Source organism: Corvus cornix, chromosome 9 (genome assembly GCF_000738735.6).
Source record: "Corvus cornix cornix isolate S_Up_H32 chromosome 9, ASM73873v5, whole genome shotgun sequence".
Classification (NCBI taxonomy): domain Eukaryota; kingdom Metazoa; phylum Chordata; class Aves; order Passeriformes; family Corvidae; genus Corvus; species Corvus cornix.
Genome location: NC_046339.1, coordinates 1,436,385 through 1,721,171, shown reverse-complemented (window position 1 = coordinate 1,721,171; position 284,787 = coordinate 1,436,385). Strand labels below are relative to the sequence as shown.

The 284,787-nt window shown below is 48.0% G+C and overlaps 8 protein-coding genes and 3 long non-coding RNA genes across 19 annotated transcripts in view; 6 read left to right on the top strand and 5 right to left on the bottom strand.

The window, feature by feature from the left end:
- LOC104688159 (IQCJ-SCHIP1 readthrough transcript protein) overlaps positions 1–68,913 on the bottom strand; it is an 83,930-nt gene extending 15,017 nt beyond the window's left edge. The window contains exons 1-6 of the mRNA XM_039557035.1: positions 68,890–68,913; positions 53,260–53,324; positions 52,345–52,425; positions 49,626–49,797; positions 20,606–20,851; positions 20,390–20,554 (exon numbers count right to left, since the gene is read on the bottom strand). Of these exons, the coding sequence (XP_039412969.1) occupies positions 20,390–20,554; positions 20,606–20,851; positions 49,626–49,797; positions 52,345–52,425; positions 53,260–53,324; positions 68,890–68,898 (738 nt within the window). The 5' untranslated portion in view covers positions 68,899–68,913. The remainder of the gene's footprint in view (positions 1–20,389; positions 20,555–20,605; positions 20,852–49,625; positions 49,798–52,344; positions 52,426–53,259; positions 53,325–68,889) is intronic.
- Positions 1,408–2,714, top strand: LOC120410462. Its single transcript, XR_005602634.1, has 2 exons — positions 1,408–1,627; positions 2,280–2,714. It is a non-coding gene; the product is annotated as an uncharacterized LOC120410462 (long non-coding RNA).
- A 26,279-nt stretch (positions 68,914–95,192) lies between the features above and the next one.
- MFSD1 (major facilitator superfamily domain containing 1) lies at positions 95,193–116,558 on the bottom strand. 6 transcript variants are annotated; one of them, XM_039556938.1, is made up of 21 exons: positions 116,420–116,558; positions 116,235–116,320; positions 113,154–113,232; positions 109,638–109,777; positions 107,846–108,029; positions 106,614–106,666; positions 106,072–106,184; positions 105,653–105,695; positions 105,226–105,293; positions 104,703–104,811; positions 103,988–104,090; positions 103,205–103,303; positions 102,303–102,414; positions 101,754–101,810; positions 101,077–101,233; positions 100,364–100,461; positions 99,553–99,665; positions 99,128–99,175; positions 98,905–98,965; positions 96,719–96,833; positions 95,193–96,493 (listed from the first exon to the last, which is right to left on the bottom strand). In XM_039556938.1, exons 5-21 carry the CDS (start codon positions 107,865–107,867, stop codon positions 96,434–96,436), a joined length of 1,431 nt encoding a protein of 476 aa, XP_039412872.1. In that variant the 5' UTR covers positions 107,868–108,029; positions 109,638–109,777; positions 113,154–113,232; positions 116,235–116,320; positions 116,420–116,558; the 3' UTR covers positions 95,193–96,433. The 6 variants fall into 6 exon arrangements, with proteins under 6 accessions (XP_039412872.1, XP_039412873.1, XP_039412870.1 ...); XM_039556939.1 differs by having other exon boundaries at positions 107,846–108,025; XM_039556936.1 differs by lacking the exons at positions 107,846–108,029; positions 109,638–109,777; positions 113,154–113,232; positions 116,235–116,320; positions 116,420–116,558 and adding an exon at positions 106,759–106,876.
- Positions 116,559–124,804: 8,246 nt separating this feature from the next.
- LOC104688161 (ovocalyxin-32) lies at positions 124,805–132,167 on the top strand. The gene is made up of 6 exons (XM_010397536.4): positions 124,805–125,094; positions 128,957–129,019; positions 129,800–129,974; positions 130,608–130,744; positions 131,438–131,500; positions 131,593–132,167. Exons 1-6 carry the CDS (start codon positions 124,882–124,884, stop codon positions 131,749–131,751), a joined length of 810 nt encoding a protein of 269 aa, XP_010395838.2. The 5' UTR covers positions 124,805–124,881; the 3' UTR covers positions 131,752–132,167.
- Positions 132,168–134,352: 2,185 nt separating this feature from the next.
- GFM1 (G elongation factor mitochondrial 1) lies at positions 134,353–150,057 on the bottom strand. The gene is made up of 18 exons (XM_039556864.1): positions 149,926–150,057; positions 149,129–149,281; positions 148,696–148,828; positions 148,109–148,313; positions 147,315–147,431; positions 146,640–146,790; positions 146,153–146,307; positions 145,276–145,360; positions 144,495–144,632; positions 143,920–144,021; positions 143,775–143,831; positions 143,323–143,460; positions 142,562–142,644; positions 137,382–137,544; positions 136,437–136,581; positions 135,582–135,742; positions 135,046–135,099; positions 134,353–134,780 (listed from the first exon to the last, which is right to left on the bottom strand). Exons 1-18 carry the CDS (start codon positions 149,977–149,979, stop codon positions 134,649–134,651), a joined length of 2,226 nt encoding a protein of 741 aa, XP_039412798.1. The 5' UTR covers positions 149,980–150,057; the 3' UTR covers positions 134,353–134,648.
- LXN (latexin) lies at positions 137,941–143,098 on the top strand. The gene is made up of 6 exons (XM_039556865.1): positions 137,941–138,100; positions 139,101–139,163; positions 139,609–139,783; positions 140,352–140,488; positions 141,539–141,601; positions 142,265–143,098. Exons 1-6 carry the CDS (start codon positions 137,972–137,974, stop codon positions 142,370–142,372), a joined length of 675 nt encoding a protein of 224 aa, XP_039412799.1. The 5' UTR covers positions 137,941–137,971; the 3' UTR covers positions 142,373–143,098.
- A 731-nt stretch (positions 150,058–150,788) lies between the features above and the next one.
- MLF1 (myeloid leukemia factor 1) lies at positions 150,789–163,962 on the bottom strand. 4 transcript variants are annotated; one of them, XM_039557036.1, is made up of 8 exons: positions 163,856–163,962; positions 158,765–158,939; positions 156,208–156,252; positions 155,235–155,324; positions 154,800–154,928; positions 153,132–153,291; positions 152,737–152,869; positions 150,789–152,579 (listed from the first exon to the last, which is right to left on the bottom strand). In XM_039557036.1, the coding sequence occupies exons 1-8, from the start codon at positions 163,900–163,902 to the stop codon at positions 152,477–152,479; spliced, it is 882 nt and encodes a 293-aa protein (XP_039412970.1). In that variant the 5' UTR covers positions 163,903–163,962; the 3' UTR covers positions 150,789–152,476. The 4 variants fall into 4 exon arrangements, with proteins under 4 accessions (XP_039412970.1, XP_039412971.1, XP_039412972.1 ...); XM_039557037.1 differs by having other exon boundaries at positions 155,235–155,321; XM_039557038.1 differs by lacking the exon at positions 156,208–156,252.
- Positions 163,963–164,042: 80 nt separating this feature from the next.
- On the top strand, positions 164,043–165,131 carry LOC120410469. The gene is made up of 2 exons (XR_005602660.1): positions 164,043–164,213; positions 164,324–165,131. It is a non-coding gene; the product is annotated as an uncharacterized LOC120410469 (long non-coding RNA).
- A 7,784-nt stretch (positions 165,132–172,915) lies between these two features.
- RSRC1 (arginine and serine rich coiled-coil 1) lies at positions 172,916–272,171 on the bottom strand. Its single transcript, XM_039557002.1, has 11 exons — positions 272,104–272,171; positions 271,525–271,569; positions 270,997–271,191; positions 268,953–269,078; positions 248,651–248,809; positions 226,085–226,121; positions 211,176–211,227; positions 187,647–187,715; positions 176,350–176,456; positions 175,121–175,267; positions 172,916–174,326 (listed from the first exon to the last, which is right to left on the bottom strand). The coding sequence occupies exons 3-11, from the start codon at positions 271,182–271,184 to the stop codon at positions 174,234–174,236; spliced, it is 978 nt and encodes a 325-aa protein (XP_039412936.1). The 5' UTR covers positions 271,185–271,191; positions 271,525–271,569; positions 272,104–272,171; the 3' UTR covers positions 172,916–174,233.
- A 1,510-nt stretch (positions 272,172–273,681) lies between these two features.
- Positions 273,682–280,336, top strand: SHOX2 (short stature homeobox 2). Its single transcript, XM_039557262.1, is given in 7 exon segments — positions 273,682–274,014; positions 274,017–274,241; positions 275,293–275,501; positions 277,958–278,015; positions 278,097–278,185; positions 278,275–278,380; positions 278,383–280,336. Coding segments are annotated over 7 exon segments (867 nt in total). The 5' UTR covers positions 273,682–273,977; the 3' UTR covers positions 278,526–280,336.
- LOC120410489 lies at positions 273,685–284,085 on the top strand. Its single transcript, XR_005602689.1, has 3 exons — positions 273,685–273,773; positions 281,619–281,716; positions 283,892–284,085. It is a non-coding gene; the product is annotated as an uncharacterized LOC120410489 (long non-coding RNA).
- The last annotated feature ends 702 nt before the right edge of the window (positions 284,086–284,787 follow it).

The window sequence follows — 284,787 nt, the reverse complement described above, 5'->3', positions numbered from 1 at the left end:
AATCAAAAGGCTGGGGCAAAAAAAGAAAAAATCCCCAGGATATTTTTTCCCGAAAGTGGAAATTCCCTTCCAGAATTGCTAGACTGAAAACATTCCGTGAAAAATCCTTTCAACTCTTCTCTCTGATTCATATCTTTTCCCTTCATGAGGTATTTTGCATCTGAGATATTCTGTTGGAAAGCACGGCTTGAAGTTGGAATTAAACACGGGAATGGAGGAAAAACAAGGATGGGGCGCTGGTCCGGGCAAGGCCCTGCTTGCTGAGGGTCCGGCTCTGGGAATGTTTGGGAATGGGGGTTTTCCGAAACACCCTCACTGCACGTAGGCAAAGGCATTTCTCAGCATCGCCGTGCCAGAGGGACAGATGTTGGTGCATTTAATAATCCGCCGGTGCCATCGAGCCCCTAAATGAGCCATCGAGCCCCTAAAAGCGCCACCGAGCCCCTAAAAGCGCCACCGAGCCCCCAGTGAGCTGCTTCCCGTGCAGGTGCACCCACAGCACCCATCCTCTCTTGGGAGGGAAATGAAGCCACAACCCCAGCCCAGCCCAGCTCTCATTTTGGCCACTAAAATAATCGCGATGTTCCCCAAACACGGGGACCCCCGGGGGACGGGGGCGGCCGTGATGGATGCTCACAAACACCCCCAGCTCCTGCGGAACCACGAGCAGACCGCAGCCGGTGAATCACCATCCTGCAGGCAGCTCTCGCACTCGTGAAATGTGGGAAGCGCAGGAAATGCTCTAAACCAGACATCCCTGTGCTGCGGCAGCTCCGGGAGCGCGATCCCGCGGCTCTCTCGCTTCCAGGGAGCGGTTTTATCCCGGCAGGAGAGCAGCGGGATGCAGGCAGAGGGATGCGGGCAGCGGGGCCCGGGCAGGCAGCGGGATGTGGGCAGCGCATCCCCGGCCCCGCTGCGCCTCCGAGCATCACATGGCGAGCACAAAAGCCCCGGGGCTGCTCTGGCTGCCGAGCCCCGGGGTGCTCGGTGCGATTCCCGGGGTGCTCGGTGCGATCCCCGGGGTGCTCGGTGCGATCCCGAAGCGGCGGCCCCGCGCTGCCACATCCCCCGGGGGTGCCACACACCGGGGCCGGCTCCGGCCGGGGCTGGCCCGGGGCTGGCCCGGGGCTGCCCGGGGCTGGGCTCCAGGCCGCTCTCGCCCCTTACCTGGTAGGAGCAGTTTTCCTGGTGAACCATCTCGGTGCATCATCCGCCGCTGCCGCCCCGCCGGCAGCGCCCGCAGCCGCCGCGGCCCCGGCGGGGGAGAAGGAGGAGGATGGGGAGGAGGAGGAGGAGGATGGGGAGAAGGCAGGAGGAGGAGGCAGCCCGGGAAGATGGATGCGGCCGCGCTGCTCCGCCTGCGCAGCGGCGGCCCCGGGAGCTCGGGGGGGCCGGGCCGGGGCCGCCTCCGCCCGCTCCGCTCGGGGCTCCGGGCGGGGCCGCTGCGGCCGCGCTCCGCTCCAGGAGGGGGGAAAAAATCCCTCAAACCCCCACTGGACACCGGGAGGCTCCCCCGGCCCCGGCGATGCTGCGGCAGCCGCAGTTCCAGCCCCCCCGAGCCCCCCGGGACCGGCCCGGAGAGGGATGGAGCGCGGCCCCGAGGCACCCAAAACCAGCCAGCCCTGAGGTAACAGCTCCGGACACCTTCCTGGTGCCTGCTGCCTCGGAAACCCCGCGCGGGAACTGCTGGGAGAGGCTCTGCCCTACATTCCCGGTTATTTTTACCTCGTGCAGCCGGCAGGGAGGGAGCGGAGCTCTGCCCCAGCGCCCACCTGGCCCCGGCCCCACCCGGCCTGGCTTGGGGCAGGCAGAGCCAGAGGACACGGGGGAAAGGCCGAAAGTTGCGCCAGGGGAGAGAGGCTCAGGTTGGATTTCAGGCGAAATTCCTGCACTGAAGGATGGGTTAGGCATTGGAAGAGGCTGTGGTGGAGTCACATCCCTGGAAGGGTTCAAAAATCGAGTGGATGGGGCACTTGGGAATGTGCCCATCATTGGGGTTGGACTGGGTGATCTTGGGAGGTCTTTTCCAACCACAACATGAACCCAAACATCCCCTCATTTACAAGAGTCTGGCCCTGGCCATGGCTGGAGGGCGAGGACACACAAAATGTCATCTTCAATCCCTATTTTGCCTGGAAAGAAGCTCATCCAAGGGGCATGGTGGGGTCACAGCTCGGGCTCACACCATGTCCTGGGCACTCCCAGCCAGGCAGGAAACAGCAGAAATTCCATGCCTCCCCTCCTTTCCTTCAGCAAACAGGGATTTATCCTGTTCCTAGGCCCAGCTGTTCAAGGATTCACATGACTGAAATCCAGGAACACTTGCTCAGGGCAGCTCGGATTTGATTCCCCACACCAGATGTGCCTCTAGAAAAAAGAAAGGCCTTTGTGGGATCATCACCCTGCCCCAGCTTTCCCAGCTTCCCACCAGCACAGACAGGCTGGAGCAGCTGTGGGAGGATGGATGGAGAATCCCTGGAGTCGCTGTGCAGCTGGGGCACGGGTGGAGAGAGCCCTCAGACCCTCCTCCCCAGTGCTCTCTCTCCCCTGCAGCAGCAGAGCTTGAAAAAAAAAAAAGATACTTCACTTAAAAAGAAAAAATTAATATATTCTGCATAAATTTTTAAGAGAGGGTGAAGTCATCCTTGGTTTTTCCTGGCGCTGCAGAGAATCCCATTCAAGCAGACATCAAAATAAAAATTCATCAAAATAAACCAGCCCCGCTCCGCAATTTACTGCGTAACCTTGGCTTTGTTTGGAGGAGGATCCGTGGCAGGCTAAAAGCAGCTCCCTGCATTACACAAACTCAAATTCCATTTACTCTCAGGAAAACTCCCCAAATTCCCTCCCTCTTCCCACAGGCTGCAAAGCCACCATTCCAGTGGTGCCTCAGAGCTTGGTGCCAGCCTCCCCGCTCCCAGGGCTGGGCTGGCACAGGGGCATCCCCCTAGGAATCAACAGCTTTTCCCTTTGGAAAAATGATCCCAGAGAGAGCCACGGTCACCTGCTGCAGGAGAGCCACCTGTTCCCAGCCAGGCTCTTCCCCCCAGGACATGGAGCCAGCCGTGGAGGTGGAAAAGGCCAGGAATTATCCTCGACCTCTGGATTTGCTCCTCTGCTCTGGCTCCATTTGCATTCCCCGGCAGGAGCGAGATGGGCAGGCAGGTAATGATTAAAGCACAAGGGGATTAAACCGAGGGAAAGGCTCCTGGCAGTTTTCCAGGTGGGTCAACAGGAAACGATGCTCCAGGGTGAAGGATGAGCACAGGCTGCTGCTTTCCATGGAGCCACAACCCAGTGGGAAGCTCCAGGAAAACCTCTGGGACCCCTAACAGCCCCTTCTCAGCTGGGAAAAGAAACCCAGGGAATACCTGCCCTGTCTGCTTTGCATTTCTTAACGAGGCACCCCCTAATTGAGGGTGTCTGGTACCACCTGGGATATGATCCAGACAAGTTTTCCTGAAGTTTTCCCCAAGACCAGCTCTGGACTAGGAATGTGTGGCTCAGAAGTCCCAGGAGAACATCTCCAGAGGGTCTGACACAACACTGGAGTGAAACCCTTCCCTTCAAACCCCTCCAGGGCTCGTCCAGAGGGATTGGGAAGGTGCTGTTCCGGGCAGGGCCTGTCCTGGAGGTGGGGTGGGCACCAGGAATGAGCCAGGCCTGATTCCTGGATGTCCCCAGGGCCTCAGGACACCGGGAATTCCATCCCACGGCACAGGCAGCACATCCCTACCCACGGACACGCAGAGACAGAAAGCTCAGCTTTACCAGGCGCTCAAATTCTTCCACTGAAACAATGGAATTTCCTTAATTATCCCTCTACAGAAGGAGGAAACACCTGGTGTCTCCAGTTCTGGGGGGGAAACATAGAATTTCTGCTTCTGTGCTCACATTTTTAGGTATTTTTTCCCTTTCTTAAGCTCACAGGAGGCCCCTGGCACATCCCAAGCCTTGTCCCTCTCCAGCAGCCTGAGGTGGCAAAGGCAGGCAGGAAATTCCCAGGCTTTCTGCTCTCCCTGGCTGCCGCAGCTCCAAGGAAATCATTAACAGGGCGGAGGGAGGAGCACCGGGAGGTTATCGGCTCTCCCATCCTCATTCCCGCTGGGGAAAACGCTCCTTCAAAGGAATAACGCTGGGCAGGGAAGCCGATCCCTCCCATTCCCAGCGCCTGGAACCGAGGGCAGCCGTGGGAGGGAGGGAAGGAAGGGAAGGATCCCGGGTTATTACTCACGTCCAGCCCTTTTCCCGACGCGTTTGGCATTTCCCTCTGTTCCACACATTTATTTTTCCACACCCGTGTCGTGCTCTGTGCCTGATCCCCCCCAGCTGCAAGGGCATCATCCCAAAGCTTGGGAACGGGGAGGGGGAAAAGCAGGAGCAGCAGCAGCAGCAAGGCAGCCCAGACGTGGAATTCCTGCTGGAAACACCAGGAATGCTTTCCTGCCCACAGGCATTCCCAGAGGGGCCTTATCAGGTGGGAAGGTTTATTTTCCAGGCTGGTGTCGGCCAACCCACTCGGCTGATACAAAAGCCAGGCTCAATTAATGTTTGGGGTTTGTTTTTTTTTAATTCCAAAATAAACACGCAGCCGGAGCTTGGAGCAGGTGAAAATCAGGGAGGAGATGAAGACCTGGGAATGTGTTTTGTCCCAGTTTTCAGAGAATTGCAGGATCGTGGAATGGGTTGGGTTGGAAGGAATTTAAAGCTCACCCAGTTCCACCCCCTGCCATGGGCAGGGACACCTCCCACTGTCCCAGGCTGCTCCAAACCCTGTCCAAGATGGCCTTGAACACTGCCAGGGATCCAGGGGCATCCTCGGGGAACTCCATTCCAGGGCCTCAGCACCCTCCCAGCCAGGAATTCCTTCCCAGTCTCCCATCCAGCCCTGCCCTCTGGCACTGGGAAGCCATTCCCTGGCTCCTGGCCCTCCATGCCTTGTCCCCAGTCCCTCTCCAGCTCTCCTGGAGCCCCTTTAGGCCCTGCAAGGGGCTCTGAGCTCTCCCTGGATCCGTCTCCTCTCCAGGTGAGCACCCCCAGCTCTCCCAGCCTGGCTCCAGCTCTGGAGCAGCTCCATGGAATCCTCTGGGATGATGATCCTCAGGGAGAACACCCATCAGAGGCAGAGACAGGGAACAAGCCCCAATCCAGCCCCCCCAGCACGCCAGGAGGGTCCTGCTGGGCTCCCAAAGGCTTCCCAAGCACAGCAAGCTTGTTTGGAAGCAGGAATTATATCCAGCATCCCGGGATTTCAGCTCGATTTGCTGATGATTTCCTGGGAGTGAGGGATTTAGCTCCTCTTTAAGCCCAGCTAAAGCTTTCCCTAGCTTTAAATCCAGCAAGAAAAATAAAGAAAAAAGTGATTATTTTTAATCAGTTAATACTCGACATCTGCTTGGAAAGGAGAGTATTTGTTTGGATTACATCCATGGATAATGCTCTGCACTATTCCTTCTTTATTTAAGGAAGAGGACACCGAGGGGTTTTCCATCATTTTGGGTGCGTTACTGTGCTCCACGAGGGGATAAACCTCCAATGGGTTAAGGACCCAACATCCTTCCCTTTTCCATGCCCTTTTCCCTGGAATTTTCTGGAGACCTTTCCAAGCAGCACCTTTACAACCCCCCCCCCCCCCCCCGAAGCGCCAGAGATTGATTTGGGGTAAAAACACACAACCAAACCAGGATTTTCCCTTCCCTAAAAACCCAGAACAGAAGGATACAGCGATTTCCCATCCCGATTCCTCCCGTGTCAAACGCTTCCCAGGGAATTGCAGGCACTCATTGAAGCCACCCAAGTATTTATAACTCTCCAGTGATATAAAAGCCACCAAACATATGGAAAACAAGCAGATTTTTCCATGGAAGCCATCCAGGGAGGCTCAGTGGTACCACACAGGCTTCATTTCAGTTGGACAATTTATGAGCTGGATCAGAAGTGCTTAAAAGGGAATTTCGAGGAGCTCTGATGGTGAGGGCTGAACCCACCAAGGATTCACTGCTGGGAACGGAGAAGGGAAGGATCCCAGGAAACCTCAGAGCCCCTTCCAGTGCCTAAAGGGGCTCCAGGAGAGCTGGAGAGGGACTTGGGGTAAGGGATGGAGGGACAGGACCCAGGGAATGGCTTCCCACTGCCAGGGTTAGGTGGGATACTGGAAGGAATTCTTTCCTGTGAGGATGGTGAGGCCCTGGAATGGATTTCCCTGAGGATGCCCCATTCCTGGAAGTGTCCAAGGAGAGATTGGACAGGGCTTGGAGCACCCTGGGATAGTGGAAGGCGTCCCTATGGTGGGGGGTGGGACTGGATAACCTTTAAATTCCTTCCCACCCAAACCATTCCCTGTGTCCATCACTTTATCTCCAGCACTTCAGGAGCGTGGGGAGACAGCACCAGAGAGGCTCCAGCCGCCTCCTTGCAATTTGATTTATTTCTATTGTTAGGAATCAGCGGTTCTTTTGGAATTGCAGCATTCCCAGCCTGCAGAATCTATGGAGAACATGAGCGTTTTAGCAGAGAAATCAGGTTTTGTCTGAGCACCCACAAATTCAAATGTTCCTCGCTCTGCAGCACAATCTGGGAGAGGATTTGTAGCAAATCCCATCAGCTACAAACAATTTTCCCCAGTTTTGGCTGGCACACACAGACAGTGCAGACCTGACATTCCCGGAAAACAGAGGGATTGGGCTGGGTGGGATCTGCCTGAGCTGAACCCAAATCAAACCTCCCCCAGCCCAGAGCAGGGACAGCTGTTCCCTCAGAATTCCCAGTCCCCGAGGATCACAGTGTGCCCCTGCCTGGAGCAGCTGTGCCCGGGCTCATCCCTGTGCCTTTGCCAGGAGCATCCCGGCACTGCCAGCCGGGACATCCACCCCCGGCACGGCCCCGCTGCCATCAGGGGAAACAGCTCTGCCTCCAAATCCCATTGTCTGCTCCAAGCTGGGCTGGGAGAGGGATGCTGGCACCAGAAGGATGCACCCATCCGCCCCCAAACCCATCTGGAAAAGATTCCCAAAGTTTCAGCTGTATCCATATTGATCCAGAATAGCCCCAAAGCATTAAAAGTGACCCATAAGTGACCCCCCCCCATCTGATTTCTGATAACAAATTTAGGAGAAGTTTTTATCAGCCCTGCTCCAATCCATGGGCAGCACATCCAGGCTTGTCCTGCAGCTCCTAGGCAGATTTCCCTATCCCTCCTCTCCCATTTATTTGGTTCCTTTTCCTTTTTCCAATATAAATTTGCTATATTTGAAAAGTATGGAATTGCTCCCAGCCCCACTAAAACAGCAGCAGGGAGAGGAATTAATGGAGTTTTTCCAAGAGGGCAAAAACGGCCCAACAAGGGATTTTCCCTGAGGATGAAGGCCAGGGTGGGACAGCAGGAATTGTGTGGAAACCTTGCTGGATTGGAAGCACAAGCAGAAATTTCATGTTCCCTACTCAACCCTTCAGTTCCTGGTCTGGGGAATATTTCTGGATGGAATACGAAGCTCTTCGAATTGTGGCAAAATCCCTGGAATTGCAGGCTGGTCATGCAGTCAGAAGGAACCGAGATGATTTAAATCCAGGGGACTAATTAATTAATTAATCCTGTGAGGTGTCCAATGGGCTGCACCTGCATTTATCCAACCACAAAATTCCAGTTATTAATTACAACCAAGCACTGAGCAAGAGGGCAAAACCTGAGACTGGGGATGAGGATGGGATTATCCCACTGCTATCACCTCCAGCCCATCCATCCCTTCCTCTTCCCTTTGTGCTTCCTGGCAGCAGCAGCTGAGAGGCCTCATTTCTTTCTGGCTTTATTTTGTAATTTTAATTGCAAAAGGGGTGGGAAAAGCCCAGCACTGGGGCTTGCAGGCTGAAAAAACAAACACAGCACACTACAAAGTCGGTGAGGAATGAAAACTTGTCTTTTTAAACACCAAAAATAGGAATATCCTGAGCCCAACAGGTGACGGCAGCAGCCTGTAAATGCCTCCTCAAAAAAGGAGTGACTTTGCAGGGACAAATCTTCCTCTGAGTCATGGTCAGGACAGAAATAGAAGGGGATTTTTCCCTCAGCTCCAAAGGCTGATGTCCATAACTCCAAGGTTTTGGCAGAAATCCACTCTTTTTGAGGGGCCTCCTTAAAATACGCACCCAAATCTGAGAGGTTCCAGCCCTGCCACTGCTGGGATCAGGGAATTTGGGAAGGATGGAGCAAACACAGCTTGGTTTGTGTGGCTGGATAAATGCAGGTGCAGCCCATTGGACACCCCCCACTCAGGATTAATTAATTAATTAATAAATCCCCTGGATTTAAATCAGCTTGGCCTGCAGTTCCAGGGGTTTTGCCACAATTCAAAGGGCTTCATGTTCCACCCAGAAATGGCTTTTGGCTCCAGACCAGGAACTGAAGGGTTGCTAAGTGGAGGATGTGGGATTTCTGTACCTGCTCCCACCCCAGTGACATTTCCATATAATCCCTGCTGTCCCAGGCTGAATAAAGCCCTGCTTTTGCTTCAGGTTTATTTTCAATTCCCAGCCTTTAAAAAGTGGATGCAAAGATGAGTTTTTGGAGTTTGCCTCCCAACCCCAGGGTCACTGGAAAAAGGAAAAAAAAAATGAATCCTCTCATCTGGAGCTGCCGGGGTCACAAAGGTGACTCCTCTTCAATGGGTATCGCTGCCGACTCCAAAAACAATTCCCTCAGGGATAAGAAATCCCATTTCTGGCCACCGAGGGAGGCTGCCAGGTTGCAGACTCAGTATTTCAAATAAGACAGGGCAGGCACGGCGAGCAGGAGGCTGGAAAAAGCTAAAAATAACAGGATAAGCAAGGGTGGATCCCAGCTGAGCCTCATTAGTCATGGAGCGAGGGAGCTGCTGGTGGCACAGCAGCACCATATAAGAGCAAGAAAACAACTCTGCTCTCTTCAATCTCCTTTTTCCTCCTCTCGTGTTCTACCTCAGGCATTCTTTCCCTCCTGCTCCGGCAGCCTGCAGCTTTTCCTGCTCCTTCAGCGCCTGGTTTTCCTGGAGTCTTTCCACAGGGTGGAGATCCCGGGTGGTTCATTGTAAGGTGTCTGCTGGAACCGGGCCAGTTTTTCCAGACAGGCACGCGAGGGGGTTATTGGAGGTTGGATTTGGGTTTTTTGTTTTCCATTTACACCACCAGATCGAGCCTTTGAGTTAAGGCGTGGAGTTTCTGGTGGCAGGAATGCCCAGGAAAGGCAGAGCTCACTCCTGGAGGATTCATTGGGATGAGCACTAAGGATAAGGTGTAAGTTTTATCCTGGGATGAAGTCACAGGACAACAGAGGGATTAGGAAGGAGGAAATTCCTCCCTGTGAGGCCTTGGCACAGGGTTCCCAGAGAAGCTGTGGTTGCCCCTGGACCCCTGGATCCAGGGATGGATGGGGCTTGGAGCAGGGATGGAGAGGAGAGGGTGTCCCTGCCCATGGAATGGGATGGGATTTAAGGTCTCTTCCATCCCAAACCATTCCCTGCTTGTATCATATAAACACAAAGGAGCACCACAGCCTGACCTGCAGCTTCAAACGTGAAAATTCCTGGGAGTGCTGAAAACACCTGGAAGCAGGAGCACCCCCCATCATCCCAGGCTGCACTTGCACACAGTCACGCCTTGTTCCCGAGGGCAAAGGGCAGAGAATTCCCGATTGTTCCCAAGCCAGGGGCTGTCTGCTGAGCTTCCCTGAGCATCACATTCCTGCAGGGCACAGATCCTCGCTCCAAGCCCTTTTCCAGCAGAACCAACGTTGTGTCCCAGCCCCGTGCACTACTCCAGGATCATTTTCAAGTTCAAATAATGGGAATTAAGCAGTGAAAAAAGGCTTGGAACACTCGTGAAGACAACTGAAAAGTCAAATATAGGGCAAAAAGAGGGACTGCTGCACATAAACCCCTCCCTGGCCCCACTGCAGCCCCTGCAGGTGCTCCATCCCTCTGCGTTTCATGTCACGTTGGACTTCTCCATTTCATTCCAGGGAATTAAATCCCCCATTCGACCCCTCCATCAAAGAAAAAGCCCCATTCCTGCAAACAAGCCCAGGGATGTTTTTCCACAGCCTCAGGATCTCCTCAGCAATCAGGTGTTGGCACCAGCTCTGGCCATGCCACTAAGCAGAGGCTGTTTCTGGCCTCAGACGACTCCTCCAGAGGAATTAGGGCTCGGATTTCTGGACTGTCCCAAACTGTCAGCACAAAAGGAGCTGGGGAGAAGCTGCCCATGAAAAGAAAAGCCTCGGAGCAGGGGCTGTGTCTCTGCTCACAGCTTCTCTCTCCATCACTTCCACCAGGAGCTGCCAGCCCGGAGCAGAGGGATAATAAATGGAATTTTAACAGGAAACGGGAGCAGCAGCTAGGCAGGAGCCCTGGTTTGGAAACCTCAGAATTGTGGTTGTTTGCTCACAGCCATCGACCATGGAATTGTTTGGGTTAGAAAAGCCCTCTCAGACCATCGAATCCAACCATTCCCAGCTCTGCCAAGGCCACCACTGCCCCATGTCCCAAGTGCCCCATCCACAGGCTGTTAAATCCACCCAAGGATGGGGACTCCTGGGCAGCTGTGCCAGGGCTGGACAACGCTTCCCAGGAAGGAATTTTCCCAATATCCAACCCCAACCTTCTCTGCTGCAGCCTGAGGCCGTTCCCTCTCCTCCTGTCCCTGTTCCCTGGCAGCAGAGCCCGACCCCCCCGGCTGCCCCCTCCTGTCAGGGACTTGTGCAGAGCCACAAGGTCCCCCCTGAGCCTCCTTTGCTCCAGCCTGAGCCCCTTCCCAGCTCCCTGAGCCCCTCCTGGGGCTCCAGACCCTTCCCAACCCCATTCCCTTCCCTGGACACACTCCAGCCCCACTGTTTCTCCATGTTCCCCTGGGACGTAGGACATCGTCTGGTGTGGCTCAGGCTGTGCTGCAGCTGAGGCTGGCTCTGCCTGAAACCACTGGCACAGCTGGATTTCCAGGAGAAAATGGAGAAAGGGAACAGGGGACACCCAATCCCTGAGGCATGGGAGGAAAGGGAGATGGCAGTGGGAAGACTGGGTGCTACAGCAGGGAATTCCAGCTCTAAGGGACAAAATACACCTCCCTGCTGTGTTGGGGAGCACAGGACGCTCTGCTTCTCCAAGGAATTCTCATCTCCGTGCTGGAAACAGCAGCAGCATGTCCAAGGCACTGGATACTGCTGGTGGCTTTCCCTGGGGAAAGTTTATTTTCCAGTGAACTATTATTTCCCCACCAGTTACATGTTTACAGATTTCCCTCCATATCCTATTCCTGTAACCAGCAAAAATCCTCTTCCTAAAGCTGCAGCTGCTGCCTCACTGACACCTCATCCCTGGGATTCTCTTGGGAATCAAGGCATGGAAAGCTTCGAGGTTGGATCCAGGCCTCAAACTACTCCGGTTTGTTTTGCGTTTTGTTTGGTCCAACACAAACCCCAGAGTAATTAAAAGCCATTAACAGGGCCTTAAGCAGAGTGTGGGATCCTCCAGGCAGCGCTGGCTCTAAGCTCCAGCATTCCCAAAGGGCTCCAGCATTCCCAAAGGGCTCCAGAACTCCCAAAGGCCTCCAGAATTCCCAAAGGCCTCCAGCATTCCCCTGCACAGCTGTGGAAGCCCCTGGAATTGTTTTTGGATGCTGCAGGATCTCTCCTTAGTAGCAGCAATTCCAATTCTGCATCCCAGTCGTTCCAGGAGTATGAAATGTATGGATAACAAGGAAGGAGGGATGGGAAATGGAGCACCAGAATTATCCTGAAACAGCAGCAGAGTTTCCTGGGAATAACACATATTCCTGCTCCATGCCAGAGGGAAGGGATGGGGAACAGCCCAGGATCAGCACTGCCAAAACTCACCTTGCATCTTATATCAAGCAAAATATATTTATTTATATGGAATATGGCACACGGGGACAGGTGTAAAATGTGGGAAACCCTTATCCATGTGACTTATGGACAGCCTGGATTGGGATTTCCTGGGAATAGGCATAATTCCTGCAGCCTTTGAGCAGGGAGAAGGGCTGGCTGAGCTCTGAGCACCTATTTTGAGCTGTTTAAATATTATTAATATATGGAAATATCGGCCAGTTTGGTCACTGGAGGATGGATTTAAAGGAATCCGAGGAGAAGAGGGGGTCAAGGCTGTATCCAAGGTTTTCAGGAGCACATCCTGCTTTTCACCTACTCTACCCTTCCCAGCAACAGACACTTGGAAAAGGTCCTGGAGGTGTTTTCCCAGCAGGATGTTTCCCTGCTGCTCCCAAGAGCTCCCAGGTCAGCCTAGGGAAGTCACAAGCTGGGATTCCTTTTCCCAGGAAAAGGCCTCTTGGATCTTTGCAAGGCACAGCTGAAAGTTGCTTTTGTGCTTTTAAACTAAGAAATAATAGATGAGAAAGCAGCAGAAGAAAGGAAAGGCCAGCTGCAATGTGCCAGGAGAAATGCAAAGAGCCTGGATATTATGAATTAATGCAAATGCAAAACAGAGGGAATTCCAGATGGAAAAATGATTCCCAGAATTATTTTTTTCTTAACTACTAAGAACAGTTGATCATCAAACACCTCCCAGGCCAAGGAGCCAGAGAAGAACATGACCCTGGTTCAGAATGCTGCTATTTCCCCAAATCCCTCTTTAATAAATCCAATCTAGGAATTACACAGAATAAAAAGTTTGGATTCAATTTTTAATAACTCACTAAAAGCATTTGGGTTCCCCACGGGCCACACGCACCAGCAGCTTTTGTGTGCATAAAGAATTCAGCGCTTCAGTAGAGTTCTCTTTTCTTTTTGAACGTTGCCTCTACCAGGGAGAGGATTAAATCTCAGCCTGGCACTTCTCTTGCCTTGGAAATCCTATTTCCTCTCGGATTTCCAGAGGAAGCAGCAGGAATAAATGGCCCTGGGTGTGATTTTCTCGTTAAAGGAGATCTATAGATCACGGAGCTGCACTCCCAGATGGGGGCTATAAATAAGATCTCCCACTGCTGTGACGCAAACGACTCCACAGGGAAAGATGAGGTGCCCCAAAATGATCCGAGGGCCTGGAAAAGCTGGAAAACCTCCAGGGACAGAGGGATTATGGAGCACCTCGTGTGAAAGGATAATTGGAAGAGGGAAAATCATTTTCCACTGAATCCATGGGTGCTCTGCTGGAGCAGGATTGATTTCAGAGCAAGAGCTGGAAGAGAGATTTTTAAATCTTCTTAGTTCTGACTAAAGAAAAGCTCACACAAAAGCTGAATTATTTGGGATTGAAGAGCCTAAATACACCAAACTCTGCTTCTCCTCAGCCCCCTCAGCAGTGTCACTGTGCCCAGCATTCCACAGGAATTCCGGGATCACGGTGTCCAGCCTTGGAAAACACCGAACTGAGCAGAGGACGGGATTATTTTAAACAGCTTCACTTTCATAAAGTAAAATTAACACCTACAGTGAGGCACTGGGAAATCCCATTTCCTCCCAGTGGGGATTACAGCCAACTCTGGGGAATTAACACTGGGATTTTATGTATCCTTACAAAAGGTTTTCCCCTCAAAAAAGCCCATTTTCCCCACTAAAACTGAGTTCCCTTGAAGCTCCCTTGGGCTGAGCCACATCCTGAGGAGATGGGGACACAAATTGATGTCACTGGTATTCATCTTCCTGACTTTTTGCTGTTAGGAGTAGGAAAAATGATGCTTTGAGCAACTTCTTCCCAGTTTCTCCACAAACTTTATAAAATAATCAAGTGCTGCACCTGATTTTCCAACCAGTGAAATCCAAATCACCTTAAATCCAGGCAGAGAGGAAGAAGGAAATAAATCACAATTCCTGCTGCTCTTATCACTGCTGAGGCAATCCTGCTGCTCACAGAAAGACACTCTGAAGGGTTTGGGGGCATTTGGAGCATTATTTAGAATATTTAAACAAATCTTTGAATATTTAAGCAATATTTAAATCATTTAGAATATTTAGAACCTCCCAGAGGTCCCTGGAATTTTGGAGTCAGGACAATCCTGGCTTTCCAGTGCTCCTCAGCAGATCTTCAACATGGTTTGGGTTGAAAAACCCCTTTTCCTCTAGTTTTTAAATATCCTCTGCCTGCAATTTCTCCCTCCACGTGCACCTGGATTTTCCACAGCTCCAGGTGTTCCAGACACCCCACCCCATAGGCAGAGCATCCATAGGAAAAATTACAGGTTTTGCACAGCACAGGGCAGTTGTGAGAATTAAACCCCCCCTGCCTTGCATTTATCCCACTTAATAAGCGAGGAATATTTGCCTAAGCACATAATTACTATCCCAGGAAATCAAAATTCCTGTTGCCTGCTGCTATTCCAACCTGAGACACTTCAGTTCAAGTGGGAATTTGAAGGATTAGGGGAGGGGTACAGGGCTCCAGAATCTCCCTCTTTTAAAAAACAATGTTCTGAGATATTCCAAACTTTGCCTGGCATAAAGGCTCGCTCCTCTCCTTGGAAATCCTTTGGATTTCCTACTTGTGATTCCCAAACACCAAAAATACTCATTTATAACAAACTTACTGGTTTTACAGAGCCGGATCATGGATATGATCCCTCAGCGTCACATTAAAGGGAGATTTACTGCTGCCTGCACCACCATTAGTGCTAGAAAAGTCCAACTTTTCCAGCTTTTCCACATCCCACAGGAAGCATTCACTCACCAGCCGACTGGGATCCATCAGCTGGAGGAATTCACATTATAGCAGCACTGGGATAAAGGAGAATCATCCATCCCCACAGAACCCAGAGGCTGTTCTCCCTTGTCTTTGGCACTTCCTTCATGGAAAGGCTCAGCAGCAGCAGTGGGAATCAAGTTTTCCCTCAGGATTATGAATCCTTGCAGTTTTGCCTGGCCCGGGTTTGGAAGCGGCAAGGGCACATCCCTCCAATCTATGGAATTACCACCAGTTTGATAATTCCTACGGATGTTTTCCCAAGGGAATGGCACTGCTCACTGGGGCAGGACCAGGAATCTCCCAGCCAACCTTTGAGCTGGGTGGGAAGCGGCCAAAGTCCAGGGCTCTCCTGCTCCACCAGCAGCAGGGATGGATCATTCCATCCCTGGAACAAAGCCGTGTTTTGACTGGAATTACAGCTTTTTCCACACTTTTCCACATCAACACTTCACAACAAATTAGGTGCCCTGGAGAACCTCCCTGATCCCGACTTTCCCTTTTCCAGGTGAGGAGTTCAGTGCTCAGGTGCAGCAGGGACAGGAGCTGCCGGGTGGACAGGGAAGGTCTGCCTGAGCAATGACAGAAACACAATTTCCTGCAAGCCCCAAGGCGGATTCTGGAAAGCAGAAATTCCCACACTGACAGTTCCTGGCTGGAAAAATTCCTTCCAGGTGTTAATCCCTGGCTGTTCCCTGCTCCCAACACTCCCATCCCAGACAACACCACATCCCTGGGGAGGAGGGATCTCGCACTTTGGGCCGGCTCCATCGAGCAATTATTGCTTAGCTGAAGTGAGAGCCAACCCACGGACAACCTCCAAGCCAATATTTGCTCCTGAATGTTTGGGACAGCGTTCCAAGGTGGATCAAGGCTTTACACCAAAGGTCTGGGCTTGATCCCGGCCCACATTCCCGAAAATCCTGCTGCACCAATATTTCCATAAGGCTCAAACAAGCACCTGCTGGCTCCACTCCTCTCCTCCCTCTTGCCAAGCTGCTCCATACATTTCTGCTTCCATTCTGGCTGCTCTGATCCATGAAAGTCAGATCCCTGCCCATGGCCAATTATTCACTTATTTCAAGATTTTAGCCCCCGCTTTGAATTAAGTTTCAAATTTTCAGAGAGACACAGGCAGAAGAAAGAGCTATTCACATGGTCCATGCTAAATTCCATCCTACAGCTTCCGGAATATCCTGGGTTGAAGTCTTTCCATGGAATCATTAAGGTTGGGAAAGCCCTCTAAGACCATCAAATCCAAAAATTAATCCACCACCAGCGTGTTCACTGTTAAACCACGTCCCCAAGTGCCACTTCCACGCTTTTTGAACACTCCCAGGAGGTTTCCAGCTGCTCTCAAACGCAGAGCTGAAACTTTTCCAGCCTCCCCAAGGTGAGTTCCGGCCTCTGGATGCTCTTTGCTGCCCTTCAGGGCCGCTCCCAAGGTGCTCCGTGGGCAGCCGGATGGAACAGCTCCGATGGAAGCAGGAGCACCGTGCCCACCTCCAGAGGCTCAGGGCAGCCTGGAGGACCAAAGCAGTCAGAAGGATACAAATTTAACTTCCTGACACACTGGAAATGCAGGAGTCCAAGCACCTGGACAGATGTGTGATCCCTTGGATTCACCGCCACAGGGACAGGATAGGCGGCATCGATCCGTCTCACAGCACAGGCAGGAACATTCCAGGGATGAAAAGGTAAAACAGAGACTCCAGCACATCCTTCCCCACCTGAAAGGCTCCTGCAGAAGTTCTGGAAGCTGCAGGGATGAGCTTTTAGCAGCACTAAGCCTTGTGGGCAGCAAAATTCCTTCGGCAATTCCCTCCGTCTCTCCCTGCCCAGCCTGTCACAGCCGAGTCTCTGCCCGAGCCACTTCCCCTCCTGCGAGTGTTGCTTTAATTGACTCCAGGATTTGCAGATATTCCTCCCAGCCAATCCATCCCATTGATTGTAATTCCCATCCTCGGTGAGGCGATGGGAGGAATATTAAAGCCATTAAGGCTGATTTGGATTTGATTCGAGCCATTAGAGGCACGGCAAGCGGAGCCTCGCCACTTCCCCGGCACCTCCATGGCTCCTAAGTGCCGTAAATCATCCCATGGCACATTTGGTTCCACTCTGGATGCAACCAGGGGTTGAGGAAAGGAGGAAAAATTAAAAACTGGGAGGGGGTGGCTTCCTGCAGCTGGGGGAGGAGATTGAGCCAAGCATCTCCATAGGAACCTTCCGAGCACCAGGTGCCTCCAGGAAAGATGTCTCTCCTCTTAGCTGGAGTCCAGAAAACTCAGGAGTCATCTGATACAGCCCACCAGGCTTGGTGGGACCTCGTCCACTCAAAGCAGCTCCAAACCCACCCTTATTTGGGGGAAAGAAGGGAATATTCTCCATTTCTAGACATCCTCTGCCCACCTGGCCCACGGGACCCTCCCAGAGGGCATCACAGAGCTGGAGGCATTCCAGCCACCCCACACAATCTGCCCATGGACATGGAATGTCCAGGATGGACACATCCATGGCCATCCCACCCCACTGGGCCTGGGGTTCTCTCAGGGCCAAGCAGAAGCTGCCAAATCCTTCCCAAATTTCCTGGTAGGAGCTTCTCAGGCACCTTCACCCTGAGGGAGCAGCCCTGGCCCTCACATCCCGTCTGTGCCATGTAATCCCACCTGGAAGCTGAACAACAGCCCTTCCCATGGCATTAATATTCCCTTTTCCAGCCTTCCCAGAAACTCAGGGCACATCTCTGCACCTATGGATGGGACTGAAGGTCCCTCATCACTTACACTTTTTATTTAGTCCAGCTGCGGCATTCCCAACCCCTCCTTGCATTCCAGCCCAGACCTTCCTGGCTGGGAACACCTCCTAAAAGAAATGGTAGAGCTTCCTTAGGAGTGGGAATTTCCTTCTCCTGTGACTCCAGCACGATCCATGTCCCTCAGCAAGGCCTCAGCACAGTCAGTGTGGGCTTGCAAGGGCATGGGATCAGCAGAAATTCCTGAATCCAGGTCGGGATGCTCAGTCAGGGCCAGGGAAGAGGGATGGAGCAGGGAGGGATCTGATGGAAAGGAGCACAGCCCCAGGGAGCCAGACCAACCCCTGACGGGTCACTCCTGTCCCCGTGGTGACCCCTGCCCCACCCTGCCTTGGGGCACGATAAACCCCAATAAAACACAGGTCCTGCCAGCAGAAAGAACTCGATTTTAATCATCCTCATCAATCATCTGCATAAAATCATCTCAATGAAACACCTCTCTGGATTCCTGGGAACAGCAACCAGCCTAGGAAACACCTCCACTCCAAGCTGCTTCCACATCCCACCCTGATTCCCTGCCCCAGCCAAGGCCTATCCTACTGGAAATTCCCTTTTCCTGAGATATCCTGCTAGCAGTTGGAGCAATCCAGTCCATCTTCCCTGTATTTGCTTCCTGGCTGCCTTCTCTCCATGATTCCCATGTTTACAAACACTTGAGTTCCCAGCAGGGCAAGGCAGGGGTTTGTTATAAACACTGAACCGCGGGGGAACGTCAAGGGCAGGGAAAACAAAAATCAAAAGAGGGATTTTCACTTCAATCTGGTTCAGCCTTGAAGGTTTTGGGTCCACACAGCTCGTGGGACATGCTGGGTGCCGCAGACACTGTCAGGGAGGGACAGGAGGTGACATGGGGACATCAAACCCTGCTTCCCAGCCAGCCAGGAGGGGAAATGTCCCTGCCCAGCAGGGGCTGCGCTGCTGCCAGCAGCCCTTTCCCTTTGATCCAGGTGGGAAGTGGAAGGAGCAGAGCTGGAACACCTCCTCTTCCTCCCTGGGAGCCAAGGGAAGGGGAATCCTGGAGCAAAGGTGCCTCCAGGACAGCTGGGGAGTTGAGGAAAGTCTCTCCAGGGCCACAAACACTGGAAAAGTCACATGTGCAGAGGGGAAAACTCCAGCTGCGGGGAGCAAAGAGACCTGGAGCTCAGTCCCAGCCACGAGAGAGGCTCTCCATGTCCTGGCTCATCCATGCCCACAGTGGAGCATCCATACAGGCTCATTCCAGCCCGGGATCTGCACGGTGGCACGAGACTCTCCACAAGGACTAGTCAGGGCATGAGGCAGCCCGAATTCCTCTGTGCTTGTAGGAGGGAATGGGAGCATGGAGGAGGAAAATCCTGACAGGGGTAGAATTCCTTCGGTGACAGCTCACCTGGTTAAGCTCATGCCTGGAGGCAAAGAGTTTCCAGCAGTGCCAGCAGAGCTGAGCAGATAATGCTGGGGAAATCAGCTCCCAAACCACAAAAATGAGGTGAGGAGGGGAGAGTTTGGTGGGTTTTTTTTTCCTTTTTTCAGGCTGAGCTCCTGCACAAATGACTGTAATTAAAGCTGTTACCTGTCAGTTCCTCAAGGCACCGAGGCTCCAGCGTTCAGGCTTTGGAAAAAAGCATCCCTGCATGGCAGCAGTCCCACTCATCCCTCAGCTTACTCATCCTGCCCAGCACCCACCCAGATTTGTCACCAATTAGTTGTAATTCAAGGATTCAGGGGGAAATCCCCACCTCCCTGAGCGAGGTGACTTCACAGGAAGTTAGGGCATGGAATGCCTTTTAAATACCAAAAAAAATCATGGAAAAAAATCCTGTGTGCCAGAGGCAAGGCCACGGGGTAGGGCTGGTGAGGCACACAGCGTTTATCAGCCTTCCAAAGGCTCCTGCAGAGCTTCCAGGAGAGATTTGGTGGATTCCTTTGGAATTCATACATTATGGAAGAGCCTCAGCCCTGCCGTGTCACCGGCGTGTCTGCAGTGCTTGTTCCTCTCACATCACTGCGGCTCAGAAGTTCTGTGCAATTCCCAAACCACCCGAAATAATGGGATCACGCCACAGTTTCCAGGGGTTTCTGTAAAACAGCGCTGGGGGGTTCATTCTGGCTGACACCGGCTCCTTGCGAGAGATTCTTTCCTTCAGGAAAGGGCAGCACAGCGCCAGCCTGGCACCGCTCCCAGCCTGGGAAAAGCTGATATTCCTTGGCCTCGCCAAGGGGACCCGGCTCTGACACAGCCTGGTGGTGGCACCTCGTTCCTGCCGGGAACAGGCACCAGCCCCTGCCACATCCCTGGAGCAGCAGGGAACCAGACCCACTAGTGCCCGAGGATGCTCCGGGAAAGTTGAGAATCATGGAATGGTTTGGGGTGGAAGGGATATTAAAGCTCATCTCATTCCCTGCCATGGGCAGGGACACCTTCCACTGTCCCAGGCTGCTCCAAGCTCCACTGTCCAACCTGGCCTTGGGCACTGCCAGGGATCCAGGGGCAGCCACAGCTGCTCTGGGCACCCTGTGCCAGGGCCTGCCCACCCTCCCAGGGAACAATTCCTTCCCAATATCCAATCTACATCTACCATCCTGCAGCTTAAAGTCATTCCCTGTGTCCTGTCCTTCCATGCCTTGTCCCCAGTCCCTCTCCAGCTCTCCTGGAGCCCCTTTAGGCCCTGGAGGAGCTCTGAGCTTCTCCCCGGATCCTTCCCTTCTCCAGGTGAACACCCCCAGCTCTCCCAGAGCAGAGGGGCTCCAGCCCTCGGAGCATCTCCGTGGCCTCCTCTGGCCTCTCTCCAGCACCTCCACATCCCCCTGCTGGAGCCGCCAGCCCTGGCAGCATCCCTCCAGGTGGGATCCCAGCAGCCCAAACCAATCCCCCGCTCCACCCTCCATCCGCGCCCCCCCTCCCCCCCCCGCCTTCCCCACTCACCGAGGCGGGGCTGGCCCGCGGGTTGCGCTCCTGCTCCCGGCACTGCAGCCCGGCCAGGTGCCGCTCCAGGGCTGCCCAGTCCATGGCCGGGGGCTGCGGGTCCCGGGGGGGCCGCGCCCCTGCGCTCCGCCGCCCGCCCGGGCCCGCGGCCGCTCCGCGCCGCCGCTGCGCGGGGTCCGTGCGGGGCGGGGGCCGCGGGCGGGGGCAGCGCCGGGCAGCGGCCGCGGGGCCGCTCCGGCCATGGGCGGCGGGGCAGCGCGGCGGGGACGGCGGGGAGCCCCCGTCCTCCTCCTCCTCTTCCTCCTCCTCCTCCGAGTCCTCCAGCGCCGCCAGGTCCAGGCTGCTGGGGGACGGCGAGGACTTGCCCTCCGAGCACGGCGTGGCTTTGCTGGAGTTGGATTCCGAGCTGGAGCGGCTGCTGCCGGCGTCGCTGCCTAAATCCATGCCATCCTCCCGGGAATCCTGCCGGAGAGAAGCGGAGGGCAGCCGTGTCAGAGATGCCCGGAGCGCTGCTGCCCGCCGGGCACGGGAAACGCCGGCCCGGGGCCGCCCCGCGCTCCGGAGCTGCCGCCGGCGCGGGGCGGCCCCGGGCGGAGCGGGCGGGGGCGGAGCGGGGCCGGGCTCCGGCTCCGCCGCTCGGGAGCTGCGGGAAACGCCGGCTGGCTGCGAGAAAACACCGCTCCGACGGGCACAAAATCCCATATTCTTGGTATTTTTTAAAAATTATTCTTGTGGTTGTTTTTTTTTTTTTTTTAATTATAACTATGCTATTAGCTGATGTTGTTGTAGCTATTGTAACTGAGGTTTTTTGTTATATAAAAAATGGTTATTCTTTATTTCCATAGTTGTTGGGTCGGGACAATTCCAAGTGATCCCAAGCATAAATACAGGCTGCTTAGAGAATGGATCCAAAGCAGCCCCGAGGAAAAGGATTTGGGGGTGTTGGTGGAAGAGAAGCTCAGCCTGACCTGGTCACAAGCACTGACAGCCCCAAAATCCCCGTGTGCTGGGCTGATCCCACAGTGTGGGCAGCAGGGGAGGGGGGATTCTGCCCCTTTGACCCACTCAGAGCTGGCTCCAGCCCTGGGATCCAACACCAAGAGGGCGGGGAGCTGCTGGAGAGAGCCCGGAGGAGGCCCCGGAGCTGCTCCGAGGGCCGGAGCCCCTCTGGAGCCAGGCTGGGAGAGCTGGGGGTGCTCACCTGGAGAGGAGAAGGCTCCAGGGAGAGCTCAGAGCCCCTTGCAGGGCCTAAAGGGGCTCCAGGAGAGCTGGAGAGGGACTGGGGACAAGGCATGGAGGGCCAGGAGCCAGGGAATGGCTTTCCAGTGCCAGAGGGCAGGGATGGATGGGATATTGGGAAGGAATTGTTCCCTGGGAGGGTGGGGAGGGGTTGGGGTGGAATTCCCAGAGAAGCTGTGGCTGCCCCTGGAATGTCCCAGGCGAGGTTGGATGGGGCTTGGAGCAACCTGGGACAGTGGAAGGTGTCCCTGCCCATGGCAGGGGTGGCACTGGATGGGATTTAAAGTCCCTTCCACCCCAAACCATTCCATGATTTTATGACTGGATTTGATGAGGGGGTGGCATCGTCTCTATGTGGGGCTGTGGGTGACTGCAGGGAGTCACAGCGAGTGACATCCTCCCTCCCACTCCCCCAGGGACCACAGGGCACCCGCCACAAATCCCCACTTCCACCCTCTCCCTTTCTTTCCTTCTTTAAAAGTAATTTAAAGTAACTCGTTAACAGTCGCCTATAAATACCTCTGCTAAAAAAAACCAATCTAGTTTCGGTATTCTGGGTCACTGGAGCCAAGTTTAACACGCAAATGTTCCCATTCCCAAACCCACAGCAAGGAGACCTTTTAAGGTGGTGTGGCTGAAATGGGGAGCATCAATCGCAGGGATCAGGAGCTTCCACACAGGCTTTGGGAGATGTGGCAGCACCCAGCTGCCCTCTGATCCCTGCAATCCCAACCCTCTGGATACGGAGGGGGAAAGTTCAGGGGGAGAACCAGCAACCCTTAATTAGAATGAAGCTGAAGCACTGAATTGGGTTAGGAGCTGATCCTGTGGCAGGATTTTGTGTGAGGAACATCCGTGGGGTTGCCCAGGGAGAATCAAAACATCTGTGTGTCATCAGCTCAGTTTCCAGCACAAATCCGAAACGTAATTCCAGCCTGTCCCAGCCACTGGGAGAGAATTAACTCTGCCCCAAAGGCAGCACGGGGGAGGTTAAAAATGTCCTGTTGTTGTGTAGGGTGGGGAGGCGATGCCCAGGGCCAAGGTGGGCATGGCACAGACACCCAGGGAGCGGGCACAGCTCGGGGGCGATCGCCCCTTCGTGGCTGCCCACAGCCCAGCCTGGCTTTGTCTGCAATTCCAGAGGGATGAGGGGGAGAAGGGAAACACCTGCAGCTGGGTGACTCCTGGGGCTTCTGAACCCATCTGTGCAGCTCATCCCGAGGAGACCTGGCTGGGGAGAGGTGAGGAGGCGGCTCCTGTGCCCGTCTGACCCCACATCCCCCTCCTGGGCAGGGAGGGGCATCCTGGCAGTCCTAGGAACCCAGTGCCAAAACCCACCACCATCAGATGGGAAAAACATCGGGAACGGGGCATGGACTGGGACTGAAAGGTTTTAGTATCCTGGGGAATCCCCTCTTCTCCCTGTGGGGTGGGAATCACAGAGTCATGGAAAGGTTTGGGCTGGAAGGGATCCCAAAGGTCACCCAGTGCCACCCCTGCCCTGGGCAGGGACACCTCCCACTGTCCCAGGGTGCTCTCAGCCCTGTCCAGCCTGGCCTTGGGCATTCCAGGGATCTAATTCCCAGCTGCTCTGGGAATTCCTTCCCAACATCCCTCTGGCAGTGGGAAGCCATTCCCCCTTGCTCCAGCACTACATGCCCTGGTTAAAAAACCCTCTCCAGCTTTTCTGTAGGAGACTGACCCCCAGGCACAGCTCCAGAGGGATAAAGGGGTTGGGATCCACAGGGAATATCACACAGCTTATTTGGGATTAACCTTTCCCCCGAGGTGTCTCCTCCAGGTGCTCAGCCCAGATTATCCCAATTTACCCTCCTGACCCCCAGGAGCAGCTGCATCCCTCCCTCTTCCCAGCTGATCCCTGCTTCCCTCCCAGGCTGCCTGGTGGTTGAAACTCCATAAAATCAGGAACTGCAAAGTGCAGTTTTAAAAATAATCCCAGCAAATGGCAGGAAGGAGCAAAATCCTGGAGATGAATTCCATCGGGAAAAGGTTTCACCGCGAGGTTAGGAGGGGGTGGCATCGGACGCACTGTGTGGGGTGTCATTCTTTATTTGGGGCTGGTTTGATGTCACCACCAGCCCCAGAAGGGATTTCCTGCTGAGCAAAGGAGGAGCTGCCTTGCTGCTCCCAGTCTGGGAGCCACAGGCTGTGGGAAGTTGGATTTACAGGATCTTTATCAGGGAATTTTCTTCCCTTCAATGCCATGAGTGCACTGATAACATTTTGTGGAATGCGAGAGCGCTTCCCTCTCCCTGAATTTCCCAGTGTGGGCACCTGGAATGGCGTGAAACGAGTGGCAGGCACTTCCCATTCCAAATTTTCTAGTTTTAGTGGGATAAAGCTGTTTCAGCCTTCATTCAATTAATGCTTTACGGTGCCAGCACCTGAGAATCCCTCCCTGCTGCCCTGTCCCCAAACAAAGTTGTTTTCCCGTGAGGTTTAACACATCATGCATGGGATTTTTCCAAGTTTCCCTATTTTTTTCCCCCACTGCAGACAGATCCAATCCTTTTTGACCTCGTAGTAAACCCTCCCCACTTCTAATTATACCTGGGGAACAGATTTCTGCTCGACCCTGCACAGGAAGGACCCAGCTCTTGCTATTCCAAACACAAATGTCATTTATGTGTTTCACAAGCCCACATCAAACAGGTCCCTTCTCCAACACCACGGAAAACTCGGGATTTGTAGGAATTTTCAAGGGCGAGAACACAAACCCTGGCAGATGAAAGAATCTGCTTCGACAGCTCTTTTATTCAGTGCAAAGGAGGTTCTGCACAGACCTTGTGGGGTTGATTCTGAGGCAGGAATCCACCACAAACATCAGGTTCTTACTTTTTTCCCAGTGCTGCTTTAAAGGCAGTTTTCTGATCATCATGAGCCACTAAATTGATTTGATTTTTCTATTTTGGCACTGCTGTAACCCCATTCTAAAATGGGTTTCGTGTGCTACCTCCTGCTAGATTGCAGGAGTTTTTGGGTCAGAGAAGGAAGGAAAGCAGGGAAGCCACAACCACCCTTAGAACCCCATAAATCCCTAAACACAGGAACATTTCTGCCAGCTGGGTCTTTGTCCCACCACCCTCACGTCCAACCAGAGCTCCCAAATTGTGTTTTTACCTTAAAAACGGCGCTTTGGGGTTTTTTTCTTGAACTGATTCCCACCCAGAGCTGAGCATTGTCCCTACCCCGGTGGGATTTGCCAGGGAAATGATGCTGGGATAAAGATATCCCTGGGATAAAGCAGGAAAGGGAAGTTTCCTCTGAACACAAAGAATTCCCATCTCCTGACAGGAAAAGGACTGCACTCAGATCAGGGCACATTTCCTTTTCCTGCTGCAACCCCTCTGAGAGTATTCCTGGGTTTTTTCATCCCATGGGCAGGAAAAAAGCTGTGAGAGTTCACCTGGAATCTGCACCAGACCCCAACACCCAAAAATGAGCTCAGACCTCCAAAAATCAGATTCCCTCTATACCAGATTCCCTCTATACCAGACTCTCTCCACATCCCCTGGGCATTTTTATTCAGGAATTGGGTTGTTTGGCTTTTTTCCCCCATTTCTCCTCTTCTATAAAGGTTTTCTGCCACACATCCCATGGAGGGATGTGGATCCTTCATCCCAAATAATCCATCCCCAGCCTCGCAGGGGGCACAGGCCGAGTGCAAGAGCTGTGGTTTCTTCTTGCATAGCCTCCAGAGCCAGAAGATTCCCTGGATTCTCTCAGATCTCTGAAATATTCCCTGTCCCAGGACCCAGCATCCTGTGGATCAGCCCTGGGAATGAGGAAGAGGAGGAGGGGGAAGAGCCCACGGCTGTCTCCATCCCTTGGCAGCACCATCCCATTCCCACTCCCAGCTCTCCCCACAGCTCAGAATGGGCATCCCACCTTTTCCAAGGGAAAAATAAACGGCTTCTTCTGGCTGTGGGGACAAGCCTGGATCTGTCCTGCAGGTGCCATGGTGACAGACACATTCCAGGATCAGGAAAGCAAACGGGGACTCGGGAATTTGCATTTTAAGGGAAATTATATTTGGAACAACACAGGCTTGACATCTGTCACTGTTTGCCTCCCCTCATCCAGCCCAGTTCCTGCTGGGAATGCTGCTCCCACTTTCCAGGCTCTCCTGGAGGGATTTAACACATTCCTGCTGCCTTCCCAGGCCAGGCCAGCCTCCCACACCTTGCAGCCCGTGGGAGAAGCCGGACGAGCCCCGAGGTCCCACCAGCAGCTCCCAGGGATGAGTGCAGGAGGATGGATCCGTGACCTGTGGAGCAGAGCATTCCCTGCAGCTGCTGTTTTCCCTGTTTTCCCAGCTGATGCTGAGCCCCAGATTCACTGAGCTGGCAGATTGGTGCCTCTCAAATGATTTCTGCAGGGGAGGGAAAAAAGGTCCCATTTCAGCTGGAATGGTGCTGGGAACACAAATGTGTCACGCACACAGGAGTGACAACTGTGATAAATATAAATATTGGGAATAAATCCCTCCCTGGGAATGTGGGCAGGCCCTGGCACAGGGTGCCCAGAGCAGCTGGGGCTGCCCCTGGATCCCTGGCAGTGCCCAAGGCCAGGCTGGACATTGGGGCTGGGAGCAGCCTGGGATGGTGGAAGGTGTCCCTGCCCATGGCACGGGTGGGAGGGATGAGCTTTAAGGTCCTTCCAATCCAAACCATTCTGGGATTCTGGGATTTGATGGTTCTGGGATAAGTATTCTGGCAGAGTGGAATATTCTACAGTTTATTCATACAGAAAAGTTGTCTCCTCTTTAAAAATCCCAATAACATCCTGCAGTCCCTGCACAATCTGATTATCCCAATCCCTGCACACTCTGATTATCCCAATCCCTGCCTTTGGGATTAGGAGCACTGGGATCCTGCATTGCTCCAGGTTTCTCAGCCCTGCATCCCTGAGACTCCAGCAACAAACCAAACATCACCCCCAAAATGCACAAAAAAGGCCATTTCACTTAAAAATCGACACGGTGGGGACTCACCTGCAGCTCTGTGGGGTGCAGGGACAGGATCCATCCAGCTGCATCCCCCTCTGGAATGCTGCATCCTCCCTCGGGGAGCTGGAGGGCCCAGGGCTTCAGGCAAAACCCCTGTGGGCATTGTTCTTGTACCGTTTGGATTTGCAGCTTTAACTCTTTAAATTCAGCCAATTAAATTTAGCAAATTAATCCTTTGCTTAATTTAGAGGGGGGGAGGAGGGGTAGGGAAATCCCAGCAGGACTCTGAGCGATGGCACTGCCACCAAAGCTCCTCTGGTGGCACAGGAGGGCACAGGTGCAGCAGGGGGACAAGGGCAGCATCCCAAAATCAATCCCTCTTAGGCCATGCACAGCATTTTGGGTTCTGGCAGCTCCCAGTTCTCCAGACTGGGATTTGATGTTTGCTGGGATGGTTCCACCTCTGCCAGGGCTTCCCTCACTCCCAGAAGTTCCCCCATGTCCTAAAGCACCCAGAAAAGTCCCCATTGTCTCCTTTCCTTTGTAAAATCTGGCTGATGAAAGAGCTGCTCCTGCCCAGACTGGTTTTCCTCTGAATTATTTGCTCCGGGATGGATCACAGAACCATGGAATTGTTTGGGTTGGAAGGGACATTAAAGTTCATCCAGTTCCAATCCCCAGGGCAGGGACACCTTCCCCCACCCCACGTTGCTCCCAGCCCCTTCCAACCCGGCCCGGAACCATTCCAGGGATGGAGCTGCTTTCCCTGTGCCTGTCCCAGTCTGGAAGCACAGGAAGGGCATTAAAATCCTTGGAATAAACAAAAGGAATCTCTTTATCTGTCCAGCAGCCTCTGGAATTCCGTGTAATCGTCAAGGCCAGGGGGGGGGAAAAAATGCCCTTTAATAAAGTGCTTAGGAAGGCACGTGGGTAAGGAATGCGAGCAGGGAAATAGCTGGAATATTTCAAATGCAGGAATCCACAGAGCCCGGCCGAATCTCGCTATTTCTGTTGCTTCCTCTCAATGCATCAACTCCCGAATTCCAGCGTGTGCAGAGAAGCTTTCGCAGCGTTTCTCCCCCAAAATTCCTCCTGATCCTTCGGGCAGAGAGGAACGAGCCCCGCAAGGAAGTTTCAGGTTAATTAAGGAGTGTGTTTATCACCTCGGGGGCCTCTGGTTATCTCTGGGAGGGGCTGAAGTCCAACAGAAGCGGGGAGGAGCGTGCCCAGCTCCAGAGGAATCCAGGAAGATTGATCCCACCTGCCTGAGCTGCAGCCGGGAATGTTTGGAGCGAAAATCAACCCTCAGCGATTTCTCCCAAGTTTTTGTTGCCTCCTGGCTGATCCAGCTCACTGCCTGATTTAGGGCTGAGCACTGTGAACTTCCTGCAGATATCTTACAGCGGATCATTTCTTGTCCGAATCAGTTAAAGGAGAGGCACAGAAAACGGTTTGGAAAAATGAAGTTTGGATATTCCTCCCGCAATCCGCAATCTCACGTTCCCCAAGATTCCCCTCCCTGGCAGCACCGCCTGAGCTCGGCTCAGGGGTCGAGTCAGGTTACAGATGATTAATCCCAGCCTAAAGCAGCCAAAGCCGGGCACACGGAGCGAACCGGGAGAGGGGAAGGTGCAATTCCGGCTGGAAAAGAAATTCCTGCAGGCGCCCTTCAAAGGGCGGGATCAAATCCCGGCAATCTGCTCCGTTACCGGTGAATTCTGAGCCGACAGCTGTTGCTGGTTCCCGGTTCCCGTCAAGGACAATTCTCCTTTGCTGTTTCTGGACCTTCGGGTCCCGTTCCCCCCGGGGTGCGGTTCAGCTCTGCACGAGGCTTTGCTTTTCCCGCATGATTTATGGGATCCTCAGTCCAGCCCTTCCCAGGAGCCGCCTGACCGCGGCTCAATAATCAGGCTCAGAGCAAAGTGCTCTGAGTTTAACTTTTGTTTTTCACTCTAAACCTCAGGGCCAGGCCCAAACTCCCTGCGCTGCCTTCTCCTCCCCAGGTTTTCCTCTCATTCCTCTGCCAGAGGCGGAGCTGCGTGTGTGGGATGGGCCCTGGGATGCCCACAGCGTTCCCTGGATGTGTGGGGGGGGGATTCCTTGGCTCCCCTCCGGCTTTGGGCCGTGAAAAGGTTGGATTCGATGGGCTGGGAGGGCTTTTCCAACCCTGGTGATTCTGGGATTCCAGGAGCTGCTTTTGGGAAGGTGTCTCTGAGACCCCTGGCCCATTTCCGGTGGCCTCCTCAAGCATCTCCCCTCAGTTATCCCCCAAATCTGGCTTGCGGTGTTGCACCCATGGAACAGCCCCAAAGTCATGGAATTCCAGGATCACTGAGGTTGGAAAAGATCTCCAAGATCATCGAGTCCAGCCTGTGACCCATCCCCACCCTGTCCCCAGCCCGGAGCACTGAGTGCCACCTCCAGCCCTTCCTGGGACACCTCCAGGGATGGGCACTCCAAACCTCCCTGGGCAGCCCCTGCCAAGACCTGAGCACCCTTTCCAGGAAGGAGTTTTTCCAATATCCAACCTAAACTTCCTCTGCTGCAACCTGAGGCCGTTCCCTCTCCTCCTGTCCCTGTTCCCTGCGAGCAGAGCCCGACCCCCCCGGCTGCCCCCTCCTGTCAGGGACTTGTGCAGAGCCACAAGGTCCCCCCTGAGCCTCCTTTGCTCCAGGCTGAGCCCCTTTCCCAGCTGCTCCTCCCAGGATTGGCTCCCTGAGAAGCCGGAGGAGCAGCACAGGAGCCCCAGGAGCAGCAGAGGGTGCAGAAATGCAGCTGCACAGGCACAGATCCCTCTCAGGCACTCCAGAATCGCTCTCCAAAATGAACGAGTGTGGAAGAGCCACAGGGAGGGGGGAATTGCTGGGGGAAAGCTTCCCTCCCCCATCCCTTGGGATGCAGACTGCACACAGGGAAAGGGCAGGAAAGCCATCCCTGTTATCCCCCAAACACCTCTGCATTATCCAAAGGCTCTTTCCCAGCTTTTCCCTGCTTGGTTTTCCCAAACACATCGAGGAGCTGATGGATGGAGGTTTAGAAGCGTGGTCACCCAGCCCAGGGAAGTATTTTTATACTCATTTATATTCCAAGACAGAAAGGCAACTTCAAAAAAACCCCAAACTCCTTCATGACACGCAAATCCAGGGAAAATAAAATCTGTGGCTGCAGCAAATGGAGCAGTGAGGAAGGAGCTCTGCTCCCTGATGAGGAATTGTACTAAGCCTGCAACAGATGCAGCTCTTGATGTTTGTTTTCTGCATAAATCTACATTTTCGGCTGGAAGCAACTGCTCAGCCTTTGTCTCACTCTGTTCCCTCCCTCTCTGCTCTTTTCAGCTCCGTGCCTCATGCAGACAGCTCCAGTTTGGGCTTTTCCAGCCCCAAAATCCCAACCAGGGAGACTCTGGCCACGGAATAACTTTGCTGCAGGCCTGGTAGAGCACGGGATGTTCCTTTTTCTGTGGTTAGCAATTCCTGCCAGCAGGGATAAGGCCTGGGAGCAGCTTTCCAGGGAATAAAACCTGGTTTTATAAATCATCCCACCTCATATGGAAGGAAAGACCCAAGGCCAACTCCCCTGACCAACACAGATAAATTATATATATATATAAATGATATCAGATCTAAAGTAGCTTCCAACCCCAGCCATTCCATGATTCCTCCCATGACTCCACGATCTACAGCTCATATTGCAGCCAGGGCTTTGGGAATGGCCTCGTGCTGCCGGATTTCCCCCTGGGAAGCCAGGGAGACAGAAAGTGGATAATCCTCTTAGAGGGGCTGGCATGGCCGTGCTGGGCTCCAATTAACACCGAGGGTTTGGTATGAGTTATGGGAATGAGGGAAAATTGAGGATGTTAGTGCTGGGAGAAAGGAGACAGCACAAAATAACTCCCAGGGAGGCAAAAGGGAGTGCCTGGAAAGCATCCCTGGATCAGGGATGGAGGATGGAGCCCTCCGGCCACCCCAGTGGTGACAACACATTCCCAGACACCTCCCAGACCTGGGGCACTCCTGAAATCCTAAAGCTGCCTGGGAATATCCAAGGTGTTGCCTTTTATTCGAGGGGGTGCTGGAGTTTAACTTTTGCTCTGCCCCCAAACCAAATCCCAAATCCTGAATCCCAAATCCCTCCCCATCCACTATGTCCAACCCTCCACAAAAGCTGGCCCAAGCAGAGTTTTAAATCCAGCCAAGATGAGTCTGAAATCCAGGGAATTTCAGGGGAACGAGCCGAACACACGTTATCCGAACGTGTGGGAAACAGATCCCAAACAGATCCAGGGGACTGGGGGTTCCTGGCGTGGACACGCCTTTCCCAGGCCCTGTGCTCCCCCGCTCCCATCCCTGCGGATGGGTCGTGACCGTGAGGGGCAGCACATCCATGGGGCAGCTCCTTCCCTGCCTCCCAGGGATGGGAAACAGCGGCTGGAGCAGCCCCTGGAGCCAGGGACCATCCCAAGAGACCCAGGGAGGGATCCTGGATCCAGGGGTGCTGCAGGGGGCTGCACATCCCAGCGGATCCCAGAATTCCTGGACACCACGTCCTGCCTGCCTCTCCCTGCTCCCAGCACATCCGTCCCTGGGCTGAGGATGCTGAGTCACAATCCCAGCCCAGCATCCCGAATTCCCTGAGACCCACAGCTCTGCCTGCAGGGTCTCACACCCCCGGCTTAAAATCCCTCCTGGAATAATTCCCTATAAAATCCCCAGCCCCACAAACTCCCAGCAGGTCGCTCCAAGGAATTTGCTCCCTCCCCTCTACGGCCTCCGTGAGAAATCAACAGGGAAAATTCATCAAATAAATCCAATTAAGTTTAAAAATAATGACCTACGGTCCACTAGGATCCCTCCCAAGGATCCAAGATTTGCTGGTGGAGCTGTTGCTGCTGCAGAGGAATAAAATCCATGGATATTTTGGGCTGCTGAGCTCAGACCGGAGCCTGGGATGCACTTGGGGGTGTGGAGAACGAGCCAAGATATTTATTATTATTAATATTAATATTATTCTGGAATGCTGTGTATCCCGTAGTAACAATAAATGTCTTAATAAATGAATAAATGTCTTAGTAAATAAATAAATATCTTAATAAAGAAATAAGTAAAAGTCTTAAGCAATAAATACCTTAATAACTAAATAAATGTCTTAATAAATAAATGAATAAATATCTTAATAAATAAATGTCCTAATGAATAAATATATATATCTTAATAAACAAATACGTATCTTAATAAATAAATGTCTTAAGCAATAAACATCTTAATAACTAAATAAATGCCTTAATAAATAAATAAATCTCTTAATAAAGAAATAAATGTCTTAATAAATAAATAAATAAATAAATAAATCTCTCCATAAATAAATAAAAAAATATATGAAATAAACGTCTTAATAAATGAATGAATGAATAAATAAATAAATAAATCTCTTAATAAAGAAATAAATGTCTTAATAATCTCTGTGAGCTGCTGAGGTGGCTCCAGGCTGAGCTGGGCTCCGGAATCAGAATCCCTGGAGTTCTTCCCTATCCTGCGGCTCCTTCCCCAGTGCCTACAAAGCCCTGCTCATTCCAACGAGGTGCAGCAGAGGTTTTTTGGGAATTATTGAAAGGATCTGTCCCCAGGCTGAGGTAACACCGAGCAGAGCTCAGCCTGAGCTGATCCGATTTTCGGGTACTCACATTCATCTTCCACTCCCGGCTCCTCTTTCAGGCCATTTTGGGAGAAATCCCAGGGATTGGCGTGTCGGGATCCCGAGCCCCGCTCCGGCCGCTTAGGGCTCCGCTCCCTGCTCGCCCTTCCCGCTGCCCATTCCTCCGGGATTCGCCCGTGGAGCTGAAAAATCCACTTTGAATTCCTTTGGCATCCGAGATTCCAGCCGAGCCCTGCGTCCCGCCGGAGGAGCCGCTTCCAAAACAATCTCCCAAATTCCAGACGGTCCCTGAAGTCTCCTGACCCCTCGGGGTGGACGGAGCTCTCTTCCCAAAGAAAGCAGGTTGCTGCTCTCTCCCAAAAATCCTCCCCTTCACACGCCTCGACCTTGCCAGGGAAATCCTGTCTGCCTTGAATTATTCATCCCTCTTCCCTTGCTGCTCCAGCGGACAATTCCAAGCATTAATGTGCCATGACTTTTTATCCGTTTGGGGTTTTTATCGCCTCTTTCCAAACTCACGCCATCCTGGAGGTGTTCCTCAGCATTCCTGGGGTTTCCCGAATCAAATCCGCGTCTCCAGCTTCTCGCACGCCCTTCCTGGTGGGAAGCACCACAGGAACAGCTCCGGAACAGGGAGAGCAGGGCTGGATCCGGCTGGAGCTCCTGCTTTCGGCAGCTCTTCCCAGCCTGCCTGGGCATGGAATGCAGGGAAAGCTTTCAGCTCCGAACGGAAAAGCCCGGAGCGAGGTAACGGTGCTGGGAATTCCAGGAAAAACCTCGGGATTATCCTGTGTAAGGAATGCTGGTGGCAAATCCTGGCGGTGTTGAGGTGGAGGCCAGGCCAGGCTCTGCTCCCCGCGGTGCTGCCTGCTGGGTGCCTCCCACCGGGATCTGCCCCTGGAATTCCGCTGTTTGGGGCAATCCCAGACCTGCTCCGGAGTCTGGAAATGGATTAAAGTATCCAGAGGATCCTCTTTCCTTCCCCAGGGAGATCGGTTGGAATCTGGGGTGCCTGAAGCTGCTCCACAGTGGCCAAACCCCAAATCCCCTCAGGTCCGCTCTTTCCCATGGAAAACCCTTTCCGTTGGAAGCGGGATGAGCAATCAGCTCAGCACTAACGCTTCCCTCGGCTCCCGCTGCTCACATCGGGGCTGGAAAAGCTGGAATTCCTGCCCTGTTATCTGAGCCAAATGACATTCCAGCAGCAGGGAACTCCAGCCAATGAATTCCCGGCCTCGATTCCTGGCGTTTCTTATCCCTTGGATTCTTTTCCATGTTTAAGGTGGGCTTGTTGCTGCTCTGGGCTGTGTCTGAGGAGAAGGGTGAAGGGAGCCATCCAGGCATTCCAGCATGGAATTCCCAGGCTTCTGCAGCTCCAGTTTATCCTAAATAGGAATTTCAACAAAATCTCCTCATTCATGGATTTTGGGAAGATGGGAACTTTGGGAGTATTTTCCCTCCGGCTGAGAAGGTGAAGCTGCGCTTTGGGGTGGGCTGTCCTTGGCTGCAGCAGGAGCCAGCTCTGAGACTGGGAACTCTGGGAACCTCAGAGTTTCGTGGGATTGGAAAATCCCTGATTTCACCTGGGAAAAGATCCCTAGTCCAGCGTTGCTGGGAGCTGCATCCTGACTCACCCGGAGGGGACTGGAGGGGGTTGTGGGAGAAGGACTTTGTGCTTTGTCCCTAGAATCTGTTTCTCTTCCCTCAGACCTTCCCCCCTTTAGCCAGGACCAGTTTGTCCCTGGCTCCCTCGGCGCTAATTAGTGAATGAATTAATTAATGAAATGTCCATGATGTGCTGCAACCCCAGGCATGGACAATTCCTTGGATCCTTTAATCCCCCTGTTCCAATACAGGATCAGGATTTTCTCTGTTGGGTTTCTGCTAATTCCTCATGGGATTGGAGCACAAACAAACACATCCCTGATCCCACCATCCTCCTCCCATCCCCATCCTTTGAACACATCCCTTGGAGAAAGGAGTGGCAGGAAAAGGGGGAATGGCTTCACAAGGACAGAGGGACAGATGGGATTTTGGGAAGGAGTTGTTCCCTGGGAGGGGCTGGGCTGGAATTCCCAGAGCAGCTGGGGCTGCCCCTGGATCCCTGGCAGTGCCCAAGGCCAGGCTGGACATTGGGGCTGGGAGCAGCTTGGGACAGTGGGAGGTGTCATAGAAACGTAGAGATCATCCAAGAAAAAACTGGGAATATTTCTAGCAGCCAGCAAATTGCAGGAAGCTCAAAAATGGGGATTCATTTCCAAGCACCAATCCTGGACATCTCTCCAACCTCTCCTCATTTCCACAGGCTCTGTGGATGGCCGGAAAAGGCAGGAAATTTTCCCCCTTTTCCCAAGTCAGACCACAAATAAAGCAATCCCAGATGAATATTCCAGTCCTTCCAACCCCTAATTCCATCCTGCCTGGCGCCTTTGCAATTTTAACTTGTCATAATTCACTTTTCCACAATAAAGCTTGGAAATCTCACCTCCACCGGGGGTGACTCCCTTGAATAACCTGTCCTGGCTTTTCAAATTCTCTTTCTAAATGGATTAAAAAGGAGCTGTGAAAGTTCCAGCAGCAGCTGTGGGGATGTTCTGCATCCTGACAGGAAATCCAGGCTGACTCTTGGAGCGGGAGAATCCCGGGAGAGGTGTCCTCAGCACCCTCCTCGAGTCTTTCTTTAGGTAAATTTGGAATTTTTTCCCGGATCAGCAGCTGAAAAATGGACACAAAGCACTCCCTGCAAGTCTCCTCCGGGAAAAAAAATGATTAAAATAAAAAAATATTTATTTTCCATCGGTTTTTCCTGTTGCAGTTCCTCAGGGATGTGTTAATCCTCAGGGGATTCCTCCCAGGAAGAGCCACAAAGGCAAAAAACTCCTTCAAGGTTTAAAGAAAAAAAGGTGGGGAATGTTCAAGAGGGAATTTTTCATTTTCAAGGATTAAATTATGCCTGACTCAAACAAAACCAAGGAAAATAAATCCCAGAATTTGGCATTCTAGGTCCATCTGCTGTTGGAAATATGGAAAGGTCGTTGGGATATTTTGGCTGTGGAGTCCCTCCAGCAGGGGCAGAGAGTGGGGAACCCTCCTGAGCAGAGCTGGAGTGAAAATCACACGGAGAGAACGGAGAAAACTGCAAAAAATGGGGTAAAAATTATTCAGAAAGGAAAAAAACCCCGAAAACTCTGTGGGGGTGGTGGCACAGGAAGCAAAAATTGGAGGGAAAAGCCCCAAAAAAATGAGATTAAAGGGAAGAAAGTGAGCAGAGAGGAAAAAAGGACTGGGAAAGGTCCACGGAGGAGCAGAGTGACAGGAAAAAAACCACCAGAAAGTGGAAAAAATACACTAAAGATGGAAAAATACATCCAAAAGGTGAAAAAATGCACCAAAAAGTTGAAAAAATGCAACATTCAGCTAAAAACCTGAAGTTATTTCCCAGCTGGGCAGTGGTGGAGCCTGAGCAGGAGCAGGATCAGCCTTGCTCCCTGTCCCTGAATCCCTGCTTGGAAAAAAACAGATTCCAGAGCCAGTGAGGCCATTAATTATTAATTAGTGGGGGGCATTAAAATGGAAGGAAACCTTGGCTAATTTAAAACAAACCTAAAGCAGAGCTGAGCGGCTCTGAGAGGGGGAGGGAGGGCTCTGGAAAAGCTGGGAATAAATAATTCACAGGGCTTTTCATTTATTCAGCTTTCTTTACTTTCCTAATGTTCCAGGGAGGGAGGGAGGGTGGGAAGGATGGGGATGAGGGGCTCAGGCGGGAGGAGAGGGAATGTGGTGAGCCCAGCAATCCCTCTCCTGCAATTCCAACATTTCAGGACACGTCTCAACCCCAAATTTACATTAAAAATGGGATTTGAGCTCTGTTTATATCCATTCATGAAGTTACTCCTGGAGCCGCAGGGCTGTGCCTTTCCTGGTGGCCCTGGAATGAGCACTGGGTGTTCCCAACCCCCTGCTCCAGGCTGCTGGGTCAGGAATATCATGGAATGATGGAATAGGGAGAGCTCCAGGCTCTCCCTGTTCTGGAGGGGATGTGGAGAGCCCAGGAGAACTGCTGCTTTCCCTCTCCTGCAATTCCAATGGCACAGAACACATTGCAATCCCTATTTTACACTGAAATCGGGATTTTTGTATCCATTTATATCCATGAGATGGCTGAAATCAGCCCTCATTCATTAAGTTATTCCAGGAGCCGCAGGGCTGTGCCTTTCCTGGTGCCTCTGGAATAAACCTGGGATATTCCCCACTCCATCCCGTATTGGTTTCTCAGGCTCCCTGATCAGGAGGAAACAAGTTATTAGAGCTGATGGGAGGCTAATCAAGCGATTATCAGCGAGGACAATCAAATCAGCACCGGGAGACAAAAGAAATCCCTCCTGGAAATGCAAATTCCGGCTGGGACAACAACGTGCTTTTAGGATCTGGCAAAGGGATGCATTTGGGATGGGGGGACTCAGGTGAGCTCAGCCCGGGCCGGAAAAGCAGAGTCGGCTTTAATGCCGTGACTTAATTTGCATTTCGAAGGTGGCATCGCTCGGCAGCAGTGACACAGCAAAATCAGGGATTTATTCACGGATTTGGGAGAACTCTTTGCTGGCTGTAGTGTGGTTTTATGGACAAGAGTGGGATGGCAGTGATGTAGCTGAGCCCTGGAGCGAAGGGAAGGCTTGGAATCCACCCCAGCTGGGATTGTCCCAGTGGTAGGAAGAAAACCAGAGGTACCACAGGTGCCTCCCATTTTCCTTAGGAAAATCTGCTTTCCTTCCACTTCTCCAACCAGCAGCTCTCCAAAAATACCCCGAGTCTGGAGTAAACCTCCTGGGAAGCTCCTAAAACTTCAGATCACCTTTAAGCAAAGCTGTCCCAAGCAGGAAGTGATCCAAGCTTCACAAATTCCTTGTCTGAGAGCTCCTGCTGCCAGGCAGGAGGGAAAGCCAGCTTGGAAATGGGATTACAGTCAGGGAATTGTCTGGAAGCACAGCAGTGAGCATTCCCTAAATTGCTGGGTCCCCAGAGGCTCACGGATTGGGGGCAGTTTCCCTTGCAATCTGCTCCCTCAGGGCGGGAATACTCTCCTTGATTTTATTAAATATTATAAAAGTCTTGCTGGCTGATACAGCACCACGTCCTTCACATGCTCTGAGTGATTAAAAGACTTCAAAATTTCCCTGAAAACCGGGATAAAAGCAATTTCTGAGGAGATTCCCCCATCCCAGGTGGCTCCAACCTGGCCTTGGACACTGCCAGGGATCCAGGGGCAGCCACAGCTTCTCTGGGCACCCTGTGCCAGGGCTGTGGAGTTTTGGAGAGACATTTCCCAGGTATTCCTATCTTTAAGGATATTTTTAATATTCCAACCTAAATTCTCCCAATCCTTTAGAAGTGAAGCAGAGCTGAGTGTTACAGGCAATAATTAACATTTCTATTTTAGCTTTTATTGTTAATTACGGACAAAAGCCACTGCAGGAAATCGTTGTGTCCCCACCTCTGTTTTTTGGCTGTCTCTTTGGGATTCCTGTTGACTGGCAAGGAGCAGGGAATCAAGGAATTGAAAAGGAATCCAGGAATCTGGATCCATGCAGGGCCTGATCAGGTGTTTATGAACTCGTTTATTGAGCGAATCTGTGATAAGAGATAAGAACATCACCCAGCAATCACAGCAAATAAATACCCACCCACAAAGGTTAAACTTCAGGCTGCCTCGTTTGGAGAAAATCATTGTTTTCCTAAAATAAGCAACCCATTCAAGTGGGAAAGAGCAGGAATAATTCCTGGGAGAGCCCCCACAGCTCTCCCGAGACTGATTTTATTGGCAGCCAGGGGAGCGTGGCCGCCCTAATGGGACAATTTAAATGCATAACAGCTCCAAGAAACCCCTTAAAGGGTGTCCCCACATTCCTTATGTTGACGTGGCTCTCCCAGAAAATCCTGGATAACTCTCAGGCCTTTAAAGCAGGAAAAAAACATTGTCCTGCCTGCCTGGGGCTGGGCCATCGTCACCAGCTCTGCTCCTCAGGGTGTGAGGGAAGGGAGAACTCAAACCCACCTTTCCTTCCACAGGGCCCTGCTTTAAACAAACCTGAAAAAAAACCCCAAACTATTTCTGTGACCAACAGCAACCTGCAGAGATGGGACAAATGCAAAGTTTGGGAGAACATCTGTGAGAGGAAAAGGTATGGATTTCATTTTTTTGGAAGAAAATTCCTTGGGAGCAGCTCCTATTTGTCTGATTGTTTGAAGGCCGCCCAGAATCCTGAACAATTTGGGTGTCCAGGCTCTCCTGAACCAGGAGATTTCAATTTCCCCTGATCAGATTGTCCAAAACCAGGCCAGTTTTTCCTGATCCTATTGTCCAAATTTCCCTGGGGGTGTAATTAATCTGTCAGGTTAATTAGGCACTTTGGGGTCCTGTTGTAATTTATTTAATTTTTCCCCAGTTTTTGTGTTGAGGTAACAATTATCTGAGATTTAACAGCACCTCCAAGTATTTGATCACTCCCAGTCTTTCCCCACTGGGACTTTTCTCCTCACAAACGTTGGCTCTCGGAAAGCCACAGCTGAAATGCCCAATTTTCTCCCGGAAAATTAAAAAGTAGGCCCTGGCTTTGCTCAGCAGCAAGACTTGAGGTAAATTAACTTTCACTTTGGGTTTTGATGGATGTACAATGAACCCAGCATTGTTCAGCTGGAAATCTTGGAGCAATTTCTCATCCCAAACCTCTCCTGAGCAGCGCCTTTGACAGGTTATTAAGATTTTACTGTCACTGTGGAAACATTTTTCCAGGCGTCTTGGCTGTGATCAGGAGAGGTTCACGGCTCCTTCTCCAGCTGCTGAGCTCCCAAACCAGCTAAATTTAAAAATCCAGCTTTTTTTTTCAGGAGTGCCCAGGAAATATTTAATAAGTAATCATTTCCAATCCTGGATTTTTCATCCTAATGGCCAAGCAAGGCTTTCCCAACATTTAATTGAGATGCTGAAGGGGAGGAAGTTGAGTTATCAGTCCCTGGGGAAGGTCAGGCTGCTCGGATAAATCCCCAGCTTGTGGGGGCAGGGAGAGGCTCATTCAGGGACTGATCCCACAGCACCCCTCTGCCAAGGGATGCAGGAGTTGGGATGCAGATGGATGCTGGATATCTGTGTTTTGCACGTGTCCATCCAGGTTTTGTGGAGCAGGAAAACACCTGGATCATGCAATTGTAAGTTACTTCACACATGGAAATGTTTATAGTAGGATACAGCTACATTTCCCCATCATTTACATCACGGTGAATTCCCAAAAACTGGGGCAATTTCTGTGTTTTAAGTGAAATTCCACAGGAACTAAATTTATCTCTGGCACTGATTTAACCAAGGAAATAAACAACACACTGGGACAACTTCCCCATCCCTGGGAGTGTCCCAGGCCGGGCTGGATGAGGCTTGGAGCAGCCTGGGATAGTGGAAGATGTCCCTGCCCTTGGGATGGGATGGGATTTAAGGTCCCTTCCCACCCAAACCATCCTGGAATTCTAGGAAAACACAGGAGGAGCAGAAGATCTGATGCACTGAGGGTTCACTTTTAGACATCCAAGTTTCTGACATGGGTCAATCCAGAATATCCAGCCCTGCAGCCAAACCAGCGCTGGAGTTACAAACACAGCTCATTCCCACTGGTTGGGCTGCTCTGTGACTGGAGGAGACACTAAAACAAACCTTTCCCAGGGAAAACCACCAATTATAAAAACCCTACACTCAAGTTCCTGTTTAGTCCTAGTCAAGTGGAAAAAAGAACAGCAGGTGATGCTAAAATTGAATTTTAATTCAACTTCAAAAAATTTTAATTTAATTGGAGTTTAGGCTTGCACAAGGCTAAACTTTGACTTGAATATTTTAATAAAAATCCCTCTTGGAAGAGCCAAACTTTGAGAGTTTGGGATTAAACCCCGATTCACCTGAATTAAACCTGTCCCGACCTGATTTGTTCTGTCACACTCTAAGCAAGACCCTTCTCCAACCATGCCTCTCTTTCTGCTCCTGATGCTGTAATAAAACCTTATTTACTGAGGCTCATGTATCCCAAAAGAAATTCCATGAGTTTTTAGGACCTTTTCCACCGCTGGCATCAGCCCTTCCAGCACACAATGTTCCACTGTGTGGCGAAGGCTGGGAACAAAGCACAGTGGTGCTGGAAGAATCCAAATAAAGCCCTTCAGTGCTGCTGGAAAAGGCATCCATTGAGAGCCAGGAGCTCTGACATTCCTTTCTCATGGAGAGAGGAGTCAGTGACAGCCTCTCATTCCTTCTCCGTGATTATCTCATGGTGGGCATGGCCCCTAATAAATGAAATAATACTTTTTTGTGTGTCAAAGAGCTGGGTTTAAAATAAGAGCATGGAAAAAATAAATCCCAAAGACAAGGACAGCTGAAAGGACATTGCCACAGAAAGTCTGAGTTTATGCTCCAAGGGAAATTAAGTAGGAATATTTGGAATTAAAATATCTCCTTGCTGGAAAAAAATGTGAATATTCTTAATTTTCTGGCTCATTAAACTCCTCCTGGAGAGCGAGTTAAGAACTCTGGGATGTTTTTACGCATCGAGTTGGGTTTGGGGCTTTCTGATGATGTGATGAGTCAGGCTCAGATTTGCAGGGAATCAGTGCCTTCCCAAAGATTTCTCCAAGAGGGAGCACGAATCCTTAGGGAAAGGTCACAATCCGTGCACAAAGGTGTCCAGTTCCCTTTCTTCTGGGATAAGGATCTGTTCCATCAGAAGGGAATGAAGGAGTTGCTGCAGATGGGCTTAACAAAGAAGTGTGTGAGGATTAAAGGCAGGGAATGGGAATTGGGACATGGAAAAGCCAGACTGGGATTTGTATGTGCAAATTCCAAGCTCCTCTGAGCCTCGCTGCTGCCCTAGAGGAGATTCAGGGCTCAATCAAAGGTTTGGGGGTTTTATTTCCCAGAAATGGGAAGGAACAGACAAATGTCCAGCCCTGCCCTACAGCCACCCATGGAACTCCACCCCACAAAACAAATTTAGAATTATTTTGGAAGAAAATCCAGGAAATATTTGACTGTCAGGAAGAGAAACATCAAAATGGGCCCCAAGTGGGCAGGAAGCCACAGCAGCATTCCCAGTTTGGGAAGAGACACCAAGGCCTCATTTCATGGAATCACAGAGTCCTTAAGGTTGGAAAAGACCTCCAAGACCAAGTCCAACCATCAACCCACGTTCACCACTAAATAACGTCCTCAAGTGCCACATCCACACATTTTTGGAACACTTCCAGGGATGGTGAATCCAGGAATCCACCACTTCCCTGGGCAGCCTGTTTTAATTGCTGTACATCCCAAAAAATACTGAATTCCCCACAGCAGCTCCATGGTCCCTTTCCATTTCCTTCGAGGTAGGAAATCTGTCCCTGAAATTTGGCTTCAAGATTTCATATTGAAGTTTGCATCCCAATTTTGCATAATTAAACACAGGAGACAAAATAAATCTCCAGCATTCTGGGAAGCGCAGCAGGTTTTTCCGGGAGAGGGGGAAACAGCACTGCAGTGTTCATAAATACCACGAATTCAGCACGGGAAATATTATGACATCTTCATCTAATTTACATAATTTACATAAAAATAAAATTACAGGGGAATATTCTATTCCTGCATGCAAAACCTTCTCTTCCTTTCCCTCCCTAAATGAGATTCTCCTTTTGCTTCTCAGTGGATTTTATCCAATATCTGGGATTTCTGGACATTGCCATAATCAAATCTAACAATAATTTGATTTTCTTCCAAGCTCCTCAGAGCACCAAAGCGATTTTATTATTCTGAAGATGGTTTGAAAGCATCTTTATTGAAGGCCCATAAATGCCTTTAAAGCTATCTCGGTGCCAATGGATCAAGAATACTCCTGAAATTCCTTGTTATGCCTTGTACCTGAAAAATCCATTTGGAACAGCTTCTCCTGTATTGAATTCCTGTCTGGAGCAGCTGATTTAAGCAGCTGATAGAGGATGGCAGGTGGCCCATTCATTGCGTTATCATTTTATACACTCTGTCCATAAAACCCCCAGGAGAAGGATGGACTGTCTGTCCATGAAAAATAATCCACTGGCTGAGGTTTATTGGAACAGCAATGGAATTTTAAATGCCTTGGAAAAGCCAAAGCGTGGCCGCTGACGCGATGGGAGCGGCGTTTTCCGAGCTCCACGGCCACACTCAGGCTCGGAACGAGAGCAGTTAATGCAATTAAAGCAGTGCCTTAATTAGGAACCGGAAACAAGGGTTTAGTTGGGAAAACAAAAGCTCCCAAATTTTCAAATAATGAAGGACTGGTGCACACACGATGTGGGGAAGGTGTTATCAGAAGGGCAGGAAAATGTCAAATGTAATAAACCACAGGAATATTCCAGAGTTCACCTCTGGCTCTGGTGTTCCCAGGTGGGAACTGCTCAGCTCCCAGCATTTCCCTGCCCTGTCCAACAGGAGGAGAAATATTGAATTCAGTGTGGGCAAAGAAGGGCAAAATAAGGTCAGAATTTCAGAAGTCACCAGCGAAGGGGAGTTTAAAGCACAGTCCGAGGGACAAGGACACAACTGGGGTGTGAGGTGATCCTGGTGCTGGTAACAAAATCTTACTGGAGAGAAGAGCCTGAGAAATGGGAAACCCCTTCAAAATTCACTGTCACATGGGTAGAACAAAGGAATTTGGGGGAATTTGGGGGAATTTGGGGGAGTTTGGGGGTTCATAGAGGCTGATATTTCAGATGAAAGGGAGAAAGAGCTCAGAAGTTTAAAAAAAAGGAAAACCAAGTGATGCAATCAAACAAATCATGGAAGCAATGAATAATCTGGAATAAACCCCAAAGTTCACTGCTGGATTTGGATCTCCTAAAGACCTTTGCAAAAGGGTGGCTTTGCCAAAAATTATTGGTGTGAGAGACGGGGTTTGGAGAAAATCTGAAGACCTGAATAACTCCAACATTGGAATCTCCATTAACACAGGATTTAATCAGGTTTTGTTGAGGACCAGAATAACTCCAACGTGGGAATCTCTGTTAAATGGGATTTAAGGAGGTGTTCTTGAGGAGCAAAGCTGCCCGACCTTCCTCCCAAAAGCATCACCTGTGGTGGGACTCAGCTCCAGGATGGGCAGAGCAGGTGGGACATGAACCACCACCACCAGGGCACTTCTGTGCTGCTCGCTTTGGGACCTTTGCTGAAGTTAAATGGCTTTTTTTACCCCCACTGTGAAGTTTTCACTCCACTGCAGAAATTCCCTAAGAAAACACAGCTTTTTCCTTAAATGCATCCCATTGGCAGAAGTGTTCAGCACATTCTCCCCCCCTAAAATGTCATTTACGTCTTCCTAATGAACTTTATCTGACCCTAAGAAGTCATTTCACAGGTGGAAAATTGCCTCCAAAAACGGAGTGACTGAAATAGTCAGAATCTCCCACAAACCAGAATAATTATTATTATTATTTGCTTAAATTCCGAGCGGTGAAATAGCCCAAATCATATTTATTCCCACCAAAATGCACTTTTCCGGTGTGTTTACTCTGAAAATTCCTTTTACGAGCAGGAATCAATACTCTGCCCTTTGGGAGGAGATAATCTGGATATATTTGGGAAGATCCACTGTTCTGTAATAGACCCCATTAAAGTGCTGCTGCTGCCACATTTCTTTGGTGATAGAGCCACTAAAATAATTTAATGGCTCAGGATGGGGCAATTTCCATCGGATTTTCCCTCCATCCCAGGAAGTTTCTATTAAATATATTTTATACATCGAATTCCTCCTGGTCCAATCATGACTTTATCATCCATTAGTTAGATTTCGTACATTTTCCCCTCTTTTTTGGTCACACCAAAATATAATTCATTCCAGCCAGTGAAGATAATTCCTTGTGGGAAACCTGTGGTTGGAAATCTCCCAGTCTCAAATAATTCCGTGTTGGGGGCACACCACCATTCCCACTCTTCCCATTCCAAACCCACTCCCATTTCCTGCACTGCTCCAGTATTTGACTCTGGATTCACCTCTTGGATCTCTGTCATCAGCAGTGCTGGGGAAGGGTGACAATAAAAGGTCTTGGCGTTTTGGATTAAAAATGGGATCTTTTCCAGCCTAAAGAGATCAGGTCATTGTCATCATTCCCAAAGATTGCAAATGCCATCAGCAAAGCTCACTGGACACAGGGTGGAGAATTATGGAATGTCTGGGTTGGAAGGCACCTCAAAGATCATCCCATTCCACCCCTGCCATGGGCAGGGACACCTCCCACTGTCCCAGGCTGCTCCAAGCCCCAAAGTCCAGCCTGGCCTTGGGCACTGCCAGGGATCCAGGGGCAGCCCCAGCTGCTCTGGGCACCCTGTGCCAGGGCCTGCCCACCCTCCCAGGGAACAATTCCTCCCAAAATCCCACCTATCCCTGTCCTCTGGCAGTTCCTTGGACAAAGAAAATTCTGGATTTTCAGTGTGTTGTCACAGGGCTGGAGAGAAACCCCCCAAGAACTTTCTGTGATGGTGCAAATGTGCTCTGCACCCCCTGCTTAATTAAGCATTAAATCCTCCATTGATCTGATTTTCATTTTGGAGCCTGGCTTTGCAAAAGGAAGGTGATGCCGTGGGAATAAATGAGATATTGGAGATCAAATTAGCTTAGAAAGGGGTTATGAAGGATTTAGCCAAATTTCCTGAAGTGGGACTTAAAATAAACCTATTTTTGAGACCTCTCATTGGTACCCACCAGGGCCATCTCCTTCTGAACCTTCACAGAGCTAAACCCACCCGAGAGCTCAACAAAACTGTTCTCGAGTGTCTCAAGCAGCCAAATATTCCCACTGACACACCAGCAGAAATGTCTTATCAGACATTTTATCGTCAACCAAGATCATTCCTGGATTGATTTTGCTGCTGCTAAACCACAACGGCTCAAATTGACATCAGTGGTCCCATCAATACTCAACCTTCAATGCACACAACATAAAAAAGAAGGAATTATTGGTGTTCTGCTCCCACCAGCAGAAAGGCTCAAGAGGGTCCTTTTGTATCCCAGCAGTTAAAATCCCATGGGATAATATTTGCAAGAGAGTTAAACTTGGATAATCATTCCGGATGATTATGTTCACAAATATTTCTCCATAAAAATCCCTTTAAGAGATAAATTCCATGTTGGGCCACAGTGCTGTGAATCCCTGCTCACGTTTAGAGCTGAGATTATCCAAAGCCAATGGGAGGGGTTGAAAACAACATTTTTTCCCATGTTCCCTTCATTCCAAGTGTTATCTGACAGCCACATCAGCGTTAATGTTTCTCCCCAAACCATCAAATATTTTATTTCTAATTAGGGCCTTTTCATCTCAGCGCTGGATTTGTCTCCCTCATCTTTAGTTATGTTTCCATCCCCGCTGCTCAAGGGCAAGATTTGCATTTTTACATTCTATAGAAATCACACTGTAAATATTTATCAGATGGCTCCCTCTCGGCTGCTGATTTGGGAATCCAGGCTCGCAGGAAAGAGGGAATGTTCCCCGTATTAATGCCCCGCTGATCGTTAGGATTTCACTGCCTCCCATACGTTGATATTCCCTGCCCCTCAGCTTCCCATCGCCCCTGCAGGTGCAAAACACCCCTGGGAATGTCACAGACAACAGTGGAAAAACAGGATTCTCCTGCAGGTGGGAGACCTAGGAACACCCAAAGGCTGCAGAGAGAATTAAGGTTTTAGAACCAAACCTTCATAAATCACTGGGAAAAGCCCCAGCTGTGAAGGCACCACAAAGGGCAGGAATGATAAACAAACGGGGGTTTAGGAGCAGAGGAGTTCAGTCCTGGCTCTTTTCCCCACTGGATATTTCTGTGGCATCAACAAACGGAGAAAGGGTGGGAAAAGAGCCATTCCCGTTTGGAAAAGCAGGTTTTGTGTGGTTACACCTCTAAAAAGAGCATTTCTTGGTAGAAAGTCCCCTGTTGGAGCGACTTGGCTCCAGCAAAACCTGGGAATTTTACGGATTCGGTTCGTGCCATTCTCATGAGCATCGCAATGATTTTTAGGAGAGGAAAAGAGGTGCTTTGCCAGGGTGGGAGATCGGGAGTGACAAGGTTAGGGAAAGATCCTCATCAAAGGGCAGCGAGCCCCCAGTCCCGGCCGAGGAGCGAGAGGACCGCGCCTCTGTCCGCGGTGCTGAGCGGCGCCGGCCCCGCCGCTGCCCGCGGTGCTGAACGCCCGAGCACCGCCACCGCATCCCGGGGCGCTCCCGCTCCTCTCCCGGGCAGCCCAGCGGGGTGGGAGCTGGGACAGCGCATCCTCCCGGACACTGAATGCTGCCCGAGGCCCCGCCTGGAACGCTGCACCCCGTTCTGGTGTTCCCAACGTAAGAAGGACACGGAACTGTTGGAGCGAGTCCAGGACGGGCCACGAAGTTGATAAGGAGACTGGAGCACCTCTCCTGTGGAGACTGGATGGGAAAGTTGGGGCTGTCCAGCCTGGAGAGAGGAAATTTATGTGGAGAGCCCAGAGCACCTTCCAGGATCTGAGTGGGGCAATGAGGGAGACAAAGAGAGACTCTTTGTTGGGAACTGGAGTGACCGGACAAGGGAATGGCTTCAAACCGAAGGAGTTGGAATTTAGATGGGATATTGAGAAGGAATTCCTGTGTGTGGGGGTGGAGAGGGGCTGGGATGGAATTCCCAGAGAAGCTGTGGCTGCCCCTGGATCCCTGGAAGTGTTGAAGGCCAGGTTGGGTTGGAGCAGCCTGGGACAGTGGAAGGTGTCCCTGCCCATGGCAGGGGTGGCACTGGGTGACCTTTGAGGTCCCTCCCAACCTGGACCACTCTGGGATTCTGGAGGAAAAAAGCAGAAACCCATCCAGAAAGGAAGGTTTTGGCACCTTTCTACACAGTAACAAAATTGGAAACATTTACAAGGAAGAGCATCAGTTCAAATCTATTATTTGTCTGTCTTCTAATTTTTTTCTTTAGCAGAAATTAACGTGCAAAAGGAAAATGAAAGCAAGTGACAGCAGCACAGCTACAGCCTGAGAGCTCCTCACGCCATACTCTGATCAGTGATGGATAACAGATCTTCTCCAACAGTTAAAACCACTTTGTACTCCACACCCACGAACCTTTCTGTGCTACAGAGCAGCAGCCCAACAAGAATTCTCCATTTCCAATCTCATCCCTCCGCCCGTTCTGTCAGTCCTCTCCAGGGGGAGGCGCAGGGGAACCCCGCTTCCATCCCACAAACACTCGGAGGTGGAGCCATCGCTCTCTCCCCATGTCAGGGGTGATTTATCTGCTGGTAAAGGGACAGCAGGATCCATTCCCTGATAAGCTGATCTGCTTGGAGGTTCTTGGATTTGGAGGGTAGGAAACATCCAGGAGCCTTGGGAACAGCAACTGAGCACAAATTCGCGTCTTAGAACAGAGTTGGGAGAGTCTCTCTAGGACTGGACAAAGAAAGCCAAGTGGCAAGAAAAGGGGACCTATTTTCGTGTCAGGTGGGATGTTCCTAACATGGGAATTCTGGGTGAAATCAGGAGACTCCAATCCGTGCAGCTCAGACTGTTTGGCGTCCCTTTCCCAGGAAAAATCAATTTATTGCAAAAAGAGATGAAACCTCTGTGTGAATGTTCACGGATCTTCATCCTCCTAAATTTACCTTCAAAATACTGACCAGAGAATTTCTGGATTTTATCAACTCATGAAATATTTTGGGGTTCACTTCATCCTCTCTGAGTGTGAATTTCCGATTGTTTAACACTTTTTTATTCCTCCTCTGCCTCTGACAGGGGACTTCCAGCGCTTTGCTTTGTGCCCTGCTTTATTTTGCGCCTGTTTTATGTCTCAGCCACCAGAAAAATTCCCTGTTTTCCCGAGGGTTATTAACAGGCTAAGCACCAGGAAGTGTAAGGAAATATTCCCCTTTTCCTTTGCACGCCGAAGTGGGATGAGTGGGCGCCGCATTAACACAAATTAAATCCCGACCCCAGTATCCAAGCTTCATTTTCCCACAAACACAGAACTCCCAGCTGCCCTTCCTGAACTCCCAAACACTCCAAAATTGTCATTTTCCAACCGAGAGTAGTGCTGGAAAGCTCTGGAGCACCCGGGAGTGTCCCTGCGCAGGGCACGAGGGACCTCTGGTGGAAGTTGATTCCAGTGGCAGATAAACATTTCCATCCCATTGATTCCTCTCGTTAAAGGCACCAAACCCCTTTAATCCGTGAAACTTCAGTGTCCAACCCGATATTCCAGCCCACTTTATCCTCCTGCTCTCCAGCTCCCAACTAAAAACAAACCACCGCCCTCAGGGATATTTTATTAAATTCTGTCAGGCATCGCATCCCACAATAAACCTGCTGGGAACAGCTTCCCTTTGGGCCTGGATCAACACTGGAAAAGAGTCAAATTATCCCCAGAACTCCAAGATCAGAGTTTTTAGCATGGAAAAGCTCTGTTGGATCAGTACCCTGGGCTTCACATGATGAAAATCGCTCCAACTTTGCAAGTCAAGGCAGAATTAAATTTATCCAACCCGGAGAACACCACTAACAATGACTCCCGAATTTTTGTAGGGATTCAGAAGCCACCAAATGCTGTCCTGTGAGTGGCAACAGCCACTGACAGTGAGGACCCAACCAACCTGTTCCCTCCTCAGGAGCAGGGAGACACCTCCTGCACCAGGCAGCACCGCAGTTCCTGCTCCTGGAATTCCTGAGTTATTCCATGCACTCCGGTCTGTAATTCCCTCAAATCTCGTCTTCTGTGACAAAGCTGAAAACAACGTTTCCGGGCTCTGTATTTGCTTATTGACCTAATAATCCCAATTCAGAGGCAGTCACAGCATTGTCTGTGTTCCAAAAATGGCATCTGCATTAGGGGTTTGTTTGGGGTCACTTTAAAAAGACAAATGCAGCCTCCAGCCACTGGTCACGGTGGAATATTTATTCCAAAATCAAATTTAATTTTGATCTCCTAAATCAGCTTCCAGCAAATATAAAAATCAACCAACAACCCCCCCAACAAAATAAAACCAAAAAACCAACCAAGAAACCACCTTTCTTTGCTGGAAAAGCACCACAATTTGGGGGGTTTTGGGAACACAATATTCTAAACACACAGGAGAACACAAGACCACCTGGAAGCACCTTTTTCCAGCAGGAACACCTCCAAAATCTGCTGAAATCCAGGTCTAATACCCACAGTGGCACATCCTGGTGAGGCGACAAGAGGCACCTCTGCCTGAAGGTCATTTGAGACACCTAAAAATCCCTTTTTAACCCGTTATCAACCCATTGAACCCACAACTGAGCTTGCACTTGTCCCAAATCCCAGAAAGGCAGCCAGGAAAGGAAAAAGGGAGGGATTCCAGCCGGACTCACGGGGGTGCTGCTGTCGGAGAAGGTGTTCATGCTGACGGACCTGCTCATCTTGCCCGAGGCCGGCGACGTGGAGGACGCTGGGGACACTGGGGACGGGCTGCGCTTGTCCCGCCGCTCCGGGGGTGGGGACAGGTCCTGGCGCTGCAGGTGCTCACGCCATGCTCGCTGGATGCTGAGGGAACAAAGGATTTCAGTCCAGACCCCTGACTGAAAGCACAGGGGTTGGGGGGGGTCCCGTTTCAGGTTTCCTCTCTGCATGGGGAGCACACGGAAGCACCTCTGTAGGGTTTGTGTAAGGCACTACTGGGGTAATCTGGGGCGGTTTGTTAAAGAGGGTCAGGGAATCCTGGAGCGGTTTGGGTTGAAAAGGACCTTAAAGATCATCTGGTTCCAAACTCCTTCCACGTTACTCAGAGTCCAACCCGATCCCAAAACAGACGGAAGTGATTTTGGTTTGAGAACGAATCGGCACCTTGCAATCAAAATAAAAATACACATTGGTGCATTTAAAGGACTTCAGAACCTTCAGTGTTGGGTACTTATAGCACACTTCGGATTAAGACCAGGCGCAGCTGGAAGGGAAGAGCCAGAGCAGGGTCATGGAATTATGGAATCCCAGAATGGTTTGGGTTGGAAAGGACTTGGACGATCATCTGCTTCCATGGGCAGGGACAGCTCCACTGAAACACCTTACTCAGAGTCCAAACCTATCCCAAAACCGACAGAAGTGATTGTGGTTTGAGACCGATTTGACACCCTGCAATCAAAATAAAAACACACATCTGTGCATTTAAAGGAATTCACAACCCTCGATGCTTTATATTCATAGCACGTTCCAGATTATCATTCACACACAATTGGAATTTGAGAGCCAGAGCAGTGTTGTGGAGTTATGGAATCCCAGAATGGTTTAGGTTGGAAAATATCATCTTGTTCCACCCCCTGCCATGGGCAGGGACATTCCACTATCCCAGGTTACTCCAATCCCCATCCAGCCTGGCCTGGAGCAACTCCAACATCCACAGCTTCTCTGTAGGAAGAGTTCCTTGTAGGATTTTTAAGCTATTGAGGGTTTATTCACTGGGACGAGCAGTATTTACAGATTTGCATTTATATATTTATATTCACAGATTTATATTTACATGTATTTCTATTTTAAAGCTGCAGAATAGACTGAGCTTCAGTCGTAATTACCCTTCTAGCAAGCTCCCCGAAAATGGATTCTTTCATCTGGCTTTTCTTTGCGTGACTAAAAGCTGAAAAGACCCTGGGTTTTAACTGGAAACTTCGTGTCCTTTTAATATTTTAATATGCATTAATATTTTAATGGCCTGGAAGTGAGGGAGTGCTTGCTGGATGGAGGCGATTCCTGCTCCAGGGCTGGAGGATCCACGATGGGAGAGGCTGCAAAAGGAATCCTGGACTCTGATAAATACGTGGGGAAGTTTCAATTATCCCAAGTCAAGACTTTTAGAATAACTGACCCTAGGGGGAACTCCACGTCGTGTAATGTACAGCAAAAAATAAAATTATTCTGTAACTCCAAAAGAGGCTCGACTTAGGATAGGAGGAAGGATTTTTTTTCCGTGAGGGTGGCGAGGTGGGAGACGCCCCATCCCTAAAACCACCCAAAACCAGGCTGCCAAGCTGCCCTAATTGAGGCTATCCCTGCTCAGGGCTGCACTGAAAGGTCTCTAAAGGTCCCTTCCAACCCGAACCGCTCCGTGATTCCGTGATTCGGTGGCATGTGGAAGTTCGGGAGCTGATTCCCGGCGCCCCGGGATGCGCACCGCTCCCTTCCCGTCGGTGCAGCCAGGTGTCAGCGTGTGCCTTGCTGAGTGCCGGCAGCTGCCCGGCTTCCCGAGGAAATTCCGCTTTTCCCGTGCCGCGGGGCTGGGCTGCACCCCCAGAGCAGGAATTCTGCTCCCGTCTCCAGCCCCTGCACCCCCAGGGCTGCTCCATCCACGGGGTCCCTGGGAAACTGATGCTGGGTGGGAAAAGCACCAGGGAAAAGGCTCTGGGCTGCCCTTCCCTTCCCTGGCTTCTCTGCATACACGGGAAATCCAACAGATTCCCAAATATTCCTTTAGTTACACACAGGAGATGCCAAAACTGGTGCAAAACTGATGTTTACTATTGGAAACTTGGTTCAAAGGGAATGTTCATCCCGGGAAGGGAAGGGAAGGGAAGGGAAGGGAACTTAAAGCCCACCCAGTGCCACCCCTGCCATGGGCAGGGACACCTCCCACTGTCCCAGGCTGCTTCAAACCCCATCCAGCCTGGCCTTGGGCACTGCCAGGGATCCAGGGGCAGCCCCAGCTGCTCTGGGAATTCCAGCCCAGCCCCTCCCCACCCTCGCTGGGAACAATTCCTTCCCAATCTCCCATCCATCCCTGCCCTCTGGCAGTGGGAAGCCATTCCCTGGGTCCTGTCCCTCCATGCCTTGTCCCCAGTCCCTCTCCAGCTCTCCTGGAGCCTCTTTAGGCCCTGCAAGGCCACAATTCGATGACCCTGGAGCCTTCTCTTTTTCCAGGCTGAACAATCCCCATTTTCTCAGCTCCACGTGCTTAAACACAGAGAACTCAATCAATTTGCTAACTGAAGCTCTTTCATCCAGTTACACAGAAATCCGGGATGGATCCAGCGTGGATCCTGCAGCTCAGGAATTGGGCACCCTCAGCTGCATTCCAAGGCAGAGCCAGCACTTTTCCTTACTCACATTTTCACTTTGGATTCCAGGGGCTGGAGGTTGAGAGGATATTCCTGGATATTATTTTCTTCATCCATGGTGAGCTGGTGGCTACGGGAGAGGAAAGGAAATGAGTTTGTCATGTCCCAGCCTGACATTCCTGCAGTCCTGGGAATTAATTCCGGAATCGGGACAAGAACAAACAAGAGCTGCTGATCGGAAGGTGTTGCTGTCTTTGGAGGAAGTTGTCTGGACCACTGTGCCCAGCATCCATCAAAAAATGGGAATTTGGATCCAGTTTTCCAGTGAGAAGCTGCCTGAATCCCTGTTTTAACCTCCCAGCTGCCGTGGCTGCAGGGACAGGCACGGCCAGCAAAGGAGCTGCTGTAAATAAAATAAAACCCCACTGGTGAATCGAACAGATATTCCTGCTGAATTAACTTCCATCCCTGCACCACGCTGGGAAAGCTGGAGAGGGAAATGGAAAGGAACAATGGGAATGCTGGCAGCAAATGAGGTACAGCAGCAAAAGCCACGTGGGGGGTGAAGAATGAATTCTTTGTAATAAATGATGGCTGAGGATCTGCTGCTGGGAACTGATGGCTTGGAGAAAACAAAGTGAAAATGCTGGAATATCCAAATCCAGCACCTGGGAGCGCTGCCTGGGACGGGAGCAGCAGCAGGGGTTGCATGGCAGCTTGTGGCAGGGAAATTCGGGACATCAGACCCCAACCTGTGGAGTGATTTTGAGACTTCACTGGGCACTCAATGACATCACTGTCAGAAATCACCCTCCTGTAACTACAGATGGGAATCGTTTATGGGAGACAGGCAAAACTGGGAATATTGTCCGGGACAAAGAGGATCCCTCAGCAAAGGTTTCAGTCCTTAAAAAACCCATTTCACTTTATCATGGGCGAGACACTTTGGGAAAGGCACATTTACCTTTGGAGCGAGCCTTTGCCACCATTGACCTGTTCCAGGGTGTGCTGGAGCCTCCTGAGCTCTTCCTGCAAGGAGAGAGAGAAAAAAATTCATTATTTTTATGGGAAAGCCCTTGGATGACATTGGAGAACCCCTCTCAACCTCCAAACAAAGCAAGTTTTGAGTCAACCCTGAAACAAAACAATCCACCAAGTGCCACCTATGAGATTTTAAACTTAGAAATCCGAAATAGTGACAGAGAAAGCAATATTTTATTGATAATCCAGCACGAGCTTGGAAGGAAATATCAGAGCATCATTTTCCATGAGCCCCGGGATGAGGGCTGAGCAGAGAACAAAAAAGCAAAAGCCAAAATCGGCTGTGACATTTTTGACCATTCCGAATGAAACATCACTGGGCAGCACCTCTGAAGGCCGGGATAAAAGGGACAGAGGCAGCTCTGGAAGGGGCCCGGCAAAGTTTGCATCACTGGGAAGAGGAGGAAACAGGAAATCGATCCTAATTGCAGCTGGGCATCATTAACCGTGGAACACTGGCCGGTGCTCCTCGCCACGGGATGGATGGAGCTGCCCGTGCTGCTGTGCCCATGGAAAAGGGGTTGGGTGCTGCAGGGGCACTGCGGGCACAGGGACAGCCAGGATGGTGCTGGGCCACTCCCAGCTCCACATCCTGCCCACAGCGACCCAGCTGCAGCTCCAGGGAGTTAAACTGGAAGGGCTCCGTGCTGCTGCCGGAATCCAGGATGAGTTACAGCACCTCTCTGGGCCCGGATATAACACAAACACAGTGGAAAACTTCCTGAGCTTTTCTCTTCCCTCATCCAGTGGGATACAGACACAGACAGGGATTGGGCAGCTGCAGACACGGAGACACTGAGGGGAAAAAAGCCAGGAAAGCTTGAGGAGCACACTCAGAGCAACCCAAAGTGTCTTCTTCCTGCTCATTCCGTTTATCTGTTAATTATTTTTCAGCCTGAGGGTACCCAGCATCCTGGGCTTTGTTAATTTTGTATTTCCTCGTTTTTTATTGCCTTAATTGCACGACACTCTGGAGTCTGGATTACTTTGGAGAGGAACACGAGGAGATGGTAACGCAGGCAGGGTGAATTCCAGCATGGAAGGGAGGGGAAATCTCATATGACAGATCCATTTCTGAATTCCCAGGGGAGGGGTTTTCCCCAGAAAAAGCAGGAAGCTCCTGTTATAGCTCCTGAGCCTGTTAGTTCTAGTGACAACAACAGAGGAGTGTTTGAAAACTGAGAGGAAATCCATTAATCCAATTTTCAGCTTTCCAGCACGGGGGACCGTCTGTAATTTTCACAAAAGAGGGATGAACTAGTTTGGGAATCAGAAAGTTCCTGTAAAAAATAACCTCCCTGTCAATGAGGAAATATGATTTCTCTATTATTTTCTACACTCTTCGAAGCCCCGTTTAGGCCAAGCACTGTGGGTTTGGAATATAAGCAAAGGAATTGCTTTTGGGAAAGGGTATGGGAGTATCTGCCACACTGCTCTGTCCCCAGCGTCACAGCAAGGGCCTTTCCTCGGATAAACCTCCAGGGTTTAATGCCAGGATCCTCCAACACTCCTGGGATTGCCCATCCCTGGGCAGGACGGGCATTCCTGTGCCAGGGAGGGGAGGCAGAGGCATCCATCAGCTCCAGGTGATGGGTGAGGATGGGAATGTGTGGACTGGGCTGCCAGGGAGGATGGGCCCAGCCTGGCCTGGCCTTTCCACATGGGTTTATCCTCGGCCACAGCACCAGGCCAGGCTGGACATTGGGGCTTGGAACAGCCTGGGACAGTGGGAGGTGTCCCTGCCCGTGGAACTGGATGGGCTTTAAGCTCCTTTCAAGCCAAATTCCTGCGTGTGTCCCTCAGTGCCAAGGTGGGGATCGGTCACTGGTGGGATTCGGTGATCCTGGAGGGCTTTTCCAGCCTCAGTGATCCCGGGAATCTGGGCACGTGCACAAATCAGAGCACCGGAGAGAGAAAAATCCCTGCCAAGCTTTGCAGGTGAAGCGAGCACAGATGGAGAGGAGGAGGCTCCGGAGCTCCCGAGGAGTGAAATCTCCTCTCCCAGACGCTGCGATGGCTCCGAAGATGTTTCTAATCGCGGGCGTTGCTTGGCAACCGCATCCCATGTGGGCAGTGCTGCTTCCACCTGGAGCAGGGAAACATCGGGATGGCTCCTCACAGACAAACACCGGGATGGCTCCTCACAGACAAACATCGGGATGGCTCCTCACAGACAAACATCGGGATGGCTCCTCACAAACAAACATCGGGATGGCTCCTCACAGACAAACACCGGGATGGCTCCTCACAGACAAACACCGGGATGGCTCCTCACAAACAAACATCGGGATGGCTCCTCACAGACAAACACCGGGATGGCTCCTCACAAACAAACACCGGGATGGCTCCTCACAGACAAACATCGGGATGGCTCCTCACAGACAAACACCGGGATGGCTCCTAAAAAACACCGGGATGGCTCCTCACAAACAAACACCGGGATGGCTCCTCATAAATAAGCATCGGGATGGCTCCTCACAAACATCGGGATGGCTCCTCACAAACATCGGGATGGCTCCTCACAAACAAACACCGGGATGGCTCCTCACAGACAAACACCGGGATGGCTCCTAAAAAACACCGGGATGGCTCCTCACAAACAAACATCGGGATGGCTCCTCACAAACAAACATCGGGATGGCTCCTCACAGACAAACACCGGGATGGCTCCTAAAAAACACCGGGATGGCTCCTCACAAACAAACATCGGGATGGCTCCTCACAAACAAACATCGGGATGGCTCCTCACAAACACCGGGATGGCTCCTCACAGACACCGGGATGGCTCCTCACAAACAAACACCGGGATGGCTCCTAAAAAACACCGGGATGGCTCCTCACAAACAAACACCGGGATGGCTCCTCACAAACATCGGGATGGCTCCTCACAAACATCGGGATGGCTCCTAAAAAACACCGGGATGGCTCCTCACAAACATCGGGATGGCTCCTCACAAACACCGGGATGGCTCCTGCTTCAGCTGCCACTCAAAACCTGCTTGGGTTTAGTTGCGTTAAATAGGATTGGGAAAATAGATCCAGGATTGGGAAAATAGATCCAGGACTGGGAAAACAGATCCAGGATTGGGATGAACTTCAGTGTGTCCTCCAAGGCCTCCTTGGTGTTCCATGCCCCACCAGCCTCCAACGTGAGCAGCATCTCCACATCCCATGGACACTGGGAGCAGTGTCATGCCATGGAATTCCAGACTGGTTTGGTGGGAAGGACCTTAAATCCCATCTCATTCCATCCCCTGCCAAGGACAGGGATACTTCCTGGACGCTTCCCCAGACTGGGATGCTCCTGTTAATCTGACACAGGCACTGGGATGCACAAGACCCTTAAAATCAACAGAGCTAAAAAAACAAACACTTTTCCCTTGGAGGTGGCACTCCAAAGTCAAAGCAGAGCCACGGCACCATTCCCAAGGTTTCCCGGCTCCTCAGTTATCCCATTCTCATTCCCACAGCTGCCTCATGTGCTGTGGGAAGTGCTGGGCACAGGGCACAGGGCAGGTTCTGAGTGTTTGATGACAGAATCCCCCAGCACCCAGCAGAGCCTTGGGATAAAGGTGATGCCTTGGGTTTTAACTTTTATATTTTTCAAATTCTTTACTGCCTGGTGTGTAACTCTGAAGTTTCTTGTAGCCTGTTAATTTCTGCTCTCTCATGCTGGGCAGACATAACAAAGCCTCTCTGGTCCTGCTCTCCAAGGACACCCAGACTGTCCTAGGCCCAAACAGTATAAACCAAAAGCCTCTAAAGGGGGGGGCCAAGCTTAGGGAAATTACATCATTAAACTGAAGCTTTAATTGGAGAATTAACCCTGCTATGCAAATGAACCAAACCTATAAAAGGGTGAGGAACTCGTGACCTGTTGTCCATCCTGGGGTCCATCTTGGGGTCCCTCTCTGCAGTGGCCTCTGGCTCCCCAGGGGTACCTTTGAAAGCCTTTCAAATAAATACCTCCCTTTACTCCTGTCTAGTCTCTGGTTTTAGGTGGCCTCCTGAGGCATCAAAAGGCGTCCCAGGAAAACCCGAAATGCAAACAGAAGAAGCAGCACGGGAAAGCCTGAGATGGAACCTGGTCACATTCAGTCTGGGAAAGCAAAGAGTTACACTTGGTATGAATAATTCAAAACCAGCCTCAGACAAATGATCTCGGGTCTAGAAGGAAATGGGAAAGCCTCTGGAGGCTGCAGCTCTTTTTATTCCTGCCTGGTTGCTGCTGAATGCTGTTTTCTCTGGGGTTATTTTTTACCCTTTAAAAAAATATATATATATCTGGATATCCAAACAGTCAGCTCAGATGTTCAGAGAACACAGCAGACCCCAGAGAAATCCTTTCATTTCATATTCATCTCTGCCTGGTAAATTATTCATTAACAGGGATCGCTCAATGGGGGGAAAATTAAAAACTGGCAAATTAGTTTTCATTTGTTGACGTTAATTATTTAGTGTTCTTCCCTTTTGTTAGGGAAAACACAGAGGGGGATTGGTCTTGTTCTGACACTGCGAGTTTGCTCCCCAGACAACTCCTGGATAAGCATTGCTGGGGCTACTTCTATGGAAAATCCATGGAACTGTGGCTCCAGCGCAGGGATGTTGGGGCAGAGCTGGATTTCTGAATTCCAGATAAACTCCTGGATATTTTTCAACAGCACTTTGGAAAAAAATAGGTTGGTGGGGCTTTATTTCCAGAGATCACCCCAGGCATGGCACTAATGGAGATCCCATTAATTAATCTCCCTGAGCTCAGCCACAAACCCCCCACATTCCCATCAGCCTCGTTAGTGTTCAGCTAGTAAAGAAATATCCCCATGTTTAAGGGGCAGTGGAAATGGAATTGTCTCTGGAGCACTTTGGTTTGGAATTTGCAGTCGCTGCTCTGAAGAACAAGAGGCAGGAGGAGTGAATCAGACTAAAATCTCCAGCTCTCCCTAATCCTGCCCCTCAGCTCACAGGAGCTGCCAGGAGAACTCGTTCCATACCTCATCCAGTTTTTCTTCCTTCTGATTTCAGTGGCTGCTCCATCCTGAAAAGCTGGAAAAGCTTTGATTCCTCCCAGCTTTTCTACCCAGGCAGCCACACAGCTCCCAGCCTCAACTCTTATTTTTCTGGAATACTCTCTGAGTGAAACCTGCCACGGGGCCACTCATTTATGTAAATATGGATAAAATAATAATAAAATGATGATTAAAACCCTCCTGGCTCTGTGGGAGTCCCCATTCTGACCAAAATAAACTTATTTCAAGTTTTTTAATGAGTTCCTGAGAGAGAAAACTGCTCTTGCTGCTGCTCAGCTGAGAGCCTAAGAGCAAATAATCCCAGCTGAGCCTTCCCAGGGAAGTTGGATTCTTCAATCACAGAGCCAAAATCCTGGTTTTCTGCAGCAGCTGGTCCTGCTCCACTGAATTTCCTTGCTGGGAAATGTGCAGGTGACCCCAGGACTTGCAGCATCCTCAGTTAACTCAGTCAGATGGGGTCAGCTCACAATGAACTGCATTAAGTGATACTGGCTTGGCTGGGTTGCTCATTCTGCCCTGCCTGGTTTTTGGTGCATCTTTCCAGAGGGAAGGGGCCTTTTCTCAGTCCTGGTTTCCTGCAGACACATCCCCGGGAGCGTTGCCAAGGCACATCCACCAGGACAGGAAATTAAAGGTCTCAACTCCCAGACATCACAAGATCAGACAAAAAACCAAATCAAATCCCAGCGTTCACAAACACAACCTGGGATAATGAAAGGAGGCGCTGGCCACGGCAGGGGGGTGGAACTGCATCAGCTTCAAGGGTAGGATCAGCAGGGCTGGCCCTCACTTAGGTCCAATAAAAAATAATGGCTCAGCCTTGCTCTGGAGCTCCATATCCATCTTTTATAGCCACAGAATAGAATCCCAGGATCACTGAGGTTGGGAGAGACCTCCGGTACCGTCGAGTCCAACCTGTGACTGATCCCTGCCTTGTCCACAGCCCAGAGCCCTGAGTGCCACCTCCAGGTGTTCCTTTGACTCCAAACCTCCCTGGGCAGCTCCTGCCAAGGCCTGACCTCCCTTTCCATGGGGAAATTCCTGCTGATGTCCACCCTGAGCCTCCCCTGGCCCAGCCTGAGGCCGTTCCCTCTCCTCCTGTCCCTGTTCCCTGCCAGCAGAGCCCGACCCCCCCGGCTGCCCCCTCCTGTCAGGGACTTGTGCAGAGCCACAAGGTCCCCCCTGAGCCTCCTTTTCTCCAGCCTGAGCCCCTTTCCCAGCTGCTCCTCCCAGGATTTACTCTCCAGACCCTTCCCCAGCTTTGTTGCCCTTCCAGGACCTGTCTCCAAACGAAACCAAAATGCTGCATAATTATTCAGAGCCAAAGGGCCCCCAGATGTGATGAGAATCCCCCTTCCCTCACTGCTCTCCTGCGGTCTCTGCTGTGAAGGAGCCTCTGCTTTGGGTTTCCAAGACCAAAACTGAATTCAAGCGTCAGAAAGAGCAACAGCAACACCCTTCCTTTGGAATGCCTGGATCCTCCCTCCATCCAAGGGGCAGAAAGGACAGAAACTCCATTCACCAGGGCTTTGAACTTTCCTGTCATCCAAAAGCAAGGCAGAGCCCTTGGGCTCCCTGGCGGCAGAGTCTCGCTGATTAAATCTCTTCTTTCCCAGCTGCTTTTAGAACACCTTTTCATTTTCAAAGTTCACTGTGACACCAAAGAACATTCATGGCCGAGCCTGGGAGTGAAGCACCCCATTTTTGCCAGGTTTGATGCTACAGGAATGTCAGGAACACCACTGAAACAACACACAACCACTGCCGAGCTGCACCGAGGCCACGGGAGCGAACTTTATCCACTGAAAAGCTGCAGAAAAGGTCAAACGGGCACGAGGAGTCGCATCCCTGTGGATTCTGTGTGTGTGGAGGGGTGAGGGGGAGCTGGAAGGAAATGTTCTGGAAATGTTCTGTTGGAGATGCCGCTTTAACGCTGGGCTTGGACCGCTAGCAGCTGCAGCATTCACGGGAGGGACCTGTCACGGTGTGGAGTTCAGGCTTAAAGAAATACAAATGTTGGTGCTGGGTGTTCTCCTGCTCCCGCTGTCAGGGACTGCTGGAGCTGGTAAAGGTCACATCACGGCTCCCACAGGAAAGGCTTTCCAGGGAATTCAGCTTTGGCCGTGGGAAGGAGAGGTTGGGGGTGATGCTCTGTGATGTCTGCGAGCCGGGCAGCGCTCAGTGCTGCAAGTGGTGCAGAGATGCTTTGGCTGCTGGGTGCTCTGGGCATGTTCCTGCCATGGGGAGGAATTCCATCCCTTCCATCCCTGTGCCAGGCTCTCCGGTGGGCCACAGAGCTGTGGGATGGGGGAATTTGAAGCACATGGTTCCCCACCCCAGGTAAAGCATTAAAACCCCCACAAAACACCAGCCCTAAATTTAGGGATTAAGCCCAGAAAAACCAAGTGGGTCCTTGGTTCAGTGAGCACTTCCCTGTTGGAAAATCCATTTCTATGGACAGACGAAGCCAAGAAAAATCTCCAAGGCACCAGGACTGCAAAGCTGTGCCATGCCAATCCAAGGAACTCCTGAGAGCCAAGCTCTCCTGCTGGAGAATCCCGGGATTTTTTGGGTTGGAAGGGGTCCTAAGGCCCATCCAATTCCACCCAGAACATCTCCCACTGTCCCAGGCTGCTCCAGCCCCAATGTCCAGCCTGGCCTGGGACACTGCCAGGGATCCAGGGGCAGCCACAGCTGCTCTGGGAATTCCATCCCAGCCCCTCCCCACCCTCCCAGGGAAGAATTCCTTCCCAATATCCCATCGACCAGAACAGCTCACTGGAAAGAGGCAAAGCACTCCCAGCATAGCGATGAGGATGGTGAGCAAAAATAAACCAGCCCTGAAGTGTTTCTCCCTTCATCACACAAATAATTAGGAACACTCGAGGTCGTGTGGTGCTTTTTAAACAGGGCCTCGTGCTGCTTGGGGGAATACAATTCCACGGCAGCAGTTTATCCTGGGAAGTCAGCTCAGCGGGGTTACAGCGTGCCAAGTTTAAATGGGAACCATTTGTTTCCCGTCTGCACTGCAGCAGGCGCTGGCAGGGTTTTTACGGAGCATCCCCGGCAGCCTCCGACTGTTGTTTTTCCAAATTAGCGCCGTGCCTGTGGAGTTAACGGGAGTGCAGGCAGCGAGGGGCCTCTCCACAGCCCCGTCACCGTGCTCAGGATCCTCTGCAGGAGCAGAGGACAAGGTCTGGCTGAGCTTTCTGTAATCACTGCTCTGCTGACGGGGACACGGCGCCGCTGCTGCCCCGAACCGAGGGGCGCAGAAAGGGCTGGGTGGGCACTGGAAAGCCAAGAGGCTTTCTATTTGTGAGGGTGTCAAGAAGCAACCTCTGCCTTTCCAAGGAGTTCCACAAGTCCTTGGCCCCACCAGCACTGATTTCTGGAGAGGGCTCTGCAGAGTTTTACCTGGGGACATCCTGGGGACACAAGGGAAGGCAATTCTTGCTCATAAAGGGAGGGATTGCCCAGAAAACTCACCCCAGGAGGTGATGCAACTCCGAGGTGTCCATTCCTCCTGCCACAGAAGCTCTGGCTCTGGGAGAGAAGGAGTCACACAAGTCTGCTCTGACAGATCATAAAGAATCCTGGGATCTCCTGAGCCCCAAGGATCACCCAGTCCAGCCCCTCGCCCTGCAGAGACACCCCAAATCCCACCCTGGGCATCCCTGGCAGCACCTTCCCAATGCTCCTGGAGCTCTGGCAGCCTCGGGGCCGTGCCCATTCCCTGGGGAGCCTGGGCAGTGCCCGGCACCCTCTGGGGGAAGAACCTCTCCCTGATATCCATCACTAGAGAGGCAGCAAATCCTGCATCCTTCAACCTCTCCAATTCCCATTTATTACAGGAATATTCCACATCGGATGGCTCCAGGATTATCCTGTGCCCCAAAATTTCCAGGCCACGTCTCCTCTGTCAGCTCCTCCCTTTCATCGCTGACCCCTGCCCACCTCCAGCTCTGGAAGTGCCACCCTTCCCTTGGGCTCCTCCTTTCCTGCCTAACCTGCATTTTATCTCTCCTGGATAACAAGGAATTCTTCCAGCTGCAAAGCAGCTTTAAACAATTATTTTATCCCTACTATGTTGATCTGGCTCCTGTGGAACAGCAGCTTTGCCACTGGGCTGGAGCACGGGAATCAATTTTCCAGCAGCAGCTTGTTTTTATTCCATCAGCTCTCCTCCCTTCCCAATGATCCCTCATCCCTCGCCTTGCCCCGACAGATTTTTGCACGCAGAACTTTTTCCAGATGGCAGATCCAGTGCAGACAGCAATTTGCATAATTTAAATCTGCTTCCTGGCATAAATTACAGCACAACACACCGCGGGCTTTGATTTCCAGCTCCTCACAGCCAGGGCCGGGCAGTGCCCGGGAGTTGCAGGTGTCTCTGGAAAACCCAGGCTCAGCCACGGCACAGGGCAGGGGGAAGGGCTGAAATCAGAAATATTTCCTCATGGAAATAATAATTCCCGGTGGAATGTGCCCCAAACAGCACCATTCCAGGGAACTCCAGCAGCTCACTGGCTGCTCCAGGGTGAGAAGGTCAAGGAGAGCTCCTGGTGACACAGTGGGGTTTTCCCACAAGGACAAGTACAACTTTGGGGGTGTTCCAAGAAGGTTGAAACAAATCCATGGTCAAAGTGAATCTCTTTTTTCCTGACCTCCCCATCCCAGAAGCCGGGCTGAGAGCAGGAATCACCTCTTCGGGATCCACAGCACTCACTGATCTGACACCTGTGTCCATGCAACCCCTCCAAACAGGAGCCTCCTGCCAAACATGGATTATTCCCCTTCCAGAGGCTCCAGTTTAGACCAAACACGAATTTCTGCCCCGAAATATTCCCCGGGAACAACTGAGAGGTGAAAGACTCAGAGCAGAAATGTGCTGGCAAACACGGAATGCAAACAGATCCCTCTGACAGCCCCAGAACAGGAGCCTGAATCCCAAAATAATCCAACTAAAACACACACATTCCCCACATCTTGCCTTGCTCCCAGCAATTTGGTGGCACAGCGGAGCCGTTCCCATCCTTGGCACGTGCACTGCACTGGGGCTGGCCAAGACTGAGCATTCCTTTGTTCATTTGGCACCGGGAGAGGCACAATGGACCCAAACCCTACAGTCTGCAGCCAGCTGGGAGGCTGAAAACAGCAATAAACTCCAAAAGTGCTGCTTTTGTCTGTCAGCACTCCGAGCAAGCCCATGTCTTCAAACATTTCTGCCTCTTACATGTCAATTAATGCCTTCTAATTTCTGCACCAAGCGTTTGCAGCCCTCTCTCCCCGTCAGAGGAGCGTTCATTCTGCCGCTGCTTTGGGCTCCCTGAGCCCCATTTCCGCTGTCAGAACTCGTGTTTAGGAACGTCACCTGCGGAGTTCCTTAATTCTGTTATTTGTGGGGTTGGGACGGGCCCCACAAGCCTGAGGCCACTTCATCCCCAGGGAGGGAGCACATCCATGCCCTCATGAAGTGACTGTGAAATTCCCACAATTAAGGCCTTATTTTCAATGAAAATTTGCACTGGAATATTCACATTCACAGGCTGCTCCCAGTGCAACTCCCTCCCTCAGCCCAGTGTGGATGTGTTTGCTCTGTCCCGATGGTGAATTCCCATCGACTTTCTGCCAGGGAAAAACCCCGGAAAAATCATCCCATCCATCACCCTCAGGCCTCTGCTCCACTTTTAATTACAACGCTCAGGATCCTTCCTTCAAATCCTAAACCTGAGGAGAAAGGAGCTTTTAATTTGCACAGCACCATGAAGTTCCCTGCTCCAGTGACATCCATTTGCTGCTGTCTCCTGTGCTAAGGGAGAGATTCCCTCGCTTTCCCTTTTTCCATGGAAGATGAGTTTGCCCCAAGTCACAATCCCTTTACAATGAGTTGTGCTTTGTGCCCACTCTGAATTATAAGGATCATTTTCCATGGGCAGCTGTAAATGGATAATTCAGGCTCGTTTTGCTGGGATGTATCGCAGTTTGAACACTCTGGTTTAATTTTAATTTCACCCAGTTTGGGTCTTTATTTTTAGGCTGATCCCAGTTTTGGGAGAACTTTGGGATGAGGAGTCTGACACAAAGCAGCTGCTGAAACGCTGACCTAAAATAGACCTGAGAGGGGCTTACACAGACACCTTCCCCCCTTTAGGCTGAGCTTAAACCCCACCAGCATTCCCAGATTCCTTCGGCACCTCCCCCTTTGCAAGTGGACATTTTCCATCAGGATTCCGATCGATGACCACCGCAACAACGTCACCGTCCGATGGAAAACTCCCATCAGGCACCATCAGGAATCATCGGATTCCTCATGGAAAGAGGGAAAGGGATGGGATAAAAGCTCGGGATGTTTTGTGGAGAGGGAGAACAAGACGGGAGAGGATTTAAAATCAGCCTGAAATTCAGGCACCTGGAGAAACGCCCCACACTTCTCATTCATTCAGTTATTAGCACACAAAACCCACTTTAAATACTTGATAATTGAAGGAATTCACAGGATTACCAGGAAATTAATTATTAATAAAAGACCCTCCTCTGTGCCTTTCCGAAAGCAGCTGCTCTCCGTTGTTTTCAGAGGCACCAAGCTGAGCATTCTCCAACTGCTTTTTAATACATGGAAATAATATTCCAAAGCAGGGACAAAATGCCAGCGGCTGAGGGGTGGCTGAGCCATCCACGGCGTGCAAACGAATTCCCTGCCTGGATATCGGGATGTGGATGTGCAGCCTTCAGGAACCAAGGGAGCCAAACCCGCCCAGGATGGCAGGAGGAAGATCAAGCCCAGCTGCCCCCGGTGCCGCAGGAATGGATGGGAAAATCCGTGCCAGGAAATGTGAGAAACGGCTGCAGGAGATGGGGGCAGGCCCTGACGGGCTTCATGCTCATCAAGGATAAACAGGGTGTTCTTAATTAACACGCCCGAGCCAGGACTCGTTATCACAGATCGATGTAGGGTAGGATTTGTGGGAATGAAGGGGAAAAGGTCACTCCAAAAGGATTTCCCTCACTCCCGATCATTCTCAGAGTGAGCAGAGCTGTAAAATGCAGGAAATTCCATCTTTTCTGTATTGCAGCATTGTACAAAGGTGTTTCTATTCCTTAAACACAGCTAGTACAGAAAAAACCCTACAAAAGGGTCTGGGTTTATTCCTTAAAAAATTCAAGGTGTCTTTCAGCTTCTTGCAGATTGATCCACCTTTCCCTAAGGAGCTCCTCAAAACATTCTTATGGAAAAGCTGTCCTGCCTATGGGAATGCCTTGTAATTCCCACAACCAAAAATTGGCCACCCAGCATCGCTGATGCTGGAATTGCATCAACAGTCCCATTAAACACCCACATTTTATGGGTGTTTGAAACACTTCCCGTTTAACAGCCCCACTTAAACACCTCGTTGGAGTCTGGAAAGAACTCTGAGGTCCACCAGGAATTTCTCTTGCCACAGAACAGGAATAGAGATTTTTTTTTCAATAAAAGAAGAAGGAAGCCAGTCCCCAGTCCAAGATGTGCTGGAGATATTTGGGCACAGAGCTTGGCACAGCTTTTTTTCAGGGCTCAAGGAGTAAAACTTCCTTTGGCTCCCTGAAGGGTTTATTTTGCATCAAAATAACCAGAAAAAACCATTTCCCATGGCAAAAAAAGCCCCTTCAACAGGAAAAATTCCCTATATTCAGCATAATCACCTTTAGCACCTCATTCATCAGATCCCTGTCTACTCCAAGAAATAATTCCAGGTAATTCCCATCTTTGAAAGCTGGAGTTTCACGTGGGGGAGTGGTTTATACTCCTGATCCTTTCCCATTTATGGAATGACAGATGTTTCACTTTCAGCACCAGGGACTGGCTCCTCTGAGCCCTCCTGACCCGGGGGGGACTGACTGCAATGAGGTCAAACCCCATCTCCACCTGCACTTTGAAGCCTCTCCCTTCCAGGTGTTCCTAAATCCATCAGAACTGCCTGGGAAATCATCACCCATTCCCAAGGGATGGGAGCTCCTCTCTGCTTTGTTCCCAGCAGCTCAGCCTGGATCATGCAGTCGGGTTCACTGGCCCAGTTCAGTGTCAGGTTGGTTCTCAAATTCCCATTTTCCCACAGTTTTCCTGTTTCCAGTCTGGGACCAGCTCTGTTTCCACACCCTGGACATCCCCTTAAATGTGGGATTTTCCCAGCTCAGTCTCCAGATCTCACAGAGGAGAAGAGCTGAGCATTTCTTTTCCTCATGGATGTTCTCCCAGCACCATTTTTTCCTCAAAACCACTTTTTAGACCCTTCAAAGCCTCTGACCTTGCTAAATGGAAATATCCCCACATCAAGATCCTGCTGAAAACTCGGGATGAGCAGAGCTGCCCAAACTCCAGTTAAACCCTAGACAAGATCCTTGTTCCAGGAGATATTTCCATGTTTCCTCTGGCTGATTTTACTGTATTTACTGTATTTACTCTCCAGCCTGTTGTAAACAAGTGAGTTTGAACTCAGGTCCCAGCCCCTGTGGTTGGAGGACAGCACAGAAATCTGGGACAACACCTGGAGGTGTCCCACTTCTCCTGCCCACCTGCATCCCGCTGCTCCAGGATGCTGCAATCAGGCTTCCCAGCTGTAGGAAATGTGGAATATTGGCTTTGCTGAGTTTTCCCAGCTGGAATCGGGGCACTGAGAGCCACAGCTCCCCTGAAACAGGAAACCTTCCCCTCCAGAGGGTTCATCCCAACCAGTTTGTCATTTCTTCCTGTGTTTTCTTGGGCATCCAGGGAAATTGCTGGAAGTACCAACATTCCCTGGCATTTGATCTCCTCCCTGTATTTCAGGTCGGAGCAGGCTTTTGCACACAAAGGCAGGCCTTAGCCTTTGGGCACAGAAAGAGTCTCCCTGGTTTTATTGGGATTCCAGGAGTCCCCAGACGGCCTGAGCAGGAACCTGCAGGAGCCTCAAGTGACAGAAAATCCAAGTTTTAAGAGATTTAAAGCAGGGAAAGGATTCCAGTTCTGTCTGTGCTTTGGAATGCTCAGGGAAAGCATAACTGGACACAATTCCAGAGGTTTGACAGTGCTGCACTGGGAGCATGAGGTGAATCCCAGCACCTTCAGCTCACGGAAATTCTTCTGGATTTATTTTATTTCTAAAACTCCTGCGGAGCTTCTCCAGCCTTTTGGGAAGCTGAACACTTTGAACCAGCAAAGGCAATCCAAATTTATTCAGCTCCAGGTAAGTGAGATATTCCCAGTGCAGCCTTTTTCCCCCTGTGCAGTTTAACCAGTGAGTTTCCATTGTCTGACAAGTTGTCCTGGAAAACAGAGAAGCTGGGATTGATCCCAGCGTGGGAGAAACGGGAATCCAATATTTGCTGATTTCCAGCCACCCACTCTGGAACTTGGAGCCGTGCAGGATCCATCAATCCCAACGTGTTCAGCCTCCTCCTCCAGTGAGGAACGGGATGTGCAGGATGGATCCTCGCCCGAGGGTCGGCTCCCTGCCCTTGGAATGCCTGAGGAACCATTCCCACTTCCCTGTGTTGCCTCTGAGTGTCTCTCCCTGTTTCATTTCCACCCTCTGGTGTCTGTACACGGTCACTCCCATCCACCACATCCTGGCCGATAGCCTTGGAATGAGCTTTGGAAAAGCCTCGTGGGCTGTCTGTGCCCTGTGCGCGGGGGATGGAGTTTGGGATGGAAGGAACCACCCTGTGGAATCTCCTCCCGAGGGAAGCACAGCTCCAGCGTGCTGGGAGAGAGCCTGAATGCCCAATCCAGCCGGCCCTGCTACAGCTGCTCCGGCAGGAGCGCCGAAAATAAACAATCAGTCCGGCACGGAGGAATCATCGGAGCCCTCTGCCCGCCGCCAGAGCCCGCACTGGCCCCGCACATTCCCGGGATGACTTCATCGGGATCCAGCGCTGAGCCGGCAGCGCAGGGAGCTTTTCCGTGCTGACAGCCAGCTGAACTCTCGGCTCCAGCAGCCCTGCATCGATCCGCCGGCTATTCCAGGGCTCGGATCGCCAGGAGCTGAGATCCCTGCGGAATCCCGAGGCTCAGAGCCGCGGGCCGTTCCCCCCAGGACGCCCAGCCACGTTTCCCCCACCCCCAGGAATTGCACAGCCGAAAGAAAAAAGGCTGTGAAATCCAGGGAAATTCTGCCACGGAGCCCGGCCACCGCTCGGCAGAGCCCTGGGAATCCTCAGGCATCTTTTCCAAGCACTGTTTGGAATTGTTATCCCCCGGAGCTGCTCCCCTCCTTCCCGAGCCGACAACAGAACCCAGCCTTAAATTCCCTTAATAAACTTCCAGCACGGCAGGAATCGCATCGCGTTTGCTCCAGGCTCCTTCCCCCGAGGCAAAAGTGCTGCTGGATCCCAGATTCCCTGAGGAAATCTGCCCGCGCATCCCCGGCTGGGGAGTCACACACAGCATCATCCATGTCCCGGCGGGCACCCCACAGCCCCGGCATCCCTTCCCCATTCCCGAGGGAGCTGCTCCATCCCAGAGCTGCCCGAGAGGGAGCTCGGGGCATTCTTTAGGGGATGCAATCCCTTACCAGCCGCATGGCGAAGTTTCCCAGGGAAAAGAGGCAGGAACGCGGCTCCTGCCGGCGCTGGCTCCCGTGGAACGGCAGGAGCCGGGGAAGCTGCAACCCTCGGAGTTGAGCTCACTCTGTAGGCACCAGGAAAACCTCAAAGAGAGGGGGGAAAAAAATGGGAAGAGCCAGAGCGGGAGCGAGCAGCCCACAGCCAGCTAGATGGGAAACTTCTGGCACGGCTCCAGCGCGGGGATGGATCCGCTGTCATCCCGAGGCGCGCAGCCATGGGAATGAGCGAAACTTGGATTTACGGGCGGGTTCGGAGCCGGCAAGGAGCGTTTTCTAGGGAATCCAGGGAGGAACGACGCTGGGTCCGAGAGGGAATGGCGGGGTGGGTGTGTGCAGCACACACAGAAACGCATCAGCCAGAGAGTCCCTGCCAGAGATTCTATTTTATAGATTCTGTATTTTATAGATTCTATTTTAGATATTCTATATTTTACAGATTCTAATTTATAGAGTCTATATTTTAGATATTCTATATTTTATATATTCTATATTTTATATATTCTCTATTTTACAGATTCTATTTTAGATATTCTATATTTTATAGATTCTGTATTTTAGATATTCTATTTTATAGATCTATATTTTATATATTCTGTATTTTAGATATTCTATATTTTACAGAATCTGTATTTTACAGATTCTGTTTTAGATATTCTATATTTTATCTATTCTATTTTCTAGATTGTATTTCCTATCTTTATTTTGATTTCTCTATTTTATTTCCTATTTTCTATGAACAGACCCAGGTGCCAGCACAAACCCCAGCCAGGCCATTCCATCAGCTCCTCGGTGGGAATTTTATTATGCACAACTCCAATCCCAAATCTGCATCCAAGAGGCTTCTCTGGGGTTTATGATGCTCCTCAGGCACACCAACAAATCCCTTAAGGGGTTTTTCCCAGCATTGCCAAAAATCCATTTTCCAGAGGTGATTCCGATGATTTCAAGCACGTGGTGAAAGTGCTCTGAGCCTGAACTTGTGCAAAGATTTCTGCTTTGGCAGGCAATAAAAGGAAAATGAATAATAATCCCAAATAGTAATAATTGCCAACTTTTCATAGGCCAAAAGGCTCTGTAAGGCTCAGAAAAACAACCAGGATCACTTGGAAAGTGTTTAAATCTGAATTTATAGCAAATGCAAAAATTTGGGGGTTTTAAATGCTGGTAGGGAATATATATTTAATATTTTAAAATAGATTTAGTTTTAAAATATAAAATAGTTTAAAGACATGTAATAATGTAATTTAATAAGATAAATAATTTAGATATATTGAATTTGGGGGCTTCCTCCTGAACCCCAGCTCCAGCAGGGCTCAGGGATGTGTTCGGATATTTTCCAGCCCTCTATGCAAAGGGAATGTCAGCTCAGGGAAAATTTGTAAATCAACACTTTTTTGGCATGAAAAGGGTTAAAAATCCCAAAAAACTCCAGAGAGCGTGGCTTAAACTGGCAGCGAATGAGTGAATTCAGCCTCTTTTACTCCATCGTTATTTGCTTATATTGTGTAATTATTTATTGAAAATGAGGTTACGAGTTCAGTCCCTGTAAACAGAGCTCCAAACAATTCCAGCTTTCCAAACTGGGAAGGGGATTCCTGCAGGTCTGGGCTGGGCTTCCTTCAGCCCACGAAGAAAACGAGGAGTCAGGCAAAGCTGAATCACCGGAGGGGGGTTCGGTGCTGGTTCCCCTCCCGTGGGGAAATGAGCCCTCAGTGGGAAGGGAATCACACGGGAGCAGACAAACAGGAATTCCTCAGTGCCACAGCAATCCCGGGAAGGCCGAGGAGCTCGTGACAAAAGCAAAATATTTGGGATATTTGGAAGCAGAGCCATCCTTAACACCAGCGATGCTCCCACAGGTGGTTCCTCTCCAGGCTCAGCTCCAGGCCCGCAGGAGAAGCGGCCAGGAGGTGCCAGCTGTGCCCAGATGTGCCCATGGAAGTTCAGCAGGGCGCCAGAGCTGCACAATCCCAGCTATCCCAGTTCTGGGAATGTGGCTGGGTTTGGTGAGCACCACGGGTCCTGCTCAGGATTTCAGATTTCTTCCCCGTGGACAGAATTCCAGGATCAGCGAGGTTGGAAAAGCCCTCCAGGGCCAGCGAGTCCAACCTGTGCCCCATCCCCACCTTGTCACTGAGTGCCATGTCCTTGGGCATCTCCAGGGATGGGCACTCCAAAGCTCCCTGGGAGCCCCTTCCAAGGCTTGGCCGCCCTTTCCATGGGGAAATTCCTGCTGACACTCGGCTGCAGCCAAGTCCATGCCCCAGGAAGGAGGAGGGTTCCCGCTGGTGGTTGAGGAGCCAACCCACCACATCCCAGCTCCAAAAGAGAAGCTGGAAATTGGCCCAAAATTCCTCCCTGGCTGGCACTGCACACCTGCATTTCCCATCAGGGAATGTGGGCATTTATCAAGGAATCATGGACTGGTTTGGGTTGGAGGGACCTTAAAGCTCATCTCCTTCCACCCCCTCCCATGGATTCCACACCTTCCCCCGGATTCCTGTCCCTGGAAAGCTCAGGGAATGTCTCACCCACCTCCCCTCCCCTTCCTTTGCTCCAGGGGCAGCCTGGCAGTGTCCAAGGCCAGGCTGGGGCTTGGAGCAGCCTGGGGCAGTGGGAGGTGTCCCTGCCCACGGCAGGGGTGGCCCTGGATGGGCTGTAAGGTCCCTCCCCACCCAAACCAGTCTGGGATTCCATGGTTTCCCAGTTCAGCCTTTGGTTCCTGTTCTGATTTCCAGGTTTTGTACCAACGCTGAATCATGTCCATGAAAATCTGTGTGTCCAGCCTGGACAACACTGGGGACACACGAGTTTGATTTTCCCCTCAGATTAGATCACCGCAGAGCTGCTCCTTGAGCCAAGTGTCTTATCAAGATCTCAAATCCCATCTTTATCGTTTCCTTATGGAGAAAAAGACAGGAAAAAAGGTCTTTGGGAGAGCTGCAGCCCCCCTGTGTCCCCTCCCCACTGGTTTTACACCCTCCGGGAGAAGGATTTGGGGTTAACCAGGCTTTATTCCCAATCCCTTTTTCCCAGGATGAAACAAAAACAATTTAGAAGGAGAAAGAAATAGCAAAGCAGACAGCAACCCTGCACCATCTGCTTCCCAGGGAGGAGCCATCTCCGGCAGGAATCCGTGTGCAGGGAGGGAAGAGGACTTTCCCTTGGCTTTGCCAAGGAAAAACCGTGTGGGTCCTTAGGGAATTGAGCTTTTATCTGGACACCAGCCCCAAATTTTCTGATGATTTTTGTTCCTCTAGACCTGGAGTGGGTGAACTAAACTGCCCAAAGCTGGGACCTGGGAGCTGCTGGATCCTTCCTGCTGGTGGGGTCCCAAAATCCACGTCCTCCCGGTATCCCATGGACAAAAGCTGCTGCTTGCTCCCAAAAATGGGATCCCAAACAGATTTGGCACCAAAAGAAAACTCCACAAGACCTCAGGTGGCAGCTGCAGCCTGTGCTGGGTGAGCTCATGGAAGAGATGTGGATTTTCCTGGTTAGGAAAGGGAGCGCTGGATATCTGGGAACAACGGATGAGCCGAGTGACTCTATCTGTGAGATAATAATGCAGCACCAGGAAAAGATCCCATTTTTATGATCCACTTTTTATCGGAAATTAAAATTAACTGCAGGACGGTGGAAGTCAGAGGTGGCTAATTATAGCTCTGGGAAGGAGGAGCTAATTCCCGGGAACAGCTCAGCTCCATGGGATGCAGAACGAAGCCTCTGCCACCCTCTGCTCTCCCTCCACCCCTCCCTGCGCTCCTGGGTGGTTTTTGCACATTCCAAACCCCTCAGGGACCAGGACAATGATTGTCCTTTCTACTTCCAGCAAAACCAGTTTCTTGGAGTCTTTTTGATTCCATGACTGTGTGATCCAGGGAATGAACATCCACCTATTCCAGCACAGGAAGCCCGAGAGCTGCTCTTTGACAGAAATGAAGATGCTGATTTCTTCGAACACCCGGGTTGTTTGAAGGGAGATGAAACAGAATTCCTGGGAAACCTGGATTTTCCAAAGGCTCCACACTGCCTCACTCCACCCTGGAGGCCCCACAGATTCTGCAGAGTTAAGTTGCCACATTATCTCCAAGGGAAAAAAAGGGAAAAATCCATCTCCTGTACCACATCTCCAAGCCTTTTCCAAAGGAGTTTGGAGTCCCACGATGCCACACCAAAGCCACACGTGTGTGCCAAAATTCCTGATTTTTGAGCCCAAAATAAAGCTGGAAAGATTGATGGCTCCAGCACTGAGCAGCACATTCTCCTACTCATTCCCAAATCTGATGCCGGGAGGAAAAAACCAACCCTTGGTGCTCCCTCACATCTCCAAACCCCAGTTTTCCAGGGAATTATTTGGTCTCCTGAGCTCCAGCCCCTCTCCCTGATTTGTCCATGTGGGAAAACCCTCTCTGCTCTTCCCAGGAGCCTGGGTTGTCCTTCCCTGTGCTCCCAGGAGTTGATCCCATGGCAAGGACTTGGCGGATGGCCTTGGGCCAGCAGATGGAGAGGGAGAGGAGCTGTTCCTGCTCCTCAGGAGAGCAGGAAGGACATGAAGAGCTCTGGCTGGGAAAGCAGGATCTGGGCATGTTCCTGTATCCAAGCTGTTAATTCCCACTGGATTCTTGAATAATGAGCACTCCCTGCCCAGCCAGAAGATTTTAAGGCAGCCAAAACCCAGGACCTCCTGCATTCCCAGAATTGCCTGGGAACCCTCCTGGAAACAGCCTTAAAACCAGGAATTAAATCAGGAATTAAATCAACAAAGCTATCGGGGTAATTTTTCTCACCCTACTAATTAGTGGGATCTGAGATTGCAGTGTGATCTCGGAGCTGCACCCATTACCCAGCCAGCCCCACACATCCCAACGTGGAATTTCAGCACGGATGGTTTACCCAGATTTTTCCAGAGGAGCAATTCCCATCTGCTGGGTTTAACCATGCATTTGCTGTGTGTTAGGAGCTGTGGTGATTCGGCCCTCGGGGTCTGGTCAGGGTGGGGTGATCCAGATAAAAGAGGATGGTCCCTTTGGGGCAGGATGGTCCCTCTGGAGCGAGGGGATCCATCTAGAACAGGATGGTCCCTCTGGAACAGGGTGGTCCCTCTGGGGCAGGATGGCCCTCTGGAATGCAGTGCTCCAGCCAGACCATGATGCTCCTCAACATTCCCAACTCCTGGTCCCATCCTGCCCCTGTTCTCCAGAGCACACCTGAAGCTCCGCCTGAGCCACGCCCAGGGCACATCTGTCCCCTATCAAAGGGGTTTTAAGCCAGTCCTTGTGTGTCCTTAGGCCAGGCCTAAGCTCCTTGTGCTCCGTCAGGACGTGCTGTGGGTGTTGCACCATGCCACCGTCACCAAACCAAGCCCAGGTGCTGGGTTGTTCAAGGCTTTGGACTAAAATTGGGCCTAGTGAGGAGTCTGGCACTAAAACCTGATTTTCTGAGCCCTGCAAGGCTGACCAGACTCACGGGAAAACCGGCCCCTATAAACAGCAGGTTAATCATTTATGGAGATCAGCTCTGGCTCGGGATCTGGAGCTCTGCACTCCCGGAATGCCAATGGGAAGGAAGAGCGGAGCTGGCTCCCTCTGCTCCAGCCCACCCTCCCTGGGGAGCTCATTAGCGTGGAAACTCTTGCTGGAGAATTCCATCAATCTCTCAGAGCTGGCTCTGTTTGGGATTCCCACTCCTGGATGCTCCAGCTGAACAAAAGCTCCCGGATGGCTCCCCCAGCCTCCCTCGGATTTCAAGGAACAGACTCCCAGATGTTTAAGAATGCAGTTATTGAACAGCCTTGCTCAAATATGGGACTAAGCTGGAGTTGTCTCATCCTGCCCACACTCAGCTGCTTCCAGATGGATTTATCCAAGAGAAAATGGAATTCTGGGTGTGGCTCCTTGGGGGCCTTGTAGGAACCTCGGATTCTTTGCAATTTGAAGCCTAAAATGGAGTTTTCCAGAAGTCACAAAGATGGGAAAACATCGTTCCTGCTCTTAAAATGGGAAGAAAGGAAAACCCAGGGAACTGCAGACCAGGGAGCCGCACATGTGTGTGGAGGTGGGATTTACACGGGATAAGGGGAAGGAATTCCTCCCTGGGAGGGTGGGCAGGCCCTGGCACAGGGTGCCCAGAGCAGCTGGGGCTGCCCCTGGATCCCTGGCAGTGCCCAAGGCCAGGCTGGACATTGGGGCTTGGAGCAATCTGGGATGGTGGAAGGTGTCCCCAACAGCAGGGGATGGGATTTAAGGTTCCTTCCACCCCAAACCATTCCATGACTCTAGGATAAGATGGAGATCCCATCTCCAGGTTTTCCATGGGATTGAGGGGTCAGGGGCTCCATAGGAACCTCACCTTCCCTGATAGGACACGATGGGCCCAGGCAGCAGAGACCCCATCCCAGCTTTCCCAGCATTCACCACTTCCAAGCCTTGGATTCCCAGTCTGGATGAAAACAGAGAATTCCCCATTTCAGCACCAGATAAAAGCACTTGTGCATTGGAATGGAATTTTATTAATTGTTATTTTAATAATTTTAAATTGTTATTTTAGTCATTTACCAGTTTACTTTCAAACGGTACCATTTCAAGAGTTCTAAATGATTCAATTATTTTAAAGTAAAACCACGTGGAAGCACTTGGAAAAGGCTGGATTTAGGCATGGAAACACCTGGAGATGGCTTTGGATGCAGCTGTACATCCTGGCAACTTCATTTTGCTGCTGGGAAATTCCCCCTTCAGTCCTACCTGGTTAATTCATAAAGCCCAACGTCCCCAAAAGAATTTTCTCCGCTATAAATCCCCTGGAATTCACGGGAAGTGGCTTTGGCCATGGTCTGCTCCGTGTGGGAGCTGGGCCCAAGGGATGTGCATGGAAAGATTTCCAGTGCAAGGTAAGGAATAACCAATTCCAGTGGGATCCACAGCATTTGGGGCCCTTAATGAGCTGCTGGAGAATTCCCGTGGTTAATATATTCAGGGACTACGAGGGAATCCGGGAATTTAATGAATCTCAGCATAAAAAAAAAAGGTGCTTGGATCTAACTGCAAGTAAATATTGTTTAATTATTCTTCTCATTCCATGGCTGATTTAGAGGCATTTCCCTGGATACTGTTCCTGGTCCAGGCTGTGAAATATTTATTGGTCCAACTATAAAGTCCACGGGTTTTGACACACTGATGCATTTTCAATGCCTGTGTTCTAAACCCCAAAAGTTTAAGGCACCAACCCCCCTGCCAATCCCGAGCACATCTTTCCTAGGAAAAGCAGCAGGAATTATGCAGATTCCCATTAATTTCTCCCTAAACTGGCTGCTGTCATTCCCTCCCCTTTATTATCCCTAATCAGCCACACTGCCTAACTCCTCTCGAGTTGTTCTTCCCCTTCCTGATTTTACTGGGGATTTTGCTCCATTTAGAGCTTCCCAGTGCTTTTTTTTCCATTCCAGAGGCTTCCCAGAGCACAAACCAACAGCCCTTGCGGTGAATTATGGATTTCAGCTCCTCGTTTCTCTCCAAAATTTATTTTGAGCGTCCTTGTGCTGTGCAAGACGAGTGGAACCCTTGGAAAATCCATTTTTCTTTCCAGGGAGCTGCCCTTGCTCCTTAAAAACTCAGTCCCAACTCCCACAGAGCTTAAATCAAATCCAGGTATTGCATCCATCAACCTGAAAGAGGAACCAATGGGAAAACTCCCAAATCCCATCCTGCTTCCTACAGACACAACTTAAGTTGTTTAAATGGCCTGTCCAGCCTTTTCCTGCAGGAGCACCGGGATTACAGGAGCTGAAACTCCAAAGCTTTGCGAGGGAGTGTGATGGATTATCCAGAGGGGAATGATAATGGGTGGTTCATAAAAGATTTGGGGGTTTTTGGTGCTGTTGGGAGAAAAATCCCTGGAATAATTGAGTGTGTCCAGCACTGGGTAGGGCAGGTCTGTCCATCAGCTCTGGTGCTTTCGGAAAACCAACAGAACTTTGAGCCAGAATTCATCTAGAAAAAATTAATCATCATATTTAAATATGAAAGCTTTATGGTGGAGAGAAAAGGGTGAAAAAATAGCATTTTTTATTGTCCCCTGCTCAGCCCTCAGGTTGCAAATCCAGCGGGAAATGCTCTTCCCGTTGTCCGGGAATGGCGTTCCCGCTACCTTGCAGCTCCTCATGGGCTTGCTCCAGTTAATTACAGGCTTTAATTAGTCCTGAGTGGTGCCTGGGGAATAAGATAACTGCTCTCTCCTGATTTATAACATTTCAGAGATTGCATCAGTCCAAACAAAGGAAAATTGGGAATCATTGCTGATTGATGAGCCTGGGCAGGATCGAGGGGAATTCCTGCACAAAAATCCCTGGGACAGAGCTCTGCTGCCAGCACGGGATTCAGGACATGGAAACCCCCAAAAATAAGGAGCAGGGGGGATTTTCCTGCACTCCTGGAGCCCTTCCAATGCCAGAGCTGGGATCCTGCCAGTGCAGGCCTGGATCTGGGGTGATCCTTGTGGATCCCTTCCAGCTCAGGATGTTCCATGACCCTGGGATATTCCGTAGCAGTTTGACCCCCAAAGGCTCGTTAAAGCCACAGCCCCCACGTTTACTCCTAAATGCTGAGTTTTGGCTCCCCAGTGTCCATGAAAACGAGTTTCTGATTTTTCTGGATGAGCAATTCCCATCTGCTGGATTTAACCATGGATTTGCAGTGTTTTAGGAGCTGTGGTGATTTAGGAACTCCAGACAGGAGCCTCCAGGGCTGCCCAGCTTGGCTCCTGGAGCTGCTCCCAGCTCTGCTCCTCCAGCATCCTCACACAGCCCAGAGAGCCCAGCACTTAAACCCTGCTTAAAATGAACGGTTGGCACTTTATCCACTAAACTCCAGACTTTTTACCAGCTCCACTATTCCCAGTGAGGAACCTGCCCTTCCTCAGTGCGAACGCTCCTCCTTTGCAGAGTCCTGGCTGGTTTTTGATGATTATTGTTATTATGGTCGATGATTATTGTTGTTATTTTCATTCTGAGCACTGTGTTATCCTTTCCCCACCAGCCTGGCCTGCTGGGCCTGGATTACTGAGGCTAAATTAGAGATGGAATCAGCACTCGTAGGGGCTGGGTAAAATCCAAAAATGGCACCACAAAATCCCTCCGAAGCCAAGCAACGAGGATGAAAATCCTGTGGCAGCCAGGGCAGGAATGATTTAGGTTTGGAATTCACAGAGCACAGAGATCGAAGCAGAGGTGACCTGTGGCTGTGGCAAACACGGAGGGGGTTTAAAGGGAAGTTTATTTCCAGACACTTCATTCTGCTCAGGGGCAGCCGGGGATGGGGCTGCGTTCGAGCGGGGCTGGGCCCAAGCAGGCACTGCCAGGGCTGGTATGAAGGTGATGTTAAATTGCAAATTAATTCCTGTTCCAAAGGCCATCTGGATGGCTTCCTCGGAGCTTTGTCTCTTCACTCAGATGAGTTTGCTGCCACCGTTTTGGCGCTGCCATTTCCTCAGTGCCAAAGGCAGTGGGATCCCAGCTGTGCCAATCCCCAGCTCGTTAGGGACAGACAGGTGTGGAAGGTTAGGTTTTATCCTTCTTTTGCTGTTGTTGTTTCTTTCTCCCAGGGAATTTTTCTCCCGTTTGCTGCCTAAAAGATGGGAAGGACGGTGCTTAAGGGACCAAAGCTGCGGCCGGGATGGGGAGGAGGGGGTGCAGCTGCTGCAGAGCTGGGGGGTGAGTTTGGTGGCTGGGGGGTTTCTCCGGGGAAATGCACAGATCTGGGGGGCTGGGCTGGGGTCAGGGGCGGGGCTCGGCTCTCCTGGGGACCGGAGAGGGACAGGTGTGGGTTGGTGTGGGATTGCTGCTGCCACCACCGAGTCCTGTCCCTCACTGCTTCTCCCACCGTGGGTGAGCCTCTGCCCCTCAAGAGCGACCCTCGAACTGGCACATTTCAACCCCTGACCGCACTGGGAGGGAGCCTCACCCTCTGCTCGGTGCCTCGGGGGACCCCAAACCCGACCCGCTGGGAGGGAGCCTCTCCGGCTGCCGCTGCCGCCCCAGGACACGGCACGGGACAGGTGAGAGCCGCGGAACCCCAAAACAACCCCCGCTCTCCTCCTCCTCCTCCTCTCTCCTCCCGGAGCTGCCCGGACCCCGTTGTTTTCTGCCGCTCTTTCGGGGTTTTTTTCTCCTCTTTAACCCAAAACCCCACACCCACGCGGTCATCCCGCTGTTCCCACGGCCGCGCTGAAGGGGGAATTGCCCGGCTGGGGAAAGGCGGCTGCTGGGATTCTGTTTGCCTTTGCTGGTGTTGTTTTTCTCGTTATGTATTCTCTTACTCCTTTTCTCAAACCTTTCCCTAATTCCAAAGTTACAACCACACGGAGGGAAGGGGGCGGTATTTCCCACGGCAGGAAGGTTCCCAGGAGGGCGGACAGGCGTCCTTCAAAGCAGGACACCAGGGAAGACCCGTGGCGAAGCTCGGGTGGGAAATGGGGCGGGATGAAAGCTGCAGGAACCCCACGGCAGCAGAGCATCGCTCCTGGGCAGAGGGACGATCCCATTCCTTCAAATCCCCGCCCTGTGGAAGGCGGTGGGGAGCATCCAAAGGGAGTTTGTGTCCATCCCACTCCTGCCTGTCACGGCATTCCCGAACTTTTCCCTGTCAGCGCACAGGACCTGCCCCCACCTCCTGATTCCGTCCTCAGGGCCGCTCAGCACTTCCCGGGAAATGCGCTGCTCTCCAGACACGTCTCTCCCATTTTTTTCTATTTCCCTCCCTTTTGTCCATTTCCCTCCCATTTATCCCCCTTGTTCCCCATTTTCCCCTTTTTCTTTTTTCTCCCCCCCCCTTATGCCCCTCGTTCTTCTCCCCTTTTCTTCTCCCCCTTTTCCCCCCCATTTTCCCCCTGTTTTTTCCCCCCTTCCCCCCCTCCTTTTCCCCCTTTTCCCCCTTCCATTTTTCCCCATTTCCCCCCCAATTTTTCCCCCCCATTTTCCCCCCCTTTTTTCCCATTTTTGGAGATGCAAAGAGGGGGAAGCCAAATGTGCTCCTGCTGCCAGCCCGGGATGCTGAGACCACAAATGCCAGGGAGGGCTCCCAGGCCTGCTGGAGTCACTGGAACACGGGATAGGAAACCCATTCCCACCCCAAAAATTGACCTCAGTTCCCTGGCATGGATCTATCCACGGGAATTTTCTTCCCCTCGATTTTAAAGGCTTCTCATGCAGCCCCGACCCAGCGCTTCTGATAGAAGATGGAACGAGGAAAATGAACGCCCCAGTTCCAGCTCAGCTCTGGAATCCCACCATCGTTCCCAAATCTGCTGTTCTGCCTTTGTCTCCCAAACATCAATTCCATCCCGGGAAACAAAAGGCTGATAATATGATATGATATAATATGATATAATATGATATAATATGATATAATATGATTATATAATATGATATAATATGATATAATATGATTAATATATATTATAGATTAATATATTAATAATATAAAAGAATAATGAGTTATAGATTATGAATAATATATGTTAGTATATAAAATATAGAATACATTATAATATAATATATCATAATATAATTAATAATAAATTATTAATATAATTAATATATAATAATATATTAATATAATTAATATATATGAGATAATTAATATAGTAACAATATATAATATTGTTTTATAATATTAATATTATACTATATTAATATATAATACATAATAATGTAATGTAATTTGTATACAATATATTAATAAATAATGATATTATTTATATATTATTATATCTTAATATGTAATATTTATAACACTATATAATATTATATTATAATCATTATATATAATATATATCATATATATAATGATTTATATATATAATGATTATAATATAATTAATATTTAATATTAATTATAATTAATTAAGTATATTAATTGTATATTATAATATATTAATAATTATATTATATATTATATATTTATATATAATTATATTATGTATTATAATTCTATATATTATATATTAATTATATTAATTATGATATAATATATTATAATTACTGTTAATAATTAATCATGTTATATTATATATATAAAAATCATAATATAATATAATATATTATATTATATCATATTCATAAAAATCATAATATAATATATATATATTATATTATATAATACAATATAATACAATACAATGATTTTTCCCTCCTGGAAGGAGCCGCACCCTTCCCTCCCCGTGCCCCCACCCAGCCCCAAGCGCAGCCCACGCCCCCAGAGGTTGCCGGTGCTGCGGGGGCAGAGAGCGGGGGCAGGGCCGGGCAGGATCGGGGCCGGGCAGGATCGGGGCCGCTGCCGAGTGGGAGCACCGGGAATGTTGATCCTGAGATCCGGGCTGTGGTTAAAGGGGAATTCACGGGTGTCTGCAGCTCTCACTGGTGCCCTCGTCTGACCCCTTGGCCCCAAATGGCCCCAAGTGACCCGTGGATCAATTAAAAATCACTCCAACGACCTCAAGTAACCCCTACGACCTCAAGTAACCCCAGTCAGGGCCTCAAATGACCTCAAGTAACCCCTGCCGGGAACTCAAAAAACTCGAGTAACCCAAAATGACCTTGAGTAACCCCAAATGACCTCAAGTAACCCCAATCCGGGCCTCAAATGACCTCAAGTAACCCCGGTCAGGGCCCCAAATGACCTCAAGTAACCCCTGGATCAATTTAAAAAGACTTCAATGACCTCAAGTAACCCCAAATGACCTCAAGTAACCCCTATGACCTCAAGTAACCCCGGTCAGGGCCTCAAATGACCTCAAGTAACCCCTGGATCAAGTAAAAAGTACTCCAATGACCTCAAGTAACCCCTGCGACCTCGAGTAACCCCTATGACCTCAAGTAACCCCAAGCAGGGCCTCAAATGACCTCAAGTAACCCCTGGATCAATTTAAAAAGACTTCAATGACCTCAAGTAACCCCTGTGACCTCAAGTAACCCCGGTGAGGGCCCCAAATGACCTCGAGTGACCCCAAATGACCTCGAGTAACCCCTGTATCCTCATTAATGCCCGTTTCCCTCCTGTGACCCCACAGTGGCTCCTCTGAGGGGTTTCATTCCCCCTCAGTTGCTCCCCGTGTCCCCCACCAGGACCCTTTGGGGTTCCCCCTTCCCCCCCATGCCCTGGGCATCCCCTTTTGTCCCCCAGAGCTGTCCCTGGCTCCCCCAAAGCCCTGGGGGCTCCGCTGGGCCGGGGTGTCCCTGCTGGAGTCTGTTCCCTTTCCCGGCCCCTCCAGGCTCTGGAATGTTGGAGGTGGCAGCTCCTGGAGCCCCCGGTGCCACCAGGGACCAATTCCAGGTGCCAGAGCCTGGCAGGGCCACCGGGGCCTCCCTGTGCCACAGCCCCCCAGAGCCCAGCAGGGTGTGCTGGATGCGCGCCATGGGAGGGAGGGACGTTGTCCGTGGGGAAAGAACCCGGGCATTTATTGGTGTGTGCGGGGGCAGAGGCACCGCTGGACCCGGACATTGCAATCAGTTCCTTCGTTAACAATACCTGACGAGCTCCCCCAGTTCTACCCCAGAACTGCGAGGGAGATGCACACAATGGAATTCCAGAGTTGTGCCATGATGTGGTCAACTTTATTTCTTTTGAAGTTTTTATTTATTTATCTGTATTTCTTTATTTCTGTAAGTGCTGTGCAAGAGCTCTCAGATTCTGCAGAACGTTCTCGTGGATCCCCTCAGATTCTCCTGCTGGGTGGCAGCTCTGTGTCCTTCTCGCTGCTGGTGGCCCAGAGCCTTTATTCCCTGATTCTCTTGGAATGTGCCTCGTCATTAGGAACTTGGTGGAAATCCTTCCCCGTCAGCTCCTGCACTGTGAACAGGAATCCACCAGAAAATTGCCAAAACCGTTCTGAAACAGCCCCAAAGCCAGCCTGCAAAGGACCCAGGAGCTGGGCCAATGATCCCAGAGGTTTTTCCAGCCTTCCCAATTCCATGGTCCTGTGATTAAAGCTCAGGACTTTTTCCTGGGACACAGAGGGCTCTGACATCCCCCCTGTAACTCCCAGGTGGGGTTTTTTGGGAATTATCATTTTTTTCCTGCAGCGGCTGCTGCAAAGCTCAGCCCAGAGCCAAAATCTGTGAAAGCTCCACTCCCACAGCGACTGCAGCTCGCTGTAAATGTCATTTTTCATATTTAATCACCCTGGCTGGCCCCAATATTTACAGCAGGAGCCGTTTGATCGGGGAGTTCAATGTATTTATGGTTAAACATCCCACCCAGCCCGGATATTGGAGGAGACGGAGCCAGAGGCACGGACGGGGAATTGCGCCCAGCGTGAGCTGGGAATGGAACTGCACGGGGAGGTTGGGGCTCTGCTTCTCCCTGCAGGATGTCTGAATTTCATTTTTAATCCTTGGTGTGAAAGGAGCTCCTGTCAGGGGTGCCTGGGTGGATTTTATTCATCCGAGCTGGGGGAGAAACACAAAACCCAAAGGAAAAAGCAAGAGAGGAACAAAAAACTCCCCAAACTACAAAACCCCAAAAAAATCCCAAACAAACAAACAAAAAAACCCACCCAAAAAACCAACAACAACAAAAAAACCAACACAAAGAAACCCCCAAAAAACCAACACAAAAAAACTCCCAAAACCCCACCAAAAAAACCCCAAAAAACAACAAAAAATCCCTAAAAACCAAAACAAATTTTAAAAAACAACCAAAAAACAACCCGAGAAAGGAACCAAAAAACCCCCAAACCCCCCAAAAAATCAAGAAAGGAAGGAAAAATTCAAAAATAAAATGAGAGCCAGTGAAAAGGTTTTACTTTGCTATTTATATACTTTCCCCATGTTATTTTATATTAATAAAATATATATATATAATATATATTATATATAATAGATGTTATATATATATAGAATATATAGAATATATAGAATATATAATACATATATTATATATATATATATTTTATTAATATAAAATAACACGGGGAAAGTCCCCGTGTTATTTTATATTAATAATATATATATATTTTTTATATTTTATATTTTATATTATATATTTTTTATATTATATAATATATAAATTATATAATTTTTATATTTTATATATAATATATAAAAATAAAATATAATATATATAATAAAATATATAATTAATTACATCTATTACATCACATCTATTATTAATTATGACGATAATTTAGGCAGTGATTCTATATCTATCTACCCCCTAAATAGACTCATTCCCATACTTTACTGTGCTACAAACACGCCGGGAGTGGAGCTGCGTGAATCAACACCTGTTTGCTGAAGCAGCCTTTGGAAAATGTAATTCCCAGAGAATTAAAAATGCATTTCCCCCCCACCCCCCCAAAAAAACCCCTTTCCCATAAAGGCACTAAGAATCCCCATCTCAGACTGGTTTGGACTGGGAGGGACCTCAAAGCCCATCCGGACCATGGGCAGGGACACCTTTCCCCATCCCAGGCTGCTCCCAGCCCCAATGTCCAGCCTGGCCTTGGGCACTGCCAGGGATCCAGGGGCAGCCCCAGCTGCTCTGGGAATTCCAGCCCAGCCCCTCCCCACCCTCCCAGGGAACAATTCCTTCCCAAGATCCCATCCATCCCTGCTCTAACCCACTGCACAACCCCCTGGAATAACCTCACTCCTCGGTTTCTCCATTTGCTGTGCAGAAATTGGGGTTTGCACCATTAATCACCGGGGCTCTGGAGCAAGGACTCTCCTCCTGCTTGCAAACAAGGGATCAGCGTGCTCGGGATATTCCCAGAGCATCCCAGGCTCCTCCTGCCCATCCCAGCTGGATCCACACCCCCAGGAGAAGGGGCAGTGCCCTGGAAGCCAAAGGCACAAGCTCCTAATGCTCCAGAGGAGCAGTGGGCAGAAATACAGACAAATATCGGCCAGCCCCGGTGCTTCCAGCCAGGATGAAAATACGAGGCACAACATCCCCCTGCTCCGTTACTATGGAGATCCCACAGAGGACAGAACAGCACGGCACAGCCCTGGGGATGAACCAAAGCTCCCAGACAAGATCCTGATCTGCCCATCCAACAATTCCAGGCGCAGGGAACACCAATCCAAAGGCAAAAACACAAGGGAGCAGCAGGGCTCACCCCGAGCATGCCAAGGTCAAACACATCCCGTTAATTAACCAGGGGCTGCTGGCTGGAAACTGCCCCAAATCAGCCCTTCTGGAACTGCTGTTGTTCTGTGAGCCTGTGGAATTCCAGGCTCAGGCCGCGCTTCCCACTTTTCACCCAGGAAACAGCCCAAGAACTCAGCCCATGGCACTTAAAATTTTAAGTAGAATTCCTTCTCTGCTTATTCCAGGGGGTCTCAATTGTCCATTTCAAATCCATTTCTGGTGCAAAGAATCCCTGCAAATCTCCAAGCATTCAGGAAAGACGCCCAACCATAAATGGATGAAATATCCCTGGGTTTGTCCATCCACCTCTCACATCCCAGCAGCAGGGAAAGCTGCTGGATAACCCTGCTCCAGGGTTGCTGCAATCAGGGAAGACACTTCTCTGGGATTGGAGCTGTGGGATAAGGCAGGACACACAGCTGCTGATTGCTGTTTTCCTGGGAAACGGGAACTGTTGGGATTTGGGGGCGGATGGGGTTTTGATTAACTCCAAACTTTTCCCACAAGCAGGAGACAGGGATGACCTTTCTACATAGGGAAGCGACAGCCCAGGAAAAGATTCCTGGGAGTCCTGGGCAATTCCCAGCCCACAGGTTTCTATCCTGCACAGGAACACACTCCCAGGTCATGGAAAACTCACGGACAAACCCCAGGGAGACAAGCGACAACCATCCCTTCCCTATCCACAGCCCCGCCTTGTCCCAGATCCCATTCCATGAACAGCTCCTCAACACCCACCTGAGCCAGGCTCAGGAGGCCACAGGGATGTGCTCCCTCCTCCTCCTCCTTTTCCCACTTATCTTAAAGCTTCAGGGATTCCAGCGGCCTCCAAACCCTGCTGGGAGCAGGATCTGCTGCTCTCAGGTGTGGCACAACAGCAGGGAATTGCTTTCCTGGGAGAAGATCGAGGTGGCTTCCCATGGAATCCCTCTGTGGGCTTTTCCTGGGCTGCAGTTTCCTTCCCGGTACACCTTACCCCATCCCTGGCACCTTTCCCAGGTGCCTTCCATGAATCCTGCCACCTTTACGATTTCAACCAGGATGCAAAACCCCTGTGAATACTCAGGTGCCCAGCCCCAGCTGCACCCAGTAATTCCCCCAGGGAAATTTCCCTCCTGCCATGCCGAGCTCCCCACCTCATTCCCAGCGGGACGTTACACCTCCAAACGTCCCAAATTCCCCTTCCCAGCTCCTTTCACCCTCTGGCACGGGCTCACCCATCCACGCCCCTACAGTGTGCACCGGCAAAATGTCTTTGCCCAGGCCCTGCATGGAAAAAGGCAGCAGGGAAAATTCCATGCGGGAGCCTCTGGTGCTGCTTCCTGCCGATCCAAGCATTTTGCTGGAGAAAGCCTTGGGAGCACGGCAGGAAAGGCAGGGAATGATGGATCTCACCCAGCCACCGGCACCACAGCGAGGGGAGAGATGGAGGGAGCGCTCCAGAGCAGCAGATGCGCAGGGGCTCCCTCGCATCCATCTTCCACACGTTCCTGCTCCAGCCGAAATTCCTGCTCCAGCTGAAATCCCCGCTCCGGGCACACACAGAGGGCAACAGGCACGGCTCACCCTCCCCACCCCCACGGCTCTAGGGGCTGTTTTTCCAGGTGAGGAAGTTTTCCTCTGGGATTTATCCCTGCATTTGTCAGGAGGAGACTGCTGGGTCTCAGCTCCGTGGATTTGCTCTCCAGCAGGATGTGGATGAGCCCAGCTCCACCTGTGGCTCCATCCTTTTCCATGGAGACACTGGAGAATCCCTGCTCCAGCCCTGCCAGCAGCATCCAGCCCGCCGGGAAATGAGGGATACAAAATCCACCCTGAGCCCCAGGAGCCCAGCCCCCCTTCCAAAGCCTGCTTCCCATCGCAGGCACACCCAGCCACGGGAGCAGCACATTCCCGATGCTGGGAATTCCCCTCTGGCTCTGCCCAGGTCCCTGTGGTTAATTCCTTGTGCCTTCTCCTCGCGGGTGGATGTTGTTTAGGAGCAGTAAGGAATATCCAGGCGGGGTGGAGGAGAGCAGGGTTCCCGCTGCAAGGAGATGTTTGTTGTTTATTCCTCTTCAAGGCTCGTTAGATTAATCTGTTCTAAATTACCCCATGCTGCCAGGCACAATTATCGGGATTTATTGGGATCATGCCGGTGCTTTATTTCCCTCGGATGGGAGGCGGGGGTTGCTTCTCCAGTGCTCCCAGGAAGCTGCTGCTGCTGCTGGAGCAGCATTCCCTTCTCCAGAGGGAACAACCTTCAGCTCAGGCTTCTGTCCACACTAATTCCTTTTATTTTTTTCCCAGCAGAGAGGAATCACAGAATCATGGAATGGTTTGAAATGTTAAAGCCCATCCCATTCCATCCCCTGTGCAGGGACACGTTCCCTTATCCCAGGCTGCTCCAAGCCCCATCCAGCCTGACCTTGGACGCTGCCAGGGATTTGGCAGCCCCAGCTGCTCTGGGCAAGGACAGAATTCCTGCCCCCCGAACATCTTCCTGCCTCTGTTTCCTGGGTGGAAATGGCTCCTCCTCAGACATTCCTCAGGCTTTCTAGGAGTGACACTAACACGGAAATAAAGCCTCCCGCTCCGTGCTGTGTAAAAAGACTTCACCTCATTCCTTTAGGAAAACCCCACATTTTTGTTCGAAGCTGCAGTTCCCGTTATTACATTTAATTGGTGCCCTCAGGGGCTCAAACCGAGCCCGGCTGGGCTGACATTTAATTATTTTCCACCAGGGCTCGTAAGGGAAAGGTGCAATTAGAGCAGGAGGGGCTGGTGCTGGCTCCCACCAAACAGACCTGGAGGGGTTGGGGCAGGGAAGGGAACGGAGCTGGGAAGGGGCTGGAGCCCCAGGAGCGGCTGAGGGAGCTGGGAAAGGGGCTCAGGCTGGAGCAAAGGAGGCTCAGGGGGGCCCTTGTGGCTCTGCACAAGTCCCTGACAGGAGGGGGCAGCCGGGGGGGTCGGGCTCTGCTGGCAGGGAACAGGGACAGGAGGAGAGGGAACGGCCTCAGGTTGCAGCAGAGGAAGTTTAGGTTGGATATTGGGAATAATCTGAGCATGGAAAGGGTTGTCCAGCCCTGGCACTGCTGCCCAGAGGGGTTTAACAGCCCTGTGGATGTGGCACTTGGGGGCAGTGGCCTTGGCAGAGCTGGGGATGGTTGGACTCAGTGACCTTGGAGGGTTTTTCCAACCTGAACCATTCCATGATCCTGTTATCCAGCAATACCAAAGCCAGGGGCAGAATTGGGGTTCTCCCTCTCCCCGGGGGGGCTCTGGGCACCTCCTTCCCACCCCAATAAAATGAGAGCAACAACACCTGCACGAGGGGCTGGGAACCCATCAGCTGCTGCTTTAAACAACACCTCTGTAAACAACATCACCTCAAACAACATCACCTCAAACAACATCACTCTAAATAACTGTTTCTCCCCTTGGAAAGGGCCCCTCCCTCCTCCCAGGGAAGAGCATGCAAGGTGCTGATGTGGGAGGAAGGAGGCAGAGCCTGTTTGAGCCCCCAGCACCCCCAGCATCCCCACAGATCCTCCCTCCCCAAACGCCTGCACTGTGCAAACGCTTTGGAACTGAAATGTTTAATCAGGATCTCCCAAGAGGAAATGCAGCCACGAGGAAAGAAAGAGCAACTTTTTCATAGAGGAAGAAAAAAAGGGCCCTTTGGAGTAAAACAAATGATTCTCTACCAAAGAACGGCCCGGGGACACGGAGCCAATGGGGAGCTTTTGATGCCACAATCCTGCACTGAGATTAATTCAGAGCTCAGCTTTTACCCCAATTATAAATCTCCCTCAGCAAGTAAGGAAATAGAATTTATTCTCCTCTGAGAGCAGACTGAATTCCAGCCTTTCTCTGTGAGTTTTCAGCTATGGAGCTTAGGGACAATCTAACAAAATTATCTCAGTGCCGCTTTCATCAAATCTCTATTATGTGAGTATTATGCTTTTGATTTTTAGGCCGTGCCCTACCAGCTGTAAGCAAATTACCTCAGGATATTCCCACTTTTCTGCCATTTAGACAAATCTCCATTTCCTCTCCTTTCAGGGACAGAGAGGAAATGCTGGAGTCACCAGGGGCAGTCTCCCAGCAGGGACAAAACATCGATTAAACTTTAATCCAAGCAGTTCCACACAGCCCCACGATCTTTCCCGAGCTCTGATTGTTCTGCTGAGGTCTCTCCATGACCCCTGGGAGTGGGAACATTTCATTTCCACGGATAATCAGGTTATCCAGAATAACCCAGCATTGCAGAGACACCCTACAAACATGTGCTGCACACTGAGCCCCTGTGTTTGTGATAAAATGACCAAAAACCAGGAGAAACCAAAATTCCAGTGGTGCAGAACCATGGGATGGAATCCCTCGCGCTCCTCAAGCCCTCAGACTCCCTTGGAAATCCAAACTCCTGCTGTTTCCCTCTGGGGTATTTGACCCAGCAAACACAAACCCATATCCAATATTTCTGACATCCGGCACGCTGAGGCCTCATGTTTACAGTGAAATAACCAAAAACCAGAAGGAAACAAAATTCCACCAGGGTAGATCCAGGGGATGGAATCCCTCATGCTCTTCAAGCCCTCAGACTTCCTTGGAAATCCAAACCTGTGCTTTTAACTCCTGCTGTTTCCCTCTGGAATATTTGACCCCAGCCCATATCCAATATTTCTGACACCTGGCACGCTGAGGCCTCATGTTTACACTGAAATAACAAAAAACCAGGAGAAACAAAAATTCCATCAGTGTAGAGCCAGGGGACAGAGCTCCTCGCACTCCTCAAACCCTCAGGCTTCCCTTGGAAATCCAAATCTCTGCTTTCAGCTCCTGCTTTTCCCTCTGGGCCATTTGACCCAGCCCACACAAGCCTATCCCCTATTTCTGGCACTCGGCATGCTGTTATTTTAAACACAGTTTCAATAAACTCCCGGGGTTGATGCAGTTGGAGGCCTGCAAACAAACGAGCTCATTAAACACCACGGGCACTCAGCAACATCTCCGGTGGCCAATCCCAGCTCGGGCAGGGCTGTCATTTATAACTTCGATCCCCCCAGCTAAAGTGTTTAATCTGCTCATAAACATCAATCTCTGATCTTTATTGCCCCATTCTGCAGCCTGAGCACAAAACCTGCTCCAATTAAGCCCCCCCAAAGCGACTCTCGCAAATAAAGACTGACTTTAATACTCCACAACAGAATTCCCTGGGATCCGTCTTCTATTGAAGCGTCCCTGGAGCTCAGGAAGAGGTTTGGAATGACAAAAGCATCCCCAAAGGGCTGGGGAACAGCAGCTGGGGAGCTGGAGCTGCTCTGGGACAACGCAGATGTCACCAGGAGGTTACGGAGCGTGGCCCAACATTCCGGGCGACATTCCATAACTCACCCTTAAAAATGATGGGAGATCCCATTAAGCTCCAGTTGGCTCCAGGCCCTCGTTCTCCACTCGCCAGGGAAATGGAATGGTTGGGAATGATGCATGGAGCAGGGGAGGACTGCCAGGAAAAATAAATCAGAGGGAGCCCGTTAACACCTAATGATGCCAGGCTGCCGTTAATTCATTCCCAATCCAAGGAGCTGTTAAAGAAGCTACTGGAATAATGATTTTCCTCTGGATATCAGCACGGCTCGGAGCTGGAATCTGCACCCACTGGAGCATTAGATGTCTTTCTGCAAGGTTCTCCTGGGAAAGAACATTTTCCAGTGGAGATGGATGGTAATTAAGAGCCATTGTCCCAGTCCAAGGTGGAGAACTTGAAGAGTGCCCCTCATTCTCCCCACATTCCTGCAGGAGCCCAGGGAGAGGCAGCAGCCGGGACATGGAAATCTGCTGGTCCCAGTTTTTAACAGGATTTGCTGGGTTTCTGCTGCACAAAAGGAAATGTAAACCCACAGTTTACTGTCCAAGAATTCCCTTAATCCCAGATCACCTGGAAGATGATCTGTGGGGGAAAAAAAGGTCATTTTGGCTTCACTCACCACTTCTTTTTCCCTGAGAAAACAAGACAAATGAGTCATGGAATATCCTGAGCTGGAAGAGACCCCCACAGGAATCATCCAGTCCAGCTCCTGGCCCTGCACAGACACCCCAACAATCCCACCCTGTGCCTGAGGGCTTTGTCCAAACGCTCCTGGAGCTCTGGCAGCATCAGGGCCAGGACCATTCCCTGGGGAACCTGGGAAAGAGTGGAGCAAGGAATGTTTCCCTATGAGAAAAGGCTGGAATGAGCTTTTCTGTTGGGTTTTTACACCAACATTCACGTGAATTCCAGAGGTGTCTGAGCAGATGGAAAGTTTAGCGGAGTCCCCATCCCTGGAATTGTTCCAAAACCCATGGATGTGACACTTGAGGGTGTGGTTCAGCGGGGAACGCGGAGCTGCTGGGCTGAGAGTTGGACTTGATGAATTTAAAGATCTTTTCCAACCCTTAGGGATTCTGTGATTCCATGATTCTATGAGACTATTCCAAGCCCTGGGATCCTGGGAGGTGCCTGAGCCAGCCCAGGGACTGATCCCCGAACCCAAGGCTTGGCCCATCCCTGTTTGTGTCCAAAGCTCCATCCATCCCTCCCCATGGATCCATGTTAACAATCCTGGAGCGCACACAACCCCGGGGAGCTTTGCTTCCCTGAAAAATGCTTTGTTCTGAGCCAGGAAAATACATGGAGGCACTTAAATTCCTGCCTTTTAGCCCTGCAGCTCTGGGAATGCATTTGAGTTCCTGATTCCAGCTGCTGCAGCTCCTCAAAGGGAACTTCTCCAGTGAAGTGTCCGGCGTGTCCATGAAGCAGCTGGGACAGGGATCACATCAGCAATTCGGGAAGTGCTGCTTTCAATCCAGACACTGCTTTCCACCTCAAGGCAGAAAAACGTGGATGAATCCCCCAGCAAAGCCATGCCCTGAGAATGTGAAACGTTGCTGGCAGTGCTGGGCAATCCGGAACGTGCTCCTCGCTGGAATGAGCTCCTGAGCACTTTGGTTCATCGGGAGGCCAATTGCTAACCCTGTCAGGCAATATTCCAGTGATGGATACCAAAAGGATGTCCAGGGTAATCAGGCTCTGTTCCTGAGGGCTGTAATTGGGTTAAGCTCCTGAACGAACCCTTCAGAGCAGCATCCTGGGCAAAGGGAGAGCAGGAAATGCAGGAGGAAAGGAGGAGGAAAAAAAATTATTCCATGCAAAGGGATAAATTTGAGTCTGTGGGTTGTGCTCTTCATGTGACACCTTAAAAATGATTAATGGGAATAGAAATGTCACAGAAATGTATGGATATGGCATTATGGAAGTGACCATGATGCCAGAATCATGGAATTGTGGAATGGTTTGGATTGGAAGGGACCTTAAAGCCCACCCAGTGCCACCCCTGCCATGGGCAGGGACACCTCCCACTGTCCCAGGCTGCTCCCAGCCCCAATGTCCAGCCTGGCTTTGGGCACTGCCAGGGATGGGACATCCTTGGAAAAATCCACTCCAGCACCTCCCCACCCTCCCAGGGAAGAATTCCTCTCCAACATCCCATCTAACCCTGCCCTCCGGGGGCCATTCCCCAACCCAAGGGCTGCAAGTTCAGGATACTCCGAAACACAGGACGTGCTCCCTCTTCAGCCTCCTACTGCCCTGAAAATCCCCAAACCAATTCCAGGACACGCAATGCCCTGAGCCAGCTCACCTCTGCTCTCAGCCCCCCATTTTCATTTAACTCCCCCATTACAAAAGGAAAGGCTGTTGGATCTGCTTTCCCCTCCAGCAGAAGAAAGCCTGGAATTCCCAATTCCAGCACTGCCAGTGAGAGATTTTTCCTGGAGTCAGCTCTAAACGAATATTGACATTATAGCCAATCCATTACATGTCCCTGTGTTTACATCAGGACCCACTGGCAGGACAACCAATCCATCTAAACGTGGAGCTGTTGGATTTCAGTGGAGCCTGGGAACGCCACCTCTCCCTTCCCCTTTTCCCTCAGCTTTCCCTGTGTGTATCCATCACTCCTCACACGTTTCATAAGCTGGGATGTCGCCTCCAGTCTCCCTACAAACTGCTTGGAGGGGTTGTTTCGATCTAAAAGCCTGAGAAATTTGCTTTAGGGAGCTCTTCTAAGCAATGTGTGTTCTGATGGATGAGAAAGTCAAGGGTTGCTCTGAATTTCGTCTTCATGGGGGGTCTGAGATGCAGGATGGGCAACGAGGGACACCCCAAAAACCTTCTCCGGTCCAACAAATTCAAGCTGATTTCCTCCTGCTGCTACACTGTAAAACAAACCCCCAAAGACCTATTTAAAAATATCAAATAATATTGGAAACCCACACAAACTCACCCGCAGACATTCTGGGAACACAGCAGGATTTTTAACGAAGTGCTGAAGTCTGGAGCTGAAGGGAATTCCCATCAGGATTTAAGGGACACCCGAGCTGTCCCTCTGGGTTTGTCCCAGCCCTAAAGGAGCATTTCCCCCCAGCTGCCATGAGGCTGCTCCGTCCTCGTTCCGGCTGCCAGCAGCAATGGGGATGTGCCAGCTCCTCCGGGCTCAACCCCTGCCATTCCCAGCTGCTCTGTGCCCACGCACAGCTTTGTAAACACGGAAACAACTCAATTAATTCAGGGCTAACGTTGATTGCGATCATTTGAGGAGCAGCCCCGTGTTTACAGATCCACAGCTGTGAAATCCGAATCCCAGGCAGAGCAGCTTGGTCAGGGGAAGCAGAGCAGGAATTATTTCCTTCCTTCTGTTTCCTGGCAGGCCCCACCTTTGGCTTGAAGAACAAAGGGATCCCAGCCCCAAATCCCAAAGGGACAAGGAGGTTTTCCTCCAAAGGTCAGGTCCAGCTGGATCAGACAAAGCTGATCCACAAAAAACTCCCCAAAGCCACTCAGAAAGACACAGAATAGCCACAGAATCCCAGAATCCCTGAGGCTGGAAAAGAGCTCCAAGACTGAGTCCAAGCTGTGCCTGATCCCCACCTCGTCCCCAGACCAGAGCACTGGGGACATGTCCGGGAATTCCTTGGACACCTCCAGGGGTGGGGACCCCAAACCTCCCTGGGCAGCCCCTGCCAAGGCCTGAGCGCCCTTTCCATGGGGAAATTCCTGCTGCTGTCCCCCCTGAGCCTCCCTTGTAATGGAGAACACCAAGACTTTACCCACCCTGGAAATAAATTCAATCGAAGAGAAGTAAGGGGTTGAGGTGCTTTTCCCAAAGCTTAGACTCTATTCCACGGAATCACAGATTGGGTTGGGTTGGAAGGACCTTAAAGCCCACCCAGTGCCACCCCTGCCATGGGCAGGGACACCTCCCACTGTCCCAGGCTGCTCCAAGCCCCAATGTCCAGGGACAGTGCCAGGGACGGACTCCCTGTGCCAGGACCAAGCCGGGTAAATCAGGCACCGAACCACCCTCAGCAGCTGCAGCCTTGGAGGTTTCCATCCCAATTTCCCAACGCTCCCGAGGCAGCAGCGGGGCAGGGCTGACCTCTAGCGAGGGATGCCTGAAAAAGGGAGGATTTGCTGGGATAAAGCTCCCCTCGCACCCGTTCCCTGAGCTCACCCACGGCCCCTCCTCCCGCAGGGCTCCGCAGCCGCTCCGGCACTGGCACAAAGCCGATTCTGAGGAAGCTGGTCCAGTAAACTCCTGATTTTGAGATATTTTCAATAAATGTTTCCATCACTACCCAGTGAGGGTTAATCCCCTTTCCCACTCTCAGATCCTGCCTGGAGGGGCTTGCAGCTGCCAGGGGAAGTTGCTCTGTTTGCAGAAGTCCCCCCCAGGACTGGAGCAGGAGCCTGGAGGGTACAGAGAATTCAGGAACCAAAAATGAAGGAAAACAGGAACTTCAGGGTTGGATCATGCATGAAATGCCAACCTCGAGGGAACAGCAGACGAGTTCCTCCAACCAAAATATGTCAGAGTTCAAGAGAAGCAGAAGATGAAGAGCAAAATTCAATTTATTTCTCTCCCTCCCCAAGAAAAATTCATTATCCATCAGTGGGGGCAGCTTTGCCTTCGGATCCTCAAAGAGAAAATTCCCCCAAACCCTCCACCCCTTTGGGGAAACAAAACTTTGCTTAAAAATTGCCCCAGCAACTCCCAAAGGCAACCCCAGAACCCTCAACAGCCAAAAAGCACAGGTGCCAGTGTCCATTTTTATTTAAAAACACCCAAAATTCACAGTCTGCAAGGAAACCAACCAACCACCCACCCCCTCAGTGCTGAGGAGCCCAGAAAGGACCAGTAAAAACCAGCACAGCTCAGGGGGGCAGAAGTTCCCACGCTGCTGCTTTGTTTTGCCAATTGTCCTTCAGAATCCAGAACTTCCACCCAAAACAGCCCTTCAGGAAGATGAGAGTTTTCCAGGAGCATCAAAGAAATCTGCACTGCAAAGTCTCTCTTAAAACCAGCTTTAAAGACCTTGAGTTCTGCTTAAATTACTGTAGGCAAAAATAAAACATTCTACGTAAAATGTAATATTTGTATCCCAACAAACTCCTCTCTCCACAGCCAAACATTTCCAAAGGCTCTGGAGCGTTTTGTGGCACACGAGGAGTCCCTGGAGTCACCCCAGGAACATTCCCCCTGCTCCTGGGGCTCCACAAACCCCCTGCCCCTGCCCTTTAAAGCAAGATCAGCTCACTTTGGATAAATTATCCCTCATTACCTTGAGGAGTAATTAAACCAAAGCAAAATGCACTCTGCAGGAGCTCTGGGAACTCCCTGTTCAGCAAGGAGCCTTCCATTGAAAACAATGGGAAAATGCTGAGTTTCACCAGGGAATTGAAGGCTTTTCCCTCTGCAAGCAAAATTCAGTTCTTGCTTTAACTCTTTTTGCAGTTTTTAGTCACAAACTCTTAAAAATATATCAGTTTTCACAAGATTCAGGGCTTGTAGAGGTTATTGCTGCTCCTGAGCTGGGATGAATTCCAGGGTTAGCACTTTTGGTACTTCTGGAAGTGGAGTTTCCTCTGAAATACTCACTTGGGAGTTTCTCCTTACCTTTTCCTCCCAGAAACATGGAACAGAGCAACCAAGGTGTCCAAGAGGAGAGGCTGGAAAAGCCCCACTTCCATCCAGGCTCATCCCAGCAATTTAATTAGGGAATTTTCCCATTTCACACCCGGAGATCCAATCCTGGCCACTGACTCAGCTACTCACGGAGTATTTGAGACAGGAGGCTGGAGCAGGTACTCAGAGGTTCCACCAGAGCCAGAATTTCCCATCAGGATCTCTGAATTGCCCAGGAAGGAGGAGATTTAGCCAATATTTGAAATCTAGGATCTAGGCTTGCAGCAAAGCACGGAGCATCTGCTTGTGCTGGGCTCTGTGTCCCAGGAAATTCAGTGCATTCCTGCTTTTCCAGAGGCCAAGGTGCTATTTCAACACACTCCTGTGGGCCAGGGTCGATAAACAGGAGGAGTAATGAGCTGGGAGCTGCAAAAAAATAAAATTAAGACATTCCTCAACTTCTGGGGTGGGCCAGCCATTGATTCCTTTCCTCGTTAGATTTTTAATCACTGGGAGATTTATTTCTGAGAACAAGCCCCAGGAGTTTCACTCACAGCTGGAGCTGCTGGCTGTTAGGAACAGCCAAATTTCTAAAATAAACCCCTCATTACTCTAGTTTTTCATTGTCCTATGACCCCCTGTTAGTGATACCTGAGCTCCAAGTCTGGACAGGTATTTATTCCTTAAACTAAAGGCATCAGCTTTTGGCAGCAATTTTGCCAAATCGTCTTCGTTCTGCCGTCTGAGCCTCTCCTGCTCTTCTGCTCTGCAAAAGAAAAGTGCCTTCAGATGTTTGCCCTGAGCAGTGTGGAGCCAAGCAGGGAATTCTGGTTATTCCAATACCTAAGAAATGTTTTGGGGTATCAGATTAACGACCCTGAGACATGCAGGGGTCAGTAATTCAGTGTAAAGAAACAGAGAGGCTGTTTTCTGCAGGTTCCTTTTATTTCATTCCAAGATTTCAGCAGAAAGAGAAACCTTTTGGTTTTTCACAGATTACAACGTGCTCAGGGAGCTTCTGTAACAACTTTTATATCTGTTAAACAAACTTGCATCCCTTAAAGTAAACACTGCAATACAAAGAGAATCAAGAAGGCAATAAAAGACTGCTCAGCAGTCTCAGAATTCAGAAATCTCCTACAAAAAAAAAAAAAGTCCATTTGAGCATTTGTGGCTCTTTTTCCATCAAAGTGTCCGAAAGGAAACAAACCCAGAGCTGGAAATACATTTAAAAAGTGGAATTTGCATGAAGACAGTGACAAGAGCAGCAGTGAGCTGTTGAGAGCTCGGGGTGAGCTCTAACAGAGAACAAAAAATGGATCAGAAACCTCCAGCCAGCGGGGTGTGGGCACAGGAGGGCACCCTGCCCAGCCAGGGCACAGGGCCCTGCCCCGCTGTGCCCCCAGGACAGGGACAAAGCAGGGACCAGGCAAAGCCCAGCTGTTAATGAATCTTCCAGACAACTACAATGCACCCTAAACTCTCCTTCTTCAGTGGTGGTGGTGCTGATCAAGTGTTCCCACTTCGGGATGGGGTTTGCTACTCAACTTTCCTTTCTGAAAGAAACAGTGGGACAACAATTACTGCAAACACTGGCCTGGGGCATCCTAAACCCCACAGATCCACAGGAATCACTGGAATTGTTACAGGGGGAGAAGCAGCTCTGTTTGGACACAGAATTGTGAGGTTTGGGAGGGGTTTGGTGGGTTTGTATCAAAAAAATGGGATTAAAAATCCCTTTGGCTCAAGGAGACCCATCACAATTAAGTCAGGTTTTAATTTCCTTGAGCTTTCCTCAAGATTAATGTGTGGAAAAAACAGGAAAAAAACCATATCAAACCTCACCAATCCCCTTTGCTCACGGGTGCCTTGGGTTTTTGGGGATTAATTTAAGTACCACCATATGGGCACAGTCTACTTTTGGACAAGCCCATAAATCCATTTGTAAGAAACATCTTATTAGCAAAGTATCTGGATCAAACAGGTCTGATATTATAAAATGTATAAATATATACAACTGTGTGATGTACAACATCTGCAGGTGAGATGTAATTGCCTATTAAAAAACAAAGAATTCCAACAAAACTACAGGAAATGAGCTCCAGGATGTGAGGGAGCTGCTGAGCTGAATTAGGTCAGAACAGAGAGCATTCCAACGGGAAAATTCCATGTTCTTCACACAGCAGCAGCTGGAATTCTACAGGTGTGGTTTTGCAAGCTGTGATTAGCCCCACATTGATTTATTCTCTCACATAAAAAATGTGAAATTAAGAATAATGAACATATTTTAATAGGATGAACCAGCCTGGTCTATGGGAGTGTCCCCACCCATGGCAGGGCTGGGAACTGGATGGACTTTAAGGTCTCTCCCAACCCAAACTATTCCAGGAACTGCCAAAATTTCCTTATTCCAACCCTTTCTGTCACCTAGAGTGCTCCATTTCATTTTAAAGGAAGTGAATCCCATTTTACTGGAAAGTCCTGCCCCATTTTCTTCCTAAAAATTAAAACTTCTCACTGTAACAAGAGCACTTGTGACAGATCTGACCCCCAACTGAGTTTCACATCAGTGCTGTGATTTAAACTCAACATTTTCCACCACATTTCAGTTGGAAGGCCACTGAAATAGAAGAAAATAGAGAGGAAAAGTAGCAGGAAAGGACACCTGGATAACTGCTCCTTCAAATATTGATCCACAGGGGCAGGAATACGAAACCCTGATACAGACTGGTGAGAAAATCAATCCAGTCCAAACCAGACTCGAGACAATGATCTACTGAATCCCTCCAGGACAAACATTTCCCAAGGCCACTGATATTCACTGGCTCTGTACTCACTCAGAAGCAGCAGCTTTTTGCAGTTTTGCCCTTTTCTTTGCAGACCAGTTGAGATCACCACCTGTAACAGCAGCAACGTGCACACTGAGACCTTGAAAACTGGCATTTCTGTGCCTTTGGTATCAAAACTCACCACAGGGGTTCTCAGAGCACTGAGAAGTCTGAACTTACTTTACAGAAGTAAAGACTGAGGTAAAGGGAAAGAGAAGCTGCAGAGACTCACCTGTGAGGTGATTCACAAAGTACAGCATGACCACAGCTATCAGTGACACTGGGAAAGGAAAGGGACAGGTTTAGGCAATAAATGAACAGGTTCAACCCACAACCAAGATTTTTCATGGTAGTTGTAACTCAGAGGAGTTTTCTGCTTTTGTAAATCCCCCATGCTCACGGCACGTGGTACTTCAGAAAAGGATTTTAATTTTAAACTTACACTCTAAAAGTATTATTTGTCTATTTTTTACTCCATTTTTTAAACACTGAAACTCTTCACACTTCAAGAAAACCCCAAACCACTTCACTGGCTGTGAGTTCATCTCAGCACTGCCCCAGCTGACACCTCTAGAAGAGGAGTCATTTCTGTTTTCCAGGAAATAAAAAAGCCCAACCAAGCTTCCTGAAGCCACTCCCAGCGTGTCCCACACTCACAGCAAACACAGGCACTGAAGAAGACTTCCAGGAACAGGTATCCCCTGGTGTCCAGGATCATGCCAGCTGCTATGGCAATCACTGCCAGGCCCAGGTTCTGGATGGACTGCATGCTAGGACAGAGCAGGAGCACCACATGGATGTGATTCCTTAGGGAAAGCTCCTCAGTGGCACTGAGCTAACAGGAGATGAGCTTTCCCCTTTTGCTGGGACAGGTGGAAGGCAGGGCTCCAGCTTTGCAGAAGCTCCTGTGCCTCCCCCCAGGCTCGTGCTGCGTCCCAAAGCCACATCCCCAGAGCAGCCAGGGCTTCCTGCTCCAAACCTGGAGGAGCTGGGAACCAGGAACGGGTTGGAACTGCTCAGATCCAGTGGTTCAGGAGTGTCAGGAATCAGGGAATGGTTTGGGATGGATGGGACCTTAAAGCCCACCCAGTGCCACCCCTGCCATGGCAGGGACACCTCCCACTGTCCCAGGCTGCTCCAAGCCCCAATGTCCAGCCTGGCCTTGGGCACTGCCAGGGATCCAGGGGCAGCCCCAGCTGCTCTGGGAATTCCAGCCCAGCCCCTCCCCACCCTCCCAGGGAAGAAGTCCCCCCCAGTCTCCCATCCAGCCCTGCCCTCTGGCAGTGGAAGCCATTCCCTGGGTCCTGTCCCTCCATCCTTTGTCCCAAGTCCCTCTCCAGGTCACCCCAAAGCTTCTCCTCTCCAGGCTGGACAATGCCAACTCTCCCAGCCTTTGCTCCAGCAGAGCTGCTCCATCCCCTGCTCCTGCTGGTGCTCTGGATTTGCACAAATCCATGGAAGTACTTACAAGCCATAGGCAGTTCCCAGCTGGTGTTCTGGGACGACAAAGGCCACCATGGGCCACAGGGCACAGGCCAGCAGGGAATAGGCCACTCCCAGCAGGCACTGGGGACACAGGGAGAGGCACACAGGGTTAGAGGAGAGGCACTTCTGATGTCAAACTCTAACAAATGAACATCTTGCCCTTCCCTTTCTCCCAAAAGTGACAAAAAGCGAGCTCAAGTAACACCTCGTGCAATGAAATTCCAAATAAATACCCACATTTAGAACTTCTTCCAGGAATGACCTCCAAAATAAACTCTGTTAATTAAAATTGAAGAGCCTGACTGAACACCCAGAGCTGCACCTTGCTAGAAAAATGCCTGAAAACTGAAGTTTTTAATCCCTGCCCCACTGGTGAGCACCATAATCCTCAGCTCCAAACAAATATTTCAGGGCATCTGCTCTCAGTAATGCAGATTTTTACTGAGGTTCAATCCAGCACATCAGAGGCACATTGAGCAATAGTTATAAACTTCAGAAATAAACCAAAAGAACCATTTTTAGGAGAAAAGTGAGCACCTGGCACAGGAATTTAGTAATGGAGTGAGGCATCTTTTCCACCTCCCAACTGGCAGAACAATTCAGCATTAACTCCATTGCTTATTTTGTACTTATAAAAGAAATACTTGATACTGATTTTATTTCTATTTAGGTCTAAATCCCAGAAGAGCAGGTTACCATGGCTATCCAGGGGTTCCAGAAGGTAAAGGCCAGCATGATGTGCGAGGCCAGCGTGGTGATGACAGCACACAGAACCCAGATGATGTTCTTGCCAACTTTATCCACCAGAAGGCCGAAGACTGGGGACATGGGGGCTGAGATGATGTACACAACGCTGCAGGAGAGGAAGAATTCAAGGCTCAACACTCCCAGAGTCATTTGTTAACTGTGAGGTCAGGAGAAAAAAGCACCTCCAAAAAAATCCCAATCATTTAGAATTCCCAAAAGGTTTCAGGCATCCAAGGAAAGAGTGACAGAGCTCTGGGAATCACAGCCCAGCAAGTGTTTCCTTGTTGGGTTTTATCACTTTGGGGTGATTTTTGCCACATCACAAATTCATCCTCAAACGACCAACACTGAGTTCTTTTAGTGTTGTTATTACACTGCTTTTATCACTCGGAAAAGAATCACCAAATACTAAAATAAAATCCTTCAGAGCTTTTTCTTTGCAGTGTGAACATCCATTTTCAATAAAAAACACATCCACAACTCCCAGTTATTCCTTGGGTCATGCGAAATTATTTCTCCATTTAAATCCAAGTCACAGGAGATCCCAAATCTCTCCCCACCTGCCCAGAGCCCAAAAATACATCCTAAAATTTGGCAGCATTCCTAATTAATCATTTCCAATATACCTGTTAATTGCACTGGCTTCCTGAGGGGAAAATCTGAATTTTTCAATAAAGAAAACCCTGAAGGAAGAAAAAAAAACTATTTAGGAAAATGCAGACTTGAAGGACATAAAATCAAAATTAAGTTAGACAAAGAGACAAGAATCTCATTTACAAGAAAATCAAACAGAGCTTTGACATAAACATCCCAGATTCTCATTTATAATTAATTTAGGAGCTTGTTATCAGACTCCACAGATTTTAATTTAAGGATTGTTCAAATTATACTTTGGGGAAAACATAAAATGTCCACAGCCAACATTTAACCCAAATAATGAGATATTGGGTTGTAAACATGGAAAGAATCCTGCAGGACAGCAAATTCCACCCCATGTTTTAAATCTGTATCCAGTTTTAATCAGGAAATCAAACATTTCCTCACGCTCCTGAGTTCTGACAAGTCAGAGTGGTAACTCCCACAAAGCTCAGCAGGTCAACGTGAAGCTTTTAAGCATTTGGTTAAAAGCCTGGCCAAATTCCAGAGGAATAGCTGGAAAAGTGAGCAGCACTTACTTCCCAAGGCCGATGAAAGGGAAAACTGCTGCGTAGTAACACACACAGATGACAAAGATGAGCCACAAGGACAGGGAGAAATCCTTCACATCTGTGAGCTTGATCACTTCTCCTGCAGTGGGGCAGACACAGCATGGATTCAAGTCAGGATGAACAAACCTGGCATTCATCCCCACTGGGTAACACCCAGGTGATCCCAAATGCCCCCTGAAGCACATCCCTGCCCCTGCCTGGTTGGAGTTTACCCCGTGGCACTCACTGAAGGATGTCCAGTGTTAAATGCACGCTGCCAAAGCCAAACACACTGTGCCTCCCACAGGAAGTGATGGACAAGAGCTCCACAGCCCCTGCAAGTCCTGAGCAGCAGAGTTCAACACACCTGGCCAGGGAAATCTTTCACCAGCTGGAAATTCCTGCCTAGAGCCAGGCTGGACACTGGGGCTTGGAGCAGCCTGGGACAGCGGAAAGTGTCCCTGCCATGGCAGGGGGTGGCACTGGGTGAGATTTAAGGTCCCCTCCCAACCCAAACCAGTCTGGGATTCCACTGCATCTCAAATTTAATTTACTTTTAATTGGCTTAAGTTCTCCCACATGGAAAACTCAAGCCACCACACGCTGACAGGGAAGAGCTCCCTGGTTCTGCATCCCTACTGAAGGGAATCAGATCAACTCCAACAAGACACAGAACTGGTGGCAAGGGCACAAACTGGTGTGAACTTCTATTTTTATAAATAAAGCAGGTGACAGTGCATCTGCCTCTTGAACTGGTGCTTAACACTAAAAATTCATGTAAATGATAACTGTGAAGATGTTCAGCAGCAGCCACCGAATTACCCCAAATGCAAAGCTGCCCTGTGCAGAGTAGCTGGAAGGGTCTGTTCCAGCTCAGGCCCACCACTCACCTGTTTTCCCTTGCTCTTTACAAAGCAGTTTTTCTGCTCTCCTGTCCAGGTAAGCCAGGATTAAAGCACAGCTCAGTGAGAAGAGACAAGTGACACCACCTGAAGAAGGCAACACCACGTTTAGCTAACGACTCAAAGAGTAATTTGGTTTTTCAGCCCAATTAATGCAGTTTTTGTTGGACATGTCAAGGCACATCGAGTTTAACACCAGCTTTAAGGCTCAAGAGCTGTGCAGCTCAAAGGTTAAGGTGTGAAACAGGTGTGCAGACACCTGCCTTGGAGCACAAACATGAACATACATTTATTTTATTTAAAACACGACCACCAATCCCCCTCAGCACAGCCAGGCTCCTCATCTGCACCTTGCAGTGACAGAAACAAAGCCTGGCCTTACTCCCAACACCAGGGTCTCCATGCCCATGGCTCTGAGGGAAGGGAACACACCCCAGAATTGTTCAAATTCTGCTTTTACAACCAGACAACCACAGGCAAGGTTTGACACCCCTCAGAAAATTCTGCAAGTCTTTCCTTTGCTCAAAGCATGTGAAATATTTCATCTCCACAAGACACAAACTTGAATTCGGCCACCCCAAAAATGCCACAGCATTTCAGCAGCTGCAGTGACCTGAGGGAATATGAGAACATGATACAAAGGGTGCTGGAATTGCTCCTCTGAGGCTCAAACAGATTTGTGCTGCTTTTAAGTGGTTAATAAGTGCTTTTAAGTGGTTAATAAATCATTAACACACATGCAGGTGGACAGCAACCCAAAACATCACTGACCTATCAGGAGAGCCAGGCCGAGGGTGCTGGGGCCAGCATAGCCCAGGAGATCCTGAACTCTGGAGTAGATCCATCCCATGATATTCATGTTCACCGTGCTCCCCTAGGCACAACAGAGCCATGTGAAGAACCCAGCATTTCCCAGCTCCAGGGATTCGACAGGAACATCAGGCAGAAGGGTTTATTGGAGACAAGCAGGGAAAACGCTACCCAGGGAACTTAAACCAGCAGGGAAAAGGATACAAATGATTCCCTGTTGGCTTGGTAACAAATCAATCATTGCAACAACAATATAACATCACAAATTTAAATTTATACCAATCTGGAAGGGTTTTCACCAAGACTTGAGAAGTGCATAAACCCCAGGGGCACGAGCTCATAAACTGAGCTGAATTTAATGTATTAGAGCACACAGGATTCCCACCTGACAGGCACCAGGAAGAAGCAAGCACCTTTTCCCCTCCCTTTGCCCCCAGAAAGGATCCATGGCTGCAACCCCAAGACTACCCCCAGTTAAGAGCAGTTCAGCTGAGAGGAGGCAGCTGCTCATGAGCACCAGGCTGAGCATCCCCCAGCCCCAGCAGAGAGCAGCTCACTGCCCCACCAGGGAAACACCAGCAGAGCTTAAAACCACCCCAGGCTGCTCCAAAGGAGCCCTACAAGAAGGGGCACAACTCCTCTCTTCGTTCTCAGCTGTGCACTGGTGCAAGCTTACAATTCTGGCCATGCTGAGCTGCAATCCAAACACCAGGTTTAACTCCTTGCCCTTGAACCAGCTCACTGCATACGTGTTCTGGGCCACTGCCAGGGACTCACCACCTATCCTGAAAAGCAAAAGAAAACGTTTAGAATGCAGCAGGCAAAGCAGCGAGGTCCTTGGCAAGAGCAAGAGCAGAATTTCAGAGAAACCTGGTCGTGTACAGGCAGAAGGAATGCAGATTTCTATACACAAAGCAACAGAAAACAGAGATTCAGGAACAGAATTGCAGTGATTTAAGAATCACTGGTGGTTCCACAGGTTTTGGTTCAGCAAGACCTGCAAAGTCCTATTTTTTGTTTTTAAGTTACACAGAGAAAGCAAGCAAAGATCTTGCACTCCTCAGCTTTAGAGGTCTCAGAATCCAACCATTTTGCCTCCAAGAGGCAGCACTTTTCCAGGAGCGTTTTCTAGGGTTGGATTTTGTAGTTTTCTAGATGGCCTTACCTCAGAGAGCACAAATCTGCTCTTCCAGACTCACCCAAATATGAATCTGCCCACTTCCATCAGCCAGAAAGTGTTAAACAGTGCTCCCAGAGCAAACACCACCTGCAAAGAGCATTGAAGGAAAACGATAATTGTGCATTTCGGGTATGGAACAAACCAGAACCGTGCAAAAACAGGAACAGAAATGCTTTTTCCTTCCCAGAAAGACTTCACACCCAGTTCCTGCTCTGCTTTTTGGTCCTTGCTCCCTCTGCTGTTCATCATATCCAAGCTGGCCCACCCAGGACTGTCCTCAACCAATTCCACATCAAACATGTGGCTCCTTCCCATGATTTCACTCACATTCCAAGATTCCCTTTTCCCAGATACTCCAGCACAACCCAGGGTTCTCCCATTCCAGTTCTCAGCTGTCTGATGTGGAACACAAATTCATCATCCTTCACCCCCTCCCCTGCACTCACCTGCCCAACACACACAAAGATGCTGAATATTATAGTGCCGAGCCTGGAAAGAAAATAAAATCAAATCACTTCATGCATAACCAGAATCTTCTTTTCCCCTACAAAACACTGTGTTAGACCTGCAGCAGGGAAACAAGGGGAGGTGCATGTGCAGTAAAAGGTCTCTGTAATAAACTGTGCAGCTCAACAGCTCCCCTAGAAAACAGGCAGTGCAAGGTGGTGCTTTTTAAGCAAATTTATTTAAATTATAAAGGAAAGGAAGCTCAACTATATTGTTAAAACATCCTAAATTGTGTGGGGAAAAAATATTGGAAAGGTTTATTGCAATGCGGAAAAACTTTATAATATAAAGCTTAAACCTCACCTGCACTTTTGGCTCATCATTCCTTGCACATGAGCGACACAAACATTGCACTCACCGAATTCCAAACACTCTGTCTATCAGGAAACCTCCAAAGAAGCACAGAACCACATTGGGCCAGGAGTACCAGGCATAGAGTGCCATGAACTGGGCTGTGTTCACCTTCATGTCCTGCATAGCACCGGGGGAATTATAAAAGGGATTATTCCTGAGCTAACTGCAGGGACACAGAATAAATATCCAAGCAAACCGTGTAGAAACAAGTGCATTTCTGACCTGGCCACTGCTTGTCATTCACAGAATTCCAGACTGGTTTGGGTGGCAAGGGACTTAAAATTCATTTTGTTCCAACCCCAGGAACGCCTTCCACCACCCCAGGCTGCTCCAGCCTGGCCTTGGGCACTGCCAGGGATCCAGGGGCAGCCCCAGCTGCTCTGGGCACCCTGTGCCAGGCCCTGCCCACCCTCCCAGGGAACAATTCCTTTCTCTATCCCACCTCCCCCTCTGCCAGCGGGAAGCCCTTCCCCCCTGCCCCGTTCCTCCACGCCCATGGCAAAGGTCACTCTCCCTGTTTTTCAAAGCCCCCTGGCAGCGACTCACCCGCTGAACCTGCGTCTGCAGAGCGGCCGGGTTGTCGTAGCAGAAGTAGCTGCCTGCAGGGAGAAGGCGACGGCTCAGCGCTCCGTCCGGGCACCCCGCACACCCGGAACCCCCCCACACGCAGCCCCCCAGGCCCATCCCGCACCGAATCCCAGGAAGCACATGAGGGCCAGGACGAGCAGGCGGTGCGGGAGGCGGCGGGGGTCGCAGGCGGCGGGCAGGGCGCGGGCGGGCCCCGGGGAGCCGCCATCGCCGCCATCGCCGCCCAGCAGCGCCCGCTCCTCCTCCGCCATCGCGCCCGCCCCACGTGAGCGCCCGTCACGTGCGCCCCGCCCGCCACGTGACCCGCGCGGGTCACGTGCGCCGTTGCCACGGCAACGCCGGGCCTGGGGCCTGCGAGGGTGGGAAATGGGAACTTAAAATAAAGCTAAACAATGAAACGTAAATGTGAATGTAAATGTGAACGTGAACGTGAATGTAAATGTGAACGTGAACGTAAACGTGAATGTGAATGTAAATGGAGTTTGAGGGCCAGGCTGCAACCAGTCCACGAACAGCATCCAGGGAAATGCAACAGCTTGTAAAATGGCTGTATTGTTCTCTTTTTGGGTGCTAAAGTCATGGGATCATGGAATCATAGCATAGTTTGGGTTAGAAGGGACCTTAAAGGTCATCCATGGGCAGGGACCCCTTCCACTGTCCCAGGCTGCTCCAGCCCCAATGTCCAGCCTGGCCTTGGGCACTGCCAGGGATCCAGGGGCAGCCACAGCTGCTCTGGGAATTCCATCCCAGCCCCTCCCCACCCTCGCTGGGAACAATTCCTTCCCAATCTCCCACCCAGCCCTGCCCTCTGGCACTGGGAAGCCGTTCCCTGGGTCCTGGCATTCCAGCTCCTGATGAGCAGCCCTTCTCCAGCTTCCCTGGAACTCCCTTCAGACACTGGAAGGCTTCTCTTCTCCAAAGTCTTTTTTTCTTGCTCCAAAAAGTTCTTCCTTTATTAGACCAACCCTTGAAAAAGGTGGTTTTTTTTACTTTAAGAAGCTCCAACCTTCCACCAAATTTCATCTTCTTGCACCAAAATGACCCAAATCCTGTGTGCACATCAGCAATTGCTTTTTCATTAAAAATATGCTCTTTTTCAATAAAATACGCTCTTAATGAGGCACTTGTGATTTAGTTCAAAGGATTTATTTCTGTTTTCACAGTGTAGAAAGGAAAGGGCTGTGTTTTACCTGATGTGCTGAGCCAAGACATTTCACCGTCCAGCTACTCTGTCATGAATTTGCTAAGGAACCATAGAAGAAAGTCAAAATAACTTCTCAAAATATGCAGGTATCACGTTGTGAATCAGCTGCCAGCTGCTCTTGGACGTGAAATGCTTCATTTCACTTGATTCGTGTCTTTTCAGAGACCTGTCTAAACAGAACTGTGTTATTAAATGAATCCTTTTCAACTGCTCTAAACTGGCTGCGATTCCTTGAAATCCGAGCGTCTCGGTTTACCAGAGCAGCTGTGAAAAACATGGTCTTAAATTACAGGGCTTTGCTGGAAAAGCAGTTGTGCAACAAATTTGAGAGTTTCTGTGACCAACTCAAGGATTTCAGTGACAAACTCGAGGGGTTTTGTAAAAAACTCGAGGGTTCCAGTGACAAACCCCAAGGTTTCATTGCCACTTGAGGGAGCTCAAAGGTAATTGACCTTGCAGAGCACCTCGAGCTTCCTAATTCCAGGGAGACAATTTATATCCACAGATAAAAGAGAGAACTTTGGAAAGAAATCTGTGTCTGGTGACATTTTAACACCAATTCCTTGATTTTATTCTTTAAACTATTCTCACATGGATTTCAAACCGAGCTAATGAGTAACTCAGATGGGCAGTGACAAGATGCCAGCACTTTGGCAAAAGGATCCCACAGAAGCTTTCTCCTCGAACTGGGGATCCATTTTAGCCTTTATTTCAAGGAAGATCCAGAAAAGCAAATTTTATCTCCCTGACTCTCACAAAGGCAAAGCCACATAGTGAATAAACATATTAAACACAATAAAGTGCCACTTCTGATGTAGGATGAGAATATTTTGGCCTGGATTCAGCTGTGTATTCCAAGGGAAAGCATGGAAGTGAACAGCTGGCAGAGGCTTTAGGGATTTCCTTACCAAAACTCTTGTTAGGTTGACTTCATTTAATCAATTGCCCAAAAATGCCACATTCTCTGGATCAGGATTTCACCCTGCAAACTTTTGTCCCAGAGTTTTGTACACTGAAGACCCAAAAATTCACTCTGCAAAAATTCTGAAAAATTGACTCTGCAGAAATACTTCGGAGAGCTTCCAGCAGCCCTGGGGGATTGGCTGTGCCAAGTGCAGTGGCAGAGGATTCCTGGAAAAAGAAATCCTCGGCCCAGAATGGCATCCTGAGTCTCGGCGGTGCTACCAGGAGGATTTTGAGCACTGGTTTATGATGTTCTTGTCCCATTTCAGTTTATTAAATCCCTGTAGCATTAGAGGGCAAGGCCTCCTGACTGGGAGACATTCACTGTGTCACTCCTGTGTCAATGTGTAACAAATGTGAAAAGAGCCAAGAACCTCCTCCCTTTTCCTGTGCAAACAGAGGCACAAAACCATGTGACCTCAAAGGGTGAATGTTGTTCAGATCTCTCTCGTTATTTAAACTCAAGAACCCTGAATTTGTCTTTTTTCTTTCAGTCATTACCCAAGTGAGTTGTGCTGCCCTGAAGACGTCAAGCTCATGGTTTCGTTATGGCGTGGTTTTCCCTGTCCTCTCTTCTGACTTCCCTTGGGAAACCAGAGATTCCTCTGAATTTGCTTACTCTGAGCGACTTCCTTCTTTTTCAGAAATAAATGGAGAAGTGTAACTGTCCCTCTGAGTCGTTCATTCCTAATAATTTCAATTTCATCCATGCCACGCTCCCACACTATTACTGTCATACAAAAACATGTAAAGGTGGAAGGGTTAAACTATTTAAACTGGCTAGAAAGCTACTTAAATCAGTTAAAAATTATTACCTTTGCTGCTCCTAATCATCCACTGAGCATCATCAGTTCAGTACTGGCAATGATCCCTCATGTGGAGCAGAGCTGAGCAGGTGCCAGAGCCACAAAGGGTTCCTGTGCTTTCACTCATGCACGAGGCAGTTTTCATGAACCTGAAACACATGCAGTTTTATTATATTCCTTTTCAGAGCTCTCAGTGGGTTTTTCATGTTCTTTTCTTGGCTGTGTGCTTAAATATTTCCTATTAAACAAGCCTGGGGCTGTATTTATCTTGTCCTGTGTAACATCAGGCCCTTCGTAGGAGAGTAAGAAACGACAGCCATGCATCCAGAATATTTACCAGGAGAAAAAGGCTCTTTTCCATTTGCTGTTTCCCAATATTTGCCCTTCTCCCCAGTCACATCCACCTTCACCTTGGCTTTGACCTTGCTGTGCCTGAAGCTCGTGGCTGTGATGTTTCTGGGAGCTAAGCCCGGGCTGATTCCCACGTGCATTGCAGGTGAGTGTTTATGTCCCAAATAAATACAGTGGATTGCTCTTAAACTCAGGCTTTAGAATGTTTGTTACAGATGCAATTGCTGCCTCCCCATAAATCAGAGCACTTAAAGTGCCATATGATCCTAAATGCTCCTTTTAACAGCAGCAAATGGAGGAAAACCTGTGTACAGGACTTTATAGGGGCCATAAAATCCTTGTGCCTGTGGCCTCCCCTCCTTGCACTGCCTGGATCAATCAAGTGCAAGGAGCACTCAGGGCAGTAAATACTCCTGGGAAACAAGGATGAGCTTCCAGGCTCAGCTCCTCTGAGTTACTGCTGTCTTTGGGAAGATGCTTCCAAACTGCAACGAAGCAGGAGCTGCATTTCACGTGATTAAATTGACTCCACCATCATTACCCCATGATCCATTTTCTCAAGGCAAAATCTCGTGCTTTTCCCCCCAAAGGATGAAGGGTCTGTCACACACAGGCGTGCAAACAGTGTTTAATCACTCCACCTGCTGAGGAATGGGTTATTACAAACCTCTCTGCCTCACTCAAGCATTATTGGGCTTTTATGCACCAGCTCAAGACAAGTCTGATTTCTGCAAAGTGCTGGGGAATGGCTGAGGGAGCCTTTCTGCCCCATAAATCTCCCTGAGAGCAAAGATCCTGGCCTGAGGAAGCTCCTGTGCTTGGAGGGGACTCTGTGCCAAAGCAAACAGCTCCTGCCCTCTGCCGGGTCACAGCAGCACCGAGCGGGTGGGTTCATGGCTCCTTGTCCTACGCTGCTCAACGCTGTTCTGCCTCCTTCCTGAAATCACACAGCTCTTCCCGAGGGCACCTGGCACCAGGCTCCTTCTCCCACAGCCAGGCCAGCTACTGGAGTGAAAAACACCCCCAGGGAGAGGAGGGTAGGAGCATCATTCATGATGTGCAGCTTCTCAGCCACACCAGGGCTTGCAGGAGGAGTTTTTGGTGTTCCAGGCCAGGCTGGACGGAGCTTGGAGCAGCCTGGCCCAGTGGAAGGTGTCCCTGCCCATGGCAGGGGGTGGAAGGAGGTGATTTTAGGGTCCCTTCCCACCCCAAACCAGTCTGGGATTCCGTGATTCTGGGAATTCAGAGCTTTGGGCTTTTGGGACTATGGTTGAATTACCAGGTAACACTTGAACTTGGCTCCATGCACAACTTTCCCTTTGTGCCTGTTTTCCTCAGAATACACAAATTCCTGGTGGATGTTAACAGTTTTAAAGATCTCCAGGTAATTTAGTGGAAATACTGAACAACTACAGCTGCCTGAGAGGCACTGAAGCAAAGCATTTACTGGAGAGTTCATCTTTGAAAAGATGCATTCTCATAACTTTTAAACTTCTTAAAACTGTCCTGTTTCTCCCAGCGGGATGGACATGAAGGATTTCATAGCTAAGCCCTGGAATTTCAGGAGGAAGCTTTGGTTCTGAATCAGATGCTGAAGGTTGGTGCCAGCCAGCCTCAGTGCCCTGGGAATGAAGGAAGTTCCCACCCTGGACAAGGGTTCTGCTTCCCTCCTCTGGCTGAAGGCCAAGGGAGAGCTCTTTGTCACCAGGGCTCCTCATTCTCTGGGAATGGGAGTGGATGGAACCACAGAAATGGATGGGAGAGGGGAGCTGCTTCCCACTGACCCCGTGGCAGGGCTGCACCATCCCCTTGGCATCCCTGTGCACATTCCCCACACAGAAATCATCCTGTTCCCAAATGCAGGGCTGCTCTCAGCACCCAGGCTGCCGGACATTCCAAGGATCCAGCAGAAGCTCCTCTTTGCAGCCTCCTGCTGTCCCCTCTCAGCTCTGGGTTGTCTCCCTCAGTTACTTTATTCCAAAGGCACATCTCCTGCCAGACTCCTGCTTTTCCCCTGCCCAAGCCTGAGGATCTCTGCACATCCAGCAGTTCCTCCTCGGCCATTTCCTCTGCCCTCCAGTGACTGAACTTTGCTGGAGACTTTCCAACACCTGGGGCCACTGGGGTGGATTTCTTTCCTTCTCTCTGCTGCAGCCTGGAGAACTTTCCAAGCAAATCACTTGATTCAGTGCTCCCGTTGTTCCCTGAACTTTAATTCCTTTGCTCATACACCTGATCCCTCACTTTCAAATTCATTCCTCCCCCTGTGGAATTCCTTCTCACCAGCTCTCCTAGGCCTTGGATCTGAGGAAATTCAATTCAATTCTATTGCTGTAGTTGACATGGTTATGTTAAATATTCTCATTGGGTTGAGACCTTTCAAAATGAAACCAAAAATTAAAAAATCACTCTTATTCCAATAATCCTGAGTCATCTCCACATATCCAGCTTTATCTCAGAGTAGGAGGCTTTGCTTCATAACCCAAAAAAGTGATACCATGGGGAAAAATTACAGAAAGCTCCAATTTAGAGGAAAAGAGAAAAGGGTGGGAAAGGGGGAGCAGAATCATTTCCTTATAGGCAAAAAATTGGAAACAAGCTGGAGAGGGGAGGAAAAAACCATTTCACAAAGTGATAATTCAAATTAGAGGACAAGACATGACTGTCTTAACTATTTGTTAAAGGAAGGGGCTGGAGAGGAAGATGAAGTGCAATTTTCTTTTTTACTTCCTTCAAAGAATGAATGACCAATTATTCTGCACAGCAAAGAAAAAAATCACCAGTGATCTAATCCTGAAAAGATATTGTTTCCTTTAGAAGCATCTTGCTCAACACTTGATTTCACACTTTCACTCCCAGATGACAATTCTTTGCATTTTTACATCCCTGAGCTCCCCACCTTGTGGTTTCCAAGTGCAAACAATTTCATTGATATTATTCATGGCCTGAGAGAAGGAAACAAGTGGGTTCATGTTGTTCCCCATAAATGACAAGTGAATAAACACAAGTCCTGCAGGTGAGAAACTGAAATGGCACCTTCCTGGCACCACAGCCAGCTCATCCCCACTGAGGAAACAGGAAGGGAATTATTCCCAGCCCAGAGTTTCAAGGAAAGGTCATTGCAGCTTTGTTGGCTTGGAAAATGTCATTTCTTAGGGGACCTCCAGGACTCACCTTCTTCCCACAAGGCAGGGAAAATGGTGCTGGGCATTCACCACCTGAGTCAGAGCTGTTCCTGGGCTCCACTTCATTCCTTGAAAAGGAGGAAAAGAAGAGAATTCTTTGAAAAAAACCTGGTTTGAGCATAAGGAAAAGAGTAAAGCAAAGTTCTGAGATGGTTTGAGTGGAAATTATGCTGTGCTTGGAGAAGCTTTCCCTCACAACTTGGTTTATTTCTATATTTACCTCTTCCATTGAGGCAAATCCTAAATGCCATCCACCTCTTACCACCAGCATGAGGAATGGATCCCAGAGACATGGGAAGGCCACATGGGATTTTTCCTCTCCCTGCTTCCATTGGGAACAACATTCTCAAAGATACCAATATTGCAATGACTGTAATTGGACACATAAACCATGATCTCCTTGGATGGGGAGGAATTCCCACCATATTGACCTGGCCATGGACATCTCCTGTGCAATCTGCTTTGGCTACACTCAGAGGAGCTGAAACCCTTCCGAGCTACAAGTTCTTTGTCCTTTTAGAGTCATCCCAGAATCCCTACATTTGGAAAAGGCCTCCAAAGGATCAGTTCAGCTGTTAACCCACCACTAAACCACGTCCTCAAGTGCCACATCCACAGGATTTTTAAACAGGGCTGGGGACTCCACCACTGCCCTGCATGGGAACCAGCAGATGAAGTCAGATTAGAAGAAACTGAAGAGAAAAAGAAATGAAGTTTGGGTTTTTTTTCTCTTATCTGGAAAGCAAATGCGGGGTTTTGTTCTGGAAATTCGAGATCCACAACCACAAAGCATCCCTAGAAAATACAACTCCAGGCTCAAATATCTGACATCTAACAACAAGTGCCAAGTGCATGGCTCTGGAAAGCGATAGGGAATGGAAAATGGGAAGAGAAAACTGAACTCAGCAAAGGGAACAGATAAAAATCCTGCTTTGGAGAGCCGTGCCAAGTTCCAAGATCCATCCTGGATCTGGAGCGCTCGCTTCCTTGTTTTAGTTTGTTGGCAAACTGTGTGAAATCCCACTTCTTGTGTTCCACTCCAGCAATGAGTGCTTTGGGGCAGGCCTTGGCTCCAAATCTCCAGCTGCATGCCCTGTATCCAATCTCCATGGAGCCTGCTGGAGAGCTGCCTCCTCAGTTCTTTGGGAATACGCCTCTCGGGCTCTGGCCAAGCACTGGCAACCACTGGGCTGTTTTGCTTGGCTTCTCAATGTTTACATCCCCACCAGAAGAGGAGAAACAACTGATGAAGGCTTTTATAACTTCTTAAGACCTGATTGTTCTGGGCAATTCGAGCCAGCAGCTGCACTGGAGATAAGGGGTGGGATGAGGCACATCCAAGCCCTGCTCTGCTGGTGCTGGGGAGGAGGGATGGCACCCCCAGAAAAGTCAAATCACAGCTCGCATAGTCAGGGTTCCACCTCTGCACCCTCAGGAGTCCAAAGGCTTCTTTTCCAAAGTCAGTCTTCCAAAGTCACTTTTCCAAAGCCACGCTGCAAGCTGATCAGAATTCATCAGCTTTGTATCATTTTCTTGTCTAAAATTCACATGTTGAAGTTTTAAGGCTGCCTGTTCCTTCCCTGCTGAGCATTCCTGCCTCCAGCCCGAGCTGTCCCAACATCATTTCAGCTTCTACTCCACTCATTCCCAGCCCATTCTCCTGCACTTTCTGCTCACCAAGCAAGAACGAAGCTTTTTATAAGCTTCTTCTACCGGCACCTGAAAGAGCAGTGCTGCTGTCAGCACACTGCCAGCCCTTCCTTCCTCCCTGGGAATATTTCCCACAGCCAGCCTCACATCCTGCGTGCCCCACAGGAAAAGTGCCTTTCCTACAAAACCAAAGGGCTGGGATTTTCAGGGAGTTATCAGGAGATAATGCCTGATAGTGGCTGTGGATGGAGTCCAGCAGCTCCTCCCAGCCCAGCAAGCCCCAAACACCGAGTGCTCCCAGGAAATGGAAAAGAAACACACATCCCACGGGACTGGGAAGAGTGGCTGGATCAATCACTGCTCCCCACACACATCTTTAAGGAAATCAAGGAAAAAGAAATGGATTCCAAATGGCATAACTGGCTCCCTGGGGCCTTGGCTGGGGGTTTATCCTACAGCCACAGCATCCCGATCCCGATGGATGCAGTGCCTGGCTCAGTCCCAGGCTAGGGCTGGAAGCAAAGCACCAATAAACAGCTTTGCTGAGGCAGCACGCTGTGTTGGATCTGTGAGAAAATCTTGGTGCTGTTGCAATGTTTTCCTTGTTGCTTTGTGCACTCTGCAAACAGATTTGGCAAGCATTGTTACCCTGGGATCCTGCTCCAGGGTTTGTGCTGGGTGCTCACTACTAATACCTGCCACAGCCTCCTGGGCTTCTCTGAGCTGGCACCGAATGCTGGCCCTGAAGTGACAATTTATTGCTGGTTCTGTTGTCTCAGGATAAGCCACAAAGCCAATAAAAGTTATCAAAAGTCCCACTCCCAAAGCGTCCCACTCCCAGGCCTTGGGGATGCTCCTGCTGACTGTTCCCACCACCTCTCAGCTAAGGGATGAGCAAGAAAAAACTGGGATAAAGTCAAGGAGCTGATGTCTGAAATTCCTGTTCTGATCAGCAGCTGTAAAGGTGCTTTAGCCCCCAGACACTGCTGGCTCCATAGACAGGCTGTCTTTGGGTTAGGATCATGGCAGGGTTTGGGATGGAAGGGACCTTAAAGCCCACCCAGTGCCACCCCTGCCCTGGGCAGGGACACCTCCCACCGTCCCAGGCTGCTCCAAGCCCCAATGTCCAGCCTGGCCTTGGGCACTGCCAGGGATCCAGGGGCAGCCACAGCTGCTCTGGGAATTCCATCCCAGCCCCTCCCCACCCTCACAGAAAACAATTCCTTCCCTAGATCCCATCTAAATCTCTCCTCCTTTAGTCTAAAGTCATTTCCCCTTGTCCTGTCACTCCAGGTCCTTGTCCAGCTCTCTTGCAGGCTCCCTTCAGCTATTGGATGGCCACAATTAAATGTCCCCACATCCTTCATTAAACAGATTGACCAGGGAAACCAGAATTGCTTCAAGTATCAGCAAGACTGACCTGAACTAGACTCTCCTGAACTCCTGTCCCTCCCTTGCTTTGGAAAGCAAACCCAGCAAATGGAAAGATGGAAACAGATGGAAACCCTGCAGAAATAACAGGATGAAAAATTCACTTGGATTGATTTTTGGTCTTGATCTTCTACCACCTCACATTTCTTTTAACACACAACCTGTTCCTGTTACCTTCTCCAGCTCATTTCAACCTTCCTTGATTGCAGTGATGTCACCTCCTGAGCCAGCCTTCTCTTCATTTGGGTAAGAAATGTTTTCTATTCCACCCATGATGAGCAATTAGATCATTCCTGCCAAAAATCTGTGTGAGTTCAGCACAGGTGCCTGTGACTCTTCCCCTGGGACTGCCAGGCATTTCCTCTTCCAACCAAGTGAAATATTAACATCACACCGCCCTTTTAACTGTCTTGTTAAGAAATGGGAATTTGTACCTAAATCAAATTTACCCTGCTGCCTCTCAAACCCTGCAATCACTACAAATATGCAAAGTTGAGCATTAGATTTAAGAAGGCTGGGAAAAGGAATTCATTAAAAAGAAATCTCTGACCTTTTGAGCTGTTAAAAGCAGTGTAACTCCCCCAGCAGCACCTTCTGAATGCACCAAGAGAGTGCATCTGGGGCCTTGCATGAGCTCTCCTTGTGCCCTCCCAGCGCTGCCACTGCAATCCAGGAGTTTTCCATATTGTTAGCAATTCCCTTAGGGAAGAGCCTCGTGCATCCAGAGGCCTGGTGCACAGCCAGAGGATTTGCCAGGGGAAGGAAAGGGGCTCTGTGCTGATGGGAGCATTTCCCATGATTGTGCTTTAAATACGCCCAGCACTCCCTCCCCTCCCATTGTTTTCCTCTGGAATCAAGGGCAGCCAGGATTAGGGAAAAAAAGGAACCCAAAATGTCAATGTAGGTTGCAGCTGTCTGCAGGGAAACTCTCCAGTGTCTTACACAGAAAAAAAGGGAAAGTTCTCCCTTTTTCCTTTACGTAATAATTTCCCTTAAACTTTCTGTATTTGTTTGTATAATTAAATACTACCCTCAATTAGAAATCCTTTCAAAGGGGAAGGTGGATGATATCAGGGATTAAGGAAGGGAAGCTTAGCCCCAGTATTACTTCAGTCATGGCTTACACCTCTCTCTATTTCTATTTCATATACATGTGGCATTATGTTTTGTTTGTGAACAAATCACCAATCTAAAGAGATCTCAATTAAATATTATAGCACCAGGCTCTTAACTGGCACCATATCATTTAATCTGGGGTAATTGCATTCACTTCATCCATACAAATAGTTCAGCACATTCTATAACACAAATGCCTGGAAGAATAAAATTCCACAACTCTGAAGGCATTTTTTCTTTGGAAAAAAAAAAAAAATTAACAAACCCATCCTGGACATGGATTTATATTCTAACCCAAACCCAAATATTCTAACCCAAACTCCTCCCTGTGAGGGGGGAGGCCCTGGCACAGGGTGCCCAGAGAAGCTCTTTGCTGACTGCTTCCCTCTCGGCAGAGCAGAGCCGCAGCCCCAGAGGCTCCACACTCGCTTCGCAGCTCTGGGGTAACCAGCCCGCGTCTCATGCACACGCTTTCATCCCCCTTATCTCCCCAAAAAGAGGAAAGAAAAAATACTCACCTTTCTCGGAGTCTTGGTGCACAAGATTTTACGTGTTTATTTTACGTGTTTAATTACCGCGGTACCTCAGGGAGCCTTTTCTTTCCTTTCTTGTTGCTTTGTCTCCTCTCTTGCCCTCCGGGTGTTTGACTGCAAAGCCCCCTGACCCCGCCGGGAAGCACAAAGCGAGGCCGCCAAAAGCGGGCGGGGGCACCTCCCTGCTCTGGGTTCCCCGGGAGATCCCAGAGCTGAGCCTTTATCCCCGTACGGGCCCCAAATTGTGAAACACGAGGTTCGCTATTTGTAAAATTTGAAGGGAAGTTTAAGAAAAGGGACAATTAGGAGACAACAGCAAAAGGGGCGGTACGGCCGGGTGCTTCGGCAGAGAGCCAAAGGCGCACCTGTACAGCCAAAAGATCGGCTTTAAAAGTACATCGCTTATTTTTATTCATCACCATCATGCATCATTCGTTAATTCTTTGGAGTTGCTGAGTATCATCTTATCAGTCTTATCTTTTTCCTTGGCTCCATTCCCTCTGGTTTCGGTTTTTTTTTTTGTTCTGATAAGATTTTCCAGGAATGCGAAGACCCCCCCCCCCCCATCCTTCCCAAACTGAGCACCCAAACTACAGACATTCTACAGCATTACATTACAGAACCCAGGCAAAGCTTTTCTCACATTAAGTACCATGAAAAAACCAACATCGCAATCCATTCCTAACAATGATGGAAGGTGCAAAAAGCCAACATCACAATCCCGTTCAGAACAGAGGGATCGGCCGCAGGGAGCCGCGGCGAGGCGGTCCTGGCCGCGCAGTGATCCGCCCGAGGGACTATTTGTGATGCGGTCCTGCCCGCGGAGGGATCAGCGCTGATGCCGCCCCAGCCGCTGGGAAAAACGAGGTTCTCTCTTTGTAAAATTAAACATTCTCCAGCGTTACATTGCAGAACCCAGGCAAAGCTTTTCTTACATTAAGGAAAAAACCAACCCCACAATCCATTCTTAACAATTCTGGAACACGCCAAAAGCCAACACCACAGTATATTCATAATGTTATAAACATAGATTGGAATATTGGCTTCTCGCAAGTATTAAGGTAGATATTACATAATGTTAGAAATGCTTTTTGCTGTGTGGATGCAGTTTTCTCTCTTTTAACAAGGATATTAGCAAGTGTGACAAGCAAGAGAACCTCCAAGCGAGCAGAGGGTGAGCCCCGAGGAGCTGCTGACCAACACTTTGTCCAGGGAACAAAAGGGCCCCAAGGCTGCTCCGCCCGGAGAACGGGCGGCCAGGAGAGCCCAGAGCCGCTATCACCGCTCTGGCCGGGGGGCAAAGAGGCCAAAGCTGCAATCAGCCCTGACTGGCTGGAGAATTGAGAGGTCCACCCTACTATCAACTCTCACCTGGCGAGCCCAAGCCCAAGAATCAAAAGAAATAAAACCACAAGGCCGAAGCCTACGCATGCTCTAAAAAGGCGGGACCAAGGAGTGGCCATGCAGAACAGCTCCGGGAAAAGTTTGAATATGAATAGAGAACAGACAGTAAAAATGGTATAAAAAGGACTCACCTCGAGCATCAGGTGTGCTCTTGGCAGAGCGTCAAGGCACCCGGCCATCACCTCTTTGCTCTATTTTATGGGTCTCGTCTTTATATTAAACCCTTTAAATTCTCACAGGAGAGTGAACCTCGTTTTTCACAATAACAATTGTGCAACCAAACACCTCCCAAGTTACTGTGCTGGTGCAACCCTCATTTCACAGTGACAGGCACTGAATCTTTACAACACCAGTGTCAACAAGTCAGGAATTCAAAGGGATTTTTATTGCTGTCAGGTCAGTAAATGTTAGCCTCAAACAAATTAAAGTTTTGTGGGGTGAGGAGTTGTGCCTCCACATCCGTGACCTGCCAGGAGGAATTTCATTCGAACACTGCTTGAGAGGCTTCATTTCAGATCCCCATCTTTTAGGGACCAGCTCTGGGGAGGCAGAACTGCTGCAAGAGCTGTCCAACAACCAGACACCCCAGCTGAGCTCCCTTGGAACAGCCATCAGTGGCACAAAGCACTCCAAAAGCAAATCTTCCCCTCAGCAGTTCAGCTCCAAAGGGCTGCTTTAATTGCTGTTTATTTTTGAACGGGCCTGAGCTTGATCCCACATCCCTTTGTTACAATTTTACGAGGCAGGACGGTGATTTCAGGTCACGAACAGGGATTGTTTGCTGCCCGTGTTTATTCCTGACCCTGGGTGCTGGTATCTCACTGGGCATGGAAGGGATTTGTTGGTCTGCAGAGGTTTCTCTGTTCCACACCAGCTCCAGAATCAAAAGGAAGTTATCCAAAAGAGGTTTGCAAAATGTTCTGTGTCTCTCTGCAGCGGCAGAGTAACAGTGATAATCTGCAATGATTGACTCCCTGTTTGTAACCCGTGTCCTTTCACTTTCCTTGGCATTAGGGCAGTGCAGATACATTCTCATTTCCCACCAGAACAACATTTGGGGAAGTGCCATAAAAGAGGAACCTGTCAATGCTCACGTGCTCGAGGGTTCCTGTGCTTCGCTGTTTCACTGGGGTCACAAAAGGGTTTTTTCTGCGTGGAAGTGTTTCACACTGCAAAAGTATTGATCTGATAACTAAAACCAGCAAATGGAATGAAATGGGGCATTAAAGGTGGCTTTACACCATCAAAGCATCAGGCTGGAAGAGCCTCCAAGCAACAGGAGCAGAAGTGCTGATGGATAATTCACTGGAAAAGTGGGAACAGCAGTTAAGAGAGCTCGGAAACTTCCTGGTGCCATTTCAGTTGTACCGGTGTTGACACACATTTGAAACCCAACATAAAAAATAAATAGAAGAATGGAAACAGCATCAATGGACTTACATTTTTGGCCACAAAGGGTTACCAGAACTTCCTGACTGACTTAAATATTGTCCCTTAAAAGTCAAGTGTTGGGGTGACCTAATTATGGCCTTCCAGTACCTGAAGGGAGCCACAAGAAAGATGGAGAGAGACAATTTGCAGGGGCCTGGAGGGACAGAACTGCTGCTGACACAAATGTTTCTTTAAAAGAAAAAAAAAAAATCCCATGCTTGATTTAAAAATAATCAGAAGCCTTCAAACCCAAATTTTCCTGGAAAAAATGAGTCACACTAAATCAGTACCCATATTTTATTCCTGTAGGTAAGATCAGCCCAGCAATGCATTAAAAGGTAACCTATCCTTGATTTATCCAGCAAAACATTTGGAGACTAATTAAAAACAAGTTCTTGGGATTAATTACTGAGAATAAATCTCAAATCAGTTAAAATCAAGTCAGAGAACTCGTTCCTAACTACAGCAAGATGGTGAAGTTAAAACTGGAAAGGTTGCACAACCAAATAAACTGAATTTTGTCCAAATTCACTGTATTAAATTACAGTCATCTGGTAATGATTGAGAGCCAGAGAGGTCTGGTGTATACAAGGGATATAGAAACAGCCTCCAAATATGAAACAAATTAGGAATAACTGGCCTCCAAATAAGCACTTGATGTATGAAAAAAGAAAATGCAAACCTCAGAATGAGAGCCACAGCCTGAACCAACCCTCGCTTCCAGTTCCAAAGGCTCCAAGGCAGCTGTGACAAAAGTGTGATGCAAAACATCTTGGGAAGTTTCCCACAATATCCTGGTTCCTAAAGGGGAACAGAGAAGGGGGAAGGAGAGAGGCTCTGTAAGAAGGAACTGACACCAGCACCATCCTCCTTGGGTCTGGAGCAAATTATGTGGGATGAGAGGGAAAAATACATGAGAGGGAAAAAATAAAGGACAAAACCTCCATGAACCACATTGTAATTAACCAGAATATACACAATCATGGAATTATGGAATGCTTTGGATGGCAAGGGACCTTAAAGCCCACCCAGTGCCACCCCTGCCATGGCAGGGACACCTCCCACTGTCCCAGGCTGCTCCAAGCCCCAATGTCCAGCCTGGCCTTGGGCACTGCCAGGGATCCAGGGGCAGCCACAGCTGCTCTGGGAATTCCATCCCAGCCCCTCCCCACCCTCCCAGGGAACAATTCCTTCCCAATATCCCATCCAGCCCTGCCCTCTGGCACTGGGAAGCCATTCCCTGTGCCCTGGCATTCCATCCCTTGTCAATAGTCTCTGTCCATCCTTCTTGTAGCCCCTTCAGATGAGGCCACAGTGAGGTCACTTGGAGCTTCTCCAGGCTGAGCAATCCCAGTTCTCCAGCCTTTCCTCTCAGCAGAGCTGCTCCATCCCTCTGATCACCCTGGTGCCTCCTCTGGACCCGCTCCAGCAGTGGATACATCCCTTCAGGTCAGATCACATTCACTTCAGCTCTGACACATTGCAGAGCTTCATTTCACCCTCACCAAAGAGCCCGAAGCAACCTTGGCTCTTGGAGGATGCACTTCCAGCTTTTAAAAACACCCCCAGAGCTTAAAATAAATACATTTCCTAAATGCTGTGCAAGCACAAAGCCTTGTGCTTGTGCATATTTACAAACATCCCCCAGCCTTGACCTGAACCTGTTCAGCATCAGAGCTTTTGTTTTTCCCAAGTCAAATTGTTTTGTAAATTCCGAGTCCCGTCAGATCCACAGCAAACTCCAGCAGCCTGATCTCTGCAGAAGTGTAGGAAATTGCCCTGGGATTGTCCCTGCTTTGTCACACCGACCCTCGGTTACTCACAGCCTCCTGCTTGCCCTCGGGAGGAAGGAAACTGCCCTGTCACTGGGAAAGCAGGAAAAGGAGGAGAACACGAGGGGAAAGGAACTGCATCCAAAGTCACGGATGGGGTCAGCGGCTCAGGGCTCAGCTCTGAGCCAGCAGGGCTGGCAGGCTTTCTGTGACAAAGCCGGATTTAGAGGCTTTTACCTCATTTTAAGCCTCTGAACTCCCCCACAATCAAAGGCACCGAAGCTGTGAGTGTGAACCCCCTGTGCAGGGTGGATTCCACTTCTTTCCCGAGCAGCTGCAGCACAGGAGCAGCGTGAGCAGGAGAAGCCGCTCCCTCCCGCCCCACCCTCGCTGTCACCCTGCCCCGGAGCTTTCCTCCCCGGCCACCCCTGCTCCACCTCGCTGCTCGCCTTTCCACGGACCTTCCTGTGCTCCCACGGAACCCTCGGCGCTCATCCCACATCCAGGGTGCTGCTGGAAGGGCAGGAAGGGAACAGCAGGACACAGCTGGCACTGCCCAAACCCCCCCAGTGCCAGCCGAGGGCAATCAGCCTTTGGATTTCAGTTTAAAAGGGACATCAGCGCTGTCAGCACAGCGAGGATAAACGAGAAAAGGCTGGATGTTGGTTTATTTCCAGAAAAATATTGGAGAGAAACGTGGCACGTGTCCCAATAAGGAAAAAATTATCCTCCAGCTAAACTTGACACCAGGCAGGAGGGACACCTTCCACTAGTCCAGGTTGCTCCAAGCCCGCTGAAGTCTGGCATGTGTGAAACGTGAATGTGAAGATGCAAACTGTAAATTACAGGGTCTGTTTCAGGAGGGAAAACCATAATCAACAAAATCAGGAAAATTAGCTGGGTGGCATAAAAAACTGTAATAAAGATAGATATCATAGCTTTACTGAAATAATTCTTTCCCTCACTTCAGAAAGCCTCAGAAATACTGAATTTCAAGTTCTGTGAAAAAGCGTTCCAGTAATAAAAAGAGACTTAAAGCTCCACAGGAGACAATTTGAGTGCTTAACCAAAGTTTTGATTTACTTCTCTGAGGTCCCAGCCCAGAAACCTACCCCAACACTCATGCAGGAGCACAAAAATAGATTCCCAGCTGCACATACAAACACCCGCCTGCTCAGATGGTACCAGAGCAGGTCATTAAAAATCAGCTTTTTTAACACAGGAAGTGCTGCAGCCTTTTACATTTTACCACATATAGTCTCTCCAAAAGAGATGCTTCCAGGAGGAGCAAGGCAGCAAGCTTGTATCCCAAAAATCATCTTAAGGGAATCTGGCTGCTTTCTCAGTTGATTTTTTTCATGTTACCAAGACATGACTATACTGGTTCCAAAAACTTCACTGAGATTTATTCCAGAGATGAATGCTTCCCTCTGCTTCTTGTGCACAACATTTGGAATATTTCAGCTGTGTCCAAGCAAAGTGTGTCATGGTCTGAGCGGGGCTCTGGAGTTTTGGGAGGTGTTGAGTTGTGGTAACGCCGAGAAGGAGCTAACTGCGTTTTTCCAACCATTACCTGTGTTTGTTCTGATCTGTGTCAGGCTTCCACACCTGGCTCGAGCTGCAGGCTCCCTTCAGACAAATCCTGTGACCCCCCCAAGTGGCCCTGGCTCTCCAGAACCCCTGGTCCTGCTCAAGTTCCAGCATCCTTCAAGCACCCCTGGCTCCCAGCCCTGCCTGAGTACCCCCAGTCCCCCTCAAGCCCCCTCATCTCCTCTCACAACCCCTGGTCCCCCTTGAGTCCCCCTGCCTTCCCTTAGGACCCTGGCACCCCTCAAATCCCTCTGACCCCCCAGAACCCTTAGGTCCCCCCTCAAGCTCCTCTCGCTCCCTTCAATTCCCCCTGGCTCCCCTTAAAAATCCCTGGTTCCTCCGAAGTCCCTCTGGCTGCCCTCCAAGTCCTCAGTCCCCCTCAAATCCTCCTGGCTCCCCTCAGAACCCCTGGTCCCCCGCAAGTGCCCCTGGCTCCCCTCAGCACCTGACACCCCTCAAATTCCCCTGGCTCCCCTCAGCAGTCTCAGTCGCCCTCAAATCCTCTCAATTTCCCCCGCTCCCCTCAATACCCCTGGTGCCTCTCAAGTCCCCTCCGGCATCTTCGAGCCTCAGTGTCCCCATAACGTCCCGGCTCCCCTCAGCCCCCCGCTTCTCCTGCCGCCCGCGGGCTCTCAGGTGGGAGGGCTGAGAGAAGGGGAGTCGCCGCCGGGCCGGGCCCTTCGGCGGGCGCTGGCAGCGGGCGGAGGGCGGGCGGGAGCAGCGGGCCGGGCCCCGCTATTTGTACCGGAGCGGGGTCGAGCCCGCCCCAGTGCCCGCCGCTGCCCGCACCATGCCGGGGCTCCGCGCCTCACTGCCCGCCTTCCTCCTGCTCCTCGTCCTTCCCCGTGGTAGCCCCGCGGCGCCGGGCGCCGGGCAGGAGCTGGAGCCCGGCAGCCGCTCGGCCGCGGCGGCGGCGCGGGTGGCCCTGCAGTACCGCAACTTCCAGGCGGGATCCCTCGGCGAGCTGAGGGCGCTCGGGCAGGTCCGCAAGGCTACGCTGAAGGTAAGCGGGGAGCCGGCGGGGTTTAAAGGGACGCTGGGGAAAGTGCAATTAACAGTAATTATTCTGTTGTTATTCAGTTCTGTATAACCGAGCTTAGCGCGTTCCCAAGCAGGGCACCGGGCGTCTTCCTGCATCCCTCAGGAGCCGCTGCCCCATGCTCGGGGACGCCCGGGTTCCCGCAGGGAGCACTGTCCCATTTCCCTCAGGGGGCACCTGAGGCCCCTCCGGGACTGCTGTCCCACTGCCCCATCCTCAGGGACATCCAGGTCCCCTTATGGCACACTGTCCATCTGTCCCTTCCTCAGAAACACCCGGGTCCCCTCAGGGACCATTGTCCCATCTCCCTTTTTCCTCAGGGGGCACCCCCTCAGGAGCTGTCCCACAATCCCTCCCTCGGACCACAAGGTTCATCTAAAGGCAGTGCAGTTCCCACCAGAAAATATACCTTAATCTTCCAAAAATCACATTGAATTGAGCCGACAGAACAGGACAGGAGTCCCAGAGAGGAGCAGCTACGGGGACAGAGCCTTCCCGTCATGGGGAGCTTGCCAGGGATGCTCGAGGTGGTGCTCAGGGTACAGCCCTTCTCCTCCTCCAGGTTTGGGGTTTTTTTACAGCTTACTCAGTTTCTGAAAGTACAGGATCAGGCAAAAACTTCTGGGGAATGTTTTGTCCTTGATCCTGGAAGGAATGCATCACCTTCCTGGAGAGCCAAGGGAAGGGATTTAAATCCAGCCCTGTGCTCCTGCTGCTGGGCAGCTCCCGAGAGCAAGGGTTGGTTGTTCTGGATTCCCAGTCTGAGGTGCCAGAGGCAGCACTGGATTCCACTGGATCCTTCCCAGGATCTGGAGATCTTACACCACTTGTCCTGTGCAACTCCTAAAACTGAGTAAGAGGGTGTAGTGTTAAATCCTCCCTTTCAAAAAAGATATTCCAAACCAACCAGAAATATCAAGGATGCATTAATGCAGCCCCTGTATTATAGAGATCATTAGGTGCTGAGCATGGAAGTGCTCATGGGACACTGAAGTTTTCCTATGAAACTGCTACAGACACCTATGACAGGGATTCACTGTGTTAGTTTCTACGCTCCAAAAGTACAAGTGTTCCTTCTGTACTTCCCGGGCACTTTGTATATGTCTATATGTAAATATTTCCATATATAAACACCTGTGCCTGTCTGAAGAATAAGGGAATATTTGTGGGGAGGGAAAGGGATTTTCCACCCTCTGTCAGCCACCTGCTTCCTGATGTAGGAAGGAAAACAATTGGCTCATTATAGAGAAGCGAAATTGCTCCTTATTTCCTGACAGTGCTGGGTGCTGTAGGAGCTCCCTGGAACCACTCTCTGCAGTTTATTTCCCTTTTTTTTTTTTTTTTTGCCACCACTCTGTGAAAACAAGAGGAGAAATGCACTAGAAGTGGGCACTTCCTTCTTTCCTGTCCTCCCCTGGAAAAAAATGAGAAGAATTTCCTGGAAGGAATGTGCTGTATTATGTGAAGGCAAGAGACAGAAATGTTGGGATTTGGGGTTTTTTTTGGCTTGTCTGGTTTTTAAGTATTTTTTTTAAGTGGGCTAATCTGCTATTGGTTACTCTATTTCTGGATCTCCTAAAATCAGGATAATTTTTTCATGGAATTTAATAATGAGCGCTGTAATTTAATACTGACTTTATTAGGCCACGAGCTGGTGAAACTGGTAATTGGAAACTGGAGTGGGAACTCTCTTAGATGGGAAAGATCTTCCAAATTCAGGTAAAATGAGACTTCCTTTATTGGCAACGAAATGCCAAACACGGAATAATTCTTACCTTGCTGTTGCTTTTTGTTGTCCCTTCTTTTTTTCTTGAGTAAGGACCTTGTAGGAAACAGCAGCTCTTTAGTTGGCAGCAGCACTTTAAAATACACTTTTGATAAGAGAAGTATTAGTTTGTGCCAGCTGAAGATCCCAGAATTTAAAGGGAAGCTTTTGGGAGCAGTTTCCCATCCCAAGCTGTCCTGGAAATCCTAATTTAGAAGTAGGGAGGTGAAAGGGAAAGGGAAAAGCCAGATGACCTCGTGCAACATTTGCTTAAATTGGACTAGAAAATCCAGTTTTCAGATATCCAGGTGAACATTTCACAACCTCACCTGGACACAAACAGTGCAACACCACAGCTCTGGTCCCTAACATTAGAAGTCAATTAAAATTTTTCTATTAATTTCCAACAGTCAGAGCCCCATGTTTGGGCTCCATGGCAGGAGCAGCTCTGACTCCTTTTTCCATAGTGCCAGCTTCTCCATGCCCAGTGATCCAGGCAAAAGCTGATCCCAGGGGAGAAATCCTGGTGGGGAAATGCAGAGGGGAAGAGATGGAAACCTCCTGCAGCACGGGGGGGAGAGGGGGATCCTCCCTTTCCGTGCCTGTGGGCAGTGAGGGAGGTGCAAACTGATTGCAAACTGATTGTAAACTGATTCCTTGGGGACCTGCAACGAAGCCACTCTGAAATTGCTGTTTGGCCTTCCCAGGACTGAAAATCTGTCAGGAAAGCTGCAGTAATTTGAAGCCCAGAAGTAAAAGAATCCCGCGACCCAGATATTGAGTGGAAAAAATGAATTACTCACTTGTTTTCTTCTCTTTTTGGACACTTTTATCTTTGGCTGCTTCCCCTTGGGGTTGTGAGATATGCCAGAGCTCTGACCAGCTCACACTCTGGGATTGGTTAACAGCGTTTTGGGATGAGAGTGGGAAAAATAGTGGAAATGGAAGTTTTCCTTCGGGACTATGAAGACTTTTGTACATCTCCAATTATTTCATGCTAATTGGAGCTTCCCCCTTCTCCCTGGTGAGCTCAGGAAGCCCCAGGTGTTCACACCAGAATAAATATTTATTTTAGCTGTGTAGCATCATTTGAAAGCTTTCTAGGCAGCAGTAGTAGAGTGGTAGTACCTACTAACAATACTATGGGGGAGTTGTTGCAAATCAAGAGAGAATTTCTGCTTCAAAACCCATGGAAACACAGAATTCTGTGCCCTTTTAAAAGTCCTGCTGACTGTTTCAGCTTCTCTCATCTGCAGGACTGATGACATAAAGGAACAAGCCTGGGTGACTGTAAAAATCCCCAAATTAATCAGATATGGGTGTTATAAACCATAGCAACAACACCTCTTGGGTAGATTTACAATGGTTAGAAACTTCGACTTAAATCGTGGTTATTCCAGGAGATGAGAGCCTTCTTAACTTCATTTCATTTCAGTTACTGCTGCTTTGGTGTTCCTGCATTTCAGAAAAGCAGTTTTCACTCTTCTGCCCATGTCCCATTGTCACTTTGAGGTCAATATTTCAGGCAATACACAAAAAGGGCAGAAGGGGAGAAGGAGGGTGCAGAGAAGAAAGAAATTATCAAAGTCTGAGCTCATCCTCTCTGTTTCCTCCACCTCCTTCATGGTGAGATTTGGCTCCACACTGGACTTGTCTCATCCTAAAGCTCCAGGAGGGGATTTTATAAAAATAAAGTGACTAAAGCAATTTTTTTACCTGCATTTTCCAACTCTGTGTAGGTACCACAGGCAGGTGCTGAGCTGAGGATCTGCTGTGGGTGTGAAACTTCACTCACCTTACACCATTAATAATTTCCTGGGAAAAGTGTGCCGGGAACAGGAAGGCTCAGGGTTAGATAAACAACACACAGAGGTTTCCTTGGGGTCCTGATCTGCCAAATGCTGCCAACAGCCAGAATTGTGTTTAAACACCAAGGAAGACTAAAAATCAGCACTGTTGCACTCAAACCCAGGGAACTGCAGGAGGGGCGCTCCCTCCTCAGTGCTCCTTGCAGCACTTAAGGCTTTAATTCCACTGCTGGCTCCATCTTCTCTCTTCCAGAACATCCCAGAGTCTGGCCACAAGTATTACCTGCAGTTCAGCACTGAGGACTACAGAACTGGGGTGAGTTCCCGCCCTGGGGTGAGTAATGCCCTCACCCTGGGCATTAATGAACTCCAGCAGCTCCAAAACAGGGACGTTTGTGTCCTAAATGGATGTGCCGCAACGGAAGGACCTTGTTGCTCCTCCCTGCCTGTCTTTGCTCCGAGGCTCACCTGAGCGGTCGTCAGGCCTCAGTCATGAAGGGATTTCTTGCTCAAGTCACCTGAGGCAACCAAGGGCCTGAGTGGAACTTGGCAGTGGCCCAGGCTCAGTGACAGTGTGACAGTGTGGTCCCCACTGTCCCTCTCTGGTCCTCATTCTCCTGCTGTCCACACCCCAAAATGGGAATCAGGAGCTGACAGCTCCACGTTCTTTCCAATTACAACCCCCTCCATTCGCTCTGTCCCAGCTGTCAGCAGCATTTTACTGTCCTCTTCCTTCACACACATTTTGTGGAATTCAAACGATTTTCAGAACTTACTGTGAAGCCTTAGATTATTTTTGTTTCAAGGCTGACACAATGAAAGTCCCTGTTATCAATTAATGTTGTTTCTTGAGCTCTCACAAACATACTTCCAGGATGACTTAGAGCATTGTCATGTCCTGAAAGCAGGACAAGCATTAATTAAAACCTTCTGTTAAATCCCTTTAGCCTTGTGGTTTTAACCTCTTTCCTGGAAAAAAGAAAAATAAAATCCTTCTTGACACTTTCCAAACCCCTGAGCAGCTTCATACAAAGAGTGAGTTGCTGGTAAATAAAATCTTGATTAAAGATAAGAGTTTTAAACTCTCCCTTGACAGGAAGATGCTGGGAGCTGTCTGGCTACAGTGCTGTATCCAAAGAAAAAGTCTCCTCCTGTTGTCAGCATCAAGTGCTCCCACACCAAAGACAAGAAGGAAATCCAGGAAGAGGACAACAGACTTTACCAAAGGATCAGGCACCAAACCAAACCAATAACTGGAAACAACATTCCAGGTATATTCCTCCAAACAATCACCTGTATTGCTTTTTGTCTTAGCATGAAGAACAGAAGCATTTGAAAAGGAGACACATTACTGACAGTAGCACCCTGAGACCATCCTGCTGTCAAAACAACCCCACCTCCCCAGGGATTTTTGGGAGAACAAAGCCCCTCTGGATTTACCAGCGGCACTCAGCACCATCCTGTGAGGGTGGTTTGGATTTAAAAGCAAGTCCACACCATTTTTAAGTCAAGTCAATGCAGACTGTCCTCCAGGAACAACAAATGTCCAAACCCACACACCTCCCCAGCTGTGGCTGGAAATTCACTGGGGATGACTAACACAATTTTTCCACCCTGGAAAAATCCCGTATTTTTTCACAGCTAGGTAAGGACTCCCATTATTGTGGATTTTTGGGTTTCTCACCTCATCGTGGGGACCCCTCTCTTGGCAATGTCAGCTCTGCCACACTTTCATACCTCACTGGTACTGCAGGTTTGGCATCATTCTCCTCCCTGAGACACATTGGAGGGAAGAGCCCCATCCCAGGAAATGTGCTGTGCCAGGCAAAACCGCTCTGAGGTTCATCATTTTTCTGCTGAGCAGCCAGAATCAATATTATTTTCTCTTTCTCCTTGCCTTGCAGACAGCTATGGCAACATTGAGCCTGCCCTGGAGCCAGTGTGGGCTCTGGCTGTGGCTGGCAGCAGCTCCATCATGTGGGAAAAGTCCACGGAGACCTTGGGATACTTCCTGGCCCAAGTGAAGGCTGTGAAGCAGTGGGTGAGTGGGCAGCAGAGAGCACTGCCCTGAGGGGGGTTACCCCAAATCCCAGGGGGATTCTCCTCACCAGCAGCTCCACCTCTGCACACTTTGTGCAGGTTTTGCTGGGGAAAATTGTCCTTACCTGGGTCTGCAGGAGTGGCTTCTGCAGGTGCTGCAGTTCTGAGCCCCACAGCAGAGCCCAGCACCCTCTGCCCCCGGCCGTGCTCACACCTGACACAAACACCTGCCTGGGGAGCAGCTCCAACACCTGCAGCACATCCATCCAGCAGCACTTCCAGAGCCCTCTGGCCCTCAGCCTGCTGGGATCCATAGGCAGCATCCAGGTTTTGCTCCTTAGCTGTTCAGCATGAGATTTCTCTGAAGGAGAGGTTAATAGTCAGGTATAATTCTCAGATTTAATTGAGGGTTAAACGCAATTGATTAGCACTTAGCCAGCCTGGTTCCACTGCAGACAGTCAGGCTGCAGAGCCACACAGAGAATGTTTGGTGCCTTCAAACATTCCATGCAGAAAGTGCTCCTAATTCCCTGTCTTTCCATGGTCAAAACCCATCTGACTCCAGCCAGCAACCACAGCCATGGGGCCCTGCTCACCTCCTTCCCCAAGCAAGCTCGTCAATCACAGCAAACATTAAATTTCAACAACATAAACCTGTGTTCTTGATAATTCTTTTCTTTTTTACACCTGCCAGATGAGGAAAGATGATTTTATTGAGTTTGACTACACTGTCCTACTGCATGAAATGCCAACCCAGGTAAGGAATTTCATGTGGACAACCCCTGCTGTCAGCAGGAAGATGAACAGCGTCAAGATGATAAAATCTGTGTGTTTCAATCCCTTCTCCAGGAAATCATTTCCTGTCACATGCGCCTGACGTGGCTCCCCGGGCACCCTCTGAAGGTGAAACACTTCTGTGCTCCTGAGAGCCACGGCCTGGACGAGGGATCTGGGGCAGAATCTGGATCAGCTGCTGGGGCTTCAGCTGAAAAGGGAGGAACTTCTTAAGTGAAATCCTCGGTTTTGGATGTGGATCCAACGAGCTAATCCTTGTGTTGACAGACCTGGAGCTGGGATCATCCTTCCATGCAAGTCGGTGAATGGGAATGGTTTCACTGACGTGTTCTGTGCCAAAATTAATTCCTGTCACTTCTTCAACTGCAAGACTCCAGTTCTGCAGCTCTGCCTAAACCTCTGCTACTCCATATATACACAGATGAACACACCCCAGTTGATTTGATGCCACTAATTAACTGTTACTCAAGAGTTTGTAAACAAAATTAATATATTTGGATAAAAATCGTGAGTAAAGTGTTAATCTGTCACTAAGAAATATTTGCCTACTAATTTTTTATCACTTTTTTGGGTTCGAATCATGCTGATTTTAAACTCACACCTCCAATAAACCAAGTACCATCACTCAGGGTCGAGGCTGGGTTTTCTTTCTGCTGCTGTTGGAGCCCAAATTTCCACCTTCTCTGTTACCTCAAACCCAAACACACCTGCAGAGCCAGGGAGGCTCCCTGTGCATGAGTTCCCATGTTTGGGAACAGCTCCTCTGTTATTCCTGCCATGTCCTGTCCCATCCTAGCCACCACAAAGTCACGGCTTTGTCCTTTGCCACCAAATTCTCCAGCTGGGTTCCCAGCAGATCCACCACTGTCCCACCTCTGCTCTCTGGGATTGTGCCAGACTGTCCCAAACTCAGCTTTTTTCCACCATTGACCAGGTTTGTGCCAGGATAAATTAAATCCTTCCCAAGAGGATCACCTTCCTGAGGAAAACAGCCTCTGAGATGGCTGTCCTGTTTAATTTGCGGTGGTTTTCACAATCCTTGAGCTGTAATTGGGAACAACAATTCAAGGATTTCACACAACAGCTTTCCGCGGATGTTTTAAGCTTCCCAATTTCCAGCATTCTACACAAATAAGTCTGATTTTCTGACTGAAGCTTTTTCCCTCAGCACACAAAAGGCACCCAGTAAACTCAGGGAGGCAGCATTCCACATCCTCCTGGTGTTTTCATTCCTGCTGGGAGAACATTTCTCATCATCAAAAGTGTGAAATCAGAACTTGGAATTCCACCATTCCTTAAAGAAGCTGGTGAATGAAATATTTTTTTGGAATTAAGCCAAGAAAATAGGATGGATTTGGCACTTTGGGGCTCTGATGTCTCCTTACCCTGTTTTGGAAACTGCTCTGCAGAGCTGGAACTGAGGATCAGGCACTTCCCAGGCACCAGGGCGGTGGAAATGGCTGCTCACAAACTTACAGCAGTTAAAAAAACTCCACAGCAACTTCTGGATAAGTAGCAAATCTGTTGGAGTTCTAAGGCAAAGTCTCCCCCAGCTGCTTTTAGGCCAAGATTTCAGCCTAAAAACCTCAAATCATACAGCAAAATTCTTTTCCAGGTTTGTGGAGAACCAGCGCATCTGGCAGAACTCATCAGCCAGGAATTCCCATCACAACTGGTGTAAACATAATAGAAACCCCATAAATAGAAATACAAACCCCATAAATATAAACACACTCCGTAAGTACAAATATAAACCCCATAAATACAAACAAAATCATCCCCACCCCGTTTCTGTCCCGTGTTCACACTGCTTTCATCATCTCCAAATTCTGGGAGAAGTGCTACATTTGCTTGTTTTAAAGACTCTCCAACTGTCTGAGAACCTGCAGGGCTTTTCTGGAAACGAATCCCAGCTGAGCATTCCCAAAAAACAAAGCCACAGATGTAGGGGAATCATGGCTTTTTCCCAAGGCAGCACCACACGGATACCCCGCATCTCGCCTGGGATCCAGCAGCAGCTCCAGGCCCTGCCAAACCCTTTCCCAAGGTTTACATAATTCATTTTCCCAGTCTTTCCGTGAGGAGAAGCAGCCTGGCTGCTCCAGTTGTTTCTGTCTGGGAGCCATCAACCCCGGTCCTGTGCCAGGAATGTCGCTGGGTTTGAACTGGAATTTCGCTCCCTGTTTACTGGAATCTGCAAAAACACTTCTCAGCTGAGTAGGGCAGGAAGGAGGAAGGAACATTCAACGTGGACATTCTGGGGATAATTATAAATACAGAATTATGGGAATATCTTCTCACCTAACCCCCTTGTTTTGTCTCTGCTGTGAGTCAGCAAAGTCAAGTGATTCCCAAGCTGAGCATCAGCTGCAACACAGTCTCTGGATTGTGACATTCTGGGAAAAGGGATCTTTGGTTTGGATTTCTAACCAAGAGCTGAAAGCCAAGCCCATACCATGAACCCACACCCCAAGCCCATTAAATCCACATCACCAAGCCCACACAATAATTCCATGCTGTTCCCAGCTTTGGGAAGAGTCAGCTCCTTCCCACATCCTTGGCAATTCTGCTCCATCCCTGTGCCACCAGTGAAAGTGGATTTGGTGACAAGCCAGTTGCTTTTGCCCAGCGGGTTGAGACTTTGGAGGATCCTGTGCCATTTCTGAAGGATTTGGAGGGAAAAATTCCATCTGTTCCCTGGAGGGAAGCTGGAGCACCACGTGCCATGCCCCACTCCCCGTGCCTGTCCAGCAGCTCTCACCTGGCTTAACATTCCCAAACCAGGAGCTAACCTAATTACAAAATAATGAGGTATCAAGTAAAAAATAGAATGATTTTAATAGATCTCAATTAAGACAACTCTCAAGCAAATCATCAGCCAAGTTTTAACATCTATTTGTTACAACAGCGTTAACATGTGAGCAATGCCATGGGGATCCCCTGGTGCTTCTGACAACACCCCACAGGAAAGGCTTTAGGATAAAATTCCAAGTCCAAATCCCACTGGAGCCCACCTTACCCAGCCAGCCTGGGCTGCTTCCATGGCTTGGAAAAGCGAGGTGTTGGAGAAGACTGGGAAAAACTGTTCAGTGGACTCCAGAGGAATATGATCAGCTCTTGGCTTTGCCCTTTTTGGCAGGAAGTCTCCCTGTTGCTTCCAGGTATTTGTTGATTATTTCCTCCTGAGTGCTGGCTGAACACGGGTGGTATTTGGAGTATTCCATGGTATATTCCCCTTTTCCCTGCAGAGTTGGGAAAAGAAAGTGAGGATGGGCCACGTGCAATCCTGCTGAGCACACAGCCCCTGTCTGTGAAGTAACGCCCAGGGATCCTTTACAATCCCACCCAAACAAAACTCCTCAGGTACAGAAGGATTGTTTGGCCAGGAATTGCAGAGCTCTGGTTTGATTTTGATCCCGTGCTGCAGGTGCCATGGATGTGATGCTCCAATTAACCCAAATTTACAGAATTAAACACGTTTTAGCAAAAAGGAGCAGGAGGACTCACCTCTGTGCAAGACCTCAGCTCGGAGGCATATCCAAACATATCGTTCAGAGGCACCTACAATCCAAACATATCTGCTTGTAATAAGGTATTTTTCCATCAGTTTTGGGCTATCAGCTAATTAATCCCAATTATGATATCAAGGTCTATAAATAGTTCTGATTTAATGATCTGCTGTTGCAAAGTACCTGTTATTTTAATTAATTTATATTTGCAATGTGTTTGCAGCAGGAAACTGCAAGAATCTGAGAGTTTGAGTGCACCAGGAACTGGAATATCCCAAACTCGGTGATGAGTCAACCAGCAAGGTTTGAGGTACCTCCAGACATTCCTCCAAGGATAATTTGGGAAGCAGAAAGGCCACAGGGTGTGGTTGTCCTGAGCCCCCCACCCAGCAGGAAAACACAGGTTTGTAGAAGGGACATAAAAGAAGGAACGCTGAAATTGAGTTGACCTACAGCTGTATCCGTATAAACTGCGGAAAACAATGGAATCAAACACCTGGAAAGGAGAGAGGTGAGGAGCAGAGCACCACAGACCTCAGCATAGACAGTGAAGTATCCCTCCGAGCCATCCTGGCCCGTGATCACGCCGTGCCGGCGGTTGATCCCAGCTATCACTGCTCCCTGGAATTCTGAGGGAGCCATCACCTCCACGGCCATGATGGGCTCCAGGATGCGCACGGCGGCGTTTTCCATGGCTGGGGAAAGAATGGAATAAAGAATGCACCACCAAAGGTGAGCCTGGTGTAAGGCAAGCTGCTCCCATGCACAGCAACAAACAGTTCATGGGTAATGCCAGGTGTTCCATCAGTGAGGGAAATCCGTGATCACCTACATGGAATTCCAGCTCCAGGCCTTTCAATCCTGGAACCATAACCACAGAACCACTAAGGCTGGACAACCAACCTTTGGCTGATGGCACCGTGCCCACCAAACCACACTGTGAAATGCCACATCCACACGTTGGCTGAGCACCTCCAGGGATTGTGACTCCACCACTTCCCAGGGCAGCCCCTTGCAGTGTTTAACCTCTCCTTCAGTGAAAGACTTTTTCCTAAAAAAAGGCCCAGTTTGACCAAATATTCTCTTCCTACCCTGTAAGGATGAAGCTGGTGGTGTTGCTGTACTGAATTCTAGGGAAACAGGATTTCCTTTGTACAACCACAGGAATTATCGTGCCTCCCTCAGAGATTCTGTAAACTCTTGTACATGTTCTGCTCCATGCAACTGGCCAGACTTTGGGTGGAGGGATGGAGGGATGAAGGGATGGATGGATGGATGGAAGGATGGAGGGATGGAAGGATGGATGGAAGGATGGATGGAAGGATGGATGGAAGGATGGAAGGATACCCACCCCAGCCAGCAGGACCCATTCCAAGGAGGAGCCTGTACCTTGTTTCAGGGCTCCCTCTCCAGCCCTGATGAAGGAGATCTCGTTGGAGTCCACCATGTGATGGGCACCATCTTCCAGCACGAAACGCACTCCGGAGATCCTGTGTCCCGACACCAGACCCTTCTCACAGGCATCTCGGAATCCCTGGCAATGACAGCTCAAAGTCACCAGCAGGGATCTGGAGACCCTGCACTGTCAGTGTCTGGCACCTCAGTTTGATACTTTTTACAAATAAAAATCTCAGGACAAGGAAAAAATGTCCTCAGCACTTGCCTTTTTAAGGGATTCTATGGCCAAACCCCAAAAGAATGCTCTGTGTGGAAAGAGCTCTTGCCTGGAGAACAACATTTCTTTAAGACCATGGTTTTTTCAGGATTTTGCAAAAAAATCTTTAACTGTTGCCTCATGGAAAAACGAAGGAATAACTGTAGGTTATTACAGGAATTCCAAGATGTTGGTAGGTTAATTAAAGTAGTGTGTGATAAATTATACAGTGAGACAGTCACAGAGGGGATAAAGAGAATTTGGGAACTGTGGCAGGAAATGCAGCTTAATTACAGTTTCTCCATAATTGGCCTCAGAGAAGTCACTGAAAAAGTTACATATTTTGGGGTTAGGAGGAGAATTGTGGGGCCACAGCCAGAAGCAGAAGAGGCCAAGAAAAAGCAGCTTGAGCAGGAGGCTCTGACTGTAAGAAAAGGAGGCACTGCAAGGGAGCCAGAGCCAGCACACACCACCAAAGAAAACACACAGCAGCTCCCGAATTAACTGGAAACCCCAGGAATGCAAGACATGAAGTAAAACCACACAACTGTGATCCTGCTGCCACTGGAGCAACGGGAGAAGCCTCCTTTCCTGGGGAAAGTAGGCACAGTAAATGTGGATGGTATTGCAGGAAAACAATGGGAATCAGGATTTTCTGTATCACAGACAGAGGTCTGTACCTTTTCCACAGCAGGCACGAACTGTTTGGGAATATTTGTGCCAATGGTTCTGTCCTCAAATTCCAGTTTGGTGAAGTCCTGTGGATCCAAGGGCTCCAGCACTCCGATCACTTTGCCGTACTGGCCTGCTCCTCCCGACTGCTTCTTGTGGGTGAACTCAAACCTAAACCCCAACAATCCCCCAAACACCACGTTACCCGTGACACAAACCACAGCTTTCTATGGAAAACATTCCCATTCTGCATTTCAGAGAATCACAGACTGGTCTGAGTTGGAAGGGAATTTAAAGGTTCCACGGGCAGGGACACCTTCCACTATCCCAGGTTGCTTCAAGCCCCGTCCGACCTGGACACTTCGAGGGATGGAGCGGCCACAACTTCCCTGGAAAACCTGTGCCACGGCCTCCTCACCCTGAGAGGGAAGGATTTACTCCCAGTAGCCCACCCAACGCTGTTTAAACGCTATCCCGTGCGGCCCGCAGGGATGCGCTGCCCCCGCAGCACCCGCCCCGTCCCGCGGCTCGGAGCCGCCCCGCTCGCTCCGGCCCCGCCCGGGCGCTTCCTGCGGGAGGAGGAAGCGGCTCCCTGGCCATGGAGCTGCCTCCGAGCCACTTCCCGGCCGGCCGGGCCGCGGCCGTGGCCGTGGGCTACCTGCGGTACCTGCGGGGCGGCCCCGGGCGGGGGCTGGAGCTGCGGGCGCTGCGCCGCGCCCGGCGCCAGGTGAGCGGGGAGGGACCGGGACGGGACCGGGAACGCCACGGGAATCACCCCGGGAACAGCACGGGAATCAGCACGGGAGCCGCCACCCCCGCGCCGGCAAGGGCTGCTTCCCAGGGAGCGGGCAGAGCACCGGGGAGCAGCCCAGGAGCCGTGGAGTGTCCCGCTTTGGGGACATCCCAACCCCCGCCGGACGCGTCCCGGTGCCACCCGCTCCAGGTGACCCTGCCTGGGCGGGGGGGTTGGACTGGATCACATCCAAAGGTCCCTTCCAAGCCCAGCCCCTCCGGGAGTGTGTCACCGCGGGGGTGACACCGGCTGTGCCCACCTGGGGGTCCCGGGAGGAGCTCGGTGTCACGGCCACCACGGGCGGGTCAGCAATGCAAACACACCCCGTGTGTCACCCGCGGTGACAGCACCGCCCAGGGAGCCCTGCCCAGGGCACGGCACCGGGCCCGCAGGAACGTCCCAGGGAGGAGGAGGGTGCTGGGTTTGTCGGGGCCAGGACACAGCTCAGCCCTGCCCTGGGTTTGCAGGGACACTGGCACAAGAGGGGCACAGCAAACCCCCCTCCCAAAACAAGGGGTACAGCAAACCCCAGCTGCTCCCTTCTTTATAGCCAAAAAAATACAGGGCATGATTCAATTCATGATAACCTGCAAAATGGACTTAATAGAAGGAAGCACTGAAGGCTTTTAGATGAGTATTTAACCATGCAGCAAATTCTTGGACAGAATCACACAGGAGCCCAAAAAACGGCAACTCAGGGGTGTTCAAGGTTAGAAATGAGGGTGGAGAGGCGCTGGCACAGGTTGCCCATCCCTGGCAGTGTCCAAGGCCAGACTGGATGGGACTTGGAGCAGCCTGGGATAGTGGGAGGTGGGTGGGACTGGATGGGATTTAAGGTCCCTCCCAACCCAAACCATGCTGGGATTCTCTGATTTTGTCCAGGATGCAGCCATTCAACAGCTGCCAAAATAAATTAATGTGTTCCTTGCTTTAGGACATCGATGATGTTGGGCACAAGTACTACCTGGAACTGGAGCTGGAAGATGTCCTGGACAAAGTGAGTCAGGCTGGTTTAATTACACACTCTGTAACACAGCACTTAATAACACTTGCAACTGTGTTCCTGATTTTTCTATACTGCCAATCAGGCCAAAAAAGGCTGAATTTCAACCAAAAAGGAACCCATGTACCTTCCACTGCACCACCACACAGTGCTGCAGGGACGACAAGAACATTTCAGTGTCACTCAGCTCCAACTGAACAGCACAAGGGACATTCTGCACCCCAGCCACTGCCCTTCCATCCCTGCAGAAAGCAAATCCCACCCTTAAACGTTCACAGAAATGCCATGAATTTAACCTTGTCTTAAATAATCACACATCTCCATGGGCCTTACTCAGAGAACAGCAACTACATAAAAATGACGTTTTTAGAAGTGCAAATTACCCTGGTTATACATGTATTTCATCAGATAATAATGCACATAATTAACTCTGCAACAGGACAGGACTGTGAACTGCACTGCTGAGGTTCTGTATCACCTGGGCAGCAAAAGCAGGGCTCCAGATGTGCAGGTCACAGTGCAAGGAGAACTGAGGAGCACAGAGGAAGCAGATAAGGAGTTCTACACTCGAATCAGGAGCCTGGAAAAGGAGCTTGTGGCTGAGAACATCCCAGGTACAACCCAGGCCTTCACCCTGCTCTGAGCACCAGCTGCTGCTTTTCCCTGTCTCTTTTTGGGCTCTGCCAATCACAACCACTGCATTTATTCCTAATTCTGAATGGGACTGTTCTGGAAAAGCACCTGGCACTGTCACCCCCTCCTGCTCACTCTGAGGGCGTCCCTGGCACAGCACATCCAACACCCCAAATGTGCAACGAGGGTCTGCTCTCACCTCAACCCCTGCCTTCGAGACCTGCTGGAATTCATGTTAGGAGAAAAAGGTGGAGGAGAACACCCTGGCAGTGTCCAAGGCCAGGCTGGATGGAGCTCTGAACACCCTGGAATAGTGGAAGTGTCCCTGCCCATGGCACAGGTGGCACAGAACTGGATTTAAGGTCCTTTCCCACCCAAACCATTGCAGGATTCTGTGAAGTGGGAGGAGAACTCTGTGGTGATGGAGCAGCTCTTCCAATTGCTGTGGAAGGTTGTGTGACAGGAGGGACTGCAGCAGCGAGCCCTGTGGGAGGTGATAATGTTCTGTTAACAGCTCTCTTTAACATCCAGTGTTTATTTTGGTTCCAGACAGCCACGGGAACGTTCCCCCAGAGCTGGAGCCCATCCACCTGCTGGCCTGGGCGGCCTCTGGCTACGTGATCTGGCAGAATTCCACTGAAAACACCAAGTTCCACCTTGCCCAAGTCAAACACGTGAAGCAAGTGGTGAGTTACCAGCAGGCACAGAATCCCAGACTGGGCTGGGCTGGAGGGACCTTAAAGCTCATCCCATTCCCCCCCTGCATGGGCAGGGACACCTTCCATAGCCCGGGTGGCTCCAAGCCCATCCAGCCTGGCCTTGGCTCTCCATGGGAAATATTTAAGAGCTAAAGACTTGTGGCAAGGACAAAAAATTAACAGAATTCTATAGATTCTCCCAGTTTTCCTGTGTTCTCTTGGAGAAAATAAATTCGGAGTTATTCTTAACTCCTAAAGTGATCACCAGCTTTAAATTCAAGGCAGTTTTCCATGGGAGCCAGGAAAAAGCAGTGGGATTTAGTATTTAGAAAACCCACTCTGAACAGACACTGAACTCCCAGGAAGTTCTGGGTATGAAGGAAAGACAGAATTCCTTGTGGGAGCAGGATTTGTGAATGTTTTGCTCCCTCTGATGGCACCTTAGAGAATTCACAGCTGCTGCAAGGCTGTGCACCAGTGAGATCTCAAGGTTTTCAACTCTTCTTTAACAAATTTAAGGATAAAGGAGACAAATAACTCTTAACACAGCTGCCATCCCTCCTAGGTAATTTTGTCCCTTTTTCCCTGAAAAACATAGGAAAAGAGTCTATTCCAAAGGGCAGGGGTTATTTTGTCACTCAGAATCCCTGACTGTCACCCTCTGTAAGGCCTCTGGAGCATCCTTATCCTACTGACAGTTTTATTTGGGATTGTTTGGGCTACACTGGCACCTTGTAGAGTGAGGTGCTCCTATCCCAAAGAATTCCTGGTAGATATGGTCTCTTTTAGGCAGGAATTAGCAGCTTTAGGCTTTACATTCAGTGTCTCCAATGCAGTTCTGGAGTCCACAGAAATTCAAACCAGGAGCTTTTAGTTTTGTTACAGTGACTGAGCTCCACCTGCTTCATTTGTTAGCAGGAGCTGTCAGCTTTATCTGAAATCCATCAGGGAATTTTTGTGGTAACCACAGAGAACTGAATCACTTTTTCTGAGGTGGGAGAATCCCCAAATTCACCACTTTTCATCCTGTCTTTCCAGAAAAGAAGTGATGAAGATCTTCAGTTTGACTACGTGCTTCTACTCCACGAAATGGTGTCCCAGGTAAATAATTTTATTCCTAAAAAGCCTTTTTTGGGTGTTTTCAGACCCCAGCTGTGTGAGCTCCAGCTCAGACACTGATCTGATCCTGCAGGGTGAGCTCAGAGTCCCCATCCCTGCCTCTCTCAGCATTCCAGGAACAACAGCAGCAATTTCCAGCTCTTTCTGGCCTTTCTTGGGAATGGCTGAGGTTCAAAACTGGCCCCTCACAGCCCTCCCTTGGGAGATCCCAGTGCCACAGGGGGCAGGGATAAAGGGAAGAGGCAGCTGGAGCATCCTGGATGCTGGGCTCAATCCCAGCTGGGCTGTGGATGCCTCCATGCCCCAGGACAGCACTGGTGGCCCAGTACAGAGACACCGTCAATCCCAGTAACCCCCAGCAGAAACTGGTTCCCAGAACAGCATTTACATCCTGTGCTACTCTCCATCCAAATTTTGGCACCTGAGCAAGCATTTTCATAGGAAACCCACAGAAAATTGGGAAGAGAAGCTCTTGATTGTAATAATCCAGGGATCTCCCTCCCAGTTCCAGCTCCGCTGCTCCCGGCGCTCCCAGTTCCCTTGGGGCATCCACAGTGGTTTAATCCCTAAGTTTTCCATGGAGAGAATTCCTGACTGGTTGGGGAGGGGAAGCAGGGGTTGTTCTCTGTGCTGTGTGCCCCACAGGAGGTGATTCCCTGGGAGCTGACCCTGCTGTGGCACCCCCAGCGCGGGGCCCGAGTGTCCCGGGATCGCCGCCAGCCCGGCCACGCCCCGGGATCAGGGAACACCTGAGCAGCCCTGGAAGCAGCTCCGGAGCTCCCACAGCTGGAAGGAGGCACAGAAGGTGCTGGGAGTGGGAATCAACCACCCTACAAAGACATTAAATTCAACTTTCCTGGATGTTTCTGATCCGAGAACTCCAAAGGGACTTTCTCTACAACAAAGTGCATCAATCCAGTAATTCCCAGCAGGAATACTCACGGCACAGGGGCAGAGATGTTCTCCCTGAAGGCAACTTTGGGCTTCCCCATGGTGCAAGGACAACCATATTCCCTCTCCATTCGCTGCAGGAAAAAACCCACAGTGATTAGGGTTGTTCCACTGGGAATTATTTATTAACTTAATCAGGATCAATCACTTTCTGGGTTGGGGGTTGGATTGATTTTTGGGGCTTTTTGTTGGTTTTTTTTTTAATTAAAAAATTATTTACTGTCAACTTCTTTAAGACCTGCAGCTTCAGAGGCAGGAAAAGGAAACAGCATTAATTATGCTAGTAAAATTCCAGGTTTTCAAGGCAAAAATTGCTTTTCCTTCATTCTGTTAGTACTTAAGATCCATCTTTTGTGTCAGATTAAAATACAGACATCAGCTGGAATGAAACAAATCCCTCTAACTACTCCCTTCTCCCTGCACCAGCTTTTATTAGGGAATGATACATTTAAAACCACAGAAACAGAGGGTTTTTCTGTAGAAACTAATTATAATTATTACTATTAATTATAAGCCAAGGCTGCTAGAGCGAAGTGTAGTGTTTAATACATTTTTTTAATGGCTTTGATCCAAAACCTACAAATATTCCAGGCAAAATTTCCTTTTATAAGCCTTCAAAATGGAACCACTGGAGAGAAAGAACCTTCCAAAGTTAACCTTTTCCCTAAGCAGCTGGAAGGAAGAGGGAGGAGGAAGAGGAGAGTGGAAAAGCAAGCAAAAGCAGAGTCCATGGAATCTGCTTCCCAAATTACCTGGGCATAGATTTCCAGGTGCAGCTCCCCCATCCCAGAGACGATGGTCTCCTTGCTCTCCTCATCAAAGTGGATCCTGAAAGTGGGATCTTCCCTGGTGAAGCGGCCCAGGCCTTTGGAAAATTTATCCAGGTCATTCTGAAATGAATTACGAGGTGAGATTTACTCAACATCCACCAATCATTCCAAGAAAAGAGCCTCAAGTTTTCCTATCCACTGCTGAGCACTTCTGCTCTTCGGGGTTATTTGATGGAAGATTTCTAACTCTTTATTATTCACGTTCATGTTTCTGGCTGAGTGACACCATCCAACCCAGCCCTGAGTTATCCAAGGGATAACATCTTGGATATTTGGGATGAAACACTTTGAAACAGTGCTTAGGCTGCTCCATAAAACACAAAGCAGCAGAGGGAACGAACTCAGGGAGAAGAGGTTGATCCAAAGGCTCCTACCTTGTTGGAAGGCTTCATAGCCACAGAAATGACGGGATCAGGGACGTGGATGGATTCCTGCATGGCCAAGGAAGAGGGGATGGTTATGACAGCAAAATCCTGGTGACTCCCAGCGCCCGAGGCAGCCGGGGCAAGGGGGGCTCACCATGGAGATGTCAGTGCTGGTTTTATCCGTGAACGTGTCCCCGCTGGCACAGTCGATCCCAAACAGGGCACAGATGTCCCCGGCATAAACTTCATTTACATCCTGAGGGAAGGAGAATTCCTGTTCAGACAACGCTGGGATAAGAGAAGCAGTGGCTGCCCCATCCCTGGAAGTGTCCAAGGCCAGGCTGGATGGAGCTTGGAGCACCCTGGTCTATGGAAGGTGTTCCTGCCCTTGGGGCTGGATGATCCTTAAGGCCCCTTCCATCCCAAACCATTCCAGGACGGATTCTGTCTCTCCCTCGCATCCAAACTACACCTGGATTATTGAATATCCATAAACACTGGGTCTTAAAGCTTGACACTGAGCTCCTTTAAAAATTCCAGCTTGGATAAAATGCCCTGCAAATCTCCCTCTTTATCCAAAGGACAAAAGGGAGGGCTCAGTTTGGATTCGTTTAGGATCAAACAAGAAGCGAAGTTGTTAAGAAGCAAACACCCTGCTGTGCTTCAGGCAGTGCTGACCCGTCCAGGATTATCCAGTGGCTGGCAGCCAATCCCTGGGGATCCACTCACCTCCATGTTGTCCGAGTGCATCCGGACAAGCCTCTGCACCCGCACCTTCTTCCCCGTGCGGGTGTTGTAGATGTAATCTGACTTCTTCAGCATCCCCTGGTACACCCTCATGTAGGTCAGCTGCCCAAACCTGCCAGCCTGCAAGGAGATTCCACCAAAATCAGCTCTGAGAACGCTGGGAATCAGTCCCAGCTCCAAGCTGCACTGACTGAATGTGCTTTGAGTTCCCGTGCTACACATGGGAATGAAAGATTTTTCACAGCTTTCACCTGGCTCTGCAATGGGATTTGGTGATTTTCTGGACCAATTTTATCCCTCCCAAACCTTCCCAACAGAGACATGCATTACCATGGAATTTGGCCAGCCATTTTCCATATTCCACATGAATCCTGAGGTGCTGCTCTCTAAGTAGCAAACAACTTACTTCCCTAAATCTCTGCACTTTTCCCTCTCTGACTCTCTCATATCCCATTGTTTCCAAACCCAGGATTTTTCCCTGAGAATATTTCAATTAAGCAAACAACCCCCTAAACGTTCAAGTTTTAAATAAGAAAACCAGGAAATATTTGAGGTCCAGAACCCATCCTAAAGTTCCAAATCGGCAGCGTTCGTGGATTTTATGGTTGAAGCCATTTTTTAAAAAAGAAGTTAAATTTCAATTGAAGTTAAATATGAACTGATTTTCAATATGAACTGATTTTCAAGTCTGCTCCAGGTAAGTTTTGGTAGCCCCACCTGGACTCTCTCCATGACTTGTGGGAAGGAGCAGAGTGAGACTCACCTCCAGTTTGAAGGCAAGGCCGATAAAAGGCTGGGAATTGTCACGAGCAGAGTTCAACAGGAACTTGGTTTGGTCCTCAGAATCCCTTAAAAACAGGGATGAGAGGGAGCTGAGGTTAGGAACCAACATGGGAGTCTCCTCTAAACATTTACTGGCTCTGCTTCACACGTCTTGCTGGGCTCTGCTCCCAGGGAACAGGGACAGGAGAGGGAACGGCCTCAGGCTGGGCCAGGGCAGGCTCAGGGTGGACAGCAGCAGGAATTTCCCCATGGAAAGGGTGCTCAGGCCTTGGCAGGGGCTGCCCAGGGAGGTTTGGAGTGCCCATCCCTGGAGGTGTCCCAGGAAGGGCTGGAGGTGGCACTCAGTGCTCTGGGCTGGGGACAAGGCGGGCATCGGGTACAGCTTGGACTCGATCCTGGAGCTCTCTTCCAGCCTCAGGGATTCTGGGATTCACATCCAAAAGAATAAAACACCATTAACAATAAAACTCCATTAACACCACTTGGGGTGTGCTCCCTCCTCCAGGCAGGCCTGGCTCTAAGGGCTGCCATCAATTCTAAAGAATGATCTCCCAGTCATGGCCCAGGTGTAACACTGAGTGTGTTACATCCCCAGTACAGAGAGTAACCCTCAGATGAGAGAGGAGCTCTGGACTTTGTGCCAAATTCTGGTGGCACTGTTTGATACAAATGGTAAACAATTGTGGATCCTGTTGGGAATGTTTCCTGCTTTGAAACTGTTCCATAGAATCCTGGAACGGTTTGGGTGGGAAGGGTCCTTAAAGCCCATCCAGTGCCACGGGCAGGGACACCTTCCACAGCCCAGGCTGCTCCAAAGCCCGCCCCTGGACACTCCTGCTGCTGCTGGATGCACTCACCCCTGGTTGAGCAGAGCGTAGTTCTCCACCTCAGAGGGATTGGGAAGGTATTCCAGGACAGCATCCAGCAGTGGCTGCACCCCTTTGTTCTTCAAAGCACTTCCCACGAGGACGGGGGTGAAGGATTTCTGCAGCGTTGCCCTTCGGATTGCCAGCTGGAAAATGTCCCTGTGAGCTCCTCCTGCAGCACAGCCCAGATTCCCTCCCTTTCCTGGGCTTCTCCCCTCCTGGAGCAAAGAGCTGCTCCCACAGTCCCCTGGACAGCCCCCAGCACAGGGGCTTCCCACAAAACCTGCTCTCCAGAATCCTTTCCAACACAAAGCAAAACCAGCCTGGGAATGAGCCCTGCCTGGGGGGAACTGGAGCTCAGCTGAGGTGACTCGACTCCAGCGAACAGAACTCCTTCGAGAATTCCTGATGTGTTTATTCAGGAATGAGGGGACAGGGACACAGCCAGCTGAGGGCACAGCCAGCACAGGGCAGGTACCTTCAGCTGGGCAGCCGTGGGGATCTTCTCCTCCAGGAAGAGCTCCCCCAGGAGCTCGTCGGCGTTGGCCACGCACTCGATGAGCTCCTGCCGCCGCTCCACAGCCTCGGCCCGCAGCTCGGCCGGGATCTCCTCACACCTCAGCGTCTGCCTGCACACACACACACACAGGGACCCCAGGAGTCCCACTGGGATCAGCCTTCCCACCACTGGCGTGGCCACCCTGACTGAGAAAAATCCACCCTTCATGTGGATCCTGGGAAAAAATCCCCTGTGAGCATCACCGTGTTATCTCTGACGTGGGAGAGGCCTTCCCACGCCTGGCAGGAGCTTGCAGGGATCAGGACAACTTCCCAACAGCCTCACCCACACCTGATCTTCACGCCAGGGAGCCACACACGCTGCCAGATCCCCCTATGGAGCAGTCTCCTGCTTCTCCAGGTGGGAAGCATGGCCACCACCCCTTCACAGCAACCAACTCCTGCTGCAGCCACCCCCACCCAGGGCTCCCTGCAGGCCCAGGGCACTGGGGGAGCTGCAGGGGGACCCTCAGCCCCAGCACAAGCCCAGTCCCAAATTTCCAGAGAGCTGGGTTTCCACTCTGAAGAGAAACTGCAGGAATTCCTCCTGCAAAGAGCAGCTCCAGCTAAAACAGAAGCAATTCCCAGGACTTACCCAAGTGCCCCATCAAAGTAGATTGCTTTTTCTTCAATGAGATCTATAATTCCTTTAAAGTTTCCCTCCAGCCCAATTGGAATCTGAACAAAAGCTGCATTGTGTTTCAACTTGGATCTGAAAAAGGGGGAAAACAGGAAATATTGAAGAAAAAAGTAATTTCTATGTGTGTGCTCCAGGTGGTCTTTGAGCATCATCCACCTCCCAAAAAATCCCAGTGTTTTGTCCTTTGGACAGTGCCCAGATGTGCCAATATGGATAAAAATCACCCAGCTGTGGTTTGGGGCTCCAGCCCTTTGTATCCCAACAGGCACAGGGAGCAACTCCCATGGGAAAGGCAGCAGGGGAAACCAGCTGGAGATTGATTACTTGATTAGGGAGTTATTTCTCCCTTAATGAATATTCATGAGTTTATTTTATGGATCAAATTGGGCAGGGAAGAGTAGGGAGCAAGCAGGGCTCAGGAATCCAAATCACCCTGTGTCACCTCCCTGCTGGAATTTCAGCAGCACCAGGACCTAGGGAAAACAAAGAGGCTGCTTTCAAAGTGGGTCCTGATACAGTTCCACCAACAAAACAAACATCAAACCCCAGCTCTTGGTCACTACAAGTCTTGGCTGACACTGATATTTCGGGTATTTTAAGAAAAAGGAGATTGTTCTGGGTCAGATCAGGATTTAACCTCAAGTCAGGAATTCTCCAAACTGCAGCTCCCAAGAGAAGCTTTTCCAGTTTTGTTCCTAATGACCTGCCATGTGAAAGGGATTTCAGGAATCATTGTAAATGCCAAAAACCTGAGCTGCTGCACTGCTCTGGCCGGGTTGGAGCCCATCCTGTCCAGTTTGTTGATGAAGGTGAGGAAGGGGACATTGTAACGCTTCATCTGCCTGTTGACAGTGATGGTCTGGCACTGGACACCTCCCACAGCACAGAGAACCAGGATGGCTCCATCCAGCACCCTCAGAGACCTCTCCACTTCAATGGTGAAGTCCACGTGTCCTGGATAACAAATAGAAATGATAAATGCATTGGAAAGGAGCAACAACCAAGGGGATCACAATGAGTCACATCAGCTCAAGTGACAGAGCACAGGGTCATGGGATGGTTTGGGTGGGAAGGGACCTTAAATCCCATCCAGTGCCACCCCTGCCATGGGCAGGGACACCTCCCACTGTCCCTGGCCTTGGACACTGCCAGGGGCAGCCACAGCTTCCCTGGGCACCCTGTCCCAGGGCCTCCCCACACCTTCCCAATATCCCATCCAACGCTCTGCCAGTTTGAACCCATCACTCCATGTCCTGTTACAAGGGACACAAGGATGCACCGCATCCCCTGTATCCCTGAGGAGCAGCAATCCCCAGGTGCTCCCAGCTGCCCTCACCTGGCGTGTCGATGATGTTGATGTTGGTGTCCTTCCACATGGTGTAAGTGGCTGCAGACTGGATGGTGATGCCCCGCTGTCGCTCCAGCTCCATGGAATCCATGACAGCTCCAACTCCATCCTTACCTTTCACCTTAGGAGAAAAAAAAGGTTAGTTCCAGGAGTTTACTAAGAATTCACACCCCATCCCTGGAAGGGTCCAAGGCCAGGTTGGATGGGGCTTGGAGCAGCCTGGGATAGTGGGAGGTGTCCCTGCCCATGGCAGGGGGTGGGATGGGTGAGCTTTAAGCTCTCTTCCCACCCAAACCATTCCATGATTCTGTGATTCTGTGTGCAGGAGGGATGCTTATGGACCAAGCACCATCCCTCATGCAGAGAGGAAAAGCAGCACAACGCGGAGGTGCACAAGTCCTCGATGGGAGCTCAGCCCAACCTCGTGCATCTGCGCGATCCTGCCCGTGTAGAACAGGATCCGCTCCGTCAGCGTCGTCTTCCCAGAGTCGATGTGGGCCGAGATGCCGATGTTGCGGATCCTCTCGTTGGGAAGGACCCCCGAGGAGCAGTGCCTGCAGGAGCTCAGGAGGAGCTGCAAGGCAAGAGAAGGTCGCTGGGTCAGCCAGGAGTGGATCCAACACAGCCTGCAGGCAACGAGGAATGGGACGAGGGGAAACAGCCTGAAGCTGGGCCAGGGGAGGCTCAGGTTGGACACCAAGAGGAGCTTCTCCGTGGAAAGGGAGGTCAAACCTTGGCAGGGGCTGCCCAGGGAGCTTTGGAGTACCCATCCCTGGAGGTGTCCAAGGAATTCCTGGATGTGGCACTCAGTGCTCTGGGCTGGGGACAAAGTGGGGATCAGGCACCGCTCGGACTCGACGGTCCTGGAGGGCTTTTCCAGCCTCAGTGATCCTGGGATTCACTGTGCCCATGGATAAGCTGCCGAACCGCTTCCCCACGCTTTCCTGTCAGTCTCGGCGAATCGGTCACCTCAAGCCGAGCGGCCTTTCCAGGGTCACCTCGAAGCTCTCACCGCACCCCGCGCGGCCCCTCCACGCCCGTCCCGCACATTCCCGGTTTCCCTGTCCCTATCCATGTGACCGAGGCTGCTCGTTCCCCGCAGCTGCTGCGGCCCGTCCGGGGCTGCTCCTCGCCCTCCATCCCTTCCGCTCCCGGCTCCCTCCCCTCCCTCCGGCACCGTCCTCTGATGCGGGCCCGGCCCGGTCCCGCCGCCGGTACCTGGATGTGCCGCGGGCGGCCCGGGGCCAGCCCGGCCCGTAGCACCTTGAGCATGGCCCCGGCTGCGCTCCGGCCCCGCTCCCGGCTCCAATGCCGGCTCCAGCCCCGGCTCCAGCCCCGGGTCGCTCCCGCCTCTTCCGGGGCCCCGCGCAGGCGCCGCTGCCCAGCCCGGCCCCCTCAGGGCAGCGGCGGCTCCGGGCGGGAGCCCCGGGACGGGATGGGAGGGGGAGGCTCCCACCGAGCCCGGCCCGGAGCATCCTCGGGCTGATCCCCTCACGGAGCGATCCTGACCCAGCCCTGGGGATTGCGGAATTCCGCAGCTGCGGCGTGAAAGGGGCGGATTTCACCCAAACCGGCATCGGCGGCGGGGTCACAGCCCCAGGAGTTTGGGAATTATTAGGAATTAGAACAACTGGAGAGCGGAGCTCTCTGGCCCAGGGGGGTAGAAGTGCAGGGAAAGGGGAAGGCAAGGCCAGGACGTGCTGGAGGGTGCTTGGGGCACAGCGACCCGTTTGGAACACGCTGTTAAATGTTAACATATTCTCTATTCCCCAGGATTAGGATAAACCAGGAACTGCCCTGCAAAGGCTCCAGGAGCAGCTCTGAAACAGAGAAAGAAGGCCCTCTCCATACTCTGTTTCCTTCTGTCAAACTGTATTTTTTGTGGAAAATGCACGTTTCCCTCCGGAAACAGATTTCCATAGAATCCCAGATTGGTGATGTTCAATCTCATCCCATTCCACCCCTTCATGGGCAGGGACACCTTCCCCAGCCCAGGTTTCCTTCACTGCAGTGGTTCAAAGCAGCCCAAAGTAAATAATGCACAAGTCCCTCTGTAGTGCAGAATAAACCAACAAACGCCATAAATAATAAATAACTTTATTAAAGGATTGCAGTTTCAGATGCTTCTACAGAGCACAACTTGTGCCTTACATTGGAGAACAGGCCTGGCATAGCAAAGGGCTCTGGAGGGAATATTCACCTCTTCCCACCATCATTTCAAAAGCCAGGATGTGCTTGGTTTATTCCACACAAAAATCCCAGTTGTCAGGTGAATTCTCCATTTAACAGCAGCAGCTCTCCAACATTCCGGCTCAAGTTCCATCAGTTGCTGCTGTTCATTACTGAGAAGCTTCTCTAATACATTAATTGCAGAACCCACGGTGTCTCCAGTGTATGGGTTGAGCTCTGACTTTAAGGGGTGTCCCCTGACCCCCACTTACCTTCACTGCTCATTAAATGGTTCAATTATTGCCATTATTATTGATCACATCAACTTATTGCCACTGATACTTCTCTAACTCAGGAAAAGACCACTGCAGGAACAAGTAAATAATTGTCCTTTTCAGAACTCAACAAAAGTGCTGCTGATTGGGTTTGCACATTAACAAACATTCATTAATTAAAATTAAATATTCTGGGGATACTGCAGGAATATTAAATATGATTTAGAGGCTTTTTGGCCAAACAAATATTACTCTTAATTTACTAAACCCTATTTCTTTTATGATACAAACAGTGCTTTTTAAGGCTACATTATAATGAAGCCTTGAATGTATGCAATGCTTTAATGTTATTAAATTAATTTGTATTATTTAATGTTATTTAATTTACAGAAATTCTTTATGTTACACCACGGGGATAATTCTGTGAGGCACAACAGCACAGGGACTGAACACCTGGAATACCTGCAGGATTTTCCTGTTCTCAGACACTGCTGGCTCTTCTAGACTCCAATCAAATGTAGATTTAGGGTAAAACACAAAGACCACAATGAGGGGAGATGGGTTCCTGTATCCAGGGCTCTTTAGAACACAACAAACAGTGAAATAATTCCAGTTAAACTCCTTTCTCCCACATATTTTTCCCACTAATAACTCCTAGCTGCAGCTGATCTCAGGACACTGTTACTGCTACAGGGTAACTAAAGGTACTACAGACAATCCTCAGATGGAAAATGATGGGCCAACTCCACAGGAAACAAACAAGGATCAGGAAAACACAGTGGACAGTTCAGGCACAGGAAATGAGGTGCAAGCACAGCTCATTAACATCAAAGCTCTGATAAATTTAAAGTATTGGCATTGCACTATGTTACACCAAGGTAAGTGTGGGGGTAACAATTTACAGTATGATTTTAAAGAGCTTTATAGTGTATTCAGGTTCTATTAATTAACCTAGAAAATCAGTAATTATTTCAGCAACCCAAAAGAAAGAAAATTTACTTTCTGTGCAACTTAGAGTGGGAAGGAGGAGCTGCAGTACCAGGCTTAGTAAAGCCTGAGATTGGTGCAGCTGGAGCAGAAAACCTCTGCAAATCCAAGCTGTTTTTAACAGGATTAGAGAGGATCCATAAAGTGCTTTTAGGCAGAAAGTTGTTGGATGTTAATTCACTGAGGAGCTGAGGTTTGAAGGACATTGAGAAGCAGGAGCAGCAAAGGCACAACACAGAACAGAGATTGGTCACAAATCCGGGTGTATTTTTACGGACACGAGCACTGAGCACCATCATCTGCTCCAGGGAATCTCCATCCCAAGGGAATGGGGACAGTTATTTCCTGCAGCTCTTCAGGGGAACGTGTGTTCCTTTCACATTGAGAGTCTCCAAGGAATCCCTGGGCACTCTGGATCCTGGAGCTCCAAGCGGCTTCTCTCTGGAAAAAGAACAACAATGATCACAATCTCCATGAGAAAAGGAGGAATAAAACCTGCAGCTCCCCTGGGGCTGCCACAGACATTGCTCCAGAGCTGGATTTTCCTTCTGCTGCTGGAATTTCCGTATCCTGTAGGATAGGAGGGAACTATTTTTACCTTCTTGATCCATTTTCCCTGGGACTGTAATGGACACTTTTGGATCTTGGAGATTCCACAGCTCCTCTGCTTCGGCAGGGCCTGAACTTCATGATCTCTTTCTGCCACTCCTCATCAAAGGTGTCAGCCTCAGCTGGAAAACAGATTAATTTATTTGAAATGTTAATAAAGAGAGGAAAAAAACATTTAATGAATATTAGGGGATTTGAGTAGTGATTTTAAATGTTGTGGTCCACAATTCTCCATATGGCCTGCCCCTGTTTCTGGGATCTGTACAGGAGAATTGAATTTGGAGACTTTCGGTCTAAAAGTCTCTTTTAAGCTGTCTCAAGCTGGAACCTCAAAATCAGAGTGTGAAACAGTGCAAAGCCCATTAACTGCCTAAAAAGACCTACATTCATCCAGGTTGATGAATTCTTGGTTCATCTCCTCATCCCCAGTCTTGGAGTTCTTGGATTTTTTGATGACATGAGCCCGATCCTGAATGTGGTGACCAATGGCCATTTTCTCCAGGCCACTCTCAGAATCCTTCAGTGCTTTTCTTGTCTCCTTAACCTGTATTTAAGAAAAGGGAAATAAGTGTCCTTCCAACCAAAACTGAGGTCAAAGAGTTCACAGAATCCCAGACTGGTTTGGGTTGGAAGGATTTAAAGCCCATCCAGTGCCACTCCTGCTGTGAGCAGGGACACCTTCCACTGTCCCAGGCTGCTCCAAGCCTCGTCCAGCCTGGTCTTGGACACTGCCAGAGATCCAGGGGCAGCCACAGCTGCTCTGGGAAGAATTTCCTTCCAATATCCCATCTAACCCTGCCCTCTGCAGTGGGAAGCCATTCCCCCTTTTCCTGTTACTCCAGACCCTTGCAAAAGGTTATTTCCTTCCCCAATAGTTTAATATCTTTCCTTTTAAAAAAGTCAGGTTTTCCAAGCTTTTCCAATTCTCTCATTTCCTGTGTTGGCTGAAAATACACCAGCAAACACAAATCAAGCCTATTTTCTTTTGGCCACCAGACAGGAAGATGAAACACCACCTAAAAGTTTTTTAGCTGGGTATAAATTATTGGGGAAAAAACCCTCAGTCTAAAAATGCTACAGAGCCAAGTTTCCAACACTCTCCTTGGAAAAAGACCGAATTATACCCGGTGCCAAAATTCCCAGCGTGAGGAACAACCAATTCAGGCTGTGGTGTTGACTGGCCTGAAAGGCAGGCAGCCCCTTATCAGTGTGGTCTGGGGTATTATTAGCAGCCCTGTGATAACAGAGTGTGCTGCAGCAGGACACATTCCCAGCCAGTCCTGCCCACGGCCTTTAGGGAGCACGTCTAGGCTTTCATGCCCCGTGCCAGGTTCACATTCCCACTCCCAGTTCCCGGCAGGATCAGACACAACAGCTGCAAGGGAGCTCCAGCTCAGTGTTATGTAAGTGCCTGGGCAAAGGGGTGCTTTGAAGGCAGGGGCTGCATAAATCAGTGCCTCTCCTGGAGTTTGGGTGGACAGGAAAACGATTCATTATGGCAAAGAGAAGGACACTGGAAAATTGCTGCTCTGTGCTCTGGTTTTCCAGCCTTGGATGGGTCTGTAATTTATTCTGGGGTGTACTCAAAGCATGAAATTACAGGGAGGAAATCAGAACTTTTAATACAGAGCAGGGTTTGAGAGTCCTGTGTTTTCCCCATGTCCTAAATTTTCTTTGTGCAGCCGGGGGGGTCGGGCTCTGCTCACAGGGAACAGGGACAGGAGGAGAGGGAACGGCCCCAGGCTGGGCCAGGGCAGGCTCAGGGTGGACAGCAGCAGGAATTTCCCCATGGAAAGGGTTGTTAAACACTCCAAGGGGCTCCCAGGGAGTCCCCATCCCTGGAGGTGTCCAAGGAAGGGCTGGATGTGGCACTCAGTGACAAGGTGGGGATCGGGCACAGGCTGGACTCAATCCAACCTCAGGGATCCCAGGATTCTGTAAATTCCAGGAGTGACTGTCTGCAGTGAAAGATGCTGGAGGACACTGCTTTGGTGTGGCTGCACCTCCTGAGAAGTGCCCAGCTCCCTTGTGCTGCATCCCAGGATTACTCACCCCTCCCGGAGCCGTGCGGGTCTGGGTCGAGGCTTGGAAAACTTTGGGAGGTTCATCCCCCATTTTGGAATAAGTCATCATGGAGGAGGAGCTGAAACTGTGTCCATCAGGTTGGATGGACAGGTCATCCTACAAAGCAATGCAGCCTCATTAATCAAAGTTAAAACTTGTGGAGAACAGGTGTTCCTTACTATTTTATTATGGAAAATATCCCTCCACAAAATTAACCCTTCCTGGCACCACATGAACTTCAGTTTTATCTTCAAAGAGTAAAGAAAAATTATAAACACAATATAGTCTAGGCAAAAAATTTCAAATTCTTACCAGCTCCTTGAGATTAGTCCCATTTTCTTGGCATTATTTTCTGAGGAATATCTGAAGTAACTGGCACTCTCCAGAACACTAAATTTGAGAACAATTTTAAAAAGAACTCACGAATTTCCTTTGCATTTCCAGCATGTTGTTCCTCATGTCTGACATCATCCTGTCCATTGCAGAAAATGGATCTCCAAAACCTGCATCCTGCTTAAAAAAAGGGGGAAAAAAGACTACAGTTAAAACAGTCTCCACCGAAAGCTGAAGTCCTGAAGCTCTTTTTCACATGCATTTTTAACTCAAAAAGCTTTTCAGGCTGCACTTCACACACAGACAAGCCAAAATGCATCTTTTTAGATGAAAATTGAGGGAGCTGGATTAAGCTGGAGATATTGGGAAGATGAAAGTGGAAGATTTGTCACCCCGATGTCAAACTGGCCACAAAATGAGTTTATTTTACAAAAATATTCATTGGATATATATATATAATTGCAATATCCAATTATTTCACAAATGTGTTCACAAACCTTCTGAGGTCACCAGCTTCTGCTCTGAAAGTCCTGTGTGACCCTTCAGGGCTTACACTTGAATAAATTCATTTCCAGAGTTATGTATTTCAACGTTGCAAACTTAAATCTGCATTTAAGCCCAAAATGAAGTAAAATTAAAGTACAGAAAACTTTCCACTTATTTTTTGACTACAAGACATTGGAATCCTCTGGCCAAGAACTATGAACAGATGATGGATATTTTACAGGATATTCCAGACCCCCAACCCACAGCTGGAAACCACTCCAAGCCCATTTCCAGGGGCAATCCCATCTCCAGGGGCTGCTCTGCCTTACTGGGAGCAGTGGTTTCGTTGGTGTCACCCCCACAACCACATCCTCCAGCAGCACTCAAAGTTTGGGGTTTCCCCAGGGATTACTCCATCCACATCCAGAGGTTAATGCCCCAGGAAGGATTTTTTCCCTGGATTTTCTTATTCCCAATCTGTCAACAGCACCAAAAGCAGGATGCAAGCACAGAGCTCAGCCTCTGCCATGCTCTGGTTACACACAGCTTACACAGGAGCTACTCCAGGGATACTAACCACTCTCCCAAAGCCTGCAAAGGGCATGAGGGAGAAGCTGGTGGCCTGGAAAAAAAAGGAGCAACATCTGGAATTATTATCAGGAACAGCAGAAATTACTTTTATATGCAGTAGGTCACATGAAACATTTCCCATCTAATTAAAATCACTCAGGAGGCCCATGGTAATTAATTAAGTAGTCCCTGGGTATGTGGAAATAATACATTTATAGTGATGATATTAGAAAGTGATAACTGCCAGCACATCTAATAAATATTGATAAGTGTGTGTGAAAAGCACTTAGAGGCTGGCAAACATTTGTACACCACAAGAACCTTTGTGCTGAAGTGATTTCACACTTCAGGCCCCACCCTGGAATGCTCCATTCCAGTCAGGCAGCAGAACCCCAGCACTGAAAGCTGATTAAAATCAACAAATCAACAAATTGTCCCACTGATACTGAGTATTTCTGCATGACAGGGCAGTGAGATCCTGGGAAACACAGGGATGTTTCCAGGAAACTGAGATTGGAGGGTCAGATAAGGCCTGCAGACACACGGGGTGGCAGGAGGACCAAACCCTCTGCAGGAACTGTAACGCAAAAAGAAGGAATTCTCCAATTCTGGAACAGCTTTAGGAACTCTCCAGGTTTCTATCAGGACTGACTAGGCAGAACTGTAAATAATAATACATATTTTTTCTCTACATGTGACATCCTCACCAATAGCAGTTATTAGTCATACCAAGCTTATAAACTCTGTTTTGTAACACTAAAAAGCCACTCAAAGCTGTTAAAACGTTTGCCTGATATACAGGATCATGAGATATGCCAAAAACCCCAGTTAATAGTATCCCTTAATATGTTTTAGCTCATTCTTCCTCCTTCCCTAAAAACTCAACTGCAAACCTGCTGGAGAAAGGAGAAGCAGTTTTAAATTTGAATCCTACACTGGCACACATTGAGTTGTCCCAACTAATTTGGTTCCTTTGAAAGCAGTTTTAGGCCTGCTGCAATTTAATTAAACCCAGAATTACAACACTGCTAATCAGTGTAAGCCATTTGAACGAAGTGTATTTGACAATGTAGCAAAGATCCACCTTTTCCTACATAAAAATCGAATTTTAAGGGTTTAAATCATTGGTGGAGCAGCAGTCTGAGATTACAAGGCAGAGCCATCACTGCTGAGTCGGTGTGACATCTGACAGCTCTTCAGTGGAACATGAGCAACATCAAAAGATCCTGGGAAGGGTTTGGCATTCATGTGGAATTTGTGTGGAATTCTTTTGTGCTTGTCAGACTAACACAGTGCTCCTGTGCCTTTAAGCCGTTGGTGCAGCCACAGATAAAGGGTTGGGGCCTCACATCTGTCCCTCACTGCAGGAACAGGGACAGAACCCCTGAGCTTTAAAGGTGAACTGTGACAGGTTCTTCGTCTAAAGGAAAACCTCGGGTCTGGCTTTAAGCACCACTGATCCGAGGCCTAAGGATCAGCAGAGGGAAGCTCATGCCCTAATTAGAACCAGCTTCTATATTTGCCAGGAACTGGATGAGCAGGGGAAGGAATGTGCCAGCTCCCCTCTGGAGCTGCAGGTGACAGGCTCTGTTCCAGCTCTGACCTGGCCACCAGCCCCTGTCACCTGCCTTTTCTTCCAACGGTCTTTCAAAATCCAGTGGGATTCATCACAGCCAGAGGGAGGCAGCTGCTGAATAGCTGGAGGGAAAGGAACCAGCTCCCAACGTATATTCTCTATAAATACAGCTCTAGATAAGGGTTAGATAGGATTGTCCTGCATGCCCAGAGTTGAAAAAACACTTTATTTGAACACAGATCATCAGTCTCACTTGGTAACACACAGAAATACTAAATTCCATGCCAATTTCCCTGAGCTTTAATTCTTACAGGTTTGTATCTAAGGAAATATTAACAATCAGCCCAAATTCAGAGCATGAAGTCTTGATTCCCAGCTGCAAAGGTGAAACAGGGATTAAAATCCATGGATGGATATTCCTGAGGTGGTGAAATCCAGGCTTGTGTAAATCAAGTGGAAATAGCTGCACACAAGGGACTGACGTGTACAGGGAAGGCACAAATATACCATGGAATCCTGGAATGGCTTGGGTTGGAAGGGACCTGGAAAGATCAGCCACAGGCAGGGACACCTTCCTTAGACCAGGTGGCTCCAACCTGGCCTTGAACACTTCCAGGGATGGGAGCAGCCACATCCAGGCACCTTTTTAAGTCAAGTTAACATAAAAAGGAAATACACGTGCAGAGCATGTGGGACATTCTTAGTGCCTTTCTCTAACAGAAACATTTAATCCATAGTATTTATGAAACCAAGCACTGGATAAAGATCAGTTTGTCCATTAAATGTTGTCTGTTCAATGCTCAATAAAACCCAGACTCTGATTAGCCCTGACAGATGTTTATCAGAGATAAGGAATGCGCCATGAAGGAAGCAAGAGAGGAATCATTCACATTTCACTGAGTGCCGAAACAACTTGAAGGAGATTCCAAGAGCTGAGGCAGGAAATGCCCATTCCATGGAGCAGTGCCTGGAGCTCAGGAGCACTTACCCTGCCGCCGCCCCTCACAGCCAGCTGCGAGTCCCGCTGTGCTCTCCGCTCCGATCTTCTCCCCGCCGGTCTCTCCTCTCCCTCCGGGAGGCTCAGGAATGGATCCCGCCCAAAAGGCTCCGAGAAGCTCCTCATCATCTGCCTCATGTGCTCATGGTGGGCAGCAAAGGGATCCCTGCACAACAGGCATTCCAGAGAGAGGCACTGGGGTTATTCTGCCTGATGGAGAGTGGCTCTGAGATCTTCCAAACTCCGTTTTTTAGTACCCCATAGGGTTCTGTATCCAAAATCTTTAATAGGACCCAACTGGGCCATCTCCCATTCCCAATGAACTCTGATTTTCTTCTCCCTTCCCATCTTTCAGGTTGGGTGTTTGAGATCCATTTTCTCTCAGCTGCCCTCACTGTTCTCCTGCACTCCTGGGTGTCCCTATTCCTTTTCCTCTTTCCTCATCTTTTCCAGAAATATCCATCCTTAGCAGCATCTTTCACTCCAGCCTATGTTTAATACCTGCCAGAACCATAAACTGACCCATGTTTCATTTATCATTATTTTCACCTCTGACATCTGACATTAAAATAACTTCTTTTTAACTTTTCCCCTCCCTTTTTCCCTTTCATCTTCCCAAGCTTAGCCACGTCCTACTCCCTGAACTCCTCATCAAATTTATTCTGCTGGCAGTTCCCATCCTTCTTTTCCTTTTCCCTGTCCCACATGCTTAAAAATACCCACTATCCTCTAAATTCAGGCCAATTCCATCTCTTTTAATCACCCACTGCTGCACCTTTGCCTTCCCTCCACAAATCCTGTTCCCACATCCCTTTCCTCTGCTTAGGAAGAAGATTCTCATTGGCTTTTTGTTTTCCTATAATTTTCCCCCTCCTCTCCCAAAAACCTACAGAACTCCACTGGTATTCCCAAAGCTTGGCTTACAAGGAAAACATTATTCAACTTCCCTAACTCTTTAATTTGGACAAGACCTAATATTCCTAATTAAGGCCAAAAGGGGAGCAAACCAGGAACTTTTCAGAAGCACAGGGTATGAGCAGTGCTGCTGCCTGAGGGCCAGGCTGCAAATTAGCACTTCCCATACAAATGAACATGGTTCATTTCCTCCTTCCATCTCATTTCCTTCTTTGCTATCCCACTGAAAACTTTATGAACATTAGCAGTCACTTCCCAGGTATGTTTATTTAGGTTTAATACACTTCATCCTCCTTCCTCTCAGTTCCTGGCGCTTCCCACAGCCAGGACACCACAGCCTTTCCTGGGACACCTCACAGGAAAAGCTTCAAGCTGTTCCTGACTTCTTCCCTGCCCAGTTATCTTCTGCACAGCTTTTCTGCTCCCCACCCCTTATCTCCAGCCCCATGAAAAGCAGTTCCCACATCACGTGGCCACTTTGATCTTGTGCCAAAGTCACACTTATCATTTTTTTTTCTCCCTTTCACGTGAAAAAGATAAACATGAGGCTGAGTTCATTTTCAAACAAGACTTTTTAAACACAAAAATATCTCTTTAAGCTACGCCCAAACGTAAACTCATCCCAAAAGAGACTTTTGAAATATTTTAGTGTTGCCATGGAGCAGCCCCTGCCCTGCTCCCAGCTTTGGCTCCAGCCCTGCCATGATAAGGAGCTCACCCAGACGTGTTCCCTCACTTCACGATGAAGAACAGATGGAAAAAGTCCTGGCATGAGGCAAGGGCAGGGAATCACACCAGCATCACCATGGGATGTGCACAATTCCAGCAGATCCCAAACCTCAGAGAGGTTTGCTTATCAAACACAAAGAGCTCCTCAGTACCAGGGACAGGGAAGTCAGATACAAACTGAGGAAAAGGTTTAGGAACAGAAGGAAAGGCTCCCAATTCCCAATTTGCCATAAAATGAATTAATGCTGCCAAGCCTGAAAAGAAACACCCCAACGTTGGTATGATCTGGAGTAGGGCAAAACCAATGCAAAGGGAACAGAAAATCCATTTGGAAGACAAAGTTTCCAAGGAATTAAACCTTGATGGCTCCAATGACTGAAACTCACACCATAATTACAAGAGGAGGAGGTCACCCTGACAGAAGAGAGACGGACTGAACAAGGCAAAGTCTCTGCAGGGGACATGCAGGATTTTAAGCCCCTTGCTGCAAGCACAGATTTGATGGGATGGCAGCAGGTGTAGAACACTTTAACAATTATTGAGCATATATGACTTAAAATCTGACCTTTTTTGGGGGTGAGAAGATACTTTTGATGAGAAGGACATGATTTCTGTTATAGCATAAAAGTGATAAGGAAAAAGTGAGGGGCTCCACAAGGAGTCTGCACACCAAATTTGTGCCCTTCACGTGTTAAACACTAAATTATTTTTAAAAGTGAATTCTGGGTGGAGACAAACAATTTATACATCTATTGTTCCAGCACTCTGCAGTAACAGAATTTTGTCTAGTGTGTATTAACCTGACCTTCACCTGACATTAAACATGCACATATAATGTTACTGCTTTCTTCAGTGCACTAAAAATCAGTCCTGGAACAACAAATTCCACTTATTATTTTTGTAAACTGTACATTGTATTAGGTATATTTCCTTTTATTAGCTATTAGATGGAAGTATTAGATTTTTTTTCCCCATGCAGGAAGTTACATAAGGCTGCAGCTGCAGATTCCCTCTGGAGAGAACACCTGGCACAATAAACAAAAGCTGTGCTTTGGAGAATGAAATCCAGAGTGTGCACTGGGCAAACACAACCCCTGCACCTGCACAGGGTTTCAGGGATGGATCCCAGCCTGTCCTGGACACCTTGGGCTGAGTGACTGCTGCTTCCCTGGGACAGCTGCTCACACAGGGGCTCCAACCCAGGCACTATTTCCAGTTCAGCATCAAACTCTCTCCTTATGAAGCAGCTGGAGCCTATTATGACACTATTTTGGACACTAATCTTATCTGAGGTAATCAGCTCATTTCCTTAACCACATGCAAAACAGACTGACAAGGACAGTGCTGAGAAAATGAGTCTCAATTTCCAGCTCATCTTTCACACAAACTCCCTGCCTCCACCTTTTGCAATCTTTTTTTTCCCCTACTTCAGTGGCTACCATAACAAGGAATAAATTAATAAATAAGCAGTTGTTATTTCAAACAAAACCTAATTTCTATTACTACTTTAATTTCCTGCAAAGGATCTGCATAGGGAAGGTTCCTGCATAGAACTCACAAGTCATTGTAACAGCAGGAATATTCCTGGAAACCAAGGGTACTAATCCATGTGGCACAGCTTTGGGAATTATCCTGGAATGTGCTGCAGCTCAGCAGCAGATTCTCCTTTAAGCAGCCTAAGCCAGCACTCCCCGTAACCAGGAGATCCAGACAACAAACCACATCACAGGGCCTGCTGTTCCCTTCCTCATCCACCCCTTACCTTGGCTGTTAATTAAATTCCTTAGAGTTTTTTCAAGGATTTAAAACAATTATCAAGGCTCCCCAGAGTGCTCTGATCCCATTTTCATCCACTACAAATTACAGTTTCTGACCAAACACATGAAATGGGGCCAGACCAGGTAATTCGGCAGTTCTGGCTGAGGGGAGAAGCATTTGCACCACTCACTGCTTACATTTCGATTCCAGTGGCAAAAGAAGATTCCCACAGGGAATAAACTGGGCTCAGGCTTGAATACACAGACAGGAGCCACCACTGTGCTCATGGTACAGAAGCAGAATCCCAGAATGGTTTGGGCTGGAAGGACCTCAAAGCTCATCCCATTCCAACCCCCTGCCATGGGCAGGGACACCTCCACCATCCCAGGCTGCTCCAAGCCCCGTCCAACCTTGAGCAATTCCAGGGATGTGGCAGCCACAGCTTCTCTGGGTAACCTGTGCCAGGGCCTGCCCACCCTCACAAGGAACGAGAGTAAAACCCCATCTGCTGAGCTAAAGCACTGCCATCTCCTCGGGAAATGAGCACACGGAAACTATTTGCCATCCACGCTCTCGCACACGCGTTGGCAAAGTTTTAACTGAAGAACACCCGGGGTTCTGAGTAGTGCTGGCAATGAGAAGAGTTCAGAGACAGCCTGTGGCTAAGTAATTAATTAAACATGAGCATAAATCCGGATGAGCTACACTGCTCAGAACCTGTACTTAGGAAACTGAAGAGCAAACAAACTCAAGGATCTACAGCCAAGGAGATGAAGATCCCCTCTGTACGCAATGTGGATTAAATTCTTCCCTGCTGAGAGGGGAGACAGACTCGAGTCTCCGCTATTGAACCTCGCTGAGAACGTTTAATCCCGGCACGGCTTTAGGGGGGCTCGGGAGGTACCGGGAGGGGCCGGGTGCGGACACAGGGGCGGTTCAACGGCCCCGACGGCGGCCCTTGGGCCCCGACCGACCCCTGGAAACCCGGACAGACCCCTGGAACCCGGACAGACCCCGCTCCTTGCACCGGCACCGAGCCCCGGTCCCTGCACCGGCACCGAGCCCTTTAACCCGCCCCGGTCCCTGCACCGGCACCGACCCCTTTAACCCGCCCCGGTCCTTCTACCGGCACCGACCCCTTTAACCCGCCCCGGTCCTTCTACCGGCACCGACCCCTTTAACCCGCCCCGGTCCTTCTACCTGCACCGACCCCTTTAACCCGCCCCGGTCCTTCTACCGGCACCGACCCCTTTAACCTGCCCCGGTCCTTCTACCTGCACCGACCCCTTTAACCCGCCCCGGTCCTTCTACCGGCACCGACCCCTTTAACCTGCCCCGGTCCTTCTACCTGCACCGACCCCTTTAACCCGCCCCGGTCCTTCTACCTGCACCGACCCCTTTAACCTGCCCCGGTCCTTCTACCTGCACCGATCCCTTTAACCCGCCCCGGTCCCCCAGTCCTTCCACCTGCCCCGACCCCTTCAATCAGCACCGACCCCATGTCCCTCCACCCGCGCCGACCCCCGCAGCTGCCTCAGCCAACGGTCGGTCCCTCACACCCACCCCGCCCGCCCGTTTACACCCCCGGACCGGCCCCTCAGAGCCCTCCACCGCCTCAGCCCCCACTCGGCCGATCCCCCTCCGCCTCACGGCCGTTCCCCACAGCCGCCCACCCCTCACCTGAAGAAGGGATCGTCCTCGAAGCATCTCCGGAGCCCCCCGAACATGGCTGCGGCCACTGCGCTCTGCGCGCCCCCGGCCCCGCGCGGCCCCTCCTCACCGCGCCGCGCCCCGCCCACGCACGTGACCTCCCGCCCGCTCCCATTGGCCGGCGCGCCGCGAGGGGCGGGGCTCCCCGCGCGACGCCGTTGCCGTGGCGACCGCGGGGCCGCCGCTCCAGAAGGTTCCCGGGAATGGGGAATGCGGGGAATGCGGGAAATGCCGGAAATGCGGGAAATTCGGGAAATTCGGGAAATTCGGGAATCGCGGCCTCCTCGCCCCTCGGGGTGCTCCTCCCGCAGCCCCGCTCTGCCACAGGGTGCGCCCCGGCCCTGGGGAGTGTGAGGCGGGGACAGGCCCGGCCCCAGCGGGGCTGTGGCGCGTCCCGCTGCTCGGCAATTCTAGAAATAATTCTATTTTTTCCAGTAGATGGCAGTAAAATAAAGCTGCGGCCTCTTCCCGGCGGCTGGAAACTCGCGGAACGTGGAAAAGCAGCAGGAGGCTGGAGTGAGCGATCCATGAACTGCTGTTCCAGGGAAGCACAGCAGCGAGGAGGGAGCGGGCCGGGATGGAGCAAGGACAGGGATGCTCCGGCCGTGAGGATCAGGGTTCCAGGGCACATCCCCTTCCCAAGGCTTCGTGGCAGTGCATTATTGCTTCCCTGCGCTGCTTCGGGCCTGGGAAGGGCTGGGTTACAGTTAAACAGGGAAAAGGAGCTCTTGGTTTTAGCAGGAAGAGGCAGATAAAGGGAAAACACCTCAGCAAACCTTTGGAATAGTCGTCAGAGGGAGGTTTCAGTAAAAGCATGGATTTGGGAGATCTTTCCCAGCCTTAATTGTAGAGTATGTTGAGAAGTTGAAGCTCCAGGAGCAGAAGAATTTGCAGGATTTTGTATTTGATAGACAAATTACATTAAAGAAAATCCACCTGGCTGGTTTGTGACAAGTGGCAAGTGAACACTGCAGCCTGGCATGGCTGCCCTAAAACCAACCAGAGCCATCTCTGTTAATCAGAATATTGACAAGTAATTAATAAATGACTCCTGTAAATGATTTATGCTACGCTAAAGATGCTGCTTGTGCCATTTTTAGTGTGAATAGACTTCAACTTCAGGGCAGTTTGGAGTAACTGCAGTGCAGAGGTTGGTACTACTAAAATATTTGTCATATTCTGTGTGTGGCTTGAAACAAGGCTGAATTCTGTGTGTGAGCAATAAAACCCATCATGACTGGCACGAGATTTGGTTGTAAAAGGCCCAGAAGAGGCAGAGTTGCCTCCCCTGAGTTTTATTTGCTGCTCTCTTATCCACAAAGAGCTCACCTGGGCAATCCTGGGGTGACCCCTTCCCTGTCAGCATTCCCTGTCAGCATTCCTGCCCACCAGTCACATTGCCGCTGTCACATCCAGCCTGGAGTGAATCCCACATCCCCTCTGGCTGGGATCAGAGGGAACTCTGCCTTCTGACAGCAGAATCAATGCTCACCTGGTTACTGGGGCGTGCAGGAATGCTGCAGCCTCAGTTCATTCATCTTTTATGTCTCTTCTCCACTTTGGGCCAAACCCTTGCAGCGTGATGGATCCTGATGGAACAAGGATCCCCTCTCCGGACTGCCATGGGAATACTCCAGGCTTCTCTAATCCCACCTGGTTATCCCAGGCATGTTTTTTATAGGGAATCTATGGAGTGACAGGGCAAGGGGGATGAATTCCCACTGCCAGAGGGCAGGGACAGATGGGATATTGGGAAGGAATTCCTGGCTGGGAGGGTGGGCAGGCCCTGGCACAGGGTGCCCAGAGCAGCTGGGGCTGCCCCTGGATCCCTGGCAGTGCCCAAGGCCAGGCTGGACACTGGGGCTTGGAGCAGCCTGGGAAGGTGTCCCTGCCCATGGAGGGGGATCTTTAGGGTCCCTCCCAACCCAAAGCACTCCATGATTCCCCAAACTCAGCCCTGTAAAAAGAAGTGATTTCTAACCCTGAGACAGGGATGGGGAACTTCCCCAGAGTTGCTCCCAGCCCTCCACATCACCCACAGCTCCCTGTTTGACTTCATGCTGGCTCCAAAGGCTGACATCTCCCTGCCAGCCGGAGCAGCTGCAGCGCTGGATCCCGCGCAGGAACGGAGGGATGGGGCTGCAGTGTTCACTCCCAGCTGCTGGAAGGAGCTCATTATGGGGTGCTCGGTGCCAGGGACGCAGGGCTGTGTTTGCACAGGGACCCCTTTAATTGCTCAGCCCTTCTCCAGGTCTGTGGCTGCTCCAGCTCCAGCTCCTTTGTGCAGATTAAAAGAGTTCTGTAAGAAACTCCTCGTGCTGCAGCTCTGTCGGGCTGGAGGGCATCTCCAATGAGATTAATGATGTCTGCCTTAATGGAAGAAAACTTTGCATAAATGAGATTATGGTTTCTGCTGAAACCTGCCAACTCTTATTCATTTGCAGTAAATATTATCTTTAATTAAAAGTTTTAAGGTATCTTGTTCCCGAGCTAATGAGATCTACAGTGATTTCCCTTAGGAATTAATTTACCTTCTCAATTCTTACTCATTTTGGTGATAGGACTATTTAAATCTGATCCAGGCTTCAGAGCTTTGTTGAGCACATCCAGCCAGAACAAAAGGTCATTTTGCCATATTGATGTTTTGTTGGTATTTATAATTCCCTTGTTCTCTCTCCATTCCAAGGATCCCTGTTTAGGTTCCTGCCCCAAACATTTCCTTCCAACCCCTGAGTTCCTCTTAACTCCTCATGCTGAGAGCTTTTTTTCCACAGCCATTTCCCTTTGGATTTGTGTTTTCTGTTCCCTCCAGAGTAAAAATCAATTCTGGTGATGCCGAAAAAGACTCTGTGATCAACTCATTCATGTAAAATACACTAAAATCTGTGGGAAACACTTCGTGCAACTGCTGGAAAACACAGGAATATTTCTGCCTTTCTGTATGGGAAACCATCCACTCTAATTCCTCTACGAGGATTATTTTTAAGAAGCAAGGATGCTTTAACACTTGGAGGTGAAAATTGCATTCCTGCACATGTGTTTAAATAGGAAAAGTGCCAAACTGGGCTGGGAGAACTGGAGCCAGAGCCCTTCCTAAGGCTGGACACAATGCTGCTGGCCAGATCGAAATCAATTAATTAACAGAACTAAATGCCAAGGTTCCCTTCATTCAAACATAATCACAGATGGAAATTAAGCAGTCCATTTCAAAGGAAATACCTGGTCTGCACACACAAAGAAGAAACCGAGAGAAAAGAAAGAATTAATGCTCCTTAGCTCATTATCAGCAGATTTTTCTGCTGAAATCCCATCTGAATCCTGGGAGTCTCCTCTGAACATGCTGGGTCTGACAAGGTTTAAAAGTTGGGTAATTAGTTACGCTAACGAGGAAAATGGAACAATCAGAGCCCAGTGTTGACCAGAGGTGGTTTTGTTCTGATGAAATATAAAATACCTGTTCAGGACTATGCTGTCAGCCTCCCCTGGATAAGCTGAACCCTATTTTATACAAGATGCAAGCCAGGGAAAGCCAATTCCTGCTTTCTACAGGAAAAGATTCAATTTCTTTTACTGTTATTCCAATTTTTTCCACTTCCCACCCAACAAGTTGTGACAGAAAACCTCCCCGTGTCCACCCTGCAACTCTCTTTGCGTGTAAGTAGGAAATATCCCTAAAAACTGCCCTTGTCTCTCTGCAGCTGATAAAAGAAGTCACTCAGAAGCTGCAGGAGGAACTCCTGCCTGCAGGAACTCCTAACCCTGAACTTGCAGCACCAAAAAAGGGGAAGAAACACATTTTGGGGCCTGGGACGGGCTATAAATAGAGCTGTCACCAACTTGTGCAGGCTGTTGATAACCTTCCTTTTATAGCTCACTGCAGCCCAGCTTCCTCCAGCCCACACAAATTAGAGATTATCAATTATGGATGAGCTAATAAATAATGCTGGCAGGGCAGGCAATATCCTCTGAGAGCAGGAGGGATCCTCGGGTTGTGTCACCTGTGTCCCGAGCCTTCCGTGTCCATAACGTCTCAGCAAAGTGGGAAAATTGGATTTTTTGGTGTGTTTCTTTGAGGAAGCTGAGAATTGGTGACAAATACCAATGTAAAACACCAATCTGAGTACAAAATCCCAATACATGTAGGAATTGCCAGACTGGATTAGCTGGGATGCCTCCTTGGTGTCATTTTAGGATTTACCCAGGCTGCGTGTTTGGTAAGGAACTACCAGAATGCTCCCAAGAGCTGCATGTGACACAGCCAGCCCATGGCCTGGCACATCACTGGCAGCCCAACTCACTCTCAAGTCAGCCAGGATAAGCTTTTTGGGTTTTTTTAACATATTGGGATGTTGCTTTTCAAATCATCTCTACAGCAATGATCCCTTGGAGAGTTCCTGAGGCCTGGGCTTTAATGAATTCCCAACCTTAATTTCCATCATGTGAACCAGCATTTCTTTTAACCAGCCCCGATTTTGTGACCTTTCTCTTCTCCTCTTGTTTTTGTTTAGCAGAGTCAAAGCTGAGGCACAGAAATATTCTTAAAAACACCACGACCAAGAGCTGGCTCCAGTGGGAGCACCAGCACCGATTCCAGGATCTGATCCAGACTAATACTGGTTTAAATGGCCTCTGTTGCCATCGAGGGCAGTAACTACTGATGGATAAATCTTTGGAAGCACATGTGGAAGCACAGGGAGCACAGGGAATTCTGATCCAGAGCTGCAGCTCTCTGTTTGCCATTCCCAAGGGCCAAGTGACCAAAGGCACTGAGCCTGAACAGCCTTCTGGAGATGACAGAGTTATTCCTTAAAGCCTGGCAACTTCTCTGGGGCACTGGAAGGCAGGGAAAAAATTCCTGCTCCAGCCCAGCTCCAGGAGTGCGAAAAAAACATTTGGATTTTGGTGCTTCCTTCAGCAGCACAGCCAGGGACAGCAACAGCAGTGGGAAGTCAGTGACTCCTCTCCAAAGCTGGAGACACCCCAGGAGCAGAGATCCTGGGCTTTTGGGAGGCATTCTGGAGGTTTTTCCCAGGGAAAATCTGTCTCAGCTTAATGGTGATGGTCATCAAAACTGAGCCCAGCTTTGGCCATGGCCTCAAGCCATGAAATCAGACAAAAATGCAAAATGGATAAAAAATCCCACCTGGGCAACAGGAGCTGCTTGATTTATTCAGGGCTTCCAGGAGCCCTTTTCCATAAGGATCCAAACCCAGGTTTACCTGTGGCTGGCACCAGGTGAAGCCACTTCCAGCCCCTGTTTAAAACCTGAGCCCAGTTCAGGCCACGCTGTGTTTGTTCAAGCACTGAAGGCTCTGAAAGGGGCTCCCCTGCCTCGGGCTGGTCGTGGCTGCAGCTAAAAATGCCTCCTGCTCCTTCAGCAGATCTTCTTAATTCCATGTTCCAATTAGTCCTGGACAAACGGAGTGTACTCAGCGCATGAGTTATCACAACATCGAGTTACCAGCTCAGGTTCTGGCTGATCTCACAGGGAGGGCAAGGATTAATTGTCACTTCTAATCAGCCAGGAGAGGTTTCACTGCTCACTTAAGAAAAAACCAGCTTTTATTACACAATTACTTCTTAATTACATTTCTTGCAGCCCCAAACTTCCAAACATTTAGCTCTGTTTACCCACCTAGTGAGAAACAGCAGAGTCATTAAATAGGGGGTTTCCAACTATTTTGGAAAAAATGGGAGCACTTGGGGAGCCTGCTGCATTCTCTGCCCAGCAGTGTCAGGAGCAAGGCTGGAGGAAACCTGAGAGGGCTCACACAATCAGTGCTCCGTCCCCAGCAGCTCTGGAGGGATCAGCAGGTCCTCTTTCCATTTCCCATGGATTGGCAGAAATGAAGGGTCCTCACTTCTTCCAGCTGTTCCATTCCAGGTGGGCTCAGAGCTGCTCTGCAATTTCCAGAGCCTTACGAGTGTTTTTAGTGGGAGAGGCCTTTGGATTGTGCTGCTGCAGAGCTGATTTCAGTCCATAAGTGACATCAGCTTCTGCAAAGGTGATAAATTGTTGGTAAATGTCAGATAAAGCAAGGACTGGAGGGAGATGTGTAAGAACATGGCCATTAATATTTGATTTAAGTATCTCTTCAGGTCCCAGTTGTTCCCAGTTCAGTAATTTGTACAAGGCCTGAAATAAGATGACCAGAATTTATAGCAAAATGCTATTAAATTCACTGGTATAGAACCAGAGAATCATGGAATGGTTTGGGTTGGAAAGGACCTCATCCCTCCCACCCCTGCCATGGGCAGGGACACCTCCCACTGTCCCAGGCTGCTCCAAGCCCCAATGTCCAGCCTGGCCTTGGGCACTGCCAGGGATCCAGGGGCAGCCCCAGCTGCTCTGGGCACCCTGTGCCAGGGCCTGCCCACCCTCCCAGAGAACAATTCCTGCCCAATCTCCCATCCATCCCTGCCCTCTGGCACTGGGAAGCCATTCCCTGTGTCCTGTCCCTCCATGCCTTGTCCCCAGTCCCTCTCCAGCTCTCCTGGAGCTCCTTTAGGCCCTGGCAGGGGCTCTGAGCTCTCCCTGGAGCCTTCTCCTCTCCAGGTGAGCACCCCCAGCTCTCCCAGCCTGGTTCCAGAGGGGCTCCAGCCCCGGAGCAGCTCCGGGGCCTCCTCTGGACTCGCTCCAGCAGCTCCACATCTTTGTGGTGTTGGGAGCAGAGCAGCTGGAATGTGGGAGCCAGGCTGGAAGCTCAGCTCACTCTGCTGGAAGCACTGAGCACCCTCCTCCCTCCCAGGCCTCAGCTCCTGCTTCCTCCCAGAAAGAGGAGCCCCCTCGTGTCCCCTGCGGCCCCGGAGTGGCAATTCCAGAGTGACTCAGGGTCTAATTCCCAGGGTCACCCTACCCGGCCCTGCCACTGCTGCTCTTTTTCCAACCAGGGAAAAACAAACCAGATTACAAGTGGGGAATATTTTCAATCCTGGTTAATGGTATTTTTAGGATTTTGTATCCCTTTCAAGCTGAGGAGTCTCCACAGCCCCCTCCAGCCCTGGCTTAAGTCCCGGGTTCCAGCTGATCCCTCCTCACAGAGGTTTCTGCAGTTCAAGGATCCCCACTAAAAATAACTCCTTGTAACCTGACAAATGGAAAACTGTCATCAGCCAGAGGGCTGGTTTTGGGTTACTGCTGCAAGAGAGGCCTCGGGATCATCCTGTGCTGCTCCTCCTGGAGTGACTGGAGCAGAAGGAGCAACATTCGATCTCCTGGCCATGAGTGTTTTCTTTGACAGCATCATTTGAGCAGCAAAACCTTCCTAAAATATGGTACCAGTAATAAGGATCATCATTTAAAAACCAAACACAGCTCCTTTCCAGGCAATGATCCCACAACAAACAGTGCTGGAGCTGCTGAGGAATGAGAAGGGGCAGTGACCATCGCACCTGGTTTGATGGGAACCAGCCTCAGGGAATGAGTTTGCTGCTGGAATTCCTGGGGGAGGGGGCTCTGCTGACTCCAGTTACAGCTTTATCTCCCCATTCCTGCACTCCGCTCCCTGAGCCACAGCCAAGGCACTCTGGCATTAGCAGGAACTTTGTGCACCAGAGTCCTGAGTGACAAAGCCACATCACTGCAGGCTGGGAAGCAGGGCTAAATTCTGGTGCTTTACTGGGAAAACTGGCACACAGCTGCTTCCTTCCCTTTCCTATTCAGGAATCTACTCCCCTTCACCAGCAGCAAAGTGGAAAATACAACAAGAAGGTGAACTTTCTTGGAAAGAGTCCAAAATGTGAGAACATCAGAACTTAAAAAGCAGGGTTACTGTCACAGGTTAAGATTTAGGAGATTAAGACAAGTGGGATTGTTGGATCAGGAGAAGTGGGGGCTGGGAGCCAGCAGTGCATTTATCCAGGCTGGTGGTGATAATTTGTACACATTTATAGGGGTTTATGGCCAGGTGCTGACATGGATTGATCTGGACCTGGCTGAGGAGGTCACACATCCCCTTTTGCTCCACACATGGAATGGTGGAGGGCACATTTCCTTGGATACAATCCCTTTATAAGGTGTCCAATGGTAAAATAACCCCAGCAGTAAGTTCCAAATCCACCTGAGTCACACACAGCAAAGCTGATTCCTTCTGGGGCTGCCTCCTCCCATATCCCATTGCTGCTATTCCAATGCATGCCTGCCTTTGGCAGGAAAATGAATAATTGATCACAGGATGCTGCTCAAGGAAAAGCAAAGTTTGTCCCACTGGAACCTGCTGCAGCCCAAACCTTCACACCCAGCCCCCAGTCTGGCCCTGCACAAGCTCTGTGGCACTCACAGGAGCAAAGGTGGTGGAGGAGGATCCACGGGAAGAGTTGAACTCACCTGGAGAACCCACCTGGAATTGCTGAGGTCACCGGTCAGCGCCATGGGAGCTCCCACTGAGCTTGGACAGCTCTGGCAGTGTGTCCTGCAGGGCTGGCACAAGGTTTGGGACTGATGGGATCCAGGCAAAAACTCCATCCTGACATTTCCTTCCTCTCCCAACACCAACAACTCCAAAGCTTCCACATCCATGAGTGTGGAAAGGAGGGACTGGGAAGAGTGTCAGGTTAAGAAACCAGAAAAATCCCTCTTCAATGAACCACCCAAGGCAATACCCAAGTTATTATTCCATGAAAAGTGCAGAATCCTGAGGAATTCATTATTGGACATGCTGATCATTGAGCTGTGACTGGAACTATAAAAATCAACTTTACCCTGATTTGCTCCATGTTTCCAGTGGAGTTTGGAATATTTCAGTACATTTTCCATTCAGCTGGGATTATCTAGAATTTATTTATTATCTAAATGTTATTTCCAGATTCTTTCCAGCTCTTGCTCCCAACTCTCCTCCAGCAAATTCAGATGTTGATTAATAAGCAATAAATAATTAATAAATACTACTTTTACCATAAGTCTCTTCACAGTCTATTGTGGAATTTTCTAATATTCTACAGGGCTGCAAATAAAAGGAATCGTTTTACATCCAATAAAAGCACCAAAATTATCCAATACAATGTGTGAAAAGAGGAATTTACACCTGGACCTTCCACAGACATCAAATAGTTTTTATTTTCTATGAGAGAAACATAAAAGGTGATTAGAAAACACAGCAATGACAAATATTTACCATTTGAAAATGCTGAAATGAAACAAGGGAAACCATTTTCCCCCCACTTTTTCCTGCAGACAAGGTCTTGGAATATTTGGATGCAGGATAAAGTCAAACTAATGCTTCATAGAGGAAGTAAAAAGGTGTCAGAATGCAAATTCAATACATTTTCCTTTTATATCCAGGATCTACAATAAAAAAGAAGACAACCAAAGTCCATTTCCAGAGTCAGCCTCCATTTTTTATCACCACAGATGTGAGAACCAGGAGAAATAATCCTAAAAAGCAGCCTTCCAAGGGAATGCTGATGCAGGTGAGTTCCAGTGAGGTACATCCAGAGGTGGGGCTCAGCTTTCTCCTCTCCTGATGTGCCAGTTTCCTCCCAGCTTTGCTGAAGAAACACTTTTGCATTTTATTTATTTTATTTGGTTGATCTCCCACATTTAGTTGGATGATGGGCAGTGTGGTGGGAGTTTATCCAGGCTAAATTCCGATGTTCAGACTAAACTTTCATTATTTGGAAGTCCCACCTGGCCAGAGGGAACTTCGTGGGCTGGGAACAGTCACTGCACACAGCCAGGTGTGTGACAATGACATAATTCAGTAATTACATCGATGGTGAGATTGGTACAATTCCCCATTTGGAGCTGCAGTAGTGGCAGATGTTCAAGGAGCATTTTTCCACCCAGAGTGAGGAACTGGGAGCAGATGGATGAACACATCCACGTGGAAGATTCCCTCAGCCAGGAGCCTGCCCAGATATTCAGGATTCCACAGAAGGAAGGAGGAGGGGATAACAGTGATCTCCCTGCCCTGGGTCCTCTCCAGCTGCAGGACCTGGCCTGGCCTGGCCCCACTCACCCCTGACTGTCCCAGCCCTGCTCAGTCCCAGCCCCGAGCCTCAGTTCCCATTTATCTCCCAACTCCTGCCTGGTTCTCTAAAATGTTCTGGATTGGGAGGTATAAAATGATGTTTCATGGGCTGCCAGGTGTTCTGCACCTGAGGAATTCCCCCCTAAACAAGGAAATGCCCCTGGCTGTGCTGCCCTGCCCATCTCCAGTGCGGGGTCTGGAGAGAACCAGGGCAGAACATTCCTGGGTATTCCAGTGGAGCAGGACACAACACTCCTGTTCATTCAGGTGAAACCCTCCCTGCCTGCACAGCTCATTAAAATCTCCTCTAAGAGACAAACAGAACAACTGAATGTAGGAATTCCACGTGGGAACTGGCCTGGGACGGTCCTTGGGAGCTGTCAGGCCACGGGGCTTCCCATCAGCCGTTCCTGGCGGAGAGCAACCAACCTCTGGAACCACTTCTCCTCAGCCTCTGCCTTCTCGATGAACAGCTGGGCACAGGGAACAGGAGACAAGTTGGCACAACTCAGCAACTCCATGTTTGTGACCATCCCTTGGAACACCCATGGCTGTTTCAGCACCCAAAGGAAAAGCTCAGGGGGTTAAAGACAAAGGTGATCCAAAAACACCAGGAAAAGCAGAGACTTTTCATGGAATCCTCAAAGAGTTTGGCTTGGGAAGGATCTTAAGGATCATAATCATTGGAAAGCCAAGACTCCAATGCAAGTTCATCATTGCACATCTTGATCTCTGCTGTCTCTGTCCAGTGCACAGAACTCACACTGGTTTCTTTACTGCAAGGCATTTTTAACTTGCTAATTCTTAAAAAACTCTGTGTAAGTCCTTTTACTTCCAACTGAAGTGCTCCCAAAGGAATTTGCTCAAGTGTAGCCACAACAATTTAAAATTATCTGAAGTCTGTCCTGTGTTTAAAACTTTGCAAGTTGGCAAAATGGGCAAGTCCTGAGTTTTCCACCTGGTTTCCAACTACAGAAACCAAAAGCAATTTGTCCTGAATTTTTACTCAAGGGGATCTTAAATTCCCCTGTGTTACATTAATTATATTTTGTTATAAAATTAATTTCTAACTCCAGAACTCCTGGTGAACTTCCTGTGGGATTGCTCTGCTGGGCAGTGGGAGGAGTGGGATCCTCTGTGTCCTGCTGTCTCCAGAGCAGGCATTTTGTGAGGAGCAGCACAGCAAAGGCTGTGGGGTGCCCTGGTCCTGCTCTCATTCCAGGGGCTGTTCTAAAGCTAAAGATGGGATAAATATGGCAACACTCACGTTTGGATGTGCTAAGGAATTGTCATCCTGGTATTTGATGGCAGTGGGAATGTGGGCAGCTGGAGGCTCTTTCTCAGGAGCCGCTGCCTCAGTGGTTCCTGCTCCCACATTTCCAGGCTCATGCTGCAGTTCAGGAGGTTCTGTCGACTAAAAAAGAAACAAACACACAAAATTGGAGTGTTTTATCCCCAAATTCCCAAACGTGGCAGCATCTTAACCCAGCACTTGGCTGCCCTCCCAGGAAAGGATCCTCATGGAAAGACTTCTCAGCATCCTCAGCAGGATGGACACCCTGGACATGGACAAAGGATATGAGGTAACAAAAAAAGGTATAGGGAGAGAGCTTGAAAAACTCAACACTGGGATTTTGGATCACTTCCTGAAGAAGCTGCATCAGCTTCTTGGAGACTTCTGGAAAGGCAAGAATTTACACATTCCTGGGGAAACAACCAGGGATAATTCCAAACACTCGCTGTGGGGAAAATGAACCAAGCCTTGGCTTGCACACATCCCAAACCAGTTCCCTACAACACCAGGTGGCCAAAATGCAGGTGATTTCTGGGATCTGGATGTCTCCTGTTGGGTTTCTGGAAAGCTGATTGAAAAGCAAGCTGCTTCTTTTCAGGGAGTAAATACAGACTTAAAGTCTGGCTTTAAGTTAAGCAGCATTAAAAATATCTCCACTCTAATTACAAAGTAAATGTCTGATCACTTTGGGATTTTAATTCTCCTGCTTCTCCTAAAAAAAGTCTTTAGAACAGATGATTTCCTTAAATTCTGACACATTTAAATTCCCTGAGCCCATCCTGAGACCATCAGGGAGTCCCTGGTGGGATTTCAGGTGGGTTTAGGGTTGATGCTCTTTCATCAATGGAAAATCCGTAATAGTGCAGCTTCCTCCTGGCTCTGAGGGGATAATGCAGCAAGAAAAGGATTGAGAATGTGCCTTGTGGAAGGAAGATATCCTTTTTGGATGGGAAATGTCCCTTTTGGATGGGAGATGTCCCTTTTGGGAGGGAAATGTCCCTTTTTGGATGGGAAATGTCCCTTTTGGGAGGGAAATGTCCCTTTTGGATGGGAAATGTCCCTTTTGGGAGGGAAACGTCCCTTTTGGATGGGAAATGTCCCTTTTGGACAGGAAATGTCCCTTTTTGGGTGGGAAATGTCCCTTTTTGGGTGGGAAATGTCCCTTTTGGGTGGGAAATGTCCCTTTTGGGTGGGAAATGTACCTTTTTGACTTCTTTGCTCGACCTGAAGGTCTGTGGGATGAAGGCGTCGCTTTCGATGGCTTCGATCTCCTTCACTCGCTTCACTTGGTCGATGAGGGTGGCTTGGTCTGCAGAGGGAAGGTGGGATATCATGGGATCAGTGAAATCCTGGGATCCAGGCCCTGTCCCAGCCGTGCCTGGAGGAGATTTTGGGACATACCAGGAGAAACCGCTCGTGCAATGCAGCCCAAAATCCTCTGTCACAAGGGAAAGCTCCAAGTAAAGATAACAACAGTGAGGCCATTGCTGGGAGCATTCCAAATGCTGACCTAAGGATTTGTGGGATAAATGGGGAAGAGAAGGCTCCAGGGAGAGCTCAGAGCCCCCTCCAGGGCCTAAAGGGGCTCCAGGAGAGCTGGAGAGGGACTGGGGACAAGGATGGAGGGACAGGACACAGGGAATGGCTTCCCAGTGCCAGAGGGCAGGGCTGGATGGGAGATTGGGAAGGAATTGTTCCCTGGGAGAGTGGGGAGGGGCTGGGATGGAATTCCCAGAGCAGCTGTGGCTGCCCCTGGATCCCTGGCAGTGCCCAAGGCCAGGCTGGACATTGGGGCTTGGAGCAGCCTGGGACAGTGGGAGGTGTCCCTGCCATGGCAGGGGTGGCACTGGATGAGCTTTGAGGTCCTTTCCAACCCAAACCATCCCATAATTCTAAGCTGGCAAGAGCTGCACTACAGCAAAGCCCATAAATACAACTTCAAGCCTGATTTTTTGGGGGGATTTGGAAGTAAAAAAAATAATTTGCTACATTTAAACTTGTGTTTGTAAGTCCTGCTGCCTCGGTGCTGAAACCTTCTCCCTTAAAACAGATTCCTAAGGATTTCTGGGGATAAATCAAATATCCCAATGCCTGCTGGGGAGAGGGAGTCAGAATTCACTGAGGTTTTGGATACACCAGGCCTGAGGGTAAATAAAAGGACAGAACATGGAACCTGATTAAGCCAGGGATAAAAAGAGGCAGGAAAAGGAGATTTCAAATCCACTGCTCAACTCCAGTTTCACAAAATCCCAGCCAGCTCCAGGATCCCACACGGATCCTGCACAAACTGATGGGGATGACAAATTAGGAAAGGGGCAAAAATCACTGAATGCTGCCAATGACATCAGTGACATTAACAGGGGAAAATGGACTGGAGGAAGCAGAGCCCATTAGTGCAGGGCACTTTTGACAAACACATTACTGGGAGATAAAACGACTTCCAGCTGTTGTTTGTCAGCTGTCAGTGGAAGGATATGTATTTCATAGGAAAATCAAAAATAATGGAGTCAGAAAGCTCAGAGGCTTCAGACAAAAAAAAAATCAATACTAACTCAGTGCATGGTGAGTGTTGTTACCCTCTAAGGGTGGAATAAAAGGAACTAAATCTCGGATTAGGGCTGGTTTTTAATAAAAAGGTGATTCCAGCAGCAGGTACCATTTCCAGCCCTGTCACCTTGGCAGGGGGGACCTTGCCCAGTTTGACTGGGAGCATCATCCTTCAGGGATAATTCACTATTTTACACTTCTCTATTTACATCTATTTCTATCCTGCCACAGATATAAATACACACAGCAGCTTTTACAGCTGTAAATTCATATGGAATTGAGCCGGATCAGCAATAACCTGGAATGTCACTTCAGAACTAAAATCTGCAGGAATTCTTTCCATGCCACCCCAAAATACCACACACAATAATTAAAAACACCAAAGAATCAGATAAAAGAAAAGAAACAGAGGATTCGACGACCCTACAAATCAGATAAAAGAAAAGGTAACTTCCCTGCAAGCTCTGCCTAAAATATTCCCCTTTTTTTCCTTAAAGACAAAATTTATTCCACTAAGAGTTTTAAAATCAATGAAACAGAAGCATTAAATGACCAATAATATCTTGTGAATCATCCATTAAATAAAAATATGTTTTAAACATTTCTTGGATAATCTTTGGGTGTCAATTTTTATGGATTTGTTGCTTATCCATAATCCTGACCATGAACATGTACCTAAAGAGATTTTTTCAAGCAAGTCTAACTCCAGAATCAAAGCCATGTCACAACAAACCTTCAATATTCCTCAGAATCGGTTTCTTCCTATTTTACTAACTGGATTTAAGGGGTTAATGTAATTTAAAAATATAACATGTTTTATGTTAAATGCTTTCAAAACCCAAAAAAGCTGTCATTTTTTCTTGCTCTTTTGAGTAGAGGGTGAAAAGAAGGAAAGACCCCCAGACTGCAGAGTAAACAAACAACTACAGCAGAAAACATTTCCCCTTTGACCCCGTTTTCTTTGGGGTTTTTGGAAGTGGTGGTTTTATCCAGCTGCCTTATAGCACGGTGTGTTTTCCAACAGAACCGTGTTGTCACACATCCCACGGTTTTTGACTGATCCCAGTTTTACTTAAGCCGCACAAACTGACAAATTAAAGAAAAATGAAGTTTTCCCTGGACAATTTGCAGTGGGAGAGACAAAACCTCCCTGGCTGTGGGAGATCCTGGATTCTGTACTAAACAGAAGGGAAGCACTGGGGAAAGGAGGAAGAATCCAGCAGGACAGTGGGATTCACTGCAGCTGTGCCAGCTCCAGATTTTACCAAACCTGGGGCTCTGGTTTTTAGGGAATGTTCCTGCCTCAAGTCCTTTCTGTGTGCAGGAGAGGATCAGTTATTCCAACCCTGATCCCGTGGTATCCCAGACTTCTGATACCCTTCCCAGCCTGAGTGCTGGAATTCCAGAGCCAGCGGGAGCTGCCTGGAGATCCTCCCTGGGAATTCTCCCTGGGGACCATCCCTGGAGACCCTCCCTGGGGATCATCCCTGGGGATCCTCCCTGGAGCCTCAGCGCCCACTCCAGAGGTGAGAGCTCCCAACAGCCGGAGCAAAATCCTGAGGGAATCAGCCCAGAAATGTCCCATTCCCACAAGCTTTGAACACAACATTCCCGGCACTCCAAGTCCCCCCTGCTCCTGCCCAGGCTGGAAGGGACTATCCCGGGATATCTCCTGGGATGTATCCTGGGATATCTCCTGCGATGTATCCCGGGCCATCTCCTGGGATGTATCCCGGGCCATCTCCCGGGATGTATCCCGGGCCATCTCCCGGGATGTTTCCCGGGCCATCTCCTGGGATGTATCCCGGGCCATCTCCCGGGATGTATCCCGGGCCATCTCCTGGGATGTTTCCCGGGCCATCTCCTGGGATGTATCCCGGGCCATCTCCCGGGATGTATCCCGGGCTGTCCCGCGGCCATCCCGGTTCCCGGCCGGGCTCCGCTGCCGTTAGAGGGAGGCACCGCCTCACTCAACAGCGCCGGAGCCTCCGCGCCGCGGGTGCCGAGCCCGGGATGCTCCGAGCGGAGCATCCCTGCAGGACCCACCCCGGGCATCCCGGATTTCGGGATCAGCTTCCAACCCCCACCCCCCATCCTTCTCACAACTCAGCCAGGATAAGGCTTCCCATTCCCGCTGCCGCTTGCCGATCCCTGAGCTCCGGCAGAGCTCCCGCTCCGACACTTGGCCACACTCTTTCCCAGCTGTTGGGATTTCCAGGGAGAGAACTTTTCCCAGGCAGAGGCGCAGGAACAATAACCACGCTCCAAAAAGAGAAACTGGACAGAGAAAGTTTTGCCCGTTCATTTGTGTGCTCCCAGCTTCATTGCAAGCACTTGGAAAATACAATTAAAGGCATTAAAGTAGCAAGTTGTGACTAATCCAGCATTTATTTACTACAGGGAGCACACAGGATTTACAATTAAGTTGGAAAAATGTGAATTAACAAGAAAAAACTTTGTCCAGGCTTGTTTTAAGATCTTGTGAGAGTGAGGTTATTAAAATATATTAAAAATAGCATTTTGTGAGCACTGTGGTACTTACTAGAGAGAATACTACAGAGAGTACCAGACTACTCTAGGTTTGCTATTTTAATACGTTATAGTGATAGTAACCTCGTTTTTATAGGATTTTAAACAAGTCTGGACACAAACAGCTTTTCCTTTAAAAACCTGGGAGCAGTAGGAATAAAATGCAGCAGAAAACAGGAGGGGAAAGTTCAGCAAGCGAGTTTTGAATTTAAGAACCTTGAACTTAAGAACCTTAAATTCAAGAACTTTGGATTTAAGAAGGTTAAACTTCTGCTGGAGCTCTGCATGTCCTGCGTGCAAGTCGCCTTCACCACTGCCCTCCTCACACCCCTGCACCCCCATTTTGGGGCTTCTTGGGGTATTTCTGAAAACATCCTGGGCAAGAGCCACACTCAGCCAGTGGAGAGCTGGGGCCAGCTCTGGCACAGTAAATTTTGCTGGATTTGTGGCCACCCCACGTTTGTCACCGTGCCGACACCGGAGCCGCCGCGCTCCTTCCTGGGCACACAAAGCCAGGGCTGTAATTCAATGCTCAATTTACCCTTGTCTCAGTGGAGATTTCTCCCCGCTAATTGATAGAAATTAAGCCATTAATCAAGGCACCAGCCATCATTCAACCCAGGGAAGATGAATCCAAACTTTCATCATAACCACCTTCCCCATTTTAGTGTTCATTAGCATTAATTTTTAATGCAATTATGCTCTTCTTTTACGCTGAGCTCATAAATTACTGCTCTTTTGTTGCTCGCTGGCCTTGTAAAATCCAAGGTAATGCTTTGTGCTCTGATCTTAAAGGCAATTACTGCCTGCTTCTATCTTTTCCATACCTCTATCCCAAATAACCTCTGTGTTGGAGGTACAGACTCACCAGTGCAGATCCCACATGGATGTTTCCTACAGAGCAATTTGTCCACATTAAACCCACATACTGACACGGGCAGAGCAAGAATTCCTGCTTTTTCTGCCGGATCCCCGGATCCACCGGCAGAGAAATGACAGGAAAATGGGATGGTGCATTGGATACAGGGAAAAAATCGGTGTATTGGAGTGGAAATAAGCTGTGGATGAGCGCAGGGAAGCCGTGCAGGACAGCAGGGCTGCAGCTTGGAGGCTCTCCAGCTTTTCCAGGGATCACTTTGTGCTGTCACTTCAAAAAGTGCTGCTGGCACGTGCCCAGTGCTCCTTTCTTTGCCCTGTGCCTGTTCCAGTGTGTGGAAACCCCACAGAGCCCTTCCAGGGGATCCTGTGTTCCATGGGATCCGTGCTGGCACTCGGTGCCCCGAGTCAAGAACTTCCAGCCTTTTATTCCCACTCCATGCACCGATCCTCAGAAGCCCACCAGGGGAAAGGCACAGCAGCTACAGCCACCTCTGGCTGCCCTCAAACACCTCGGAGTGGTTCCAGGGAAAAGGAAATGTACTTCAGGAAAACGTTGCTTTGTTTGAATTATTTTTCTGCTTCTTTCCTGGGCCGGGCCTTTAGCTGGGATATGGGATAATGTCACTCACAGCAGCTAAAGGTCTGCCCAGCACCAAGAAAATATGATCCACCTCTAAGTTGCCAATTTATCTAGGCCTTAGCCAGCCTAAATAAGACAATTCCCAGTGAAGTCTCATGCTCATCCCATAGATTCCCAGAAAACCCCCCCTCTGGAAGTACCTGTGTGATGATCCACGAAACCTCATTTCTTATCAAAATAAAATCCCCACACCAGGGACTTAAGAAAATGGATCTGGAATTTTGTTACATACGCCCCTGTTTGTCTCCCATACGCCCCTGTTTATCTTCCCTATACACTCCTGTTTATTTTCCATACACACCTGTTTATTTCCCTATATGCCTCTGTTTATTTCCCCATACATCCCTATTTATTTTCCCCATAACCCCTGTTTATTTCCCACACATCCCTGTTTATTTTCCCTTTAGAAACAGCTTTTCAATACGTAGCTATAAATTTGTGTTTCAACTGACTGAAGTCCAATAACCAATTCCATGATGGTTTTTACAACCCCATTCCCTTAAGTGACTTCTCCTTTAGCACAAATAAACGCCAGGGAGATGACAGGAGAACACACCACATTAATGAAATACAGAAACCAGATTTGTTTCTCATCCTGAAATCTGAAGACGATTTCAAGACTTTTCATTTGTAAAAATAAATCCTAAATTTCCCTGTTAGGGAGATCATAAATTTCTCTGTTTCACTTGTGGAACAGTAAAAATTTAATGACACCAGCTGTGATTGCTAAAATAAAATCACTCAAATATCAGCTGCAAATATTCTTTGATATTTATCAAATATTTATGGAATGGTTTGGGTTGGAAGGAACCTTGAAGCCCACCCAGTGCCACCCCTGCCATGGGCAGGGACACCTCCCACTGTCCCAGGCTGCTCCAAGCCCCAGTGTCCAGCCTGGCCTTGGGCACTGCCAGGGATCCAGGGGCAGCCCCAGCTGCTCTGGGCACCCTGTGCCAGGGCCTGCCCACCCTCCCAGGGAACAATTCCTGCCCAATATCCCACCCAGCCCTGCCCTCTGGCACTGGGAAGCCATTCCCTGGCTCCTGGCCCTCCAGGCCTTGTCCCCAGTCCCTCTGCAGCTCTCCTGGAGCCCCTTTAGGCCCTGCAAGGGGCTCTGAGCTCTCCCTGGAGCCTTCTCCTCTCCAGGTGAGCACCCCCAGCTCTGCCAGCCTGGCTCCAGAGGTGCTCCAGCCCCAGAGCAGCTCCAGGACACTGGGACTGGGGGCTCTTCAGGGAGAGCAGGGAAGCAGAAGAGGGAAGTCTGGAATATGAAGGACAGGAGAGGATGGGCAGGCACAAAGCAGGGTACAATTTAAGGAACACATTTCAAAGTGATTATTAATTACAGCAGCTTTAATAAAAAGCCCGGAATTGATTCCTCCAGCAGCCATCATCCATGAGGGGCCATCGATCCCCTCTCCAATTCCCTTTCCCTCAGCTCTGCCGAGGGGGAACACAGAGAGTGGCCAAACCCCAAATGCCCGTCCCTCTTCCCAGCTCTCATTATCACCGTGTGGCTGCTCTTCCTAACAAGCCACACTCTGCCACTGCACCAAAACTCGGCATTTTTTATTTTCTCCTTGATTTGCTCCTGCCCCCTTTTAATTCCAAACCAGCAATATAAAGATTAAACAGAGATAAAAGAAGATCACAGTGTGTGCCAGATGCTGGAACAGCCTCCTGGGACCAGCAGCACAACACCAGGTGTTGGTGTCAGCCTAATGAAGTGACACTGGCACACCAGGGACACCCAGGGCGGGGCTCCAAACCTGCCATTATCCAGGCAAAACCAGGGAATATTGGAAATTCCAGCTTTGAGAAGGCAGGAAAAAGCAATCCATGTGTTTCTATAAATGTATTGTCTGTATTAAATAATTTGGGGGTTAAACAAATTGAGTTTGGTCTTTGCCACCACAATGAACTTCAGGAAAATTTACTGAAGATAAATGATGACCTCAGGCAGTAACTGCTGAACTTAAGGGCATCCCAATATAGGGCTGAGTAAAGCACTTTAACTTATTACAGCTCCCAGCCTGACCTCACCCCAGCAAATCTTCTCCTGGCACATCCAACCTGTGGTTTAATATCCATTACACCCAGGGAAAGTCTTTTAACTCTCTCTAAAGGAAGTGGGAAGGGAAATCAGTGGGTTGGGGTGGCCTGGGCAGGGCCAGGGGTTGGACTCGTGAACCCTGTGGGTCCTGTCCTGCTCAGGATGTTCTGTGGTGGCCATGGACAAGATTCTTCACGTGAGAACTCCTGGCCCTCAGGTTAAAGATGAATGCAAAAAGATAAAACTTTTAATTTGGGTTTATAGAGTTTATAATTAAGGGATCTTCTAGAAGTTGAGTCTTCCAGGGTTTTTTTTGGTACATTCTAACTTTGCTTCCGTGACCCCTCCAGCACTCGAAATCACGGAATCACAGAACCACAGAACGGTTTGGGTTGGAGGCACCTGAAGACTTGAAAAATTTCGCTTTGCTAAGGAAAAGCCACCCCAGCAGCACGGAGGGATCAGCAAGAGCCTGGAATGACCCCTCAGGGATGGGGGTGATTCCCTGTTTAAGGCCAGCTGTCTCCCAGCCCTACGTTCCCAGTCTCGTTTGCATCCCTCCCTCCCCCTGCCCACGTGGGCCTCATTTCCAGGCCTATTCAAAATGATATTTTCCAAGCATGTGCCACACGACTTGTTCATATAAATGGAACAAATTAAACTGTCTCCACAGATATCCCCTCACATTTGTAGCCCTGATTCCTCTCCCTCACACGTGGCCAAGACACCGTATTATCTCCCTGCAGAGGTTGACCTCAGGATATTGGATTCTGCCACGGAGCTCTCCGGGACTAAACCGACGGGAAACACTTAATCACCCCCGCCTTTGCAGGAAAAAAATCAACTTTAAATTTGCCCTGATGAAAAATCAATAAACCAGTAATTGCTTGGCTTATCACGGCGTGGAGGAACAAATTGGGAAGCGGAGCTCGGCGTCGGCGCAGATTCCAGGGAAAGGCGCGGAGTTTCGGGATCACTAAGCCAGAAAAGGGAAAGGTCTCGCAGTGATAATTAAATCTACTCATGCTGATTTTCTGCCAAATTTATTTCCCCAGAGTCTATCAAAACGGTGCAGCGCTTACTGGGGAGGCAGAACTAATCAGTTCAGCGCCGGGCCAGCACGCGCCGGGCACGGGAAATGCAAATTCCGGGATAAAGGCACCGGGAGAACGCCCTGCCCATCCAGCACCATCCTCCCACCGACCCACCTATGGACTGATGGCCAAAAAATTCCCATTTTCTGTTCTGCTGTGTTCTGGAACAACCTCTTTTCCTGGTTTTCTGAGGCACCCCCAGCTCCTCCTCCCCACACGGGCCCTGACATGATGTATTTTAAACTCAACATTTAAAAATATTCTTATTCATGGTAGACTAAGAGAAACGAGCCCCAAATCTCTCCCTAACATCACCCAGCGTGTTCCAGTTTTCCCTCCATGGGTTTTTTTCAGTTTTTCTCTTTCCCACTCCACCTACTTGGGATTTGTCTGGAGTGAAACCCAAGTTTGGTGGCCAAACGCCCTTTAGATTTTATCACTTTTCAGGCAGTGCCAAAGCAAGTAAACAAACACCAAAGTATGGAAATCCAACCACGGAAAATACTCCTGGAAAAGTAGCATTTTTTGCTAATAGACCTAATTTCATGCAGCAAATTAGCATAGCTCCAATGGAAGTGCAAATGTAATCAAACTGAAAAATTCAAATGAGGCGGGGAGAGCCTTTTTCTTTCTTTCTTTGCTTTTTAGTCACTTAAAAAAAAAAAAAAATCAGCATTTTGCTGTGTGTCCTTCATGGGGCTGGAGGGACTGTGGTAATTAAAACATTTAAACCAGCACAAGCCCCCAGTCTCCCAGTCTCTAATCTGGAGCTGGGGTCAGCTGTCTGTAGATTCTAATTTGTCCTCAATTTTTTATTCATGCTGGGGAAATGCTGCATATTTAACAGGAAACCAGCGGGAAGGGGCAGCGCTGGGCTTGGAGGTCAAATAATTTGATTTCCGAGCAGATTACATGGAACATCCAACGTCTAATCTCACACCTGATTTGGCAATAAAATGACAATAAAAGGAATGTTAAGACACCCTCACCATGGGGTGGGCAATAACCAGTTTTTGTGGGCTGGGGAAGGATTGTTTTATTTGTAGAATTATTTTTATTGCAGCTCCTGGGTAAAGGAGTCACAGGATGCCCACACAGGCTGGAACTTCCTTTTGGAGAGTTCTAGTTAAGGAAATAAAATGAGGAAGATTAGAGAAATCAAATGTTTTTAAAACTCATAATTTAGAAATTATTTTTAAAGATTTAATTTAATTTCATTTTATTTCAGTGACTGGACGTAGCACTCAGTGCTCTGGTGGGGATCAGTCCCAGGTTGGAATCGATGGTCTGGGAGGTTTTTTCCAACTTCAGTGATCCCATGATTCAAAGAGGGTTAAAAACCACCCAGAGATCCCAGAGATGATGTGTGAGGAAAGAAGTACTAAGAAAAAATGCAAAAAAGCTCTTTTTCCAAGCAAAGGATGCCACTGGAGCCCAGCATGGCTGGGACAGGGAAGGGAACACACTGAGCACTGGTAAATATCCTGTTTGCAAATCCACATGGGACATAACCCTACCTAAACCTGGAATTTTAAATCCATGTGGGACATAAAAACTGGAGTTTCCCAGTGTGCAACTCCCCTGGATGTCTTGGAATGTTTAAATGCTTCGTGCACAATTTAATAAGACTTGGTATTTTCCAGTGAGAATGGACTCTTTTACTCCTAACTGGGAGCCAACTCCTCAGCAAATGGATGAATTTGAGTTATTCAGGAAAAATCTTCTCTTCATTTTTGAACATCCTCACAACTCTTCAAAGCCACCCCAGGACAGTTTTCATGGCTTATTAATAAATTGTAAAGAAGTTTTCCTCCCCATTTCCCTGCAAATGACCATTGTTCCCAAGTCCTGAACCACCCCTTTTTTCTTCCCTCTGCCTTTCCACACTCGCCCTCCCAGTCCCTGCTGGCACAGCAATTGCAAGCACATGTGCCACTCACAATGGGCTGTGAGCACAAAAACCCACGTTTTTTTCCAAACATTCCCTGCAAACTGGTGCTGGTGGGACCCAACCACCTCATCCCAATATCCCTGGGCCCCGTGGGAGCCTGCCTGGGTGATTCCTCCAGGTGGAAAGGTTCCCCCTGGGCCCAGTGGCTCCAAAATCCAGGAATCACAGCGGGGAGGGGGCACAGCTGGCTGGTTTGGTGCCTTTTCCGGCCAGAATTCCAAGCGCCCCTTCCACCTCCTTCCATGTCTGTGCTATCCCACTTTTCCACTTGAATTTCCTTCTTTGGTATCACAAGAACCTTCTCCAAGCAGGGTTAACTGGGAGCACCAACTAATTCCTCTCAGCATCCCACAGTCCCCAAGTAAAACAAACTAAAGATCAGAACATTCTGATTTTGAATGAAATTCACAGCAACCGTGGTTTCAAAACTGGGGAATTTTCCTGAGCCACCTCTTGTAAGTAAATCATGGAATCCCAGAATGGTTTGGGTTGGAAGGGACCTTAAAGGCCATCCAGTTCCACACAGCTCCAGGGAGGATTTGAGGCTCCTGGGATTGTCTGGATTGGCTCCCTCAGAGGGGTGGAAATGTCTCTTCCCATCGCTCCCTAACATTTCAATCCATTCACTTTAATTTTTCCAGCTGCTGGACTGCAGAGGCAGCACCTCTGATCCCACCAGGATTCAGGGCACCAAATTCCATCATCAGCTTGGGGAGGAAAATCCCACTGCCCCACTGGACCTTCAAAACAATCATTTCTGACTTCCTGAGCCTTAGCTTGTCATGAAATAAAAGAAAATGCCTCACCTTCTTCCTTTCTTCTCTTGGCTTCTTCTTCACTTCTCTCCTTGGCCTTCAATGCTTCATCTGCTTTAGCTAAAAGGAAGAAGAAAAGAAGAGGTAGAATTAGTTAATTTATCCTATCAAATCATGGAATGGTTTGGCTTGGAAAGGACCTTAAAGCCCATCCAGTGCCACCCCTGCCATGGGCAGGGACACCTCCCACTGTCCCAGGCTGCTCCAAGCCCCAAAATCCAGCCTGGCCTGGGACACTGCCAGGGATGGGTTGTCAACAACCTCTTGCCAAACAACATTTCCTGAGCTTTAAACCCAATTTCCTGTTCCTTTTTGCAGGTCCCACAATGAAATCCACGTGCATGAAAGACCAGAACTTGGTTCTTCACTTATTTTATTTGAAGTCATTCCCCACAGTTAAAGGACATAAATGGGATTATGGAGGGTAATATCAGGTCAATATTAGTGGCAATATTAATGCAATACAAATCCCTGCATCCATTTTGTGTTAAGCAAAGCCTTTAAGAGACTTTTAAGGGGTTTTCTTTCTTTAAACCCCAATCTCCCCACCCCAGTTGCCCCAGACTGAACTGCAACGACCCAAACGTGGTGCACTCATAAAGTGGCAGATTTGCTGCCATAGTGAGTAATCCATCAGACCTATTTTGAGGATAAAACAGAAACAAAACAATATTTCCAGGGCTGCAGACTCTGCTCAGAGTGGGAGTCACACAGCTCTTCCTCAGCACTTTATTAGGTAGTACACAATTTTCTCTTCACTCCAAATCACAGCAGCAGCACTTAATCCATGTTACAACAATATTCTTTAAAAAGAATCTTTTTCCCTCTAGAAACCTCTTCCCTTATTACTTAATTATCTACCAGTTGCTCAACTGCAGGGGTTTTCAAACACTTTCCTACAGATGTTAAAGAAGATTAAAAATATACAGCACAGTAACAAGGGACTATCAATATACTCTGTAAATTAATTAAATTTCTGTTCTAGCACATCATTTATTCCAAAGCATTAATGTCTCAAAGGAGCCATTCTCTTTTATTGCCATCTCACTGCCTGATGAGTGAACTAAGTGAGAATAAGTCTCTAATAACATTATACTTGATGAAATATTAAGTTTTCAAAAGTATCACCAGGCCAAAAAGAAAAGAACCAACAAGGAACAGGAATCCAGCACTTAAACCAGGCCTTCTCAGGGAGGAAAATCACTATAAACTGTGGTCTAAATGGCAAGAACTCAGTCAGATTTGCAAATATTTAATCCCAGCACCTACTAAAATTAGGCAATAATTTATGAAAACCAAATTCAGCTCACAGGGGGTGAAGGGGTCGTTCCTTTTTGGAGCCAGCAGCTCCACCTTAAAATGCACAACCTGAACAGGGTGTTACAAAGTGATACAATCACTGCACAGACAGCTGCTTCCATTTCCACACTTTTATCCATATTTAGACAACATCTAAAGTCATGAAATATTAAAACTTTTCTGCCACTGAAGATCATTACAAGAATCTATTAAATCCCATAATAAAACCAAACCACGAGTAACTCTAAAGACTTTTACTTCATTTACACTTTATTCTCCTTGGTAAAAGGACAGGGATAATAGAAATTCCATTTAAATTCAATTTTGGTTATATGTGTAATTGTAGATATACCCCTTGAGTCATGTAAAATGCTCAGCTTATGTTTCTTTCAAATTATCCCGCTCCGATTCCCATTCTGCTCCTTACAACTGTCTTCAATATGTATTAGCAGAGCTCATTAGGCTGGAATTTAATAATGCAAACATCAGGTGGATTTCAAGACCCTCCATTATCAGCACAAGATGGATTGCTCATATAGCTCGTGGGCCAACTGGGCACAATTTAGATTCAATAAACTACCAGGCCTAAATTTGATTTATCTATTCCACTGAGCTACTTTGTTCTTCCTCCCCGATTTGTTGCTGCACAGGAACAATTCATTGGGTATCTCAGTGGCAAAAAGATATTAAAACACACAGCAAAGATGGTGCTGGTCAATGAATAAATTTTTAGCTTGTCTTTGTTAACTTTAAATCGCTGATTTCCAACCCTTGTAACTCAAGTTAGAATTGCTGCCGAGGCAGAGCTTGGCTTTTCAAGTCCTGGTTAATTAGAGGGACAATGGAGCAATTTAAGAAGTACCATGAGGACAGTTCTCCACACAAAATTGCTCATCAACAACAATTTAACTTAGCCCATAAAGCTACAGAGCAGTCAGTCCCTGAGCTCACAGGGCACTGCCCACCACGACCAACACAGGCACTGAACCCATGAGATGCATTCAGGATTTCAAACCAGGGATTCTCTTCAAATATTTTACATTTTCTGTCGTTTTTGCACAGAATCCCAGAATGGGCCAGGCTGGGAGGAACCACAGCGGGTCAAGTGTCCAACCTCCCTGCTCATCCTGGAGCACATGGCACAGGATTGGGTCCATTCTTCTTCCTCTCCTTCCCCTCCTCTTTTCTTCTTCTCCTCCTCCTTCTCCTTTTCTTCTTCTCTTCTTCTCCTTCTTCTTTTCTTCTCCACCTCCTTCTCCTTCTTCTCCTTGATGCTGTCATCATGACGATGATGATGCCAGTGAATACATTCTTGTTCACAGCCCAAGTGCCATTAAAAGCACTAAAAGAGATTCACTTTTCTCAAATCAAGGTGCAGTTAAACATTAAAAGATCTTTACAACTTGAAGGTTGGACTCCAAGGTCTGAGAGGGCTTTTCCAACCTAGACAATTCCAAGATTCCATGGAACCCCTGCAGTGGTGGAAGAGCTCGAGGTTTGGGAAGCAGAGTCACTCCCTGATGGATGGGTGATGCTTTAATCCTGACCAGCCTCACACTGTGCTAAGGTGAAATTATTCCAAGCAAAGCTGCTAATTAAGAGAAACCAGGAAAACCATGAATTATTCCAAGGTGGAAACAGGGCAGGGGCTGTTTTGGGGATAGAAAGGGCATTTTGGAAAGCGTGGCCTGGGCTCATGGAAGAGCCCCTGCAGCAGAGCCCTCTCCCAGTGCATGGGAGAAGCAGGGAGGGTGCAAGGAGAAGGCTCAGCCCTTCACTAAGAAGATTTCATTTTCCTGTCGAAATTAAAAGGAGAGGAGTGTCAGAACACCCACAACTGCAAACCACAAGAGGTCTGGAAAAATAAATGAATTCAACATAATTGTAGACTTTCCAACTGCTCAAAGTTGAAAATACAAGATGTGCTTGAGGAAAAGAAAGCCCAGAAACTGAAAAAACCCACATGGACATCCCATTTAAAATGCAGCAAACCATCCATGATCCTCATCAGAAAGACTCCACTGGTTTTTTTAAACACAAACATTTTTGCACTTATAAAATATTCAGTCAGCTCACATATAAGAATACAAGTGGAATCCATTATTAATTTACAAGGCCCTGTTTAATTTACATGCTATTTTTCTCTGGTATATTAAATTTATCAAGGCTTGTGGAAATCCTCTCTGCTGAATATTCATAGGCTGACGTGTAAAATTATCTGTTATCCATCTGACAAATTCCAGCAAAACTCCAACCAACCACTTGCTCAGAGAATTCCTTTGACAGGAGCACAAGGAGCAGAGCCCAGGAATTCCCAGTTCCAGAGGAAAAGTGACACCGCCACACACATTTTTATCACCCCAGATTTAAGCTGGTTTTCTGTACTTTTGCCTTCAGTAACATCTCCCCCAAAATTTAAACACCACAAACGTTCTTGGAGGTCTTCCCATCTTAGAGGCCTTTTCCAACCTAAACGAGTGTGTGATTCTATTAATCCATGATTCTGGAAGTCCATGGAATTCTGTGATTCCATAAATCCATGGAAGCCAGGTGGCCACTTGCCCACCCCATCATGTCCACGACCATGCACCTCTCAGTGCCATGAGAGCTCCCATCAGCGCTGTCCTCCCTAATTACACGTAAACACCACAATTCCCAAACATGGGAAGTTCCAGCCGTTGCTGTCCTGCAATTTAATTACACCAGGCTCTAATTATGGATACTGGAGAGGCCTGAGCACGAGGGTGAGGGAGGAGCTCACTGCCCCCTCCCCAGCTCTGCCAGTCACACTTAGAAATTCCCCAGAAGCCCAAATCTATTTTAAGCTTCTCCACATTCTGGGAGGAGCATGCCCAGCATTTGGAAGGGGGATGTTACCCCACTGATTCCTCCTGACATAGGAATGCTATTTCTCACCTCTTTAGCAGCATTCCTGCTCAGTTCCCTTCCCTCAGTCGTTTTGGGAAGTACTCCTTACTTTGGGATAAACATCCCGTTATGGCACAGCTAATGAGCACCTGGCTCACAGCCACGAGGGTTTTCCCAAATATTAAATGTGGTTTTGGTAGAAGATACATCCGGCCACGTGCAACCCAACTGAAAAAACACAGGCAAAACCCAAATGTTGTCTTGTTCTTGTCCTAAAGCACAACCGAGATAATTGTAATTATTTGGTAGAACCAAGGTATTTGTTTATGTTGGGTACAACCAAGATAATCGTGAAGATAAATCCTTTCCTGCCAACCAGGCAATTTTCCCCCAGTTTCTTTCACTGTTACCATTTGCAGGAAGCAGTTTGTGGATCACCTGCTGGCTAGAAACGGCACAGGGCTGGGAGAAAGCCCTGCAGGAAAGAGAGAATATCCGAAATCCCGCTAAACAAGTGACTCTTGAGCCCAAACGGGTTAAATATTAAACCAACTTCTCTGGAGAGGGGGAAGCACGTTCATTCCTGGCCAGAAAATTAACATGCTGGGCAGAAATCCGGGAGGGGAAGAGAGGCTGGAAAGGGACACGGGGTGCTGGGCAGGGAAAGGTAAGAGCTGACAGCTAAAATCCCGCTCCGGCGAGCGGGGCCGACCTCCCCAAAGACTTCCTGGATCCCGGTGACTGCCTCCTGTATTAAGACTGCCTTTCTCATCACTTAATGCTTATTTTCATCACTTTGCTTAAAATATTGATAATCAATTAGGGCTACGTCTGTTTTGCCACAGAATCTGTGTCACAGTCTATCAGCCTGTCAGGGCCAATTCAATCCTCATTCAAAGTTAATTTTTTCTCCATAAATCCGCCTTTGGAGGAGTCATTAGGCGCAGAACATAGCCCGAGGTGCAATCACCTATTCTCTTTCATTAGAGGCAGGCAGGGAAGGTGAGGGAGATTATTAGAACTTTGGAATGATCACAAAGCAGCGTGCTGCCTGTCAGATCCCCCCAACATTTCATTCATCTCGCCAGCTCGCTGCCAACGCTTCTAAATGGACATTATTCATGAACATCTGTGACACGCTGAATATTCCGAGGCTGGGAGTGATGAAAAAGCCGTGCCCCCCCTTGGACTGGGAAATTAATTCTATGGTCAGAACAATTAGGAATATAACAAACTTGTTCCATGATGTTATTTTTAGTCCTTCCAAGATATCCCCCTTAAAGAGGTATTTTTTCAGAACTGGTTTTTTTTAAAGTGTAAATGTGACCGCTCCAAATGGTCAAACACTGGAGAATGATGAAAAAGCTGTGCCCCCCTCTGACTGGGAAATTAATTCTATGGTCAAAACAATTAGGAATATAACAAACTTGTTTTGTAATGTTATTTTTAGTCCTTCCAAGATATCCTGTGTAAAAAGGTGTTATTTCAGAACTGGATTTTTTTTGAGTCCACCCTAGATGGTCAAACACTATATTTTAAGGTATTGAAGAACAATGTGTATTTCCTTTGCTATGGAAATAAATTGTTGGTTGGGTTTTTATAAGCAATTACCAAATTAGCAGCTTTGCAATCTGATTTGTTGATCCATTTCTAAAATGCAGCCAAATGAGACCCCACACTGGATTTGAAATTGCTACCATCTGAAATTACAGCCCACTTCACTCCTGGTGGAAAAGAAGAGTGGGAAACAGATTTCCAAAATCAAATCTATTTATTGCTGTTTCCTTCCATTGAACATCCGATGGTCATCGAGGCATTTTTTGGGTAAGAAGGGCAGAAATGCTGGTGCAAGTGACAGCCACCCACAAAATTAAATAAACCACCACCTTTTCCATGCATATTCCCTTCCTACATGCAGGGGGTTAAGATGTAGCTACTTGGAGGAAAAGTCATTTCCATCTAATGAAATCACATCAAGTAGTTATTTGAATCTCATTACAAAATTCAAAAGAATAGTCATTTACATTTTTTCCCTGATATTACCAGGAAAACAGTGTTATCATCACCAAACTTCTCACAGCCCCCAGCATTCTCCTCCCCAAATATCCTCCTTTTCCAGAATTAAGGGCCAGATCCTCAGTGAATTCAAGCTGGCACAATTCCACTACTTGAAGCGAGCCAAGCCCATTTACTCCAGCTGAGGATCTGGCACTCCCTATTTATAATAATAATCCTAAAGAAGACTTAATCAGCAGATCTTGGCTAGGTACATTCATCCATTATTTAGTGCGTCCCTAATTTCTTTCTGTCTCCCACAGTTTCACTCCCCCCCACCCACACATTGGAGGAAAAATCCAGCCTAAATAGGGTTTAACACTAAGGATTAATTGGCTGCAGTTGCTTCTATGGCTCCTGACTCATTGCAGGGACTGCTGTTAAATATTCCAAGGATTTGTTTCCATCCCAGAAAAGGCTGTGCATTATCCACCTCGACATCTCCTAATCAAGTGATGTTTCACCTCAGATCTGCTCCCCCAGCCTGCAGCCCAGCTCGGGAAAACAGCAGAATTGGATGTGATTCTTGTCTCCTGCAATATTTAGCCTTGGGGAGGAAATCAGTTCTCAGAGTAAAATGCAGTGATTCCAATGGAAGTGTTTAAATGGCACCTTCTAGGTGAGTTTCTTTAGGGAGACAGGGGTGGGAATCATGGAATTAGGAATCACTAAGGTTGGAAAAGCCCTCTGAGACCATCAAGTCCAACTGCTAATCCAGCACTAACCCTGTCCCCCAAGTGCCACATCCATGCATTTTCTGAACACATCCAGGGATGAAGACTCCACCACTTCCCTGGGCAGCTCATTCCACCTTTTCCATGAAGAAATTTTTCCTCAAATCTAATCCAAACTTCCCCCAGTGTAACTTGAGGCCATTTCCTCCACCTGATGACAAAGGAAGAGCTTCCTCTTCCTTCAGGAATGAAAAGCTGGGGAAAGGAAAAGGACAGCCTGGAGTTAAACCTTCCCCTAAACTACTGAGCCAAAAGAGGCACCAACATTTAGGAGCAAAGAAATAAATTCCATATATAAAAACTGATGGGAGTAAAGAATGCTCTTACTGCTGTATCCTTCAGGAGTAATTTCCACATCAATTGGAAAACCAAGAAGTGATCCCTATGAAAAACTCCAATCTGATTCAATTTATTTAAATTGTTCTTAAGCCACTATTTGTTCCAGAGTTGTTTCTTTCCCCCTGGCACACCATGGATGGAGAAAGGAGAGGACAATGGACACGGCTGTCACGGATCTGGTGAGCAGGTGAAAGGAGGGAGGCTGGGAGGGAGCAAACTGGGATAGTGGGAGGTGTCCCTGCCCAGGGCCTGCAGTCGTGATGGAACAAATGCTTTCAAACCATCCCACGCATTCTGCAGGGTAAATTTAGGTTGCTTTTTTCCTCCTCAGTGACTTCAGTGCTCCCTTTCCTGTGAGGACCTCAGACCAAAGCATGACCTTGGTTCTGCATCCTGCTGTAAGCAGAGCTCGACCAAGCCCTCCAGCTCCACAGACTGTCCTGTCCCACATCCCAGCTCCCAGGAAACACTCACTCCTCATGGAATCTGCCAGCCACTCGGCTCCATCACCCACTGCACCTGCATGAGAAATCGCCTTGATGTTGTACTACCCACGTACCTTCACACGAAAACAGAACAGCTCCTCCATTTAATTCCACAAATCAATCATTTTAATTCAAAAAACATTCACTTGCTTAAAATATAACCACTAAGAAAAATTATTGAAATGATTTCTGGGGAAAAACATGGCACTGTGCCTCAAATACAATTGTCATTGCAGGCTGTAGATTGGGAATGACAGTCAGCTTTTCTTCCTGGGGTAAGGGCAGAATTCAGCCTGACAGCTTGTCAGCAAACTTGAAAAATTCACTCCCAAAACTTCGATTCCAAACGAGCCCTTCTTTCATCTGCCAATTTCCCAGCGTCAGGAATCGCCGTGCTAAGTGAAAATCAAGCAGATGACAACTCATGTGGCTATGGAAAGGAAGCAATAAAGCACGGAGCACGCACAGCTGATTACAGGGAACAACTCCCAGAGAAGCCAAAGCAGCCCCCAGCACCTTGGGAGGGCTCCGGGGATTTTCAGCTCCTGTTTTCCAATCGAATAAAAACATCAGGAGTGAAAACATAAGGAATAAAGCTGTGTAGGGGGCTCTGTTGGAGCATACTTAATCAAGAATGGAGCATAATTAATAATCAAATAACGGTACAAGAATCAGGAAGCATTTCAGAGGATTTTTTGCAGAAAGAGGGAACTTTGTTTGCCCTACTCATGATCATTTCCCACTCTGACCACAGTGTTAATGAAAAACCTTCGTGAAGCAATGGAAAATGAAAAAGACCAAAAGGAACTTTCAAAAAGTGATTTTTTTGAAGCCTCTAAATCATAAACACCAAGACATGGTTAAAGAAGAAGAATATTAGCACCACGGAGTGTGACCTCACAAGAAATTGAACGGGGCACTGCAAAATCAGGGAAGGACGAGGTGGAAAACTTCGGGGTCGAGGCGCGGCGAACTCCCAGGATTTACTGTGCCGGAACTGCGGAATCATAAGACAGGCAGCCAAAAGAACCTGACATCTGGCACCAAAAGGGGGAGTGTGTGTCCAGGAAAGATTTGTGGGGAGGACTTAGGGCCGATGCCAGCACACACTCAATTACAGCCCGGCAGCCTTGGGAGCGGCCGGCAGCCCGGGAACGGCGCGGAGAGCGCGGAGCTCATCCCGGCCGAGAAAATGATGGGAAACTCCACGTTCTCAGGCTGTATCCTGAACTCCTGTAATCCTTTACTGTACTCAGCATTATTAAATACTCCCCCAGGATAAAAGAGGTAAATATATTGCTTAAATATTCAGCGGCTGGCTGTAAAATTTCACTGCAGATTAAGTGATGAAGATGAAGAAATGCTGCTGAAAACAAACAATTTATCTTCACTCGGCGCAGCAGAGCGCTCCTGGAACCCCGCCAGAGGCTCTGTGGGTTGGAATTCAATAACTGCATTAAAAGAAAACTACACCCCTACTACACACCAGGCTGAACAGCCCTGAGTAAACAGTTTGCTGCAGCGGCGCTTAAATAATTCAGGAAGGAATTTGGGGTATCAAACATTTTTCTGAAGTACTGTGTTTCTTAATGTATTTCAAATAAATGCTTGTTTTTAAAAGTTCAAGTAGAGCCCATTAGAGCAAATGGGAAAACAGACAAATCCAAGACGGAAAACCACCAAAGCACTGATTTCCAGGAGATGAGCGAAGAAAGATTTGTCATCAGTGAGGAAGTCACCGCCAAGGGCACGGAGCTGATAATATACACATGCATTTCCACTGCTCATCTGCAACCTTGAGAGATTCCAACTGGCTCTCGTAAGTCTGGACAGCATAATTTTCCCTCAGACACATGTGCATCTATATATTTGTATAAAGCTGTAGCAAAGTAATAAATAAGCAGCCTTATTCAACACCACAAGTTCCATACACTTTCTCCAATTAGGTTTCATTCCCAGCCAGCTTTAACTTTGGATGGGAGAGCTCTGCAAAGTACTTCAAAGGGCATTTTTCTCATTCTTAGAAAACAGAAATAATTCAAAATATTAAAACCTCTTGAAGTGTTTAATGGTTTTAACCAGGAGGAGAGGGAATGCACAAAACCTTGTGGAACTGGCAGCAGAGCACCAGTTGAGGCCCACCATCCTTCATCCATCACAAAGAACTTGGTTCTGAACTTGTACGTGCACCCACAGGATGTCTGGGTATCCTTTACGTGGAAGTTGTGTTATTTAATGAAGCGTTAATCACACTTTTAATTTCACTGCTCAGTCACCCAAGCACAGAACCATGGAATGTTTGCGTTGGGAAGGACCTTGAATCGCATCCAGCCCCACCCCTGCCATGGCAGGGACACCTCCCACTGTCCCAGGCTGCTCCAAGCCCCGTTGAGCCTGGCCTTGGACTTCCAGGGATGAGGCATCCATCAGAAGGTGGCAGGGGTGGAACTGGATGGTCTCTAAGGTCCCATCTAACCCAAACCATTCTGCAACACATGCTTTTTTTTTAAAAAATATCCCTTTCTTCAGATAACTTTCATCATAACACTTTTTGAAATAATATTAACAGATTAATTTAAAAATCTGTACAAACGTTGCAAGCAGGGTAATAAATACCTCCGAGAAATCCATTGAACTGCTTTAATCCCTATCTTCTGCCAGCACTGGATTTCCACTCCTTTGAAAAGCCCCTGATCAATACTAGCCAGGCCAGGCTGGTTTGAGCCCACATGGCAAGAACAGGTAACAAAGCACCGGTTGAGGGGCTGTGCTGGGCACAGGTCAGCTCCAGGTCCAGCTCCACATCCCGCCTGTGTCCTGGAGCCACGTTCAGAGCGCTCTTCCCGCTCTCGGGGGCCCTCTCCTGCATCCCCCCTATCGATCCCTTCACATCTGCGGGATGATCAATGCCCAGGCAGCCCCACAAACACCGGCTGAGGCTTTAATTACATCACTGCTGGGAGGGAATCATTGACCAGCAGCTTTGGGGAGACTCCGCTGCCCCCCGAACCAAAGTCGATGGAAGGCGGAGGAGCGGCTCCGGCTGGGAATTGTCCCACGTCAGTGCCCATGGACAGCACAGGGAACTCTGCTCTGCTCCCCCTCCCTGGCAGCTGTCATGCTGCAAGCACGAGTTTGATTACTCCAATTAATAGAACGTTATCAACACATCTCCATATTGATCCCTAACCCTCCTTTCTAATGGAAAATTCCGAGCTTGGAGCTCAGGAGTCGAGGCGAGCGGGGTTAATGGTTTTAATCTTACCCCAGTGGTATGTTGGATTTCCTGAAAGTACTGCTGACTCCTTACAGCAGCAAACTGACTTTTTTTTAGTATTTAATATTTAGTATTTTTTATTTCGGTATTTTCCTTTGTTACAGAAACAGGCACTACTTTGTTACCAGCTGAATCAATTTAAAAAATACCATGAACACACACATCCATTATTTTCACTGAGACTAAAAAAAAATATGAAATAAGTTGAAATGAATAATGAAGCTGAGTTTTGATTCTAAACTTGATTTACTAAAAATAAACTAATAGAATCCTTATGGTTGGAAAAGACCTTCAAGGCCATCCAGTCCAACTTCCAAGAATTATCTATGTTGCTGGAAAGTAAAAAGTTTCTTTCCATTGGCTGGTGACTGAAACATTTAAATATGAATAATTGCGTGTAGAATATACTGTCACACAACATTTAATGTCCATGAGAAAGAAAAATGAGATGCTACTCCTGAAATTATAATATAAATGACAAGTATTTTAAATTTTGGAATTTTTTCCCCTCAGTTTACAGTGCCACAGGGATGTTCCTTATTACCAGGACCAATTCCACATGTGTCAAACCATGAAGGACTTTATAATCCCCCAACTTAGTCCTTTAAAACTCATTTAGCCCTATCACAGTCTGTGGCAGGAGTGGGCAGCACTAATAGGCCCCCGCTGCCCCGTGCCCCAGCTCTCCTCATTCATCCCAAATTCCCTCAGGTGTTCTTCCTGCTACTGCCCAAATGGCATCACCCTGTTGTGCAGCACATCCCTGAAAAGCCGAGCCTGGATCATTCCCCCAGGGATTCAAGCCCTGCAACCACTCCAAGCTGTTCTTCTGTCTGTGGAAAAGCCCTGCCCTGCCAGCCAGGCCAAAGGGGAAGCCAAATAAAGCTCATTTTAAGGCAGAAAAATTCAAAGTGAGGTCGTTTAAAGCAATCCCTCACGTGCCAAATACATCGGGTGCTGCTGCACACATTTGCTGCCTAAAATTTGGGAAAAAACCTGGGAAATACCGAGCATTGTGATGATCTAAGGGGATTTGTGCTTGAACACACTGATCTCGTTAACAAAAAATCTGACACTTTTAATAAAAACCACGTTGCATTCAAAGTTCTGCACAACTGTAGTTATAGCCCTTAATACTCTGTGAATATTTGGTGTTTCTCTGAGAACACCCTGGTTTTATTGCCACGTCCTGTGCTCACAAAGGGAAGGAGCAGGGCTGCTCCACCAATCCTGCAGCGACAGCCAAAGCCTCACTCCCGAGGGATGAGACGATTAAAAACCCCGACCCAGGACACCCAGGGATGGTTAAAGCAAGAAAGTTAATGGTATTTGTCACCCTGGGCAGGAGCAGCGCCCAGGGAGGGAAGGGCACATCCAAAATCAGCTGCAGGGCTGCTCCTGAGCAAACATCCGAGCTCAGGATCCAGCCCACACAACTCAAAGCCTTTCCCATTTTCTTCCTCCACCCTCCCAAGTTTAATAAACAACAAACCCATCATTTCTTAACACTTGAACCAGCGAGAGCAGTGATTCATAACTCTGTCATAATTAAAATTTTATGGCAAATACACGCAGCCATCAGTCATCCAGGCTGGAACGTCCAAAAAAAGTGGGATTTCAATTTATAAGCCCGTGCAGGATTGTATGAGCTACACTGTATAAAAGCACATTTCTAGGGAGTTATTGAACTGGGGAAAGCAAAAGTTGGTTGGGTTTATTTTTTTAAAATCAAATACAGAGGAGGTTATGAATTTGTCGGCACAGCGGCTCCGTACAGTGACTGATGGTTAAAAAGGGAAGGAAATATTATCCTGTGTCTCCTTCCAGAGCTGCACTAACGAAGTCTGGTGGTGTCCCTGGCACTCCCTAATGCCACAAACACAGATTTCCCGAAATTATTGAAAACTCCAGAAGACAAAAACCCACATTGATGCCAGGGAACAAGAGGGGTAAATCAGTGGAATTGGTAAACTGTGACATAAGCATGTGCAGATATATTTTAGCATAAAACAATATGGATCCCATTTCAATAAATTCCATCCTTGCAACAACATGGAATTCTCTGAATGACTGAAAATAACAGAATTGGTGGCCTGGTAAAGACACACATTTAGGGATTTCCAAAATTTGTCCTTGGTTCTCCTGTAGATCCATCCTGGATCCAGACACAGAACAAAGTACTCCTTAAAACATGCATCAGGATGATTTTACTTATTTAATATACAGCTGGGTCTAGGATATAGCAGAGAATAAATAAATGTTTGCAGATCAGTTTCACAAACTGCTTATTTGTTTAGAAATACAAGAAACCCAAATACTTTCAGTAACTGTTTCTCATACATGTCCTTAAAAGGACTTTTTCCTAAATCCCATCAATATTCCACATCACCTGGGAAATCCCTTCTGCTGGCACACACCCAGTTATTAAACCACTTGTGTTCTACAATGCTTTGAGAGAGAGTGGATGCTCCATGGATTTCCAAGAAATATCTATTTTTAAGACATAACTAACACCCCATTCCACATGTTTCTGCACATAATCCTAGGGCCGGATGATAGGAATTACCCACAAGAATATTTAGGGATTCCCAACACTCTTTGCCACTATGACACTGTCAACATTTGAGGTTTTTATCCACTTTTAAGATGAGAAAAATATCATGGGAGGTGCAGGGAAAAGTTGGATTAAGTTTTCCAGTGAAAATGGTGACACTGCTGGCTTAAGGGTTGGGCTTGATGATTTTGGAGGATTTTTTTCAAGCTTAATAATTCCGTGACATAAATTCACAACACAATCCCATTATATAATTCTGGAAGAAGAACCAGTTTGTATTTTCACACCAAAAAGCAACCAGGGAAAAAAAAGAAAGAAGGAAGCTAAACATTAGACTTGCAGCTTCCACAAACTGTTATTACAGGTCTCCACAGTCCATTAAAGGAAGTAATCGAATCAGTTTGCATTTTCTCAGTAAAATCTCATTCAGAGAAATTTTATTGCCAGCCATCTAAATAGTAAATACTTATTATCCTCTCCAAATGAGGTTTTGCTTGCCAAGGGCAAAGCCATGGCTGTGATTGTGGTGCTCTGTCAGAGCCAGCAGAAGTTAAAAAGGTTATAAAGACACCATTAATGTCACGGGAGTGCCTCGTCAGGGCTCGGGAGTGCTCCGTAATTGAGGCCTTTATTCCGAGGCTCAGGCCCCGCTAATAGGATGCTTTAGGGTTTCTTTGGTGGCAGCCCCACATAATCACCTCCACCAGCTGAATATGGACATTTATCTGCTGGGGAGCACGCCTGGTTTATCAGGAGGCTGAGCCTTGGAATAAAATGTCAATAATCGCCAGCTGAAAGGCCCAGAGGAGGCGCAGGCAGGCAGGGCCACGGAGCCAGCGCTAACGGGGACCAACGGGGCACAGCCACGCTGGCCAAGGGCACAGGCAGCCTGGGCTTCACCACAGAAATGCTGGGAACAAGGCTGGAAAAGAAGCTTTTAAAAGTCAGTCCATACTGCAGGGAAACCTGGCAATGGTACAGGCCCAGAGGTAATATTAAGATTGATTAAAAATAATGTATTTCTAACGAGACTGGCACAGGCTGCCCAGGGAAGAGCCCAAGGAGCAACCTGGTGCACGGAAGGTGTTCCTGCCCCATGGCGGGGGATGGAATGAGATGGGCTTGAAGGTCCCTTCCAACCCAAGCCAGCCTGGAATTCCATGTACTCTTCCACAACTTGTTTCCTTTCCCCCTTAGCTTTACCCACAATTCAAACCAGAAAATCCTGAAACAAATCCAGTGCTGCTGTAAGTTAGGAATATACAGGAGGCAAACCCAGAGCTGCAGTGAGTGAGAATCCCGAATGGTTGGGTTGGAAGGGACCTTAAAGCCCACCCAGTCCCATCCCCTTCCAGGGGCAGGGACACCTTATACTATCCCAGGCTGCTCCAAGCCCTGTCCAAAGGAATCAGAATTTCCTCTTGCTCAAAGAGGCTCATCGCTATAAAATCACTCACCTTTCTCAGAGAAAACTCTCCGAGGGCTTGAGATCAGCAGCATAAAATGCTCAAAACCTTTAAGAAACTCCTGTGATTAAATAGTTTTAGTGGGTATTTTAAGAACATAAGGGGATACAAGATGGCTTAAAGAAAGCAGCTCAGAAATCTTCAATAATAAATCACACTGCAGCCACAGAGAAGGAAATAGAAGCAAAATTAAAGGGAGGATCTGCTATAAAGGCACCTAATTTGATTTTTCACATAAGCTGTGTTTTGAAACACTTCCTTTTTCCTTGCTGGGGTGATCAATATGAGTGATATGGCAAAGGACACGAGTTTTCATTACTGTTGCCGTTTCCCAACGATGCCGTTCCGCCCTTTCCAATGGATCACAGAGCAGTTCTTTAATCGGCTGGTGGCAACAGGGCTCAAATCATCCAATGCAGATTTAATTCAGTGTGAACTTGCCTTGCTTCACATTAAACAGAAGTTTAACATCTGCTTTTCAAGAGCATTACTTCAGCAGAAAACATTGTATAACATCCTTTCCAAGTCACTAAAGTTACCAAACATCCCCAGGAAAATTCTTTATATTAAATATTCATAGAATAAAGGTGTCTAAACAACAAAAAGCAAATCAAAGAAAATTTTCTTATTAGTCTCTTAGATATGAGGAGAAATGTTTCACTTATAAAACTATGGTGGGGACCTTGTTTCTATCAACCTCTACGACCACCCGCATTTGCAAAAGCCTAAGTAGGAGAACTCCCCTTAAACCACCCAAAAAATCCCTGCTCATGACAGGCAGCAGCCCCATAAAAAGCCCACCACAACTGACAAAGTCCTTGCAAAGCACCCTCTGCTCCATGCTAAGATTTATTCGGCCGACACCTCATAATCATCTCTAAATCTAATGGGACACGAATGCATTTCATCACAGATGAAAATCTTCAGCGACTGCTCAAATGAAAATCAAGGAATTATTACAATCCCGTGGTTTGGCTTGCAGCAGGCATTAATCAGAAATCATAATAAATCCACACAGCACATTCAGCCAGCACATTAGTCAGGCAGTTTTGCATGATAACGACGTTGACTAATGGGCTCCGAGTTGGAAGGGTCAATCATAAACTCATCAAATGCTTCATTTAATTTCTTAATTTGGACAAACACGATTTGTTTATGGGAAAGATATCAGGTGTTCTTGAATGAATAATGGCTGTGAAACCAAAGTCCATTAATCAGCGCCTGATTACAAATGACTCGGAGATTGTTTGTTCTAATTTCATTCATTTGGGGCAACAAAGAGAACACGAGAGAGCGAAAGCACTTGGCGAAAATGGCACACTTAGTTCTCCATGTTTAATAAAGTTGTGATAAATGGGCTTTCAATAACTAAAACAAGGGGGTTATTACCCATATTAAATACTATCCTTGAAAAAATTAATATATAGGAGTTACAAGATGGTGGTGCAGGCACAGAACAAGGTGCTGGATGACTGCTGAACTCGGAGCCGTGTGCTGGCATTCCAGGGTTTCCTGAAAGGATGGGTGGGAAAAGCACAAAACCAGCAGGGCTTCATTTCTACTTCCTGTGCAATGTTTTAAGAAAATGATGAAATGGTTTGGGTTGGAAGGAACCTTAAAGCCCATCCAGTGCCACCCCTGCCATGGCAGGGACACCTCCCACTGTCCCAGGCTGCTCCAAGCCCCAATGTCCAGCCTGGCCTTGGACACTGCCAGGGATCCAGGGGCAGCCACAGCTGCTCTGGGCACCCTGTGCCAGGGCCTGCCCACCCTCCCAGGGAATTATAATTAATTTAATCTAATCTAATCTAAAGGTTCCTTTCAGCAAGATGATTCCAGCACAATTCCCGTGTGGAAATTAGAAAGGCCCCCAACACCAGAACACCAAGGTGAGCCCATCAGCCAGAGCAGATGGGGCAATTTAAAGCCTTTTTCTGGGCATTCAGGCTATAAAATCCACCACTGGAATTTATATCCATGGATAAAAACACTCTCCACTTTCACTTGTAGAAAATATAAACATCCAAAGCTGTACAAGGGAAACAAAGATGTACAAGGAACAAAGCTCCTGGACACCCATTCCCGGGAATACTTGGATGACCAGAGCCCACAGAGGGCAGCTGGGCAGAGAGGAGGCTGGGACAGATCATGTAGAACATGAGAAATAAATATTTCCCCGTCAATATTAAGAAATAACATTTCCCAAAAGACCTGCTGAAAACAAACGAGCCCCACGACCACATATGGTTTCCACAGCCAAACCAGTGGATAATTAAATTACAGCAAAGTTGCTAAATATGAATTGATATAAAACTTAAGCTAACTGAAAAATTGTCTTTGACTGCAGATCAATAGCTGGCCTGAAAGATTCATCTGCACATAATTAGCACAGAGATTTGCATCAAAATCCTGTATCCCATATGCTGCAATATTACTGAAAGCCATTAGGCACCATGCAAGCCTGAGATACTTTTGGTGCCACAAAAAAAAAAAAGGCCTTGGATAAAAATCTAACAAAAAAAAAAAATAGAAATTCTAAAAGCTTTAGAGAGATTTCTGAAGGCAATAAATGTTCATTAATTAATAAAGTTACTCTAAATTCTACTTATAGGCTCTGGTTTATATTATGGCATCCCTACAAGTCCTCATTGGCTTCTTACTCTAAAAACAAATAAATATTCTGCAAAAATGGTTCAAAGCCTTTTTTTTAGTCTCCTGTAAAAACCTAAAAGAGGTCCCTGAAGTGAACAGCTTTTAGACACCAACAGAATAATATCATACATTGCAAAAGTGAATTATTTCATTTCAAACACATTTTATTCTCTACCTACATTCAATTAAAATCCCGTATTTTTTCAGCAATCACAGAATTAATTCAAATTAATGATTTAATAATTACTATTATCCAAGTGTTTACTCTGCTCACCAATGCCACAACCAGCTGCACTTCAGAAATCACATATTTTGTAAAGACAACAGCGTTAATATGTTAAACAAGCAATTAACTGGAGTAATGATTCTTTTTTCTACAGTTGGCACTTTGTGTGCAGAAATTCTTATTTTTTTAGAACTCTAAGGAGATTATGAAGCTTCTCCAAGAGATCAAGCAATGTGTGGAGAAAGGCATCTCTGTCCAGCTTGGCTATGAAGCTCATTGGTCTGGAGCATTCAGGTGAGCTCAAATACTTCCTGAATTTTCTGAAATTCAGTCTTAAAACACCTGAAATTCTCATAAAATACATCATATAAAAAGTAGCTACTTCTTCTAATGCACATCTCCTTGATTTTTTAATTAATTGTTTAATTCCTCTATCGCTCAGAGATTTTTCAAGTGTTCTGTCTGCTGATGCTGTCACTGAAATGGGTTTTGACACCAAAATCTGCTGAGGAGGAATCAGCAGTTGACCTAAAAACTGGGTTCATTAACTCCATAATTAGATGGATTTCCTAAATTAGCTGGTTTTCAAGAACAGGATAAACCTCCCCTATGGAGCCAGGAGAGGAGAAGGTTCCAGGGAGAGCTCAGAGCCCCTTCCAGGGCCTAAAGGGGCTCCAGGAGAGCTGCAGAGGGACTGGGGACAAGGCATGGAGGGACAGGACACAGGGAATGGCTTCCCAGTGCCAGAGGGCAGGGATGGATGGGATATTGGGCAGGAATTGTTCCCTGGGAGGGTGGGCAGGCCCTGGCACAGGGAGCCCAGAGCAGCTGGGGCTGCCCCTGGATCCCTGGCAGTGCCCAAGGCCAGGCTGGACATTGGGGCTTGGAGCAGCCTGGGACAGTGGGAGGTGTCCCTGCCCATGGCAGGGGTGGCACTGGATGGGCTTTGAGGTTCCTTCCACCCCAAACCAGTCTGGGATTCTGGAATCTCAGATGGCCCTAGGGCAGGACACACAAAGATGAAGTTGGAGCAATCACTGTCGAGGCTCTTCCCAGGTGTCATTCCAGTTTCTTTTCCTTTGACACAGGGAACAGTAACAAGCTTCCCACACTGGTGAAGAGTCACTATGATGAAAAGTCCTTTCCTTAGCTGGGGGTTCAGGAAATGCTCCACAAAACACCCTCACAAAACCCTTTACAGCACCTCCATCCAGAAAGAGGTTGAAAGAGAAAACATCATTCAAGGAAGACACCTTTGCTCTCCAAACCAAGATTTGTATATAAGGAGCAGTAAAATGCAATTATCCAAAGTGCCAATTGCCACCACTCAAAACAACTATTTGAAATTGATAAAAATTAGAGTTTTATATCAAATCAAACCTACATAGCAACTAACTTCATCTCTTTTTCAATATTCAGAACTTTTAAGGTTGCTAAAATTTCAAATTCTTGCAATTTCTGGGGCAAGAATTATTTTAAAAGCCTGTTCTAAATTTCCACAGAACAAATAAAATATTTTAAGTATTATTTCATCCTTTGTGCATATATACAACACATGTTACTCACCCTTCTAAAATTCATTGCACAATTAGAAATTCAAATTAAAGCCAGCGAGCTTTCAGTGGAAAGAACACAAATAAGAAAACTGAAAGAAAACCATCATCAAAACGAGAAACCCATAAACATTTGATAAATTTGGCAGTTGAAAAGAAGCCCCAATAAAAGGAAATTTTTCATACTTGTTGCCACCTGCCCGCCCGACTGCTTTGCATAGCTGGAAAAGAGCAAAATAGAGGCCAACCTATTTAACTAAACAGTTTTTATTAAAGTAAAAGAAAAGCAAGAATCTATAAAGTAGCAAGTGATCCTATTAGTTCCACCAGACTAAAATCATACAGTCTACGTATGTGGTCCTTTCAGCCACATCTGTTATGAGCCATTTTGATACCCAAAAGCAGAGAATATTTGACTATATTTATCAGGCACTGAGTGCAAAGCAGGCTTTTTCTCCCCAATAACTTGTGGCAGAATGGGTAGATTTCAAAAAAAAAGAAAGGCAGTCAGAATTATAAAACATTTGTATTTACCACAGTTAAGGCCAAAGTACTCATTGTATTCCATGATTTCCTCTTTGAGGAACGTGTAAAATGCAATAAAGACGCACGGTGCAAAATGAAAGGCAGCAATCTGATAGCATAATTCAAAGATAATGAGTTAAATATCCAACAACCAGAATTGGATCTGATAAATGGTAAACGCTTGGAATTTGTATTCCCCCATTTTCATCACCTCACATTTAGTGCCTCGGTCCTGAAGTTTCCTTTAAATAAACTCCGGTGAATTCTTTGCACAAAACGCCCTATTCTTGACTGCTCTTTCAGCCAGAGATTGAAATGCAGATCCCAAAAATAGATCAGTCACTTATTTCAACTCTAGACCTTTGAAAATCCAGATCAATTGCCTTTTGTCATCGTCTTTATATGGAGAGTAAGAAATTTCTGCTTAGCACCATGGCAAAGCTCTCAGAGTCCTTTGGAAGAGGCGGCAATATCGACAGTTTGGAACGGCCGCGTGCCATTTCATAGGAATTTATTGACATTTCGGGAATATTCATCCATATTTTAATCTTTATGAGAAAGCACAGGTGCTGTATCATTTACAGCACATATTAAGCAGCTTTCAAATGTTGAGGTTTGCTCTAAGCTTGGGATTTAGGATTTGAAACAGCGCAAACTTTTCCCTAAAATCAGCGCCGGGAGCCACGTTTAACACAAACCCCCAGCTCGGATCTTCTCCGACCCTCGGTAATGAAGTCTGGGAAAGAAATCACAGACACCCAAGTGGTTTGGCAACTGTAAGTGACAGAAGCTGAGCTAAATCCTCTGTTTACACTGGGGATTATCCGGGTGGATTGTGCAGCGCTCCCGGAGCCGGCGCTGGTCAGGGGACGCTGCTCCCCGTCCGCCCGTGGGGCAGCGGCACAAAGCCCCGGCCTGGTAGGAAGTGACCCAGAAGGAGATCCCGAGCAAGGATTTACACAAAGCCAGTCTGCCTCAGAAAAACTCCATATGACCATTAACTGGCCGGCAAGGCCTGCCAGGAGGCCTAATTACAGCCCTACAGAGCCCACTAACAAAAGCTGGAGAGCTTTAGCCCAGGGATGATCTGCTTTATACTGACTTGAGAGAGTCCATATAGAGCGACAAAAAGAAAGAGGTTTAGCTTGGAAATTCTCCCAAGAGACAAAGCATTGTAGCTCAGTCTGGAAGGCCCACATGGAACATACTTCAGATGGGCTTAAACATCCCACCCTCTCCAAATTAACATTCAACTACTGCCTGCTTAACATCTGCTCGGGCACAGCGACTTGTGGGAGGTTGTCAGAGGAGCCTAAAAAGGCTCCCTGGCACCTCAATATTAAGAAATCTAATTCAATAAATTCTGCAAATATGAATTTATAGCTGGGACTAACAACATCTGAGGAATGATGGCTTTTATAAATCAAAAATCAGTTGCCTCGAGAATTAAAGTCTTTCAGTACCTCCCAGTGTTGCCCCGCCTAATGAGAACAAAATTACTGACATGAATCTACACTTACAAAGAAAAACATTATTTAACAAAGTCAGCACGAATGCAGGACTTGGAGCCAAACCTTCTTGTCAGCACTGTATCATATAAATATAAAAATGGCCATCTTACCCCTTCTCCCTCACAGGCACAGGTGAATAGTTTTTATTTGACCTGCTTTCATAATGAGAGACCAGAAGTCATAATTCCCATCTCTGAATACACATGGGGGAAAAAAACCCCTCAATAATAAGAGTCTGTTTTACTACTTGCTGATTGCTGATTTCTGCCTTTCAGAGAAAGCAGCTGCTATTTCCTAAAATAAGATCTAGGGTAAATTCTAAAAGCAGATTTTCTCAAGATCCTAAATATCTGAAAAAGGGAAATTTAGATAGGAAAATAAAGACAAGGAATTCAAGAGCAGCTGGGGTTGCCCCTGGATCCCTGGCAGTGCCCAAGGCCAGGCTGGACATTGGGGCTGGGAGCAGCCTGGGACAGTGGGAGGTGTCCCTGCCCATGGCAGGGGTGGCACTGGGTGGGCTTTAGGGTCCCTTCCAACCCAAACCATTCCATGATTCCATGATGTCAGCAGGGATGAACCAGGAAGGGACTGTCCCAAAAGTCTCTCCAACACTTGCTGGCGATTTAGAGCCCCTGGTTTGTTTGTCCAAACCACAGAGGAGCAGCGTGTCTCTAACCTCCAAATCCATGGATAATCCACTGGGAACAAAGCACAGCTTTTTATTCCCACTTAGTGGGACTGGAGCAAGCCCTACAACGTGTACAGCCAGATATTCCATGAGTTCATTCCCAAGTTTGGGATGGAGCCCATACAGAGCCCTGTGTACACAAACAACAGCTCCACTCACCACTACTGAAGCACAGAGTTAATTTAAATTATATTCAAATAAAGCATCACCACAACAGCAACAGCAATGGACCTGTTGAACCCAAACTCCTCAAAAAGCTGCTGGGTAATGGCTCAGCATAAAGTGATTTTTAAGACTAAAAGCTGAAAAAAGGGCTGATTTTGCAAGGAGTAAACACAAAAATATATTGAAACAACATTATCAACATTTCCAACCTCTTCTCACAGCAATTTAATAAAAATTAAATGTAATTGACTGAATGCAGGACTTGGGGAAGAAGGTGGGGGATGATCTCATCAGTGCCTGGGATGACCAAGACTGAAATGAAGCCAGGAAGGAACTTAATTCTGTATTTTGGATGGTAAGAGACACAAAGAGATTAAATCTCTTCTGTTCCATATGAAAAACTTGCAGCTTCAATCTAAGATCCAGCCCTCAACGGTGAATATTTGAGTTTAACAATGTCACAGACCTCTGATAAGCTTTGGAAAATTTTGGAGCCCAGGTCATGATGATATATGACCCCCAGTTATCTTCTGTACATTTCCCAGGTACAAAAGAAATTAAAAAATGAGGTGTGATTGATGGCAGCAGAATACACAAATTGTGCTTTTGAGGTCAGGGCTGTCACATCCATTTCATAATTACATGCTTCAAAGACTTATTAAAAGTTCTGGAGAACAAGGAATATATTGGAAGAGAGACAATGCAAAAGGCTGGATAGATTTTGGAAAAAAAAAAATACATCAGCAATGTGAGGAGTTTCCTCAAAACAGACGGTTTCCAAAAGGGGAAAAGTAACAATAATAAAAAAATACTTGCACTGATTTAGAACAATGCCAAAAAATAAAGAAAAGTGCAAAAAACCAAACAAAACCAAATTTTTGAGAGCATGGAATAAAACCTCAGTAGCAGCAGGAGCCAGAGAACAAACATGTGAGGTTTTAGTGTAAAAAAATGACTTATTTTTATTTCCTTAAAGGGCTTTACTAAGTGCCAATGATGATGCAAACCAGTTTGATCTTAACCTGAAATAAGAATAGCATCAGCATCTACCAAACACCAACAGACAAAATCCCACCTGGTATCACAAACATGAAGTAAATCGTTAAGATTATCATTTACTCACCAGCTGCCTCCAGAACCAGCTGCAGCCTGGCTTTGGCCTGTTCAGCAGGAGTCTGCAAGAGAGGATTGATCAGCTCACACCTGGCTGTACATTTGACATTCCAGCTCTGACATTCCCACCCTCAGAGAGCTCCTGCCTCCACCAGCGACTCCGTATCCACACCAGCCAGAGAAACCTCCAGACTGGAATCACACTGAGGTGGGAATTATCAAAGGAATCTTCAGAACTGACCCAAAACACCGTCCCCACGAGGTGCCTGTGGCACCATGACCGACCCACACCCAGCTCCTCTCCAACCCCAAATCCTGCCCGGCTCCTGGGTGACCCTATTCCACACAAACACACAGCTCCACATAATGCTCCAAACCTGGAATTAACATGATTAATATGGCGAGTTTTTCACACTTTTCTCTGATCTGGGGTGATTTTTCCCTCTCCTAAAGGTATTGCTGCACATCTGCTGGGCTGAGGAGCACATTGTTGGCTGTGGCCCCACTATGCTAATGAGTCCCAGTGATGTTGCACTGTGTCCAATGTGTTTGCCATCCCTCTAAATTCGAAGCCACTCAAACGTTGCCACAGTTAAATTGATACACAAACCCTATTTGTCACGGAGTTCAGAAGTTGATTTTTTCTGGAAGCGTCGGAGAAGTTTGGGAGGTTTCTGCTCTGCACTAAAAACAAAACCTGACAGAAAATTTTGGTGGTGTTTTGCAGCTTAGGAAACTCTTCTCAAGAACCTAAACATCTGCAAAAGAGAAATTTAAATAGGAGAATAAAGACAAGAAATTCAAGAAACTGCCCAGAGCAGCTGAGGCTGCCCCTGGATCCCTGGCAGTGCCCAAGGCCAGGCTGGACACTGGGGCTTGGAGCAGCCTGGGACAGTGGGAGGTGTCCCTGCCCATGGCAGGGGTGGCACTGGGTGAGCTTTAAATTCCTTCCAACCCAAATCCTGCCATGATTCCATGATTCTAATTAAGCAAAGCTCTTTGCCATGAATGTCCCTCCTGGTGATGCTCTGCAGGGCCCCACCACCCTCATTTGAAGAGAGGCTGACAATGACAGAACAATTCCATTTTTGCTCCTTCCATTAGCATCCAGGAGGAGAGATGCTGCATTAAAATGCAATTTAATGAAGATCCAGATTTTGGTTGTACAGAGATCTAACATTTTTAGTTCAGATTTTTTCTGCTTGCATAAACCCAGACCTACTGGGCAGAATTTATTACTGTAGCTGCTATAGGGAGCCTACCGTTAGACCTGACCACTAATCCTGGTGGCAGCAACAAATATCTTGAAATTTATCATAAATTATCTTCCATTTCCTTCTTCTTGCCATGAACTAATCACTGCAATGTGTTTTGGCATCTTAAATACATCACAGGAGGAAAGGAAGGAGAGGAAGGGAAAGATCTGCTTTTTATCCAGAACCGACTTGCCCAGCTTCAGTTTCAGAGAAGCTTTACTTGGGTTTGTGGTTTCTCCATTCCATGACAACTTTAAATTAAAAAAAACCCACCAGGATTAGTCGAGTTTGGCAAAATTTTGCAGGAGAAGCAGAGAAGGAAACGTGCCTGGTGTCAAACTCCGCCTGTGCTCACATCAGCACGTGAACAGCCCAAGTCTTTGTGCACCTCATCCATCAGGTGGGGCTCTGGTGTCCCAAAACACAACTTCCTACTCCTACTGCAGTTATCCAGTTCAGATATTTAATCAAAACCCCCAGGGATCCCTCAAATCCCTGGATCTCTTCCTGTTGGCTATGCAACCATCACTGTTTAGCACCAGTGACTGGAGAAAGATGTTCCACTGACAGTATCTAAGATACTCGTGTCCAGCACCACCATGCCCACAAGAATTCCACAAAAGAGCAAATGCCAAGCCAGGCTCCAGAGGAGGAGAAGGGAGCCAAAGAGCAGCTGTACAAATGTCACTCCCAGCACTCAACACGGAGTTCCACAACACCAACACAACCCATCCCGCTGTTCTGAGGAGCTCCACGAGCTCCAAATGCTTTTCCCCCCTCCTCCCATGGAGGTATGGATGTGTCCTGTTGGTAGAAGGTAGGGAAGACTCAAATTCTTCTTTTACTCAGCAATATCCCACTGGGAACAGCCCCAGCAGTTGCTTTGGAGGCATCTTCCCCTTTGCCCTCGCTCCAGGTGTTAATTACTCCATGGGCATCATTTACCCGCCGGAGAACTCGGCACAGCCACCTTTTTATCAATCAATAAGCCCTAAACAAGGAGTGAAAGAAGGATTCTGAAATAAAGGTGACTGGCTTGGCCCCAGAAAACATGTCTCCAACTGGTGGATGAGGCCAGCACTCAGAGAAAAAAGGACAGAGAGGATTTCAGCTGAAAACCACAATTAGAGCCTCAAACAAGCCAGGAGCAATGTGTGAGAACAACCAGCTACCCGAGGTCAGTATTGATTTAGGGGACCATTAAGTGAAAAAATTCAGGAAGACCCTCAGGAAACTTCAAAATGGTGAAATGATTGGTGGAGGAAACATTACCAGAGTGATGTCGAGCAAAATAAACCCTTGTACTTTCCTTATGGTCTTAAGCACAACACAGAAGGAAAATAGTTCAAAGAGAGTGAAAAAAAAAAAAAAAAGAAACACATATTTCCAGAGCCAGCTGGGGAAGGAGCCCACTAACTGTAAAAGCAGGAGAGGAATTCCCTAAAATTCCTTAACAAGCATGCTGTAAAATGACCTGAGGTCATCCCCGGCAATGAATTTTACACGTATCCAAAAGCGTCAGGTGAGACACCGGAATCCCAGTTCAGAAAATGATGGTATTCCACAGGACACCACCAGCCACAAATATCCATGTGATTAACAACAGGTTTTAATATCTCAAACCAAAATTTGATTCAATCATTCAATTTTTAACGGCAGCTGATTCATGAAGATGCAAGGCATCCTTGTTTCTCTTCGCAGTTCATCCACTGCATTCCATCACTACTCCTTTTATAAGGAGTTATTTTTAATTAAACTACACTAAACCAAAGTGTCATAACTTCAAATTCAGTGGGTTTTGTGTAAAAATCCCCCCACAAGCTGCTTGCCACTCACAGCTCCAGGAAACAAGTGCTGAGTGTGATAGGCAGCTCCAGAAATGCCATCAGAGCCATGGCTGGCTTTCAAAATATTCCATTTCAAGGGAGATTCAGCTTCTCAATTGATTAATAGATTAGAACAAACACTTTAATTCAGCTGTAGATTGTATTTTTTAAAATATTCCCGCTACTTGGGATGAATGGTAAATGTTTCTGACAGAGAAAATATTAAAGTGAAAACTTGAGAACACTGAGGAAAAGGATTTGAGAAACATGAAGTTTGTAAAGAGAGTCCAAGTTTCTGCTGGAGGCAGCCACTGGGAATACTGTGGAGCAGAGCATGTGGCTCTTGGCAGCACTGGAAAACTTTTATCCCAGGGCTCCAGCAGTTCATGATGCTGCAGCATTTTGAGCTGGAACGTTCCCTTCCTGAATTTTTATTACAGAATTTCACACAGAAAATGTCCAGTATGTGCTAAAACAGGACAGGTTCCATTCCTCCTGCTCACCCCTGACACTGGTGGGGTAAAATTTACCTACAGTACTTTTCTGTCTGAAAATATCTGGGCAAAAGCCCAACAAACTTCTGGTGGTGGTGATCAATTTGGGGGGCTTTTCACACAAATCTTTTCTCTTTACATCCAATAAAGACAAACCTAGCCCTCAACATCGCAAGGAAAACCTGCTACCTGAAACTGTAATTCCACATTCGACTTGCAGAGAGGATGTAGGATATCAAACCTCTTTAAGGAAAACAATCAAGCTCCTAATTTAAAAACAGTGAAAACTGAAAATGGGACGTGAGCTGTGGCTGCACCCACTACGGATCTCCTGGTGTCATTTCCCAGGGTTCAAACTCCTCTGGATGCAAGTGTAGATAGCAAAATCCCAGTTTAAAAGCAAAATCCAAACAATACCCCAAGGAGGCAGTAAATAAACACTAATTAAGTAACTCCAGATCTGATCTCGAAGGCAGAGCACAAATCCATCCTCTTGCTTTAATTCCAGCCTCTCATCCCTTTCCTGGGGACATTTATCTGACCTTTCCCAATGCCTGATGAGCTCAAAAAAAGGTTAAGGAGAAGTGCAACAAGAAAAAGAGGGAACCAAACACACATTCCCCAGTTGTCTGAGGAGGTGGCTACCCAAAACTACTGGGAATAACTCCAGAGCGGGTCAGAAACCTGCAGCAAATGTTTGGAATGGATTCCAGGAAAAAGAAAAGTCGGCAAGGCTGAGAATCCAAGAGAAATTCCCGAGTGGAAGTATAAGAGAGGTTTTCCCAGTGGAATGAGAGAGGTTGTGGTTGGTTGGGATGAAGGGAATTGCTCAGCAGGGATAAACCCAGGGGTTCTGGTATTACATGGATGGAATTCACATGGAGGAAGGAGAGCAAGAGGAAAGCAAATCCCATTAATGGACAAAGCAGTGGCTTCTCTGGACAAACAGCCACGTCACACGAGCCTATTCCATCACTCCTCAAACATGGATACAGGGGCTTGGAAAGACAAGCTGGTGTTTTCACAAGAGTGCCAAGAGGTTCTGATTCAATCCCTGGGTAAGACAGGAAAATCAGTAACCACAGCACTAAGCAACCCAATCCCACTTCTCCCAGGAATCCCTGATGAGGGCTGCCTGCTCCTGCGGAACTGGAATGGTGTCCCAGCTGCAGTGGGATGTGGGAATGATGCTGAATGACAACATCCCATCCAATCTGTACAGAAATCCAGAATTCTGGGATACAGGAGACTGACAGGCAGAACCAGCTGGAGCGGTAACAGCAGCCTGGAGCGGGATAAATGCAATCCCACTGGGATAACTCTGCCCCACTGCATTCCCAAATCCCAGCATCAGTTCATGAAAAGCTCACTTTGGGGCTGTGGACAGCTAAAAGGAGACCTCGAGTGTCAGTGATGGGAAGAGACAAGGAAGAAATTAATTAATCAGAGGGGATACACCTATAATTACATTTGAATGCGTTCCATAAATCGGTGGCCTGCCTTCACCTGGAACATTTTCCATCCCACTTCCAGCAAATCTCAACATGAGAGAGCAACAAAGGAGCCTAAGGCCAGCCAGCTTTTAAACAGGGTTTGATGAAATCATGGAAAAGATTGTGGGACAGGTTTGTCTACCATAGGAAGCTGGATTCCTTTTCTGCCATTTATTCCTCTTTAGGTGATTAAAAAAAAAAAATTACCAAAGAAACTGAAAATAAAGAACTTATTCGTGTGAGAAGACACTTTACAGGAGCATAAAATATTAAAGTAAAAGTAAAACCAAAGGAGATTGAGAATTTGCAGTTGTCACCCTTTCCATACGTAAGTCTTTGAGGGTAGCAAATTCCAGATTGATAAAGGAACGTTTTTCACATTAAATATATAAAAATAAAACCCCAAAGAAGAATTCCTAATCTGAATTAATAGCACAGAAATATAATAAGCACATCTGGCACTATTTGAATTAAACCCCTGCATTTTCAGACATAAATCAGCTGAAAAGATTGGATGGGAAAATGATATTTATGTCCTAGTTGGAGTTTTTCCTCTGATACAATTAATCAATAACAACACTCTGGAAGAAGCTATGGCAGGAGTGTCCTGGCTGGATACAGACCTACCTGTTCCCAAAAATATCATCTTAAATTTATCAAAGGGAATTATAAGTGGAGAAAAATCATGTAAAGCATGGAATAATGGTAATTTCTGTCTGTGGAATGCACAGATGCTCTTGGTACTTCCACAGAAATCAAGAATCCGGCATCAGAGATGGACTAATTAAGGAAAGGGAAATCATTAACCAAAAAAATGGGCAGAAAAACCCCAGATTTTAATTTATGTAAAGGCCCCAGAAAATATGACCAATGATGAAGGGAAGAGTCCAGCTTAATTAGACACCAACACCACAGCAAAGGGAAAACCCAGTTATGGAATGTGGCTCCTCCAGCCAGAGCCAGGAAAAAGCATCTGAACCTTGACAGAAAGGATGGAAAACTCTCCCAAAGTTCTCCTCCTCCAAGACAGCCAATTTACCAAAACTGGGAAGGAGACAGGCAACAAGGATAAGGCCCAATCCTTAAATTCAGAGCCCAAGGAGGAATGACAGCATTAGGCAGAACTATAAAATCCCAGCTCTAAACAACCGGATGCAAGGTCTGAATTTCCTGCTACAACACCAAAGGGACTCCGAGCTTCCCACCCGAGGGAATTTTCACACGAATTCGAGATCAAAGGGAGATCACCTTAAAGTGTCCCCAAACGTCAGCAGCACTTTGACACGAGCCACAGCTCCACAGCTGAGGATTCCCCAAATCCTCTCCCTCCTCTCGGCCAAGACACAAACTGCCATTAAAACATTTGGATTTGTTAACTTTAATCGTGGATTTTTAGGCTCACTCCACTTAACCAGGAGCCGCTTCCCAGAGCGACGCAGGATCTTCAGAGAGCCCTGGAACACCGGCTGGGTGGAAAAATCCCATCTTATTCCCACTAAAACCAACCCAAAATGTGAGGAATAAGCAACAATGGATTACTGGAACACAATCAAAGGCAGGAGGGAATGGCTGTGGCAAATGGCCCGGATGGCTCAAGCACACAGCCGGGATTTTTGGAATTCAAAGCAGTTTTTGCAGCAAGGACTCCTTTAAAAGAACCAGAAAACAACAATGTATTCATTTCAGTGAATATTCCTGAAAAAAGCAAGGAAAAAGGCCTTCCTACTGGGAGTGGAAACAGCAAAATGGATTAACCACTCAGCAGAAATAGGGAGGGTTGTAAATAAGATTTTTTAAAAAAATTAATCCATAAATCCAGGTCTTTTAAAAAGGAAAATTCCTGGAAGTGTTAAACTTACACAGCCATAAACCCTGTGTGGGTTCTTTAATAAAAGAGGAAATAGGGATAATGTTGCACCCAGATATACACTAAAGGCTGAAAAATTACCTCCCCTCTATTTATTTCCTTGCAGCCTGGAGTATCATCCCTTAGATTGACATCATGGAAATTCAGCCACAATCACCAAAAAACTCAACATTCCGATAAAGAGCTGACAGAACAGAGATTTTTGCATCAACATCATCTGGTTGTTATTCTATAAATGCATATAATTCCTAATTTACCCTTTGAAAATTACTACAAATCTGAGCTGAATGTGAAGTGAGAACTGAGCTCTTCCGAGCATTGCGGGGTGCGTGGAACCCAAAATTAAAGGTAGAACGATGCCCACCGCTTACAAAAACTCTAAAGTGATTAACATTTAACTCTTAAATGTGCATTTTTATCTTTTATCACCGTTTCAAACTGCTGCTGTGTTATGCTACAACAAAGTCGTGGGAGAATATAAAAACAGCGGCAGATAAATGCAGGTTCTGAAACGAAAATTTTTAATTAACACATCATAAACTGCTTTGGAAAGAGCTCCAGCCAAGGATGGACTGGCTGGAAAAACAGGAGCACGACCAACAGGTAACAGGGATTAATTAACAACAGGAGGGGTTTATACTTGAATTATTGCTTTACTTTTTCCACTAAGAGAGGAGTTTTCTCTAAATAAATTAGAGTTTTTCGGGAAAAGGGAATCCCATCCCCTTCGGGATCTTTGCATTGAAATGCAGCAATTGAAAAATAATAGAAAAAACCCCCCATTTTTAAAATGAAAAGCATTTCAAATATCACAAGGACCCAGTGAGCTCTCAATTAGCACTCACCATTTCAAAATTATCTGACAATCGACCCAAAATCATGCCTAATTACCCAGGAATTAATCTGAACTTAATCAAGATTATATACTTTGAATAAAAGCGCGTTTTCTCTTTGCTCTCAGATTCAATGATCAACTCACCCCCACTGCACCGTTTTTGGGATGGCACAGATCTGCTGTTTTAACTTTTCAAAAAATGACCCATGTTTCATGCTTTTGGCTGCTTCTTTTGACAAATAAATACAATATAAAATGTGCAGGGCAAAACATAATTATCCTGAGGAGCACCTGCATAAAATCAGGGTGCAGAGATTTGTATCTTAGGTGCAGAGCACGGATAGTTGGGCAAATTTATGCTTCATCTCAGTATTGTGCCAAGATCCCTCTTCAGTATATGCAATAAAATACATTCGTATCGAAGACCTCCATGCAAAATTCCCCAAAAGAAGAGGAGAAAGAACCCCCCAAAAAGATGAATTCGATGGTGGCCTCAATAATTAGATTAACAATCAATTACATTTCTGCCAAAGTGTTTGTTTGCTGGAGAAAACCCTCCCAGGAAATGCATTTAAACTTGGGCACAGTGAAGCAGCCACTGCCCTCCATAAAGTTCCTTTATATATTTTTCCACAATATGCACAAAACCAGAATATGAAATCAGAAACATTTTACACATTCTCATACTTCAGAGAGCACTAACAGCATTTTACTCGTCGAAAGCACTTTATCTTCATGTCTCTATAAGGCAGAGTTGGTGCATAATAATGTAATTTATATTGCCTAAATGTTATTTTGGGAGCATTGCATCATTTCTCAAACTTCATGACCTTTACAATTTTCTAAACTTTTATTTCCCTCATTATTCTGAACAGATTTCATTACATATTTTGAATGTAAACAACCCTGAATAATGATGGGCCCCATTACGTATGTACAGCTCTGACAATCGCGCGCGGGGCCGAGATGGAAACCCAGTGCATTAATTTACCTCTCATCTGCCGTAACTGCACTCCCATAAAAAGTTTTATACTCAACTCACATAAATCACGGGGAAGAAAAATGAGAAAATCTGGTGGCTAACTCATCTTCCAGCATTCTGCGAAAATGAAATTCACTGAAATACCTATCAAAACTGCAATCATCAAGAGATAATGTCTTCTTAGGTCTATCTGCACTTTCCGATTTAATTTCCTCCATGCCCTTGACATCCACAGATACCATTAAGATTAAGAGCAGCGAGTAACTGAGCAGTTCTCAGATTTTGATATATGGGGCCCAGGCACTAAATGTAATATCATCATTTGAAAATTAATGCAATATTTCTTTTGTTAGTTTTTCGACTCGGGAAGCGGGACGAATACTCGGGGTTCTCGCCAGTAATTTCCCCATCAGAATGCCGTGCAATTATGAGGAGATGTGCACCTGGTCAGAGGTCACCCAAATTACTCCATCATTTAATGAGCACGGAGATCAAACCCGAGCACACTGTTGCTGCCGAGAGACGCCTCGCAGCCTGCTACATCAAATCTGATGGAATCATTAGAGTAATAAGCAGGAAAATCTGTTTGCAGATTAACCTCTGGTTTCATGCTGCTTTCATCTAATGGGGCGCTGTGGAAATCTTGTCAGCTTTTCATCAGCCACGATCAAATTACGGGAATTGCGAACAAACCGCCGGCGCGATTGGAAACAACACCCGCACGTGCCGGGGGTTTTATGCAGATGCCAGGGAAAATCACACTCTTGATATTTTACAGCGTTATTTACCTCAGCTGATCACTCCTCTCATCCGTCTGCGGAGCCACATCGGGGCCGCTCCCATCGGCCTTTTCAAGTTTACAGCGGAGAGCGCGAGTCAAACAAATTTCTGGGGTAAATACGAGCGGGGTGACAAAGGGAGAGCCAAATAAAGGCATGGGGGTCACATGGATGAAAGGTCACGGGGTCCCCACCACGGCCAAGGGTGGGGGAGGCACCTCTGCCTCGGTGGTAAATGAGAGTGATCAAAGTTTACTTTTTAATAAAGACACACAGACATTAAAGCGCTGTTTCACGTGGAGTGGCTCTGGTTTCTGAGCCCGTTGGTAATGGGAAGTGACAGGGCAAAACTCGGTTCTCTTACCAAGTTTCTACAACATTTGTCACCGTTGGAACAACAAACTACTGCAACCCTTTGAATATTGTGCCATTAACATATTCTGCCTCTGATGGTTTGATCCCCCGGTTGTTTGATTCACATCTGCGACTAAAAGCAGCAAAACCTTGGAACAAATACAAGTGGTGTGTGCACATTAATTTAATACACACTCAGTGCAGTAGGTTCTCCACAAATCCTCCGGATCCACGGAGCCCCTCTGCAGGAGCAGCCCGTATTTCATCCCTGTAGGCAAATGGAGCCAAACAGGATGCGTTTTTCCATGGATATTCATAAGCCATTGATCTTCTGCGGCGTGATTACCTAATATGAACCTGATCCAAAGCTCCTGAAGGAGCTGGAAAGATTTCCAAGGGCCAGGCTGCTGCTGAACAAGGGGAATGTTTGGGATGCCAACCCTGGCACAGCCAGAGGGTCCATAAGCCACCAACGGACAAGCCAGGGACACGAGGGGCCCCCTTCAACAGGGGACACAGCCAGACCCAGCACTGCTCCTCAAAAAGCACCTTCCAAGCTGGTGCCTCCCATTGGACACTTAGTGGCTCTCCAGCCCATCCAAGTGGAAATCTGGGATGTCCCTGGATAAATATGTCACTTTGGTCATAGGTGGAAAACCTCTCCAACCCCCAACCTTCACTCCCTCTCAGACTGGGACAACGTTTGCAACTGGAAATTTCACCCACTGCTCAGCACAGCTATGGAAAAGCTCAGGAGAATTAATTTTAGGGATTTACATCAGGAAGAATACTTTGAGTGATATGTCTCAACCTTCAAGTGAAACCATCCCTTATTAGTTAATAAGTGATGCAAATCAGAGGGTTTTTTTCATAAATTCATGGAATGGTTCGGGTTGGAAGGCCCTTGAAGATGATCCAGTTGCAAGGCCTGGTTCAGGTGACTGTAATACAACCACCAAATTACAGTGAACTATTATTTATAAAAGTGTCATTTACCAGGGAATCCCACAATCATTTGGGTTGGAAAAGCCTTCCAAGCCCATCGAGTCCAACCATTAACCCACCACTGACCATGTCCCCAAATGCCACATCCCCAGGGCTTTTAAACCCCTCCAGGGACGGGGATTCCACCACTGCCCTGTTCCAATGCTTGGCCACCTTTTCCATGAAGGGATTTTCCCCAATATCTGACCTAAACCTGCCCTGGAGCAACCTGAGGCCATTTCCTCTCATCCATTTTGCAAACAGGTGAACAGAAAAGGTCCCTTTTCACTAAGTTTGATCAATCCTGTGTTCTGGATACTTGAAAAATGTGAGCATCCTGGTGTAAAGCTTAGAAAGGTGCCCAATTCCTGCTCTCCATGGTGTGTTTTTAATCAGGAATAACAAATTCCACCATTCTGTGATGGCAATAAACCATTTTATGCACTCTGATCACCACATTTCTCAGCGTGGTAGCTGGAACACGATGACAACGCTCATCTCTATTCCATACGAAGATAAAATTCACATTTAAGTTACTTAAATATTTTTTAATGGACATAAAATTTTCTTTCTTTCTCATCTAATGTGTACTTTGCAGGAACAAACACTGGGCCCTTCAGGTCCTCTGTGTTCATTTGCACCCTGGGAGACTGCAGTGGTTTAGGTTGTAACCTCATGCTGGTCAACAACATTTTGGGCTCAATGCAACCAAAACCAGGTAAAATCCAATGGCAGAATTCAGTGCTTGTCTACAAAAATGCCAATATTTACAGTCTAAATAGTAGGAGTTAATCACTGATCAGTTACAAATAATTCATCTGCATAATTAATATTTAACACTATTTTAGAAAAGGGCCCAACCTGATTATTTCACGAATTCTTAATTTTTTGAAAACTTGCAGAAGATGAGTTATTTTATTATAACCTTGCCAAAATTACCTCAGCAGTGGCTGTGCTCTCACACTTCCCACTCCATGAGGAATCTCCTATGTATCCATCACCTTTTAGGAAGGAGAAGATCAGAAAGACTCAAGTTGAAGACTCAAGTTTAATGTTCAAGCACCAAACTAAAGGCCAGACACAAAGATGCACGAAAATTGTAATTCCCAAAGAACACCACAGTGGTTTCCCTAAGGGAATTCTTTCAGCTTTAATAATTTTTAGGACATGTGAGATAAAATGTCTTCTATTAAAAAAAAAAGTGAAAAATCTTATTTTTAAATAAATCAGTTTCAACAGGGGAAAATCCCAACCCTCCATTCGGCCTCTGTAAGAGACAATTCAAGCCTGCAGAACATAATTGACCAGCATGGAATTTTGCCAGGACAGCAAGATAAACATAATTACTCGTATTAAGAGCGTTAATTGTTTGTGAACACAAATAATTGGCTGCTTGGTTTACAGCTCGCTGGGAAGCCAAGGACTCTGTCAGACATCACTGTCCTGTGGCCACCTGAGGACCACGGGGCTGTGACACCACAGGTGAGAAACTCAGAGAGCAACGATCAGCGAGGGGCCAACACAGTGACAGCCAGGAAATAAATACTAACACTTAATAAAAAGAAACACTTCATAAAATATTGACACCTAATAAAGGAGAGGGGTTTTTTTGGTTGGGTTTTTTTTGGTTCACCAGATCAAAGAAAGACGTGGACCTTAAAGCCCATCGAGTGCCACCCCTGCCATGGGCAGGGACACCTCCCACTGTCCCAGGCTGCTCCAAGCCCCAATGTCCAGCCTGGCCTTGGGCACTGCCAGGGATCCAGGGGCAGCCACAGCTGCTCTGGGCACCCTCTGCCAGGGCCTGCCCACCCTCAGACACAGGAATTCCTTCCCAGTATTCCATCTAAACCTACTCCCTTTCAGTTTGAAGCCATTCCCTCTTGTCCTGTCAGTCCAGACTCCGGTAAATCACAAATTGTCAAACACCCTTTTTTCACAGAAGGGACTCAATAACAGATTATCAAATCAAGATAAAGACTCTTAAGGTGGGAAAAACCTCCTTACACGTATTTGGAGATGTGGGAATTAAAGTAGCAGAGCCGGAATTGTGTGGCTGAGATCTTTTGAGGAATATCCCTATAATTTATTGGAGTCCAAAAGGTCTTTATGGGCAAAATCTTGGGATATGGAACAGTTTCCAGCACAAATATTCCTACCTGCAGGTGCCTTGGGAAACAGTTTGTTTCCTCGAGCACCCATTCCTAGGACAGATTTTCCAAGATGAAAGGGAAAAGGGAAAAAAAGCCTCAAACCTGGAGGTTTTTGACAGATCTTTCAAAGAAACATTCCCTGCCCATGGTAGGGGGTGGAATGAGATATTATAAGATCTGTAAGATACACAAGATCTCTTCAAGGGATCTTTAAGGTCTGTTCCTGCCCAGTGCTGGCATTCTAAATGCAAAGCAGCCCATTTATTTAATGAAGACATAATTTTATTCCAAATTATTGTGAGTTACCCTATAAGCACTTAAGGCATCCTCATTCCACAGGGGATATGTCCAGCACATTTTGCCCCAATCCCAGAGAAACCCTGAACACCACTCAACTCTCTTCCTGCTCCCCACCTCCCCAGGCTACTCCAAGCCCACAGAGCCTCTTCCTTCCCACTCTTTGGGAACATTTGTTGTTATAAACCAGGCCTGCAGCTCCTGCTGTGGCAGGAGTCCCAGTTTAGAACAAGTCCCAGCCAAAGTCAATCTGTCAGGAGCGAAGCAGCTTCATTGTGCACGAGAAAAATCCCAGGAAGCTGCTGGATTACAACTCCCTGCCACCAGCAGGGAGGCAAAACGTTCCTAAAATTTATTTAGGGGACTCAACCCGCAGCTGAGATCCCCCTGGAAGCAGCAAACAAGATGGATTTGCCAGCTGCTCCAAGAATTCTGCTCCTTATTCCATTTGCTGATTCCCAACACATTTCTCACATGGCACCTTTAGAAAAGGGGAGCTCCTGAGAACTGGGCCAGGATAGCCATCCCGTCCATCCCACCAGGATGTCCATCCCACCAGGATAGCCATCCTGTCCATCCCACCAGGATGTCCATCCTGTCCATCCCACCAGGATGTCCATCCCACCAGGATGTCCATCCTGTCCATCCCTCTAGCACTCCCAGGAGATACTGGTACCCAAGCTCCTACAAATCACCCTTCCCAAGTGATTCCCAACATGATTCCCAACAAGAGAAAAGCAATTTTTTTCCAGTGCAACACACGATGTTTTTAACAGCACTATGGAACCGTGGGGATTATTTAATTATTCCATGAAAACATTAAACCCTTCTCAGGATGGATGTGCCATTAATAGCAAATATTTTAATTTAATGGGATTTAATAATCACTTTAGATGAACTATTTAATGTTCCACTGATTGCTGATACCAACATGTGAGGCTCAACCAGCTCCTGACTTGTGACAAGATTTTATTTTTCCCAGTTTTGATCAACTGACAAGTTTTTAATGCTAAGCCTGGCTTGCCATCACTTGTGGGTTTAATATGTTTATTTAAACCAGAAATATTTTGCACCTCAATTATTATTATTTTCTGCTGCAGCCCTGAATGGAATTTAAGTCAATCCATTATTCATAAAGCAAAGACAAGAGAAAACACAAAGCTGTGCACTTCTTTCACAGCCTCCAAATGACTCAAACACACCATATTTATGCATGCAATATTTGATTGTGTCCCTGTCTTTCTTTTTTTTTTTTATATATTTTTTTTAATCACAAGTTTGTTGTTTTCAGATCAGGATATGCCAAAAATCCAACACCAAACAATTTTTGTTTATAATTAAGGCAATCATCAATCCAGGGATTGTAGGCCGGTTTATTTCATCTCTACATCAAAAAAAAGTAAATTAAAAAAATTAAAATTCCCTTGAAATGGGGAGATAAATGAAAATGTGAGTGCCTTCACACAATAACAGTACCCTGACCCTCTGGGAAATGGTTGACTTTCTCAATTCAAGGTATTCAAAGCTCATTTAAAAGTGTTCATTTGGAATGCAGATATCAAAGATGATGCAAATGTTCAAGAGAAAATTAAAACTTACCAGATGTTCTAATCCAGCTTTGATGTTTGCAGAGTCCCTGTAAGAGAAGAACAAAAGTTCTAAATAGTTGCTAAACCCTTGTCTGCAATGATTTCTGTTTAACTCTGAAATGGCAAAGCTGGGTCATTTCTCCAGTGTGTAAAATATTTGATTTTAATACAAATATTTACCTGTAACGCCTAAAAAATATTGATTATCCTAATGCACAGTGACAGAATTAAACCCCCAAACAGCACCTGCCCTGAAACTGCTACAAACCATAGCAATGCCACTGGATACATGTTTAAAACCAACATTTTTAATCTAATTGTCCCACTATTTACACTGGGAAGAATCAGCCAGGCCAGGGCATGGGGTTGTTCATCAAATCCTCGTTTGGTGCTCGTGGCTCTGCTTTGCCACCCTACTGAAATCCCGTGCCCCTTTCCAAGGTGACAGAGAAGGAATTGTGATTCATTCCATGGGTCGTGGCAGCCATGCTGCAGCTTGGCATCTGATTCCTGAAAGCTGCAAAAAATACAAATGTACAGACAGAAAATGGGGAAAATTTTACATGAAGGCAGCTCCAAAAAAAAAAATGGACCAAACTATCCAAGGAAAAACACCGAAAGGCAAGAATTCAGAGGGAAAATTAATCCTTAACACATCCTGCTATGGAAAAAATTACAAAATCCAATGGAAAACAAATTTAAAATTCCCCAAATCCCAACCCACTGAACAAGGAGATGGCTCCTGCTTCCATCAGCTCCAGGTTCTACCTAATTCCAACATCACCTCTTGGAAGGTGGGTCATTGCCACAGCAAACAAGGAGAAACCAGCCCGTGTGGATTGCAGGGAATCAGTTAATACCACAGTATTACCAATTACTGGTACTACAATTACTAATTATTTGTAATTTCCTAAAGCTTTTCCAAAAATCTGCTACATGGTTTTCTTCTATTTAAATGTCCCTAATGAAGTGAGACGGGGAAAAAAAAAAAGTATTTTCACTATTTGAATTTTGAAAGAATTTATTCTTCTCAGCCACACTGGATTTATCCCAAATTGTCTCCCACATCTTGAGCCTGAAGGAGGATCCAGGGGTCCTTCCAGGGCCTAAAGGGGCTCCAGGAGAGCTGCAGAGGGACTGGGGACAAGGCATGGAGGGACAGGACACAGGGAATGGCTTCCCAGTGCCAGAGGGCAGGGATGGATGGGATATTGGGAAGGAATTGTTCCCTGGGAGGGTGGGCAGGCCCTGGCACAGGGTGCCCAGAGCAGCTGTGGCTGCCCCTGGATCCCTGGCAGTGCCCAAGGCCAGGCTGGACATTGGGGTTTGGAGCAGCCTGGGACAGTGGGAGGTGTCCCTGCCCATGGCAGGGGTGGGATGGACAGGATTTAATCTCCCTTCCACCCCAAACCATCCCGTGGTTCCATGATCCATTTTGGAGGTGCTACCTGGCCTTCAAGGCCTGAATTGCTTTGGGAGAGGGATGCAGGGCAGGGCTGGGAGGAGCTCCCAGGTCAGGCCCATCCCTGCCATCAATATCTCCCCCCAGCCTGTGCTGAAAGCAGCCTTAATTCAATTACAGGCCTCAAAACTGATAAAAAAGGTCCTGAAGTGGAAAATGTGAAGAGATTATTGGCAAATGAATAAAGATTTGTATCGAACCAACACACGGGAGGTAGAGCAGGGCTTGGTGGGGCTTTTTTTTTCATCATCCCCTGTCTCAAACCTTCTGGGAACAGCGAGTTTCCCTTCCCCTCCTGCAGCACATCGATTCCTGAATTAGGCTGCAATATTAAATAATTAATATACTCGCCATGATTGATGTTTTGCATTAGTTGAATATTAGGTTATCAATCAAAATCCACTTGGTTTAATGTAATAATATTGAAAAAGTGTCACGAGCTGTTCAGCCAATTTGTAGTTGAGGCAGCCCAGACAGGAATATTGGTGTAACACAAGGCCCTAACGCAGGAAATGCAGTGCTCGAACATCCATAAGGAAAACATTATCAAACTAACCAGGACAAGGCTGAGCTTGTCCTAAATAAACCTTGGGGCACCTGTCACTTCCAATGAAAACCTCTTCCCAGCCTGAGGCTGCTGGGCATCAATCAGCCACGCTATGGCAGGGTTTTATCTTTCAGTTAACCAACAGATTATATTATAGATCTTATGCAATTATATTCTGTATTCTATATTATACTGCATTATATATACAATACAATAAATTATATTGCATAATTACAGCTATATTTATATCATTCTACATAATAGTCATATATCTTAAATACATACCATAAACTATATTATAAAATTAGTTATGTTTGTATAATTATATATAATGATCACATATTTAAATTTTATTATTGGTAACATAAATTATACAAACAAGACTCCCATTAATACTATATTTCATTTGTTGTTTTAGGCAAAAACCAGACCTATGGTCACAGCTCAGTCTCCCACGTAGCCTTGAGTGCCAGCAGAATTTTCAACCACGAAACACCACAAATAAACACCAGGAGCAGCTTCCTGCACATCCAGCATTCCAATGCTCACACTGAAGAAACCATATAGTTCTATTAATTTGGTATCATTACCAGGTAATTATGTTTTACACCCCAGAGTCCCCAACAAGGCAAGTATTTGCCTTTCAGACCATCTCCAGAGCAGCACCTTCATTTCTTTGGTTCATTAGGCAAGTTTGATTTTATTCCTGAGGTTTCCTTTTTTCCTACCAGAGAAGCTCTGGAATTGTTTCCCCACTAAAGTCAAGATTTGCAGTGAAACACCACTTGACATGCATGTATTTAAAATCATCCCTTAAACCCAGTAAATGAAACTCAGGCTCATCCAAATGTTTCAGCAATGCCAGGGGAAAAAAATTCCAGCTGCACTTGAATCCTGGTCATGAGGAACCTGCAGCAAGAAGCTGGGAATTCAATTAAGGAAGTTCCATCCCTGCCCACACAGCAGGTGGAACTGGAAGAGTTTTAAGGTCCCTTCCAGCCCAAACCATTCTGGGATTCTCCAAGTTTCACCAGGTCTGGGATTACTTAAACCCACAGTGACTGAGGTGATGAGAACTTCCTTTCCCAGTAAATTAAATTTAAAATATTCCCTAGCACTTGCTGAGATCATGTTTTTAACCTAGAATATATTCATGTTCCTAAAAATACTCCCTGTATCAAACTAACCATTAATCAAGGGAGTTGAAAAAACCACGGAATCACAGAATGAACTGGGTTGGAAAAGATCTTTAGGATCATCCAGTCCAACCTAAGGCTTCCATGCAATGACACACTGTGTGTTTCTGCCTCAGGATATCCCAAGATGAGACACTGCTGAACTTGTCTTTTTTTTTTTGCTGCCCTTCCCAATCTTTTCTGCACATCAAACTCCTCAAGAAAAGCAAACGGTTTGGGAATCCTACACCCCGAGAGGAAAAGCATCCACGATACTGTTTTTAAAGTGTGAAATGCTGTTTTGTTCTACCAAGTATCAACTTCAAATGATCTGGAGCTGATCCTGGAGAGCAAAGACCCCAAAGCTGGTGGTCCTGAGCCCAGTGGATCCCTCACTCCAATCATCCAAATAATTTATCTCAGGAAAAACCAGTAGGAAGTTTGGCCAATTACTAATAAATTTAAATGCAACAAAGAGCCAAGAAGATCCTACGAAGGTCACTTAGCAAAAGCAGGAGGAAAAGCCAAAGTCACCCCCCTCACAAACACACTGGAGCAGCTTGGAAGTGCCAAAGAACTCAGTGGAATATAATGCAAACCAAATCGAATCATGCTAAAACCAGGCACTTTAAACAGGACACAAGGTGAAACCATTTCCATAATACGTTATCCTAGAGAGGAGGAAAATCAGTTCCCAAGAGACCTTATCAAATATTCAAGAGTGGGAAATATGTAATAACCCTGGCTCAGAGAGTAAAATCCAAGACTTCATACAGTTGAAATAAATACTGAAACTAAACAGAGGAGGAAAAACCCCAAAATACAGTGTCGATAAAAGCAGTATTTTCAAATAGACCCTATAAAAATATTGCATTTCTTGGTCTGTCTTTCCCAGGTAAACAAGAGACAAAATAACTACCCAAAATCTCCTAGTTTTGTTTCATGGAAGCTTCAGGTCGGGTTTGGAAATCCCATAAATCACAAGAGACAAAATAACTACCCAAAATCTCCTGGTTTTGTTTTACAGAGGCTTCAGGTCAGGTACGAAAATCCCATAAATGAACCAAAGCTGATTTCTCTGTCCTGGCTGCCTTAAAGCCACTCCTCAGCTCAACTTAGTGATTCCAAGGACACCATAATGTGCAAGTGCTTGGAGTTTTCCAACGTGGAGTGGGGTTTGGTTGGGTTTTCCCCTGGTTTTGGCTGGCTGGGTGGGATTTCTCCTCCTGCTCCCTTCAGGAGGGAAGCCTCGTTCCTCCCCGTCTGCATTCCCAGCAAACAGAGGCAATTAAACGTGGGGCTCCGGAATGTCACGGGCTCTGTTAACCAGCCTTAAATAAATTAGACAACTTTGGCCTGGTTTACCTTCTCTGTAATATTATTTAGTAGATATTCAATTAAAACACATCCTGTAGGTGAAAGTGTAGGAAAACATTTCCATAATGGACATCAGTGGCAGTCGGAAGTGCTGCTAATTGGCCTCAAAGTACAAACCAGATTACAAAAGTAGCAGAAAGCCCGGCAGTGTAAATGCCCACAAGGCTGGGCTGAATATTAAACAAAGCCCAGCAAGTTCCAACGTTGGGAAGCACAACTATGGGAAAAACTCTCCGGACTGGTAGAGAGTGTTACAGGTTAATGAGGAACATAGAAGGAGAGCACAATAATTATCATACCCACCACCTCCCCATCTGTGGTGGGATGGCTGCAGAATATAAACACAGTTGATCAGCATTAAGGCTGCCACTAATTACACGTCCTGCCATTAGCAGAGTGTGAGCAGAAATATTTGAAATGTGAGCTTTTCCTCTGCTCGTGGCATTGAGGAATATTAAATGCAAGTGTAAGTCAGGGAGGAAATTTAAATGTTCTAAGCACTAAAACAATTTGAGTACAATCGATTTTCCATTTTCTGAAAGCTTCTAAATCCCCTCATTCACCCAATTACTACTGTACTTAACCTAATGAAATTTTATTCTGCAGGAACAATACTATTCTCAAACAAATTGTTGAAAAAAATATAAGATTAAAAACTTCGAGACAAAGAACAAACTCCTAGAGAAAAGATGCAAATAAAATTACTATCATAATCTTTTGTTTTTTATTTGCAAGTAGAAGAGTGAAGAGAAACAAAAGCATGGAACATAGCATCTGTCATATCAGAATATAAAAAGATGATCCTGGCACCAAATGAAAAAGCTCTAATTCATTTGCAAATCAAGCCTGCCAGTTCTATTTCAAGCTGGCGGTAACTGTCAAGAGTTAACAAGATAATCACTTTCAATCCTGCCTTCAATGGTACATTACACTGTTATTCCATTCAATAAGGCCCTTCTTTGGGGCACTGGATGAATGGTTTTCATTTCGAACTCACACAAAAAGTTGCAGAAAAAAAAAATCCATGGGGCTTAAGAAAGAAATCCCTTTATGGGCATTTATCTGCCGGCACTTGCTTTTAGGCAAAATGAGATATTTGGATACATTGGTGTCCATTCACTTCCTCTATTCCTTCAGGCCTTCAGTCTGGTGATAAAAAAAAAAAAAAAATCCCACAAGGAAACCTCAAGCCTGTTCAGTTTGGGGTTGGGTTTTTTTTAAACTATCTATGCACATTAAACAAGTTCTGCAATAATCTTTGGTAAATACTTCTCACCATGCTGAAACGACACCGTGTTTGAACAGCTCCATCTTTGTCTAAATTCATTAAAAACTGCTCAAAACCCAGTAAATGCTCATGAAAATTGTGCTTAGGGAAACATTTGCCAGTTGCTCATTAAATATTCAATAAAAATAAAGTTACCAATTAAAGGTGCCCTGCCTAGGAAACAAGGCAACCTCCAATTTATCTGAATTAATTATTTGTAATTCTTTTTAAGACTCTGTGCCATGAATTCTTCCCAAGGAGAGAAAATCTTCTAGAAGTTTATTAAGTATTTTAAACTCATTTGCTGGCACCCAACTTTCCACTAAGACCTGTGAATAAAACACTTCATGCTTTTGCTCAGTGCTCAAAATTCACATTGCAAGACACAGCCTTGGTTCCATTGCACAGATCTCATTCTGTTACTGCATGTTCATATTTAAAGGTTGGGACTGATGATCTTGGAGATCTTTTCCAACCTCAGTGATTCTACACTGGCAATTTAAAGCTTCTATACTGACTTTGGAAACAAATCACTAATTTTTTTTCCATTTTTTCTTTCTTTCTTTAATCCCCACAGATCTCAGTTCAGAGAACAAAGCTAAAATCTATATTTAATATCTGAACTGAGCTCAGCTTATCCAACCTATAACCAGTGCAGAGCTAGCAATACTTTTTATTTAGTTTTTTAATCAGCAAAACCCACTTTCCTCAAACCCAGGGACCCACCTCACCCATCACTTCTTATTCCATTTGCAGAACTCTGAAGATTGTTGATTGTTTTTCTAACCCACCACTACAAGTCAGACATCATCTTTCCCCATGCTCTTCATGCAAATGCTCCTTTCTATTCAGGGTTTCTTTTATGGAAAATCTAAACACCACAAGTTATGGCTTTGTTTTTGTTCTTTGCACTTCACAAGTTCTTCAAAGGTTCTAAACACAGAGATGTTCTTATAATTAAAAATACACCTTAAACCCAAACCCTCCATGCCTTTGTGTAGCACTGGAATACAGCTGGTTTTGTTGCCCTGCTGCCCCTCCTTCCCAAAAAGAAGGAATATTAAATAAAAAGTAATTAAAAGTTCACATAATTTTGCAGGATCTTGAAAGAGCACAAGATGTTGCACTTGGAATAGAAATTAAAAGGAAGTGACAGACGGATTTCAAGCAGCAGGTCAGGATTCTAAGCAAGAATAATAAAGTCCCAAAAAACCCAGGAGAAATTTGGGATGTGTTCCCTTCCTTTCTAGCCAGCAGCAGGATGACACCAGCACTGCTGAAAAACAAACAACTGATTAAAAAATAACAATGACCCAACAACCGACTCATTTCCCCAGCTCAGGAGGAAGACCAGGCTCACCCAGCAAGTCTTAGATGCACAGATTTTAAGGCCAAAATTTAAAAAAAGGTTTCCAATATCCCTAAAGACATGTGCAGCACTTTGGGAACCGTGGTCAAGCTCAGCTGAGCCCCACAAATTCCCACTTTGCTGAAATTCCAGCACCTGGGACTGCATTTGATCCAATTTTAGCACACTGAAACCTCACGATGTTTTGGGCAGCACCACTGGGAGGGATAAAAATCCAGTTTGGAAATGCTTTTACAGGGCTCCTCTTTGTCCCTGCAGGTTGAGTTGGTCACTCTGGTTTAATTCCTCTCCCTTCTTCCATCCAGCCTGGGTTGCTGTCCCTGAGGGACTCAGGGGCATGCTCAGAATGTCTCAGAATGTCTCAGATATGTCAGACAGGCCCAGGTTTTCAATCACACAAGGTAAAAATTGCCCTGTTCCTGAAAAGAGCAGATCTACTCGATCTGAGAATATTTCGTTTTAATCTGCTCAGCTACCTCAGCTTTTCTGGTCAGAAGAGATTTGAGTTTCAGGCTTTACTTCACAATTAAACTTTTTTTTTTTTTTTTTGCATCTCATCTCAATGCAGCCCTAAGGAAAACCTTTGGAAGTCTCTTGCTTTCTCCAAGATGGTCAATTCCAAGAGACCCAGCCTAACTTCCAGTAAGGAAGGAAGTTGTATCCTCTCCTAACAACTTCCACGCTGGGCTGTGTCACAAGACAAATTTATAAAATTTTAAAAGGTAGAGCTAAAGTCATTCAAGCTTGAGGGGAAATTAGATCCTTGGCCACAAATGAAGAGGAAGAAATAATATTTAATCAAAATTAAAAATAGGAACTGATTGCAATTGCAAACATCTGACCAAACCCAAGCCTAACAGACAATGATAAAAGTAACCTGGAAGTGCTTTGAAATTAATGAAAACATGAGGGGAAAAAATCAAATCAAATTCAAAGCAGCTAATTGGAGCTGATGAAGGAAAGGAGATGGACAGGGATCACTAAAGGGATCCCACATACAGCAGTTCCCACTTTGGTTTTCACAGGATTCAGTCCAAAACAAGGCACCCGCGGGACATGGCCCACACCAATGTGGACTAGAATTTGATGTCCAACACAGCGTGGTGAGAACAACGAAAGACCCAGAAGTTCCACTAAATCACAATTTGTATTTTTGGCAGAAAACTTGACGGCCTAGAAGAACCCCAAAACTACCAAGCAAAGCTGTCTGAGCTCTTCATGCTCCTTGAGTTGCACCAAAACCTCCTTAGGGCTTCACATTTCTTTAATTATTAACTCTGAAGTTCTTACCACACCACATTGGTCTCATTCATTTCACTCTCTTGCTTTCACTAATTTGCTTTTAACCTTTTACTGCCATGAAAAACTAACACCATCTGTTTTCTTTGGCATTTCTCATTCCCAGCACTTCCCAGAGAAAGTGTCTGGTGGAAACAGAGAGCGGGACTGGCTTTGCAGGATGGAACAAACCCCCAAGAAGCTGCCAGCCAACGTCTAGACCAGGAATCCCAGAATGGTTTGGGTTGGAAGGGACCTTCAAAACCATCTCACTCCAGCTGCCCCACCACGGGCGGGGACACCTTCCCCTAGAATCTCCCAAAAGCATTTTGTGTTTTGGCATTTCTTCAAGGAACTGTGAGTAATTAGTATTGCACATTATTGGTTTACCACCAACTGGACCAAAATGAGACCAAAAAAAGACAGAACTATAAGGCATGTCTCGTTCTACAGCCAAGATTTCCTTCACAGGTTATTTTTTTAATACAGAGTGAAGAGATTCCTGAAGGAATTGAGCACCATAAACGTGGCAGGCTCCAAGGAAAGTTGGATCTTAAGGAATTGGGAGGTTGATGGTTAAAACCAGCATTTCCTGCTGTATCTGCAAATCTTGGAGGTGAAGTGAAATAATCTATTTTAAAAAAGACCAAATAAGTGACCAGATCCCAGAGGATTCCCAGACTGTACAAAAGACCTGGGAATGTGGATGATCCAGCCAACACTGAGCAACCACTTCTGGTGGGAAGAATTCCGCATGTGCAGAGAACCCAGGGAATATCCCACAAACATCTCAAGTTACAAACCCAACCAGTAAATTGTAGCCAAATTTATGTGCCACACATCCCATCCAGCGCTCACCAACCTGCTGCTCATGAGGGACTTCCTGGGATCACTGAGGCTGAAGAAGACCTCCGAGGCCATCAAGTCCAGTCTTTGGCCAAATCCTGCAATTAAATTCTATTCTGAAATAGAACATCCAATTTTTTGACCACTCCAGGGATGGTGACTCTAGCCCTGCCCTGGGCAGCCCCTGCCAGTGCTTAACCAATCCTTCAGGGAAGAAATACTTCCCACTGTCCAACCTGAGCCTCCCCTGGCCCTCACAGAGCCAGGCTGGCAAAGACCCCCAAAAATCACTGAGTCCAACCATTCCTGAACCAACACTTTAACACAAGCCCAAGGCAGTGCAGGTTTACATTAAAATGCCTATTTTTACCTCAAACCAAGTCTGACACTTTGGGGTGGTGGCCTCAACCAGGCCAGAGTCAGCTGAGTTCATGTGTGAATCGAGGTTTTATACTTTCTCAAAGGAGGAACAGCCACTACAGCCAAAAAACCCTTCACCAATAGGAAATTCAGTTCCCAGGATTAAGGATTTTCCCCTATTTTATCACAACACTCTTCATATTTGTCTTATTTCCCTCTTTTCAGGAAATGCATCCAGACAACTTTACTGATATCAATCAGAACAACCTGAACTGTTTGCTAACTGCTGGAAGAGCGTGGTGGGGAACACTGGAGCCATGTCTGAAAGGGATTAAGAGAAAATAAAAAATGTAATACATAAATTCAATAACTAAATTCATAACCCGGAATGAATGTGCAAAATGAGGGACTGCTCTCCACAAACAGCACCTTGATATTGCTGAAAAAAAAAGGTCTCCTACGTTGGCTTTTGCCCCATTTTCAGTTTGGGCTGGAAGTTGCAATTTCAATATACAAAATTATTATGGCTTGCAAAGAAGTGCCACAAAGGGGTGTCCCCAGAAAGAGGGACTGGAGCTGTTCCAAGCAATCAAACACATCCATGGGTTCAGCACAAAGCTCAGGACAGAGCGGCCTTCCACACAAAGGCAGGACAGGATAAGCCACTGCTTAACTTTCTGTTCAAGCAAGATATTGCAAAGTTACATCAACATTTGGGCATAGTTTCAGGCCTTTCAAGCAGGTCAGGATGTTCTAACAACATAAATAAATAATACATAAAATACATCTGGTCATTGTGGCTTCAGTCAGCCAGGTCAGAATTTGGATGAGTACCTTTTACACCAGTACCAACAGCAGAGAATGGAAGAAACTGGAAGAATCAACTGAAGAAACTTAAAAATAAAGTTGAAAACTTTGTCCCTACACACAAGAGGAAACAATAGTTTAGTTGTCTCTCCACATATTTTTTTTTGCCCAGCAGCAGAAATACAGCAAAGCCAACAGCTGGAGTGAGCAATGCTCAAACTGCACCCAAAAGGGGGAAATCATTTCAGCTATGGGGTAAAATCTGCAAACTCTGCTTCATATCCGGGATTCAAGGTGGGCTCTTCCTTGGAAATCTGTAATGACAGAAGGTGCACAAACCAAGGGAAAAAATAGCAGTAAAATGTCCAGTCTTTGTACATACAACACAGCCTAGCACATGGTACTTGGTGTACCACAAAAGTGCCAAAAATAATTGTACAAATTAATAAACTGGTCATTTTAAATGCTTTTCTTTGGCCCGTTCTATGTCTGGCACATCACTCATCGTGATTATGGTAATGATGAAGGCTGAAATCAGCACCCTCTGGAGCATCTCCTGCACTTGCAGGATGTCACAGACCTGACTGGGGAATGACAGAAAGCCAAGTGCTGAGAAATATTTGAGAAACTGTAAGAGCCCAGCGCCAGGTAGATATTTTTTTAAAATTAAAATAGAGCCCCCAAAGTCAGAGCCGAGGGAATTCGCTATCTCTTGGATGTGGAATTGATCTGAATGCAATTACTTTACTCTTTTCAGCGCTGTTTGACTTTGAACTAAACATCAATTAATGCACAAGCAAGATCTGTTAACTCCAATACTGATTTTTTCCATAAAAGATGTGAAGCAAATTTATTGGCTTCCATTGAATGGCTTCCCACAATCACAACCATCACCCAGGCAAGCTCAACTTCATTTTCCAGTGGTCACTTAAACCCTTAATTCTCACGATAAAACTCCCTCAGCCTTAGTTTTAAACCCCTTAAATTAGCAAACAAGACATCACATAATGTATGCTCCAAAGCTGGGACCTTCCGGTGCTTCAGCTGCGATGCAGCCATTGAGCCATGGCCAATATAAGCTCATTTGAATAATCAATATGACAACCTTATTTTTCTAATGCAAACAGGATTGCTACAGTAAGGTGTCTCACTGCCACATCACAGTCATGGCCTCTTTTAACCCCTAATTAGATTTAGGCGATTATCCCTGCTCTTCCTTACAAGTGTACAGCCTGGATAAGGGATGACAAAAGCTATCTGCCACTTACTCAGCCTTTGCAGACTGCAGGTTATCCAGGGAGATACAGGGGAAGATCAGCAAACAATTGTTATTCATATCATCTCCAGTTTGGAGATAGTCACAGTTTGCCATACATGCTAAGGGAAAATAGCCCAGAGCATTAGGTAAATGCAAAACGCTTAAGAACATCGGGGTTACACAGATGGAAATTCAAGGTGATGTTGGGGAATTATGTTTAATTCAAATTGGTTATCACAAAGAAAACTATGGAGCAATGGTTTTGTGCCTCACACAGGAAACCCTGCCTTTTCAAGAGATTTCTGCTCATTGTCTGGCGGTGTGTAGCATTTTACATGGCTATTTCTACAAAAAAAAAAAAAAGAAAGAAAAGAAATCAAACTTAGAACCAGCAATCCCAAAAGAATTACATTGCTCAACAAAGTCCGAGCAGACAGAGAAGATCTATTACAGAAATGTAATCACATTTCATTTACAAGAACTCTTATCTCAAGCACTTAAACATAACATTTAAACAGTTTTCCATTTTATTGTGCTCAGTATTGGAGCTAATAAGATAGAAAAGTATAATCACGTTAGCAACATTTCTATTGCATTACATAAACACAGCGCGAGATTAAAGGCAGAGCAGGGAGAAGGCAGCCTGGAAAACTGAGCCCTGGATTTCTCCTGGCAGACAGGAATATCACTGGGATCATGTGTGAAAACTGCCACGCTGAAATTGGATCCTGTGTTCCCAAAATGGCCATTCCCAGCCTGACTGAAAAGGGGATTTCACCACATAGCCTCCAAATGGGAAGGTGCTTTGAAGCAAAAGTACTGGCTCTTACTGGAAGGATCATTCATCCAAGGCAAGTAAAATTGTCAGAATTGCTAAAAACGCCATTTGGACAGAGCTTTGAAAAGCACTGAAGGGGGAGGATATATTTTAAAAATTTTATACAGATTGTGATTAATTCCCCTTATCAGCAGAGCTCAAAGTAGCTCCAACGCAAGCAGGGGCTTCATTTCCCAGGGAGGAATCACTGCAGCTCTTCCCAGATTTCTGCTCCATCCACAGCAAAGGACAGCTCAGGCTGGAGGGGACCACGCTGCTCATGTGGTCCCACCTCCCTGCTCCAGCAGGGCCATCCCCGGGCACAGGACTGGAATTCTCCCTAGGAGACTCCACAGCCTCTCTGGTCCAGGTGGAACTTGCTGGGATCAGTCCCTGCCTGTTCCCCTGGTGCCACTGCTGGGCCCCCAGAGCAGAGCCTGGTCCATGCCCCAAAAGTTGCTCCAAAACTTGCAGTACAGAGAAGAAAGAGAACCAACCAACCATGGAGAAAAGAAGGATCCAGGGAGAGCTCAGAGCCCCTCCATGGCCTAAAGGGGCTCCAGGAGAGCTGCAGAGGGACTGGGGACAAGGCATGGAGGGACAGGACCCAGGGAATGGCTTCCTAGTGCCAGAGGGCAGGGCTGGATGGGAGATTGGGCAGGAATTGTTCCCTGGGAGGATGGGGAGGGGCTGGGATGGAATTCCCAGAGCAGCTGTGGCTGCCCCTGGATCCCTGTGTGTCCAAGGCCAGGCTGGATGAGGCTTGGAGCTAATAAATTTTTCAAAACCTGTGGAAGTTTGTCAGAAGAAAATTTCTCTCCCTTAAGCAAGGTGAGAAGCACAACCTAAAAATAAGGAACTTCCATGAGTCAGAATATGTTACAGTGCAAACATGAAACATGCAATTTTCAAAAATTATATATAAAATATATAGCATATAAAATTGCAAGCCTTTATCTTCTAGACCTAATTATCTAGTATCAATGTACTGAGTTATTGTGGCCTGAATGTTTAAAAATAAAGAAAAAAGTAGCAGAATTATTAAAATAACCTTTAAAGCTCATGGAAAGAGTTTCCAACAAGCTCTGGGGCCTAAAGCTTGTTTTGTTTTTTTTTAAATAAATTAATTGATGGACTTTAATCCTTTGTCCTCCTCAATAAAAAAACCACATTGTGACCTTTTAAAATCAGATTTAGTGGTTCCCACTCCATATAAACCCCTTCCTTCTCTTCCATCTTCATGCCCCTGACTCACAGGGGACCTGTAAATTAACTCCCAGCACAAACTCCCACTGCAACATTATCCAAAACTTCATCCAGGTTTTTTTAGCACTGCTTAATGTGGTCAGGAAATAAAGGTTTTCCCTTGGACAAGGCAGAGCAAAGGAAGAAATAAGAACAAAAAAGGGAGATGGCAGAGACAGGCACATGAAGCCTTCTCACTCCTGCCCCTGCATTCCCCATCCCTGTGCTGAACACTCTCCCATAAATCCATGGTCGGCATTTCTCTAATATTTCTCAAAGCACAGAGCAATGCCCACCTGACAGGAATCAATGGAAGACCCCCTTTTCCCTCTTGGACACAGCATGATCCCATTAAGCAGCCTCAAAAGATTCTGATCTGAGCAGCCACGGCAGACCTTCCTGATCAATTCCTTAATCCACGTGGAGAGAATGGACTGATCCTGCTGGTTCCATTTCAGTCCAGGGAAAATCATTCCCAACGTAATTCACCATTAAATGGGCCTTGTATTACAAGAACTTCAGCTGCTGGGAGCAGCTGAGGAGGGAGGCAGGATCCAGGAGAATCCCCAGCACATCCAAGGTGTTCCCTCTGGGTCTCCCATTTCTACCCTGGAAGTCACCCAAGCATTTCCCAGCCTCGTCCTTCACAGATATTTAAAGGTGTTGGTTTTCACACTGCAAATAATGTAAAAATTGATGGCTGAGGTGGAAGGGAACCCCAGAGTTTTCCCCCAGAAAAACTGCAATGCATCAGGTTGCCACAGTCTATGGAAAAAAGGGAAAAAACCCAAGATGATGCTGAATTATTGTCACGTGGATGACTCCACTCCATGGGCTGGTGGATTCTGCTGGAGAACTGGAGGTGTTTCATTCCCAGAGTGGGTTGGGGGATTCTCAGTGAACAGAGAAGGACATGAGGATCAAGTGCACCCTCTGCATTTGGAACTCCCTTATGGGAATCCCTCTCAGAAATTCTCAGAAAGGAAAACTTAGGTTGGACAGCCTCTTCTCCTCGGGAAGATGCAAGAACCTCCCCACTCCAATGGAAAATTCCTCTAATGAAGTGGTGTGGAAACAGAAAAATGTGTGCACAGATCATCTGTAGGGCTTTACTCCTGCTGAGTAGGAACATCCTGCCCTGCACAGAACCAGGAGGTGCCAAGGATGAAACCAGAGCCTGGAAGTAAATCATGGAATTCCAAAGGGATTTGGGTTGGAAGGGACCATAAAGACCACCTCATTCCACACCCTCCCAAGGACAGGGACACCTCCCACTGTCCCAGGCTGCTCCAAGCCCCAATGTCCAGCCTGGCCTTGGGCACTGCCAGGGATCCAGGGGCAGCCACAGCTGCTCTGGGAAACCTCTGCCAGGGCCTCACCACCCTCACAGCCAGGAATTTCTCCCCAATATCCCATCTAAATCCCTCTTTTCTTAACTTAAAACTATTCCCTCATGTTGTATCACTGATCAACAATTTAGATTATTTCATTTAAGTTTGTCACATCATTTTGTAATTCCAACTAACAGAAAGGTCCAAAATTAGACCAGGATTAGAAATGCTTTCCTCAAACAAAGATTCTCCTTCCCTTCCTAATCAAAGCCATGGATGGTTTATAATCTCCATAGCAGGTAAGCTCATTCCAGAAAAAGCATTCCCAATCCAAAATACGAGGTGCAACAGAGAGTTTAATATCCTAACGTGGATTTCAATTTCACTTTAACCACAGCATTATCCTTTCAATGGGCTGTTTGTGACCTGCCTCTCCTTTGCCTGCTCTGAGGAGCAGTTTGCAGGTTTGGGGCTGGGCTCTCCCTAAATCCTTGCTGGGGACTGTGGGTTTAGTTGCGGGGTGCAGAGCAGGGAGCACGGTGAGGTGATTACTGTATCTCTGCTGCTCAGTATCTGCAGGGTGTCTCAGTGCCACTCCAACTACTTAAACCCAGTAAAGAGATTACAGCTCACACTAACTGGATTTGCACAGCTCCGGATCATTCAGTTTGGATTCCTCCTGCCCAGATTAAGGGAGGCCATTAAAACAATAGTCAGCTGCTCTCCCAGCACAAGGTGTCCCAGGGAAAAAAAAAACCACCCCAAAACTCCATGTTTACATTCAGAGCGTGTGTGTGTTTGGACATGTGGGCAAACAAAACCCTCTTTCAGCAGGAATACTCCACGTTCAAGGAATGATTCCATTAAAAGCCCAGGATAATGCAAATTATATAGTTATAAAAGGACAATCATGGTGGCTGGCAGTTTTAAGGAGCGGAGAGTTTGGAAAATTTTAAACAGCTTAAAAGAATGTGTGTCTTTGAAGATACTGCCTTCAAACGCATTCCAAAACCTATTTCTGGAAATAGGGAGAAATATAATTCCCTCAACATAGTCCATGAATTTAGCAGGGAAGCTCCTTTGACAGCCATCACTAACTGACAGTCTGAACTGCAGAATTTGAACACAAAACTTAGATTTCTGTACTTAGCACAAAAAGTACTTAATGAATGAAAATGAAATGGTTACTCTGGACTAAAATCTATTTATTTGCCAGAGCCAGTGGTTCCCCAGCACCTCCTGTACAGTTTTGCTCCACAGTTTACACACGTGTCCCATCCACGCTGGCTTTTCCAGCTGTCTGGGAGTGAAAGGAAAAGAAATCATCCCATATGCTGCTGCCTATTAAATAAATGCCCAGTCTTTTGAGTCCTAAAAAGGGATTTTTAGCAAACAAAAAGAAAAACAAGGCCAACACAGCTTAGACAACAATAGCAACAAATCTCAGTCAAAGGCAAGTGACCCTCGAGCTGCTCTGGGCATATGGAGGTCTCAGTCCTTTTCAGGGAAAACCCTTCCTCTGCTTCCCATTAGCTCTGGCTGACTTACTGGAGAGGAAACTGTCCTCACTTGGCCTCTCAGCTGCTTCCTTCTGCCTTCCAGCACCAACAGCTTTTCCAGCAGAGCTCCTCGACTCCTCGTCCATCACCCCGAACATGCCCACGTGGCTCCCTCGGCACTCCAAGCCCTGGATGCTCTCAGGAACCTTCCTCTCCTCTGAGCATCTGCATGGGAAGCACTCCAAACTGCTCAGCTCCTTTTCCATCAGGAAATGCGGATTCTGAGAGGGCAAGTGATTAAAGCTCTCTGCACTGGGCTCACCTCAGAGACCCGCCACAGCTACGAGGTGACTTCTTCATTACCTGCTTTAGTCACCTCGTGTTTGGGTTCTGCCTGCAGGCTGGAGGCAGAGAGGAAGGCAAAAGCAGCAAGAATAAATAAATAAGTTAATATATAGAAGAGGTATTTTGGTTTTATTGTGGATAAGTGACTCCTTCGCCATGACAATACATCCTAAAGATCCTGGAAAACCCACCTGGAGTCAAAGGAAGTGCCTGACAGTCATTGGAGCATCCCAGGCTGGACAAAGGGGCTCAACTTGTCATAAAAGTTTAGAAGCTGTTCCTCAAGAAGCTACCAAAAGAAATCACTGGAACAAGGAAGTCCTACCAAGCATCTTAAAACTTTACTACAAGCACCTCTCAACAGCATGACCAGAGCTCTTGTAAAGTCCTAGTAATTTAGTCCAGACACTGAAAATAAACCCTCTTGGATTAAGGAAAGGTTTTTCCCCTCTGACAAAAGAACAAAGAAATTTCTCCTGTAAGCATTCAAACTATTTTCCACCACAGGATGGAGTAGTTTGGTTTCAGCATTCAAAATGCAGTTGCTAATTTTAAACAGATTTTAAAGAAGTTCTCCAGTTTTTCTATGAATTTCCATGTTTAAGATGGACTTTTGGCCACAGACTCTGCAATTCCCACCAAGCCCATTTCTACTGCAGGAAAGGCTCTGCCATCATTTTCCTGGAAGCACCTCCTCTAGGATGCTTATAACTCAACAAGAAGAATGTGATTAAGGTTGAAACACAGCATGCAAGGTTCCAGGCCTGCAGAAGTCCTTATTTATTATATTTGGGATCAAACCTTACAAAATAAATAAATTTTCCTTTTGGACTCCTGAGCTACAAACTAAACACAATGTACTTTCTCTATACTTTCCTCATAAAATAAGGAAATAAACTTTATTTTAAACGCTAAAGAAAATCCAAATAATCAAAAAGAACTCCTGAATTCGAGACTTGAGCAGTGTAAATTAAACATTGTAGCACCCTGAATGTCAATTTGTATTTGCACATTTCTGCTCCTTGAGAAATGGATTTTGTCAGGTAAGATTTTGAGGAAAAGGTCTTAGAGACAAAGTCAGCCTTGGTGTGACAAAATCCCACTTGGAAGTGAATGGGGAGGAATGAACACAAGTATTTTGGGCCAACAGCTCCAGAAATTGTGTTTGTGTAGAACTGGATCACATAAACACCAACATTTTATGGGTTTTGAGAGGCACCCCTTGTGATGATTGTCCCTCTTTTTGCCATCAACATAAACAGGTGGCACCCCAAGGATTGCTCCCAGCCTGAATTTTTTTCCCTCAGGATTGCTGAGGGAGCCTCAGACCTGATGAAGGCCCCACATCCTTACAAACATGACTTTTTCCCTACTTACATCAGCTGATCTAAAAAAAAAAAATCCTATTTTTCCCAGCCAATTCTGCCTCTCATGTAACCTTAAACCACCACAGCTACAACTCTTGGATTCAGGAAGGTTTACAAAAGTTTTGTGCAGTATCCTCAATGCTATTCAGGCTAAAAAGCATTTAGAAATGACATTAGGAATGGCAGACCCACATCCCACCTCTCATTTTTCCCTGCTGGAAAAACCTTTTTTAGGGCCATGGTAGGAGGCAGGTGATGAAGAGATCCTTTCTATAAAAGCAACAACAGAGCTACAAAAGACAACTTTTTAAGTTGTTTTATATTCAGGAAACTTTTTTTACAAGTCTATCCACCACAATAGCAGCAGTAGCAGACTCCTTGGACATTAGAACTATTTTCTAATAATCAAACTCTGTAAGAAAATGAACACATTTCATGCACTTTGAAAAAAATAAAGTTATTCACAATCCCAGAGCAGGTGGAACACTTGAGATTTGGTACTCACAACATGCCAGAGCCAGCAGCTGCCAAAATCATGGAACGGTTTGGGTTGGAAGGGACCTTCGAGCCCATCTCATTCCCCCCTGCCATGGGCAGGGACACCTTCCATTAAAGGTGAGTAATCAGTAGTGCTTTACTCCCAGTAGTGGGTTATCCAGCAATTACAGGATCACTTTTTGTCAAAAAGAAGTGGTTTATACAGCAGAGGTTAAAATAATCCCTAGCTTTCTCAGCAAAGAGTTTTAAATACCAGAGTTTACATTCACATGCATGAAGTATGATGAAATTCAGCGTATTAGTTCCTACTATTAAGTCAGCACAGAATTTATAAATATCAACTTATTTTGTCATTATGGGACCGTAATTGGTTAAAACCAAGCAGAATCCAAACCAAAAGAACATTTATGTGATCTGTCAAAGCCATTCCTCAGAATAAACAATTTGAAGCTGGTTTTATTGCTCCTTTAAAGCCCAACCCTTCAGCTCCTGGTGTAACACACGCTCCAAACGTGCCCGAGGAATCTTCCCTCCCAACCAAACACTCCCCCTCCGCCACTGGTGAAAGGCAACAAGATCTCTCTCTTTCCAACACTCGTCTTCCCCAATAAATTTTGCATGAAAACATGTCAGCCAAGCCCAGAGTTTCCTGCTGTCAGGCTGGGAGTGTGATAAATGTTTAATGAAAACAACACACCCCGCTCGGTGTCAGACAACAGCGCGCGCACGGCGCCCTTTGATCCCAACACGCGCTTCCAGGGGGTTCTGGGGGTGCTCTGCACCACACAACTCCATAACCTATATGCAAATCAGGGGCAATTACCATAAATGACTTCCTGCTGCACCGTGTGGGAAGAAGGAAGGGAAAATTAACGATGTGCCAAGCTCCAGGCAAGTCTGACTGCTGTCAAACTCGGAGAAGTCCAACATTCCCACTCTACCCCGATGTTTTCTGCCAACTGTGAAAAACTCATCAGTAGCCATCAATCACCCATGTTCCATCCACAAGGCATTGAGCATGGAAATCCAGCTCCAAGGGATTTGGGGAAATGCCTCTGGAGAAAGGCCCCTACACAGAGAGACCTCAGCGAAGCTCCAAAGACCTAAAGTGTGGAATTCAAAGGAAAAATGGAGATTGCGTTTGAACAATGAACTCTTCAACTCTGGAATAATGATGGGACCCAGGGAATGGCTTCCCAGTGCCAGAGGGCAGGGCTGGATGGGACATTGGGAAGGAATCGTTCCTTGTGAGGGTGGGCAGGCCCTGGCACAGGGTGCCCAGAGCAGCTGGGGCTGCCCCTGGATCCCTGGCAGTGCCCAAGGCCACCTGGAGCACCCTGGCCAATGGCAGGAGTTGGAATGAGATGGGATTTAAGGTCTTTCCAACCCAACCCATTCCAGGATTCTGGGACCTGTCAAAGTATTTAAGAAGCTGTGAAACCATTAATGCCCAAATGTACCAATAACCTCATTAAGGATCAGAAATTAAAGCAGTGGTCAGGTTTGATTAATGGCTCACCACTTCTTTTCTCATAACAACTGAGAAGCTGCTCTTAATTTATTCCATTAAAAATTGTCAAAATCACTCAGAGAAGTAATCCAAAATTCCACTACTACACCAGCAAGGATGAGACCCATAAATCTAGGAAGAGCTATTTAAAACTAACAAGCTTTTAGTAGCTTTCTCCCCCCCATTTAACAGTGAACAAGGAGCCTTTTGAAAAACACATCTCAGAACAACAGAATTTGCATGTTTCGAAGCTGATCAAGACTTGAAGCATCAAAATTCAACAGCACACCCAACCAGGTCAATGAAGACACGTCTGCAGGTTGTTTTAAAACAAGTGCATTTCAAAAAGCATAAATAAAAGATGAATGTAATGCTCTGATTAGTGAAAAAATCAGTGGAAAAACATTGTAGTACTAGAAAACCCTTCACTTTCGCAGACTTGGACAGCTGAAGACTTCGTGCATGTAGATGCTGCTGGTCTAAAGGTGGGATTTGGGAGTGGAGGGGACTCCATGGAGCTGCCATGAGCTCCCAACCCACATTCCAAGCAGCTGCTGCCATGATTTCCCTCCATAACAGCTGGAAAAGTAGAACACCCCTTAAAACATTTTGGGATCTAAGAGGAGAGGAGTTGAACTGTACCACAGCCCATCCCCAAGAACAGCTGACACTTCTCCAACAGTCCAGAAATTCAGTGCTCAACATTAAAGAATCACCACTGAAATGGGGAATGCCAAGGGACAATGCCCAGAATACTACTTTTTCAGCAATTTTCAGTTTTTACTCCTGAAATCTCTCTTGAGATGTTTGCTGCGACAAGATCTCCCTTGAAAGAACCTAACATTGCCTCCAAAAAAACCCCAAGCACAGGCATTTCCCCCTCACATGTACAAACACACCCAAGCCAAGCACAGGACAGAAAATCATCCTTAGGGTTTACAGGAGCCACAAACAAATTTGCTGCTTAATTAGTGAAAAAAAATGCATTTTGATTCTGTGCTTTAGAGGAGCAGTAAAGCCCCAAATACACAACAAGTCTCCGATAAGCTGCAGTGCTGCCAAGCTGAAATACCTCCTTTTATGCAAAGTTAAACTATAAAGTCAAGCAGCACCTGAGAATTTATGTTCCATCTTCCCACAATCTGGCTTCAGGCTGATCTTCATTACGGCTCCAAAGCAGCTATTTTGAATAAATACATTCCAAACAGCCATGAATTTAAACTGGGAGCTAGACCTGGTCCTTGAGGTGCCTTTGAGGAAGGATCTGCTCCAAATACTGAGGTCACAGCATTGTTTCCACTACAGATCCCCTGATGCTGGCGGTTCTAGAAGGGCTCTGTAGAATAACGAGACTTTCAATGCTGATCTAGACCCTGGGGCTAGAAATTCATCTGTTTGGAGAGTCCAAACTGGATCCAGCTTAACCAGGAATTTTCCTGCTGCCACAGGGAACTAAAGGAAAATTCCAGAAGCCAACAGAAGCCCACATGTGGGTGGAAGATGCTACTCTAGAAATTCCCCAGGAGCATTTCTCAGCGGGAGTCCGCTCAAGGGAAGTTCATGAAGTGACACCCCAGTGTGTTCTTGTTTGGAAGGGATCAGACAAACAGGGAAAAGAAACACCCCAGTAAAGGCTGCTCAAGCAGCTGATGCATAAAGCAGAGGCAATTACATCAACTGCCTTTCCTGAAATCAACAGTCCCACTTATTCCAAGCAGGAATCTGCTGACAGCAGGTTCTCAAAGGCTCCCGTGGTTCACCCAGAGCAAGGCTCATCTGAAACTGCATTTCTGAGCCTCAGCTGAAGGCCAGGAGGAACTTCTGCCACTGGGAGGAGGTGTAGGTGTGTGTGAACTGTGAAATCCATCTTCTCATAGCAAACAGTCCTCACACTTTCCAATATTCCTCATTTTTCCCTTAAATTGTGGCTATTATATATGGGAAGAATGTTTCTATTAACAAATGGCAGAAAGCTCTTTAGCCCACCTGAAACCAAGAGGGGAAAAGGGTTGAAAATTAAACCATCACTCAGTGTGAAATGTTGTCACATTGCAGAACTGTAAAATCCTAAAAAGCCCAAAATCGAATATGCTAAATAATTCCTTTATATAAAACAGAATTTAAGGTGATCATTTAAGGGACAACGATTACAAAAATAAAAAGACACGGAGTTGTTGCCTGGTTTTGCCGCAGTTCCATCATTTCTTGCTTCACTCACCCAACCTTGGTGCCATACATCTCCTTCTCCTTCCCTTTGCCCTTCTCCTTGGCCTTGTCCCGGCCCTTGCGGCGCTCCCGGGATCCGCTGGGGCTTCTCCTGTGGCCGGACCTCTCGCTGCTGCGGCTGTAGGAACGCTGCCGGCCTCGGGAGCGGGACCTGCACAAACCCCACAGCATCAGAGCTCACCATTTCTCAGCAGCACTGCACCTCAGCCTTGTTAGAGTGTGTTCTTTCATTTGGATGTAAGTATTTCATCAATAGCGTGTTTATTCACGTAACACGTGGGTCAATTTAACACCTTTAAGCTGACAACTTAGCAAAAGGAGGGAAAAAGAAAACATTGCTCCTGCTCTGAAGAGAGATGCAAAATAACTTAAAACACACAACACAGGTTTCATCCATCAACAAAGTCATCTTGGAGGTACTGGGGAAGGAAAGGAAGGAAATTTTTCCTTCAGCATTAAGCTTTAAATTCCTGAATTCTGATCAATTCGGCTTGGAAAATAATTAAAGAATTTGGCTGCTACTAAATGCTTCTATTTACACACTAAGTATGTTATTACCAGTAATGACGTTCAACAAAATCCAGAAAAACCAGAAGTGATGTGGCCAAACCAACCTCTCAATGTTTCGATTTGGTCACCTCAAAGGCATTTTGGCAAGAAATGTGTGAATGTTCCAACTCTGCAGGTCCAATAATGCAAAAGCTGCACACAGGGGGTTTGTGGATGTATTTGGGCTTTGGTTGCTACTACTGCCCAGAGCTTTGGTCACTAAGCTGAGTTCCTCCATGGATAAAGGATACTCCATTCTCAGTCCTGTTGTCCATTCCTCTGCAACAAATTCATGTTGTTCCTGACATACTTGAAGGAAAAAGAGATCGAGCAGCATTAGGACTGGTTCTCTGTGTGTCCAAAGTGCTTTCACTACTCCTGAATTTCTTGCAGAAGATTTTCTAAACTTTATTTAGCAATTTATCATGGATCAATGACACCTGAGCAGACATGGGATATTTAAGAAAAACCAGGTCAAGTTTTCCTTGGTTTCTCCCACCTGAGCACCCTGGCCTTTGGAGTATGTCCCTTCCCAGGGCAGGGATTGGAATGAGATGGGCTTTAAGGTCCTTCCCAACCCAAACCATCCCATAATTCTGCAATTCCATGATCCCCATCGAAGTTCTGATGACACCTCATGGAAAGTTTCATTAAGTGCTGAGGGAAATGGGGAAATTTTTAAAACAGTGTAAAAAGTTTTCTTAGCACCTCTTGGAGTGTGAAACTCCCAAGGCCTTTAGAAGCCAAATCACACAGAAAAAAATCCCTCCTTTTATAAAGCAGCAACTGCTTAATAAAGCTCAACAATAGACTAAGCAAAAGAAAATCCTACGTCCAGATGAGGCTATAAATTACATTCCTGGAATTCGCCCAGGACATGGGAGTTCAGGTCCCTATTCCTGCCAGGAGCAGCTCCAGAGGTCAGAGCTGGGTTCCTGTTTCAGCAGCTGGCACCTTCCAACAGCAGCTCCCCCGTACTGGTCACTCTATTAACACTGATAAATAGCTCAAATTACCACTGCAGTGCTGTATTATTAACTAGAGAACATTTGCTGGCTCAAAATGGATATTTAGTGTGTCACCACAAATGTAGAAGTGTCCATCCACCCATCCTTACTCCTCAGGCAGGGGAAGTTTTGACTTGAAAGAGCATTCTGGATATTAAATCTGTTTTCTGGTTGGCACAGAGACACTGTTTTTACAAGCACCATGATGAGGCAGCACTGCCCTAAATCCACTATTCCCAGGTAACCCTGGTTTCTCAGAACTCTGCAGGTAAGAGAAGTCCAAAGCAGAAAAAAAACCCCAAACAACAAAACAAACAAAGCCCTGCAGCAACAGAAGTCACCTTTAATTGATGCAAGGCCTCTCCTCGCTGAAGGGCACAGTCCTCCCAACAGGAATAACTGAGGAATCTCAAATATTTATTTGCCAAAGAACTTCAGTTTCTCAGCTCAAATCTGAACTTGAGTTCACATCTACCTTTTGCAGGTGCAAATAACAAAGTCGGCTCAGGTTGGCTGGATGCTCAGTTCCTGGATTTCTGCTCATTCCCATGTCTGTGCAGAACTGGTGGCAGGTGATATTTATATACAGGAAACAGCTTTTAAAAATTAAAAGGAGCTTCCCTGGGCACCACCCTGTGCCAGTGCCTCAGCACCCTCACGGGGAAGAATTTCTTCCCAATATCCCACCTAAACCTCCCCTCCATCAGCTTTAGATCATTCCCAGTTGTCCCATCACTCTATGCCCTGGGAAAAGTCCCTCTTTGCCCTTCTTGTGAGCTGCCTTTAATTCCTATTAAAGTACTTTACAAGATCTACAGGACAAGAAATAAAGATAAAACTTCCTGAAATGGAGCTCCCAAAAGTCATCTGTGTCCCCAACTCATCACTGAACCACAACAAAAGTCCACAGATCTGGCAGAGAAGACAGATTTTCTATTTTATCTACTTTGAAAAATAACAAGAATCACAATTAGTCCTATTAAAGCAAGACCCCAAATGTTCAAATTATGGAACTACTGGAGAAAAACAAAAAACCACCAAAAAATGAAGCTGGAGAGGAGACTTCCAGCAAGGATCCCCTTCCCCCCAGACGACACCCGAAACACCCACCCACCATGCCAAAGGTTAAGTCATTTAGTCAAGTTCAAAGATCTTCAAAGAGTTCTTAGATCCAGATAAGCCCATATGTTCCCAAAATTCTGTGAAAAGCCATTACTTTCCAATCTGCTTTTCATGTCTAAGTTACAGAACACACAGATGCTTGGCATCACGCAGGATCCCTAAATTCTCACACCAGATAATCAAGGCTCACCAATAACTTCCCTATCTCAAACCCTAAGAAATGGCTTTATTCCATCAACACTCGGGCCGCTTGTAAAAATTGAAAGTCTCCATAAAAGCCCATTCAGTTACTGCACAATAAGTGTTAATTTGCTAATTTCTTCACAGGTAATCAATTAAAATGTAAAATATTGGATAAAATTAGTTGCACTAAATTTAACAGCTGCTCCATAAGCATAATTAGTTTCACAAGGGCCATATGTATTCTGAGCAGAGACTGAGTTGAAACAAATAAGCGGATTTTAAAACAAGTTTGAGGAAATCTGCATTTAATTAGCAGGTGGGCACTACAACTGCATAATGTTTTTATACATTTATATTTATGAAGTGACAGAAGATCTAAAGGCTTTTTAAAATGGCGTTTATTGTTTGAATGGGAACTGTTTTGCTGCATGCTAAAGTGATTTAAATCCTTATAGCCCCGCTTTGAAAAAATCATAAATGGTGAAAGAAAACATGTGGAAAACTGTAAAACTAGAAAGAATTTGCGACAAAAAGCAGAGCCACATACCATAACCAAAAGGAAACTACACTTAATTAAATGTACACTACATCTGGAATATCAGCCTAATAAAACGTGCAACTATTAATTTTCATTGTTCTAAAGGAAATGAGGTCAGTGGCGTTTAGTATTTCCCCAATTATATTGCACTAAAGCACTGAACTCTATCTTAGAGGTCCAATCTAATCTCTTCAAAAGGTTACAACTGCAAAAGAGAGGCTTTTTTTAAATGGAAAGAGGAATCAGAGCCCCAAACCAAGACAGGGCTTGTTTTCTTCTCTTTGAGCTCTTCCAGGGAAGGTGAATTTTTGCAAAAATAATCTGTTTTATTGGCAAACAGCAACCCCCACTCCAAAGAACGGTGCTGAGATGTCAACTTCTCCCCTGGAATTCTTCTAAGCATCTCTCACCTGACACAAGCCTTATTAGATTATTTTTAGCTCAATGGCCACAAACAAAAGCCAACAAATTCAGGGCTCTTTAATACTTCAGCCATAAATCCAAAGGCTGGGCCAGAACAATGGAACAACTGCACTGCATCAAGCCTGGATGTTCAGATTGGTAATAAAGCCAGAGTGCAAACACACAAGTAATTGCAGCAAAATGCCATGTTCTCTTTCAAAATATATTAAGAGAAAGTTCCTTGTTTAACTCAACCTCACCACCAGGAAAAAAAATCATGGTACGAGTTATTGGAAAGGTAAAATAATTTCAGGTATCAATTGCAGTCATTCAGACTGCAGAAATTATTAAATATATATATATATTTAATGCAAATTTGGCTGCCTCTATAAAACATTTCAGGTCGTTATTAGTTTGCAATTTTAAAATGCATGTATTTGAGAAAGTTAAATATAGATAATATGTATGACAATACTTTTTTTTAATTTACTCTTAAATATAAGGTGAGGGATAACAAAACTAGGCAGCAGCAGAGTCAGAGTTTAAACCTGAAATGAGATTGATGCTGAGAGGAAAAAGTTGTTTCAAGCCAGCAGTTTGGACAGTTGGTAAGTGACAAAATGTATGTCAGAATAAGGGAATATTTAATATTTAAAAAAAATATCATCCACAGTGCCAGAGAAAAGCAAGATGAAATAAAAACAAGAACTGGGACAACCAAGAACTTTTGGAGAGCTGAGAAAATGGATTTGGCAAACACCGGCACCAACTCAGCCCAGCAATTCTGCACCTATAAACGGTGGTAATTACATTATCAAACATTTGAGGAGGCAAAAGTCCCAAAAACTGTTATTTTGAAAAGATGTAGTTCCTGGAAAAGCAGCATGGAGAGCACGAGAATGCAGCTGGAGAGGAGAACCCAGGGATGAGACACTCCCGGAATTCTCAAGCAGCTGGTTTGATCCAAAGCGAGTTCTCCACACCACAACCTCCTGCTCTGCCTGTTCTGAATTCCCAGGGGGATGGAGGTGCCTCCTCTGCCACAACGCCTTGATCACCCTACAGAGTCCCTGGGAACACTACACATCCTGAGCTGCTGGCCCAGCACGCCCCGGTCACCACCGAGGTGCTGGAAAAGCCACAGGAGATCAACAACTGGGGGAGGAGAACCGACGGCAGAAACACGACGAGTTCCCTTCACGGCAGATCAACAATGAGGGGAGAAGAACCAATGCCAGAAACACGGCGAGTTCCCTTCATGGGAGATCAGCAACTGGGGGAGGAGAACCAACACCAGAAACACGGCGAGTTCCCTTCATGGGAGATCAACAATGGGGGAGAAGAACCAATGCCAGAAACACGGCGAGTTCCCTTCATGGGAGATCAACAATGGGGGAGAAGAACCAATGCCAGAAACACGGTGAGCTCCCTTCACCTGAGCTGCCAGCAGGGCTGGGCTCAGAACTGGCTTCTCACGGAATTCAGGCCCAACTCCCTGCCTGAGGAATGGGCGATGGAAGAGAAGCCGACCAGGCCCTGCCAGCTGCAGGAGCACCTCAGTGAACACTTCATGGCAAACTGAAACCAAAAATAGACCTTACTGAGTGTTACCTGAGAGAGAAATCATGGGTTAATTAAACTGCTGGGAGATAAACCATTTATTTCCCTTGTCAATCTGTGTGAAGACTCTTTCCTAAAATTCAACCTCAAGTTAAGATCATCTGGTAAGAACACATCTGATTTTACATGACATGGATTTCCCTCACATCTTCTTACAAGTGTATCCCAAAGCAGGACCTTTCTCCAACCTTGTATTCCTGTAGCCATGCCATGACAGACCAGAAAAAACCTGGAATCTAACCCTAATAATCTTTAGGGAATAAAACACTAAAGAAACAGAAGTTAATACAGAAATTGGTACATTTTCCTGGCTATTAAATAAACAGTCAAAAGTCCCTCCCATTCCTTGTCCCTTCTCATTCAAAGCAGTCTTGGAGTTCAAGGGCATAAATCCCACATACACCTAAAGAGATGTGTGCAGTACCCAGCTGCAGGTACATTAGATAGAAACTTCCATACAAAACCAAAGTTAAGGTTGATAAGGGAAGTAAATATTATTCCAATAATCTGAAAACAAAACAAAAAAAGGCACAAATGAGCTGAGAATACACAACTTGTCTTCTGCTCATACAAGAAGTTTAAAACCACGAGGTGAGGCAAAAGCAAAACAATTGTTGATTTGCCACACAAAGATCCCAGCAAGAAAATTCCTTCCTCTCCCAACCAAATCCCAGAACTGTCACTGCTTAGGCTGAGGAAAGAGCAACCAGGAAAAAACGGGCTGAATGGAAGCTTAAAAGGTGCAATCCTGGAGGAAAGGCATGTTACATCTTCTCAAAAAAAAAGGGAAAACTGGAATTCTACAGGAACAAATGAATAACATATTCTATTAGCAAGCAGATCCACCAGACCTTGTAATTAATTCATACAAACACGTGTGCTTATTCCATTCTCCATACAGCTGGAATCTATTTGAAAAAACAAAGGTCCAGCTTTCTTGCAGGACCCTGGATAAACACACCAGGTTATTCCTTTCTGCCTCATGCAGGCATTAGTGACTCTGCATCTGCCCTGCCAGGAAGACCTGGATGTATCCCAGAGCCATGGAAAAGGCTCCAGCTCATTTTCCAGATGGAATCACAAGCCAGGTAATTATTTGTTGTAAATTTGACAACACCTCTGATATTATGGTAAAATGTTAAGGGACAGACAGAAGAGATTTTTCAGGTTGAGGTTTTCCACTTCCCTTAAGCCTCAGCTCAAATTAATTACAGGTAAACACTGCTCCTCTGTCTGCCTGTGACAAACCCAGGATTTCAGGTTTTGTGATCATAAAACCTCCAAAGCTAAGGCCACAGTGATGGTCTGAGCTTAAGGACTCTAATGTTTGTGTGTCCTTACACCCCCAAACTGAGATTAGACAGCTGAATGGAATTACCTAAGCAGATGTTTGAAATCAGCTTACACACCAGGACACTACCTGCTCTCAGAAACTGCAAAAAAACCCCCCCAAAAATCACAATTTAGGTCATGCAGCACCATCTCTGGCAACTGAGCTGTCAAAGTGCCACCAGCACAGAGCCAAAATTGAAACAACAGGGGGGAAAAAAAAAATCTGAATATTTCTCATTCTTCAACACTGCAACACCATTTAAAAGGCAAAAAAAAAAGACAGGATTAAGGCATTTCCTAGAAATAAATACCTAATTTGGAAGACTGGGAATATTGAGACTGACTGGATTCATAATGACCACAAAGAACATACTGGAAATAACACCTGGCTGAAAAGCTGTGGCTCTACTTTTTCCTAAGTAAAACAAATGAACCCATTCTCTGTAGTCACAACTGAAAAAAAAAGGCAATTTTTTTTGTTAATTCAGTGGCAACCAGACAGGTTGAGGTTTAAATCTTACGAGATGTAAAAATTCAGGTATTCCACTGTGCTTTTTACCACCATAGGTTTATGATAAATACAGAAAGATTTTTAGAATATCACCTTGTTTTCCCAAAGTAAAAGCAAAACAAACTTAACATTTTTAATGAAAATTGCTGTAACTGAACTTCAAAAATTAAGTCATAAAAAGGCTTTAGATACACAAAAAAAGCAAAAATGTATCACACCATCCACTCAAAATCTTGTGGAGGGACAATACAAAGAGTTTGGATATTTTATGTCTATTTTCCAGTGCACTCTCTATAAATACAGAGATAATTTTCTCATTTCCCTGCAAGTTGGATGCACCTCCCTTTAATATCTTGCATGTAACAAACACAAAGTGGAGAGAGGAAAGCAGGGTCTGTTTTTAATATTCTCCTGCATGAAAACTGAACAGCTCCATTCCTGGAGACTGCTGAGGAGCACGGAGCTGCCACCTTTATCAGCCCCAAAATCTCCTTTACTGGGAGTTATCACCTCTAACCCTGTCCTGCCCCCCCCCAAAGGCCAACTCTTACAGCTAATTAAAAACTCCATGGGAGGACAGGGAAGAAACACTGAAAACTTCATTTGCTATTTTAAAAATCAGTGTTTTCATCATGGAATGTGCATGTATACTGTAAAATAAATCACACCAGAAAGAGAAACAACAAAATCTGGATTGTTAAGAAAAAAAAAATACATAAAGCAACAGAAGTACTTAATTACTATATTTCAAAATGTGTTCTGACTGTTCTGATCAACTGATGATGCTGAGCACAAACTGGTTGGTGTCAGTGCCAATAAAAATGGGTAATAAAGGTGAATTATGATGTGATTTCTACATACCTATGCTTTGTTTAAAAAATAGTCTCATGGAACTTTCTTCTAAGCTCTGCTTTTTGTTTACAACACGAAAGAACCTCACAAAGCCACAGCTAACCCAGGAAACAGCGACAGCCCAGCATCACTCAGGTTCCTGACTCTGCAACAGCAGCTCTTATGTCCCACACTCATCTCATTTCCAGACCTGAAGGCAAGAATTAAAATGAAAACTGAATTATTTCCATCACTGAGAATATTACCCAAATCAGACAGCTCAGGAATTGCAAAAATAAACCAGTACCTGCTGTGTCACTCAAAACTTTCCACAATTCTGTCCCCACAACTCTGGGAAGATTCACACCACCATGGTGTTAATTAACACAATTAGTACCATCCTGGGGATGTTGGAGGGGAGGGAATAGACTATAATAGGATTATAGAACTGAAATATGTAACTTATACTGAGTTAATATCCTAAGCAAGGGAGACTCGCCTGCCACCCCTCCAGCACCTTCCAGGAGTCACTGATGTCCCCAGGTGTTACTGCTGTGTGTACTTTTTTCTTTTTTAGTGATGTATTTTTCATGTTTCTCTAACTTTTTCTCCCTCACACTTACAGGTTCCTGCTGCTGCTCAAGCTCCAGCTCTCTGGGAGTTCTGTTCTGGATACTCCTCGATGCTGCAGAGGGCAGAGAGCTCCATCCCACCTGGCACTTTCCTGCTCCCCAAAACCCAAGGTCCACTGACTGACCACAGGCCATTGGGATGCCACCATTCCCTGGATGAGCTCAAATCATTCCCAGCAATCCATTCCACTCCCCAGCTGGGACACACCACAAACTCCATGGCTTTGGTTCCCAACCTCCAGCCCCAGCCCCGCGATCGGATCCTCTTGCTGTGAGTGATGCTCTGAGTAAGGCCAAGACTTCACCAGCTGATTCAGAGAATTCCATCTCTTTGATTTGGCTGAAGCAAGGGAGCTTAATTAACCCATAATTCAGGTATTTTAGAGTCACCAGAATGCTCCAGATCTGACTTTATCCTGCTGCCTGATCTGTAACAATCACATTTCCAACATTCCTTTCAGCCAACGGGTGAGGAACAACTCATCCTCACCCCCCTCATTGTCACCCTCTGAGGAAGTGGGTACCATTTGCACTGAAAGTCTAATTTACTTTAATTTAACTACCCAGTTTCCAGATTATATAGATATAATTAAAACTGTGGTTTCACTCTAAAATGCATTTCCTAGTTCTGATAATCTACAGAGCAATTTCCATCACCACACATTTCTTGGGACTCCATAAAATAAAATTCGCAATGAATAAGAAGGGGTATTTGTATTTTACATCATTTTTCTGTATTGAATATTTGCTTACAAAGTGATCTAAAAACTACCTTCAGAGAAGTCTCAAAATTAAACCTGTTTTTAAAAAATTGAAACAATTCTGCAGTTTTCCTTAAGGATTTGTTTCTGCTTTAGTTTAAGTTGCCACAATTAATTTGCTTTAATCCTTTATCTGTTATTTGAAGTAATATCTGTTATTTGAATCAATATCTGTTACTTGAACTAATATCTCCTGAAATCAATGACATTTTGGTTGTTTTTTTAATGAATAACTCTTTTCGATCAACCTTACACTTCAACCATAATAATTGTTTGGGTTATGCATTAATATGAAATTACTCAACCCCCATTTTTGGTGGCCACAATGGCAATGCTGACCTTTCTTTTATCAGGCTGCAATTTGCTCGCAGTGTTTCCCTAAGCTGCACGAGTGGCTCCTGTAGGCTCACAGCACCCTGCAGATGGTTGTGATTACATCCAGCAGGACCACACGCTCCCGGAGAACTTTCCCAGGCACTTCCTAATGGGATGTCACGTTAAATCCTACATGGGGAGATAAAATCACTCCAGCCTGATTCCACCATCTCCAAGCAGGGCATTTGGAGAGGGGAGCCACAAGATCTCCAGTGGAATTATTGGTGGCAGCACTGCACTAACCCAACACGGGGACTGGGGACAAGCGGGGTTATTCCCGCTGCCGGGTGGTGTCCTTGGATGTCAGAGCAGTCAACATCCTGGGAACGGATGTCCCAAACTGCCAAACACTGGGAAGCAGCAGGATTTGCCTGCTCCTGGATTCCCCTCTCACTGCTCAGTGCCTAAAATTCCTCGGAGATGCCCTGAAAAGCCCTGCAGTGCTGTCCCGGGGTAGAAACTTCCACTTGGGAATCAACCGGGAGCAAAGGAGCTGCTGGTGGTGAAATGCTGGGAGCTGGTTAAGGGAACAAATGACTGAAGAAAGGTGCTGCAGCTGAACACGAGGCACTGCACTGAAGTTGCTAAAAGGGGCTCTGGGAAGAAGGTTTGGACTCCTGGGAAGCTGATGCGCCGTAAGAAGGGCCGGCGATGAAAGCGCGCCCGGCCCGACAGAAATCCAAACACAGCGACAGACACAATTATTTTACTAATTGCTAATGAATACAGTCAAGTGGCTTCAAAAAGCCAAACTTTGCTTGGACTACTTCAGGTTTTGACCTCTGCAGGAGCAAATGCATTTCAAACTGGAGCCCACCAAAACTGATTAACGGCGCCAGCCAAGGCCAGCGTGGAGCAGGAGCTTTTTTCCATCTATCACATGGCCCCAAGGATAGTTAAATGAACCTTAAAATGGCTACAAACAGCTCAATGACTACACAGAGTCCTGCCAATTAGAAATAATTAGGCAGTCATTTTGGTGGTAAGTCTTTTTAAGTGCATACATAATGATGCAATGATGCTTATTAGCAAGCTCATACGAGCTCTGCTCAAACAGCCTGGAATAATTATGCAACTATCACAAAGCCTTGCACATCTCTGTACTTCACCTTAATGCATTTAAAAATCCACTTCATTACCTCCAGTAATTAATCCTCCATTAATTGCAGGAAAAGCCCAGTTTACCGTGCTTCGTTTCTAATTATCTTATAAATAGTTATGGTTCTAATTAATGTGTTCATTAAGCTGAATATCTTTCTCAAAGCCATGCTCAGAGCAAAGGTTCTGCTTTTGAGAGAAAAAGCCTAACTAGCCATAAGGTGAGGCCATTTTGGTTGTATTTGCTTTTATTTTAGTATATTCAACCTCCTAATTGGCATTTAAAATCTAATTTGGAAGAACTTCAAGAAGACTATATAGGAGAAAGATAGGAAAAGGCTTTTTTTTTTTTAACCCATTCTCCAATCAAGAAGCTCAGAGCTTTAACAGGAAAACTTTTATCATCTCTTTTTGATATGGACTGGGAACAGATTTTCAGTGCTGTGCCACAGATTAATTTAAATTCTATCACAATTCAGTTTATCCCTGCCTGTTTCCATAGAGGAGAACCAAAAACTATGGAAGAAAAACAGATACCTAAGAGTTTATACAAAATTAAAAATAACAAACCCATACTGCTGGCCTTGCCTTCATTTCTGGGCTATAAATCCGTGGCACAGAATTACAGCAAGAACTTATATCAGTTATTGGAGCTGAGCAGAATCTGAGCCTCTCAATTCATTGAGAGGTTGCCTTCACTTGCCTCTCATCAAGAGATATGGATATGATCCAATAAAAAACACAACTGGAGAATATCTTACAATAATGTCTGTGGGTAAGGAAACTCCCTACTGAACACATTTCCCAGGATTTTGGGGCTTTGCATGTAAGAATTTTGCAGAAAACTTAGATTCAAAATAAAATTCTACAAGAGTACAATCAAAATATTTGAATTATAGTTAAAATTATGATAGAGATAACAAATTCCCATCTCTTCCTAGGTTTTAGGTTTTTTAAAATACACATTATATATTTAAATACACCTGTCTTCAGTTACACCACACAAAACCAAATCCAAGTTTTCCCATATTTTTAGTAGCGTGACCACATATTTAACATTAAATATTTTGTTCAGTTACTCACACTCTGTTTCAACAGCAGAAGCACAAAAACTCTGTGCATGCCTGCAATTATCAAAGTTCTTTTGGGAACCTTTCCTTCCTAGAACATCCCAGCTCGGGAAGATCTGGAATCACAGAAGTCAAGCGCAGCTTTGCCATGGCTCCAAAAGGGCCACAGTCTGATGCCAATTAAGCTGCATCAGGAGCAGATGAGGAGTTATCAGCTCTACATCTTGCTCTGGCACTCCTGGGAGCCTCAGTGCTTTGCCCTGGAAACTGGGAAAACCCCAGAAACTCTGGAGTTGAGATGTGAGAGGAGAAGAAGCAGCAGCACAAAGGATGAAGGGACAGCCAGGGAGTGTCAGGGTACCTCGATTTTGATCAGCTTAATCCACCACGAGCTCACTGCCAAAGCACACACTGGGAATGGTACCAACACTGACTGGGAGCTGCCTGACTGGATCTCAAAGGAAAATTGGTTTTCATGGGATAACACTTGTCACAAAGGCACCCAAACCCTGCCTGCAGCAGGGACTGCCCTGCTCTCACACAGCAACCTCCTGCTAAGGAGCAATGTCTGGAATCCTGCAAAAAGCTGAGAGCAAAGAATTCCAGGGCATGGACGCTGGTTTATAGGGAATCACAGAATTGTTTGGGTTGGGAGGGACCTTAAAGCTCATCCAGTGCCATGGGCAGGGGCACCTTCCACTGTCCCAGGCTGCTCCAAGCCCCAACATCCAGCCTGGCCTTGGGCACTGCCAGGGATCCAGGGGTCTCCCCACCCTCCCAGCCAGGAATTCCTTCCCAATAGCGCATCTAACCCTGCCCTCTGGCAGTGGGAAGCCATTCCCCCTTGCGCTATCACTCCATGCCCAACACACCCTTTCCATATCACTTTTTTGGCAGAAATCCACATTTTTTGCCTGCATCATTTTAAGCAGATTCTGTTCCTGCCATACATTATTAGAATTAGAAAAAGTGAAAGATGGGAATAAAAAGTAAATTTTTACTACTAAATTCTACTGTTTTGTGTTTCACAGTGGGAAAATCACTCCTAGAAATGAACCGTGGAAAGAGCAACAATTTACAGAGCAAAGAGGGTCTTGGATTACCAGGGCATCCTTAAGACATCTGCTTGTACAGGGCTGCCTCGAGAAACCTGAGCTCTGCAGCAAAGAAATAACAGATTCTATTTCATGGCCAGAGCTTTGGTAGCAGAGGAAAAAAAGAGGATTAAAAAAAAAAAAACCAAACTTAAAATACATGGTGGTTTAGAATGCAGACACACAGAAATCAAAAAGGCAATTCCCCACTAAGGGGAGGCGTATTTTTCTTGTCTTCTTGAGTACCTTTTCCAAACAGAAAACTGAAGCATTAAAAAAACCCAACAACCTGCAAGTGCACCTTCTTCCAAAGGGAGGAATAAAAGGTTCTAGAGAAATAAGCAGCTCTACTCTAAACACACAGTGTGTACATAACACCTGGGCTGCACAGAAAACCAACTTTACGTGTAATTAGACTCGAGCCTGAGCTCTAAATGAACAGCACTTATGCATTCAGAGCTTTTTTTTTTTACGGCTTTTTTTTGGTTTTATACCAATGAAAGGCATCAAAGCAACTGTCACTCGCAGCTCTGTGGCCTTATTGATAACTGGAGGGCCCTTGGCGTTGCCTTGTGAAGTTTAATTTCCCAAAGTGGTCAATTAGGGCTGGGCAATGAGCTCGGCAGTGGTTGGTGCTCCAGGATATCTCCACTGCTCCTTCTCCACCTCTGTGCCTTTCCTGTGCAGCCACGTACACAAACTGCTCATTTCTCTTGAAAAAAAATCAGTTATTACAACAAAATGAAGAGATACTTTTAGAGGCTGTTGCTGATACAACCTGGAATGCAGCAAGATCCTAAATAAAAACTGCAGGGTTGGATTTCTTGTGGGAAAAGTAAACATGAGCTGACATTACCACCAGCAGGAAAACTACAGATCACACTCAGTAATGTAAATTCCACCTTCCTGCCCCAAGCTTTCATTTGAAGCTTCATGAAAGAAACGCTGCAATATCTTAATTAAATCTATTTGCTAATGGACCAAAGGCTTCAAATTTCCACAGCAGTAAAAAAAGAGAGGAGCATGTAATATTTCCACTGATTCCTTACATAATTGCACCTGAGTGGGTTAACTTGGGAAACAAGGACAGCAGCAGATCAATGCTTGAAAGGAATAGGAACTCCAGTGGCTACAACCAGGCAAAAAATTAGGCAATCGTAAGAATTAATTACAAGGATAAAATTATAGAGGCATGGAATGGCTTGGGTTGGAATTTCAAAAGCAATGTTCTAATTAAACAGGACTGCTTGGCTTCTGATAGGACTCCTGTCTGCTTCTCTTTGGAAAATTCTTCCAAGGGAGGTATTTCCAAAGGATTTTCCTAGATGAAGAGCTGCTCAGCCCTGTCCCTGTGTGCCCAACCCTGTTGTGGGCAGCTCAGGTCATTCCTGGTGTCCTGCAGCAGCAAAAGCGCCCCGGGTGTCCCTGCCTGTCCCAGTCCCATTGCTCTGAGTCAGTCCTGCTGCTCCTACCCAAACTCCACTTCCACCTCCTCCCAGCACACAAAGCTGGTGGATGGGCAGTCCAGAAACCTTCCCTTTGTCCCTGAGCTGTTCCTTTTCCCTGGAACAGCCAACATCACCTGTGCCAACGCTCAGTCCTGCAGCCAGACCTCTGCCCTCACCTGGAACAGCACCAGCTTTAATCCACACAGCTGCATCACCCTGAAATTCACACCTTAACACCCTTAAAAATCACTCTTCAACTCCACACAACTACAAGGGATCTTTGCCCACTACTGGAGACATTCCATTCCTTTTTTTTTTAATCACTCCCTACTCCACACCCTCCTGTTCCTCCATAAACTCTCCAGCAAATTCACCAGGCCCATCACAATTTTACTCTCTGTCTGCTGTCCACTCAAAACATCCATACCTTTTATTTTCCTCTCTCCTTAAAAGCTTTCTTTTCCTTTTAGGCCAATGCTGTTTGAAGAGGTTTCTCCTGAAGTTGTTCACAATTAAGCCCCTGCTCTGTAATCCATGGAAAGCTCTCCACCAGTGTGTGCCAAGCAGGACAGACAGACACAGCTGTAAATAAAAGGCTGTTCTGAACAAAATTACTACAGATTGGGTCTTGATCCAACAGTTCTTATCAGCTGTGAGGTCTGATAGGCCAGGTTTTAATGTGGAAGGGCTCCAGCACATTAATCCACACTAAAATAATACATTGTATGGAAAAAAGGAGATTAACTAAAGACAGGTCCGAGTAACACAAATACAAAAGCAGTCAGTGATAATATCTTTTAAAAGTCCTACAAACTGTGCAGCACCAACCCTTCTCTAAAATATACCAAAGCAGTGGTCTGGGTTTTTTAAAAACCTTTTGACTTTAAAGCAGACATTAAAAAAAGGAAATTCTCAAAGATAAAAAAAAATCAGTGGGGTTTTACTTCCAGCTATTGAATGCTCCTTTTCACACTGCACTTGAGGACCCTCTTTCTAAATATTACAAAATTAACTGCTAAACACAAAGAATTCTGCCAGGCTGGGAGGGTTGAACCCAGGTTAATTCCAGTGCACACTGCTGGGATAATGGCAGCTGCTTTTGCATCCCCAAACCTGAGCCTATTCCAAAGCCAGCCCCGAGCAGCAGCTCCCCTGCCCTGGACTGCAATAAACTGCAGACATTTCAATAGTAAATTAATTAGACTGGAGGAATGGTAAAGAAATAAGATGTAAAACCTGATCAAACACCTCCTTCAGCCACACTCCCAAGGATCAGGTCTCCAGGCAGGATTACTTTCCATATAATCTCTTTTCTTCTTCAGTATGTATGGATGTACTTGCTGGTTTTGTGTCAATTTTGAAGTGCATTAAAGGTATTTTAAGGCAGCAGTTTGCAGTTTAACCTAACAGGAGAAGCCAAAGACACTTGGCAGACAACAAAGCAAACTTGCATATTCAAAGGCAATTCCAGTGGAATACTCTCTAATCACAGGATTGGGTGAAATCAGGGAATAAAGGTCAACATTTTTTGGTTAATTCTATTTAAAGCTCCATGAATTAGAAGATTTGTGCTGCAAGTTCTGCTGCAAAGTATTTTATATATGATTAACTTGCAGAACAATCGCAGTGGAAACTCTCCAAATATTCCCAGGACTCCATCCACCCCGGAATTCTGCGGGAGCCGAGCTCCTGCACGGCACAGCAGCAGAATATTCTAATAAGAACTCTCCTAATCTTCACCCAGCAATAATTTCAAGATGATATTATTATTCTCATTTCCTTGAATAATATCCATACTCCAGGGCCATTTTCCTTCTCATATTCAATATCGGGCATGCTCCTATCAAGATTCCTTTCTTCATATCCTGTCACGGTATCAATCACTGCCTCCTGTCCACTCAATCCACTTTTGATTTATCAGCCGCCGTCTTTCTGGACTCCATAACTCGACCCAAACCATTTTAGCAAGACAGTGACAAATAACACCCAGGATCACATCAACCTGTTCCACTTAGTAAACTAAGGAACAGGAACTGTGACATCCCTCCATAAGTATTCCCTGCTATTCCCCAGCCTGATGTATATTAATGAGGAGCTGCTATTTGAAATGCTCCTTCCACATCAGCATCTAATATGATCAAATTAGGAAATGGGATGATTTATTAAATTCTGTGGAGCTGAAATATTCCTTTCCAGCTCTGGATGTGTGGTTGCAGAGCTGGGAGCTGTTGCTTCCAATTTTTCCACAGGAGGATGTGCCTGCGCTTCACAGACGAATTATTGGCTTTAAAAAGATTGCAAGGAGGCGAAATGTTATTAAGCAAATGCTCAGTAAAACAAACTAAATCGGTTTTAAAATTCCTAATTTAATGTAAATCTTGGTTGTTTCTGCTGAAATTCAGTTTGTGATCTTATTAAGTCGTATTTGCATTGTACTCCCTCGCTGTAGGACAGCTTGGAATTTATAGCATTACTGGGAAGCTCCACTTTTTTGACTTTAAAAATTCATCTAAAACAGAATAGTTATAACATGCACAAGTTTCCTTATCCACTCAAATAAAACACAACCGTTTCTGGGAAGCTCCACTTTTTTAACTCCAGAAATGCATCTAAAACAAAGTAGTGATAATAATGCACGAGTTTCTTCATCCTCTCCAATAAAGTACAGGCAATACTGGGGAGCCCCACTTTTTTCACCCTAAAACTGCATCTAAAATAAAATAGTCAACATATGCACAAGTTCCTTTAGCTTCTCAAATGAAACACAACCATTACTGGGAAGCTGCACTTTTTTCACTCTAAAAATGCATCTAAAATAAAACAATCATAATATGCACAAGTTTCCTTATCTGCTCAAATAAAGCACAAAAAATCAGTTTAGGTTACAAACAACACCTATTTAAAATATCTTACACGTGTCATTACAAAAATCCAACTTTTCAAAACAAAACTTGATCTATCTCAGTGTTTTGCACTGCTGGAGATCTGTAAATCACCTGCTCAAATAAAACACCTCTGTTAGAGAAGTTATTTAAAAAATACATTACTTTTAACAACACCTTCACTACCCTGAGAAACAAATTAAGAGCTGGTAAGGGATTGTGGGAAGAAAAGATGGTAGAGGATCCAGAATCTGTGCCACCTGCATGATTTATACCAAAAACAATTCCAGGGATTTAAAGAGACCATGTAACAGACCTTAACTTCCAACATGAAGGTAATTTTCTAGAGTCAGACTCACAGTAAATAAAATGAAATTTTAAAATGGCATTTGCTCAGCTCCTAACTGGGATAATCCCCTGCAGGTGCAGCAGGAGGGTTACAAACACAGGGCTGATCTTCCCTTTCCTGCTGCTTTCCAGGTGGGGCAGCAGCTTTTCCTCCCTCCCCTGGCCATCCAGAAGTTGGAGATCACCAGGAATATTTCTCTGGATAATACATTCCTTACTGCAGGAACACAAGGGGCTGCCTGAGTTACTCTGGGTCCTTTCATTAATTATTTACAAGTGGCTTCTCCACGTGAAAAGTCACAGGAAAGTAAGTTGTCCCACCCTGAACAAAAAAAATTGGGAATTACAGACGGAATTCATGAAAATTCCATGTCAGCACCACAAATACACACATTTCCCAAGACAAACACTGTCTGTGCATTTACCAGCTTTGAGTGGACTTTCCTTGTCCACTTGCCTTTTTAATCCATTCCCACTTCTGGGATCCACAGGCTGCCCCAGCTCCATTCCTCATCCATAGGAACCATCTCCTTTGGTACCCCTGGGCCCTGGCAGCTCCTCCCTTCCCTCCTCCACACCTGCCCCAGGTCATGCACGGGAAGAGACACAGAACCCCAGTCCTCAATCACCTTTTCCCACCATTTTTATTTTTAGGTTTACTTTTTCTACCCCTCCATCACATTCCTTCTTTCCCCCATGATCTCTTCCTTCTGAGGAATCCTAAAGTCCTTGGAAAGCTGGTGAGCCCTTGGATTGAGTGACTTTGAGGCAGACAAGGGATTATTTGGCATCACTGCAAGAGCTCAGCACTGACAACCAGGGCAAGCACAGGCCCCAAGAAGCAGCTTTGTGCTAAACCAAGGTTTAACTCCCCAAAATCAGATTAATCCACAGCTGCTCAGTGAAACATTACCAGCAGACCTGGAAAAATTACAATAAAGGATAGAATGTGTCCTGCTGGGCTTGATTTTAAGCTTTTGGACTCTTCTGGGATCATTTAGGGTGCTATTTATCAGTATTTTCCCTCAGTGTGTGTGAATAGGACCAGCATTTAAAGGAATGGGCAGCTCTCCCCCTCTAGTGCTGCACAGCTGATGCATAAAGGATTTGATACATAAAATACCTGATACATAACATACCTGATACACATATTTTCTAGCCATAGCCATGTTTTTCAAGTTTTTAGGTGCCTAATTTCCATATATTGTAACCATGATTAAAATCAAACCCCTATAGAAAAGATGACCACTAGAGCATAGGTAGTGAGATCTGCAATTTCTGTTTTTTCTATATTATTTTATGGACATTAAACCATAGCTAATGGGAACTGGAATTTATATTTATTATAATAAAATCCCATTTCCTAACACTGAATATGTGATATGCTGAAAAACCTTCAATTTCACCTCATTCTTCTGACATTTCTGGGGGTTCAAACTGATTTTCTTAGGGGAAAAAGTGGATATTCACAGATTATCTGTACAGCTCCGATGGGGAGGACACTCCAAGAGAGGTCAGGCTGTTTAAATAATCAAATTTCTTCTACAAAGGCACTGCAGCAAGAAAGGGTCTGGGCAACTCTTCCAATGAACAGCTGGGAATAAGTCATGGCACAGCACAAATAAGAGAAAGGGGAATATTCACATCTTCCACCAACAATTTTTCAACATTTAGAGGCAACAGCTCTCCTGGTTTGGATTTGGAAATCACAGGTTTAACAAATTCTTAGTGCAGGCACACAAAATCACCTGGCTGAAGATTTGTAAATACACACCCAAACAGCTTTGACCTGCCTGATGCACTCGATAATTAATTTAAAACCACTAGAAAATGCTAATGGCAAACCTGGTATCCAGGATAAACTTCAGTTAAACTTCTTAATTAAAAACACACACAAACACAACTTGAGCTTCTTTTAATTAAAGAAGAAAAGCAGATTTTATAATACCTTTTGCAACTTCTCATTAGGATTTAAATATTTAAATTGTGAAATACTTGTTTGTCCCAAACCAACGTGTGCAAAAATTCACTGAAGACATCCTTAAACATTAATAAAGGATTGCATATCTAAATACTCATCCTTTTCCAAGAGAAACACAGATGAGAAACTCAGTTTATTCTGAACTTCAGGGAGCAAGTGTTATGTGTGGGAGTTATGGAAAGCAGGAAGCAAAAAACATCCACAAGATATTTCCAAATGATTCTATGAAGCCAAGAGACCCTATTAATGTTTTTTTTTTTTTGTTTGAATCAAATGCAAAATAAATAGCTTATCTTCAAAATTGTTTCACCAGGGTAACTGAAACATACATTTAGTGCATGCAAAGCACTCCAGAGATCCCAAACTAGGAAGTTTCAAGGGATGTGTGGTTTAGACCATCACTTGCAGCCATTATTTCCATTTATTCCAAGCTCAGTAATTATGTCAGGGCTTCACAGGAATGTTTTCACAGCAGAAATAACACTGCTTTTTCCTGGGCAAGAGCCTTACCTCCTGGTTCTACTTTTTGACCTGGACCTTTGGGACCTGTAGGATTTGCCTCTGCCCCTGGAGCGGCTCCGGCTGCGCTTCCTCCTGGAGCCGTAGGAAGAGCTGCTGCTGGATCTGTGTCTGCGCCTGCAACAGAGCCAGGGGTGAGTGTGGCACTCACCAAAACCCTAAACAGGGACAAACCCCTAACAATTCCTGAGAAAACGTCTACAAACCTGGGGGGGGGTTGTAGGGTGCTCCAGAAGCCTCAACTCCTACTATTCCCCTGTAACAAGTAGCTCACATTCCCATGGACACTGCTGCCCTAAGGAGACGATCCTCCAAAATCCCCAGCCCAGGCAAGAAAGGGAGGCTGCCTGGGGCTTTCTTTAAGTACAATTAGTAATCAGTGTTAATTTATTTCATTTGAGTTCATTTAAGGGCAGTGCCCTCCTGAGTCCAATCAGGAATCAAAAGGGTATCTTCCTTTCCTCTCCCTCCCAGTTTTGTTTATTCAAAGAATAAATTCTTACACACCAAGGAGAAAGGTGGAAGAAATCATACTAAATCCAAAACTGGGAGGGGGGAGATGTTCCAAATCTTCATTTGGAACATTTCCTCTCCAACTCCCCAATAGTTAACTAATTAACAGTTACAATCCCCCCTATTTTTGACCTTTACGTGTGATTAATATTAAAATGTAACACCAAGGAAACACTTCCGGAATTCAGGATGTGCTCAGAGATTATCCAGCATAAGGGAAAGGGGCTGCAGGAGATGGAGTACTGGAAAATACAGGCTAACTGCTGAAGAACAGGGCTGCACCTGGAAAGGGAATGTGATGTTCCTGCTAGATGAAGGACAGGAATTCTAGAAACTGCTGCCTTTGATTCCTGAGGGTCAGGGATAAATCCAGGGGGACCCCAGCCTGGAACATGGACTGAACTACCAGGAGCAAATGCCCTACTCCAAGGGCAAAGCCAAGACCCTAAGAGCAGAGCCCTGGACCTTTCCTTGATGCAGTTTAAGTGCACTGGTCTCCATCCAGCCCCCAGTCCCCCTCTGGTTTCCCTGGGAGCTGGCCACGCCTGCGCTGGGCTAACGGGATTCAGACTGCACACGGCTGGGATCACAGCCCAGGGCACCCTGCGCTGGCCCTCAGGGAGGATGGAGATCCTCAGGAGGACAAAGGGCTGGGAATAAATCCCTGAGGAAGCCCCCACAAGTACCCAACTGGTCCCTCCTCGCCACACCCTGCAGCCACTACAGGAAGGTTTGTCAGGAGCATTTCCTACAGGATTTACAGGGCAGCTGGACACCAGGAGAGTTTTCCAGCTCCACTTCCTAATAAATTCACCACCACAAGCCAGACTGAGACAACCAGGATGGGGCCACAGAGCTGCTCCAGGGCTGGAGCCCCTCTGCTCTGGAGCCAGGCTGGGAGAGCTGGGGGTGCTCACCTGGAGAGGAGACGGATCCAGGGAGAGCTCAGAGCCCCCTCCAGGGCCTAAAGGGGCTCCAGGAGAGCTGCAGAGGGACTGGGGACAAGGCATGGAGGGACAGGACACAGGGAATGGCTTCCCAGTGCCAGAGGGCTGGGATGGATGGGAGACTGGGAAGGAATTGTTCCCTGGGAGGGTGGGCAGGCCCTGGCACAGGGAGCCCAGAGCAGCTGCCTCTGGCTGCCCCTGGATCCCTGGCAGTGCCCAAGGCCAGGCTGGACATTGGGGCTGGGAGCAGCCTGGGATAGGGGAAGGTGTCCCTGCTGGGAGAAGAAAGGAAGAGCTATTTCAGCTGGCTGGGGTTTCTCTGGTTTAAAGCACAAGTCACCTTTGGGTCTGCACATGCCCTGCTCTACTGCTCCTGTGGGGGGAAGGAGGTGTGGGTATTTCTGGTCACAGTGGTGGGTTTAGGCTTTTATTTTGATGGAAATGAAAACATTCTCACACCTTCCAAGGTTCAGAACAATCTGTGCTACAAAATTCCAACCCATGGGATTCAAACACTTCCAGCTTTCTGCCGTAATATAAAAGAGCTCAGTTTCTAAAAACTCCTCCAAATGCACCTTTTCTCATAGGAATGGGTCCAAGACTGGAGATCCCGAGACCGCGACCTCGACCTGGATTTCCTCCCCGATTTTTTCCGGCTGTAGGTCCTGCTGTCCGAGGAGCTGCTGGAGGAGGAGCGCCTGCGGTGCTTCTTCTTCCTCCTGCTCCTGCTCTCCTCCTCCGTGTCCGAGGAGCGGCGGCCCATCTTCAATCTGCACAAAACCCAAACATTCCCAGCTGTGAGAAGGGCTCATGTCTGCATTGTGCTGGTTTATATTTATATCAAAATACGTGTGTCCCTCTCCTCCTGTCCCTGTTCCCTGGGAGCAGAGCCCGACCCCCCCCGGCTGCCCCCTCCTGTCAGGGACTTGTGCAGAGCCACAAGGTCCCCCCTGAGCCTCCTTTGCTCCAGGCTGAGCCCCTTTCCCAGCTCCCTCAGCCGCTCCTGGGGCTCCAGCTCCGTTCCCTTCCCTGCTCCTCCTCTTCCCAGCACAGACGGGTTCAACTTGCTCATTTTCTCCAGCCAAACTTTTGCCCTTCCTCACACTTTTGGCCACCGAGGCAGCACCTCCTGATCCACCGGGGAGAGCCTGGGAGCAGAACAAAGGAAAAATTCACCATTAAGGACACAGAAATTCCTCCCTCCCAAGGACCGCCTGGAGCCAGGGCCGGGGAGCCGCAGCAAGCACGAGTCAGGACTGAAAGAAACACCCTCCTGGAAAACGGCACGTCCTGAACACGGCATCTGCCGCCAGGAGAATTCCCGGACTGTCCCAGCAGCGCAGTGCGGACCGGGACAGGCCCCGAGCACCGGGATTTCACAGCAGAAATAACACTGCTCGCTCGCTGCCCGCAGAACAGCAGCTCCACGCACTCCGTCCCACGGAGCCCGCGCATCCCGGCTGCTCGGCACCTCCCGGGGGACCGGGACACCCCCGCGCGGGGCTCCACGTGCGCGGCCGGCGCTGCCCCGCGCACAGCCCGCACCGGAGGCCGCGCGGCCGCTGGGCACACCCGGCCCCGGCAGCGGCCGCCGATCCCCGCCTGCCGTGCCCTGGGGGCCGGTCCCGCCGTGTCCCCGTGTCCCCCTGTCCCCCTGTCCCCCTGTCCCTCTGTCCCCGTACCTGCGGCGCCTCCGCGGCCCCTGTTCGAGCCCAGCGCCTTCCGGGGCGGCGGGCAGGCAGCGCCAATCCACCGCCGAGCGCGGCCAGGCGGCCACAGCGAGCGCCGAGCCATGGATGCGGCGCGCCGGCGAACGCCCACGCGGGACGGGCGGGGGCCGGGGCCGGGCCGGGGCCGGGGTCCCGCTGCCCACGGGGGGATGCAGAGCCCACGGAGCCCGTCTGCACCGTGCCCAACACGGTGACCAACGCGATGACCCACGGGCGCACGGCGTGACACGCCGCGGGTGTCGGGCAGGAGGGGAGCGTGGGTGATTCCGGGGTCGGGGTCCCGCTGCCCAGGGGGTCGCAGAGCCCACGGAGCGCTGTCTGCACCGTGCCCAACACGGCGACCAACGCGGCGACCCACGGGCACAGCGCGTGTCCCGCCGCGCTCCGTGTCCCGCCGCGGGTGACGGGGACCGCGCGGGGACGGCGGCACGGAGGGGATTTCGTTCCGTCTCGAAGAGTTAAAGGAGGGTCGGTGTTTTATGGCACCGAGAGCCGCCCCCGCGGGCGGAGGGACAGCTCTCCACGCGCGGCGTGGGCACCGCGGCCGTGCCCGCGGGACGGAGCGCGCCGGGCGCGGCTGGGCACGGACCGAGCGGGGACCCGCCGGGCAACGACCAGAAATATGACAGAACGATTTAATCACTTCACTTAATTCGATTTTTCACCGAATTTGATTCGTTTAACGCGAGCTCCCGAACACGCGCTCCCCGCCACGGGAATCGCGAAACGCGCGTGGGGGTAAACGAAATGTCAGGGCGGAGGGGCTCATGAGGGTCACCCACCGGGTCGGCAGCCGCGGCGGGGTCGGTCACACCGAATCCCCCGGTGCCCGATGTCCCTGGGATCGAGAACGCCCCGCGCGGGCCCTGGAGCGGAGGGACCGGGGCTCGCTCCTGTCGCGGCGGGGTCGCGTGTGAGCGGCTCTGAATAAACGCTAATGCCACCCCCGGTACCGAACCTGCCCCGGTAAATAACCGCTCCGTTATGTGAAGTCATCGCCCCAAAGGTCAATGAAAAATCGATACACAGGCAAGAGTTAAACAATTCTGAATAATTTATTAGAATTTAGCAAAGGTGGAAGAGAGGCGAGTTCCGTCAACAGAAGTGCTCCGTGATGGGATTTAAAAAAAACAAAGGGAAAACAATATTAGCAATATTGGCGTGTTTGGCTCTAATCTGACGCCTCGATGCGCGCCCGCTCCTGACGCGGCCGCGTTTCTCTCTGTCAATTACCCCCTCGTTTATTCGGGGGATTCGGGCGCCCACGGGGGAACTTTTGCGGCTCCCGCGGGGCCGCTGCCGCGGCGGGGCCGCTCCGGTTCGCTGTGCCCGCGGGCTGCGGGGCTGACCCGACCCACGCGGGGCGGTGCGCGGAGCCTGCGCGCCCCCCGCCGCCCCCCCGCGCGTCCCGGTGGCCACTCCCCCGCCGCCCCGGCCCCTCTCCGCGTCGCGCTCGCCCGGGACCTCGCACACGGTCCCGCGCCTAATTAAATTAATTAGGGCGCAGCGCGCGGCGGGCGGGCGGTGCCGTGGCCGCAGTGCCCCGCGGCGGGCGGGCGACCGGCAAGGACGGGAGGAAGGAAGGGAGGAAGGAAGGGGTCCATTCAGAGCTCCGAGGGGAGGTAATTCGCCGGGAACAAGGGGCCGGCTTTGCAAAGTATAAATAGTGCCACTTCAATCGCGGCGTCGCTATCAGACCCCGGGAGCCCTGCACGTCGGGCGGCACGGCCCGGCCCGGCTCGGCACGGCACGGCCCGGGGCGCCGCCGCCACCTCCCCGCCCCGTGGATGCCCGCCCGGGGAGCCGGGGCAGCGCGCCCCTGAGCCATGGAGGAGCTGACGGCGTTTGTCTCCAAGTCGTTTGATCCAAAGCCAAGGAGAAGAAGGAGCTCATCACCTACCGCGAGGTGCTGGAGAGCGGGCCCCTGCGCGGCGGCGGCGGCCCGCGGGAGCCCGGCGGGGCGGCGGCGGAGCCGGGCCGGGAGGACACGGGCAGCCCCGCGGCGCGGCCGGCCGGGCGCTCCCCGCAGCGGGAGCCCGACGCCGCCGCCGAGAGAGCGGCCGAGGCGGCCACCCCCAAGCTCAGCGACGGTAACGGCGGCACCGCGGGCTCCCCCTTCTCCCGTTCCCTTTCCCCTTCCTCCCCTTCCCCCGTCGGGGTCGGTACGCGCGGAGCGGCCCGCGGTCGCGGGTGGACTGGGGCTGGCGGGGAGGCTGTGCCCGGCGGTGATGGGCGGCTGCCCGGGCTCTCCCAGCCACGGGAGATCCGCGGCCAGCCTCGAAGTTTTTAGATTAAAATATTTGAACCCGGATTTAACTTGCTCAGAACGCGATCTTGTTCCCGTTCGGCATCCCACGGGAAGCCGCGCCGCCAACGAAAGCCCGGCCCCGCGGGCCCGTTCGTTCCCCGCGGCTCCGGGTGCGTAGACCCGCGTGGGGCCGGGCCGCGCTGCCCACGCTCGGCCCCGGGGCTCCCAGCAGATCCGCCCCGCGGGTGTTCCGCGCGGTACCGCGGGGCCGGTACCGGGGCCGCCCGCCGCTCTCGGGCGCTGCGGGAGGCGGCCGGGCCCGTGCCCGTGGCTGCGGGGACCCGCGGGTCGCTGCCGCCCTTTTGTTCGGACCGGCGGAGCGCCCGGAGCATCCCTGGAACGGATGCCTGGAAAAAGGCAATCGGTGCCGCGGGGGAGCCGCGGCCGGGGCAGGACCGGGCCGGGCGGCCCCGCGGGGGTCGGTGCGGGGGCCCGCGCTCCGGCCCGGGGCGCGTCTCCGGCCGAAAATTGACCAAGGAAAAACGAATCCCGCGGGAGCGCGGGGCGCGGAGGGGCCGCGGCGGCCGGCGGAGGCTCCGGGGACCTGTTGCTGCGCATCCCCCGGGGGCGCGGCGGGGCCGGAGGGGAGGGCTCGGTGCGGACCCCGTTCTCCCCGCCAGCGGTTACCGGAGGCAGCGGCGGAGCCCGGAACGGCAGCGGCCGAGGCGGCCTAGCGCGGCCCGGGCGCACAGGCCCCGCTCCCGGCTGCCCCGGCCCCGGGGGGCTCCCGTCCGCATCCCCCGGCCGCCGGGAGCGGCGAGAGCGGGGCGAGCACCGGTGCCCCCGGCCCCGGCGTGCCGGCCCCGCCGCTCTGACTGCTGTGTCGTGCCCAGTGTCCCCAGAGCTGAAGGAGCGCAAGGAGGATGCGAAAGCGATGGAAGACGAAGGGCAGACGAAAATCAAGCAGAGGAGGAGCCGGACGAATTTCACCCTGGAGCAGCTGAACGAGCTGGAAAGGCTTTTCGACGAGACCCACTACCCGGACGCGTTCATGCGGGAGGAGCTGAGCCAGCGGCTGGGGCTCTCCGAGGCCAGGGTGCAGGTAGCCGAAGCTGCGGGGCCGCGTGGGTGTCCGCCCGCGTGGGTGCGTGTGCTCGGGGGAAGGGGCAGCTGTGGGAGAGCCGGGAAGATGATGGGGAAGAGCCCCATCCTTCTGTCAGGGAGAGGAGTCAGCTCCCCGGCGCCCAACTTCACCCAGCAAACCTGCGAACGGCCCCGCAGGGCTTTGCCTCCCCGGCGTTTGTCTCCCCGCGTGTCCCCAGCCCTTCGTTCGGCCGTGTTTTATCCCAGCTCCGCGGTTATTCCATCCTGCCTCGGCAGCCGCTCCCGTGGCTCCGGGGCTGGCGGGGGCTGCGTTCCCGGTCCCCGCTGCCCGGCTCATCCATGGACGCACCGATTCCCTTCATGGATGTCGCGACCATAAACTGAATTAGGAACCGCGAAGTGAAACAAGAATAGATTTATTTTCAGTCCGTTTCTCCTCGTAGTTCTTAAATGTTGAAACGGCAGGAGAACTGAGCGAGGTGCTTTGTTCGGGTTTAAGAAATACAGAAAGTCTGGGATAAACCCGGGATATTTTGAGCTTTCTCCCCTCCCGGGAAGCCGCGGCTTCTCTGGATTTAACCTGCGCTTTGCACCCTCCCAAAGTTTTTTCCAAACGTGTTCCTGGGCTGCTTTCTGCGAGTTTTGTCGGGATGAGCTGAGGAGCGGGGAGGAAGGGGATCCCTCAAATGAGAACAAATGTAGCTGCTCCGGTGTATTTCCGTTCTGAAAATAAAAGAAGAGAAAATGATGGTCATTATTTGTTTGAACACATGGAGCAGTTCTAGGCCCCGAACATCTGCAGCTGGTAGAAAGTCTCGCTGTAACAGATACTCCCCCTCAATCTTTGTGCTCGCAGGCACCATCTGCACCCAAGTATGCGCTCCGTCCTCGGGGGGTTTCCCTGCATCGTGTAAGGTTGTAAGGACAGAGGCAGAGCCGGCACGGGGAGCCGAAAAACTCAAAACGAGCAGCTTTTGTCAGAGCCTGAACCACGAAAAAAAAAATAAAAATAATTTAAAAAAAGTCTTCATTTTCCCTCTCTTCCCCCCCCCCCTTTTTTTTTTTTTTTTTGGTTGCTTTTATTTTTCTGGTTGCTTGGTTGGTTTTTGGTTGGTTGGTTTTTAATTGTTTGTGTTTGTTCGTGGGGGTTTTTTTAAATTTATTTTTTGTTTCTGTTCACCAAACCTTAACAAAACCAAGGCAAAAAGTTGTTGGCTGTGGAAAATGGAGCAGGGAGGTGCTCGACAAAGGAGGCGGCGGCGGCGCATAATCCGCGCTCCCATGATGCCAAATCGCAGGGTGCATAATAACTTTCGGAGATTTACATAGATTAAACCCATTCCCTAGAAATCCTCCCGGTAAAAAAAAAAACCGCTTTTCAATAATATTTTGCCTCGTATCTGCTCTAATTTGTAAATGACGGAAGGCGCGTTTCCACGGGAGGGCTGAGGGCGAACGTGGCTCTTGGGCAGATTTTCCTTGGCTGGAGAAAATGACAGGGCGGGAGAAATTCCCGTTTATATTCGTCTCTTCGAGTAAGACCTCAAAAAATGCAATTTTTATCTCTTTTTTTCTTCTTCTTTTTTTTTTCTTTTCTTTTTTTTTTTTCCCCTGGCCGTGGGGAAAGGATTCCTTGGTCGATGTGGCTGCTGGGATGCGCTGCAGAGCCCTGGTTTAATACAGAGACGTTTTAACACCGGCTCTCCCCCTTTCCCTCCCTCCTTTCCCAAAGCCAGCAGAACTTAAGGCTGGGAATTTATTTTAACGATTCCATTTCCAATATTAAAAGTGTGTTCTTGTCTAACGGGGCAGCCTCTTCGGTGCAAGCAAATTAGATTATGATGATAATGAGATAATTATTCCCCTTCTGTGCTACACTCCACTGAACAGAGACATTCGAAACTTCTTTGTAGTGAAGGTTTTAGGGCCGTAATTCTCCTCCACCCCCCACAAAAAAAAAAAAAAAAAAAAGAAAATAAGAAAAAAAGTCATTAAACTCAGTTGTTCAGTTGTTGTTGAGTTTTTCTGCAAGAGAAAGCTAATTAATTTATTTATTAATGAGCACGAGCTTCTCGGGCCATTATCGGCCGTTAGTGTTGGATATCAGGGGCGATTCTAGCCTTTTGGGAGTCTGATGTGGAAAGAGGAGCCCGGGGCCCGGGAGATCATTTCCCTGGGGCGTGCACTCCGCGCGTGGCGATTTTCGGGGGGTTTGGCTCTTTTCCTTTTGCCCGTCGGAGCTCGGCAGCGGGCGCTGCCCGGGGGGGGGGGGGGGAGGAGCGCACCCGGGCGTCTTTGTCTGCGGGGTTGTGGGGCTTGGGAATTTTATTATTATTCTCATAATTATGATTATTGTTATTGCTGCTGCTGTTGTTATTCTCGGCGGGTTTATTTGAGGTCTGCCCCTCCCGGCGGCGGCAGCGCGGCCGTGACCCCGTGTCCCCCTCCCCGCAGGTGTGGTTCCAGAACCGCCGAGCCAAGTGCCGAAAGCAGGAGAACCAACTGCACAAAGGTAGCGGGGCGGGGGCGGGGGCGCGCCTCGGACACGCGCGGGGGGTCCCGGCGCTGACCCCGCCGCTGCCTCCCTCCCCAGGGGTGCTGATCGGCGCCGCCACCCAGTTCGAGGCCTGCCGGGTGGCTCCCTACGTGAACGTGGGCGCGCTGAGGATGCCCTTCCAGCAGGCAAGTGGGCGCGGGCGGGCGGCCGGGCGGGCGGCCGGGCGGCTCCGGGCGGTGACACGGCCCCACGGGCCCTCCCGTTGTCCCCGCAGGTGCAGGCGCAGCTGCAGCTGGACAGCGCCGTGGCCCACGCGCACCATCACCTGCACCCGCACCTGGCCCACGCCCCCTACATGATGTTCCCCGCGCCCCCCTTCGGGCTCCGCTGGCCACCCTGGCCGAGTCCGCCTCCGCCGCCTCCGTGGTGGCCGCCGCCGCCGCCGCCAAGACCACCAGCAAGAATTCCAGCATCGCCGACCTCCGCCTGAAGGCCAAGAAACACGCCGCCGCCCTGGGGCTGTGACCGCGCTTCTTCTTTTTTTTTTTCTTTTTCTTTTTTTTTTTTTTTTTTGGCAAGGAAAAAAAAAAAGAAAAAACGAAGAAAAAAAAAGGGAAAAAAGAGTTAAAAAGAAAAAAAAAAAAAGAAAGAAACGAGGGAGAGGAGAAACGGACGGGAGATATATACTTATTTAAGGAATTAGAGGACGCGCAGCTGGGAAGTTCACAGGTTTTGAAACTGACCTTTTTCTGCGAAGTTCACTTTAATACAAGAAATTTGATAAGAGAGGCGGGCCTCCTTTCACGTTGCATCAGATACTTGAGTTTAACAACCACGTCTGGAATAGCGACAAAAAAGAAAAAAAAAGAAAAAAAAAAAAAAGAAGAGAGAAAGACGACGACGAACGGGAAAAAAAATTAAAAAGACAAAAAAAAAAAAAAAAAAAAAGACAGTGATTTCTCTGCGAATTTCTAATGGGAAACTGTCCGGGATACTTCCTCCAGCAGCATTCCGGGTTGCATGTATTTGTATTTCATTGATGGAGTCCTTTGATTCACTTGCACTTCACCCTCATCTTTAGTAGAAAAAAAAACAAGACAACCACAAAACCAAACAAACAAAAGTGGCTGGGTTCTTTCTCCTTTAATCTTGGAGGGAAGCAGGCAGAGAGAGGGAGATCAAGCGCTACCTTTTCCACTCTTAAATCTTTGTTGGTCGTTTGCTGTCCCACCTCTGAAATAAAAGGGAGCGGAAAGCGCCAGGAGAGCGGAGTTTGCTTCCCTTTGCCGGGTCTCTCCTGTCCTGAGGGCAAAAGTAAATGAAAAAATAAGAAAGAAGGGGAAAAAAAAGAGAGAGTATTTAATTCCCAACCACCACTTGACACCACGGCAAATTCCGATAAGAGGTACTGGGTACATGTAAAATATGTTGATACACACGAACAAAGTTTATTTTGGCTATAACTTGTGAATTGATAGTTGACTGTCAAACATTTACATTTTATCTCATAAAGGTGTATCTATTCACGTAATCTTGTGATTTTTTTGGTTATGATTATTATTATTTGAGAGACGTATAGCTATTTAACCTGGGGTACCCTGCAGTCAGTGATTGTTATCCCAGATTTTGTCATCAGACCCTCATGCTTATTGCCAAGACAGGGGGAAAGCTCTTCTACGCGAACTTTGGTATGGACGGGCTTTGTATCTATTTGTTCTCCATGAAAACAAAATTATTTATATTGACCATATTTTTTCTAGTGTATTTTAAGTTATTTAAAAAAGAAAAAGAAAAAAAAAAAAAGAAAGCAAGATGCTGTTATCTCATTGCATTTGTTGTCAGTACAATATATTTTGTTTCACTCAGGTTTGCTTCACCTTTTTTAATCCATTTTCGACGTCACGAATTTCAATAAGTGCCAAGTAATGAATTTAAGACACTTTGCGACCTATTGACTGAAGGGGGGACGGTTCGGGGGACGGTTCCAGCTCCCTGCCGGGACTGTCGGTGTCCAGCCATCGGTGATGTTCTTTCTTTTCCGTGTTCACACCTTCTGTAGCGCTCGCACGTTTCTTTCTGCTCCGTAGATACCGCGACACGCCGATAGCGCTCAGCACGACGAGGAAGCGCCGCTCGCCTCCGCGCAGCTTGTTTAGAGTTTCTTTTTTCCCCCACTTTCTCTGAGTTTTTCCCGAGTTTCGGCTGCACAAACCGGGACGCGGCGTTCGCGTTGGCTTTTCTGTGGCAGCCAAGCCGGCCGGCGGAAGCTCTATAGCAATTGTGTCTTTACGAGTTCTGTCAGGTTCCCTCAGGTAATAAAAGCGAGGAAAGCGGAACGACTCGCAATCTTTTCCACGGAGGGATCCGGGGGGATCGGGACCCCCCGCGCCCGGGCAGAGCCCGCACCGCGCCGGCTCCGACCCAGCGCTCCCGCGGTGGGCGCGGGGGGCTCCGGGCTGGGCGCTTCCTCCAGGTCGGGATTCTCCTCCCGCTCCTCCGGGAGCGCTGGGAAGCTCCGAGAAATCCCAGCGGGAGGAGCCGCGCCGGGGTGAGCGACGGACGGGGCTGGCGGGGGATGCGCAGCCCCCCGAGCCCCCGCCGGGCCCCTCGCCGGGGAAGGGTTGGGAAAGGTTGGGGCGGCTTGGGAAGGGTCCCCCGGGCCGGCTGCGGCACCGCGGGCAGCGGCGGGAGAGCCCGAGGTGTCCCCGCGGGATGGGCAGGGATAAGGACAGGGATAAGGACAGGGATAAGGACAGGGACAGTCAGAGCCTTCCCGGCGAGGCCCGCGAGCAGCCAGAGTCAAACCAGCTCGGCCGTTTCTATGCTAATAACGAGCTGGAAATGATAGATTTTGTGTTAGGTAAAACGGCTTTATTCCAGCAAAAGTAAGATGCTGCTAATTATAAAGTCAATAAAAGTACCGGTGGTGTCGATTGATCCCCGAACGCGGCAGTTCATTAATATGAGCACGAGAGCATCGCAGCCCCGCGGCTCAGAACCTGCCTCAGACACCCTCTCCCTCCTCCAAATAAACTTGTCACGTCCCACCTGCTCTGCTTAAAGCACAACTGGTTCAGGTAGAGTCGCCCAACAACCTTGTGCAGGTTTTTGGGGGATGTGTACAAGGGGAACCTCACACCTGCGCTCAGCTCTTGGCACGTCCATCTTCAAGATGGTTGCAATAAAAAGTCAGGAAAAATGGGCTTTCATCCTATCAGGGAAGGGATTGGATGGTGTAAGAGAACTGCGTGGTTTTTAGCACAGCTGTGATTAAAATAAAATAGCCTTAACGGGATGTTTTTGGACGGGAACACTTACATTCCTGGTTTCCTTGGACTGGAATGCCTAATAAGTCTACAGGCCAACAGAAGTTGGCCAGGACTCTTCTGTTCCTATTTTATTTCTTAGAGTGTCTGAAGCTCTGTAAAATCCCATCGATTTCCCAAGATTTAATTGTGGGTGTTTCACGAGGCAGCCAGCGCTCACGATCTGTGCTTCCTGGAGATAAAGTTTTTGTGTGGGATTGACATGGAGACATGCTGGCCTGCGAAGGGGATTTGGAGAAGGGATCCAAGAAATCCTGTAGGAAGGAGTAAACACCTGTTTCTGTCCTCGCAGAGCCCTTGGTGTGTTCCCAGCAGGACCTGATGCAGATTCCGCGGGGCTGAAGGAGCAGTTTCCACATTTTGTTGTCTCTCTGCAGCAGCACGAGTGAGGTGAGCGGGGCAGGGAGCTCACAGATGTGTGACAGGGAGCTCAGATTCCTGCATGGATCTCCGCTCTCCACACAAAAATGCCGGAAAGGAGAAGGGGAGAAAACACGGTGCATAAACCTGCATGAAAACACGCTAAATCCTGTGTACAAACCTGCCGTGTCTCGAGTTGTTCTCTCACAGCTCAGCTTTATTCCAGGCTAGGCTTTCAAAGTCGCCTTTCTGAGGAGCAGCACTGGACAAGCACCCGAGCCCCTGTGGTAGCCAGCCCTTGGAGTGAGCTGTGGCTGGGTAGCCACGGGATAAATAACGTGTTGTGCTAACAGGACACGCTGTGCTCCTTCCTGCCCCGTAAATATTGAGACTTGTCCAATTCCGTGGCTGTTCCTGTTTTGTTTGCCCTTGAAACCTCAGTCACTCACTATTTCTGAGCCTGATTTCCCTCACTGTGAGGTGCCAGCAGGTGAAAGGGCACCTCAAAGGTCACCTCCTGCGTAAGTTTAGGAGTAAAAGCAGCAGATCTGTATCACTTTTGTGGTTCTGAGGTGGGCAGCAAAGTTCTGCAAGGAACTGGAAAAGTTGTGCTCATTTTTAACCATTCCTGCGTTCAAGCAGCCACTGCCCCTGGTTTTCCTGGAGGATCCAGTCAGTGTTCCCAGCAACGGGAGCTGTCACTACTCACACCTTACACCAGCCCCCAGCCCTCTCTCCAGGTGTTCTTTAGGCAATTAAGTTGGTGTGAGTGAAGGAGATCCTCAGCATTTTCGGCACCCCGAGTCTCGCTGCTCTGGTGGCAGACTGTGGGCTTTGGGATGCAATTGTGCTGCTTTGCCACTTCCTCCCGATTCTGGGGCTGGCCCGAGTTCCTGATGGTAGAACCAGCAAAGCCACCAATGCCCATCATCTTCCTCAGCGCTGTGGTGACGCTGTGCCCGCTTGGACAAGGCAATGAGCCACCCAAACCCCACCCCTTCCCGATGTGAGGCCGGGTTTTGGTTCAGTGGAAAGGCTGTGCGTGCCAGGCGCTGCTGCCTGCAGGATCTGCGGGAATCTGCCGAATCATCCCCATGTGCATCCCCGATGCCGTGCCCACAGCCGGCTCCTGCCCTGCGCTGCAGAGCCAGCCTCTCCTCCAGCAGTGTCATTTTGTGCTCACCAGAGCCTCAACTTTTCCTAGAGAGTGAAGGGAAGCTTTTCTCTGTTCAGGGAAAGGTGTTTGGGAATGTTTTCCTTCATAACAAAGGGTTTATGACCTTTGTGCGTCAGGCACGCTGCTCATGAAACACCCACTTGCTTTCAGCAGCCTCCTTTTACACAGGTAAAAATCACCCAGGGAAAAATTCTGGGAGAGAATTACCAGATTGGGGAGGTAAAAATGCCCAAAAGGAATGAGGGGCAGTTTGACTTTCTCAGCAGCTGCAGCCACCCTGAAAGCACCGAGGATGTAAAGCTGGAGTTGGTAAAACAGAGAGCCAGAGCTTTATGAACATCTTCCTCAAGCTCATTTAGGGAACAGAGAACAGTTTTAGCAATGCTTTCAGGAGTGCAGCTGCATCACCCTTCAGGCTGAGATCCCACGTGTGGCAGCGTGGCACCCACCCTAGTGCTGCACCCCTGCGTGCGTGGGGTCACACCGTGGTCCTGCAGGGCATCCCCAGCTCTGTGCAGCTCCAGCAGCAGGTGCCTGCACATCCCCCTCCCCCTGCCAGCTCTTTGGAACTCCCACCTTGGATTCTGCATCTTCTGGATGAGGCAGGAAGCACCCCCAGGCGCTTCTGTGCAGTGGGTAAACTGGTCAGCAGCTGTCCACATCCAGCTGTGGTGTTTGGGATGCCCAGTTCAAGGTGTCCCCTGCACCAGAACTGTCACTGGAGCCTTTTGGCTTCCTGGGTGTGCATGAAGGTCTCCTACCACTGTGGAATGGGAATTCTGCTCAGAACTTACTGGCTGTAGGGTCACATTGACCCCAGAGTTTCTGCTCTCTCTATTAACTATATTAAACCTCCAGTCACCTTCCTTCACCCAGCCCCTGCAGTGCCCTGGAGCTCCAGGGAGATGCTGACAAGCTCCACGCTCTCTGTGACAGGGGAAACATTTCATCACTCCCGTGTCAGGCAGCCACTGCCACCATTCCTGCTTCCACAACAATTCCAACCCACTGTTTTCTTTTCCTTACAGGAGGAGAGCACGACCCACCAGTCACCACTGATGAGAACTCCAGATGGAGCTCACACACGGGGGTGGGGGTACCCCTGTAGGAGCAGCTCAGGCAAGAGAGAATGCTTGTGAAATAAGGATTGTCCGTGTGTTATAGAATCATGGAATCATGGAAGAGCTTGGGTTGGAAGGGACCTTAAAGTTCATCTCATCCCGTTCCACCCCTGCCACGGGCAGGGACACCTTCCACCATCCCAGGCTGCTCCAAGCCCTGTCCAACCTGGCCTTGGACACTGCCAGGGATCCAGGGGCAGCCACACCCTGTGCCAGGGCGTCACCACCCTCGCAGGGAAGAATTTTTTCCAATATGCCATCTCTCCCTGCCCTCTATCACTTTGAAGCCATTCTCCCTTGCCCTGTCTCTGCATGCTCCGCTCTTAGAAAAAGCATCAGCATTTTGGAAGCAACCAGAAGGAGACGCAACGACTTTCCTTGGAGTCATTTTAATTTAGTGAGTGAATTCTGAGGGGGGCTGGCCCAGGTGGTCTCCCCTCCCAGTGTGCCAGAGGATCCAGGAGGGGGTTTGGCACCCCAGCACAGACAGCAGTGTGCAAACTGTTATTATTAACAACAACACACTCACCACCCTCTCATTGTCATTTGAGTAAATATTTAAGCAGTGGAAACTTGGCTTGCACTTCCCCAGCCTGGCAATCTGCTGGGAGCTGAGATGCTGCCCAGGTCCCGTTATAAAATCCCTGTGAACACTCACAACATCTTTTTCACCACTCCTCCACTTAATGTACACGTTCTAATTATTATGCAGATTCTCGTTTAGGAAATATTTGGATTTGGAAGTGTTTGGCCATGTGGTAATCTTTAGGACAAAGGTAAACATATTCTTTGTTAAAGAAAAT

Excerpts from the sequence above, each read along its gene's own strand:
- MFSD1 (XM_039556938.1), bottom strand. The coding sequence starts at position 107,867 with ATGTCTTGGCTCAGCACATCAG. Across the intron at positions 104,812-105,225 it reads GTGGGCAGATTCATATTTGG|GATAGGTGGTGAGTCCCTGG; the intron begins GTGAGTCTGGAA and ends TTTGCTTTTCAG. Across the intron at positions 99,176-99,552 it reads CTTCAGTGCCTGTGTTTGCT|TGTCACTGATAGCTGTGGTC; the intron begins GTGAGTGTGGGA and ends TTCCTTTCCCAG.
- LXN (XM_039556865.1), top strand. The coding sequence starts at position 137,972 with ATGGAGCTGCCTCCGAGCCACTTCCCGGCCGGCCGGGCCGCGGCCGTG. Across the intron at positions 138,101-139,100 it reads TGCGCCGCGCCCGGCGCCAG|GACATCGATGATGTTGGGCA; the intron begins GTGAGCGGGGAG and ends TCCTTGCTTTAG. Across the intron at positions 141,602-142,264 it reads TCCACGAAATGGTGTCCCAG|GAGGTGATTCCCTGGGAGCT; the intron begins GTAAATAATTTT and ends TGTGCCCCACAG.
- GFM1 (XM_039556864.1), bottom strand. The coding sequence starts at position 149,979 with ATGCTCAAGGTGCTACGGGCCGGGCTGGCCCCGGGCCGCCCGCGGCAC. Across the intron at positions 144,633-145,275 it reads GCCTTGCCTTCAAACTGGAG|GCTGGCAGGTTTGGGCAGCT; the intron begins GTGAGTCTCACT and ends ATCTCCTTGCAG. Across the intron at positions 142,645-143,322 it reads ACCTGGAAATCTATGCCCAG|CGAATGGAGAGGGAATATGG; the intron begins GTAATTTGGGAA and ends TTTTTCCTGCAG.
- RSRC1 (XM_039557002.1), bottom strand. The coding sequence starts at position 271,184 with ATGGGCCGCCGCTCCTCGGACACGGAGGAGGAGAGCAGGAGCAGGAGG. Across the intron at positions 248,810-268,952 it reads TCAAAAAGTAGAACCAGGAG|GTCCCGCTCCCGAGGCCGGC; the intron begins GTAAGGCTCTTG and ends GGGTTTGTGCAG. Across the intron at positions 211,228-226,084 it reads AAGCTGGATTAGAACATCTG|ACTCCTGCTGAACAGGCCAA; the intron begins GTAAGTTTTAAT and ends CCTCTCTTGCAG.
- MLF1 (XM_039557036.1), bottom strand. The coding sequence starts at position 163,902 with ATGTTCGGGGGGCTCCGGAGATGCTTCGAGGACGATCCCTTCTTCAG. Across the intron at positions 155,325-156,207 it reads TTGCAGGCTTTGGGAGAGTG|CAGGATGCAGGTTTTGGAGA; the intron begins GTTAGTATCCCT and ends CCTTTTTTTAAG. Across the intron at positions 154,929-155,234 it reads TGGAAATGCAAAGGAAATTC|GATGACCTGTCCATCCAACC; the intron begins GTGAGTTCTTTT and ends ATTGCTTTGTAG.
- LOC104688161 (XM_010397536.4), top strand. The coding sequence starts at position 124,882 with ATGCCGGGGCTCCGCGCCTCACTGCCCGCCTTCCTCCTGCTCCTCGTC. Across the intron at positions 130,745-131,437 it reads TGAAGGCTGTGAAGCAGTGG|ATGAGGAAAGATGATTTTAT; the intron begins GTGAGTGGGCAG and ends TACACCTGCCAG. Across the intron at positions 131,501-131,592 it reads TGCATGAAATGCCAACCCAG|GAAATCATTTCCTGTCACAT; the intron begins GTAAGGAATTTC and ends TCCCTTCTCCAG.